At 43.6% G+C, this 288,358-nt stretch overlaps 1 protein-coding gene across 1 annotated transcript; it reads right to left on the minus strand.

Annotated features, from left to right (window-relative positions):
• Positions 1–29,281: 29,281 nt before the first annotated feature.
• TMEM168 (transmembrane protein 168) lies at positions 29,282–161,083 on the minus strand. Its single transcript, XM_069228957.1, has 5 exons — positions 160,947–161,083; positions 158,468–159,754; positions 125,025–125,167; positions 53,640–53,914; positions 29,282–30,085 (listed from the first exon to the last, which is right to left on the minus strand). Exons 2-5 carry the CDS (start codon positions 159,602–159,604, stop codon positions 29,517–29,519), a joined length of 2,124 nt encoding a protein of 707 aa, XP_069085058.1. The 5' UTR covers positions 159,605–159,754; positions 160,947–161,083; the 3' UTR covers positions 29,282–29,516.
• Positions 161,084–288,358: the final 127,275 nt, after the last annotated feature.

Raw genomic sequence — 288,358 nt, forward strand, 5'->3', positions numbered from 1 at the left:
TCTTTCTTTCCACCCCTGGGGAACCGCATATCAGGTTGGGGAAATGGAAGAAGATTTTTGAATGGTACGCCAGAGTTTGTGGAACCTCATTAAGTACAGAAAGAAGAACTGCTTTGTTACTACACTGTCTGGGTACTGAAGGCCAAGAGGTTTTTGATCATATCCCTGAATCTCCTGACAGTGAAGCAATTAATGAATATGAAATCTGCATTAGAAAATTGGATTTGCATTACTTACCAAAGGTTAGCACAATATTAGAGAGATACTATTTTGGTAAAAGACTTCAAGTTGAAGGTGACATTGTTGAGAATTACATCACCGACTTGAGACGTTTGGCCTCATCATGCAAATTTGGTTCATCTTTCGATGAAATAATTTGTGATCAATTCATGCAGGGTTGCAACATTGATAAAGTACATGATGAATTGTGATTGCTGGATGATCTCCATCTTGATGAAGTGATTTCTCTTGCAAAGAGAATTGAGCATTCCTTGAAGTGTGTTGAAGTGATGAAAAAAAATTGTTCCAATGACATTTCTGTAGTGAAAGGCGGCAGGACCAAAGGTAATCAGTATGTCAACAAGGATATGCTGCAAAACTCTGTTAAAAAGAAAAGATGCTACAGGTGTGGCAAAGAAGGCCATTTTGCTAATGATACGTTATGTCCAGCGATTAATAGTTCTTGTCTATTCTGTTAAAAAAAAAGGGCCATTTCTCATCTGTGTGCAATCAACGTAAGTCTAAGCAAACTGTGAATTCTATTGATAATCAATCAATTAAAAGTGAAGATGTTCGTGAGTTTCACTGTGGTCAGATAGTTCTACAAGTGCTTGATTATAATCTTAGTAGCCCTTTAGATTACATTATGGTGGAAGGAAAAAAACTAAGGTGCTTTTTGATTCTGGTGCCAAAATCACTATTGTTTCTAATCAGTTTTATCAGGAGCAAATCAGAGGGAAGGTCGACTTATTGAAACCTGATATCAGACCGTGTGCATATGGTGGGGAACCTATTGAGTTACATGGCTACTTTCAGGGTTTGATTGAATATAACCAACGTTATTCCTCTGGGAAGGTTTATGTCTCAAAAAAGGGTGACAGTATAATACGTTGGTGGCATCAGAAAGATTTGGAAATCATGCTTGTCCCTAACAATTCTCCTCCTATAGTTCTAAAAGAGCAGATATGCGTTGATGAAGTTGATAATGCTATGACAGCCTCAGATTTATTGACGTCTCTTCGTCAAGATTTTAGTAACATTTTCAGTGATAAGATTGGATGTATGAAAGAATATTCACATAGGATTAAGTTAGTTCCTGGCTCTGTTCCTTTTTGCAGTAGGGTTTGCAGTGTCCCCTTTGCAGTGAGGAGTGATCTCTAAGCTGAATTGTAGAAGTTGATGGATCAGGGTGTGACTGAGGAGGTGGCAGGAACAGAGTGGTTAGCTCCAATTGTAATTGCTAAGAAGGCTAATAGAAATATTAGGCTATGTGTGGACCTTCACAAGCTCAAGAAGTGAATAGTGATTGACAGATATCCTCTGCCGAATATCTCTCAATTACTATCCATGGTGTCTGGGGCTAAGGTGTTTTCTACCATTGATCTGGCTTCCACCTATCACCAAATGAAATTTGATAAATCCTGTAGACACTTGACAGCTTTCATAACCCCGTTTGGTACCTTTAGATTTATTTGGCTACCATTTGGGTTGATTTCAGCTGCCTTAGTTTTTCAGAAAATAATGAAACAAATTTTGAAAGGAGTATGTGGTGTGTGTATTTATCAGGATGACATATTGGTATATGGTAGAAATTCTGTTGAACATGAGATGAGGCTCAGAGAAGTTCCAGGGAAAAGTTCTGAATACGGCTTGACCATTAAACCAGAAAAATGCAAGTTTGCTGTTGGCACTATTGATTATTTGGGTCACACCACTGCTGGTGATGGTCTAATGCCGAAGAAAGAACTGGTTGATACCATTCGATGTTTAGCTTCTCCTACGTCAAAAGAAGAATTAATGCGATTCCTACGCATGGCTGAATATTACAGTAAATTTGTCAGAGACTTTGCCAGTTCTTGCTTTAACATGAGGTGTTTATTGAAGAAAGGGGTGGAATTTGCATGGAATGAAGAGTGTGAGAGGGAGTTCATTGATTTGAAAGAAACTATTTCAAAAGCTCCTACATTAAAAAACTTTAACCCAAACTTACAATTTATTTTGATTACCGATGCCAGTGGCAAAGGTTTGGGGGCTGTGTTACAACAAGGAGGCTTCTCTCCCAAAAACACCATTTAATTTATATCTAGAAGTTTGAAGGGTGTTGAAACTAGGTACTCTGTCATTGAAAGGGAGGCGCTTACTGTATTTTGGGCCATAAGGAAGTTGAAAAAGTTTTTGTGAGGTGGTTCATTTATTGTAAGAACTTATCACAAACCTTTGTGTGAAGCTTTCTGTTCAAAAGGTATTGAAGCGGTGTCAGGTAGGATCACTAAATGGATTGTAGGGCTGCAAGAGTATGATTTTGTTGTGAAATATGTTCCTGGTTCAGACAATGTATCAGCTGATGTTTTGTCTAGACTTGTATCACCAGATTCTAATGTTCAGGAGGATGATTGTTTGGGTGATGATTTGGAGTGTTTTGAGCATGTTTGCAAGGTTGATTTTGAGATAATCTCAGAAATGAAGTGGTGTGAGGAAACTTTGGCTGACAGTGTTTTTGTCCGAGGTCATTAATTTGTTATGAGGTGGCTAGAAGAATAAACATCAAGGTAATGTGGAGAGTAGTGGTTTTTGAATGTAAGAAATGAGCTAGCAGCATTGGGAGGAGTGGGGAGTTGGGCACACAGGAAGTTGGATGGAGGTCCACACAGGGCCTCACAGTGGAAAGGTGGGTCCATGTCATATCTTTGAGTTTTTCCTTGCAACCATAGACAGTCACTAAAGGTCCCCACACTCTAGCTGAAGAGCATACTGTTCCAGCTCAGTGCTTTAAAAAAATAAGGTAAGCTCTCCTGGGGTCATGGATTTGATGACCCGGGGAGACTTACTGTTGTTTTTTAAAGGTGCTGAGGGGCTGTTGCACTTCCTGCAGCCCCCACAACATTGTAAAAAAATGAAAAATGTTTAGTGGGGCCCCTACCTCTTTTAGTGCTTTATGGGGCCTTCCTGGCTAGGAGTGTTGAATAATAAATGAGCAACTCTTGCTGCTAATTTATTATTCATTTTCTCTGTATTTTTTTTAAAAAATTTATGGAGGAACACCCAAAACATTTTATTTTGGTTGGGGGATCGGAGGTCGGTTCAGGGCACCTGTGGCCCACTAGCTCCCCTGCCACCATCTGTGCTCGGTGAGGCAAAAGCCAGGATTTCTTTCTTTCTTTTTTTTCATTTTTTCATACTGTGGATCACGATCTGCTGCTAAGGGGTACAAGATTAGTACCTCCCTCCATTGTGAGGAACCACTTAATAAACCAGTTGCATAGCAGTCATATGGGCATTTAAAAAACTAAAGAAATATTGCATTCCTCTCACTTGTGGCCTGGCATGGATACCCATACTGAGAGAGTGGTGAGAGATTGTGTACAGTGTGCTATTAGTGAAAAGGCTATGAAACCAAGGGTACAACCCATGGTGATTAGGGATAAACCAAGGGGGCCATGGGAAGACATTGCTTTGGACATTTTGGGACCCATTTATGGTGAGAACACGGTGGAGTACATAATTGTGGTTGAGGACATGTTTTCCAGATGGCCTGAGTTATATTTTACTAGGAGCGTCAAGACTTGGAAGGTGATAGAGTTCTTGAAGGATTTGATAACTAGGGAAGGCATTCCCTCTACTCTTCTCATTGATTATGGAGTGGAATTGGTTTCCAAGGAAATGAATGATTTTTTAAGAGGGTGTGGTCTTAAACATAAGCTGTGTGCTTTATATCATCCCAAATGCAATGGTATGGTGGAACAGTTTAATCGAGTTGTTACAGAAACCATCTCAATTGCTAAGGGAAATCACTTGAATTGGAGGGAAGAGGTTTTGAATAAATTAAGTGTGTATAAGTATACCCCACATTCTACTACTGGTCAAACACCTTTTGCTCTTTTCCGAGGTAGGTGTGGAAGTACGATTTTGGAGCCAAACTGGGTGAATGATCTCTTGGATAGCAGAGGAAGAGTGGTAGTGGATGAAAATTGGAGGCATAAGGAACGAGAAAGAATGCTAAAGAGTAAACTGAACTTTGATAGAGTGAACTCTGTGAAAAAGACAGTGATTAAGGTTTGTGATTGGGTTACGATTAAGAAACCCCTCGTAAAAGGGGGTGGGAGGAAATTATCATTCCCCATGAGGGTGTTGAAACTCTTCACCAATGCCATAAAAATGGATGATGATAGGATATGTAACCTAAATAGGGTTGTTAAGTTTTGTGGTGATGCTATTGGTCTGAATAAAGATGGTGTACAAAATGAAGGAACTGATGATCTTACGAAGAATACAGTTTTTAGAAGATCGAAGGAAGGAACTGATGATTCTACGAAGAATTCAGTGTCGAGAAGATCGAACAGAAGTGTCAAGTCTCCTTCACATCTTAGGGACTATGAATTGATGTGAAGGAATTTCCTGTTTTTTTTTTGCATTTGCAGTTTTCATATTAATTACTCTTCTATGCATGTGTTTCTACCTTTTTGTGCATAATGGGAGGGAGTGGTGTTATATCTGTGGCTCTTTCAGAATGTTAGCTTGTTAGAACCTTGGGGTAGATTCCAGGAGAATGTTGGGAGTGAGACGAAGACAGTTGGGAGGAGGTGCGGAGGCTTGAATGCTTAGCTCCTTTGAAGCTTCTTGTTACTCCAATAAATGAAGAAAGTTGGACCCTCCTCGAGCTTCCTGACATTCTTTATGCCTCTACGTCCTGCTTGTAACAATTATGACATAGCAGAAGACATACGTAAACATTATAGTACTCATCATCAACACTATAGAGACGCAATGGGTGATTATTTTGTTATATTAAAAGATGCAAGCAAAAGGGGAGTTTGTTAGGGTATTAGAAAAGAGTACAGCAGCCCATTGTTTTCCATTTCTCTTTCTTATAGGTGGAGAACAACATTTCAATGTTTGAGTGCAGATTCCTGCTTCTGATTATAGGTCAAATATACTATATTCTGAAAATCCACAGTTCAAGTTGAATGCTGCATATCTTTTCTACCTTCTAGTTCACATTGAAGTGGCTGTGTAGCACGTTCTGAAAACAGAAGCACACTTCTTTAATAGTGCCAGAGAATTTGTTGAGAAAGTCCTTGATAAAGATGACATTCTTGAGTGCAACCTCATGGCATGTGAATGTAATACATACAAGGATTGGGTTCCATAGGAATGCTGAGGTAAAGTACATGTTGTGCAATGTAGCTGCACCTACTGCCTTGTAACTCTCAGCTGTGCGAATTATGCTCTGAATGATCTGGACTTTGTCAAGCAAGGTTACTCACATATTACCGGTTTCAATTTTAAAAATACTAGAGAACTGTGCCTCATGGATCCAGCATGTCTGTAGGTACATCGATCATAGGGATCAAGCCATACTTCACTTCATCTGCAAAAGAAAAAAAAGAAATCCTCCGCTTGGTGAGTTGACTTTTTTTGGAAAACAGATTATCAAGCTTTGGGCACTCCACATGTTCATGTTACTATCTATAAAAGATGCACCCACATTTAGACAGGATAATGATGATTCAGTTTTATCATTCATTAAGCAGTACATTACTTGTGAGAACCCAAATGAGTCTCAGAATAGAACCCTTCGGCAGAAAGTGCTGCACTTCCAGCCCCATGTTGTCCCAGATACAGTGTCAAAGGGAAATACTACATGAAGTACTGCTTGGTTTCCCTAGGACTGTTACCATTAAAGGAATGCTAAAGACTTCCATAACTGCAGTCAGACATTCTTTCACTGGCAAACCTCCCACAAGTGCATGCATTAAGAGAAGTGTCTTCTAAGTATATTAATGACTACAGCCCTGTTATTTTAACTATGTAGAATGCAAACATGTACATTCAGTTTATTGCACACATTGAGATTGTTGCCACTCAATAAGCCACATCATATATAACAAGGTTGGAAAGGTTGTTTAGCTTCAGTTTGAAAGGGGTTTCACACAGAGATTGACTCCTATGAAATGTGCGATTGCAGAGCTTTTCTAGCAAAAGCAAGAATATGCATTGTGTTAGTTTGGGCCAGGTTTCTCCAACAAGTAGCTTGTGAGCTGCTGGTAGCTTCCCTGCTACCTGTAAGTAGCTCTCCTGTGTGCAGCCCATTCTACTGTTGTGAGGTTATTTTAGCTTTTATAAGGGCACCTTATATTAGCTCTGGGTCTGCGGACTGTGCCCTTTCACCTACTTACATGTCATTTTTATTCCTCTTAGTATTTTAGCAAAGCTTTGTTTTAGTGGAGATGTTTTATTATTTTTATTGGTTGTCCTTCCATGCAGAATTTGCAATAATTTCTTTGCACAACATTTTCATCCTGCACTCAATCCCAGGCTGCACACAATAGTTTATTGGGTATTGCCGGTACAAAGAGTACGATATCTTAGAACATCAGATGTTTCATTATAAAACAGCACACTGCCCCCACCACCTTACAGGGGACATTCCAGCCAGCTTGCCATCTCATGCTGCACATTGACATTGCAGTCTCTGCTCAAAGTCTGCGTCTTCTCTTCATCCATGTGGGAGGACTCCCAGCAGACCTCTTCTCAAACTATAGCACAGGTAGAGTGTCTTTGTAGTGCAGCTAGGGTTTTTAGAATCGCTATTGTGACAGTATGGTGGGATCTTTCCTCTGTTTAACTTGTCACTGCTCTTATTCTGTTGTGTTTCATTCTCCTAAAAATCAATGCAGTTGCTTCTATAAATGCATTGAATCAAATCCTGCTTCTGTTTGTCTCTGCATGTATGAGACGTGTGTAACTGAGAGATAAGGGGTAAGATATGTTCCACCATGACTTCTCTGAGCAGTCTTACAGTGTCATGCAACAGGCTGCCACAAATCACCCTTACTCTTGGGTTCTGATGAGGTGCTGCTAGCAAGCCAAAAGGGTTAAGCCGACAGCTGTCACACTGTGTAGTATCAGACTCGGTAGGCTCGGTGGTGCTGTCACCCAAAATCCAGCCGTCTTCTTCCTACCACGAGAGTCCTACAACATGGCACCACCAACTTTGGTTAGGCACGAACTTTATGGATCTCTCAAGTATCTGTGTCTCATTATGTGCAAAAGGCACCCTAATTACCTTACATGGAGACATATTTGGTATTAGGGAATATCCTCCTCAGCTAGCTAGGTAGCACCTATTTGATTTTGTAGGTTGTTGAAGCCTGAACTCTTAAAAGGATTTCCCCAATTGGGGAACAACACTATCTTAAATATGGTGGACCAACAACGGGGTGTTAAATTGCATCAAATATGAGACTCCCTCCTCAGAACACATCTAAGAAATAATGGCCTACCAGATGAGGGAGGAGAAGGTACATTTGTTGTTGAGGCTCAAGCAGCATATAGAACTTAAATTTTCTACTCTTGGGTCACCTTTCCAGCAGCAAATGGGAACACATTTCACCACCACTATCTTTTTAAGAACACCAAAACTGGCTTGATGGTGCCCTACCACACGTTCCACAGAATGTTAGATTAGGTCCTTTAAGTAATGACGGTCCTACATAGCCAGAATTGGTTACCTATACACCACACCCTAATGCAGGTAGAATGACGGTAGCAGCAGTGTGCCCTCCATGCACTAATTCAGTAGAAATATATAGTTGCTTAATACAATTCATAATGCAAACTTTAAACACCGCCCCAGCAAGGATTGCCACCGGTGCACCCACAAGTGGCTACAGCAGGCATTAACCCTGCCACTGTGCATTCAATTATGGGCAAAGTACCCATCAAATGTAAAGAAATTCCATTTTAGTTAGCACAAAAAATAAGCGCTTTGGTGGCAGTGTTTTCCCTATATGGGACCCAAAGAAAAACATTGAATTCTCACAATGGGGTTGCCATTTGTGATGGTTCCCTGCAGTGTTTGCTGCATTCTACACTACTGCAGATGGTTCACTAACACTTGCAAGTCTTCCAGAAGTGTTAAAACAAATTCAAGATGAATATGGGGCTGCCCCAGCCCTAGACTTTGGGATGCAATCAAAGGGCAATTTTGCCACAGTATCTTTGATAATATTAAGTAATCTTAAAGGGGAAGTTTGGAGATCTCTGAGAAACGATGTCATTTTAAAAATAGGGATACTTTAAAAACACTTGACAGATACCAATATACTGATACACACCAATCTTGTTCTTTTCAGGACTCACTGGATCAACACATTAAGTGAGGAAGGTGTTCAGAGCAATGAAACGAGTTCATGAAACAGAGAAACGATTCACAATGCTCATCTGAAGCTTCCATAAAAAAGGAAGAGAAGCTACCCGAACAGAAAGCAAAATTCAGAAAGAAAAAAGTGGCAGCAATTTCGGCTAAGAACGCCACACAAAATGAAAACTTTATTAAAGAACAACAATTGGGCAGTAACTCTTCTAGACAATGCAGCCACAAAGGTTCACCTGAATCTTCAAGAGCTTCTGAATGTGACAGCAACTGACAACATTTTAGAAGTCGAAAATGCGGACAGGCACGTCTCCCCTAACCACCGCCAAGGACAGGGTTTACAAAGTGAAAATTCAAATAGCTTTATTGAACACAAGTAGCTTTTTTTTTTTTCTTTACAGAAAATGTTGGAGAGCCCTGGATTAGGCACTGCTTCACCACAAAAAAAGAATGGTGAAGTGTTATGCTGAGATACAGTGCCTTGCTCAGTCTGATCCAGATAGCAGTGATATACGTAAAACAACCATGATGGATACTTACTATCCCAATCAAAGTGTTAATTCAGAGAACATCACCCGGTTTGAAGTAGTTCAATTCTACACATATAGAAATGTTAAGAACCCTTTGAAACTAGCAGGTTTGCTGTTTCTGGCTACACGGGTTGATTAGTGAGACACATCAAATCAAGTATCATTATAAACTCAGTTACCAAACTGCTGAATTTTTTTTTTACTCAATATGTTTCTTCATTATTTAAACCTACCTTGGCATACTAAAGAGCAATGAAGGTGATTATGGCTACTGTGAAGATGCTTTCAATACACTGAAAGACCAAACTGGATGTCCAGTGTTTCCTACTAATCTGACAATGCTGAATGATGAAATTCAACCAGAGTAAACAACTGCAGCTGAAGTTGCAAATGACAGTTCTCAAGGCAGCCAGAGTACAGTCACATGTAGTCAAGATCTACTTGGGCAGCCTATTGTAGAAAACGAGGCGGTCATATCATGAAGTTAAAGCTGCTATGGGTCAAGTGAGAACTGACTCCATTGATTTTTCTTAGCTCAAATTAACAAACAGTAGCAACATCAATAGGCCGTGGAATTTTAGATGATACATTTCAATAAGCAGCCACCTCATTCAAACCTACATTTTTCTAGATTAGTAAATAGGCAGTCACTGGGAAAAGTTTCCTCATAAAAGTGCTTATTGTGTATGTCCAAAAGAAGACAGATTGCTATCTTTCTTTTGTAGTGAAATCATGCCTCTGGTCTAGCTGCACACACCATAACATGTATTACTTTGCACTGTCTTCTATTTTTGCCAGAGGTGCGGGACAACAAACCAGTACCTCAGGTTAACTGGTGATGCTTGTCATGAACTTCAAAAGGTTCTTAAAAATCTGAAGGCCCTTATTGATGAGGTGAGCATGGTATCAATTATGTTAGCCTTCATTCATCTGAGAAAGCAGGAGATTCTCATAACCAACTATTATGTTCTATTTGGTGGAAAATATGTCAGTGTTTGGTGACCTTCTTCGGCTGAGTCCTGTGAAAGTTTAGCCAATTTTTAAGAAACTGCTTCATAAGCAACCTAGAACTTCTTATTGCAGTATAAGAAATGTCAACATATGGCTAAATTTACAATATGCAGATATAACTAGGAATAGGAGGCAGGCTGCAATTTTGAAATGTGGCAGTCCGCTCAAAGAGATCAAATAGGTGTAGCCAATAAGGAAGCTAATATGGCTCTCCAGAATTGTACATTAGCTGCTCTCTGCTTTTTTCCCACATAATAAATACCTGCAAGTGTAATGGTGGAACCACTCAAAATCTGCCAATAGAATGCGCGCCTTATGCCAATGCTGGATGAGTATATACAGTTTAATGCGGAAACACTAAAGATGAAGAAAGAGATCATTCCATTTGCTTTAGTAAACAAGATGGTGCATCCAGGCTTAAACTTTCCACTGTGTAAAAAAAAAAGAATAAACGATGTTCTAGAGACGTCAGTTTCACAAACGATGGATTAAATCCAGATCTGTGTCTGGGGGGTAAATGATTGAATTGTACACCAGTCCGTCCATCATCTTTTCTTTTGTTGCTCTAAGTGGGAAGGGTATGCACAGACTTTGGGCCCGTGCTAACTGTGCCACTGGATTCAAGCTAGCCTGGCTGATGAGGGGTGATACCCCAAAACTGGTCCCAGGATGCTTGTTTCCAGTCCAGGGAGGACCTGGCCTGGCAGTTCGGGCTAGACTGTTACCATGGGGACCAGGGTCAGACTGATTTGCATATGGCTGGGTGCAGAGTGGGATGGCATGGTGAGCAAAAACAACAATGGATTAAGCCCAGATCTGTGACTGAGGGTGTATATTTGAATTGTTAAGCATTCAGTCCATCATCTGTTCCTTTTACAATTGTAAAGTATGGCAGTCAGTTCTCTCAAAGACATCAAATTAGCTGTAGTCAGTGAGGAAGCTAAGATGGCTCTCAGGAATCGTACATTAGCTGCTCTTTTCCAATATAAAAAAATAACTGAATGTGTAACAGTGAACTCCTCAAAACCTGCCAACAGATTGTGTGCCTCATGCCAATGTTGGAGGAGTACATAGAGACTAATGCTGAAACACTAAAGTTGGAGAAAATTATTCAATTTGCTTTAGTAGACAAGATGGTGTATCAAGGCTTAGACTTTCCACCGTCAAAAAGTGGTGGAGAAACTTAATGTTCCATAGAAGTCAGTTTCACAAACATCTGGTTTAGAAAAGAAACAAAGCCTCTATACAAATTACAGAACTATTTTACAAGGTAAATTGAATATCAAGGTGGGCTAGTGAAAAAGTGATGGGAAATGTGGTAGACTTCATCACATATCCCAACAGCTCTTTGGTCAGGCTTGACCACATTGGTGAACAGAAACCAACAGGTCAGTGCAGTGCTCTGTTACTCTTAGTAAAAGATCTTTACATGCACATAGAACAATTTCCTCAGTGTTTGGCCAACACTGTCAGCATTCATAGACCACATGGTTTAAATGTGTATGCATCCCTGTTAAATTTATACTCAAAAGGTTTTCAAAAAGGGTATGTTTTATGTTACAGTCTCATCAGTTAGGTTTCTTTCAGGGCTGTACCTTCTTGGGTTTGATGAAAGCAGACGCAGACATCTCATATATTTGAGAGTATAAATGATTGAAAAGTCTGTAGGCTCCTCATCTGGGTCTATACCCAATTCATGAAAAACATTCACCATGTAGCAAACGTAAATTTGAAAAAAGAAAAAGTTTAAACTGAAAGAAGTGATGGATATGGTTGGATCACAATTCTAAAATCTGGAGTTAACTGTTACTGTATTGTAATTGTAAAAGTTCTTTTCTAATTAATTCGACTTGCTGAGAAAATAGATGAAAAACAGGTAAGAACTTTGCAGAGCACTGCCGCCTCTAATGAGTGTGCTGCGAGCTAACACAAATGCGCCGCTTCTGTGACAGGTATTTGCGACATTGTGGAGTTGTCTACAGATTTGACACAATTTACTCTAAATTCCGAAAATAATACCATGGAATTCTGTCTGGTAGTACTAGGTATTGTAAAATCTGTGTGTTTCAATCATTGAATTGTTTGGAATAAGCTATTCCTGGGTTCATGAGTGTGTGAATTGTCACCATTCTTCTGGAACGGACATGGATTCAGAGCCATTTGTGAATTTAAGCATACCAGATTGGTAATCAATGTAATTTGATAGGTTATTGAACAAAGCTGTGCAAAGCAACTCATGCCCAGACTGTAAAGCAGAAAAACCTTCAACATTAGTTGTTAGGCAAACCAGTGATTAAGTCATCTTAATGCCTCAAAGATGTAGACCAGATAACACTAAAATATACACATCACAAACTTTGAAGGTGGTGAAATATCACTGAATAGAAAACTTGTACTACTGCCAGCATCATTTTCCATTAGGGACACAGTAACACATCAGGCTACTATAAGGTTTACTGAAAGAGCAGCTCATGATGGACTGAATGTAACATGTGTCCTACATTCAAGGGCAGATTACCAAAACCATGGGAAATTCATACCTGTTATGTTTGGAAGCAACATTTTAGAAAATGTAGTACTTGTTGTACTGGGGCTACTAACACAAGAAAACCTTTTTTAAACAGTGAATGTATGTTGTCATTCGACCTAGCAAGGGTGACAGCCACTTTAAACAGCTACATATTTTTGAGGAACACCTACCTACTGCTTAGTAGTACTTTACAATAGTATGTGTAGTTCTTTAGGTTCTAGTCTTCTTTCACTAACCTCTAATTGAGTAAATGTTGTAGAGAAAATGGTGTCTGACACCTAGTGATCTTCAGCACTGCTTTTATTTTTCATTAATCCACTTAATGATTTATTTTACACAAAGCAAAAAAGATTTTTCCCCCAATAATGGCAAACAATTATCAAACTGTCTTAAGTGCTGAACACATATGGGTACTCAGAAGGAGTCCACATGGTAAAACAGCATATTTGAAGAACAAATAAAATCTTTTTACATTGTTTTAATCTGTAGAATTTTACTAACCAATCAAAGATTGTTTGCATGCTAGTTTTTCGGATGTTTCGTGACACTTATGATCTGGCCATGTAAGCACTACTCGGGGCCACTGTATGGATGAAAGAGACAAGAATCACAGAATGCAGCCCATGTGAATTTATTAGATTGCAAGAAAAAAGCAAATTATGTGGCATAGTATGGCATGTTTTGTGAAATTATTACTTCACTATCTTATTTGTACACATGTTAAAACAGTGTAACGCCTTATCTTATTAGTAGCAATTTACATCTGATGACACAAGCAAGCAATTGAAACAGGATCAACTTTTAGAAACATTTGGTCTCTCCCACCCACATACAAACGTTTTTGTTGTAAAAATCTACAAAGTACCTACCATATGATAGTTTGTGTTCAAGTACAGAAAACCCATATTTAGGGCTTAAAACATCACAACCACAAAACTGCAAAATTCAGTGACCCCAGCTAAAGTTAAATGTAGTTTGAAACTGAAAAAAATGTATAGGAAAAGATTCAACATTCTTGTTTCCATTTTTAGTACACAGAAAAAACACTAATATCAAGATGTAATAGTGATGGTGATATATAAAACCACACACACACACACACAGAAATATATTTTAAAATGAATCACATTAAATTATAAACCGATAGTACTTTAATAATGTTTAATTTTTCTCTTATATCATTTAGAAATGGAAGACTCAACAAGAGGAACATTTTGGCACTCACAAGGAGCAAATGGCAACCTAAAGATCTTATACTCTTGCTTTTTGCTTTATTGGTGATACTAGTCAGAATACTTTTGCCTCGGCCTTCAACAGTTGTACCCCTTCCTTGGTATTTGTCTGTAGCACAAGCCTATAATTTCTCAAGGAGTTTCCAAGTGGATTCAACATAAGTTTCTTTTGGAGGATATAAGAGAGGGAATTACCAGTCTTCTGGGGTTAAATGTTTCTGGTTCTTCATTCTCAACTGCACATCATAAGTTGGTGCAACACACATTGTTCAAGCTTCAAGACTGTGCTAATCTGGCGTATTTAATTATGATGTTTCAAGCATACGTTTATGAAAGTAGGGGTGAACGTCTTTAAGGTGTAGACAGATCGCATAATTTTGTACAGATTTGGGGCCTACTTTCAGAGTTCAGTTAGCATGATTTCTTGAGATACTATCAAGCCTAGTTTTCTCAGACTAAAATTACTGTTTACACATCTTAAGATATATTAGTTGCAAAGCTCACTCAAACTGAATTAAAAAGGTGCAAATTAACTGTTCTCGTTATTATGTAACCCATGTGTCACCACTACAGAAACCACAGCACCAACCAATATTTCATACACTTCTTAAATAGTGTCTCAAACAGTAAACTTGTGTTCCACCCACATACCTTTCACAGCAAGTAAGTGGGGAAATCAAGTGTGTTCAGATACACAATCGCCAATGAAGGGCCCACACCCTCAACACACTGAGGCCCTTTTAGGTCATCAAACTCCAGGTACACACAGCATCACCCTGTGCTGAACCCTTGGTGGGCAACACACAGTTGGGTATTTCCCTGTTGCACCTGGTTTTCACCTATGCCAAACCTTTCACAGACAGACCATTGCCAACACACAATCAAATTCACTTAGGTGAAGAACCCCCTGCTACACATAACTTTAGTTTTGTGCTGAACTCTTGGGAGACAGACTATCCATTGTGGGCAACCAAATGCACCTGGGTGGGCAAGCCCCTGTTGCACAGTCTTTAGTCTGTGATCAAGTCTTTATAGACTGGACACTCCAAGCACAGTTTGGTTGCAAAACCTCTACTATAGCAGACTATTTCCTAGGAGCAAACAAGAGCACATGGATGAAAAATCAATTGCTGCACATGGTGTTGTGACTGAACAAAACCTCTCATGGACAGTCAACTCTCTCAAAACACCCAAGCCCATTTAAGTGGACAAACCCTAACAAGTATGCCTATCACCCAGTGCTGAAGCCTTCTACAATACTTAATTTTGTGCCATGGGCTATACCAGTTGTAAAAGATATCTTCTTCTTTATGCATCCTCACCTACAACATGGACCTAAAAGTTTGGTTCAGGCCTTTTACACTATTACAGAAACCTTGCAAGTAGGGACAAAAAAAAGTAGACTCAGATGTTATGTCCATTAGCTGTGACAAAAAAAATGAAACATTTTTGTACAGCTGGAGAAATAGCCTTAATGTTTGGAAATGTATTCTAAAAGCTCTTTCTTTTCAAAGGTCTGCTAGTACCTCCCACACAGATGCACAACAAAAGGAAAAAAACCTGATCACTTTGGACCAAGGTTCTGTTAACCTCCTGTATGCCCCTGGAGTGTGTATTCTTGCCTTTTAGACCATTTCATTCTTACAGAACGGAATGTTGTAATAGTTTTAAACACTAACACAAAAGTACATCCTAGCTGTTAAAGAACCACTACCTTGTCCTAAGCACTCAATTTGTCAGTTGGGTCCATTAGTCTAGAGGTGGTGTTTCATGGCCAGTATATCCTGCTAGATTAGACTACAATATTATAGAAGTACAATCTATCATCATAAAGCAGAAAGTTCTTCTATATGTATAGTTTGCCACAGCATGCTATTGTTGTTATTAAACTGCAAATCTATTGTTAAAAGTAGGTTGCCTTTTGTGCAACCTGCTATACTAGACTGTAATGAAACATTAACTTAAATAGACATGGGAAAATACAATTTTCTTTTATTTTGTCAATCACAAGAGTGGTCCCAACAGGAATCTTTTTTGGAAGGTTTTTAACTATTTTATGTTTTTTGGGATTGAACAAACGATGGCAAGAAAGGGCTATAAGAACTTGGATTTAAAAAAAATGATTTGGCAGGTTTTCTCATGGGCAGCAAACAGGAAGCATGAGAGCTGAGTAGATCAGGCAGAGACAGACACAAACTCCTGAGCCAAAGCAGCAACATCAATAGAAGCACAGTCCCCAACTTGAGCTGTATGAAAAGGAGCTGTAGAAGTAGAAGCTCCCTCGTCGGCATCCTGCTTTCTGTTTGCTGCAATTAGCTGCTTGTTGTGGTTTGCTCACATGCACTGCCACATGCCAGATGCTTCATATGAATAATTGTTTGGAAGTCTCTCTGAAAAACAATCTGTGCTGAGACCCTCTTCTGTCTCTCTGAGATGGTGAAAATTATTTCCCACATGAGACCCATGTGTGGGCTGTGGTTGAGTCTCCTCCTGTTCCTCCTCCTTCATAGTCATCTCCAGGAGAAGCCATTTTCGTTCAATCACAAAATTAGCAAAATCCCCAAATAAGCAAGAATCACTGTAGAGTGTGAATCTTTTGCAGTGCCAGGCCCTAATAACAGAAACAGGGAGTGGGGGAAACTTCCTGTCTACAGATCAGCCTAAAGACACTAGCCAACGAAACCATGCAAGACACTGGAAACACAGACATTTCTGTAAATACTTCAAGACAACTTCCTTAAGTGTACCAGTAACAGATCCTCCAGCCTCACCTGTAAGTTAAAACCACTCCTTCACACCAAACATTTTTTTTAAAGCTCTTATGGTACCGCGGCACTCCAACAGGACCTGAAGCAGGAAGTCAAAACCCTCAAGTGACTCCTGGGTGACACTCTCATTGCTTCTGTGGGACCTGCAGGAGTAATGCAGTAGTTATAGGAGGACAAAAAAAATCTACAGCTTTGTTAATCACTCACAAGACCCTATTAAGTATAGAATAAATGTAACGTATGTTATTAAAAATATCGAAAATTAATTTAACTAAACATTAAAAAGACATTCTTACGTAAAATAAAATCCATAGAAATTCACTGGAAAAATGGTTAAAGTGACACTGCAGATTGCAGTCAATGTCAGACACAATGGATTAGTTTAAAATTGGAAACACAATGAAAATGACCAGTTATAGTTCTGGGAGCCAACTATAACTTGTACCTCTGCCACACAATGCTTAAGCCATCATATATTACATCATTAATGACTTGTTCACTAACATCAATGATGACATCACTGAGGACATCTTAATTTAATCTAAACATTTATGAGTATTGGCAAAATAGACCAAATAAATCATATGTATATGGAAACGTACTGACCTAAACACAGAATGGTGCCGGACCACCAACTGTATTAATCTTGTCAGGAACATAACTGGTAACTCCAAAGATTAACTAAATGTAATATCCATATAAATCCTCTTCATTGGTACAATAATATGGCCCACAGACGACTGCATAGCATTCACTACCCAGGTTGGAATTTACAATTTTAGTAGACATGGCAGCTTTCATTGTCACTGAATCCAAATTTCCACTGGTGTCTTTCTACATGTGAAGGTACTGATGCTTGATTTTTTAGCATATTACATTTAATTCAATAGTATTTAAAAAGTCAGTTGACCTACCACCTTACAGGCATACGTTTTGCACACATCTTTCTCTTTCCTCATTTGAAATATGGCCTAAATGGAGAGTTACTGTAACCTCTGAAATTCAACTCTCATCCAAATTCTCAGCTTCAGTTTGCTCCCATGATCGAACTATGAGATCATATCTATGAAGTCTGGACATTTAGTAGGAAGATTTAGAGCCCATGCATGTGAGTCTTCAAACTCACATTGTAGCACTTGACAGAATAATGTTACTCTTTTCTGTGAAGTTTAACCAGTCTTAGCCACTAAGAAGTTGTTCAATAGATCTTGATGGTGCTGTTTCAAATTCAGTAACTCATTATCCAGAGAAAATGTCTATGGCTTCCACGTCTGTTCACAGAAGGCAGAGGAATTGAATAGTGGACCATTTTCTCCACCAATTAAATACCCCATTTAGCAGCTTTACTCTTTAAATATGACAAATCAAAGGTTTGCTTGTTTTGGTCACCTGGAAGAGTCATATTTTTACATAGTAAAATGATCTGACACTGCCTTATAAATAACTTCCATGATCTCCCTAAGAGGCTCTGAAGGTAGTATAGGAATTACTTATGGATATGAATCTAAATAATTATTAAAAGTCTTGTGACAGGTGATAGGGCCCTAAAGTCTATTTGTAGGATATGAATGTCAGGTTACTTAGCTGACATTTCTTGTGCTTTATGTGGCACACCTTTTTAAATGAAATTTGTTCTGACAAAAGTCCTTTTTTTCCAGACCTTGCTGATCTGGCCTTCTCTTGTAACTTTGATACTATATCTAGACAAGGTAATGTTGGAATCCCTCACTGTTGTTGGAATGAAACCATGAGCTAGACAATAGATCAGAAAGCATTAACCTTGTAGATCGGATCCAAAGGAGTGATTAATGTTTCCTGACCTCTGAATCCACAGCCAACCACACAAGATAGTGTGCTGGTTATCAGTAGGAAGGATTAGCACTGCCTAAAAATGTTTAAGTGCTGACATCTGGAGACAAGAAAAGATATTTAATATCTTACTGCTCACGCAACTATGTCTAATACTTTCTGTTACATATGATACACCTTCAGAATATCTGTTTCCAACTCTCTAGAGTCTGATCAAACGCTGAATTTAAATATTATCTATGAAACAAATATTGAAACTATTTGACTGTTGTATTGCTTTGACTACAGATAGCTATCATATTTTATGAGAATACGCTATCTTAATTAAAAGCTTGTTTTTTTCATAAAACTGCAATGAAACAAATATTCATTAGAAGTATAAAGTTCATCTAGCCAACAAGTAATCACTTTACCAACCTAAATCATATCTCTAGATGATATGTGCATCAAACATATCAACCGAACAGTTTCACAGGAAACAGAGAGAGCACTCAGGAGGAAATTAAAGCTGATTTATTACAGCAAACAACAACCCCTATGATGCGTTTCGGCCACCAGTCTTTGATCACGCATGGGGAAACAAACACATTGTGACAAATTATCACCAACGTGAAACAAGGAAATTCAAACGGGTGCAAACGGAATTACAATGAAGCTAAATTAAATGTCAGCCATCTTGTAGTATGCAATAAAGGCCCGGTTTCACATTTGTGTAACAAACTGAAGCATGAGCCAATATAGTATAACCCACAAAGCAAGCACAGACAGTAAGAAGCATGATAAGTAAACTGACTTAAACCCTCTATGCAAAATATATAGGCATTGCACAAAATATGAACAGCCAATAGGTCTTGTGAACCCTATAAAGTTTCGGGAGACAGCTTTCATATTTATCTATAATGTAAGTATAACAATCTCTCTTATCATGGTTGAAAAGGAACAGAACAGGCCTAACAAAATCATAAAAATGTTACTAGACCTGCAGGTTGAGTAACTCAAATAATCTCCTTGACCTAACTGTAATGTACTTGATCCGTAAACGGGGCTCAAATTGTGTGACCCTAGGCAAGTAGTTTACAGAGTTGCCTTTTTCTTCATTCTCACATTTAATTGTGCCTTCAAATATGTGAGCTCAGCATTTCTGCATTAGAGAAAAAACACTTTTGTTTGGTTAAGTAGACTAAGGTTTACTGCATGTATCACAGGAATCTAGCTCACACTACCCATGACTTTTTTTAGTTTGCTAACAGCATTGCCATCAGGGCAGGAGTGTTTCTCAGTTTGTTTAAACACTCACTTTTAATAACTATATTACTAAACCATGATGTGGTAGCATACTGTTGTCTACACAGTCAATTTCCAAGACATGTCCAACAACCTTTCCACTAACTTGTAGTTTTACTGATAAAACTATATAGTGTATGAACAATCTGTGAAAATTGGGTTTCAGAAAAACATATCCTTTGCACATCAACATGTAAAGTATTCTGATTTGTTTTCATCCTATTAAAATATTTTTTCATCACACACAAATATAAAAAATGGGCTTTCACAACTACTGAAATATATTTTGAAATGTTTGCACAGCTGACTTACTCATTTAAATGTTGTTTGTTAGGGAAAAAAATGACACCCTATACCCTTTTATTTTACACTCTAAAGAGCAGGTCACACAGTTCACCTTATAAAGTCCTGGAACTCTGCAGTCAGAAGGAAAATTAATTGTAAAACAAACTGAATTTTGACCTCTGTCTGTGAACACAGATCAAATGTGACAGAAGAACAAGGCATGTTCTAATGCCCCTCCACTTTCTGATTGAACACAACACCTGTTCTTTATCAACTTGCAGTAAGTCCTAAAAATAGCTCAAATAAGACTTGCCTTAGCGAGTGGTCAAGTAGATTTTTTGACCCTTGCAAAATATGTGTAGTACAGGGTGAGGACAGAACCAAATTAACAGTTCCAAAGCGTGATGCGGGACCAGTTGTGCTTAGTAATGCAAGTATCAAACATATTGGGCAATAACACATTCAAGTGTCAAGATTTGCTACAGCCTGAAATCTAGCCCAAGTGGACATGACCAAATCTAACCCAAGTGGGCTACCTTGTCCCTCAGAACACAGAAGAAAATCAAATGTATGAATAGAAATGCAAACACGTTGTTCCAGATAAACGAGCATTGATGAGGCAGAAGATAGGGTAGGGTGCCCCAGCTGGGGTGTCCTTTCTAAACCAGCGGAGACAGGCTTGAGTCCCTTCATAATTCCCCCTAAAATGAAATAAAGTGAAAACGTTTGCCAAGCAGAAAATTTTAAAACACAAACACTTTTAACAGTCTAGGAGTACAAATAACTATTTATCAGTGTTTAGATCATTCGGGGACCTGGACTAAATTTTTCCTAATTTGTCCAACCTATTGCCTCCTCTCACATCAGTAGGTACAAGCTCCAAACCGAAGAATATCAGGGATTTCCTACTGCTGTAATGAAGTAGTTCAAATTGCCAAGCAACAGGATACTGTAAGTCCTTGCTGGTAATTGCCCTAGTATGTTCAAGTATTCTTTTTCATATGGGATGCATAGGCTACCCACGTACAACAATTTGCAAGGGCACTCCAACACATAGACCAACACATAGCCCACATAGGTGGTTCCACAAGTGATAAATTGGGTAATCTGCTTACACCTGTTAGTCTGGGGGTACCGTGATTGACTTTACATTAGAGGAATGCTGAAAGGCCTTCCATTTACAACAAACATAAAACCCTTCAGATCAATGCCCCTGAGACCAGACTAAGGTGGTCATTCCAACCCTGGCGGTCGGTGTTAAAGCGGCGGCAAAACCGCCAACAGGCTGGCGGGAAAAAAAATGGAATTCCGACCCTGGCGCAAACCGCCAACAGAGACGGCCACATTAACACACCGCCCGCCACGGCGGTACAAACAAACAGCGTGGCGGTCACCGCCAACAGACAGGCGGGAGACAATGTACCGCCCACACTATCACAACCTACCAATCCGCCACCTTTTCCGGGGCGGTAGCCCCGCCGATAAGAACACGGCGGAAACAGCCATTTCGAAGGGAAAACGCTCACCTCCATACACCCCACGAGGAATCAGGACAGCATGGAACCCGAACTCCACATACTCCCAGCGATAGTCTACCTGCTCCTCTACCAGGAGCACGAACGCCGGCGCAGAAGACAACGGTGAGTACTGCACCTACGACACAGGGGAGGGTGGAGGGAAAAAATTACGGGTACACACATATGCGACACACGCACCCTCACCCTCACCCACTACAACACACACATCAATGCATAGCAACACATCAGAGTTACACCCCCCCAAACCCCCCGGAAGAATGCAAAGACAAAAGGAAATGATTCTAAACATTGGAATATATTGCAATACTGGCAAATAATTATATATACACATCAAAAACTCTTATATACAGAAATGTACAAGTCCGAGCATTGTAGCAGGCATTGTTCGTGGACCACTGGGCCCAAATCACATGGGCAAAGCCCACACAGGATACCGGACTCCAACGGAGAGAACACTGCAGGGGCATCAGATAGCAAAACTACAGGCACCTCAGGGGGAAGGGAAGGGGGGGGCACCTCAGCAAGATGAGTGCACGACGCCAGATCCACGAGGGGCCTCCATGGCCACTGTTCAATCCTGGGGAGTGCAAAGCCACAGTCTCACAAGTCCAGACAGTGGGTGGGCTGCCCACTGTTCAATCCTGGGGAGTGCAAAGCCACAGTCTCACAAGTCCAGACAGTGGGTGGGCTGCCCACTGTTCAATCCTGGGGAGTGTAAAGCCACAGTCTACCAAGTCCAGACAGTGGGTGGGCTGCCCACTGCTCAATCCTGGGGAGTGCAAAGCCACAGTCTCACAATTGGATAACAGTCTCCACTGGTTCTGGAGGGGGCCTGATGCCCAGAGTGCCTCGTGCAGCCCTGCCTGACACAGATGCGGGCCAGCCCCTGACGCTTATGGGCCAGCGGTGCCTGCGATGGAGTGGCCAGTTCAGCGGTGCTTGAGACGGCGGTGCCCAGTGCAGCGGTGCCCAGTTCAGCGGTGCTTGAGACGGCTGTGCCCAGTTCAGCGGTGCTTGAGACGGCTGTGCCCAGTGCAGTGGTGCTTGAGACGGCGGTGCCCAGTGCAGGAGAGCTTGAGACGGCGGTGCCCAGTGCAGCGGTGCTTGAGATAAAGGGCCCAGTTCAGCGGTGCTTGAGACGGCGGTGCCCAGTTCAGCGGTGCTTGAGATAAAGGGCTGGAGGCTGTTGTGAGGTGGATGGCTGTTGGGTGGATGGCTGTTGGGTGGGTGGCTGCCTGCGTTTGTGTATCTTGGAAGAGGGGATCACAGACACACTGGGAGAGGACACAGGGGACGTGTAAATGGCAGTGGGGGTGGTGACTGCACGTGTGCGGGGGGTTCTGGTGTGTGTGCTGCTGAGGGACATAGTGGCTGAAGATGTTGTGCATGCAGGTGTGAGGGGAGACGTGACAGGGAGGGAGGAGGGAGACGAGGAGGAGGAGGGGGACACAGCGGAGGCAGTGGGTGTTGGTATCTCTGTATGTGGATGTTGCTTGTGTGAATGCCTGTGTGATGTGTGGTGCTTCTGTCTGGCTGAGCTTCCCTTGGGTGTTGAGGTGTGTGCAGGCTGGTCTGATGGTGTGCCTGGGATAGGCAGAGGTACTGGTGATAGGGTTTGGGTGGAGGAAGTTTGATGGGGGAGGCTAGAGACAGGGACAATGGCTGCCATCAGTTCTGAGGCCAGAGTCTGGAATGATCGCTGAAGGGCAGCCTGACCAGAATGAATGCCCTCCAGGTATGCATTACTCTGGTGCACCTCACTTTCTACACCCTGGATGGCATTCAAAATGGTAGACTGCCCAACAGTGAGCGTCCTCAGGAGGTCAATGACCTCCTCACTGAGAGCAGCAGGGGTGACTGGGGCAGGGCCTGAGGTGCCTGAGGCGAAGGAGATGCCCACCTTCCTGGGTGAGCGGGCACGGGCCAAACGCTGAGGGGCTGCTGGGAGGGCGGTGCTGGTGCGGTGGGTGGCGGCTGTACCTGTTGTTGCGGGGGGCACAGATGTTGCCCCCACCACAAGGGAGCTCCCTTCAGAGGACGAGTCGGTGTCACTGATGTCTGCCAGAGTCCCCACTGTGGAGCTCCCCTCGCCCTCCGTCCCACTGGTGAATTCGGAGTCCGTTGCGTGGCCCTCCATGGCCATGTGGGATGCAGCTCCCTCGTGCTCCGATGCCACTTCTCCTCCGCCTGATGATGCTAATGCACACATGAACACGAAGACAACAAAAAAAGGGGGGGGGGGAGAATAAAGACATGTTGAGTGCATGCATTGGCGACACCGTTTGCAGACAGGACAGACACAGAAGCCCCTTGCACTACGCCGCGCACTTGGGGACGACTACTCAATCCGTGGGACATGGCCTACAAGCCTATGGACGACATCTGCACACATAGATGACACAGGGCCATGATTAGCTGTACTTGGCACCCTACAGAGGTGGGGGGTGGGGGCACAGGGCCATGCCTTACGGAGGGGCCTAGCCTACAGAAATCGCCCTGGCCTAGGGATACCCACAGCCCTCCTCCCCCACCCAGACACCTCCACTGCGCGCAAAGTCAGCAGAATGAGAGTGTACTCACCCCCTTGTGTCTGCTGTGATGTCCTCACGTGCCCATCCAAATCGGGGTAGGCCACCGCCAGGATCCGGGACATCAGTGGGGTCAAAGTCCGACTGGCACCCCTCCCACGTTGGAGGCCATCCCCAGCTGAGCCTCCGCCATCTTCCTGCTCTTTCGGCAGTCGGTGCCCCGTCTGTGGTGGACCCTCAGGGTCCGGACGTCCTTGGCGATGGCACGCCAAATGTCGATCTTCTGGTGGGCGCTGACCTATATGAAATGTACAGGGGGAGAAGAATAGTCGTCACCTTCTGCACCCTCAATGTGAGTGGCCCCCCATCCCTACCCTTGGCATGTGGCACATGCTCTCACCGTCGTTTGATGCATGCCTCAATCGCTCCCCTCCCCCCCCATCGTTCATCCACCCCACTCAACACAGGCATATCCCATAAAGCATGCTCCCAGTGTATTTACCTGTTTGTCTGGAGGACCGTAGAGTAGCGCGTACTGGGGGAGGACCCCATCCACAAGTTTATCCAACTCCTCCGCAGTGAAGGCAGGGGCCCTTTCCCCAGTCGCATGAGCCATTGTCTCTTCCAGACCGAGGTCACAGCAGCACTTGCAGTGTAGGTCCTCTCCTGTCGAAGATCAGGTATCGAGTGATTAAGCAGTTAGAAAATGGTGGTCACGGCCGCGGCGGTGCGTACCGCGACCGCCGGCGCACATCATCATTGGCTCCTGAGACCCATAGGGTTAAATGCTAGCCAATGCTGCATTGCGCCGCGGTCTTCGACCGCCTACCGCCACGGTGTGCAACGCCAGCGCATTTACCTCACATCCCATTGTCGCACTTTACAGGTCAGGCAGCCGCCATTTCAGGGGCCCACATGGCTTACTTTTTACTGCATCACACATACCTAGGCCTTGCATCAACACTCATACAAGCCATTCTCTGCATTGATAATCGTGTTCTGTGCAAGCTGTGGTTATGTACCTGTGGGTTGATTGACTCTGCGCTCGCTGTTGTCCTTCATAGGCACCGTCCGCTTTGGACATGCGAGGAGATGGAGGCATCCTCCGGTGTACAGACCGCCGGTGGACCTGTCGACAATAGAGGAGAGACATGTCATACTGACATACAGGCTTGACCGTACCACTATTCAGGAACTGTGTGCCCAGCTGGAGTCAGACCTGATGTCAGCTATCCACCAACCCACAGGGATCCCCCCTCAAGTGCAGGTGCTGTCAGTGCTCCATTTCCTAGCAAGTGGGTCATTTCAAACCACAGTGGCCATATCATCAGGGATGTCCCAGCCTATGTTTTCCAAGGTGTTGTCCAGAGTGTTGTCTGCCCTGCTGAAACACATGTGGAGCTACATCGTTTTCCCAGAGGTGGGGGATGTGCCTACAGTGAAGGGTGATTTCTATGCCCTTGGACATATCCCCAACATCATAGGTGCCATTGATGGGACCCATGTGGCTTTGGTCCCCACCCACAGGAGTGAACAAGTGTACAGAAACAGGAAGAGTTATCATTCCATGAATGTGCAGATGGTGTGTTTGGCAGACCAGTACATCTCCCATGTTAATGCCAAGTTCCCTGGCTCAGTGCATGACGCGTACATCATGCGGAATAGCAGCATCCCTTACGTGATGGGTCAACTCCAGAGGCAAAGTGTGTGGCTAATTGGTGACTCTGGTTACCCCAACCTGTCATGGCTACTGACCCCAGTGAGGAATCCCAGGACAAGGGCAGAGGAACGCTACAATGAGGCCCATGGGCGAACTAGGAGGGTGATCGAGCGGACCTTCGGCCTCCTGAAGGCCAGGTTCCGGTGCCTCCATATGACAGGTGGATCCCTATTCTACTCACCAAAGAAGGTGTGCCAGATCATCGTGGCCTGCTGTATGCTTCACAACCTGGCTTGCAACAACAGGTGCCTTTTCTGCAGGAGGATGGTCCAGATGGTGGTGTTGTAGCAGCTGTGGTGCCTGTGGAGAGTGAAGACGAGGAAGGCAAAGAAGACGACATAGACAACAGGAACACAGTAATACAGCAATATTTCCAATGACACACAGGTAAGAATACACACCGGCATACTACATGTACTTTAACACTACAACCTCTCTACTGTCTGTCCTTTTCACCCAATGTATGGTAACTGAGTTGTGACTTTCCCTTCCGATTTCAGAGATGTGGGCCCCACTGTGTGACATCTGCTTTGTTTCCCCATGGACTACAGCTGTGTGACATTGGTATGTTGGCATCACAATGTAAATAAGCATTTTGGCACGGTAATAGCTAATACATATGTTCAATATCACAGCCAGACTCCTGATTGTTTTGTGCAATAGCTGTGTTTATTACAATGCTCTATATTGGTGGGTGGTTGCAAACTGGTGAGGGGTGATGGTGGAGGAATGTCCATGGCAGAGTCCAGACTATTAGTATCACAGGTGCATTGTCCAAATGCCTGTGGAAAGTGGAGCAGGGGCAGTTTAAGGATGGACAGGGTGACAATGGGATGACAATCAGGGAGGTATCCTTTCCTGGCGGGGGTCTTGGCATCTTACTCTGTCTTCTTCCTGGATCTCAGGGACCGCTTGCGGGGTGGTTCTCCTTCTGCAGGGGGTGGGGTGCTGGTGGCCTGTTGGTCCTGTGGCGGGGCCTCCTGTCCACTCTGCGCCGGCAGAGGTGGTAGGCAGTTCTTGGTCCATGCTAGTGTCAGGGGCCCTTTGTGGTGCCACAGTGTCCCGCAATGTGGTGACTACCAGATTCAGAACCCCTACGATGGTGCCCAGGGCGGAACTGATGGATCGTAGTTCCTCCCTGAACCCCAAATACTGGTCCTCCTGCAGGCGCTGGGTCTCCTGAAACCTGGCCAGTACCGTCGCCATCGTCCCCTGGATATGATGGTACGCTCCCATGATGGAGGTGAGGGCCTCGTGGAGAGTGGGTTCCCTGGGCCTGTCCACCCCCTGTCGCACAGCAGCCCTCCCAGTTCCCCTGTTTCCCTGGGCCTCTGTCCCCTGGACCATGTGCCCACTACCACTGCCCCCAGGTCCCTGTAGTTGTTGGGGTGGTGGGTTAACCTGGGTGCCCTGTAGTGGTGGACACACCGCTGATTGACGTGTCCTGGGGACAGAGGTATGGGACCGCTGGGTGGGTGCTGTGCTGGTGTTACCAGAGGGGAGAAGGTCTGCTGTGGCCTGTGGCTGTCTGAGGGGAACCGACTGTCCCGAGGTCCCCGATGGGCCGGGCTGGTCATCCAGATCCAGGTCGACAGAGCTGCTGATCACTGTGGGTCTCTTCTGGGGGTGGGGTGGACATTTGTGGACCCTCCAGCGCGGTGACGTGGCGTTTGGGTCCTGCAGGGGTATAAAACCATGATTATTGCATCTGTGTGTGCCATGGTGTGCAATGGGTGGGTGCCCGTGTACACCTGTGCTTGCATTCCTGTGTGGGGGCTTTTGTAAAGGTGGTTTTGGGGGTGGGGGGGTGGCTATGTGCAGTGGGCATGCTTTGGTGATGGGTGTCCATGCTTTGTGGTCGCATGCAGGGCTTGGTGTTGGGATGGGTGGGTTGTGATGGTGAGACATTTGCAAGGAGTAGGAGTGATGGGGGTGAGGGTGGGGGTATGAGTTGGCATGCTGGTGGGGTGGGGGGGATGAAGTAGTGAAGATGAGACTTACCAGAGTCCATTCCTCCAGATACTCCTGCGAGGCCCTCAGAATCGCCAAGACCTGCTCCTCCCATGTTGTAAATTCTGGGGGAGGAGGTGGGGGTCCGCCGCCAGTCCGCTGAACCGCGATGTTGTGCCTGGATACCGTTGAACGCACCTTCCCCCGTAGGTTGTTCCACCGCTTCCTGAGGTCATCCCTATTTCTTGGGTGCTGTCCCACAGCGTTGACCCTGTCGACTATTCTGCTCCATAGCTCCATCTTCCTGGCAATGGAGGTCTGCTGCACCTGTGTTCCGAAGAGCTGTGGCTCTACCCGTACGATTTCCTCCACCATGACCCTGAGTTCATCCTCAGAAAACCTGGGGTGTCTTTGCGGTGCCATGGGGTGGTGCGGGTGATGTGTGGGGTGGATTGTGTGGTGCTAAGTGTGGTGATGTGTATTGGTGTGTTGTGTGAAGTGCGTGGTAATATTGCTGGGTGATGGTAATATGCGCGTCTGGGTGCTCGGTTCTCTATTTCTCTGTGCGTGGTCCCGATTCTCTATGAGTGGGGGTTTGTGGGTGATGTGGGTGTGTGTTTTATATTTAATTGTGTGTGTGGGTGTGGTGTTTGTATGTGTATCAGGTGTGTGTATTTTGATTTGTCCAATGTGGCTGTGTTTTTAAGTGTGTGTGTATTTTGAGCGTGGCGCTGTGTACCGCCAATGGAATACCGCAGTTGAAAGACCGCCGCGTGGATTCGTGTGTCGTGATAGTGTGGGCGGATTTCTGTTGGCGTGACGGTGTCGGTTTGGTTATCGCCAGTTTATCGCTGGCCTTTGGTGTGGCGGACTTTTGTGGGTGTCTGTATTTTGGCGGTTTGCTTGTTGTGGGTCAGAATGACCGTGGCGGTTTACCGCAGCCGCAGCAGTATGTTGGCGGTCTTCTGACAGCGGTATGCGCCTTTTACCGCCATGGTTGGAATGACCACCTAAATCTTGGGGAATATATAATTCCTGACAAATAGATCTTTAAAGGATTTACTCTTGCAGTATGTAATTAGAGGATGATCTGGTAAGCAGTTGCCAATTATAGGGGGGGGTCACACTTCAAAATGTGACCCCATAACTCATAGCCACCTCCTGCAAAGGGGAAGGCAGGTCAACCAACAACCCACAAAAGGAAATCAAAGAGGTTGCGGTGAAGGTGGCAGAGGCAAAAGAAGAGGAAGATCCATTAAAATAAGCAATAGGTTTTAGGCCTGCCTATGTAGTTAGATGTAATTGTAAAAAGTAAGAGTCAGACAGGACTGGGGGAGCACCCAGAGAGGATGCTTTTTAAATCTGATATCACAAGGGTAGATTACTTCCTGAGCTTCACATAAACTTTTCAATTCAAAAAAATAGCCATAGGAGATTTAACATTAAAATGAGACAGTACTTACCTGGGTCACTCTTCTAGCCTTTCATGTATATTGGGACTATTCTGGCTTTCTTCCGTCAGGATTCAAATCCATTTTCATGTCCATATTTTTACATTTATTTCCTTTTGGACAAGCTAGGAATGGAACAATGTGGAAACGCGGACATTGCATCTTACACTCATACACATCCCCCACTCCCAACGAGAGCCAGTAATTAATTTCAAAGTCACATTAGTGGAATCAAAGCAAACTTGTAAAGATACACAATTCGGAAAAAAAATATTTTCAAAAGTATCTTTAATTTACAGGTTTTACATATTTATATACAATTCAGTAATAAAGTTTAAATATAATGGAACCACTTTGTACAGTGAAATATTTAACAAGTCTCATGGAGTGCCAAGATGAAAATAGGACTTGGCTACCGAGGTAGCTTCACTATTTAAGAGAACCTTGTTTAAACATTTATGAAAAAAATAAGAACAAATACGTTTAAGCAGAACATTACAGATCTATCAAGTTGCTCTGGATTTCAGATGGGATTTGACAAGCTTAAAGCCTTGTCCTGTGTCCAACACAGCAGGTAGAAACCAATTCATTTTTAATCGTTTTAAACATTTGTAGCAGGTCTTACAAACCCAGAAAAGATTTAGACCACAAAACCAGTTTGCTAAATGTACCAATGGATATGTAATGCGTGGAAAATAAATCATCCAGTGCTTGGCGATGTCACTTTCTGTTGGTAAATGCAGAGAATAGTCACTCCAGTGTCTTGACACCCCATACACTGCCTTCACCATACGACCTTTTTCAGACCAGCTGATGTTGTTTTCTGGGTTGCAGTTGTATTCCACCCATTCTTTAGTGAAATCTCCTATTTGAGGAAAATCTGCATCTTCAACATCTACAACTTTTGTCATTTCTGCTCCTTGCACAGCAATGTAAAGGTTACTAATTTTTCTCACATCTTTTACCCAGGATTGCGAATTTTCACAATCAAGAACAATTATTAGTCGAGAACAAAAAATGCCATTCTTTTCCCTCCACCATTCCAAAAGTGTTTCCAGACGGAACGTCTCACCACCTGAAGAGAAAAAAACATACTTTTATTAAATACATAATTTCACTTGACAATTAAATCGAAGCCATGATATTTAACAACCATACAGATTTGAAGGGTTTACTTTGTTAGGCCAGCTCGAAACATTTTTGTTGTTTGCCATTTAGGCTTTACTCAAAATTGACATTCAAAAATACACTAGAACTATAATCATCTATGAATGCAAGGGAAAAATAATTACCTCCATTCAATGTTTTGCTTAATGCAAGACAATGGGGTGTGTTATTGCCAACAAGTGCACAGTTAATGCTCGTGAAATACCATTACTTTCCAAAAGCTGAAACCTAAAGTTCACTGGTGGAAACTAGAGAGAGTCGGGTACTGCCAAATTATGTCCCCAAGATAAAGGCAAGTGTTTTTGCATCTGTAAATTTGGAGTTGTAGGCATTATAGGAAGGGTTCACTGGATCAGTCAGATATGGACAACATTTGGTTTATTTTCCAGAACAGCCAATCCATCAACATTCTCTACTATCACCATCGCACAGGCAAGGAATCAGTTTAAGTGAAGCATGGAACAGAAACACAGTAAGTACTTGCTCTGGGGAGTATTTTCCGATTCAGCAGCTCTGGTAAACAAAAACCAAAACGTAGGTTTGAATATAGCTAATAGAGCTGGATAGTAAAGGATATAATGCTACCAGACACATGAGTAATATACTGCAGTAATGTCCAGTATTGGAACAGTTTGAGATAATAGGAAGATCACCAGGGTTGACAGTTTCCATCTTCAATTGCTAGGGAATTCAGTAACCTGGATCAACACTGTGTTAAATTATATCTACTATAACCTTGGAAACCGTTTGTAAGATGTTTCGCTATTTCTTACACATAAATAATTCATGAATGCCACAATAATTTTCTACCTGTATATGCTTGCAGTCTCTCAAAACAATCTACTGTTTCTTGCATGCAGCATGTTGATAATGGATAATTGTATCTATTTGGAAATAAATGCAAAATAAAGCAATTGTAATATATATGTACCTTTCATGGGTACACCTCTCAACATAATACCTAAAAGTGTTCCTTAACTTGAAGCACTTGAAATACAAATCATCTTTTCAAAAGTATACTTTAATTCGGTTTACTTTAACCCCTCATAACTTTTTGTCCTACATAAGCTACAGACGCCAAGTTTGCGTCCTTTTCCCCCCAACAACCCAGGGAATCTAAAGGTACCCAGAGTTTGTGGGTTCCTCTTGAGAAGACCAAGAAATTAGCCAAAATGCAACGAAAATTTTGTTTACAAAAAATAAAAAATAAAAAAATAAGGGTGAAAAAGGGCAGCAGAAGAAGGCTTGTGGTTTTTCACTGAAAATTGCATTAACAAAGCGTTTGCGGTGCTAAAATCACCATCTTCCCAGCTTTCAGGAACAGGCAGACTTGAATCAGAAAACCACATTTTTCAACATAATTTTGGAATTTTACTAGGACATACCCCATTTTTACTATTTTTGTGCTTCCGGGGTGCCCATACTAGCATGGGAATTACAGACAAGAGGCAATAACACTTGTTCTGCTATTCTGTGTTCTTCCAAGTCTCCTGATAAAAATGGTACCTTACTTGCGTGGGTATGCCTAATGCCCGCGGCAGGAAGCACAACATGGACACATCACATTTTCCCAAAGAAAGCAGACCTGTTTTTTGCAAAATGCCTAGCTGTGGGTTTTGGCCTCTAGCTCAGCCGGCACCTAGGAAAACCTACCAAACCTGTGCATTTTTTAAAGCTAGACATCTAGAGGAATCGAGGATGGGGTGACATGTGAGGCTCTCACCAGGTTCTGTTACCCAGAGTCCTTTGCAAACCTCAACATTTGGCAACAAACAAAAACAAAAAAAAACAAAACAAAAAAACACTTTTTCCACACATTTCGGTGACAGAAGGTTCTGGAATCTGAGAGGAGCCACAAATTTCCTTCCACCCAGCGTTCCCCCAAGTCTCCCGATAAAAATAGTACCTCACTAGTGTGGGTAGGCCTACTGCCCGCGACAGCGGACACATCAAAATGATCAATCACAAAAATACCTGTTTTTTTTTTGGGGGGGGGGGGGGGGGGGGGGGGGGTTGAGGGACACCTGCATTTTTGGTCCTGGGCTGAGCAGCCATATAGGGCAACCTGCCAAACCCAAACATTTCTGAAAACTAGACACCAGAGGGAGTTCAGGGAGGTGTGACTTGCATGGATCCCCCAGTATTTTCTTACCCAGAATCCTCAACAAACCTCAAATTTAGCTAACAAATAACATTTTCCACACATTTCTGTGTGGGATCACCACACCGGTGCAAATTTCTTACCACCCAATGTTCCCCAAAGTCAAGTAAAATTTATACCTCAGTTGTGTAGGTGGGCCAAGTGCCTGTGACAGGGAAGAGCCAAAAACATGTTTAAAATGAGGGGGGAAACCAAAGCGGGTCCAAAAGGGCAGTTTGAAAAAAAATAATTTTTAGGTTGACAAGTGGGGCAGAATTTTTATTGGTATAGATGAGACAAAGTTGGGTGGTAGGAATTCCGGCAGATTCCGGAAGGTTCCATCACCAAAATGCGGAAAAATGTGTAATTTCCAGCAAATTTGGAGGTTTGCAGGGCATTGTGGGTAAGAAAATGGTGCGGGTGCATGTGAAGCACGCCACCTTGGACTCACCGAGATGTTTAGTTTTCAGATGTGTCTTGGTCTTGTAGATTTTTCTACATGGCAGGGTCCCAAAGTCCAAAAAGTGTAGCCCTCAACATTCCAAGTGGGACGATTTTGAGAGTTAGCCAAGCTCTCATGGCCCAAGCTGAATGATGGTTACCCCCTTAAGTTGGGGTGGGGCATAACCATGCCCATACTGGTTGGTAGCCACCACCCCACTATTTTTAATTCCCTGGCATCTAGTAGGTTTTCTGCCACACCCTGGGAGTAAATCGGGGGTAATTGCCCCATCTGCCCACCGGTGGGCAGAACAACTTTGTCCTCATTTATTTGGGGTGAGGGTATGGCCATACCCCGCCCTCTTAAAAAAAAAAAAAAAAAAAAAAAAAAAAATGGTCTCTGCTGGGCTTTCTGCCTCCCTTTGGGGGCAGATGGATCTCAGACAAATAGGTTGATCTGCCCCCAAGGGGGCCAGAAATGGCCTAAAATAAAATTGTCCCCTCAGGGGAGTGACCCTTGCCTAAGGGGTCACTCCACATCTGTTAAAAAATAAAAATAAAAAACCTGGTTTCTGCTCCCCTTTGGGGTAGATCGGCCTAGTAAAAAAAAAAGCCTAAAAATTATTTGCCCCCCCCCCCCCCCCCCCAGGGGAGCGACCCTTGCACAAGGGGTTGCTCACCTCCTGTAAAAAAATAGAAAAGTAAACAATCTCTGATGTTTAATGGTTTATGCCCCCCCTGGCGGCAGATCGGCCTAATTACAGTAGGTCGATCTGCCCCTGGAGTTTTTTTTTTGGGGGGGGGGGGGGGGGGGCAAAAAAGGCTTTAAAAGAAATTGCCTCCTAGGGAGTGACCTTTGCCCATGGGGCTGCTCCCCTTATTCATTAATGTATTTAAAAAAAAACAAAAAAACTTGCTGGTGTCTATTGGGCATTTCTGCAGCCCGATCGCTTCACAATCGGACTGCAGAAATGCTTACAGAGACATGAAAGGAAAGGAAAGAAAAGTAAAGGCCTTTCCTTTCCTGCCTCTGCCTCCCCCCACTTCCCAGATGTTAAGAGAAATGCTTTGCATATCTCTTCCGGATTGCGCTGGAAGATCAGCTTCCAGTGCGATGGGAGGTGACCTCTGATGAGGTCAGCATGCGATTTGCGTGCTGATGTCATCAGATGTCACTGGGGTGGATTGGGTGGGGAAATCGGAGGTGGAAGGGGGAAGCGATTCCCCTTCCATCCCTGCCCCTATGCTCATGGGGCGACCATGGCGGAGGACGAGACCAGCTCGTACCGGGCACCCGAGGGGTTAAGGAAGGCATTACAAATAGCCAGTGCTCTTGTACAGAACCTTACACATAAAAGCCTCCTTTTGCAGAAATGTGATTTCAAGTGACATTAAGTAACAGATTACAATCATAAGAATGTACTTTCAGAAAGAGGGCTAAAGTTGTAGTCCGAGTTTCTAGCCATAGAAACATCAATAAATCAAGTCACAGCTTGGGGAACAGGCTAGTGAATCATTAGTTACTCCATCTGTAGAGTCAGGTAACGATCTCGTACTCCCAAGTTTAGCTTTCACACCAGTGGTGTGGGACTGCATTGTATGTTCTTGCAAATAGGTAGTAGTATTGGTGTGTGCCATACAGGATGAGGAAAAGCTGGTTGTTACCACAGTATTCCAGGAAAGTTAGGATATAACTGGAGTTACATACAAATTAAAAAGGCATAACGACAATGGGGATCACCTGCGGACATCAGCATAGTAGAGTATTTTGTGGTGACAGAAAACGATCCATACACAGTTCAGCAGAATTGTGATTGGAGAATGGTGTACCACATGCCATTCCACTTGGCATGCTTGCTGAAGACACTTGATGAGCAAAGATAAGACTACACTACCAAAAAACAATAGACAAGGCCTGCTGTTTCAATCATATTTATGGAGTGCTTTAAGATCATAAGGCTTCCAAGCAAGGGCCAGCTATTTAGCAAAAAGTTAAAATGTTGTGTTTTTAGTAGGTAATAAACTAGACAATAAATAGACCAACCATCAAAGAACTGGCGATGATCAGAAGACTGTTCTATAATTTTGCCAGTCTGTTGAAGAAGCATTTTTTAAACAGTCTTTATTGATTTTGCACAACATTTACAATAAATGGCATTATCAAACTAAAAAACTGATAAATCTTATTGTGTATCAATAAGCTTTACAGAATATTACCCCCCCCCATTTCTTGCATAAGGGATTTGATACTGTACCACCAGTACAGCTGCAACAGGGTTATTCAATATTCTGAGTAGGGATAGTTTCAGGTGTGTGTTCCATAGTGACAGTTAAGGGATGCCCCTTATTTCTGTTAGCATGGCTACCCAAGCTTCGCGATCACCTTCTAGTTTACAGTCTGTACGGACATGTTTCATGTGGATCTCTTCGGCTGTGGCCCATTCCATAAAGTCTCTGACCAATACTTGTGAACAGGAGGCGCAAAATTCATCCATGTAATGGCTATTCATCACTTCACAAACGTCAGGCCCACTGTGACAAATTTCCTACTGAGTTTCCTATTAGAAGAAGGACTTAGGCCTAATAGCACCTTTTGGGGCTACATCTCCACAGTGCAACCAGAGACCCAATTAAAGAAGGTGAGAATCTGCTGCCAGTATACTGAAAGGGACATGCTGTGCCATGGCATAAGTATAAAGTCGGCTGCTGGGCTGTGGCAACAGGGACATCTGTCAGAGTGTGTACAGTAAATTATGCTCAGAGGTACCAGGGAACGGTAAGTTTGATTAATGTAATTGTATTGTGTTTAAATCTTGCACTGGAACGGACTTGGCGCATCTATTCATGAATGTGTTTGCAATCCTTACTAGTCAATAGATCTGGATGCAATTCATCCCATTTAGTTTGGATCGGGAGCTTCTGGATATCATGTAGTGATCTATATATATATGTGAGACTAAGCGGCAGCCTTCCGCCATATCTGGTAGAGTAGTGAGAGTAACAAGGATTGGTGGAGCATCAGAGAATGTGGGCCATACTCCTCAGGCTGTTACCAACAGCTTTTGATATTGTAAAAACTGACCAGGGCCTAAGGCAAATGATTGTACTGCATCAGCGTATGTTATAAACCGCCCTCCCATGTAGCTATCTCATAGGTTAAGGCAACCCCCTTCCCTCCATTGCCTAAGCGAAATGGACTCCTTTATCTGGTGAAAGGGTTTTAACACCCATGTCCCAAGGTCCAGCATGAGCGGGGCTCTCTGTACCGCTCTAGACTACGTCCTCCCATATCCAGGCCACCTGTCGTATCACATACAGTATATTAGAGGGCACTCTCGAACCAGTTATTAGTAATGTAGGGAGTGTCTCGTCTCCATAAGAGCCTTCCAGCAGTGTTGTCTCCCATGAATTTTTGTCCGTTAACCAATGGACGGCATGTTGCAAGTGTGGGGACATGTAATAAAATTCAAGGTTAGGAACCTTAACGCAACCGTCGGACCATAGTCTTCACTTGTCTATGCTTATCATCCCACAGCAACTCAACTAAGACACTATCAATTATTTGGAAGAATCAACAGGAAATCATGAAAAAGGTATTCTAAAGGGTAAGGAGAGGTATCATTTTTGCAACGCAAATTTCCCTATAATGGAAAGAGCTATGTTTCACAAAAAAACAACCTGATGCATTAAGGTTTGTGATCACCCTCCCTATGTTCAGATCAAAAAAGTCCACTTCTGTAGGAGCTAAATAGACATCTAAGTATCGGACATCTCTAAGCTGCCAGGGAATTCCCACCTGGGGGAGGATCCCTAACGTGGTTGCAGCCAGGGAGCCCAGAGGGTATAATTTGGGTTTGGAGGGGTTAAATCATAGCCCTGGAATTTCACCGAACTGCTGTAGTAGCCACATAAGAATATGGACAGATACTCTTGGATGACGAAGCTATACCAGTGCATCAACTGCATAAAGAGAGACCACATATGTGGACTCCTCTATAGTCATCCCAGCGGTTGCAATGTGTGGCGTAATTGCATTGCCAAAGGCTCCATCACCAGTGCGAAAAGGAGTGGCTTAAGAGGGTAGCCCGGCCTAGTGCTCCTGTATAAACTAAAACAGATCAGAGACCTCCTCTCCCCCAGTGTGCACCCCAGCACAAGGGTCTGTGCATTATAATTGCATCCAACAGATAAATTTGGGTCCCCGTCCAATTTTGTTTAATAACATGCCATAAGTATATACAATTTAATGAATCCAAGGCCTGCTTGAAATCCAGGAGCGCTACTGCCAACTCCACTTTTAAGGGTTGTGAAGCATGATATACATGTGCAAGTCATCCCAAATTATGTAATGTACTACATTTCGGGATAAACCTGGACCCGTCCGAGTATACGAGGAAGAGAAGGTGTAGTCGTAATCGATTAGGGAGGACACTACTGAGTATTTTAATGTCTATATTCACGAGAAAGATGGATCGGTATGCTGCGGCTGTAGTGTGGGCTTTACCGGGTTTATGGATCATGACGATCAGGGCTTCCCTGAGTCTGAGTGATAGGTTACCTATTTGAAAGGCTTATAGTAACCTATCTACCAGGAGTTCTGCATAACAGCAATAAAATTCAGCCGAGAAGCCATCATTCCCGGGAGTTTTTGAAGTTCTCAATGTTTGGATAACTGACAGGAGTTCTTCTTGGGTGATAGGGTTATCTAAATTCCTAGTATCTTCTGAGGTGAGACTAGGTATTGGTATATTAAGGAGGACGTCTGTTATGGTGCTCAGTGGGGGCTGATCGTGGTAGACGTAGATGTAACTTAAGTGTGTATGGAAGACTACATTAATGGCTCTTTGGGTTTAGGCCGGGTGCCCAGTATTTGTGTGTATAGTCAGGATGCTGGTTCTAGTACTTTCCTGTCTGATCAAGCAGGCCAACATTGTACCAGACTTATCCCCCTCAGCATGTAGTCTCTGGCGATAGGCTGTGAAGGTGTATTTTTCTAATCTACGTTAATCATCTAATAGGGCCGCCTGTGTATCGTGCCAGTCCCGCAAGAATTCAGGGTGTGAAGGGAGTACCTTTTGTAAGGGATGAGGTGGATTGAAATGGGGTGAGGTGGATTGGGTGAGTAGGACTGGATTGGGTTACGTGGATTGGATTGAAGTGGATTAGACTGGGTTGGGGTGGATTAGATTGGGGTTGGGTGGTCGGTTTGAATTGATAGTGCCAGCGTAGATTGGATTAGAATTGACTGGATTGGAGTGGGGTGGATTAGACTGGACTGGAGTGGGGTGGATTGCAGTGAGGTAGATTGGATTGACTGGGGTGGAGTGGGGTGGACTGTATTGGGGTGGGGTGAATAGGCTTGAGTGAGGTGGCCTAGAGTGGAGTGGGTGAGATTGGAGTGAGGTGGATTGGAGTGGGGTGGATTAGATTGGAGTGGGGTGGATTAGATTGGAGTGGGGTGGATTAGATTGGAGTGGGGTAGACTGTATTCACTGAATTTGAATGAAGTGGATTGGAGTAGGGTGGACTGGACTCGGGTAGACTGGATTGGAGTGGGACAGGGTGGATTGGAGTGGGGTGGGCAGAAATGGATGAGGTGGACTGAACTGGGAAGGGGTGGGGTGTATTGGAATGGGATAGAGTGTGGTGGCTTAGAGTATAGTGTGGTGAACTGGAGTGAGTGGGGTGGACTGGAGTGGAATGGAGTGAGGTGGATTGAGTTGTGGTGGGCTGATGCGGGATAGAATGGGTTGGAGTGGGGTGAGATGTGGTGGACTGATTGGGGTGGATTGGAGTGGTGTGGATTGGCATGGGTGGACTAGATTGGGGTGGGGTGGATTGGAGTAGGTGTGTGAGGATTGAGTGGGGTAGGCTGGATGGAGTGGGATGTGTTGGACTGGACTTGGGTGGACTGTAGTGGGTAGATTACATTGAGGTTGGGTGGACTAGAGTAGGGAGGATTGGGGTGGTCTGAACTGGGATTGCGTGGATTGGCCTGGGTGGATTGGAGTGGATAGGCTGGATGGAGTGGAGTGCGGTATGGTTAACTGTGATGGGGTGGATTGGGCAGGGGTAGAGTGGGGTGGATTGGAGTGGATTAATGTAGGTTGGGATGGATGGGGTGGATTTGAGTGAAGTGGACTGGATGGGTTGGATTGGGGTGAAGTGGGGTGGGCTGGAGTGGGCTGGACTGGAGGCAGTGGATTGGATTGGGGTGGGGAAGATTTGATTGGCTTAAGGTTAATAGGATTGGGGTAGATCGGACTGAGGTGGAGTGCAGTGAGGTGGATTGGGTTGAGTGGGGTAGATTAGGGTGGGGCAGATTGCACTGAGTGTGGTGGATGTGAGTGGGATGGACTGGGAAGGGTGCATTGGAATGGGGTGGGGTGGATTGGAGTGGACTACATTAAGTGTGGTGGATTGGAGTGGGATGGACTGGATGGGGTGGACTGAATGGAGTGAGGTGGACGGGATTGGGGTGGATTCAAGTGGGGTTAATTAGATTGGATTGGGGTGGGTGTTTTGGATTGGAGTTATAGGGCTCGGGTGGACTGGCTTGGAGTGAGTGGATTGGACTGGGGTGTGTTGGAGTGGGTTAGACTGGATTCACTGGATTTGAATGAGGTGGATTGGAGTGGGGTGTATTGGACTAGGGTGGAATGAACTGGGGTGGGGCAAGGTGGATTGGAGCGGGCAGAACTAGGATGAGGTGGACTGAACTGGGACGGGGTGGATTGGATTGGGATAGAGTGTGGTGAACTGGAGTGAGTGGGGTGGATTGACTTATGGTGGGCTGATGTGGGATGGAGTCGGTTGGATTGAGTGGGGTGTGTTGGATTGGACTAGACTTGGGTAGACTTGATTTGGGTGGACTGTAGTGGGGTGGATTACACTGAGGTTGGGTGGACTAGAGTGGGGTGGATGATTGGGGTGGACTGTAGTGGAGTGGTTTGTAGTGGTGTGGATTGGCATGGGTGGATTGGGGTGGGGTGTATTGGAGTAGGGTGGTGTGGATTGGAGTGGGATAGGCTGGATGGAGTGGAGTGTGGTGTGGTGTGGTTAATTGGGATGGGGTGGATTGGACAGGGGTAGAGTGGGGTGGGTTGCAGTGGATTAATGGGTAGGATGGAGGGGTTAGATTGGCGTGAAGTGAATTGGATTGAGTGAAGTGGATTAGATTGGGGTGAAGTGGGTTGGGTGGACTGGAGTGTTCTGGACTTGAGGTAGTGGATTGGATTTGAATGGGGAGGATTGGAATGGTTTAGGGTGAATAGGATTAGAGTGGGGTGAATCAGATTAGGGTGGAGTGCAGTGATGTTGATTGGATTGAGTGGGGTAGACTAGGGTGGGGCGGATTGCACTGACTGGTGGATTGGAGTGGGATGGACTGGGAAGGCGGGATTAGATGGGGTGGGGTGAATTGAATTTGGAGTGGATTGTGGTGGATTGTACTGGAGTGGGGTGAATTGAACTGGAGTGGGTTGATTGGAGTGGGGTGGATTGGATTAGGTTGAGTGGGTGTATGGGATTGGTGTGGGGTGGATTGAAGTGGGTGGGTTGGAATGGAGTGGCATGGTTTGGGGTGAGGTGGATTGAGGTGAGGTGGATTGGATTGGGGTGAATTGGATTGGGGTGAATTGGAGTGGGGCAGATTGTTTTGAATTGGAGTGGGTTGTTTGGGATTGGAGTGGGGCAGGTTGGAGAGGCACAGATTGTTTTGGACCAACGTGGGGCAGATGGAAAAGGACTGGAAAGGGCAGATTTTTTTTTTACTGGAGTGAGGCAGACCGTTTTGGATTGGAGTGGGACAAGTTGGAGTGTGGCGGATTGAAGTAGGACAGATTGTTTTGGATCAGAATGGAGCAGGGCAGACTGGAGTGGGCAGATTGTTTTGGACTGGAGTGGGGCAGGCTGAATTAGGGTGGATTGGAGTGGGGTGGATTGGATGGGAGTGGGGTGAAATGTACTAGATTGGAGTGGACATACTGATTTGGATTGGAGCCAACTGTAATGGGGCAGATAAGAATGGGACAGACGGTTTTGGATTGGAGCGGAGCAGATTGCGCAACTACAATCCACCCCACTCAAATCTGCCGCACTTTAATAAAAAACAATTTGCCCATTCTGCATTGTTTTGGACAGATTGTTTTGGATTGGAATGGAGCGGGGCAAACTGGAGTGAGGTGGATTGTTTTGGATTAAAGTGGGGCTGACTGGAGTGGGGCAGGTTGAATTAGGATGGATTGGATGGGAGTGAGGTGAGATGGATTGGATTGGAGTGGGCATGTTGTTTTGGATTGGAGCCGACTGTAGTGGGGCAGATAAGAGTGGGATAGACTGTTTTGGACTGGAGCGGAGCAGATTGCCCGACTGCAATCCGCCCCACTCCAATCTGCCACACTTTAATTCAAAACAATTTGATTGGAGTGGGGCAGATTGTTTTGGATAGGCATGGGGCATATTGGAGGGGGCACATTGTTTTGGATTGAACTAGGGCATATTTCCCACTCCAATCTGCCCCATTCCAGATTATTCTGGATTAAAGTGGGGTAGACTGGGGTGAGGCGGATTGGAGTGGGGCAGATTGTTTTGGACTGGAGTGGGGAAGACTGTTCTGCAGTGGTGCAGATTGTTTTGGATTTGAGTCTGGTGAACTGGAGTGGGGCAGATTAGACTGGGTGGGTTCAGAAGATTGCGGTGAGTGGATTGGAGTGGGGTGGACTGGTGTGGGGTAAGGTGGGGTGGACTGGGGTAGACTGGAGTGGAGTGGATTGGAGTGGGGGTGGATTGGGGGTACTGAACGATTATGTGTGAAAGCATAAAATCAGAAATTACGCACAATAAAGAAACAACGTCCCTTTGCAATTTTACGAACAAAATAATTATAATCTTTTGAGAACAGCGCCCACAAGCAAAAACAAAAGAAAACATGAGTGCAAAGTGAGAAAAGATGACGTAGCAAAATAAAGTAAGCTATAAAAAATTAAAACTTTGCAATTTTGTTTGTCCTGCTGGGCATGTTCCTGCCAATCGCAAGCCTTCTGTTTGCAAGTCACTAGAAGTGTAAAAAAACAACATGGTACCTCAATCACGTTGGGAGCAGCGGACGGGCATAAATTAAGTTCAAACAATCAGCTCCACACGGGAACGGAAATGAGGCAAGGCCTCCAGTGACGTATTACGAGGCTGTAAAGACGAATGCCACATAAGCCAGCAAATGGTAAGAAACAGGTGGGTTCCAAGCCCTTAACTGTATACAACAGTCTTGCAAGCGAGATGCAAGCACTCAAAACACTAAAAAGGGCTCTTTCAGGACCAAGAACTAGCTTTCTGACAAATTTGGTTTAATTCCATCTAGCGCTTCAGGCAGTAGTCCTGTCTAAAATCTCTGCGGGAAATTGCATTGGGAAAATGCGCTTTGGGACACCTCCCCTTTTTCTCAGCCCCTGCTTGATGAATCACCCCCAAACTTTCAAGGCAGCAGCTGAAGAGAATGACGCACTAGTTTTGAAAATTTAATTATGATCCGTCAAACAATGCCAAAGTTACTTGTAAAACAAAAAATGCTTTTCCTATGGAAACTATAGCTACCTACAGGTAAGTAATACACACACACACACACATATATGGAAAATGTCACTTACATGGTGTACATCTATTCGTGGCATATAGTGCTGCAGATTCACATGCTGTGCATATCCAGCCATCCAGTGTTGGGCTCGGAGTGTTACAAGTTGTTTTTATTCGAAGAAGTATTTTTTCGAGTCACGGGATCGAGTGACTCCTCTTGGTGATAGTGCGCATTGGCATCAACTCCTTTGTTAGATTGTTTTCCCGCAGAAGGGTGAAGGAAGGAGTGAAAGTTTGTGTATGTACAAATATAGATATGCAAGTAAGATGTCCATGCAAATAAATTATATATATTTTATATATACATACACACACACACGTACAAATGAGTACTACAACAACTACAGGCTCCTGGGGAGGAGGGAGGGCGCATGTGAATCTGCAGCACTACATACCACGAACAGATGTACACTAGGTAAGTGACATTTTCCGTTTGATGGCATGTGTAGCTGCAGGTACACATGCTGTGCATAGTCTAAAAAGCAGTTCTCCTCCCAAATAAGCGGTGGTTAGCCTGTAGGGTTTGAAGTGGTATGCAATAGTGTTTCTAGCACTGCTTGTCTAACATCGGCTTGTTGTCTTGATAAAACATCCACACAGTAGGGCTTTGTAAATGTATGTGGTGTGAACCATGTGGTAGCTTTGCATATATCTGCCATTGGTATATTTCCTAAGAATGCCATAGAGGCACCCTTTTTTCCTAGTGGAATGTGCTTTTAGAGTTATTAATAGTTGCCCTTTTGCCTTAAGGTAATATGTTTGAATACATTTCAAAATCCATCTAGCTAATCCTTGTTTTGAAATGGGATTACCTTGATGTGGTTGTTGGAAAGCAACACAAAGTTGATTAGTTTCCCTAATTTTTTTTGTTCTGTCTATGTAATACATTAGAGCTCTTTTAAGGTCAAGAGTGTTTAGAACTCTTTAAGCAGTACAGGCTGGCTGTGGAAAGAAGACTGTCAATTCCACTGACTGATTACTGTGAAAAGGTGAAACCACTTTAGGTCAAAATTTAGGGTTTGTCCTGAGTATTACTTTGTGTTTGTGTACTTGGAAGAACAGTTCTTCTAGAGTGAATGCTTGAATTTCACTTACTCTTTTTAATTAAGTAATTGCTACCAAGAAAGCAACCTTCCCTGTGAGAAAATGAATAGCACAAGAGTGCATGGGTTCGAATGGTGGGCCCATTAGTCTTGTGAGTACAATATTAAGATTACATGCAGGAACTGGTGGCGTTATGGGTGGAACAATGCGTTTAAGTCCTTCCATAAATACTTTTATGACAGGAACTCTAAAGAGAGAACTATGTTGTATGGTTTGTAGATACGCTAATATGGCTGTTAAATGAATTTTAAAAGAAGAAAAAGCCAGGTTGTAAATAAAGCAAATAGCACACAATATCTTGTACTGATGTTTTAAGTGGATCTATATTTTTAGGTTGGTAGTAGTATATGAACAGTTTCCACTTATTTGCATAGCACTGTCTGGTTGTTGGTTTACATGCTTGTTTTAGAACATTCATACATTCAAATGGAAGCTGTAAATACCCAAACTCCTTGACTTCAGGAGCCAAATCGCTAAGTTGAGTACAGTGGGATTGGGATGCCTGATTTGACCTTTGTTCTGAGTTAACAGAACTGGTCTGTTTGGAAGTTTGTGATGGGGCACTACTGACAGATCCAGGAGAGTTGTGTACCAGTGTTAGCGTGCCCATGTGGGAACTATGAGTATCATGGTGAGAGAGGTGTGACACATTTTGTTGACCAGAAATGGAATTAACGGCAGAGGGGAAAAAGCGTAAGCAAATATCCCTGACCAGTTGATCCATTGAGCATTGCCCTTGGACTGAGGGTGTGGGTGTCTAGATGCAAAGTTTTGGCATTTAGCGTTTCTGCTTGTTGCGAAAAGGTCTATGTGTGGTGTTCCCCACATTTGAAAGTAATATTGAAGTATCTGCGGGTGTATTTGTTGCTGCATCCTTCCTAGAAGGTCTGCTAGCTGGTTGTGTATCCCTGGGATGTATTCCGCTAGTAAGTGAATCTGATTGTGAATTGCCCATTTCCATACTGTTTGAGCTACAAGGGACAATTGGGATGAATGTACCCCCCCCCCCTGTTTTTCCAGATAATACATTGTGGTAATTCTGTCTGTTCTCATTAAGACTGTCTTGTGTATGACCGGAGGTTGGAATGCTTTGATGGCCAAAAACATAGCTAATAATTTCAAGTGATTTATGTGGTAAGTTGATTGCATTGAGTCCCATTCCCCTTGTAGGATTAGGTTGTTGAGATTAGTTCCCCAACCTGTCATTGACGCATCTGTTGTGATTATGGTCTGTGGCACTGGGTCTTGAAAGGACCGCCCTTTTGTTAAGTTGTTGCGATTCCACCACTGCAGAGATTTATAAGTTTGGCGGTCTAACACTAAATCCTGTAGCTGACCCTGTGCCTGAGACCATTGTTGTGAGAGACACTCTTGCATGCGGAACTACTGCTATACATGATGCCATCATTCCCAATAGTTTCATGATAAATCTTACTGTGTAAGTCTGATTGACCTGGATTTGTGATATGTGGTATTGAAAAGCCTTTATCCTCTGTGGATTTGGGTAGGCTAATACTGTTTGAGTATTGAGAATTGCACCTAGATAAGGTTGAATCCATGCTGGTTGAAGATGAGATTTCTGGTAATTGATTGTGAACCCTAATGTGTGTAGGATATCTATTGTGTATTGAGTGTGTTGTTGACACTGTAGAATAGTGCTGGATTTTATTAACCAATTGTCTAGATAAGGGAAGACATGTATGTGTTGTCTTCTGAGGTGAGCTGCTACTACAGCTAGACATTTTGTGAAAACTCTTGGAGCTGTTGTTATCCCGAAGGGTAGTACTTTGAATTGGTAGTGGTTGCCTGATATTACGAACCTTAAGTACTTGCGGTGAGCTGGATGTATGGGAATGTGGAAGTAGGTGTCCTTCAGATCTAACGCGGTCATGTAATTGTGTATTTGTATTAAGGGAATACTGTGGAGTGACCATGTGAAAATGTTCTGATAGGATATATAGATTTAGAGGTCTGAGATCTAGAATAGGTCTTAACAGTACCATCCTTTTTTGGTGTAAGGAAGTATAGCGAATATACTCCTGTCCCTTGCTGTGAGATGGGAACCATTTCTATTGCCACTTTTAGAAATAGAGATTGTAGCCCGTGTTTTAGTAGAACAGTGTGTTCTGGAGAGAGTCTGTGAGAACGAGGGGGAATATTTGGTGGATTAGAGATGAGTTCTATGCAATAACCATTGCGGATAATTAAGAGTACCCACTGACCTGTGGTGATGTTGCAGTCTTCCTCTCGCAGGAGACATGTGGGATTGTGGGATGTTTGGGAAGTCACTGTTTTGTGGGTGTGGTAGCACTCTTTGAGGCAGTAAACTTTCCTCTGGGCCCTGAAGTTGTGTCCTCTGTAAGAGCCTCTAAATGACCCTCTTGAATAATACTACTGCGTCTGTTTTGGATGGGAGGTGGAAGCCTCTGCATTTTGGGATTTAAATCCTCCCCTAAACTGTTGTTTCCAAAAGGAACCCCGAAAAGGTGTGGTAGGAAGGGCACCCATGGCTTTTGCATTATCGGAATCCTTTCGGAGTTTCTCAATAGTAGTATCTACTTCTTGTCCGAAGAGATGCTGTTTATCGAAAGGCATGTTAAGCACTGCCTGCTGTATTTCGGGTTTAAAACCTGAGGACCTTTGTCAAGCATGTCGTTGGATTGTAAGGCTAGTATTAATACTTCTAGCTGCAGTGTCAGCTGTGTCTAGGGCAGATCTAATCTGGTTATTTGTAATACCCCGTCCCTCTTCTACAATTTGCTGCGCTCTCTTTTGGTGTTCCTTGGAGAAATACTGCAAGAATTCTTGCATTTCATCCCAATGTGCCCTGCCATATCTGCCATATCTTAACAACAGGGCCTGGGAATTGGCAATACACCATTGGTTGGCTGCTTGTGTAGCTACCCTTTTCCCAGCAGCATCACATTTTCTTCTTTCCTTGTCAGGAGGTGGGGTATCCCCTGAAGACTGACTATTAGCCCGTTTCCTGGCTGCACTGACCACAATAGAATCCGGTGGCAGTTGTAGCGTGATGTAGACTGGGTCTGTTGGTGCAGGCTTATATATATTTTTTTCAATTATTGGGGTTAGAACCCTAGCTGGGAGACCCGCTGGGAGACCCGCCAGGAACAGGATGGCGGTAGGGGGTGTCAGAATCCCCATGGCGGCGGAGCGCGCTCCGCCGCCATGGAGGATTCCCCCGAGCAGCGGAAAGTCGGCGGGAGACCGCTGACTTTCCGTTTCTGACCGCGGCTGAACCGCCGCAGTCAGAATGCTCGAGGGAGCACCGCCAGCCTGTTGGCAGTGCTCCCGTGGTCGGTGACCCTGGCGGTCACCGGCCGCCAGGGTCAGAATGACCCCCTCAATGACTTAACTCTAGGCCAATAGGTTTTTATTTAGAAAAATATTATTTTCTTAATTTATGTTAGAACCACTAGAGTCAAATTGCAGGTTAAGTACATTAAATGTAAGGTACTTTACATAGGTATAGATAGAACTTTCAATCAAGACATTAATGTACACATTTTGGCACAAAATGGCAATAAGCTATTTTAAAAGTGGACACACTGCAAAATCCAACAGTTCCTGGGGGAGGTAAGTACAAGTTAGTTTTGGAGGTAAGTAAAGCACTAAGAAGTTGAGTCTCCGGGGCATAGGCAGCCCACCGCTGGGGGTTCAAGTCGACCTCAAACACCCAGCACCAGCAACACAGGGCACCAGGTGCAGAGGTCAAAGAGGGGCCCAAATAACATAGGCGCCTATGGAGACATGGGGTGCTCCAGTCTGCTAGAAGGTAAGTACCTGCATCCTCAGGGAGCAGACTAGGGGGATTTTGTAGAGCACTGGGGGGGTCCCCAAGTAGGTACACAAAGTACACCCTCAGCGGCACAAGGGCGGACGGTGCAGTGGGCAAACAAGACGTCTGGTTTGTGATGGAAATCAATGGAGGGACCCAGGGGGTAACTCAGAAGTTGCAGGCTGGGCACAAGGGGTCTTCTCGGGACAGCCACCGACCGGGCAAGGGTGAGGGGCGCCTGCTATTCACTGCTGCACCAGTGGTTGGTTTTTCACGGGCCTGGGGGCTGAGGGTGCAGTGCTTCTTCCAGGCGTCGGGTTTCTTTCCCCGGGGCAGTTGCGGTCAGGGGGGTCCTCGGGATTTCCTCTGCAGGCGTCGTCGTGGGGGTGCAGAGGTGTCAGCCCAGGGCGGACACTTCATTGGAGACGCCTGGGGGGTCCTCTAAGGATCATTGATTTCTCTGGACACGGGCCATGGGTGTTGAGTGCAGAGTGGTGAGGACTCACGCTTCTGGAGCGAGGAGGGAGTCCTTTAGAAGACGTTTCTTCTTCTGTTCTTCTTTGGACAGGGCCGCTGTCCACGGGAGTTCTTGATCCTCTGGGATGCAGGCAGTCCTCTGGAGGTTTTTCAGAGGTCACTGGACCTGCAGAAAGTGTCTCTTTTCTTCTGCAGGTTCTTTGAAGACAGGCCGGTAGGGGTAGGGCCAAGTCAGTTGTTGTCTTTCTTTCTTTCCTTTCTCTGCTGGGGTTTCCGCTAAGCAGTCCTTCTTCTTCTTGTGAAGTCGTCAGGAATCAGAAGTCCTGGGTTCAGGGTTGCCCCTAAATACTGAATTTAGGGGTGTGTTAGGGTCACAGGGCAGTAGCCAATGGCTACTGTCCTTAAGGATGGCTACACCCTCCTTGTGCTGCCTCCCTTTGGGAAGGGGAGCACATCTCCCTATTGGGCTAAATCCTCCCAAACTGGATGGAGGATTTTCCAAGGAGGGGGTTCACTTCAGCTCTGGTCACCTTAGGGGTGGACCTGGCTAAGGGGGTGACTCCTCCTTGTTTTTCCCATTATCCCTCTGGACTTGCCGTCAAAAGTGGGGGTTCGTCCGGGGGCAGGAATTTCCACTGGTGGAGAGCCCTGGGGGCATTGTAACACCAGGCCTGAGCCTTTGATTACAGTTCCTGCAGGAGGGAGGTGCGAAGCACTTCCACCCAGTGCAGGCTTTGTTTTTGGCCCCAGAGAGCACAAAGGCTCTCACCCCAGGGGGTCAGAAACTCATCTCTTGTTGGCAGGCTGGCACAGACCAGTCAGTCCTGCACTAAAGGATTGGGTAAAATACAGGTGGCATCTCTAAGATGCCCTCATGTGCATTTTTTAATAAATCCAACACTAGCATCAGTGTGGGTTTATTATTCTGAGAAGTTTGATACCAAACTTCCAGGTGTTCAGTGTAGCCATTACGGAACTGTGGAGTTTGTTTTGACAAGATCCCAGACCATATACTTAATATGCCACACTGTACTTATTATGTCTAAGAATGGACTTAGACATTGTAGGGGCACAATTCTCATGCAACTATGCCCTCACCTGTGGTATAGTGCACCCTGCCTTAGGGCTTTAAGGCCTTCTAGAGGGGTGACTTACCTATGCCACAGGCAGTATTTTGTGTGCATGGCATCCTGAGGGGGAAGTCATGTCGACTTTGCCTTTTTCTCCCCACCAACACACACTATCTGCAATGGCAGTGTGCATGTGCTAGGTGAGGGGTCCCTTAGGGTGGCACAACACATGCTGCAGCAGTTAGGGACCTTCCTTGGTACCACTGGTGCCTTTTACAAAGAACTTATCTGTTTGACAGTTGTGTGTTAATTGTGGAAACAATGGTACGTTTTTTGTGAGAGAACACTGGTGCCGGGGCCTGGTTAGCAGAGTCCCAGCACACTCTCAGTCAAGTCAGCATCAATATCAGCCAAAACGTGGGGGAAAAACTGCAACAAGGAGCCACTTTCCTACATTAGTCTATTTGGACAGATTAACTGGCTAACGATGTGTGTTGAAATACACATGTAGCATATCTAACCCTTGCCCTAATACATATATTTGTGGAATAGTTCATGTTTACAATCATTCTAATGTGCATGATTTGCAGACAAACAGTACAAAATAAATTACTCCACAGTGTAAAATACTAGCTACTATGTGCGAGTCCCGATTTTGTGATACAGGAAAGGGCTCTGTTTATCACCAGAACAGGACAGTTCTTTTACCAATATCCTGACAAAGACTTCTTAAGACCTGGAGGAAGGGGAATCGAGACACGAAGTGGAGAGATCTGTTACTCAGGAGACCCCATTGCGGAACTCGAGGGATTTCCTAGATGGGACCTTATGGGCGTATAAAAGGTTTGGGATAGTTGGGGTGCCCACAACATGCTGAGGTTTGATGAATTCAGGAGTTGGCATAAATCAGCAGATAGCCAATAATATAAATACAAGTTTGCCATGCTCTAACTTAATACTCTGACATGTTTCACAATAGCCCAGACTAATCCATGCTCGAATACAGACTGTGGCACCCATAGCTAGACATGCGATATCCCTACTATTTAAGACGCTGTTTCATAATTGTCGGCGATCCTTGGATACGCTTGGAAATAAAAGGGAGCAGGATCTGGGCATTACAGAGGAGGCTGCTTGGAAAGAGGGAACCAAACTAGATTTTATTTAGGCGGACCAGCCTAAAACCTAGTTGAGCCCTTCGATACTACTACACCCGCATATACTCTTAAGGATTGCCAAAACCGTGTCAAATTGTTGTCTTAGGGTACTCTAATGCATATACTGTGTGAATGCCCTAGACTACAGCACTTTTGGATGGGGTACTGCAACAGTGGCAAGCACCGCTTGGACTGGGAATTAACAAAATAGGTAGCGTGCCTCGGGATAGGGGGAGACCAAATACTGTTTGGATATACACTGCAGTTCTGTAATATGGCCCTTAGTCTTGCTAGTTTTGTCGTGATTCCACTGGCGAAGAAGTAGCCACAGTAGCACAATAGAGAACCAATTTGGGCTGGTGTATGGAGGACAAGGTGTAGGCCTACAGGGCAAAAGGGCAAAGGAATATGTTTTCTGAAACTCAATTTTCACAGATAATTGTTAATACACTATATAGTTTTATCAGTAAACCTGCAAGTTAGTGGGATTTTTTTTTCATTTCTTGGAAATTTACTGTCTGTAAATGATAGTGTGCTGCCACATTATGTTTTAGTAATGTATTTATTAAAAGTGAGTGTTTAAACAAACTGAGAAACACTCCTGCTATTAGTAAACTAAGTCATGGATCATATGTCCCCTATATTTTGGCTAGAATATTATTACACATGGAGCAAACATTTAGTCTAGTCAAACAAATGAGGGTTTTTTTGTAAAGCAGAAATACTTTGCTCGCATATTTTAAGGTGCACTCGTATGTGAGAATGAAAAAAAGGAGAGACTGTAAAATAAAATATTTGCTTAGAATCACACAATTTAAGACCCATTTACGGGTCAAGTACATTACAGTTAGGTCGAGGAGATTATTCAAGTTACTCGACCTGCAGGTCTTGTAACATTTGCATAATTTTTCGAGGTTTTGTTAAACTAAATACATCAGTACGGTCTTCATCAGGACTACAAACTAAGAAAAACACATGGAGACACCCTAAGGATGAAAGTAGGAAAACAGTGTTACTACTATGTGTATTGGAAGCCAAAAACATGGTTCGAAGTTTTACACATAAAATCCTCACCTAAACTCAAGGGTACAAGTGTTCAACGTTTCCAAAAGGTCACCTCTAAAAATCACCTGTCCTCTCAGGGGGCTATTTTCATTCACTTAATGTTTCACAAGATTCTACACAAAATATACAATGGTATCAAACGCAGGACTGCAACTCTAATAGCGTTTACATTAGGGATGGATGTTAAGATGCCAGAGTAGAACACATTTCTCCCTTTGAACCTACTCTACAACGTAAGTCCTAATGTAAACACTATTAGTTATTGCATATAAGCTATGTTATCACACGCACTTCTCTGCACAGGCACTTTATAAGCCCTGCACACTGATCACACTTTGTGATTTCAAACATAATCATGATGTTTCCTTGATTTAATGAATTCGGTTAAGACAATATATTCTCTTTAAAAAAAACATAATTTTTGTATATGTGAAAGGCATAGGCCCTATTTTGGTGCACTAGAAGGATACATATTTTGGACTCACATAAAGTGAATTTTATTTGAAAGCTGGTCCATAAGAACTTGTTTATATGTGTTCTGTACTTAACTCTGCAGGTGTCACTGGGAAGGATGAAACCACAATGGACCCAGACTCTGGAGGGATGGGGAACCTTTTTAGCACTGATGGTCCATTTCAACTCAGGTTGGAAACTGCCGGAGCAGTGGTGACTTCAGGTGTCAGGGTTTGGCACTTTCGTAGGCTTCAGATTCCTTTTCCTTAAAGTATGCTGGAGAACAGGACCAATGTTGAAGAGAGGTCTTGAGTCTTTTTCGAAGGCAGGCAGTCCTCCCGGGTTTCACAACTGCAGGAAGAGTTGACCTTGGCAAAAGATTTCACCAAGGGATGCAGACAAGCCAGCAGCATCGGTACCAGGTCAGCTGCTTCTTTTCTCCTCTTCTGCAGCTCTTTAGTGTCCTTGGTCTTCTCAGGTCGACAGGATCTGCTTCTCTGATACCAGGGGGTGCCCTAAATACTGAATTTAGGAGTGTTGGGGTGTGTAGGGAAGTAGCCAATAGGCTACTGACCATTGGGGTGACTGCACCTCCTATATGACCACTTCATGTAGAAAGTGGGCATAACTTTGTCCCAGAATTCCTAGGTATGCTATCTCAAAGATGGTTACCTCTGAAAAATAATGTTCACCTCGGCTTAGCCCACCTTAGGAGTGGTACTAGCCTGAGGGTGGGACGCCTATTTGACTAGCTAATTTTCCTGCCTGACCAGATCCAACGGGCTCTGGATAAGAGGTCGGCTTCCTCTCCTGTGAAAGGGAGCCTAGATTCACATTTCAAAGGTGGTAACGATTTGAGACTTTCCGCCTTAGGAAGGCTAATCAACAAGTCATCCTGTGGGAAGGGGGTTACAGACTCTTCTTGGACAGGTTTTGTTCTGGGCCTCCTGAGAGAGAAGACTCTCACACCCAAGGGGGGCTAGAATAGTGTCTTGTGGTAGGCTGGCAGAAACCAGTCAGCAAACACACCAGAGGCTGGTAGATTTTCAGGGGGCACCATGCATGTATTTACAGATCCATCACTGGAATCAGTGTGCTTATCAATACGAGGTGTTTGGTATCAAACATCCCTATCTTCAGTGAAGCGTTCATGGAGCGTGGAAACTTGTGTTCAGCACATGCATTTAAAATGGCTTCCCTGGCCACTTACTACGTCTGAGAAATGACAAAGACATAGCAGGGGCATATCTGCTCTCACAATTATGCTTTCACATGTAATATATAGCACCCTGCATTAGGGCTGTCAGGAATATACTGCATGCAGTGTTAGGGGACATGGCACACAGCGATGTGTGACATGTGCTTTCATTTTTGTCTGCACAAAGAGACGCAGATGCAATCACAGCCTGTCATGTGCTTGGTGTGGGGTCCCGAAGGGTGGCAACAATTTCTGCTACAGCTCCTAGGAACCCTCTTTATAACCCAGGGGTACCATTTACTGCGGAGTTACAGAGGGTGCTAAAGGATTTGCCAGTTGGGGAAATAGTTGCACAGTTTGGGAAAAGAGTTCTGGCACTGGGTACCTGGTTGTCAAGAACCCAGTGCACTTTGAAACTCACATCAGGGACCAGGCAAAACGTGTGTGTGTGTGGGGGGGGGGGGGGGGGCTAACAATGTCAAATAGAGGTACTTTTCTACATCATCCAATGCCAAATCAGCTTCTAGTATGATAAGTCAAGCAAGTACTGCTATAAAGTCAAACCACAGACATCTAAAGCAATGCAGAATTTCTAATTGGGCATACTGAATTTCCCAGTAGTTTTATACAATGATTTCATTCTAGCACAAGCCACTCACAGCTGAGCTTGTAAATATGGTAAAAAATGAATAAAGTTGAACGAGATATGGTAAATGCCTAATTATAATACTAGCTGGTTTTTCCAAGTAAAGAGGCCAACATGTGACACAAATCAATTAATAACTAACTAGGGTGAAAAGGTGAAAACATCTTTCAAGTTCTGCAGAATGGTTTGCAGTCTTAATGGTCTGAAACATAGACTTACTCTTTAAAGACCAAATTAAAAATATAGCCTTTTAACTGTTAATTGATTGCACACCTTCATGCTTACCTGCTAATGCCCATTCTCCACTACTGTGAGAGTGTCCACTGTAGTACAGAATATAGGTATCATGTCGAGGTCCATCAACTGTACGGAGTTCCAAGAAAGATTTAAGCTTGGAATGAAGGGTGTCCAACGAAAGCCCACTTGTTGAATAGTCACAACCATAAGTCTCTATCATGTGATGAGCAAAAAACCTCTGAATGCAATTCAGCATGCCAGTAGATCTCCAATTCAATTCTTGCACATGTTCAGGTGGAAGAAGGGTAGGCTGGCCCTCTGGACTACAGTGTAAGGAAAAGAGAAAATATAGTGTTAATAGTTCTCACACACACACACACACAGGTCTTTGTATTCATAATATAGAAACAAACACACAGAGAACTGCATCCCCTCCCAAATTACTGCTGTTGCAGATGGCTTTCTATTTGAAGCCATTAATGAGAAGGTTGGTTTTGATATACCGTTATTACGCCACAAAAGTGACAACCAAAACTTTATTTTTTGGTGCTGTAAGTCACCTATGTAACCTCTGCTTAATCTTCTGGTAGCTTGGAACAAAGCAGTCAGGCCGAACTTAGAGACAACATCTAAATTTTCAATGCAGTAATAAACAGTAATACAGTGAAAACACAACACAAGAAAAATAGAGTAAATTTTAATAACATAAAATGACAACAAAATCAGCAAAATCAAATGAGTAGAGCCAAAGATATGCAATTTCAAAGTATTAACTAAAAATCTGGCCAAAAAGCAAAATGCACCAACTGTGGTGAACTGGTTGTCCTGTACCAGGACAAAGTCTCAAGTTCAGGCCAACCCTGGTGGAGGCAAGGGGGGATATAGAGACCAGGGTAATCCAACTGAGAGGTGTACCCTCGATGCGAGACTGAGTTGTGTTGGTTTCAATTGAACGCTGCCGGGCAATATCTGGTGTTGAACTGTGTTGGTTTCGAGGAGGCAGCAGAGCAGGAGCTGTGATGCATGGTTCGGTGTCGAGCAGTGTTGTGTTGGGTCTGATGAAACAGTTGACCTGCAGCTACAATCTGAGTGCCAATGTCAAGCTGCAATGCAAGGTCCGGTGTCGGTTTATGGTGGTCAGCTTCGACAAAGTTGCTAACCAGCCGAGGAAGAGTACACTTTGATGCCAACAAAGGGTCCAGGAGAAGGGGGGGCACCTTTTGGGAATCAGGACTCATGCCCGCAGCAAGGCAGATGCAAGTCCAGTTCAGCAGGGTCAGGTGGGCAGATGCAGGACAGATCTTTGGAGCTTGTTGTGTCCCTTTAGCTCACACATGCGGCCAGCCAGTTAGCCCTTAGAGTCACTCTGGTGGTCCTGGGTTAAAGAAACCAGTTCAGTCTTCCTTCCCCAGGCACAAGGTTAGTTCTCACAAAAGCAGCACAGTCTTTCCAGCAGCAGGGCAGTCCTCCTTTGGAGTCTTTCGACATCTTCTGAAATGGCCTGATGAGTGGCTCTGGAGGTCTAATATTTATAACTGGCGCCAGCGTTAGAAGTGGGGGAAGGGTATTCTCTATACTACCCCACACCTAGTTCTAGTAAAGTATTCCTTTCCCCTGTCAAGGCTCCAAGAAGTTTGGGGTTACTAGTGTCAGGTTCCTTTCTGTCTGCTGGAGTCAAGACCTTTGAAATATAAGTGGGGCAGGGCACAGTTCCGCCCACCAGATATCCTGGCCCATCCTGGCCCATCCTGCCAACATCTAGTTTCCTGTTGAGTCACTGCCAGGGAGGAATACACAAACCCCAACAGCAGAGCTGTTCACAGTCATATGACCCAGGAAGGTACAAATGGTTAAGACAAAAAAAAATCCAACTTTATCAAAGTGGCATTCTCAGAACTGTGACTCAAAATCAGACTTTATCATCAAAGAAGATTTTAAAATGCAGTTCATTTGTGTAAAGATCATTTTCCTATTTACTCCGAAACATAGGTTATCACTTATTAAATGTAAAAAGGTAACCCAATGTTATCCTAAGGGAGAGAGAGTCTCTACAATAGTGAAAAACTACTTTAGGCTGCTTCAAAAATATCCACTGGTTGGATGTTTCCTAGGAAGACTTTGATCACTCCATTTTCACAGCTGGAGTGTGCCCTCAGTAAAGCAGGTAGAAATCTCTTTGCCGATAGCCAGAATAAATATATTTGACTATCCACTTAGGTATGCCTGCCTTTGAGATGGGTTGACCTCTCTGAAGCTTTGCAAAGGAGACACAGAGATGTTCCGATTTACAAAATTAATTGGTCTTGTCAATGTAGTACATAAGATCTTCTAACATCTAATGTGTGGAATGCTCTCCCTGCAATGAAATCTGGTTGGTAGAAGACAGGGAGCTCTATGGTTTGGCTAAGGTAAAAGGATCGTACCACCTTAAGGAGGAACTTAGGATTAGTTCTCAGAACAGCCTTGTGCTTGTGAACCTGGATGAAGGGCTCTTGTAGGATGAACATTAGCAGTTTGTATATGGACCTAAGCAACGTAGTGGCCACCTTCCAGGAGAGGAACCAAAGGGAGCATGGATACATAGAATCAAAAGATGGCCCTATAAGCCTGGAGAGGAATGTATTGGGATTCCACACGAAAGCAAGAGGCACTATAAGGGGAATCAACCTCTTGACATCCTTCATGAAGCCTTTAATAACTTAACTGTGAAAAGAGAAATGTTTCCTGTTGTGCATGTAGGCTACGACTGCACCTGCTCTCTGTAAGTGCAAAAGATAGGCAACAATATCCCTGTTAATATTGGGATTCATCAATGTTGATGCATACATCAACACATTGATATACACAAACAAAATTGCATCACAGTTATTAGATTCCCCCTTCGTGAACTCTCCGTCAACACTGGCACGTAAGTACATGATCAGGCAGGCTTGTGAGACCTAGGCCTGAGAATGCTGACCGACAGGTCACAGGAGGGGTAACACGTAGCCGACAGGCAAACGCACAATCAGAAAACCTGGATTAGATACCACAGATAGACGCAGCGACACCACAATGATCACAGGAGAGTGGCCCCAACAAAATACACATGGCCAGAGGAGTGCACGCATTCTAAAAACATCGTAAACTTAGATGCCACGCGTAGTTAGGAACCCATATTCAACCAGAACACAGCACAATAGGCGGCCAGGGGCCCCTTAGGCCGGACATCTGGACACGTACTCACTGGCCCACTGGGCCCATGCAAGGTCAAGGCCCACCTGCATTAACTATCAGGACTTTTATTTACAATTCCATGACAACTGAAGAAAGGAATGTTTTTTTTGTATTTCTTAAATGGTAGTCAGAGAAATGTATAGAAATGGCTCTAAACTGCTATACATTGAGACAGTCCTTAGACCTTGGTTCTGTAATTTCTCTCCCGGAGGTAATATTTAATTAAACACATTGCTTCTGTTTTGCCAGATGCCTCTTGACTTTTGTTTTAGAGTGAATTCTCATTCGAGGAACATCCTCAACAGTAGGCTTAGCGGTCCAGGTTGTTGGTAATGCAGTAACAAATAACCCTTTTCCACTTTGACATGTAACAAGCATGTGTTCCTGCAGGCTGTTGAGCTTCCTTAAAATGGACATACATTAATGAGGAAAGTCGAGGCTCCCGAATTCTAGGACCGAAGGTGCAAAATCCCCAAGGCTGAGCTGTTCGGGATCCAGATGCCTGACACGACATGTGGGACAAGGCTTGGTGGGAGTATCTCATGAGTACCAGGGTTGGTGGTCCATGTCGGTGCTCGCAGAATGAGATTTAGTAATGTTTGCTTGCGTTTGCACACCATGTAAGAAAGCAGTGGGAAAGGTGGAAAAGCATAAGCAAATAATACCAATTCATCCACAGGACATTGCTCATGAACGGAGTGTACCTGATGGAAAGGTTTGGGCATTCTGTGTTCTCTAGGGTTGCAAAAAGATCTATCTGTGGGGTGCCCCAATATTCCCACGGTGGAGTTCCCACTTGTGGACTTGTAAATGCACCCAATTTGCAGGTCTGCAGACAAATTTTTCATCCCTTGAGGATGCGCAGCAATAAGGTGAATGTTGTGGGGAGTGTTCAAGGCCAAATGCCCTAGACTAAACCAGACCTCAAGGGGAATACGTGCTTCCCTGCTTCTGGTGAGTAGTACATGGCGGTCACGTTGGCTGCCTCGGTGAGGGGCACTTTGTCCCGAATGACTTGTAAGAAGGCTTGCTTGAATGGCCAACAGGTCCACATAGCTGATGGGGCAATCCAGCTATTGAGAGGGTCACATTCCCTAAACATTCATGTTGTGGAGATGCGCTTCCCACCTTGTGAGAGGAGTCTGTGGTAATGGAGAATAGGTTGTTACAGTTTCCACTTTGCAGAGAGCAATCTATTTTGGCCTATACCAACACTAGACGATCTCAGGGACCTTCCTCTTGACAATATTGAGTCACGAGGCACTCCTTGAAGGGGCGCAGGTGAAGCCTTGTGGGAGAAGGTCATATTGACTACTGATTAGGGTAAGCTTTCCATGTGACTGCATCCAATTTGGACCCTAGGAAAGGTTGTATCTGGGTAGAATTTATGGCAAAGTCCAGGCTGTGAAGCAGTGACATCACTGCTTGAGTGTTTGCTACACACTACAACTCGCTGCTGCTCTTGATCAGCTCATTGCTAAGTGAGGGAAAAATGTGACTGCCCTCCTTTCTCAAGTATGCAGCCACCACTGGTAGGTACTATGAACACACTCTGGGAGCCATGGTGACCCTGAAATGAAGTACTTTTAATTTGTACCATTGTCCACGTACCACAAACTAGAGGTACTACAGATGAGCATGGTGAATGGACATGTGGAAATAAGCACCCATGGGACTGAGGGATGTCATGTCATCACCCTGTTGAGTCACTCTTTTTCGGGATGAGGAAGCAGAGAGAGTTGTCACATTCCCTTTGTGTTACAAGGGCACCTTCTCTATAGTGTCTTTTTATAGAAGGGCCCACTCTTATTAACGAAGGAGAGAAATTTGTTATTTGCTGAGTGTGTGAGCATGGGATAGAATGTGTGGGGGGGGGTTGTGAGCAGTTCGAGGGTCTAGCCATTGGACTATGGCTAAAACACATTTGTCAGACTAAATTTCCTCCTAGCGAAGAGAGGTAATGGAGTATCGTCCCCCCCGACAGGTGATGTGTGATCAGGTAGGAGGGCCAAGTTACTGTTTGGATTTAGCCACTCCTTTGCTGAACCATTTTTCTCCTTTCTCCGTTGGTATTTTTTTGCTTTCCCTCAGAGCTGCTTCTTATGAGAGGAAACCCTATGCAGAGTGGTCTGAAGCACACCCATGGACTTTGCCATCTTCTAATCTTTTTTGATTTTCTTGAGCATCTCATCAACCTGGAGCCCCAAAAAAGTGCTCCCTCTCAAATGGGAGGTTGGAGAAATTATGCTAGACACAGGAATACGGAGCCAAGCATGGTGTCTGAGTAGGAGGCCGCTACTGATACCCTTAGATGCAGTGTCTGCAGCATCCAACATGCAGCTGATGCTAGTGTTATAAATGACTTTGTCCTCAGACACTATCTCCTCCCAAAGCTTCCTGTGGTACTCCAGGAAGTGCTTGAGGAGTTCTTACATCTCTTATCACTATGCCCCGTCATAGCACAAGATGAATGCCAAAAAAATTGCTAACTGGAAGTGAGTTGCCACTCTAAGTGCCACTCTCCTGCCTGCTTCGGCTATTGTCCTTACTCTCCTTCTCTGTAGGAGGAGCATCGCAAGTGGCCTGGGAGTAGGTAGGCTTGTGAGCGGTATGCAAATAAAGAAGGTCAGGTGAAACCTGCCCCTTAATATAAGTTGGGGTGCTAGGAGAGGGTCTGAATACCTTTTCAACCCTCGAGGTGACTACCCCGCTTCAACAGTCTCCTTAAAATGGTCAGGAGCAGAGTTTACCATGCCGTTGAGAGTGGAGAGGAACTGGACAGTGTATTCAGATTTGGGGTGTTTCTCAAGAAGTCATCCTCTACCTGGGTGACATGGATGCCGACTTTGTGAAAGGCTTCAGCTACCTAAATGACTTTATGATGGGCCATGGTGTTGTTAGGGGTGAGGCCCTGATTGGGTAATATTTTAGACTGAAGTCACCTGGGGAGATCCACGGTGTAGTAATTCCAGGGATCATTAGTAGGGCCTTGGCCTGACGGATGGTCATAATGATCAAATAAGCCATAGGGACTACCTGGCTCTGACTACAAAAGTGGAGCCCCTAGGTGATTGTGTTGGAGACATCAGGGCTAATGTGCATTGACTTGGTGGTGGAGCAGGGGTCGGTGGTGGGCTATGTGGGAGAGGAAGAGGACTGGTGGCTGTGTCCTTGTGCTTTTTTGGCATTAGCTGGTTGACGGGAGGCCTGGAAGCACGTTCTCTTTTTAAAGCCTCTTGCTCTTTCGAGCAAGATGTTCCTGAGGCAGAAGTTTTGCTATTATTTTGCCTGGGACTAGGTGGGTGAACTGGGGCTTATGTTTGGTGTTGAGATCCTGTTGGAGCCAATTTACGATCGCAGCCTCAACATCCTCATCTCCAGAGGTCTCAAGGATCCACTTTGGCGTCAAGGAGGGTTTCAACATACATGCAGGTTTTCATATTGATGGGGTCTTCTGCACCGATGCCGATGGATCCTTTGGTTTCAATTTTGGATGGGATGGTGTTAAGAGCCCGTTAAGTGGCTTGGACTCACTGGCTCATGGACGTCAATGCCCTTGGCTGCAGGCTTGCTTGGCTCTGAAGCATTTTGCCACTGCTGAGCACGACTACGAAGGTGATAAGAGACAGTGTAATTTATGCACTTGATTGAACGGCCAGCTCCTTCGACAGCAGTGTTCTATATTGGTGTGGGAATTCTTCTGGCACCCCAGCTAGGTGATATTGGCCTCAGAGGCCAAAGATACTCTCAGCCCTGAGCAAGGACCTGCCTTCAGAAGTGGTTTGAAATCCCCTGTCTCCTAGTCATCAGACTTGCTCTACAATACAATCTCTGGAGTAGGTGTTGGTTATACGGCCTGGAAAACCAGACGGGCGGTCTCTTTCTGTACTTCAGCACAGAGGAAATATTTTTCACCGAAAATGCTGTCATAGGTGTTCCTCAGAGGCATCCTTCTGTGTGCCTAGTGTCATTTCCTTCAATACTGGAAGGTCCCTTGGATCAGAAGGTGAGGAACATTGGACAAGAGGTGTTGTCGTGTTCAGGGGACAGGCACAGATTTCACACCTCATGATGGTCAGCCCGGGGAAATTTCGAGTGAGAGCGTCTGCAGTTCTAAAAGAGTGTCCATTCCGTCAGTCAAGTGGCGTTCTCTGGTGAGGAAAAACTGGGAGCAGAGCTCTCACCCTTTATGAGTGTGAGGCCTTCAATACTGGGGCATTGATGGTCTTTGTTGCTGCCGAAAGTATGTCTGCATCGCGGAGACAAATATATTGGAGATTGATCAAATCCAACACAATGAGAACAAAAGGTAACTGAAGAGAGCAGACGTAAACATGATCGGTACACAAACTCAGAGCACACTTGGTGCACATCCGATCCCGATGGACAAAAAAATATATAACATTAAGTCAAAGCCCATACTCACTGAGTCTATCACTTGATGGCAGGAATACGCCAAGTATGAGTATCTATAGCCACACTTGCTACAAACATAATATTATCAAAAGCAAGTAAGTTATACTTTAGTTAGATATATCTTCCTTTTGTTTCACCTTATGAAAGGCTCCAAATGCAGTAATGCCATGGGATGTGGGACTGAGTAATGCTATTTAACAAAGTAACATAACAACACAGTTCAGGCAAAGTACCCGTCAATGACTGCCTGAGATGTGAGGCAGTAATGTTCTCCATAGATTTGCAAGGATAGCCACATAGTTGCCCTGCAGATATCGGCTACTGGGACACATCTTGAAAGAGCTGTGGAGGCAGCATTGGCTCTTAATAAATGAGCATGAGTGCCCTCCAAAGGGAGTTTCTTAACCAGGCCATTGAAGATTTGATACATAGAATATCCTAATGCAAAATGGAGCATTTAGCCTTTTCTCAGCTCTTCTTGGCTTCAACAAAGTCCAAAAAGAGGTGACTGCCTGGTGACTGAGTCCTGTCGGACGCATTGAATACTTTAGGACCACACGCCTGAGATCCTGTCTATGTAGTTGTTCTTCCTCCTTAGTTGGATACAGAGGAGAGAAGAAAGCTGGATACGTGGGCAATAAAAGGCTGAAACCACCACAGAGAAGGATGGCCAGGTCCCTAGAACCAACTTATGAGAACAGAATGCTGTCAGTGGTGGGTGACCTGAAAGGACCTTAATTGCCTGACCCTGCACGCAGCAGTAATTGCCACCACCTGAATTCTTTTTAGAAAGAGGTAGAGGCTAACCTGGACAACTGTGCATTAGCTCTAATGAAAATAGCATTAAGAAAGTCAAACAAGGTTCAAATTGCACTGAGTACCCACAAAAAGAGTGGGAGGGAACAAATATGGCAAGTTTTTCAGAAAAAGCCCCACTAGTGAGAATATAAACAGGGACAGGTGATCAGGAATCCACAAAGTCAGACAGAACTGCTAGATAGCGTCTGATCATAGCCACCGCCATATCCTGCTATACAAGGTGTAATACAAACCTTCAGACTTCTGAAAGACAAGATTGCAAATTGCTCAATGGCTTCTGAATCACACCACTGCACACTGTTCCACTAGCCAGACTGCAGACTTCCAGGCCACCCAGAAGTCTGCTACGTAATCAGAAAGTGAAAAGATTATAGCTGGCATTGCTCAAATATTCATGTGTACAACTGCAGCTTCTGGGTGACTGTAGTGGAAGACTTGATTATCCTGCTGTGAAAAGAGGTCTCCTCTGCACAGGAGTGTACGGGGCAGCCTAACACTGAGTGCCAAAATTTCAGTGTATTGCAACCTCCTCGTCCAGTTAGGGGAGACTAGAATAAATTGTTCTTGATCGTCCCACACCATCAACAGAACATAGGCAGAGGAGGGATTGGTGAAAATTCATACAGCTAGTCCGGAGACAAGTTAAACCTGAAGTTATCACCAACTGAACCATTCAGAGAAAAGTGTATAGCAAACAACCAAGGACATTTCTTGTTATGAGCCGTGGCACAAAGTTCCACCAATAGAACCACCAATTTGGTGAAGATCACTTCTGTCACTTCGGGGTATAGCACCTACTCATGGTCCTCCAGGAAAAGGCCACTAAGGGCACTTGCCTGCACACCGAAGGAGCCTGCTGGGTGAACTGCTACTGGAAAGCTCTCCTGTCACTGCGCCTACTTCTACAGGGAAATGGCTTCCTAACATAGGGCTTATGACCCCTTACCGCCTTGTCTATTGTTTTAATAGGCACATGTTTCTCATTGCCTTAAAAGGATGGAAGACCCTCATGGCAAAGCATGTCACCCACAGCTCAAGCAAATTTATTTGGAGGTATTGCTCAGACACAGACCAGAGGGTCCTTGCTGTGTTGTCACGCAGATGAGCATTCCATTTCATTGAGGAGACATTAGTGAGCAGGTTAGTCTGAGCGTGCGGGAGGGGTCGCATCTACTAGTATCTGTTTCGATGCCCAAGTTTAAAGGTTACCTTGCTATTGGAGCCACTGCCTCCTCAGATCCCACTTGGGTGCTCTCTCCTGTCCTCTGGTGTTAGGCACTAACAAAATGCTAGGGGAAATGAGGACAGTCAGATCCAGGATCCATGCTTGGCACCGGCAAAGAAGCATCACCATCCATCACATCTGTGATTTCCCTGAAACTGGAAGTACTTCATAAAGATAAAGGTCAGACTCTGTGTGGAAGTGAGGAGTGACTTCTGGACCTTCACAGGAAAGATCAGGGCGAGGAGAAAAACTCATCTTACGCTGGAGATGTTTGTGGACCAGTGTTGTAGACTCTAATGTCACCAAACAGTTGTTCAAGTACATAAATACATGGTCTCCTGACCTCCATGCCAAAACTTCCATGGACGCCAAAACCTTCATAGAGAGCATGCTGCTGTAATTAGTCAGAATGGGATAACTGCAAACATGGAATCCTCTGTGATCAGTAACAACTGTTGGCAGTGAGAACTGAAGACAGAAATAAGACTTATAGATTCAGGGACACTAAACCATCTCCCAACTTAAAAGCCAGCATGACCTGGCTCAGGGACATCATTTTGTACTTGTCCTGGCAGATGAACTGTTTCATAAAGCAGAGGTGTGGAATGCTTTTGCTGTTCTTGTGGGACCAGGAGATAAAGGCAATAAAGTCAGCAAGGCAAGTTCGAGGCACGGGGTTCAGAGCATGCACCGCAACAGGGTTTGGGGCTAGGGAGCAGACAGGGAGAAAATTTGAAATGAAAAGGCGTTGTGATTCCCTTCCAATTGGTTACAAAATGTGAGGCCTTACCATCACCGGAAGATGGTGGTAATGGGGTGAGGATTAAGAGGGGTCTGGAGGTAGCAGACTGTGAAAAGGACCTTGGACCTCTGCAGCTTCTCATTCCTTTAAGATGTACCTCTGTGACAAACTACCATACTCTCTAGTGATGGGTGAGAGGACAAAACGTGTTGGTCACCTGGAGAAGACATATGCTGTCCGGTGAACTGCCTATGGACTAGTGAGGCCATTTCTCCCATGCAGCCATTATAGGGTTTAGGAGGGCCTCAATAAAAGTAAGCAAGGGTTCTGCAGAAACTGGAGGGCTGCAGATCATCCATCAAAATAGTGGACATCACTTGGCAGAAGATAAAGTCAGTGTCAAGGTCTCTGCTTCCTTCTGAACAACTGATGTGAAGGATGTGACTGCTTCTGAAACAGGATCAGGAGAAAAGAAATGTCCCCTTCGAGAAGTATCTTGGTACAAGCATTTTGCAAATCATAATAGAGTACAGGTTTGGGATTATACAAAGGTGGTGGTTGGTTTGCTTGTGAACCATCATCCTCCATACAATGGTAGTCTTTAGCATCCATAGCCAAGGCATTTGAAACTGAACCAAAAATCACCTTTTACTGGGCACGTTTTAGGATATTGGGGAGAGGATCACATAGTGTTTCAACATTTAACATTGGGTATGCCTTTTTCCCTTGACACATGGATATTTTCACCAAGGAACTCTGTGGACACAGACAGCTATGTGGATGACCATCGACTTATAGGTCAGTGCAGAGGAACGCCCTGAAAGGACTGAGTACAGTGACTTGGTCAATCTCAATGTTGCCTTAGGCACCAGAGGCAAAGCCCATGAAAGCACGACTCCTGGAAGTGTCAGAGCTGCAAAACCCACAAGGACAGCCCCCCTTCTCTTCCATGAGGGACTCTGAGGGTTTAGGGGGCATCCTGAAAAGATCCAGCACATTTAGCTGGAAAACCTAGACCTGAACTGGGTGGTCCAAAAGACTGAGGAACTTTGGCTTCAGCTTCTTAGGCACCCTCAGAGGTGTGGAATTCCTATAGCCCAATGTCCAGGACATATTGTTTGGAGTCAAGGTCAACAAGTTTCCATGTTTACCTTGTCCTTGGGGCAAGTGGGCCCAACAACCTGCAGCACAAACCCTCTGGCTGCCAGTTTACAGTATCACATTATGGACCAGGGAAGGGCTGCAGTTAAGGTAATATTTGTGACCATATGTTAATGCTGTTCAAACCTGAAATTATGGTTCAATAATTAAAGCCTTTATTATTAGCATGAGCGCTATAGGGAACTGTTGTAAGCTCAGACTGCACTGCTGAAAGTGGTCCCAGTATAAAAATGTTTACACATTTTGCAAAGTTTTACAACATGAGACTATGTATAATGCTCCCAGAATGCTCTCTGATTAGATGCAAATATTCCAGAAGCAGGAAACCGAGATTGATGAGTCCTAGCTTTCAAATTAAATGTTCACAAAAACACAACTAGGAAAAACATATTTTGCTAAACTACTGTGAAATTGTAGGTGCCATTTCTTTGAAGCATCGTCTATTAAAATGTGTTGAACACTAGTAGTCCCAAAAAATATTCATAATGTAAAATCATTGCAACCAGTTTCAACAAGATTATGGTAAACAAGAAAATAAACAATCATTGACAAAGCCAGTAAGTCTGACACTGGTGGTCAAGCTTTTTGGTTTTGTCAATGTGTGTCTTGTTTTGACAAGATTTTTGTAAAACTTTATTGTTGTGGGAGCTTGAAGGACCTGGCCGTTATAACAAACACTGCCAAAAAGCAATAATATTTTTTGGTCTCAAAAAAGACACATTGCCACAGTAGTCTCTGCTACTGAACAAAACTACTTTTTGTGCCAATATGCTCCTTGTGAAAGAGCAGAATCATGTCAATCACAGTAAAGCCGATAGATAGATAGATAGATAGATAGATAGATAGATAGATAGAGATAGATAAATAGAGAGATGGACAGAATTTTAATTTTAAAAAAAGGTCTTGGTTATCTCGAGACTTAATTAAGAGCCCAATTCTGAAATAAAGCCACAAAAGTGCACCCATAATATATGTATGCCCTTGCATGAGGGCAGATTTGCAGCTTCCATCATTTCACGGATGTAGGCCAGGAAATCGTACTCCTAGAAAATATTTTTGAAATGCATTTTAGCACGAGCAAATATGCATGTGCAACTGAGCTCATGCAAATCTCTGTTGAGCAATTACAAGTTAAAGTTCTCCCCAACCACTTTTATCCCCTACTGTCAAATACGTTTTATTTCTGCCCTTGTCAGAAGTAAATTTCTAACCTTTCTCAGTATGAGAAAAGAAGAGCTGGTGAAAACCCCTAAAACATTTAGGTTAACAGGTTTGCACAGAAACCAGGACACATTCGAACCCTGGAAATATTGCTTAATGCTACTTCCAGTCCCAGTATGTAGACAGGTGGAAAGGTAGCAAAATGCGGGGTTTATTAGAATTCAAAACCTATGAGCTACGAGAGACTATTATCAGAACTTGTATATAATGAGACTGCTGTCATAATTTATCACCACACTATGTGGTGCTAAAAAGACAGATGGATTTTTTTTTCCGGACAAGTAGATTTATAAAACAACCTGTACCATGGACAAGTCCATATCCTATTAAATTCCACACTGCTGCAACTGTGGTCCCCCCTGATGCTGAAGAAGAGTCCAGTATTGGCAAACAGTTCTATGGCTCCGAATAAAAAAGATCTTCTCCCTTGGGGAAGAAGGGGGTTTCTTCTTCCAATTACGCTTTTTTTGTGATAAGACCTGTTAAAAGAACATTTCCTTATTGGAGAGGGAATCTGTCTGGGCATTCTACCAGTGCATCTCAGTCAAAAGCATGCTTGTCTCCCGCTTCCAGTGGCTTCGGTGCATGGAACTGCAAAATTGCAGGCTGTAGTGTTGTGTCCCAAATCCAGACATTAAGCAGAATTGACATGGGGAGCAGAAAGGGGCGTCTTCTGGCATTGTCAGCAAAGTTTAAAGCCCTAGGCCCTCTCAAAAGACATTTCACATAATCACTGAAGAGTGCTGAGAATTTAGTCAGTGAGACACCAAGGAAGGGCATGTCTGGAAACAGAGTCACGGCTGCTGCTGGGGAGTCATTGCTGATAAAACGTTTTCCAAGCCAGTGTGAAGCCAGGGAGTAATATTTGTAATGTGAGGAATCTGCAGGAAGATTTATCAATATAAGAGTTTACAAAGTGAGGCCTGGGAAGGTGCCAAGATGCACAGTATCCATTGTTTGTGTTTAAGTATGGGCGGCATAGCACAAGGAATTATGTTTAGAATTAAGGTTGAATGTAATGTACTGCTTTTGGGTAGCTGAGTGCGTGACAGGATATCAGGTACTGTTTTTTTTTTTTTTTTTTTTTTTTTTTTAGAAGTGGGCATGGAGTGTTTCTGAGTGGGGGTGGCAAGTTACCTTGTATTTGTGAGGCCTTATGAAGTACGTGGGACTGACTTCAAAGAGACCCAAGGGTCAGATGCTGCCTGGGTTCAGTATATACAGTGAAGCCTCAGAGGGGCATACACAACATACAACCAAAGGTGGGTAGCTATCAATAACAAGGAATTTTCCACATGAGGTTTCAAATGAACAACTTAAAGATTCTCTCTCGTTTTCTAGGACGTCCTTTGAAATACTTGCTGTGAAATAATCGTTTTTGATATATACATCCTGCATGGTTCAAGATTTTGAAAATGTTTGGATGTCTCTTCAAATTTCGCCTCTCCTGAAGGACCCAAGACTGAAAATTGTAATAAAAAAAATGGAAAAGGTCTGCCAGAATTCCGAAGACAATAATTAAAGAACACGTGAAATCTTTATCAGGCATAATTGTACTATCCGGTAGAAGCAGTACCAAAACCACGTAAGCACTGTGCAAAACACACTAAAATTAATTATGTACCACCCTTTGTGAAACGGGAATAACAATATACATGATGTATGCATCTTTATAACATATATGCCAGTGTAGGGATCCCATTCGCCCTTGTGTTTACCCCCAAATGTTTTGCTATTACAACACCTTGATTTAATAGCAAGAGGAGGTGCGAAATACATGGTGATACTTTTTTATTGCAACTCTGAGCAGTGAAAACAGCACAAAGCATCTGTGATATCATTGAGCCAAAAAGGGTATAAACCCTCTTTAAACTGTTCCTCTTGGCAAGCTAAGTATTCTTTCCACTATCTTATCTCAACTGTTTTTTTTAATTCTCTAGTTTTTTTTTTGTGCTTATGTAATATTACTTCTGAATATTTTCAGTCGACCCACACACCCTTTCTGGGTTGTACGAGCTGTTTACTTTTTTATTACGTTTGCATTTCTTTTTACTCCTTTTTGTGCCTTTTCTTAATGCCTTCAATGTTTACCTCTTGCAGACCTTTATTTTCTCTGTATTAAATATATAGCTTTCATTGAGCTGTATTTGCCATTTTCCAACTTTCTTCACGTGTCTGCCTAAGTATGATAAAACTCTTTGTATTAGGACTCTCACATTTTTCTTTATTGGTAATAAATATACATCATGTGAAAGAATGATTGAGTATATAATTTTAATCAACTTGTATTTAATCTTTTTGTTCATGCCATTGTATTACACAATAATTATTCTCAAACAATCATATTACTTGAACCAAAGATGTTAGGCAATCACAATCTATAGATGCCCAGCACATTTGTTGCCGTATGTCTAGAATCTTCAGGGGCACCATACCTACTCACGCTGAGTCCATCTAGGTGAGGATAAGACTGACTGTCCTCACAGTGTGTTGATATCTGCATAGAAGCTTTTGGCATCCGGAAACTGCACTACACGAAAGAGTCTCAATGAGGACCTAAATTTCCCAGCTGTTCATCAACTAGCTTATAGTTTATGCGGTGCCCATCTTGGATTCCTGGGTTTACCTCATGGCCCACAATGTCATTGACAGGCAATAGCGATACTATACTGCCCAGAAAGCATCTAGTGAAGTAATCTGTAAACTGTTGGTGTCATACTTAGCTGTTGTAGTCCTCTTAAATTTCAAGGCCTTGTAGGTTTACAGACCAGGAGAAACACAGGAAACTGCGAATGCAGTATTGCATTATATCGTTCCATTTAAGTAACACTTTGTATTATCTACCGCCTTTAAGCCACAAAGTGCTCTGATTTGCACAGTGTTTGTGTGTGCCGTTTTGGAGTATATGTGTTAAAGGATGTTGGTTGCAGCCGCTCCTTGTAACTGTATGTTACCAGAATAACAGTCCTATGCCTAGATAGGTGTAATGTAAAGGGCAAGTAAATGCTACTGCCTGACTTACACAAAATAAAGCACGCAAAACTCTAGCAAATGTTCAACACAAATGCATATTGCACAATGGCCGGTTTTATAAGTGGACCAGTCCACTGATAGCAAGTGGTGTGAGGACTTCCGATCGTGGTGCTGTTTGCATTCAGATCTACAAAGACATAGGAGACACAATAAGAGTGGACGGTTCCGATGTAAACATTCTGTAGTAACTTTGTCCTATCCCTTATGTTAGAGTTTAAAACATTGGTAAGAGATCATCTAAATTACTGAATTACTGTACCTTAGAGACTGATATAATAAAGGACATGCGGTCTAAAATAAATCAATAAGTTGCTGGAAAACTACCCGAGGACTCTTGAAGAAAAGAAACTGGACACTGCAGTTGAAAGAATAGTCTGAGGAAGCATGGGAGAGACTTTCATAAAAGAGAATCAGTCTTTTACTAGAAAGATTCCGGAACAGTGATCACAAACATTGAAAGTTACATGGCAGGCAGTCTCTTTGTGCAATAAACTGTTTAAACTCTCCTCCAATTCTCTCCAACCCAAACCCCCCTCCCACCCCCGATTTTTTTTTTATCTACGGACCTAAATACACGGGGACCAGTGCAGAGAAGAAACATGTTCAGTTCAGCACACAACTGCAAAACTGAATAGCCAGTAGTAGAATAAAGTGGGAAGCAACGACTACACGAGTACCATATCTATCCTGCCTTCTTTAAGATTTAAAAAATATCTGGTTAAAATGAGTGACATGAGATTAACATGAGGTCACGACTTCCCTAACCTGGTTAGAGCCTCTAGAAGAAAAACTACAGACAGGTTCTATGCTGACTGTCATGTGGTTAATAAATAATCTCGTACATTTAGCAGAGCCAACTTTGAAAACTGATATACTTCTGTAAACCAGAGTTGGCCAGTTATGGGGCATTAGAGGAGGAGGGCAGTCCAGTATGCCTCTTCCAGATCGGAACTGCTACATAACTTAACAGCGGACAGAGATTGAAGAGGTGACACTTGCCTTGAAAATTATGGGTAGGATAAAGTAGAGACCATCAATGTCAAAGACAGGTTTGAATGATTTAACCATTTCTCCAAGTTCTAAGAACCTGCAAGTGAAGAATGCGAGTCTTCTAGTGGCTTTTTGTATATGCCATTGGGGATTCCCATAAATGCAATGCTACCTTCCCGGAGAACTATTGAAGAAGTAACAGAGGCTTTATCCAGTCAAAAAATGATGTAGAAGTATGAGTAAGACCGCTGGTATATTTGTTTAAAGAGGTGCTTTTGACTAGTCTTGTAACCACCCTACCACACTTTTCTTGGAAATCTACAATTATTTTGCCAGTTGACAAAACAATGTGGTAGACTAAGTCCCAGAACATACTGTCCCTTCTCTGCTGGATGGTTTAGGCTTCCACCTGCAAAATGGTTTCTTGAGACAGTTTTGCGAGCTTCCTAGAAACTTTGTACGGAAGAGGATGTAGGAAATATTATCCATTGTGATTCCATTAAGCCAATTACAGTTTGGATTAAGTTGTGCAGCACTCAAACTAGTTTTACTTATTGTCGGGAACGGATGTGTATTTTTTAGATTCATAGGTTTACAGACTTTTACTAGATATTAATCCGAAGGAGATGTGGGCTCCAATAGATTATATGTGCTTCTGAGCCGAGGTTCTCTGATGTAATGTTGTTAAACGACTGAAATGCATTTTGCAAATTAACTTTAGAACCAATTTATCTGATTATAAAACAGTTTATGTGAGAAAAAAAATATCTTGATCTGAGGTACTAATTGTTTTCTTTTACCAGTTTTAACCCCTTCGCTGCCAGGCCTTTTCCCCTCTCAGGTGCCAGGCCTTTTTTTGGCTATTTGGGGCACGGCGCGCTAAGGCCCTCATAACTTTTTGTTCACATAAGCTAACCACGCCAAATTTGCATCCTTTTTTTCCAACATCCTAGGGATTCTAGAGGTACCCAGACTTTGTGGGTTCCCCTGAAGGAGACCAAGAAATTAGCCAAAATAGAGTAATAAGTTCATTAAAAAAAAGGAAAAAGGAAAAAAGGGCTGCAGAAGGCGGCTTGTGTTTTTCCCCCTAAAATTGGCATCAACAAAGGGTTTGCAGTGCTAAAATCACCAGCTTCCCAGCTTTCAGGAACAGGCAGACTTGATTCAGAAAACCCAATTTTTCAACACAATTTTGGCATTTTACTGGGACATACCCAATTGTTATGATTTTTTGTGCTTTCAGCCTCCTTCCAGTCAGTGACAGAAATGGGTGTGAAACCAATGCTGGATCCCAGAAACCTAAACATTTCTGAAAAGTAGACAAAGTTCTGAATTCAGCAATGGGTAATTTGTGTAGATCCTACAAGGGTTTCCAACATAAAATAACAACTGAATTAAAAAAATATTGAAATTGAGGTGAAAAAAAACAGCCATTTTTCTCTATGTTTTACTCTGTAACTTTTTCCTGCAATGTCAGATTTTTGCAAGCAATATACCGTTACGTCTGCTGGACTCTTCTGGTTGCGGGGATATATAGGGCTTGCAGAACCCTAGGTACCCACAGCAAATAAATGAGCTGCACCTTGCAGTGGGTTTTCATTCTATACCGGGTATACAGCAATTCATTTGCTGAAATATAAAGAGTGAAAAAGAGGTATCAAGAAAACCTTTGTATTTCCACAATGGGCATAAGATAAGGTGTTGAGGAGCAGTGGTTATTTGCAAATCTCTGAATTCTGGGGTGCCCATACTAGCATGTGAATTACAGGGCATTTCTCAAATAGACGTCTTTTTTACACACTGTTTTATATTTGGAAGGAAAAAATGTAGAGAAAGACAAGGGGCAATAACACTTGTTTTGCTATTCTTTGTTCCCCCAAGTCTCCCGATAAAAATGGTACCTCACTTGTGTGGGTAGGCCAAGCGCCCGCGACAGGAAGTGCCCCAAAACACAAAGTGGACACATCACATTTTCTCAAAGAAAACAGAGGAGTTTTTGCAAAGTCCTACCTGTGGATTTTGGCCTCTAGCTCAGCTGCCACCTAGGGAAACCTACCAAACCTGTGCATTTTTTAAACCTAGAGACCTAGGGGAATCCAAGATGAGGTGACTTGTGGGGCTCTCACCAGGTTCTGTTACCCAGAATCCTTTGCAAACCTCAAAATGTGGCTAAAAAAACCCTCTTTTTACTAACATTTCGGTGACAGAAAGTTCTGGAATCTGAGAGGAGCCACAAATTTACTTTCACTCAGCGTTCCCCCAAGTCTCCCGATAAAAATGGTACCTCACTTGTGTGGGTAGGCCTAGTACCCTCGATGGGAAATGCCCCAAAACAATATCTTGGCACATCAAAATGATCAAATAGAAAACTACCTGTTTTTGCGGGGGCACCTGCGTTTTTGGTCCTGGGCTCAGCAGCCATCTAGGGAAACCTACCAAACCCAGACATTTCTGAAAACTAGACACCCGAGGGATTCAAGGGAGGTGTGACTTGTGTGGATCCCCCAATATTTTCTTACCCAGAATCCTCAGCAACCCTCAAATTTAGCTAAAACAAAATAATCACATTTTTCACACATTTCTGTATGGTATCACCGCACAGGGACAAATTTCCTACCACCCAATGTTCCCTTTAGTCTCCCGGTAAAAATGATACCTCACTTGTGTAGGTGGGCCAAGTGTTTGTGACAGGGAAGAGCCAAAAACACGTAGAAATTGAGGGGAACCAAAGTGGGTCCAAAAGGGCAGTTTGAAACAAAACATTTTTAGGCTGACAAGTGCAGCAGAAATGTTATCGGTATAGATGAGACAATGCTGGGTGGTAGGAATTTTGTGGATTCCTGCAGATTCCGGAAGGTTCCATCACAAAAATGTGGGAAAAATGTGTGCTTTCCAGCAAAGTTGCAGGTTTGCAGGGCATTGTGGGTAAGGAAATGGTGCGGGGTGCATGTGAAGCACACCACCCTGGAATCAACTAGATGTTTAGTTTTCAGATGTGTCTAGGTCTTGTGGATTTTTCTACATGGCAGCGTCCCAAAGTAAAAAGAAGTGCAGCCCTCACCATTCCAAGTGGGACTATTTTGAGAGTTACCAAGCTCTCATGTCCCAAATGTAAAACAAAAACCCCAAAAAATCAAACGTCCTCTTGCTTGCCATGAGATAAGATGTTTTAGTGTGCGGGGGAGAGCTGAATGACTGTTAGCCCCTCCAATTCGGGTGAGGCCATAACCAGGCCCATACTGGTTGGTAGTCACCACCCAGCTAGTTTTTTAAAAAAGTTTTTATTTCATGGCATCTAGTAGACTTTCTGCCCCCCCCGGGGTGTGGATCGGGGTAATTGCCCCATTGGCCCCATTTATTTGAGGTGGGGGTATGGCCATAACCCCACCCTCTCATTTTGAAAAATAATCTTCCCCAGTCTCTGGTGAGCTTTCTGCCCGCCTTGGGGACAGATGGGCCTTCCAAAAATAGGCCAATCTGATATGGCCAACAGTAATGTGTCCCCATGGGGAGCAACCCTTGCCCAAGGGGCTGCCCTCCCCCAAACAAAACACACACACACCAATCCCTGGTGTCTAGTCGTTTCTGCCCCCCCTTGGGGGCAGATTGGCCTAACAAAAATAGGCAGAAATGGCCGAAATACAATTTGCCCCCCAGGGGAGCGACCCTTGCCTAAGTGGTCGCTTCCTGCACATAAAAGATAAAAAATCAAAAAACAAAAAAATTCCCCGGTGTCTAGTGGGCATTTCTGCCCCCCCCCCCCCCCAGTGGCAGAAATGACCTATAAATTATTTGCCCCCCCCCTAGGGAGCGACCGTTGCCCAAGGGGCCGCTCCCTTTATCAGAAAACACAAAGAAAAAACAATCCCTGGTGTCTAGTGGGCAGCCTAATTATATTAATGAAATGGCCTAAGCATAATTTGGCCCCCCAGGGAGCTACCCTTGCCTAAGGGGTCGCTCCCTGCACATAAAAGAGTAAAAAAAAAAAAAAAAACCCTGGTGTCTAGTGGTCATTTCTGCCCCCCCTGGGGGCAGATCGATCTGCCCCAGGGTGGGCAGAAATAACCTAAGCACAATTTGGCCCCCCAGGGAGCAACCTAAGGGGTCGCTCCCTGCACATAAAAGAAAGAAGAAAAAAATTCCCTGGTGTCTAGTAGGCATTTCTGCCCCCCCTGGGGGCAGATATGACCTAAAAATTATTTACCCCCCCCAGGGAGCGACCCTTGCCTAAGGGGTCGCTCCCTGCACATAAAAGAAAAAAAAACAAATTCCCTGGTGTCTAGTAGGCATTTCTGCCCCCCTGGGGGCAGAAATGACCTAACAATTATTTACCCCCCCCCAGGGAGCGACCCTTGCCCAAGGGGTCGCTCCCTTTATCACAAAAACACAAAGAAACAAAAATCCCTGGTGTCTAGCGGGCAGATCGGCCTAATTATATTAGGCGGATCTGCCCCCGGGGGGGCAGAACTGGCCTGAGCACAATTTGGCCCCCCAGGGAGCGACCCTTGCCTAAGGGGTCGCTCCCTGCACATAAAAGAGAAAAAAATAAATAATTCCATGGTGTCTAATGGACATTTCTGCCCCACCGGGGGCAGATCCGCCTAATTATATTATTAATTATATTAGGCCGATCTGCCCCAAGGGGGGGCAGAAATGGCCTAGGCACAATTTGGCCACCCAGGGAGCGACCCTTGCCTAAGGGGTCGCTCCCTGCACATAAAAGAAAAAACATTCCCTGGTGTCTAGTGGGCATTTCTGCCCCCCTCGGGTGCAGATCGGCCTAATTATTTAGGCCGATCTGACTTTATGGGTGCAGAAATGACCTAAAAATTATTTGCCCCCCTAGGGAGCGACCCTTGCCCAAGGGGCTGCTCCCCTCATGTAAATGTCCAAAAAAATAAATTTCCTGGTGTCTAGTGGGCATTCTGCTGCCCAATCGCAAAATTAATGTGAATTTCACTGGTTTCTTCTTTTTAAAACAAAGGTTTTTATAGTATTACAAAGCCTAACCACACTACTTTACTTTTTCTTTCCAGTGAATTTGAGGTTTTGTGTTTTTTCAAACAAATGTAAGATATTACCACCATACCATCATCTTAAACGCTGTTTTTTTCAGTGAATTTCTAGAACTTTTTCTTTTTAGCATAGGTGTAAAAATGTATTACTATACCAAACTATAATGTCGTTTCAACCTCTATTGTTTTTCAGTGAACTTCTGCATTTTTTTTTTTTATCGCATTCAACAGCTTTTGACTAAGTAGCAGGGGGTTGGACGCTGCACCCAACATCCGTCGGTGGCCGCCCTCCTGCTGCGGCATGAGATTGGCCGCAAGGCCTGGCGAAGGCCCCACAGACAAATAGCCCACATATGCATATTTTTTTGTAGTACCGCAGTATAAAGGGAACTCCAAGATACCACAAGACAGTGCAAGCTTTACATTTTCATGCTTACACATTCACAGAGTAATCCCGCAGTACCACTAGGGAGGGCTGTGCTGGGTACCGCAGGACCTCACTGGAATCTTCACTGGGTCCAGAGGGACATTTTATTTTTCTTTTAATTTTTGCCCAGAGGGGCCTTCGCCACAGGTAGTTCAGGGTGCCCCTCTCCTGCCCCCATGTATACTACATTTTTAAGAAACTGAGCACACAGGGATCGAACCCTTGAATCCTCGATTGGCAGCCAGTGCATTTATTTTGATGTTGCAGCCAGCCAAGCAGACTGCTGCGTTCTGCAGGACCGCCGGGGCTGATGAGTAAAAGTGCTCTCTTGGATGATCAGTGTTATTTTTTTAATCTGCGGTACTGCTACACTCCTGCAGAACCAACTGTCCAGATAGCACTATATTTTGACATTTATTGTCTTACAAGTAGTGGAACAGATTTACATCTTAAGGTCACCAACATTAACAAACACAAACTCTTCTATGAAAATTCTGACCTATGGTAACTGTCACTGTGTAATATAGCTGTACTATATACAAAAAAGAAGTAGGGACCTTGGTAAGTTCCCAAGTTTTAATGGAGAGCAACTCCTTCAAATGGAGCAGTTACAACTAGCAAAAAGATTGTAAGCATAGGATTAGAACAGTGCCATCTAAGCAGAGCTAGAAGGGTGACAAAGCCTTTTGCAGCAAACATTTTAAGCATCGGATTAGCTAGTGCCATCCGAGCTGATCTGAAAGAAGCAACCCTTGACACCTGCTTTGTTTTCTGAGAGTTTGTCAGAAAGGCACAGTTTTGACCAAACACAAATGGGCACCCAATATAAGTCAAAGCAATACCCTTTCAGGGGTAAAATGCTGCATACATTAAGCTAAAAAAAATATAAAAAAAAAAAATAAAAAAAAAAAAAAAAAATAAACCTCTGGCCTAACTATAACTATGCAGAGCCGACAACTTAGAACACATATATATATATATATATATATATATATATATACAAAGACACACATTAGAACTCACCACTGGGTACTTCTAGTTAGGGCAATATATACATAGGAAATGTTTTTTTCATCAAGAGGGGGCGGGGTGAAGTGGAGGTAGGGGTCCCAAAACACATTTCCTCCATGCAATTTGCCAAAAAGGCTGAATGGAATCAACCTAAATGTGTCTGAAAGCTAGCTCTTAGCACACAAAGTGTGCTTTTTTGATTTGGTGTAAATCCATTCAGTAGTTTTGCAGAAATTGAGGTACACAATATTTGTAAATTCTATGCCACAGAGGATCCTCAAAACTGAAAGATCTTGAGATAGGATCTGAATAGCTGCCACCACATCAACAAAGATATGATGGCAGCCATTTTAGAACTCAGGGACTAAGTTCCCTGTCTTGGAAAAAGAGTAATAAAAATATAAGGGAGGCCCCTGGGACTGTGAATCCAGTCTCATAAAAAAAAAAAAGGCTCCCATCCTTTTAATATAGAAGCCCCTTGGGTTAGGCCAGGGCACCGGGATTGGCGAAATGTTCCTTATATGTAACAGAGGCATGCAGTACCCTTCCCTGAGCAATTGATGGACTTCTACTAGCCTTCATTCTTGCAGTCTCCCAGATGATGGCGTTTCTGGAGCAGTGCTGCCATTGGGCCCCAGTGGATGGGCTCTTCAGGGCCACTGGACAGCTCAGAGGGGGGCCCGAGGACCCAAAACACAAAAATTGGCTCTAGGGAATAGGGTCCCCAAGGCCCTAAATTGGTCACAAAGCATGGTTCAAGGCCCCCCCTAAAAAAAGAAAAATCTGTTCCGGAGGATGTGTTCCCAAAGGCCACTGGAAGGTTTGAACTGAGGCGGGGGAGTGCAGGCCTTCACCTCTTCCCCCCCCCTCCACCAAACAAAATATCAGACCCAGGGTATGAGGTCCACAGGGTCCTTAAGTGGCTTGAAGAGGGCCCACATGCTCACCTCCCCATTGAAGAAGAAGAAAAAAAAAAAGGTTTGCCTGAGGAATGTTGATCCCTAGGGACATGAAATGGCTCGGGAGGGAAGCAGTACACCCGCACCTCAAATATATTTTTTTTTTTAAAAAACAGTTTAATGTGAAATGAGGGGAGTAGTTGTTCATTTCATATTCACTGCGCCAGCTGAGGAGTGACCTTTAATGCCCAGCAAGGCCTTTTTAAATATTATATGGAGCTTGGTGGTGTGCCTAGATGGGGCAAGGGCACCACCAAACATCTTTAGTTAATATTGTGGAGGGGCGCCCAGACTGCAGCTGTCCCCCAGAAACATTTACCAAAAAAAACACAAAAAAAAAAACAGTAAGTCTTCTGAGTTATTGAATCCATGACTCCGGAGAGCATACCATATTTTCTAATGCACGCCAAGCTCTACAGTTCGAGTGCAGGCACCTTTTGTGGTTGTTCTCTGGCTGCATTTTGTTTAAAGAAAAAAACCCAGACTTTTTTTCTGAAAAATACTTTTTGGAAAATATTTTTTGACAATCACTGTTATGTGTGAATTTAGAAAATATACATTTGATTACGGTTATTGATGACTTTTTGACAAAGATGAGCAGGCTGATTTATATATGTTGATGTGCTGACCCCTGATTAACCAACAAGCAGCTTTTTATATTCTGGTGGTCTGACCATTGCACAAAGCCAGTCGGTTTGCCTTTCTTAAAATTACACCCTTTATATTGTTACATCATAGTTAGCTGTGAGCCCAACAACACACCATTCACTGTCAAAGGCTGTGCGCAGAGGGGGCAAAAGCGCCTGCAGGGGGCTTTGAAGAAAGTGCCCAACACCATGCTGTGCATGGCCAAAGTTTGGACAATGCAGAGTGTAGGGGACCCAACCCCAATGCACGCACGATAATCTTACTTTGCATTTTTAAATAACATAGAAATTAATTGAAAAAAAACAAAAGTTAAAGTGACATAGTTAAGAATTGTAATAATATCTTATTTGATATTACAAAAACCTTAAAAATTCACTGAAAAAAATGAAGGTTAAAGGAATGTTACAGCTGGGTGAAAATGTCAGTTAATACATGGTGTTTAAATATCAAAAATAGGCCAATCTGATATGGCCAACAGTAATGTTTCCCCATGGGGAGCAACCCTTGCCCAAGGGGCTGCCCTCCCCCAAACAAAACACACACACACCAATCCCTGGTGTCTAGTCGTTTCTGCCCCCCCTTGGGGGCAGAATGGCCTAACAAAAATAGGCAGAAATGGCCGAAATACAATTTGCCCCCCAGGGGAGCGACCCTTGCCTAAGTAGTCGCTTCCTGCACATAAAAGATAAAAAATCAAAAAACAAAAAAATTCCCCGGTGTCTAGTGGGCATTTCTGCACCTCCCCCCCCCAGTGGCAGAAATGACCTATAAATTATTTGCCCCCCCCCCCACCCCTAGGGAGCGACCCTTGCCCAAGGGGCCGCTCCCTTTATCAGAAAACACAAAGAAAAAACAATCCCTGGTGTCTAGTGGGCAGCCTAATTATATTAATGAAATGGCCTAAGCACAATTTGGCCCCCCAGGGAGCTACCCTTGCCTAAGGGGTCGCTCCCTGCACATAAAAGAGTAAAAAAAAAAAAAAAAAAAAAAAACCCTGGTATCTAGTGGTCATTTCTGCCCCCCCTGGGGGCAGATCGATCTGCCCCAGGGTGGGCAGAAATAACCTAAGCACAATTTGGCCCCCCAGGGAGCAACCTAAGGGGTCGCTCCCTGCACATAAAAGAAAGAAAAAAAAAATCCCTGGTGTCTAGTAGGCATTTCTGCCCCCCAGGGGGCAGATATGAGCTAAAAATTATTTACCCCCCACAGGGAGCGACCCTTGCCTAAGGGGTCGCTCCCTGCACATAAAAGAAAAAAAACAAATTCCCTGGTGTCTAGTAGGCATTTCTGCCCCCATGACCTAACAATTATTTACCCCCCCCCGGGAGCGACCCTTGCCCAAGGGGCCGCTCCCTTTATCACAAAAACACAAAGAAACAAAAATCCCTGGTGTCTAGCGGGCAGATCGGCCTAATTATATTAGGCGGATCTGCCCCCGGGGGGGCAGAACTGGCCTGAGCACAATTTGCCCCCCCAGGGAGCGACCCTTGCCTAAGGGGTCGCTCCCTGCACATAAAAGAGAAAAAAATAAATAATTCCATGGTGTCTAATGGACATTTCATCCGCCTAATTATATTATTAATTATATTAGGCCGATCTGCCCCAAGGGGGGGCAGAAATGGCCTAGGCACAATTTGGCCACCCAGGGAGCGACCCTTGCCTAAGGGGTCGCTCCCTGCACATAAAAGAGAAAAAAATAAATAATTCCATGGTGTCTAATGGACATTTCATCCGCCTAATTATATTATTAATTATATTAGGCCGATCTGCCCCAAGGGGGGGCAGAAATGGCCTAGGCACAATTTGGCCACCCAGGGAGCGACCCTTGCCTAAGGGGTCGCTCCCTGCACATAAAAGAAAAAACATTCCCTGGTGTCTAGTGGGCATTTCTGCCCCCCTCGGGTGCAGATCGGCCTAATTATTTAGGCCGATCTGACTTTATGGGTGCAGAAATGACCTAAAAATTATTTGCCCCCCTAGGGAGCGACCCTTGCCCAAGGGGCTGCTCCCCTCATGTAAATGTCCAAAAAAATAAATTTCCTGGTGTCTAGTGGGCATTCTGCTGCCCAATCGCAAAATTAATGTGAATTTCACTGGTTTCTTCTTTTTAAAACAAAGGTTTTTATAGTATTACAAAGCCTAACCACACTACTTTACTTTTTCTTTCCAGTGAATTTGAGGTTTTGTGTTTTTTCAAACAAATGTAAGATATTACCACCATACCATCATCTTAAACGCTGTTTTTTTCAGTGAATTTCTAGAACTTTTTCTTTTTAGCATAGGTGTAAAAATGTATTACTATACCAAACTATAATGTCGTTTCAACCTCTATTGTTTTTCAGTGAACTTCTGCATTTTTTTTTTTTATCGCATTCAACAGCTTTTGACTAAGTAGCAGGGGGTTGGACGCTGCACCCAACATCCGTCGGTGGCCGCCCTCCTGCTGCGGCATGAGATTGGCCGCAAGGCCTGGCGAAGGCCTCACAGACAAATAGCCCACATATGCATATTTTTTTGTAGTACCGCAGTATAAAGGGAACTCCAAGATACCACAAGACAGTGCAAGCTTTACATTTTCATGCTTACACATTCACACAGTAATCCCGCAGTACCACTAGGGAGGGCTGTGCTGGGTACCGCAGGACCTCACTGGAATCTTCACTGGGTCCAGAGGGACATTTTATTTTTCTTTTAATTTTTGCCCAGAGGGGCCTTCGCCACAGGTAGTTCAGGGTGCCCCTCTCCTGCCCCCATGTATACTACATTTTTAAGAAACTGAGCACACAGGGATCGAACCCTTGAATCCTCGATTGGCAGCCAGTGCATTTATTTTGATGTTGCAGCCAGCCAAGCAGACTGCTGCGTTCTGCAGGACCGCCGGGGCTGATGAGTAAAAGTGCTCTCTTGGATGATCAGTGTTATTTTTTTAATCTGCGGTACTGCTACACTCCTGCAGAACCAACTGTCCAGATAGCACTATATTTTGACATTTATTGTCTTACAAGTAGTGGAACAGATTTACATCTTAAGGTCACCAACATTAACAAACACAAACTCTTCTATGAAAATTCTGACCTATGGTAACTGTCACTGTGTAATATAGCTGTACTATATACAAAAAAGAAGTAGGGACCTTGGTAAGTTCCCAAGTTTTAATGGAGAGCAACTCCTTCAAATGGAGCAGTTACAACTAGCAAAAAGATTGTAAGCATAGGATTAGAACAGTGCCATCTAAGCAGAGCTAGAAGGGTGACAAAGCCTTTTGCAGCAAACATTTTAAGCATCGGATTAGCTAGTGCCATCCGAGCTGATCTGAAAGAAGCAACCCTTGACACCTGCTTTGTTTTCTGAGAGTTTGTCAGAAAGGCACAGTTTTGACCAAACACAAATGGGCACCCAATATAAGTTAAAGCAATACCCTTTCAGGAGTAAAATGCTGCATACATTAAGCTAAAAAAAAAAAAAAAACCTCTGGCCTAACTATAACTATGCAGAGCCGACAACTTAGAACACACATATATATATATATATATATATATATATATATATATATATATATATATATATATATATATATATATATATATATATATATACACACAAACACACACATTAGAACTCACCACTGGGTACTTCTAGTTAGGGCAATATATACATAGGAAATGTTTTTTTCATCAAGAGGGGGCGGGGTGAAGTGGAGGTAGGGGTCCCAAAACACATTTCCTCCATGCAATTTGCCAAAAAGGCTGAATGGAATCAACCTAAATGTGTCTGAAAGCTAGCTCTTAGCACACAAAGTGTGCTTTTTTGATTTGGTGTAAATCCATTCAGTAGTTTTGCAGAAATTGAGGTACACAATATTTGTAAATTCTATGCCACAGAGGATCCTCAAAACTGAAAGATTTTGAGATAGGATCTGAATAGCTGCCACCACATCAACAAAGATATGATGGCAGCCATTTTAGAACTCAGGGACTAAGTTCCCTGTCTTGGAAAAAGAGTAATAAAAATATAAGGGAGGCCCCTGGGACTGTGAATCCAGTCTCATAAAAAAAAAAGGCTCCCATCCTTTTAATATAGAAGCCCCTTGGGTTAGGCCAGGGCACCGGGATTGGCGAAATGTTCCTTATATGTAACAGAGGCATGCAGTACCCTTCCCTGAGCAATTGATGGACTTCTACTAGCCTTCATTCTTGCAGTCTCCCAGATGATGGCGTTTCTGGAGCAGTGCTGCCATTGGGCCCCAGTGGATGGGCTCTTCAGGGCCACTGGACAGCTCAGAGGGGGGCCCCAGGACCCAAAACACAAAAATTGGCTCTAGGGAATAGGGTCCCCAAGGCCCTAAATTGGTCACAAAGCATGGTTCAAGGCCCCCCCTAAAAAAAGAAAAATCTGTTCCGGAGGATGTGTTCCCAAAGGCCACTGGAAGGTTTGAACTGAGGCGGGGGAGTGAGGGCCTTCACCTCTTCCCCCCCCCCCCTCCACCAAACAAAATATCAGACCCAGGGTATGAGGTCCACAGGGTCCTTAAGTGGCTTGAAGAGGGCCCACATGCTCACCTCCCCATTGAAGAAGAAGAAAAAAAAAAGGTTTGCCAGAGGAATGTTGATCCCTAGGGACATGAAATGGCTCGGGAGGGAAGCAGTACACCCGCACCTCAAATAAAAAATAAATAAAAAAAAACAGTTTAATGTGAAATGAGGGGAGTAGTTGTTCATTTCATATTCACTGCGCCAGCTGAGGAGTGACCTTTAATGCCCAGCAAGGCCTTTTTAAATATTATATGGAGCTTGGTGGTGTGCCTAGATGGGGCAAGGGCACCACCAAACATCTTTAGTTAATATTGTGGAGGGGCGCCCAGACTGCAGCTGTCCCCCAGAAACATTTACCAAAAAAAAACACACAAAAAAAAACAATAAGTCTTCTGAGTTATTGAATCCATGACTCCGGAGAGCGTACCATATTTTCTAATGCACGCCAAGCTCTACAGTTCGAGTGCAGGCACCTTTTGTGGTTGTTCTCTGGCTGCATTTTGTTTAAAGAAAAAAACTCAGACATTTTTTCTGAAAAATACTTTTTGGAAAATATTTTTTGACAATCACGGTTATGTGTGAATTTAGAAAATATACATTTGATTACGGTTATTGATGACTTTTTGACAAAGATGAGCAGGCTGATTTATATATGTTGATGTGCTGACCCCTGATTAACCAACAAGCAGCTTTTTATATTCTGGTGGTCTGACCATTGCACAAAGCCAGTCGGTTTGCCTTTCTTAAAATTACACCCTTTATATTGTTACATCATAGTTAGCTGTGAGCCCAACAACACACCATTCACTGTCAAAGGCTGTGCGCAGAGGGGGCAAAAGCGCCTGCAGGGGTCTTTGAAGAAAGTGCCCAACACCATGCTGTGCATGGCCAAAGTTTGGACAATGCAGAGTGTAGGGGACCCAACCCCAATGCACGCACGATAATCTTACTTTGCATTTTTAAATAACATAGAAATTAATTGAAAAAAAAACAAAAGTTAAAGTGACATAGTTAAGAATTGTAATAATATCTTATTTGATATTACAAAAACCTTAAAAATTCACTGAAAAAAATGAAGGTTAAAGGAATGTTACAGCTGGGTGAAAATGTCAGTTAAAACATGGTGTTTAAATTAACAGAACCAAAAGTTATCTCAAGTAACTGTTGTTTGTGTAAAAAGGTATGTTTTAACTGGCATTTTCACCCAACTATAAGATCCCTTTAACCATATATATATATGTAGTACTAATATGTTGAGAATATTGGTAAAATATGCATTGAAAGAACGTGATAGGTTAATTGTAGAAATCAACGAGATCTCTAAAGAAGTGAAAGAATTGAGTACAGCAGAGGAATTTGAAGAAGAAATGGAAGAAAGTAAATGAAGAATTACAGAAATCTGAAGAAGTTTTGAAATTGAAAAAACAACATATTTTTGAGAGATCCGAAAGATTATGAGAAAGGGCAGATTCTCACGTTTGGAAGAAAATATGATATGGTTAGAAACAAATCAAGAGAGATTTTTAACTGTTAGATTTACCAATGAAAATACTATAAGGACTATGGGAGATGTGGAAAAGATACAAATGGACTCAAGAAAGAATGTGAGAGAAATTGATGACAGTGAGTGTGATATATCACTACAATCTGGCAGTGGAGGAGTAAAAGACAATATTTTAAAGGAATTCGATCTGATAGCCCAAGGAAGATCAATGGGACAAACAGGAAAAGGAAGAGTGTCTCATCGAGGGCAACGAAGAGGAAGAAGAACAAAAAGAGGATTTGGAGAGTGGAAAGAGGGCCCTGTGGGAATGCAAACAAAGGGCCAAACGACAATAAAGTAATGGAGAAGATGACGGTGGTTAACCTTTCGGATAGGTATATATACGATTCCGAAAAATAAGTACTACCATTAGGACTATCCTTTTGTCCGGTCACACAATTTAATTATACCCAAAGTCGAATTGATTTATTTCATTTTATCTGAAAATTGAAGTTAAAAAATGGTTTGGAACCAAAGTAAAAAGTCAAAATACTAGAGCTGAATGTATGCCTTCTAATTTAGAGATAAATGATATAGAAATGTTGCATATTCTGTGTGAATTGGATGAAAGTATTGAGGCAAGTCCTGATCCTGTTTTGAATTTATTAACAATGGGAATTGACATTGATGAAAGGTATCATAGCAGTTTTAAACCAAAATCTACCTTTTCTCCACCTGTCAACTGTGATGCAATCATCGTTTTCAAAAAAGGTATAATTAAGGCAATGAAAATATTGAGATATGTCAAATTGTCTAAATATGATAATTTGCAGTTGAAGCATAGGAAAGTGATTGAATCTTTACCTAACAGAGATATAGTAATAAAGAAATCAGATAAGGGTGGAAATGTAGTGATATTGTCAAGAGAGAAATATATTAAGGAAGTATTGAGCCAGTTGCAGGATAAGAATAACTACTTAATCTCTAGTAGAGAGGAAATGATGGAGGCTAAAAAGAATGTGTTTGGAAAATTGGATGAGTGGAGAGATCTGGGACTCATAGAATGGGAGGAATAGCAGTTCATTAAGGTTGAATTCCCTAAAACAGCAGCAATCTATTTTCTGCCAAAGGTACATAAAAATGCAGATGACCTTCCAGGGAGACCTACAGTGTCATCAATAGGGAGTTTATTAGAAAATATGTCAAAATATGTGGATTTTTTTCTACGTCCATTTGCAGAAGCATTGCCTTCGTATATTAAAGGTACTAGAGACTTCCTGAGGATTATTAATGGAATCGTGTGGGAAGAGGAGTTTCTTTTAATGAGTTTGGATGTCAACAGTTTGTATACTTGTATACCTCATGACAATGGCATTAGAGCGTTAAGATATTTTCTGAGAGCATGGTCCTTGTCACATCTTTTACATACGGAGATGTTGTTGGACATGTTTTAGGTGTGTTTAACTAATAATTTCTTCATTTTTGAAAATACATTGTACCGCCAGCACCAGGGGACTGCAATGGGCACTTGCTTTGCCCCCAGTTATGCAGGTCTGTACCTGGGCTGGTGGGAAGAACAGGTGGTCGGGAACATCATTGGTTTTGAGGATCAGGTAGTCCTCTGGGTGAGGTACATAGATGATATCTTTTGTATTTGGAAAGGCAGTCATGAGTCTGCAATAGAATTTGTGACAACACTGAATGACAATTCTCTAACTTTGAAATTTGGTAGTGAAATACATCGTTTGGAGTTGGAATTTTTGGCTGTGAAATTAAGTGTGGTAGGTAAGAAGTTGGAATTAATTATTTAAAAGATACAGCTGGTAACAGCTTACTTCATGCCACAAGCAACCATCCCAAGAATCTAATTCAAAGTATCCCGTATGGGGAACTATTGCGGGCTAGGAGGAACTGCAGTTTGGATATAACCTTTGAACAGGAAGCCATTGTCATAAGTAAAAGATTCAGAAAGAGGGGTTATTTACCAGGAAGTGTTGAAAAGGCACTGATGAAAGTTAGACAAGTTAAGAGAGATGATTTATTGGTAACCCAACCAATAGTAGATAAAAAGGAAGACAAACGGGTGAGATTTATTACAACATATCATAGTAAAACGGGAGAAATAAAGAGGATTTCCAAACAATTTTGGCCAGTACTAAAAACTGATAAGAATATAGCGGCGACAATAGATGATTATCCTACATTCACTTTCAGAAGAAGTAGATCACTGAAGGATACACTAAGTCAATGTCTGGTACCAATGACGGAAAAGATTAAACCCATCTAGGATTTTTTTCATTTGTGGAAAATGTAAAGCCTGTAAATACAGTGAAAATTGTAAAGCAATACATTTCCCAGGGGTTAGAAGACCCTTTAACATTAAGAAACATGTAACATGTCATTCAGATCATTGCATATATGCTTTGAAGTGCCCCTGCAATAAATTTTATATAGGGAGTACCATACATATGGCGAAAAAAAGAGTATTAGAGCATGTGAGAGCAATCAAAACTGAGGATAAGTCATATCCAGTAGCGAGGCACTTTAAAGATTATCATGATAAGAATACAAATAAATTACAATTTATGGTTTTGGAAAGGGTCATGCTGAGTGAGTATAAGAGGAGGGAACAGAACACTGGAGTTAAGGAAGTTGGAATCCCGTCTAATTACTGGCCTTAATACTATGGAACCAGAAGGATTAAATAAGGATGAGGAACTAGCTGTTCACTTGATGTATTAAAATTATAATTTTTAAGAAAATTAAAGTATAAGTAATTGGAGCTGCTCTGAGAGAATACACGGGTTTAATTTAAATGTAGGATAGTGTTCATATATTTTTTGAATGACGTTTTTAATAGATGTTTTTTGAGATATGGATTGTAATATATGGTTTTTTTTTTTATAGAGAAAGATAGTATGACGGTCACTGTGAAGCAAAGGAGCTACTATATCACATAAAGGTTATTGGGATGGTGGAAAGGCTGAACAGTGAATATTGTTTTTCTTATTTTTTTAATTGTTGTATATGCTGTATATATAAATAAAAAGAAATAGGTATATGGAATATGGTTCGCTAAAAGATTAATTAAATATATTTCCAGGGTAGAGAATTTTTTTATTTACCCACTTGGGATAGAATAGGAAGGATATTTTAAAATGAATAAATATCCCTGGATGTAGATTAAGTATTATGTGAAATAGTAAACATGAAAATATTCAAAGTGATATTGTGGAACCTTTCAGGAATAATTGGAAAAAAATGGATAAAACTGAAAATACTGAAAAAATTTACAGCAAATGTAATATGATATGTGAATATTATTTGCTAATAATGTAGACTCTATGATAGAATAATAAAAATTTAAGAAATTATAGGATAAAGCGTTAAGAAAAAAATGTTTAAAGATGGCCGCCGTAATAAGGGGTATGCTTAATGACCTTCATTTATGTTGTTGAAATGTTTTATGATGATAAATGGAAATGGAAATATGGAGAAACAATGCCCGTGAACAAGGGAGCTTGGATTCCCGAAACGAGTTGGGCGAGGGTTTATCTTGCCTAATAAATTAAATTAATTTTGAAGGAGACATTGTGTGACTGACGCATTTCTTTTTAGGGGACGAAATGGTGAAAAAAAAAAAATATATATATATATATTGGTTTTTTTTTTTACAGTCAGAACTCCAAACTGGTGCCCATTGGAGAGATGACACGTCGTACGGCGGAAACAACAGTATAATAATTAATTCCAGCAGCCACAAATGTAACTATCAATAAATAAATACTACAGGACAAAAAAGCAATAGATCATAAAACGTTAATATATTAACAAATTAAAACAGTGAACTGTATAGCTCATAGCACATACAACCTTCCAATTCATATGTTCCCATACACTTTGGAGCACAGCAGTATTTTCCACAATTTGTGCAAAAGTCTTGATAGCTATAGTCTTAGATCTTTCTCACAAAGCCTTCGAGTTCCGTGGCCATTTATTCTTTATGGTTATGTGTAATCTCTCTCTACTATACTCATAGGCTCAAGTGACAATAGATCTTGAAAGTGCTGTATGCTAAAATTCATATGGTCCCTTTTTAAAAAAAATACATTAATGGATTTCACAGATTAGATAATCATAGTTTTAATAGATGGACAATGGGCTTAATGGTAATGCTTTTAAACCATTCCCTTGAGGCTTTCTAATTCCAAAACCCTCTGTTTCCAAGTATATGCATTTACTCTCTGCTAGTCTCCTAGGCTCAAGGGACAATAGTTCTTAAGTGCTATATTATAATGCAGTATATGATCCCTTGCATTTTAAAACACATCAATAGGTTTCAAGTAAAAAAAGATTGGTCTAAACAACCTTGATCTAAAAGGGAAACATTCACATAAAACCTTCCAATTCCACAGTCCTCTATACCTTGTAGGTATATGAGTTCACACTTTTCTATACACCTATGTTCAAGCTTTTTAGATGTTAAAGTGATAAAATATATTAAGGTTCACTTGAGCCCATATATTTTAAAACATATCAATAGATTACAAAGTGTGTACAATAATTTAAATAACTAAGGCATTGGACACTGCGGGATTCACTTCTGCAGGGACCAGAATTAACTATCCATTTTAATCGAAGTTTCCACGCCCAGTCCATGAACCTGGAAACCGCAAATGTAATTACTTCTCGGGTTTCAGTTTTCATGAGCCTCATTATCTCCCAATAATACGTTGCACCCATAGCTCTACATAAGGGCAGTAACCATTTTTCCTGGGGTCGCTCATGCAATGGCCAAAAAAAGAAAAAAGGGGGCTTCAGTCTCACTTTTGTAAGAACAATAGGAGCACTGGGCAGACATGCTTGTGGCCTTATCCCACTTTACAGTTTAGGATCTCAATGGCAGCACCCGCCATCTGAATAGGACATATAGCTGCTTCGCCTGAGCAGGAAATATTGCATTTGTGCACTAAGAAAAGAGCTGATGTACTCCTTTCCCTTTGATTATTCCAGGTTCTTGTAGTTATGTACTGCCAGTTTTCTTCTTTCAGTTTCTGGCTAACACTTTTTCTGATTGAGCCAAGGTCTTCCCACAATTCGCCCATATTAAGTAGTTTACTGAAGTTTCTAACATGTTTTAATCAAGGCGTTCACGTTTGTGGATCAAGAGCTACTAGTTCTGCAAGGGAAGCTCTATATGGGGAAAGATCCCCCGATGACCAGACCTTAATCCAATATAGAAGTGGTTTCAAGGAGATTATTTGTTGAATGTTATTGATGCCTAGATCATACCTCAAGGGGAGAAGTGGTATACTTTGTGGGAGATTAAAGAGGGCCCTAAAAAACTTGTTCTCCATTTGCTGTAATGCTTTGGTATTCAAATATCCCCATATTTCCGCCTCATATATAGAGGCGGTCGCCACTACAGCTTCATATACTTTTTAAGCTGGCGATACCGGACCCCCATCTAATAATGCCTTATATTTTTTAGCTATGGCCATTGATCTGCAATAGAGTGTGGTCTTGCATTTCTCCAGTTGGGTCTTCCGTCCCATTTTTCGGACAGCCTTACTCCTAGGTAGTCAAAGTTTTCAACTTGTTCCAGCCTTTCCTTGCCTACTTTCATATTGGCTTTAAAAGATCGGTGTGGGTTTATAGCTGAACTTTGATGGATTGAGCTCCAGGCCTCTTTCTATGCAGAAATCAGTGAAGGAGTCCAGCTCTTGCTGGAGGCCCATTGGTGTTCTTGATATTAGGAGGGTATCATCTGCAAACATGATAATTGGGACGGGTACTCCCGCAAGTTTAGGTGCATCATGTTGACATTTTGATAACCACTTCACTGCTCCATTTATATAGAGACTAAACAAGGTTGGGGCAAGGACACATCGTTATCTAACTCCCCCACTAATGGGATTTTAGGTGTAAGGTCACCCACCGTCCCACCTAACCCTGACATACGTATCCTTGTGTAATGTTCTCAGTAACCATACAAGGTCCTATGGTGTCCCATATGATTCTAGTACCTCTCAGAGTTTGTCCCTAGGAACCAGGTCAAAAGCCACTCAAAGATCTAAAAAGGCTATATATAGATGATCACGCTTCAATGTGATGCATTTCCAACATAAAGTCATAAGGCGGAAGATCTGGTCCACTGTACGGACACCTGTCCTGAAGCCCGCCTGGGCGTCTTCAAGTATTGCATTATCATTGAGCCGGGACTGGAGCCTCATCAGCAACTGCCACAGAATATTTTCTGGCTTGTGCCTATGAGGCTTATGGGTCTGCAGTTAGATGGTTTGTCTCTACTGAACCTTTTTATATATGTGGATTCTGACTGCTTCTTCTCAAAATGGGGGAATCCCCTCCCCCTTCAATATGGCATTGCATTGCAGTACGCAGCCCAGACCCCAGGCTGGGAAATATAGAGGTCACCTGGAATACCATCTATCCCAGGAGCCTTTTTCCCATTTGACCGGACTCATGGCATTATGTGTTTCAGCCAGTGTAAAGCTCTCTTCCCATACTTTCCAATGAACTATTCCCTAGGGCTAAGTCATTACTGTTGGTAACCAAGCTTTTACCATATGTCACAGCAGTTTCCATTACTCTCTTCTCCACGACTGGATGTAGACTCTCAAAATGGGCAACCCATTTCTCAGCCAATTTCATATGGTTGTCAATTCTGCGAGTTCCCTGTGAAACTAACGTCCAGAAGGCTTTCTCATCCCCTTGGTATTGAGTGTCTGCTATTTCTGCCCATTTCTCAGTTGTCCAAGCTTTCCTAGCCTTTAGTAGAACAGACCTGTAGTTTTTTCTAGCATTTCTTATATGCTCCTGTCCTCCCTCCTTAAGAGTATTCAGTAAGCTGCCTTTGGCAAGTCTGCATTCTTTAGTGTACCAAGCAGGTAGTTGTTTTACTCTTTCAGCTTCTTTAACAAAGAACCTGCTCAGTTGGTCCATCAGGTGTGTACAGAGATCGGGAAAAGTTCACACACTTGCTCCCTCAGTGATTGCCTTGGTTAATATATTCTCACACGTTATAAATATGTGTTAAAGCCATTTTGTTCTTCATTACTCGCTGGCCATTTTATATTCCTCAGGTTGTTGGAGGTCCGAAGCATATCGACGTTTGTTACTAGGTTCAGGTCTGGGTTCTCAAAGGGGGTCAGGCTCATCCTAAGACTTAGAGCGTGGTGGTCACTGTCCATTCTTAACACAATTTCCATATCTATTAGGAAGGGCCAAAGGAGCTGGTCTAAGAAGAAGTAATCTATATTGCTTGTTGTTAGACCCCTCTGAAAGGTTGGAAGTTGGGGGAAATCTGATTTGGTGCTGCCGTTTACTATGCTCAAGCTGTGAGTGAAAATCAGATCAGCCATTTGTAGGGGGACATATGATGGCTTTTTCCCCCTAACCTTGAGAGGGCTAGGTCTTGCCGATATATAGGGTGGTTATATCTCCCTGCACTCCATTTCCATCTCCTTTGTTATTATGGTATTGCAGTCCCCTGCTATTATTTTCAGAAAATTCCCCTGGAATTTATCTAACAAATTCGATAGTTGATCCACCAAAGGGAGAAGTTGGTGGTCGGTATGGATCTTGGGTAAATATTTACAACAGCTATAGTTTTGGTTTCACAGTAGGTGGAATTTCTGATTTCAAGGCCTAATAGATCCCTGCTGTCAGATGGAATTACTTTAACCATAAGGAACAGGTCCAAGCGGAGCCAGGCCAGTAAGCCTCCTGAGGCCCTTCCTGATAACGAGGGAGTGGCTTCTACATCATATGTTATGAACCCAGACCTATGTACTAGTTCAGTTTCCTAGGTCTCCTGCAACAGTCTATATATGATGCTGGTCTATAAATGACCCCCATTCTGGGTCTCTTAGTCCAGCTATGTTCCAGGGCAGTAGTTTTATTTGAACCCCCCCATGCAAAGTCTTTCTCAGATCTTTGCACTAGATCCTCAGTGGCCTGTTCTTTCCTAGTTATGCCCCCACCACGTAGTTTGGGTTCCCACTTGGTATTCCCAAGAGTGTCAGCTGAGCCTACCAGGGTTGTCCCTTCTATGCAGTCCTGTTCCTCGTCTATACTCCTAATGAGGGGCACTAACTTCCTTCTATTTCCCTTTAGTCAGTCATTCTCGTTCAGGTCAGCTTCCTGGCCCGAACAAGGTGGATTTATCCGGTGGGAAGATGTGAACACACAGTTTGTAGTGTTTGACGATGGGCCGTTCCCATTTGGGTCGTTTAGTTTGAGGGTTATTTGGAAGGGTGTGGTTGATCGGAATCTTTGATCAAGGGCTATTAGGCCTTCCACTAGATGTGTTGACCTTTGCCCTAGTCTAATTGTGTCACAAATGTTGTTGTTATTTAGGCGATTGGCAGAAACAATGTCTTCTGTAATAACAGCTCTCCAGCCTTTCATGTCTTATCCAATGTATTGCTTTGTTAATAAGCATTTCTTGCATTTCCCTTTTAATAGTTGCTTGTTTGGGGACATTGATCATAAAGATGATGTGTATCTTCCCATGCGTAGCATTTGGAGCTCTTCCTCCTTTTGTGGCAGCCTGTGTAATTGGAGATCCTGCTCTATAGCTTTTCAAGGTATTTTGAGTGTGTGTCAGGCACTAAATTTACACAATAATCTTGATGTTGGCTGTCTTTATAAGTCGTAGAGCTAGGGGAAAACATTCTTGCTCTTTTCTGGCTAGGTTCGTTAGTACTAGTAATTGCAGTCGCATGGGAGGGTTGTCTTGGGGCAATATGGTGATTAACAATGCCTGGGTCTGGTCTTTTATATAGTTATTCTAATGTGTTATTTATTACCCCTGTCAATACCAACTTTTCCTGACCTGGCCCTTTGGTCGCCTTATCAGGGCTTTTATCAGTATGTACAAGCAATCCTTTGACTTCCTCAATTTCTGCTAATGTACAGTTCTCTGATGAATGTCTCAACATCTTCTTTTTGGCACCCCCGTGCCCTGAGGGCCATCATTTGCCTTCCACTTCACCATGATGTCAGCCCTCAATCAGTCCTTGGATCCTCAGTGGTTGCCAAACCTAATTAGGTTTGATGGGAATAGGGGGCACAGACTAAGGGTCATATGTATCAAGCTCCCGGTTTGCATTGCTTAAATAGAAAATTTTAAGAAATCGCTATTTAAGAAATGCAAAATGGAATGTATGAAAATTGCGATTCAGTAATGGCAATTTCTTAAAATTTGCAATTGCTATTACCGAATCGCAATTAGAGAATGGGTCTCCATTCAGTAGGCCCATAGGTATGAATGGTTTTGCATTTCCCAATTTGCGAATTCCAGTTGAGAATTCGCAAATTAGGTAATGCAAACCCCAGGGTGCTGGGGGCCTAAGGCTCCCTCTGATGCACCCCAAAAAAATATTTGCGGACATGTGAAGCACACACAAGCCCTAGGGGCATGTGTGCGCTACATGTAATTTTAAAAAATGCATTTATGATGCATTTTTAAAAATTGCACATGCTTACCACCAAATTGAATTTGGTGGTAATTGCATTTCCTAAATTCCCAATTCGCATTTAGGAAATGCTTGATACATGTACTTTGGAAATCGCAAATAGGAATTCCTTATTTGCGATATCCTATTTAGAGAACCGCAATTTGTGATTCTCTAAATGGGGTCGCAATTTTAAGGAATCACTATTTTTGCGATTCCTTAAAATTGCACAGCGAATGCTTTTCATACATCTTGAAAGGCATTTTAGCATTTGCGAACAGCTGAATTTTGCGATTCGCACCGTTTGCGAATGCAAAATTGCTTGATACATCTGGCCCTAAGTTACAAACACCCAGTAAATCAGCAGTAAAAGATAAAACACCAGTAAAGCCTACTTGGTGTTAAGTGTTAGGGGGGTGGCCCAGCCCAGCCTCCTTCTGGCTCTGATGGGCGTGGACGACCCCGCCCTTGGCCCAGGCTTTATCCAGGCATGGCCCACGCGCATCCCGCAGTGCGGTGTCCCCCTGGCATTTTATAGTGCTTGCGTGCGAGGTGAGTCGGGCAGCTGGTGCAGGAAATGTCTGCCTCCTGGGGCCAAAGGCAGTCTGGGACTCGTAGTCCCCCTTGTTGAATCAAGCGCGTCTGGTGCTTTATAGCGCTTGCTAGCGAGGTGAGTAGGGGAATGTTGGTGAGGAAATGGCTGCCTCCAGGGGCCAAAAGCAGTCTGGGATTCGTAGTCCCCCTTGTTGAATCAAATGTAACTAAAAGATGCGCACTCGTGCATGCAGTGTGCATCAAAAGTTTACTGCGAGACGCGTTTCGTCTTCAACAGTCTTGTTCACTACACTCAAGTGTGGCCATATTGAATCAATTTTTAATACAAAAGTAAACAATAGAAAAAGGACTCCTGCACATAAAGTGAAAAGAAAGGAGAGGGAGAAAAGAAGCAAAAAACGGCAGTGCCATCTTCGAATGTACTAAATTATACATGATTGTATATATTCATGTGTTCCAAACAAAATTGCGCTATAAGGAGAAGCATGTTAGTGTGAGCTAGCAGATGAATGGGTCGGGCTCTCAAGAAGTGTTTTATGGCTCACAAACCATCATCTTGGCGAATACTTGTATACAGTGATGACATCTGATGCAATCAACCAAAATGTATCTTCCCAAATCACATCATGAATCTTCTTCAATAAATCATTTGTATCCTTCACATACAAAGGTAAATTAGAAAAAGGGTTTAATGAAATGGTCTATGTATCTAAATTATACATGATTGTATATATTCATGTATCAACCTTGTTGCAGCTTACTTTGACTATATGAGTCATATATTTAAAATCAAAGTGAGCAGGACTGCATTTAAACCAATGATTGCCTGTTCCCACAAATTATCCACAAGGGCATCATAGTTTCAAAACTAGTGAAAATGAAATTGAAATTAATTTGAAATAAAATAAAATTACATATCGTACTGTGTACCAAGTGCATTGCAAAAAACTATCCATGATTATATATACCCAATTATTAACCATAAGGTCTGCTTTCACTACTTGGTTCAGACATCTAAATCCTTGATTACATGTACAAGCAAAAAGTTTATTTTGAGACGTGTTTTGACTTCAACAGTCTTGTTCACTACACACAAGTGCGGCCATATTAAATCCATTTATATTACAAAAGTAAGCAACAGAAAAAGGACTCCTACACACAGAGTGAAAAGAAATGAGAGAGAAAAGAAGCAAAATATGGCAGCGCCATCTTGGAATGTACTATACAAAGTTATAAATGATTGTATATATTCAATTATCAACCTTGTTAAGGCTTACTTTGACTATCTGATTCATATATCTGAGATCAAAGTGAGCAGCACTGCATTTAAACCAATGATTGTTCCCACAAACTGTCCACATGTGCATCATAGTTTTGAAACTAATGGAGTGAAAATGAAATTGAAACTAATTTGAAATACAATTATTTTGAAGTAAAATAAAATTACATATCATACTGTGTACCAAGTACATTGCAAAAAACTATCCATGATTATATATACCCAATTATCAACCATAAGGTCTGCTTTCACTACTTGGCTCATGCATCTAAATCCATGAGAGGTGAGTAGTTATGCGTTGAAATTCATGATTGCATGTACAAGCAAAATATCAAATGTCCATCTCCTTACGAAAGCAACAAAAGTAATTATTAAATAAATGTGCAAATTTTACATGATTAGTGAGAATCCAATGTTTCAAAACCAATAAAGGAATTAAACCAAGGAAGTCTATCATGGAGAACATTAATCATCCAAGTGTATGTTCAATTCCTTTTCTGTATTCAATCCCATAGGATATTTTGTTTCCAAGTCAAGAATGTACCTAGATTCACTTCTTCTAAGTTTGAATTCCCTATTGCCACCACGTGGGTTCCATTATATCTGATCAACTGCAAAAAACTGAAGCAACTCTCTATTGCTGCAACGAAATTCTGCAAAATGGCGTGCCACAGGCTAGTACCTATCTGGATTATTGATCGCCCTTATGGGTTCCAAAATTAGCTTTTTGACTGGATGAATTCTGCTGCCCACATGTTTCTTTCCACAAGGGCATAGCATAACATAAATTGCATAGCTTGAACTGCAACTCAAAAATATATTAATGCTCCTGTACCCTTTCCCATGGGACAATGCAAATTCTTTGATAATATTACTGTTTTTACATGCTTTGCATTTTTTACCTGGGTAAAAACCCTTCAAATCCAAGATTGTGGTGCAACATGGATCTGTGAACTCAATTTGCACCAAGGAGTCCCTTAATGACTTCCCCTTCCTATAGGTTATACTAGCTGTATTATTAATCTAATTCTGAATTATGGGATCACATTTGAGCAACCGCCAATTCTTCGTTATGATCTTTCTGAGCTCTTTGGATGCTTCATTGAAAGTGGTAATGAATCTCATTTGATCACCACTACTTTCAGGGATAGACACATCGTTCTCAAATAATAGGTCCTCATTGGTTTTCTCCTGTACTCTCATGATCGCTCATTGCAACACATGTTCAAGATAACCTCTCTTGCGAAATCTGGTAATCATGTTCTCTTGTTCAATGGAGAAAGACTCATTCGTTCTGCAATTCCTGCGGGCACATAGGACTTCTCCATAAAGAAAACTCAATTTCAAGGGATTAGCATGTTACCATGCTTTGAGCATGTAACATCGTATTGCCTGCTGTAGATTTGCAAAAAAGACTTGTTTGTAGTTCATTGTCAACTAACCTTGACCAGGACGTCCAAAAATGTGATCTGCTCATTCATTGTTATTAAGACATTCAACAAATGTTTCAGCTTCCTCTCTAGAACCGTCCCAAATTACAAATAAGTTGTCAATATAGTGTAGCCACAAAACTACATGTTTAAACCCTGCATGTGTCTCATCAGCGATAGACACCTGTTCCTCCCACCAGCCCATAAGTAAGCCAGCGTAGCTCGGGGCAAAACAAGTGCCCATCGATGTACCTTGTATTTGTTTATGTAACATTATTATTATTAAATATAAATACATATGTTCCAAACAAAATTGCGCTATAAGGAGAAGCATGTTAGTGTGAGCTAGCAGATGAATGGGTCGGGCTCTCAAGAAGTGTTTTATGGCTCACAAACCATCATCTTGGCGAATACTTGTATACAGTGATGACATCTGATGCAATCAACCAAAATTTATCTTCCCAAATCACATCATGAATCTTCTTCAATAAATCATTTGTATCCTTCACATACAAAGGTAAATTAGAAAAAGGGTTTAATGAAATGGTCTATGTATCTGGAGCAAGTTTTCCAAAAACTTCCTGTTGAGGATACTTCTGGTCTTCTGGGAGGGTTCTCACTGTCGTTATGTACTTTAGGAAGTAAATATGAAGTGGGAATCTGGGGTCTTTCACAGTAGATATATTCATATTCCTCCTGTTCAAGGAGACCATGCTCCTTCCAATCAACTAGCATATCTCTGAAGGTATTGACCATTTTGAGGTAATCCTCTCATGTGATGCTTACATAACATTTAGGTGTGTTCAATTGTCGCATAGCTTCATTAATGTACTTATCAGTATGTAAAATAACAACATTTCCTTCTCTGGCAGCTGGAAGGATCACAATATCCTTGTTGTTCACCAAGGAGTTGATGGCTTTCAAGTGTAACCATGATAGATTTCTACTGCCTTTAAATCTCCTCCACCTTAAGCTCTAAGTCCCTTATTGTCAACTCATAGAAAGCATCAAATATATCAAGATTCAACAGAGGAAGAAAGGTAGATTGTGGTTTGAAATGACTGTGTACTGCTATTGTAAGTAATACCAATATCCTCCAAGAACTTCTCTGTATTTTCCCAACCTACAATCTCGCCACTTTCCAGTTTGTGTAATATGATAAGCATGTCGACGTCACTTACGTGTAAATTCATGTTTCCAGCGGCTGAGATTTTACTATTGCCCCCGAGATAGTTTGTGTGAGGTTTACTCAAAAAATGTTTTTTCAGTTTCAACTTGAGTACCAACTTGAACAGGTCAATACGAGTTTGTGAATAGTCAAATCGATTAGTAGGACAAAAGGAAAGACCTAGATTCAGTACTTCCTCATCCATTATGGAGAGCGATATCAGTGTTAAATTGACTGTTGCCTTCCTTATTTGTTACTGACCCTGATGTACACCCGATGTTGTTCCCATTGGGGTAGGTATTCCTTTGCCTCTTCCTTTTCTCCTCCCATTGCCTCTTTAATTTCCTCTGTAATTGTCTTCTCTGTTGTTGTGTCCCATTCCTCTTGTTGCATTCATACTTTTTAATCGCCCTTTTCTCAACAGGCGCATCTTGCTTAAAATATTCGATTCACCAGGAGTTTCACCTTCTGATAAACTGCTCTCGTCTCTCTCTGAAATTTCACTTTCTTCGGTTGTCTCTATCACTTTCTCAACTCTACTGGGATCCCAGTGTGCTTGACTTTTTCTTTGTTCTTCTTCCTGACAAAGAGAATCATATTTCCGATCAAAAGTAAGAATGTGTCCTCTCTCATAATCCTGAACATCTCAAAAACTTTCACTGCTTGCACAGTTTGAGCTCTTCTTCAAACTTATGCAGTCTTGTGTCCATGTCCCTTGGAATTTGTATATTTTCTCTTTTTCATTTTCAGAGCAGTCTGCAAGCCATTCCTTGACTTTTGCGGTTTCCTTTAAAATGTCTTTCCGATTTGATTTGGCATATATAATCAATATTTTTTACATGGTCTCAGAGCAGTTGGTGGTGTTAATTGCCCATTCCTATAACATACATGCATTTGGATTAGTATAAGTTGGAATAGCAAAGATGTGTAAACTTTAGGAACTTTCTTATCTGAGTTTTGTAAGGAGGCGGCTTCCCATCATTTTGAAAGTTCATTTCTGGAAACTTTTCCAAATGCCTCAGTTGTTCTCGTAAATTTAAAACACTGCCCTTGGTATTGTGCAAAGAGCTGTGGCTCCCTGTTTTCACCACCGCTCCAGAGTAAAGATCCCTTGCTGCTGGTTACCTTAATTTATATTTTTCATTGGCCATACTTGCAACATGAACAAAAGCCAGTCACTTAACGCACTAAGAACACCCCCCTGGGCAAGGGCAGCCATACAAGGGTATCGCCCAGGGTTCCCCTTACTTGAACTAGCCTCTGTGCTTCCCTTGTCTTAAATGAGAGAGACTGTCAAAAGCGAGACTTACCCGAACCAAACATGCGATCGATGGCGGGTCCTCCGACTCGTCATCACCTCAGATGTTGGCTCGCACTCCGACAGCTTTGCAGAGATCCATATTCGTAATAGCACCTTCTCAAGTGAATATCCAGCAAATACTCCTGGGAATCAAGGTGCTGACAGGGCCGGCAAACAAAGCAGACAGGCACTCCAGAAATTCAAATACTGCAGTCAGAACTCCAAACAGGCACCCATTGCAGGGGTGGCACGTCGTATGGCAGAGACAACCGTAGAATCATGAATTTCAGCAGCCACAAACATAACTAAAAGAAGTGCACTTGGGCATGCAGTGCATCAAAAGTTTATTTTGAGAAGTGTTTTGACTTCAACAGTCTTGTTCACTACACACAAGTGCGGCCATATTAAATCCATTCATATTACAAAAGTAAGCAACAGAAAGAGGACTCCTACACACAGAGTGAAAAGAAATGAGAGAGAGAGAAAAGAAGCAGCGCCATCTTGGAATGTACTATACTAAATTATAAATGATTGTATATATTCAATTATCAACCTTGTCAAGACTTACTTTGACTATCTGATTCATATATCTGAGATCAAAGTGAGCAGCATTGCATTTAAACCAATGATTGTCTGTTCCCACAAACTGTCCACATGTGCATCATAGTTTTGAAACTAATGGAGTGAAAATGAAATTGAAACTAATTTTAAATACAATTAATTTGAAGTAAAATGAAACTACATATCATACTGTGTACCAAGTACATCACAAAAAACTATCCATGATTATATATACCCAATTATCAACCATAAGGTCTGCTTTCACTAATTGGCTCATGCGTCTAAATCCATGAGAGGTGAGAGTTATACGTTGAAATTCATGATTGCATGTACAAGCAAAATATCAAATGTCCATCTCCTTCCGAAACCAATAAAAGTAATTAATAAATAAATGTGCAAATTTTATATGATTAGTGAGAGTCCAATGCAAGGCAGTCCATCATGGAGGACATTAATCACCCAAGAGTATGTTCAATTACTATTCTGTATTCAGTCTCATTTATTTAGTGTTTAGTTTCCAAGTCAAGAATGTACCTGGATTCACTCCTTTGAAGTTTGAGTTCCCTATTGCCACCACGTGGGTTCGTTTTAGTTACGTTTGTGGCTGCTGGAATTAATATATACATATATATGCACATATATAGCACATTACCTGGTGGCGGTCGTAACTAGGTAGTTATACTTGGGACCATGTTTCCAAAGAAAAATGTTTTTTTTTTTTACTTGTCTATATCTTTGGCACCGTTTGACGAATCTTCATGAAATTTTCTATAAAAAAAACAAAAAAGTGCCCGGGTGATTCTTATTACGCATGGAAGGTTTGGGGATGGTCCGTCAAGCGTTTCCCATGTTAATTCCCATAGGACCTTTGAACAAGGCTACAGCGTGAACCACTGGGCGCAATTACACCAAATGTGTCAGAAAGCTAGGTTTTGGTACGCAGATTATGCTTTTGTTTATTTGGTGTAAGTCATTCCAGTAGTTTTGAAGATATTAAAAGGAAATAAATTATATTTCTGGCCATGAAGCCTTCGCGAAGATTAAGAGCTCGTGCACAGCAAATGCACAGCTCTGACTGGCTGCCAACACTTCACACCAGGAAGTGTTGGTAGCCATCTTGGGACTCTGCTGCAGCCAAGTCCTAGGAAAAAAAACTGTAAAAAAAAAAAAAGGCCAGGGTAGAGTCACCCTGACCCCTTAGCTCTGGTGCTGGGGAAAAAAGGGACCCCTTGAGCTAAAAAGAAATTTTTATTTTGCAGCGGATTTGGTGATTTGATTTATATAAGCGGGGGAGAGGGGACTTTGGTCAAAATTAAGAAATTAAAGGAGGGCAACTTGACCCCCCCCACACTCTTGCAGCCAGGGGGACTTCCACCTCCCCAGGGCACTAAACTAATGTGGTGCCGCTCCCACCAAGCAAAAGCAAACAAACTCCGGTTTCTGACCTGTCAGAAAGCAGAGTTTTCATCTGTCTTCCCTGCACCCAAATATGCGTGCAGGGAAGACAGATGAAACATTGCTTCCGCAAGCAGGGAGTTGCTATTAAAAGCAGCTCCCTGCTTGCAGGAGTAATGCAGGCTCCTGGAGAAGTCAGGAGCCAGGTAGGACCGTGGGGGCCTTGAGGCTCCCCTTGCGGTCCTGCCACTCACTCTCTCTTTTCCATCCCGCTGAAGGAAAGGGGGGAGAGGGGAGAACAGAAGAGAGAGAGAGAGAGATAGAGAGAGAGAGATTGGTTTTGCAATGTTCTCTCCAAACAACGACTTGAAAGTGTGACACCAGCAAACGTTTTCATGCACAGCAACACAGAGTCAGTTCTAGCCTACTGGTAAAGCTCTTGAACTGTTATTCAGTGGGTTGAAGGTTAAAATCCTGGTGCGTCATTTATTTACATGTGTTTTCAATGTTAAACATGCCTAGTGATGGAGTATTTACATATTTTTCTCCATCAGAATCTGTGCCTTGACTGCCATCATTATATCTATGAGAAAGGAATCACCAGTAGTATAGTGGTTAAGGTCTCAGACTGTCACACTGAAGGATGTGGGTTCGAGCATATGTGTGTCTGTGGTCATTTCCCTACTTGAATTTATTTTCAAGTTCAAAATTGTAATGTACATATAAAAAGGTCATCTCACTCTTCTTACTTGACAAAAGCATTTTTCTTTGCAAATGGTCTGAAAATATCTTCTTCTAATTATAGCATTCAACAAAGCCAAAAAAACTCTCTCTCTCTCTCTCTCTTCTTTCAATCTTTCTCCCACTCACGCAGCTACTCAGACCCTTACGGACCCACTCAAGACACCTACTCACAGACCCACTGAAAACTTCACACGCCCACTCAAAGACCCACTAAGACACTGATGCACCCATTCTGACACCAAGATAGACATTCTCAGTCTCAGCCACTCTCACACCCAGATACACCCTCTCACACCTAATCTTACGCCTAGAGAGACCAACCTCACCCAACTTCCTCCCCGAATGGCCAAAGGCCGTGCGAGACATGAGGTTAGATGGTTATAGGGGGCTGGCCGCAGGGCCTGCCACAGACCGTGCACAGAGGTGGTTAGATTAACATATAGCTGTGATAATGGAACCGCAGTGAAGTGGGCGCTGCATTGACTCTACAGATGTTGCATTGATTTTTCAGCTGCAAGATAGAGCTTGGACTTTCTCCTTCAGGTCACCAGCTTACACTTCCAAGACCCCAGGGACGGGAGTTGGCACAACTTGGCAAGTAAGGACTCTCAGCAGAAGAGCCACGGCACTGGCAGATGAAGTCTTTAATGTCCCTGAGACTTCTGAACAGCAGGCAAGCTCAGTTTAGGCCCTTGGGGAACCTTGGAAAGCAGGATGTAGAAAACAAAGGACCAGCCCCACGACAGAAGCAGCAAGCCAGCACAACAAAACAGGCAGAGTAGAAGTCCCTTCTACAGCATCCAGCTGTTCTTCCTCTGGACAGAATGTCCTCAATCCAGAACTGTTCTAACTATGTGGTGTCACAGGTCCAGTACTTATAACCATTTATGTCTTTGTAGTAGGCAAACTTCAAAGAGAAATCTTTGTAGTGCACAAGACCCTGCCTTTCCCTGCCCTGGCCCCAGACACATTCCAGGAGGTCAAGGACTGCTTTGTGTGAGGACAGGCACAGCCCTATTCAAGTGCAAGTGTGTGCTCCTCAAAACAATCTAGCTCAGGAGAAGCCATCAGCCTGGCAATGAGCTATCAGGATATGCAGGGCACAGCTCGGCTCCCTTTGTGTGACTGTTTAGAGTGAATTCACAAACAGTCCAACTGTCATCCTGACCCAGATGTGTATGCAGCAGACCATCAGAAGCACAGAATGGTTAAGCAAGAAAATGCCCACTTTCTAAAAGTTGCATTTTCAAACTTACAAATCAAAAACCAACTTCACCAAAAGATGTTTTTTTAAATTGTGAGTTCAGAGACCCCAAACTCCACATCTCCATCTGCTCCCAAAGGGGGATATTACACTTACCCTATGGGAGAGATAGTGAAAAACAAATGTAGCAGTATTTCACCATCAGGACATGTAAAACACACCAGTACATGTCCAACCTTTTAAATACACTGCACTCTGCCCGGCCTGCTTTAGGGGTGACTTACATGTAGTAAAAGGGAGATTTTGGGCCTGGCAAATGGGTACACTTGCTAGATCTACCTGGCAGTACAAAACTGCACACACAGGTCTGAGACAGGTTTGCAGGGATACTCATGTGGGTGGCACAATCGATGATGAAGGCCCACTAGTAGCATTTGATTTACAGGACACACATAGTGCACTCTACTAGGGACTTACTAATACCTCAAATATGCCAATCATGAAGAAACCAATCACCAAAACATTTTTGACAGAGAATATGCAATTTATCACTAGTTAGCAGTGGTAAAGTGCCCAGAGTCCTTTAGGCAACAAAAACAGGTCAGAAAAAATAGGAGGAAGAAGACAAAAAGTTTGGGGATAACCCTTCAAAAAGGGCCAGGTCCAACATATATACACATACATACATATACACACACACAAACATATATACACACATATATTATATACACACACACAACCTACACATATATAGAAAATATCACTTACCCAGTGTACATCTGTTCGTGGCATGTAGTGCTGCAGATTCACATGCTATGCATAGCTCTTCCGACATCTAGTGTTGGGCTCAGAGTGTTACAAGTTGTTTTTCTTCGAAGAAGTCTTTTCGGAGTCACGGGATCGAGTGACTCCTTCTCTCGGTTACAGTGAGCATGGGCATCGACTCCACTGTTAGATTGTTTTCCCGCAAAGGGTGAAGAAAGGAGTGATAGCGAATAAGAATATATAGAGATGTCCATGCAAGTGTAAATGTATCTACATATGTACAAATGATAAACTTAAATGACTACAGGCTTCTGGGGAGGAGGGAGGGTGCATGTTAATCTGCAGCACTACATGCCACAAACAGATGTACACTGGGTAAGTGCCATTTTCTGTTCGATGGCATGTGTAGCAGCAAATACACATGCTATGCATAGTCTACAAAGCAGTTAGTCCTCCCAAAAAAACAGCGGTGGCTAGCATGTAGGAGTTGAAGTTGTTTGAAATAGTGTTCTTAAGACAGCTTGGCCTACAGTGGCCTGTTGCTGTGAGAAGACATCAACGCAATAGTGTTTAGTAAAGGTATGAGGAGTAGACCATGTGGCAGCTTTGCATATATCAGCCATTGGTATGTTTCCTAAAAATGCCATTGAAGCACCTTTCTTTCTTGTAGAATGTGCTCTAGGAGTGATTAAAAGTTGTATTTTTGCATTGATGTAGCATGTTTGTATGCATCTAACAATCCATCTTGCTAAGCCTTGAGTAGATATAGGATTGCCTTTATGTGGGTGTTGAAAAGCAACAAAAAGTTGTTTTGTTTTCCTAAAGTCTTTAGTTATATCTATATATCACATACGAGCTCTTTTGAGATCTAGAGTATGAAGAGCTCTTTCTGCAACTGAGTCTGGCTGTGGAAAGAAGACTGGCAATTCCACTGTTTGGTTGATGTGAAAAGAAGATACTACTTGTGGTAGAAATTTTGGATTTGTCCTAAGTACGACTCTTTGTTTGTGTACTTGGGAAAAAAGGTTCCTCAATAGTGAAGGCTTGTATTTCACTATCTCATCTTAATGAAGTAATAGCTACAAGGAAGGCAACCTTCCATGTTAGAAACTGAATTTGACAAGAGTGCATGGGTTCAAAAGGTGGGCCCATGAGTCTGGTAAGAACGATATTTAGATTCCAAGAAGGAACAGGTGGTGTCCTAGGTGGAATAATGTGTTTTAATCCTTCCATGAAAGCTTTAAAAACAGGGACTCTGAATAGAGAAGTATGTTGAATATTTTGTAAATATGCAGATATTGCAGTAGGGTGGATTTTGATGGATGAGAAAGCTAAATTTGATTTTTGTAAATGTAGTAGGTAGCATACAATATCTTGTACAGATGCTGTGAGTGGATCAGTATTTTTAGTAAACAAATCTTTTCCATTTGTTAGCATAACATTGTCTGGTAGTAGGTTTACGTGCCTGTTTAAGCACTTCCATACATACCGATGGAAGTTTTAGGTAACCAAATTCTATGACTTCACGAGCCAAATCGCTAAATTGAGAGCATTGGGGTTTGGGTGCCTGATTTTGTTGCGTTGGCTCTCATTATCCTAAATGAGACTACTGGATTTCTAGGTAGCAGGATCGTTCACGGTGTGGGGGACTGAAGTCTGACCCACTTGTAAAGACCTCTGTCACCCTAAATCCGGTTTTGCTCCGGCTAACTAGCAGTGCCTCATCTCTCCCAAAGGGAAGGGATGATTGGGCAGCCGAGCGCATGACATCTTTGGAACTTCTCAGGGAAGTCGTGGTCACTCAGATCCAAACCAGCTCTCTCATTTACTGTATGATCTCATATACAAATGACAAAGGCAGTTTAAGTTTTATAGATTGTTTTAATAAAACAACTGTATTTTAGATAATAAGGCGTGAGCCGCAATAACCAGAACCATACAACACAGTAGGATTGAAATAGTCACGAGGAGAGTGAAACATATGAATAACGCTATCATGCTGTTAACAATTTCTACTCTCTCTCAGCTAGTTCTATTTCGAGCACAGCATGTTAAGCTTCTAACTTGTCTTTCAGATTCCCTGGGAAGCGATAAACCCTCATACCTGAGCAAAGGCATGTGATCTGGTTCAGCATCTGCAACGAGGCAGTCAGCGTCTAGTCGTGGTTCCCTGGTCGGAATCTCCCTCTTGCGTGTATTGGGACAAGGAAGTGTTTTTATAACGAACATGTCAGTGTGATCACAAAAAATCCCTATGCAAGAATTCCAAAGACTAAACTCCTACCACGTCTATCGGCAATGTACCAGACTGTATCCTTGACTGAAGCACAGAGTGAACAAGAATGTGTTATTGAGAACTCCAGTGCTGAAGTAGGCTAAACAGTGTGATATAAAAAATAAAACAAGACCGTAGAACTGGTTATTTGAAAAATAACAGTACGAAGCCGAATAAAAAGCATTTAGAGCAAAGTGCACAGAGGCTCTAAGCTGCGAGCAAAGGAATAAAATACATCCAGGGCAAAGTGCACAAAGGCCTAAAGCCTGAAGCTAACGCGCAAAGGATACATAAAACTGACCACACTACAATTTGACCTTTATTCTGTGTTAACAAATCTGCTCTGTTTGGTAGTTTGGAATGAGGTACTACAGACAGATCTAGGAGTGTTGTGTACAAATGTTGACGTGCCCATGTTTGCTGACCAGAAAAGGAAGGAGTGGGAGAGGGGGAAAAGTGTAAGCAAAGATCTCTGACCAATTGATCCATAGAGCATTGCCCTTGGAAAGGGGATGTGGGTGTTTGGATGCAAAGTTTTGGCATTATGGGGGTCATTACGACCTCGGCGGTCTTTTCAAAAGACCGCCGAGGCCGCGGGAGACAGAATACCGCCATTGCCGGCGGTATTTCTGTCTCCCTATTATGACATTTCCGCTGGGCCAGCGGACGGTAACAGTGTTACCGTCCGCTGGCCCGGCGGAAATGTCACATCAACATTGCAGCCGGCTCGTAATAGAGCCGGCGGCAATGTTGATGTGCAGCAGGTGCAGTAGCACCAGTCGCACATTTCACTGCCTGAAAATCGGGCAGTGAAATGCGCAACGGGGCTATGCCTGGGGTCCCTGCACTGCCCATGTCAAGTGCATGGGCCCCCAGGGGCACCCCAACTCCCCTTACCGCCGGCCTTTCCATGGCGGTGTGTACCGCCATGGACAGGCTGGTAGTCGGGGACTCATAATCCCCAGGGCAGCGGTGCATGCACCGCTGCCTTGGGGATTATGACCTCCAGGCGGAATCCTGGCGGCAAAGTGGAGGGGCCGGCGGTATGGCCGTGGCTTTTCCGCCAAGGTCATAATTGCTGGCGGAACACCGCCAGCCTATTGGCGGTGTTACCGCCAACATACCGCCGTCCGCCAGGGTCGTAATGACCCCCTATGTGTTTTCGCTTGTTGCAAATAGTTCTATTTCTGGTGTTCCCCACATATGAAAGTAATTGGGAGTGAATCTCCCATTCGGGAGTTTGTTGGTGATTCCTGCTTAGGGGATCTGCTAACGGACTGTCTATTCCTGGAATGTATTCTGCTAATAGATGAATGTGATTGTGAATTGCCCATTTCCATATTGTCTGGGCTAGCAGAGACAGTTGAGATGAATGTGTCCCGCCCTGTTTTGTGAAGTAATACAAGGTCCTCATGTTGTCTGTTTTTATCAGAACAGTCTTCTGTTTGAGAAGGGGTTGAAACGCCTTTAGGGCAAGAAACACAGCCAATAATTCCAGGTGGCTTATGTGAAATTGTTTGTTTGGGATCCCATTTCCCTTGAATGGTATGATTGTTGAGATGAGCTCCCCAACCTATCATGGATGCGTCTGTTGTTATTATGGTCTGAGGTACAGGGTCTTGAAATAACCGTACCTTTATTAGATTGCTGAGATTCCACCATTGAAGGGACGTGTGCGCATGGTGGTCCATCAACACTAGATCTTGAACATGACTGTGTGCCTGAGACCATTGTGAGAGGCATTGTTGTGAAGGCCTCATGTTCAGTCTTGCATGTGGAACTATGGCTATGCATGCAAGATATCATCCCTAGAATTTGCATGATAAATCTTACAGTGTATTGTTGATTTGGTTGGATATGTGGGATGAGATTTTGGAAAGCTTGTATCCTTTGTGTATTTGGATATGCTAGGGCTTTTTGCGTATTGAGAATAACACCTAGGTAAGGTTGTACCTGTGCTGGTTGAAGGGTTGACTTTTCATAATTTAGAGTGAACCCTAGTGTATGCAGTGTTTCTATTATATATTGAGTGTGTTGTTGGCATTGTATAAAACTGCTTGATTTTATTAGCCAATCGTCTAGATATGGAAAGACGTGAATGTGTTGTCCTCTTAAGTAGACTGCTCCTACTGCTAGACATTTTGTGAACACTCTTGGAGCTGTTGTTATGCCGAATGGCAAAACTTTGAACTGGCAATGTTGTCCTGCTATGACAAACCTGAGGTATTTTCTGTGAGATGGGTGGATGGGTATATGGAAATATGCATCTTTGAGGTCTAAAGCAGTCATGTAGTCTTGCTTTTGTAATAGTGGAATGACATCATGCAGAGTTCCCATGTGAAAATGTTCTGACAGGATGTATAGAATGAGAGGTCTGAGGTCTAGGATAGGCCTTAGAGTGCCATCCTTTTTGGGAATGAGGAAGTATAGTGAGTATACACCTGGTCCTTGTTGAAAATGTGGGGCCAATTCTATTGATTGTTTTAGTAGTAGGGATTGCACTTCCTGTTGTAGCAGAACACTGTGTTCTGGGGACAATTTGTGGTAACGTGGTGTAATGTTTGGAGGGGTGGAGATTAACTCTAGACAATAGCCATTGTGGAAAAATTATAACACCCAATTGTCTGTGGTGATGTTTTGCCAATGAGAGTGGAATTGCTGTAGTCTGCCTCCCACAGGAGATGTGTGTGGTGGAGGGGTGGGAAAGAAGTCACTGTTTGGATGGTGAAGGGGCTTGCTTTGAGGCTTGGAATTTGCCTCTGTTTCTGAAACACTGCCCTCTATAGGACCATCTAAAGCCCACTCTTTGATATTGTGTGTGTTGTCCTTACTTTGACTGGGAGGTAGAAGGTTCAGAGGATTGTGGCTTAAATTCTCCTCTGAACTGGGGTCTGTGAAAGGAGCTTCTATATGGTGTGGTATATAATGCTCCCATTGCCTTTTCAGTATCTGAGTCCTTTCTCAGTTCCTCTATGGTGGTATCCACCTCAGGCCCAAATAAATGTTTTTTTTAATCGAAAGGCATGTTAAGTACTGCCTGTTGAATTTCTGGTTTAAAACCAGAAGAGCGTAACCATGCATGCCTTCATATTGTAATGGTTGTATTTACACTCCTTGCAGCTGTATCAGCAGCATCGAGGGCAGACCTTATCTGATTATTACTTATAGCCTGTCCTTCTTCTACAACCTGTTGTGTTCTCTTTTGGTAGGTGCTGTATGAAATCTTGCATCTCATCCCAGTGGGCTCTATCGTATCTGGCAAGGAGTGCTTGCGAATTTGCAATTCGCCATTAATTAGCCACATGAGTGGCTACTCTCTTGCCAGCAGCATCAAATTTCCTACTCTCCTTATCAGGTGGAGGAGCATTTCCTGATGATCGGCTGTTAGCTCTTTTCCTAGCTGCACTCACCACTACCGAGTCTGGAGGAGCTTGATGTGTGATGTAATCTGGGTCAGTAGGAGCAGGTCTCTATTTTTTTTCAATCCTAGGAGTAATTACTCTAGCTTTGACGTGCTCACTGAAAATGTGGTCAGCATGTTTTACCATTCCAGGCAACATTGGGAGACACTGGTATCTAGAATGAGTGGAAGACAGTGTGTTAAATAAAAAAATCTTCTTCTAGGGGTTCAGAGTGCATAAGCACCCCATGGTAAGCAGCTGCCCTAGAAACTACCTGAGTGTAGGCAGTAGTGTCTTCTGGTAGAGAAGGCTTGGAGAGGTATAGATGTGGATCATTGTCTGGAATGGGATCAGAGTCATACAGATCCCAAGGATCCACTCTATCTTCATGCGAGTATAGTGAGTGTGTGGAGAAGGCAATGGTGGTGGACTATTGTGAGGAGGTGAAAAAGAAAGCTGTGGAGAGGGAGGAGGAGACGTAGGGAGAAGTGATGGCTTCTCCTTTTGTTTTTGAACCTTTGCTGGTGGTTGAGCAGAGTCTAATTCCTCTTGAACGGCCAGCTTTCTTTTAGTTTTTAAAGGAGGTGCAGTCAAAATTCTGCCAGTCTTTTTTCTGTATATGGATTCTAGATTGTCTTTCATCCATAATGTCCAATATTGGCTGAATCTCAGTGTCCTCATGATCAGGATTGTAAGATTCTTGCATCAGTTTCGAGATTTGTTTAAGTTTACTCGAAAGTCCTTGTTCCTCTGTGTATGAGGCTTTTTTCAGTTCCGAAGTCTGAATTTTTTCCGTCCCCGAAAATGAAGTCGGCTGTTTCAGCTCCGAAGCAGGGTGTCGAATCTTCGACTCCGAGGAGTGAGGGTGCTTACTGGCGCCCGAGGTGGAACTTCTAACCGACTTGCTCGACTCCGAAGTAGACGTAGGAGTGGCCTTTTTAAGCGCCGGACCCGAGGGTCGGACGCCTACAGTCTTTTTTTGGGGTCGACCCATGGCCTTCCGGCAGTGGTGTACCCAAGGGCTTCTGTAGTTTTTTTAACGTATGGGAGTAGGGGCAGATGTACTCACATGCTGGTCAGCCGTGATGGGTCTATCTTCTTCGGCTTCCTGCTTGGAATGAGTATCTCGAATGGAGACTGCTGTCTGCACCTGCCATTCTTCTGTTACGTCAAGATGTTCTGTGCTTTCCAACGCCATTTCCAATCTTCGGGCTCTAAGATCTCTTAACGTCTTCTTAGATTGAAACGATCGACAGGCCTCGCAATCTTCTTCTCAATGGTCAGAAGGAAGGCACAAATTACAAACCAGATGTTGGTTCGTATATGGGTACTTCGCGTGGCACTGAGGACAGAACTGAAATAAAGTCCGATCCATCAGGCTTCCACGTGGTAGGCCTGAGTCGGGCGCACATGCCCCAAAGGGTGAAATTTAGATTCCGATGGTACTATGAGTTTCGATGCTAGATGGAAACGCGATTTAAACAATACCGATGATTAAATAGGTTTTCAAAGGTTTTCCGATTTAAAATCTCAGAGCGCGAGGAAACACGTCCGAACCCGACAGCGGAAAGAAAATAATCTAACAATGGAGTCGATGCCCATGCACACTGTAACTGAGAGGAGGAGTCACTCGATCCGTGATTCCGAAAAGACCTCTTTGAAGAAAAACAACTTGTAACACTCCGACCCGACACTAGATGTCGGAAGAGCTAAGCATTGCATTTATATCTGCAGCTACACATGCCATCGAACACACACACACACACATATATATATATATATATGGAAAATGTCACTTACCCAGTGTACATCTGTTCGTGGCATGAGACGCTGCAGATTCACAAGCTGTGCATTATCCTGCTATCTAGTGTTGGGCTCAGAGTGTTACAAGTTGTTTTTCTTCGAAGAAGTCTTTCTGAGTCACAGGACTGAGTGACTCCTCCCTTTCGGCTCCATTGCACATGGGCGTCAACTCCATCTTAGATTGTTTCGCCGCAAAGGGTGAGGTAGGAGTTGTGAGTATACTAGAGGTGCCCATGCAATGGAGTAGTAATGTATGTACATAGTGTGTATTACAATAATAATTATTTACATATTTACAATTCATGCAACTAAAAACAGCTACAGGCTACCGGGGAGGTGGGAGGGCGCATGTGAATCTGCAGCGTCTCATGCCACGAACAGATGTACACTGGGTAAGTGACATTTTCCGTTCGGTGGCATGTGTAGCTGCAGATACACATGCTGTGCATAGACTACAAAGCAGTAATCTCCCCAAAAGCGGTGGTTAGCCTGTAGGATTTGAAGTTGTCTGAAATAATGTTCTTAATACAGCCTGTCCTACTGTGGCTTGTTGTGTTGCTAACACCTCCACACAGTAATGCTTAGTAAATGTATGAGGCGTAGACCAGGTGGCTGCCTTACAAATTTCTGTCATTGGTATATTTCCAAGAAAAGCCATTGTGGCGCCCTTTTTTCTAGTGGAATGTGCTCTTGGTGTAATGGGTGTAATGGGTAATTCTCTTTTTGCTTTAAGGTAACAGGTTTGAATGCATTTAACTATCCATCTAGCAATGCCTTGTTTGGATATAGGGTTGCCTGCATGGGTTTTTTGGAAAGCTACAAACAATTTTAATACATTAGCGCTCTCTTTATGTCTAATGTATGCAAGGCCCTTTCAGATACTGAGTCTGGTTGTGGAAAGAAGACTGGAAGTTCCACAGTTTGGTTTAGATGGAATGGTGATATGACCTTTGGTAAGAATTTTGGATTTGTACGGAGAACCACTTTATGTATTTGTATAAAGGGTTCTTGAATAGTAAATGCTTGTATTTCACTCACTCTTCTAAGTGATGTGATAGCTATAAGAAAGGCTACTTTCCAAGTCAGATATTGGAATTGACAAGAATGCATGGGTTCGAATGGTGGGCCCATGAGTCGTGTTAATACAATATTAAGGTTCCACGAAGGTACTGGTGGCATCCTTGGGGGTATGATTCTTTTTAGTCCTTCCATAAAAGCTTTAATGACTGGGATTCTAAAAAGTGATGTCGTATGTGAAATCTGCACATAGGCAGATATTGCAGTGAGATGGATTTTAATGGAAGAGAATGCTATATTAGACTTTTGTAGGTGTAATAAATAGCTTACAGTGTCCTTTGTGGAGGCATGTAGTGGTTGAATTTGATTAGTGTGGCAGTAGCAAACAAATCTTTTCCATTTGTTTGCATAACAATGTCTTGTTGTAGGTTTTCTCGCTTGTTTAATGACCTCCATACACTCTTGTGGAAGATTTAAATGTCCGAATTCTAATACTTTAGGAGCCAGATTGCTAGATTGAGCGATGCTGGATTTGGGTGTCTGATCTGTTGTTTGTGTTGTGTTGTGTTAACAGATCTGGTCTGTTTGGTACTTTGATGTGGGGTACTATTGATAAGTCAAACAGTGTTGTGTATCACAGTTGGCGAGCCCAGGTTGGTGCTATGAGTATTAGTTTGAGTTTGTTTTGACTATGTTTGTTGACTACATAAGGAATGAGTGGGAGAGGGGGAAAAGCGTAAGCAAATATCCCTGACCAGCTGATCCATAGAGCATTGCCCTTGGACTGAGGGTGTGGGTACCTGGATGCAAAGTTGTGGCATTTTGCATTTTCTTTTGTTGCAAATAGGTGTATGTTTGGTGTTCCCCAGCGGTGGAAGTGATCCTGTAGGATCTGGGGATGTATTTCCCATTCGTGAGTTTGCTGGTGATCTCGACTGAGATTGTCGGCTAACTGATTCTGAATGCTTGGTATGTATTGTGCTATTAGGAGAATGTGGTTGTGAATTGCCCAATGCCAAATCTTTTGTTCTAAGAGACACAGTTGTGACGAGTGTGTCCCCCCTTGTTTGTTGAGATAGTACATTGTTGTCATGTTGTCGATCTTGACAAGAATGTGTTTGTGGGCTATTAGTGGTTGAAACACTTTTAATGCTAGAAATACTGCTGGCAGTTCCAAGTGATTTATGTGAAGTAGTTTTTGTTGATTGTCCCATTGACCCTGTATGCTGTGATTGTTGAGGTGTGCTCACCACCCAATCATGGAAGCATCTGTTGGGATAATAGCTTGAGGCATGGCTGCCCTTTGTTTAAATTTGTATGGTTCCACCATTGAAGCGAAGAGTGTGTTTGGTGGTCTATCAACATTAGATCTTGAAGTTGACCCTGTGCTTGTGTCCATTGTCTTGCTAGGCACTGTTGTAAGGGCCGCATATGTAATCTTGCATTTGGGACAATGGCTATGCATGAGGACGTCATGCCTAGTAGTTTCATTACAAACTTTACCATGTAGTGTTGGCTTGGTTGTATGCTTGATCTTACATTTTGGAACGATTGGACTCTTTGTGGACTTGGAGTGGCAATTGCCCTTTGTGTGTTGAGTGTTGCTCCCAAGTACTGTTGTATTTGGGATGGTTGCAGGTGTGATTTTTAGTAATTTATAGAGAACCCTAGTTTGTATAGAGTTTCTATGATGTATTGTGTGTGAAATTGACATTGTTGTTGAGTGTTGGCTTTTATTAGCCAGTCGTCTAAATATGGGAATACGTGCATGTGCTGTCTTCTTATGTGAGCGGCTACTACTGCTAGGCATTTCGTGAATACTCTGGGGGCTGTTATTCCGAAAGGTAGCACTTTGAATTGATAGTGTTTGCCTTGTATTACAAACCTTCGGTATTTTCTGTGTGAAGGATGTATGGTATGTGGAAATACGCATCTTTGAGATCCAATGTTGCCATGTATTCCTCTTTTTTTTAGTAAGGGAACTACGTCTTGAAGTGTTACCATGTGGAAATGATCTGATTTGATGAAAAGATTCAGTGTTCTGAGATCTAAGATAGGTCTTAACGTTTTGTCCTTTTTTGGAATCAGGAAATATAGTGATATAAGTGTTCCTTTTTGGTGATTGGGTACGCGCTCTATTGCTTGTTTTTGTAGCAATGCTTGGACCTCTATTTGTAATAGGTCTAAGTGTTGTTGAGGCAGTCTGTGCATTTTTGGTGGCACATTTGGAGGGAATGTTGTGAATTCTATGCAATAACCATGTTGGATAATTGATAGTACCCATGTGTCTGTGGTAATATGTTTCCAGTTTTGGTAGTATGTGGTTAGTCTCCCCCCCCACTGGTGACAAGTGTGGGGGTGTTGTGACATTGAAGTCACTGCTTGGTCTGGCTGGTTGGAATTTCCCCTTCCTTTTGGGAATTGTCCTCTATAGGAACCACGAAACCCTCCCCTTTGGTATTGTGATTGATAGGTGGGTCTAGTTTGAGAGGTGGAAGGTTCAGATATTTGTTGCCGAAACGCCCCCTGAATTGTGGTTTCCTAAAGGTGCCTCTGAGTTGTGGGGAATAGAGCGCGGCCATGGCTTTTGCCGTGTCCGTGTCTTTTTTCATTTTTTCAATGGCTGTATCAACTTTCGGCCCAAACAACTGTTGTTGATTAAACAGCATATTTAACACCGCTTGTTGAGTCTCTGGCTTAAATCCAGAACTTCGCAGCCATGCATGCCTGCGAATGGTTACAGCCGTGTTTACAGTCCGTGCTGCCGTGTCTGCTGAGTCTAGTGCGGATCTTATCTGGTTGTTAGATATGGCCTGTCCCTCTTCCACTACTTGCTGGGCACTTTTTGGATGTTCCTTGGGCAAGGGCTGTATGATATCTTACATTTCGTCCAGGTGTGCCCTGTCGTAGCGTGCAAGTAGGGCTTGTGAATTCGCAATTCACCATTGATTGGCTGCTTGTGATGCCACTCGCTTGCCTGCAGCGTCGAATTTCCGACAGGTGGAGGAGCATCTCCTGATGATTGAGAGTTTGCTCTTTTCCTTGCTGCCCCTACAACCACTGAGTCCGGTGTGAGCTGCTGTGTTATGAACACTGGATCTGTTGGGGGTGGTTTGTACTTTTTTTCAACTCTAGGCATGATAGCTCTTCCCTTTACAGGGTCATGGAAGACCTGATGTGCGTGCTTGAGCATGCCCCGGAGCATTGGCAGACTTTGATAGGATGCGCGGGTGGATGCCAGAGTGTTAAAAAGGAAGTCATCCTCCACTGGCTCTGTGTGCATTGCTACGTTGTGGAACGTAGCTGCCCTGGATAGTACCTGCGTATATGCAGTACTGTCTTCTGGTGGTGACGGCTCGTTTGGATAACATTCCGGGCTGTTATCCGATACTGGTGGATCATATAAATCCCATGCATCAGCATTATCTTGAGTCATCCCAGTATGTGTGGGTGACTGCATTATAGGTGTTCCCACTGGTGACAATTGTGGTGAGTGCAGTGGGGATGGTTGTGATGAGGCCATTGGTGGTGGTGATTTGTCTCTAACCACCTTGGCCTTTGGCTGCATTTGTTTCCTGAAATGCAAGTTTCCGTTTCGATTTGAGTGGAGGTAAAGTTTGAATCTTGCCAGTCTCTTTTTGGATATGCAAAATCTGTTGCGTATGGTCAGGTTCTTCCATACCTAACTCTTGCTCAAATCTATGTCTTTCCTTGAGTTGCATGGAAAGTCCTTGCTCTTCTGCATAAGAGCTTCTTTTCGGCTCCGAGGCCGCTTTTTTCGGTACCGAAATTTCTGTTGTTATAGTCTTTTTCGGGTCTGAGGAGATCTTCTGTGGTTTGGTCGATTCGATCACTCGGTGTCAAAATCGTTTGGTGATGGATTCTCGACCGGAGTCGGAAGTCCTCGGTAACTCCATGGCCTTTTTCGGTGCCGATGTTTGGTCACTTTCCTTTCGGTGGGTTGAGCCATGGCCTGCTGGCGGTGGCGTCCCCATGGCCTTAAGTTTTTTAGTGTGACCCTGAGTTTGGGACGGGGCAGGTCTACTCATGGTTTGTTGCACCGTGGAGGGTCGTTCACTGTCGGATTCGTCAGATTCAGTCTCTTGGATGGAGATTCTTTCCTCCTCCTCGACGTCTATCTGTTCTTTCAGTTTCGACGCCATTTGCAGTCTTCATGCTCGTCGATCCCTGAAGGTCTTCTTTGATCGAAACGCACGGCAAGCTTCACAAGTATCCTCTCTGTGTTCGGGTGACAAAAACAGATTACAGACCCGGTGCTGGTCTGTATAAGGATACTTTGAGTGACACTTAGGACAGAAACGGAAGGGGGTCCGGTCCATTAGTCTGGGACGACAGGTGTGATCGGGCCGACCAGGCCTCAGTGAAGAGTGGAAGCCCCGAAGGGCCGTCGACGCGGTCTTTATGTCGGTGCCGATACACTAACACTAACCCGGTACTGAGCGATAACAATACCGCCTACTTTTTCGATACTTTAGCTAACTTTCCCGATTCGAAATACGGAGCGAAGAGGAACACATCCGAACCCAATGGCAGAAAGAAAACAATCTAAGATGGAGTCAACACCCATGCGCAATGGAGCCGAAAGGGAGGAGTCACTCGGTCCCGTGACTCGAAAAGACTTCTTCGAAGAAAAACAACTTGTAACAATCCGAGCCCAACACTAGATGGCAGGATAATGCACAGCATGTCTATCTGCAGCTACACATGCCACTGAACATATATATATAAAAATATATACACACACACACACACACACACACACAAAACCAGTAACACAGTATCACTGCTTTACAATACAGCACACCAGAAACAGCAAATGGGGATGACAATCGTCAGACCCCCAAACAAACAGTGACATGTTTCTGTCAAACCGAGCTTTGGCAAACCTAATACAGTAGTCAGTTCATAGAAACAGCACAGGACTGTGAGTGTAATTCATAGACCTAGAAAACATGTACATGTGTGCATGCATACTGGAGTTCGACATGAATGGTATATGTTTTACTGCTTGTATTGGTTTATTGCATAAAATGTAGTACAAAACCCTTCTATCACAGTGAACAGTGAAATAAGGAATATTTAATGGCTGCTTCTGCAATATGGATTTTATCATTATGACAATCCCCAAACCACTATGCAGAGCTTTAACATTGTCAGAGCTACGCCTATCGTAATGTTTATCAGTAACAAAAACCTTATTTTATTTGATAGCCTTCTACTTCAAGTATGTATGTCAATTTGCTGAACATTTCACATTTTTATGCATTTCCAAGTGCAAAGTAAATTTTACACTGGTTTTTCTGAATAGATTGAGTCTCTTAAATAAAACAAAAAAGTGACTGAACTACTCTGATACAGTATTAGGTTTTTCCTTTGTTTAACTGGGTACCCAAATTTTAGATGAAGCAGAAAACTTCACAAATATCCTGAATAGTAAAAGCTGCTACACAAATCTTTAACGGTTTTCACCATCAAGAGTAAAAAAAACTAGAATGTAAACTTATAGGCAGGATTCTTCCATGCACAGGATAAAGATCTTCAATATTTTTAAATCTACAAGACAAAAGGTCATTTAATTCTGATGAAAATCAGAATGGATGTTAATCACTGACAAAATGGAGGTTGAGAAACTCAATTGGCTGGAACCGCAGTGAACAAATACAGACTGGATCAGCAGCAGAATCCTCTCACTTTGCTATTTAATTTCTCTATCCACGGACTGGCAAGTGTATGTCGATGACTACCCAAGGTAGTAGGGTTGAGCGCTAGTACCACAAAGATCACATATTTCACTGAACGTAGAAACAACTTATGCATCAGTGGCCACAAACGGGTACAGGTACTGGGTGACACCTGAGTCCAGCATTACCTTCACATGGATATCATTTGGGCACAGCTCCATGGTTAGCTCCTTGCCACCATTTCTGCAAGATTATCTCTGTGCCATGTTAATCAGAGCTTGTCACTATTGCCTGCATCTACAGTGATTTGGCACACCGCGTGGCCAGCACAAGTGTTCTCAATTTTGGATGCTGATCACAATAGTCTTTGTGTGACTGACAGAATGTGAAAACAGGGACAATTCTAATGGTGCAGATGTCATCTGCGGTGATTGGCACACTGGCAAGCAGTGTTGACTTTGATGGTGCCGGTTTACTTTGTGTTTGATGATTGGCACATCGGAAAGTCAAGAATGTACCTACAAATACATTATTTTGGGTGTTTTTTCATACTTTGTTGATTGGCACAGTATTTTGCTTAAATACCTATCTCAGTCGGTGATTGGCACACCTCATGATCGAGGATTGGCGAATCTCAGTAACAGAACTAGTGATCTGCTGGTTGATAATTTTATTCACTGTACAAAACGGCATGGCAACATTGCTGTCTGTTCTATAATTGTAATTACTATCTAAAACACCTGGAAAATAGTTAGATACAAAATTGTGATTACAATTTGACATTTGTAGTGATTTTAATATTTCTAGAAAAGCAATACTTGTAGTTAGTCAAAAAGCAGAATGTAACTTGTCCTCCTTTCTTCTTAAGAAGTCCAAGCAAATCTACCATCAAATGCCAAAAATGGAAAATAATATCTGTAAATTATGCGAGTGTGTGGCACAAACATAAGTGCAGAACATAAATTTCCATTGTTATTACATTGTGTAGGTGGTGAGTGGTGGAAAGTCCTACAAAATTTGCCCGAGTTAAGTGCAGCTGATCTGAGATCTTTGAATATGAAATTTGCATTCTGAAACTGAACGCCATTATCTACCACCAATAAGCACCATCATGGAGAGGTATTATTCCAGGTTACAGGAGCAAGCTAAAGATGTCTGTGTTCATTACTAGTCTTAGGAAATAGACATCTATTTCTAAATTTGGAGGAACAACTGAGGAAAGTATAAGGGATTAATCTGTACTGAAACGTGCACATCATAAAATAAGAGAAGAGCTGTGGTTGAAGGATGAACCGCCAATGGATGTCATGATTGTAACTGCCAAAGTGTGAAGCAAATGGTCTAGTATGTAGATGAGTTAAGCAGTGCTAAAAATGACATGGAGGAAAGTAGCTCAAAGGCAGAAGAACTAGTCAAGTTAAAAACAAGAATTCAGGTGTTTCAGAGAGTATTAAGTTCACACATATTTTAGAAAGTAAAAATTTACAAGAATTTAAAGGCACATGCTTTCGGTGTGGTAAAACAGGGAATAAAGCTAGTGCAATTCACTGTCCTGCTGTGCAAGGAATTTGTAATATGTGCAGTAAGAAAGGTAATTTCCCCAAATGCTGTAGAAGTAAGATTAAAAAAAGGTGGACATCAAGAAGTAAAGGAGATTGTATTTGAGGTAGAAGGTGTAAAACGTGAACATTAATCACACAAAGTAAAGATTGAGGGAGCTGAAATAGAGATGACATTTGATTCATGTTCACATCTCACATTGATTTATAAGAACACTTTTTTGTATTCTAATGATAAAGAAAGATTGCGTAAAACAGACTATACGCCAGTGGGTTATGGTGGGGTACCCATAACATGTTTGGGTATCTTACAGCTTGCAATGAACTCAGAGGAAGAATGGTGGTTGGGAAGGTGTATATTGCAAAAAGAGGAGATGCTTTACTGGGATGTCCACATCACCCTTTACTGGGGGTCATGTTAAACACTAATACTTACCTCAAGTACAAGGTGTAAGAAATAGATGAAACTTTAAGTACTTTTGAAGAGGAATTTAAAGATGTATTCCGGGATGAGTTAGGTTGTCTTAAAGAGTACAAACATTGTATAAAATTGAAGGATGGAGAGAGACCTGTGGTTGCACAAGTGAGAAGAATACCTTTGAATGAACAAGTTGGAGTGCAGAAGGAAATAGAGCGTTTGAGCGAAAGATTATTGAACCAGTTGAGGCAATGGAATGGTTGGCCTCTGTTATTTTTGGCTATGAAAGCCAATGAATGGTGAAATTTGTTTGTGCATAGATTTACAAGCACTTAGAGAGATTGCTGCGGATAGGTTCCCTCTACCCAATATTGATGAAATTTCACCATTTCAGATTTAGCATCTGCTTATCAAATTTAGCTAGATAAATATTCACAGGTATTGACAGCATTTATTACACCTCTAAGAACATTTACATTTTTCAGAATGCCATTTGGTCTCTGTGGCTCCTGTATTTCAAAGTATCATGACAAATATACTTAAATGGGTTAATGGGCTGAGATGTTATCAAAACAATTTATTGATTTTTGGAAGTACTAAGTAGGAACATCATTCAAGACTGCGAACTGTCCTGGAGAAGATGAGTAATGAAGGCTCGACTTTGAGAAAGGACGAGTGTAAGTTTTATGTAGAAGTAAATTTTCTGGGACATTGTAATATGGGTCAGGGTGCATTTCCTAAAACAGCCCTGGTTGATGCTATTGTAAAGTTACAGTAACTTGGTAACAAAAAGGAATTGGTTTAATTTCTAGGTATGATAGAATGTTATTGTAAATTCATTCAGGTTATACAGAAACGAATGAACATCTAAGGAAACTACTAGGCAACAACATAAAGTTTGAGTGGGATACAGATTGTTATAAAGAGTTACTTTGCTACAGAAAGACTTAAGAAATGCTCCATGTTTGCAAGCATTTATACCAGGTGAAGAAACCTACATTATAACAGATGCCAGTGCAAAAGGAACCGGTGTTCTTCTAGTTCAAAAAAGGAATGGGATGGAGCATTTAACTGCTTGTGCATCTAGATGCCTAAAAGTTCTGAGTCAAATTACTTAATAATTGAAAAAGAGGCCCTGGCCATTTATTGGGTGTTAGGAAAATACAGAAGTTTGATTTGGGGGATGAAAGTTAAAGTACTCTCTGATCATAAGCCGTCGAAATATATATATATATATATATATATATAGTTGTTTTTTTTTTAAAGGGGGGTTTGGATGCAATCTCTGCAAGGATCACCAGATGGATTATTTCATTACAAGAATTTGATTTCACTGTTGAATATATTCCTGATGTAATTTACTTGTTGAGGATTGTTTATCCTGTTAAGTGAATGTGAATGAAATTGAGCAGGATGAGGAAATAATTTTGGATCAAGAGGTGAATATAGGGGAGGTCACTTTGGGTGCTATAGAATACGCAGAGTGAAAGAGCGAAAAAGACAGGGATCAATACATTTCTGAAGTAACTAAAATGATATTATCTGGGAGAGATAAACAATTGGATAAACCCTGATCGATGATTACAACTAAATTTCTGTGGTGAATGGAATACTCACTTGTCCAACAAAACTGGTACCACCATTTGGTGTGCATAAAAAAAGTAATCATGTAATATTTTGTAAAAACTAAAAAAAAAAAAATTAAGATTACAAATTTGGTAGCCAGGAATGGATACCAAAGTAGGACGATTATTGAGAGATTACATGCAATTTTGAGTGAGTGATAAGGTATTAAAAAAATAGGCAAATGGCCATGGTATGTAGACAGCTTCCAAAGTATCCAGAGGATGAAGTTGCCATTGACCTATTAGGGCCTTTGCATGGGGGGAAGTCAAACTCCTTTTCTCTTTGTGGTATTTGATGTGTATTCAAGATGGATTGAGGAAACTTGCGTTAGTGATGTTTCTACTTCTACTGTAATTAAATTCTCAAAAGAGATATTCAAAAGGGAAAGCTATCCAAATTCTCTTTTGTCTGACAATGGTCCCCAAGGGTGTTCACATGAGATGCAAAAATATTTAAGAGCAGGGGTGTGGAATTTAACAAAATATCTACTAGTCCATGAGACAGGTTGCTTCATATATCTACTTGCCCTGTAGAACACTCCACTTGTCAGTATGGGGCCATGTAGTATGGCAAAAGATTATAGCAGCTATTTCATTATGTAAGAGCTCTGATAACAGTTTCTCTGATTATGCCAGGGATCATACTATCATAAGGTTTGACTACTACATTTCCCTTATTTTGCCACCTTTATACAGATCTACATACTGAGGCTGGAGGTAGCGGTAAGCAACAGACCCAGGGTTGCAATGCCCTTTTGAATCTGTGCAAACCTAACTTCCATGTTTTAGGGACTTTCACCAGCTCTTCTCTAATCGTTTCCCATACTGAGAAAGGTTGGAAATATACTCCTGACAGGGGAAGAATGAAATATTTCTTCCAGGGTTGGGGAAAAAATGGTTGAAGGGAAAGTGAACTCAACAGATTTTCACATGAGCAAATCCACACATGTTAAAATGCAGTTCATTAATATTTTCTTGGAGTTTAATTTCCTGGCCTACTTCCGTAAATTCTTGTGAGTTCATGAAAGGCGTAAATCTGCACTAATGCAAAGACATATACCATGGTTGCTCTTTTGTGACTTTCTCTAAGAATTGGGCCCCTAATTAGGTCTGGTTAACCAAGACTTTTGTTTTCATTAAAATTCTCTCTCTATCAGAGGATTCACTGTGAGTGACAGCTTTCTGCTCTTCCGCAAGAAGCATATCAGCACACAAAGTAATTTTGTTCAGTGCCAGAAACTACTGTGGAAGTGGCTTTTTGCCAATGTTTGTTATAATGGTTAGGGACTGGCAGCTCCCATAACAATAAATACATGGCAAAATAAGCCATGCATTGACATAATTATACGGTTGACCACCAATGTCAACCTATTAGCTTTGACAGTGCTTGTTTATTTTCATGTTTACCATAATCTTGTTGAAACTGGTTGCACGGAAGTTCCGTTATGAATATTTATTAGAAATACTCGCTTGCATCCACACATTTTACTAAATGATGCTTCAAAGAAATAGTACCTAAAGTAGCACAGTGGTTTAGGAAAACAGGTATTTCCTGGTTGCTTTTTTTGAGAACATTTTATTTTGGAAAAAAAGAATCATCAGTTTTGATTTCAATATTCTGTTACTACTGCATGTAATCAGAGAGCATTCTGAAAGCATTAGATATAACTTTATATTGCTAAGCTTTGCAAACGTGAGTACATATTTCTATACTGGAACCATTGTCAGTAGAGCAGTCCACTCTTACATTTCCTTAGAGCGCACATCCTAATACAGTCTTTGCAGTAATGTACCATAAATACAAGTTCGAACAGCATTGACATATTGGTACAAGTATTATCATAACTGAAGACAATGCCATTCCCTGATCCATAATGTACTGTACACTGGCAGCCAACGGATTTGTGCTGCAAGGTATTGGGCCTACTTGTCCCAAGGACAAAATAAACGTAGGAACTTAATGTCCTTGACCCCAGACAATATGACCTGGGAGTCGGTCTTGTAAGAGAATGTGGACTTTTAGATAAAAGAAGTTCCATTCACCATCCAGAAACAAATGGTGCAATAGAACAACTGAACGCAACTTTAAAAGAAAGCATACAGTTAGCAAGAGCCAATAATTTAAAGTGCTTCTACTTAGAAAAATCAGAATTGCCCCCAAGAATAAATCTGCCAGTGCATCAAAGCTATTGCTATTTTGGTTTCTGAAAATAAGATCTGGGGGGTTGTTTTCAGATAACAGCAAACTTTGCAGAGCAGGCCCATCAAACAAAGCACCCGCTCATCACAGGTTATTGCTTTCAATGGATTCAGCACAGCAGCGGCTCCACTCAGGGCAGAGTTGCCTACCTGCCTAGCAGAAATCTCTAAATACAATGGGCAGGTTTCCACCTGAGGAACTAAGGCCTTAGCCATCTGTGACATGCCTGAAGATTTAAAGTCCTTAGTGGGAAAAACTTTAATCCATAATAAAAAAATGTAAGTATAAGAAGGGGGCAACTTTAGACTGTCCAATGAATGGATACTCAAAATCTAAACAGTTTTATCATATGTTCTAGGTATGAAGGTCACAGTGATTTAAGAAATATCAGGTCTACCTCAAATCACGTTCATATTCTAAAACCCCAGCAACATACTACACATAGTTGATATCCACGCCTCACCGACATGCAAAATCCTAGCTAAGCAGCCACTATGTGAGGATATTAACTTTGTAGCCGATGGGGGAAGGCCTTGCAGGGACACAGTAACCCAAAATATAGTCATTGTTAAATAGGACATTGCCTTTACTTGGCCGAAAGCTGACGTGCAGTGTGAAACAAAACACTTAGAAAACAAATAAGTAAATACTGTACCTGCAGAAGTTAGTGGGAATCACTATAGCATATCCAACACAAGTTCCACCAAGACAATTACCCAGTTCATGAAAAAGGCCATGAGCCATGGATTCCAACGGTAAAACAATCAGGAACACACTCATAAAAATCCCTTTGGTTGGCTGAATGGAAACAAAAAATATGTTATTATCTGTATTTAGTTAGTAGAAAAGAAAAAGAACAGTGCAATTCCTCACTAGTGGAAACATTGAACAATACAAAATTCATACACATGACTAAGTGGTGGTGGAAGGGATCTGAATAAAATAGTACATTGGCAAATCTGAACAGAAATACTTTAATTTAAAACACAACCTTTATAGGCAGGACCACATTTCACCTCACTAGAGGAGTACTGTGGTGCAATTAAATGCATATAGCTGTTAGAAAAGAATATACACGGAGGAAGTCATCCATCCATCTGCACAATACTACAGTACATCACATGATATAAGCAGCGAACTGCCAAGAACACTTGCTAATACCTCAGCGCAGTGCCACTGTTTAAGAGGGACAGGCGCTCCAATAGCATTATTTTATGATCCAAAAAGTAAGATTAGCATGCGCAAAAACTCTAATACACTTTTCAGGGCACATCACATCATGATGTGTTTTGTTTATTCAATGTTCCGACAATAATCCAAGGAGTCCTGGGATTGCATTCTTAAAAGTGTACTGTCAGCACAATGTAATCTAATCCCACTCAGAGTATTATGGCTTTTCAGAAGACGTCACTTACACTTGTAGGCCCCCACTCCTTTAAAACCATTGGAAAGGTGAATAGTTAGGATCTGGGTAATGTAATGATAGATGGACATTTCATTATATTTTTATGGCACAGCCCCAATAGAAAAATGAGAGAACAGGTTTGTATTACCCCCTCACAGAAGGAACTGCATGGCCATAAAGGTTGTGCAGAGATCAGGTAAATTTGTGCCACCCAAGGGATGGCACAGGCAGAATACCTCGCTCCCATGGTATGTTTTAGGTGTGGACATGGAAACCAAAAGGGGCCATCCAAAAACATCTCCATGGGGGAAGGGGTGTCTGCTCCCATCTACAAGTAGGCCAAAAGGGTGACCTCTCATAATCTAGCACTGTTTGTGTAGTCAGATCAGAACTGGTTCTGATAGTCCCATACAATGGAGTAGGTGCTCTGAATACATTCACCCTCAACAAATATGAGGATGGGTAGCCACCTGTACAGAAACATGCAACAGTGGGCGACCTGCTGCTCAACGGTGCATTGCTGTGTTGTGTTGCTTCCAGGGTATGCGGTTTAGATGTTAGCATATGCTTTTTGAGCCTGGGACATATTGCTGACCATGGGAATCGCTCATCAGCAGCCAACGAAAGATTAGATTGAGCTGGTTATCTATTTGAGTAACGAGTGTGTGAACTCTATTCAAAAAATGATCCACAACTTCTTAAATCATTTTCTGAGAGAAAAGAACTACAAACTACGACAGTAACAGGAAAGAAAACAAGTTCAATTTGAATTAAAACATAATGGGGAAGACCAGAAGGTTAATGTTCCCTAATGAACAAAAAGACACTCCTTTTCTTAATCACATGGGTCAGGGTAAACAGTTAGGCAACGGTATCAAAGAGCACCAATTAAGCATGCCCAAATTCACATCAAATGCAAATTCCACAGATAACGGCATCTTAACAAGCACGATCTGTCCTTACCTTGATGTTACCTGGTAAAGACTCAGATTCGTCCTAATCCTCAAGAAAGAAAAAGGCTGAAACAATGTCACTACCTGCTGCCTAAACCACCCTTTCCTATCCCTCCAATAGCTAACCTACTTTACCACGGATGGATTCACTAACACACTATTATGCAGCTCAAATCATCCCCATGTACAGCATATTTTTCCCCTCAAACTTAACACTGCTAAACTACTCTTATTCAATATACAAATCATTTGTTTTGCTGAGATCACTCCTACTGGAATGTGCACCCATTAACCAGGAGAGCAAATGCATTCCTGTGATCACAATAGTAGCTCTCAAGAACCACATGAATCCTCCTTCAAGATCCTGAAAGGATTCCTTCCACAGCCTATCATGCTTATGGGCAGTGTCTGATAAGCTATGTATTGTCCCACTAGCCTCTCCTTTTCCCCCATGAACAAGGACTATTCTCATAGGTGAGGTTACCATCGTTATAATAACTTATGCACTGTTTATGTGAATGAGGTTCAAGACTTATGGTCTGTATTCACACTAATAGCATAAATACATACACAAATAACCCAACATTACAATACCTGCCTGCTTCTTATTGGTAATTAATTTAAATGAGTTCAAGAAGAAATGCATCAAAATACACAACAATAACATGCAATGCATGTCTCTCCATGGTTTGAAATGATTTAGAAAAAAATAATCTGCCATTTTTATTACGTTCTCAGGCTTGTTTTCTCTCTGAAAATAATTGTGATCAAGCCGATAAAGGAATTATAATCATAGATGTACCAAAATAAATATATAACAGTTATTTAATAAACAACTTTGACTGGTTAAGTTCGAAACAATACTCTTCAGCACTGGAGTCTCCATATGAACCTTCTTTAAACTTTTTTTTTTTTTTAACTGCCTCTTGCATGTTGGAGGAGAAGGCACTTTTTTCTGTTGTTGGTAATTAGATTTAAGGGAAGCAGACATGTTACATTTTCCAGAGGTGCTCAGTGTGTAAATGTACTGATTTTACCAATCTTAAAATGATAGAATGATCTTACATATAATCCACAAATTATTCTAAGATCCTTACACCAATCTAAGCCGCTGAGCTACATTAATGGTAAACTTTCCGGAGAATATGTTACTAGCAGGGTACAACTCTGCAGCAGGCACTGTGACATTTAAGCTATCCAGCTGGGGTTAAAACATACTTCTGGTAAACCGAGTCCTGTACAAGGTACACTAGTAGATAAGATAGTAATGCAGCTTTCGTTTGAAAGTGAACATAGTGCTTGAATCCTTGGTAGGTAGTGCTGAGACAGTGAGCTCTTCTTTGCTTCAAGTCAGTAGGACAGGATACACCATATGGTCTAATTCAGGAGTGTCATCTGCCACTTAGTGGGATAATTCATAACAGAATCTTATTAACTCAGTACAACAGAACTGCAATTCAGGAATGAAAGGAATCACAATCTCACTATTCTGTAAGCACTCCCTTTCAACCTGCAATACTTGTCTGCAGCAAATTAAAAAGAAAACATTTCCTAATGCCAGCTAAACTAGAGATGAGGCAGAAGAAAACAAGTTACTTACCTGTAACTACAGTTATCCAGTATTGGTAGCTTTCATAAATTCATATGTTTGAATCATCCCAGTCGTCGAAATGGGAGTCCCACGGTACCTAAAAAGCAATCATTAACAAATATATATTTTTTTCTATAGGCTATAATGGTAACACAATTCACTCATATAGCCTATCTAAGTCCTTTTGTGAAAGGACCCAAACCTGCCTGCTGGCCAATCAGGCATCTGCACCCTCTAGAACACTCTCCAGAGAAGCTCTTTCCCTCAGATTTTCTACTGCACGTCGTGTGAAGGGAGTCTCCCTGAGCTCTGCTCAGTTTTCTGCTTCTTCAGAAGTATTTTTTCCTTAAGAAAACTCTAAGGATGTCAGATTTTTCTAGAAAAGGCCTTTTCCGCCCTTGCAAGATTTTGACACTAGCCTACTGTGACTACAGACAAGCTAGGGCCAGGGAATAAAGGCAGGAAATTCTAAACACTTCTGAAGGAGGGAAACATTCATAACCTTCTTTAGATTTAAAGTGAGCACCAAGTATAAATAATGGACCCTCAGACCCAACTCTTCAGTACACCTCTAGACCTGTTTGAAGCACAGAAGGGCTGCTGTGCTGCTCAGCAAAAAGGACTGCTACTCTCTTGCCCTGCTGCTTCAGTGAGAAGACGAGACCTGCATCTTGATTCCAGGACCACCAAAGTGACTGCAAGAGCTAAATGGCTGGCCTCCTGATCAGAACCTCAGGGACAGAAAAGGTTCCAACCATCATGAGCCTAGAGTCTGAGCTCTACTTGCTTTAGATCTTGCCATTCAAGTGGAGTCACCCCAGCCACTTGAAAGTGGGCCGGAAGGTGCTCTGATAGCCCAGCTGTGGTCCAATAACCAGAATCTACGCAGCGGGATGCATCTCCTCACAGCTGCATCCGAACCACCTCAGCCCAACACATCCCTGACGCCAGACCTCACTTCGCAGCCCAGTCTCCTCAGAGTTCCCGCTGCGGGCCTAACTTGGTACCTGTATCTGGCTCATGCTCCATCGCGGTTGGCCTGAACTAGTGACTGATATCTGGTTGTGGATCAGGACACAGTTGGCCCTTTGTGCTTTTAGGTACTATTTTCACTTAACTCTTTAAAACTGCACATCTCCTGGTTTAGTGATTGGATTTTTGTAGTTTTGGTCTTAAATCATTTAGTACATTTTACTCTATTGCTGTAAACTGGTCAGGGATTTTCTTGTGTTGCGTTTTCAGTTTATTACTGTTTGTGTACAGCATAAATACTTTAAACATCGCATCCCAGTTAAGCCTGACTGCTTGTGCCAAGCTACCAGAAGGTTAAGCACAGGTTAATTTGGGGGTTGCTTGTGACTTCACCCTGAAAGAAATTGCGGCTGTGGCTTGAGTAGGGTCTCACCCCCTCCACCAGAAACCCAATTTCCAACACAAATATAAATATATTAGAAATGGGGAGAGCCCAAGATAATAAGATCAAAGTAATTTCAAGCACTCTTACTAGGAGGGCACAAGTTTGAAAACATTCATGAACTTCTAAAAAGTTTTATGAGCTTGTAGATTAAGTATAAAAAAAATAAAATAAAAAGCCAGTGATGACACATTTTCTAAAAAATGCAACAGGCCTGAAAAGCCCATGCTAGCATGCAGAAACACTCTGGTAACAATTGCTTGAGATCCACTTTCAACTTTGGCTAGTGACAGTCGTTTTGCCCATAGCGTTGACACCAGAGGAGGCACAATGGTAAAGTTGACGAGTGCTTTTTGTACCATAAGTAATCCTTGCTGCATGCACTTTGCCAGCAACCTTAGGGAAAGTTAAAAAGAGACGGGTGGAAATTGCAGCCATAGGGCTTGTACAGGATCAATATCTTGCACTGACCCCAGATTGCACCTTTATTATTGTCCGTGGAACACCAGGTGGACAAAAGCAGCTGGGGATGTATATTGTGTAGAGAAGGGGATGCATGCCGAACTGCCAGTCCTAGCAGGCTGCTAAAGAGCCCGAGTACAAAGAAAGCAAAGTGTTGGGACGGGCTGACGGGGAGTGGAAGATGGGGAAAGGTGACACTGCACATGAGAGGGGAATAAGCAACACGGGCAGCATGCAAGAGAACAAACACAGATAGGATTTGAGATTGGACTATGGTAATGCCCTTCTGCTTAACTTGGATAAAAAAAAACTCTTAAAAGACTGCAGCTGATACAGAACACAGCTGCTAGACTAATTCTGAATCTGCCACGATCTGCCTCTGCTAAGGAAAGCCTTAAAAATCTTCATTGGCTTCCAATAGCCCAACGGATATCCTTTAAGGCGCTCTGTATTTCCCATAAAGCCGTGCACAGGATTGGGCCCAAGTATTTTACTACTAAACTTCATTGGCACCGACCCACACGGTTGCTGCGGTCGGCCAATACCTTTCTCATCCAGGTGACCCCCACTAAGAAGGTGAAGTGGGGGGATAAAGCCTTCACTATAGCAGCTGCGAGGACTTGGAATTCTCTTCCGCTGGAGCTGTGGAAAGAGCATAACTATCTGATCTTTAGGAAACGGGTCAAGACTTGGCTGTTTCCTCGATAATTGTCTGATTTCTTTCTTTGACATTGCCGCTCTCCCTTAGTCAGCGCTTCAATGCCCCAGGGCCGGAATGCACTCTACAAATACCTTCATACATACATACATACAGGGTGCAAGTAACAACAGGGATGGAAGTGAGGACAAGCAAGTGGCAGCAGGAAGTGGCAAGCAACAGACAGGGCAAGCTACAAGGACAAGCGGGTGCAAGCACACAGATTAGGTAGGCTGGGAGGAACGCGGAAGGGGATGAGTACTAAAGGGAGCCAGATGAAAAACAAAAGTGCACTCTACTATAATTCGTTAATGCAAAGAAAGGGAAATGAAAAAATATAGTACCGTAAGCACATCACTATCAATGGAAGGACAGCATCGAAAACAAGAAGTCAAAACAGCAAGTGCTGTCCAAGGCAGAAAATAAGAGAGTAATGAAGGCAACAAATGGCAAGTGAAGAATGCGCTGCATGCCTCCTATTGCATACAATCTCTCTCGCAATTGAAAGTGCATGGGCTATCCCGTGTGAGACCAAATAAGTAGTGGTCTGAGTAAGTAATTTGGCCTTTATCCAGGGCCCATGGAAAGTAACCAATAAGATTCAAGCATATGAGAGTGACAACGAAGCCAGCCAATGGCAAACAATAGATGTCTCCAAGCCAACTGATAAACAGAAGGTCAGCATGTACTTTTTCCACCACATTATTTGGGCAAGATTTGACAATGCATCATTAACGTACCGTGGTACGTTAGAGCAATCAGCCAGATACACCCCAAGCACACTCCACACTTCTGATCCCTTACGGAAGTGAGTCACACAGTCTTAGTAAGATCTAGTCATCCAATGTTCCATATGCTTTCGCTTTGAGACACTCCATTATTATGTCACTGCATTAACACTGTCGGAAATATTAAAGTTCAGGAGAACACAGTATCTCAAAGTAGAGTTCACTTAGTCAAGTAGGGCCATTCAGTCAGGAGTGAAGGCGAGAGGGAGGGGAAAGACCCAGTAGACTGCTGGCTGCCATCAGACAACACAGTCCCACCCACCTTGCCCAAGATGTCTGCCTCATCGCTAGATGGACAAGCCCACCAAAATGTGGCCTGATCACTCTTGTAGGCCAAAAGCCTGCATGTCTCAGCCCACTTCTCACCTCCACAAACAAAATTGTGACACTCCTCTCGCTGGAGATCTCTGTTGTGAGACACTGTGTCAGCCCTAATTGGCTGTGCTCCAACACCCTCCCCACTGTAGACTTTCTTCAGTGTTTTCCAGAGATATAGCCCTCCTCTGATCCTTCCAGAGAAGTAAATCATCCCCCCAGCCTCCGAAATTCAGCCTGAGTCCTCTGAGTGCCTGTCATGCTCCCTTAGTGCAGGAAGTGTTCCTCTGCAATGGGCCACACATAGGATTCAGTCCTACATCACCAGGTGACATTCTTACTTCTATGTCATCATGCTAGGAATTACTCCCCAGCCCCCACCATAACCCTGTCAGTTCAATAAATGAGGGAGACTGGAGTCATCAACATCTTGCTATGAAAGTAGCAAAAATGAGGGCTCTGCATCTTCAATATTCCAAGACTCCCTACTACTTTTGCAACCTCAGGATACCCAGTTCATTTGAAAACTGAATTTTGCAGGATTATTGGAAGGGATTGTGGCTGGTCAGCAGAAGTTGTTTTGCTTCTCAGCCAACTTAGCCTTTGGCTATCAAAGCCCTCAACAAAAATTTATTAATTTTTAATACATGAATTAGAAACAGAGATGTACTGTTTTTTCTGTTTGTTCACTGTTTATTTTGGGGGTTATTCTAACTTTGGAGGAGTGTTAATCCGTCCCAAAAGTGACGGTAAAGTGACGGATATACCACCAGCCGTATTACGAGTTCCATAGGATATAATGGACTCGTAATACGGCTGGTGGTAAATCCGTCACTTTTCCGTCACTTTTGGGACGGATTAACACCTCCTCCAAAGTTAGAATAACCCCCTTTGTCTTTTAAGTGGCACAATTTACATTGTTTACTTGGTGGGTGAAATGGGTGGAAAATCATTATTAATTTGTTCAAGCTAAGCAACTCTGAATTCCACAAACTGCCAGGTAAGTAAAGTCTATCAATTCCTTGCTGCAACAGTCCAACTGCAGTTGCTGGCTTGGTGAACTCTTTTGCATATGGGATTTTGCCATTCTCCTTATATCTGAAAAGTAGAGACCCAGTGCAAACCAACAAGAGCACAAGTCGAATTTTGAATTTTTTGTTATCCAGGATGCCTAATAAGCCACTGACAAAATTGTAAAAACAAGCATACTTTGCATTTATGTATAATTGTGTTTTTGCAAATTAACCCAAAAAATAAACAGAAAACAAGAGCACCACATAGTCCCATACTACAGCCAGTCACAAAATATGCAACCTCTAGGTACACTTAAGGCACAAGATGGGGACATCAGAAATGTAGCAATGTCAAGTCCAATTATCCACATATAAGAAAGGTTTTCCTTCTGACAGTAACCCACATGTGAAGAATAAGCAACACTATATCTTATTTCAGGAAGAAGAAAAAACTATGTTGGTGTGAAGGGGGGGGGTTAAGAACAGGTAAGGAGATATGGCCTTAAAATATTTCTCTACTCACAGTGCACTCAGAGGGCAAAAAATATACTAAATTATTTCACTTTGGATACCAAATAATCTAATAAAGCAGCAAAAGAAAACTTGATTAGAGATCTAGAAGCTATTCTGTTAGTGAAAGCCTCTACTCACTCACCAGGGCATATTCTGGATACGGTTTCTGCCAATTTAGCTTTCTTAAATGCTTACTCTCCTTTTCCATTAGCTCTGACAGATCACTACGTGGCTCCTTTAACACTGGTGGTAATTGGTATTGCGCTTTCTTTGCTAAATGCATTGGATGAGCCCACTCTAGCAGATGCCTTAAATGATAAGTGTAATATGCTGGCAAACTATTACATAAAAAGGTGATGGATACTTACAACTACTTTAGAGTCAATTATCAATGCCTTAGGAGTGCCTTCAAACTCTTTTTTTTTTTTTTTTCGGTATAAGGCCTGTCTCCTCTTGTGATTTAGCGTGGCCTGATAAATTGAAAAAGGCTGGAGATGTTCTTTTTCTAATTATTCACAGACTGCTGAATCTATCCCCACTGAGGTGATTCTGTCTAGTTGGAAACATGATATGGTTATTCCGCTATTTAAAAACACTTTCGCTAGATAATAAAAATTATCTAGAAATTCATCTGTCTATTTCTCTTTTGCCTATCTTGTCTAAAGTCTTGGAGAAATGGTACAGTACGTGGAGGAACATCACCTGCTGCATCATTCTCAATGTGGTTTTGGGCCGGTTCACAGCACCAAGACTGTTTCGCTCAGGGTTACTGAAGAGATATGCCAGATTGTGGGACAAGGGAGGCTAACCTGCGTTGATCCTGTAAGATCTAAAAGCTGTTTTTGACACTATATCCCACAAGGTTTTGGTAAAAAGATTAAGTGATTGTGGGGTTTGAACAAAGGCCCTATTCTGGTTTATTTCGCTTTTCATAGGATGCTCCTTTCAAGTGATATCACCACCATTTTCCTCCAGGAAACATCAGCTGCAGTTTGGAGCCCCTCAGGGACCTGCCCTTGGTCCCACCCTCTTTAACATCTACGTCTGCCCTCTAGAAGACATTGTACTAACTTTTGGCCAGTCTCTAGTGTCATATGCAGATGACACGCAGCTGGTTTTGCCACTGTCATCTAATGAACCGGAGGAGGGTTTTTTTAAGAAGGGGATGCCATCAATGGCGCAGTAGATGACTTTTAACTGTCTAAAATTAAATGCTAATAAAACTGAGATGTTTTCTCGATTAAAGCTCTTGAAATTGTTGCCCCCACTGTTAGCCTGAGATATTAGAAGAGCCTCCTGTTCCTAAACCAGCTATAAAGCGTCTGGGAATCTGGATTGATAATTCAATGTTGTTTGAACCTCAGATCAAGCTAATGAATTCCTGCAGGCATGGCTTGCTCACAAGCCTGAAGAAAATCCTCTAGGAGTTTCCCTTTTCGATTCAGAGGACAATTGTTCAGTCTCTGATAGTCTTGGGTTTAGATTACTGTAATATCTATTTACTTTGGTATCACCAAGTATACTAGGACTAGGTTGCAAAACATCCAAAATGCTGAGGTGAGGCTGCTTTGCCACATGCCTAGATCTCATTCTGTTTCCAATCAGCTTCGTACTCTACATTGGCTTCCTGTGGAGAAACACATTTGAATTAAAGCTGTTTGTTTCTCACCAAGTCATGAATAAAGTTGGTACCTTCATCTTCAATTCTCTCCTCCTGCCCCATCATTCAATCAGGTATTTGAGATCATCAAAGCTTAACATGACGACTAAACTGCGGTTTAAGCTAGTCAGGCAGGGAGACAGATCCTTCAGTTTCCTAGGGCCTGTTTTGTGGACTAAACCAGCAGCTAGCATTCACAACAACACAAATTACATCACCTTCAGGAAACAGCTTAAGGCCTGGCTGCTTTAGAGCTGGAGCCTTCCTACTGCGTCTCAGTTAGGTGCAGAAGGAAGCCCTGTTCCGGGGCAGCCATGTGCAGTACAAATCTTTATAAGACAACAAAAAGAATGCCTTGGGTGCAGGTGTTCTCTGAGATACACCCATACATGTAAAGCATGTATTAGCACCTTACTTAGCTGTGTTGACCAGGATGAATGAGGGAATGTAAGTAGTGTCAAAGTTGTGGTACGATTCTGGATGGATGCCACAGTCACTGGCATATTTTGAATGTACACTACTTAGGTTTGATTTGATTAAGGAGCTTCATGGGAGTGTGTACTCTTTTCCCAATCTTTACTTCATAATAAACTAAAAACGGCCCATTCTGGGGATGACAGTTGTAGCGGGGAGGGGAGGAGGGGTTGGAATTCCTATAGGCTGACACCCATGACACTGTTTGGGTTTTAAGTCAACAAATGTTCATGTTTATTTTGTTCTTGGAACAAGTAGGCCCAAAGCGAAGCAGCATAAACCATTTGGCTACCAGCTTACAGTACTACATTATAGATCAGGAAAGGAAACTGTCTGCAGTTGAGATACTTGTGTCAATGTTACTGCTGTATGAACTTGTTTTTATGGTTCATTTATGCAAAGCCTTTATTATTAGGGTGGGCGCTCTGAATAAACGTAAGCTCGGACTGCACTACTGACAGTGGTTCCAGTAAAATAAAATGCGTACACAGGTTTACAAAGTTCAAAAATATAAGGCTATGTATAATGCTCCCAAAATGCTCTCTGATTAGATGCAAATATATCAAGAACTCCCATTTGCTCAGAGACAGACGGTTGAGTCCGGCCTGGTGGTATTGATCCGACCAGGGTGGGGAGTAGGAGCCAAGGATAAAGCATGACACTATTGGGCGTGTGAGGCTTCTACTTCCATAAATCGAAATTACCCTAGTGAGGCCATATGACCTCATGAATTGACCTTAAGAGGTGTTCATGTATGAAGAAATTGGGAAGGTGACTTCCCCGGAGCAGTCATGTTTCTAGATTGAGAACAGGGGTGTTATGACTGCTCGTTGATGCTCCCCTCCTCTCCAATTGTCGTGTTTGGAGACAAATACCCAGATCCAGTCACTGAATGCTACAAGATGGCACTAACACGAGACAGATAATCACAAAATTATTTTTGGATGAAACAGGCATTTCTTCAGCCTCTTTTTAAACTGGTCAAAATGGGTGGTCCTCTCATAACAAGAACTTCAGAAAATTATTGTCAAAAATAACGAAATGTTTCACTCCTTTACACTGCTTTGCAGGACAGCGATGATCAAACTACTGTACAAGATAGGAGAAACAATGTAACCCTTTGAAAAGAAGACTAGTGGATTGCAAACTAGAGTTTAAATCCGATCTGGTATGTTACAAATTGGCTAATGTGGCTAAATGTATATTATACAAATCAGGCATGTATTGCCTGCATGTGAATCAATATAAACTAGGGGGAGCCCTGAGCACAGGGCATTTCCACATTGTGCAAATGCGCTGACTCTGCCTAAGGTCTAGCTCGAAAGGAAGAGCCTAGGGCTCATCTGCAGTAGGTTTAGCAAAAAATCAATGTTCAGATATAAATAACAGCTGTAGGAAGTTGGCTCTGTATGTGCTATTTCAAAGTAAGGAATAGCATGCACAGAGTCCAAGGGTTCCCCTTAGAGGTAAGATAGTGGCAAAAAGAGATAATACTAATGCTCTATTTTGGGGTAGTGTGGTCGAGCAGTAGGCGTATCAAAGGAGTAGTGTTAAGCATTTGTTGTACATACACACAGGCAATAAATGGGGAACACACACTCAGAGACAAATCCAGCCAATAGGTTTTGTTATAGAAACATATCTTTTCTTAGTTTATTTTAAGAACCACAGGTTCAAATTCTACATGTAATATCTCATTTGAAAGGTATTGCAGGTAAGTACTTTAGGAACTTTGAATAATTACAGTAGCATCTATACTTTTCACATGAAACACAAATAGCTGTTTTAAAAGTGGACACAGTGCAATTTTCACAGTTCCTGGGGGAGGTAAAGTATTGTTAGTTTTTGCAGGTAAGTATCCCACCTACAGGGTTCAGATTTGGGTCCAAGGTAGCCTACCGTTGGGGGTTCAGAGCAACCCCAAAGTCACCACACCAGCAGCTCAGGGCCGGTCAGGTGCAGAGGTCAAAGAGGTGCCCAAAACACATAGGCTTCAATGGAGAGAAGGGGGTGCCCCGGTTCCGGTCTGCCAGCAGGTAAGTACCCGCGTCTTCGGAGGGCAGACCAGGGGGGTTTTGTAGGGCACCGGGGGGGACATGAGTCCACACAAAAAGTACACCCTCAGCAGTGCGGGGGCGGCCGGGTGCAGTGTGCAAACTAGCGTCGGGTTTCCAATGGGAGTCAATGGGAGACCAAGGGGTCTCTTCAGCGGTGCAGGCAGGCAAGCGGGGGGCTCCTCGGGGTAGCCACCACCTGGGCAAGGGAGAGGGCCTCCTGGGGGTCACTCCTGCACTGGAGTTCCGATCCTTCAGGTGCTGGGGGCTGCGGGTGCAGAGTCTTTTCCAGCCGTCGGGATTTTAAAGTCAGGCAGTCGCGGTCAGGGGGAGCCTCAGGATTCCCTCTGCAGGCGTCGCTGTGGGGGCTCAGGGGGGACAACTTTGGTTACTCACAGTCTCGGAGTCGCCGGAGGGTCCTCCCTGAGGTGTTGGTTCTTCACCAGTCGAGTCGGGGTCGCCGGGTGCAGTGTTGCAAGTCTCACGCTTCTTGCGGGGATTTGCAGGGGTCTTTAAATCTGCTCCTCTGTAACAAAGTTGCAGTCTTTTTGGAACAGGGCCGCTGTCCTCGGGAGTTTCTAGTCTTTCTTGAAGCAGGGCAGTCCTCTGAGGATTCAGAGGTCGCTGGTCCTGGGGAAAGCGTCGCTGGAGCAGGTTTCTTTAGAAGGCAGGAGACAGGCCGGTAGGACTGGGGCCAAAGCAGTTGGTGTCTTCTTTTCTTCTTCTGCAGGGGTCTTTCAGCTCAGCAGTCCTCTTCTTCTTGTAAGTTGCAGGAATCTAAATTCTTAGGTTCAGGGGAGCCCTTAAATACTAAATTTAAGGGCGTGTTTAGGTCTGGGGGGTTAGTAGCCAATGGCTACTAGCCCTAAGGGTGGGTACACCCTCTTTGTGCCTCCTCCCAAGGGGAGGGGGTCACATTCCTATACCTATTGGGGGAATCCTCCATCTGCAAGATGGAGGATTTCTAAAAGTCACGAGTCACCTCAGCTCAGGACACCTTAGGGGCTGTCCTGACTGGCCAGTGACGACTCCTTGTTTTTCTCATTATCTCTCCTGGACTTGCCGCCAAAGGTGGGGGCTGTGTCCAGGGGGCGGGCATCTCCACTAGCTGGAGTGCCCTGGGGCATTGTAACACGAAGCTTGAGCCTTTGAAGCTCACTGCTAGGTGTTACAGTTCCTGCAGGGGGGAGGTGTGAAGCACCTCCACCCAGAGCAGGCTTTGTTTCTGTCCTCCGAGAGCACAAAGGCTCTCACCGCATGGGGTCAGAAACTCGTCTCTCAGCAGCAGGCTGGCACAGACCAGTCAGTCCTGCACTGACCAAGTGGGTAAAATACAGGGGGTATCTCTAAGATGCCCTCTGTGTGCATTTTTTTATAAATCCAACACTGGCATCAGTGTGGGTTTATTATTCTGAGAAGTTTGATACTAAACTTCCCAGTATTCAGTGTAGCCATTATGGAGCTGTGGAGTTTGTTTTTGACAGACTCCCAGACCATATACTCTTATGGCTACCCTGCACTTACAATGTCTAAGGTTTTGTTTAGACACTGTAGGGGCATAGTGCTCATGCACATATGCCCTCACCTGTGGTACAGTGCACCCTGCCTTAGGGCTGTAAGGCCTGCTAGAGTGGTGACTTACCTATGCCACAGGCAGTGTGAGGTTGGCATGGCACCCTGAGGGGAGTGCCATGTCGACTTAGTCATTTTCTCCCCACCAGCACACACAAGCTGGCAAGCAGTGTGTCTGTGCTGTGCGAGGGGTCCCTAGGGTGGCATAAGACATGCTGCAGCCCTTAGAGACCTTCCCTGGCATCAGGGCCCTTGGTACCAGGGGTACCAGTTACAAGGGACTTACCTGGATGCCAGGGTTGTGCCAATTGTGGAGACAATGGTACATTTTAGGTGAAAGAACACTGGTGCTGGGGCCTGGTTAGCAGGGTCCCAGCACACTTCTCAGTCAAGTCAGCATCAGTATCAGGCAAAAAGTGGGGGGTAACTGCAACAGGGAGCCATTTATTTACAACAGCTATTTACTATCTATTAAGTTTTAAGACTTTACGCTTTTTCACAAAGCCACCTACCACAACAGTTATTGATAGGAAAATTCCCTTTTCACTGTCCTACTTGCACACAACATTCAGCATTGCAGAACCAGCAAAGTGTCCCACTACGTTTTACTGTCACGTACAAGGCCAGATCTGTCACTTTAGGTGCAGCAAACCTGGAGTTCCCTACCTAATAGCCTATCGCCAGAAACACATATTGCTGGTTTCAGGAAACGTTTGAAAACATGGCTATTCGTTACGTAACCCTCTACCCATCCCTATTACAATATTTAATGGGATGGGGTGCTTTTAGTTGTACTGCGTTTTAGCTTGGAGCCAAGAGACCCTGAATACACACACACAAATGTTAGAAATAACATAAAATTGCTATTGCAGCATGGGCAAGTTTAGATTACCTTTGGCATCAGTGCATACATGTGAGCAGTAGTCTACAGAGAAGCCAAGCATTTGGGAAACCTGCCTAAATCAGTTCTTTTTGTACAAGGTTATGCTTCACTGCCTACTAGGGTCATTGCTCTGGATCATTCAAGGTTTTCCCAAAGAAACTAATTCTTAGAATAAAAAAATAATGAAATCAAGTACGAAAAATATATGTGATTGATAACAGCGTTTCAGCTGTAATTTTTAACTACACCATTACGTCCATCCAGCTATTCTGGTCACAGCGATATATTGTGTTTGCTGGTTGTCTAAAATAAAATAAAAAACTACAACATACTCAGTCCTATCAACTGAACTGCAGGTAACAAGGATGTTTCAATTCGTACCGACCATGCATCCTTTCATATGGTTAAAAGTAATGAATGAAAAAATGGGTAAGACGGAAACGTGTGCATTTTTAAAGATACTGATTAGGAATGCGGTTTATTTTTTGTCTAAATTTGGGGTCATCTTTGACATCATGTAATTCAAAGAGCACTTTACAAAATGGGCTCTTTTTTGCACACTCGCTTAGATTTGCTAAAATTTGGAGAGAAATTAAATTTATGATAACAAATGTTTTACTACCATGTGTTCTCATATTTTTCCTAATAAAAATAGTACAACCAAGTGTGTGGCTGGCCCCGTCACCTGTGTCAGAATTCAGAAAAGCACAATAACACAATAAAGCTGGGGGGGGGGGGGAGGAATTGTCTTTCAAATTAACCCATTCTGGTGATGTGGGTAGCTACTGTATTTGGACCTAGAATTGTTGAGCACCCAGAGAAACCTACCAAACTCATACATTGCTGAAAACTATACACCGTAGGGAGCCCAAGAATGTGCGACTCACATGGCTCCCAATAAGGTTTCTTGCTCAGAATGGCCCGCATACACCAAACTTTGGCTAAAATCATGTGTCAAGGGGGGGGGGGGGGGTTGGTTGCTGGGAAATTATGTAATCTGCAGTGACCTACAAAATTCTTGAAATGCATTAATCCAAAACTCCTTCCAATAAGTAGGGTATGCGTAGCTGCGTCTATCACTCGCAGTCCAACCCTGGATCATGCAAAGTCAATGTAGTGTCACTGAAGCATTCACGTGGCTACAGTTTGGGTCTGATGTGTGTTAAATCAACCCACATAACAAACGCAGTATATTAACCAGAGGTGTGGGAATACAGGGTGGTTAAGAATTTGGGCATTAGCTGGAAGTGTCAGAGTTTTTAGTTACATACATAAGTGAATAATGGCCTTTATTGACCCATATTTTGACGTGTGCAGTGCTTTCTGGGTAACAAAACGCACTGGGATCCAGGCACAATACAACACCTAGAATTACCCTGGGGCTCAAGGTTTCATAAGTGTTCCATATTGGTCGGCCCTTGTTGCCAGCTGACTAAGAGGTCAAATAGCACAGCCATTTATCATTGCAAGAAAGAGGGATTCTGGATTTCTTTGGACTAATTTTGATATACAGGGGTGCAGAGATGAAGTAAACATCCCTTTTCTGTCTCCCCTGGGTAGCACAACTATTATCTGTCTTGGGAGGAGGGGAATGCATAATCCCGCGCTAGGGGGTGCACCACACCAAGAAAATGGCCCTGGTGGCCTAGTGTGGTTGATTGTCGTCCATTGCCACTAAAAGGCTAAATAAAGCATAAGTATTGTGACACAACATGGGTGCAAGTTTAATTAAAAAGGTGTAAAGAAACTGTATGTGATAATTTGCTGCGTCAGGTTACAATTCTTGTAATTTGGGCTTTTTGTTGGCTTAATGATGAAGAGTCAGAACTTCACAGCATTTCAATGATGGGAATGAAAACTAGAATGCATCTCAACCCCTTAAAAAACAGAAGACATTGCCTATAAATCCCAATGCTGCACCCACAGGGAACACCTGTTGCAGGCACCGGACTCCCATATCCATCTCAAACACCCTTAAGCAGTATGATAACTAAATCCATTCCCTTGATCAATTAGGTAACCACTTCAGGCTGACATAATTTGTGCTAGATCCTTGTGCTGATCATATTCAGCAGAAGAGAGGAGCACGTGTGTCCTAAAGAGATGGGAAATTAAAGAAAGTGGCACTGAACAGAAATTAACACAAGACAAAAAGGGAAGCCAGAGCGTGGTGCAGCCACAACATAAAGAGGCACTGTGTAACCTATTGGCTCCCACACAAAATCATGTTTCAGTTCTAGAGGGTGGGGACAATTCACACTAAAGCTGGATAGACTGGATACACCCTATGAAAAGGCAAAACGCACCTTCGGATGATGATCTTTGGCCTTGTACGCTCTGCTCACAACGACATACTTATTTTCAGGACTGCTGGAGGCTGATCAATAGATTTAGCCCCGAATCCTTCAGGTACAATAAAAACTACTAAAACAGGTCTAACCGTTTTCCCCTCTTCAAATTAACTTACAAAAAAAAAAAAAAAGATTTTTCTTTTTAAGACAAGGACTTTCAAACTCATCATCTCCCATTTCATTCCCTTTGGAATTTTGATGGAGCTCAGATTGAGGGATCATTGCCCTGTGCAGACCTAGGTGGCTAAAACACCACTACAGTGATTTATAAAACACTAGGGGCCACATGCACAAAGCATTTTTCTAGTCGCAAGCCGTTTGTGACTAGAAAAATGTTTTTGGGGATGTACAAGGTCTATACTGCGATTCGGTAACTTGTTACCGAATCGTAATTTGGGTTTTGCCCTTCGGTATTAGGAAGGGCCGTGTTCAGGGCACCCCTTTCTAATACCAAATCTAAATAGTATGTATCATTGTTTTGTGACCGTGAATGCGGTCACAAAACAATCACAGTTAGCACCATTTTCAAATTGGTGCTAACCCATTCGCAAAGACTTCCCCTTTGTGAAATCATGGGGACCACTGCCTACTCTTCAAAAATGAAACTGAAACGTTTCATTTTCTTTCTTTTTAAACGCAGCCTGTTTTCTTTTAAGGAAAACGGGCTGCGTTTAAAACCACAAAAAAAACAACAACAAAAAAAGATTGCTTTCTTTGAAAGCAATCACAGACATGGTGGTCTGCTGACACCAGCAGACCACCATCCATGTGATTTTTGTGATTCCCGATGGGTCGCAAATTGTGACCTACTTCATTAATATTAATGAGCAGGTCTCTTTGCGACCCACCGGGAATCGCAAAAGAAAGTCAAAGGAGTTTCTTACATTTGGCACTGCGATTCGCATGGATTCGCATGGAATCGCAATTAGGGAATCACAATTCCATATATTTGTACATGTAGCCCTAAGTATGCTGTGGCATAGGGATTCCTTAACTACAACCTCTCTTTTGGCTCCACTGGAGTGGGAGAAAAAGATTACAGCTCTATCCAGCATGATCGGCCTACCACAACTGGGGAATTTTGAGAACAAAAGGCAAAAGCACATACAGAGTGCAGCAGAAAACTGACCTAGGAAATGCCAGCCACTACCTCACTCTAAAATGCCTTTTAGCTCCTTTGATAGGTCAGACAAGGAAGGGGGTGCTAAAACCCAAGAACATTAATGATATGTGTTTATTTCCAGAGGTAAAGAAATAATCCTGCCTTGACCCCCTGCACACTGAATTGTTCCCATGTGACGGTCCAGCTTCACTCTCACCTATCTGAGGCACAAAGTATGGCGACGTAGCATCTTAATCTGTACCCATAACAAGCAAGCTAAAATGATTCACTCTGCATCTAGGAAGTCTTTTTGGGACAAGCATGGAGGGAGCAAACCAGCCGACAAAACATCCTTCTTTAAACCCTACTTACCGTTTTCTCAGAAAGCTCTAATCAGATTGATAGGGCTGGTCACCGGATATGCATCAGAGGTGAGTAAAAATCGAAAGACTTTCCAAAACTCTTTTCAACAAATGGCATAAAATACAAAGGTGATATACTAAACAAAGGCCTAGACGATTTTGCTGCTCACTGACTTACACACTTCTAGGTCCATAGCAGAACTTCTCAGAGTGAGTTAACTTCAATTTGGCTGGAAGGCTAACATAAATTAATGCCAGTAGGTATTTTTTAATGAAAATTTAGAAAATGAATGAACTGGTGCAGGCTGAAAGACTTGTTCCCACTGGATTTCAACCAAACTTCTCGCCCCTGAAGAGTTATATTGAGAAAACATAACCATGATCTACTTCACTAAAGACGGCTCATTGTTTTAAAGTCACACGTAAAACTGGTTAAAAAAAAAAAAGTCTAACAAAAATGAGGAATTTTTCCACCATCAGCTCTTAACCTGAACTGCTACTTGTGAACGTTGGATCTAATGCACAGGCTCACAGAGCTCATGAAAGAGAAGTTTAAAAGTTCAGCCAATATAAGTTTACTTTTGGGCAAAGAATTTATGCACTCAGGAAAGTCAAGAAATACAAAGGTTTTGAATGGTAGGTAAATTTTAGGTGGAAGTACTCTTGGTGCCCCTAAGGCAATCTGCAATGGGTAGTTAGAGTTACGTCCACATTACCAAAAGGAAATGCCTTTTTTTGGTTTGTTAATAACTTTGGCTCCATCCGAGAAATCATCACAAAAGCGTTCAACAATTTATTTATTTTTGCCTAGTTTCTTCAAGAAAAGTTTTGGGGTGATTCATCAAGTAGGAGCAAAGAAAAAGGGATTTCCCAAAAAGGTCTATGATCTCCACCTAGAGTGCAATGTAGGGTAGGGCGTTCGCAGGTGGTTGGATGCAGGGCCTGGGCGCCAGGCAGGCCTCACCCCCAAACTCACATTGCGCACGGTGAAGGTAGGTTGGATGTAGCCAATCCCTACAACCGACCCCACGCTGCGCAGTGTGGGGTTGACTTTATGTATGTAATAAAACACTACTTTATAGATCGCAACTGTAATTATGTTACTTTACATAAAAAAACTCAGATTAGAAATGTATTGAAAAAAACTAAATTGTTAAAGTAACACTCTAGTTAGGTTAAACTAACTACTACTTCTGCAGACTAATTAATATAAATGAAAAAGCTGAACGAATGAGAAAATATAATCGTTCAAACAGATTAACACTAACTTTGTTGGAAAGTGATAGCTGCTTGGTATCCCCACACCGATCCGTGGAAATCAGCTGAAAAAACACTTATTGAGCTTTTCTGTATCAAATAAAAAGTAAACAAAATAATGAATGAAAGAAAATGTTCTTCAGGGAATCTTTGGTGCATATATAGAGATGCCTCGGTAATCGTTATATAAATAGAAGTTAAATAATTATGGAGGCCTCCTCAATAGCTATGTTGTCTAACTCAAGACTAGACTACTTTGCATCCCAGTAGCTCATTCAGCTGATATTTAATAACAGTCCAGGTTAGAGCAATCCTTTATTGATAGACATGTCTCAGGCTTTTTTCAAGCTGCGGTTTTGCCATATTCCGAACTAACACCTAACACCTGAGTATTCATCATTTGCCTGACGTTATTCTTGTGTACAAATACTCTCCTGCTTTGGGAACACTTCACCTTTCAGAAATAACTTTCGAGCTCTCAAAACGAGTTATCTTGTTGCAAAAGCTGTGGATAAATCCAAACTGGAGCATACTATAACTGAATCTGACTCTCTGGGCTAGCAGGTCATATAAACTCCTAGGAATGCAAATAAAAAGGTTTATGTATTGAACCTACAACTACTTTGAAGGCCAAGAAAGTAAAGCAACAAAGTACTAGAATGGAAACAGCAAATCAGGCAACTGTTACTAAAGTAATGAGCCACGATTTCTACATCTCATATGGGCATTGTCAGAAAGTAGCTCCAATCTAAATCAGCTGATGATCCCATTAATGACATTCATGACACTGAAGTTAAGTGCCACAAACACATTGCGCCTACTTAAAAGGATGAAAACATTTAAAGCTTTGGTGCACGCCTAATGCAACAAGCAATGTTAAAGCCCTTCAAGAACTGCAAGCAGCACTTTCCTAATGCAGCTAGCAGGACCTTAGGCTTTTACTAGAGCTCCGTTGAGTTAGATATATTGTTCTTGTTGTAGCATGTGAGATTATTAGTAGTGTCTCTGAAATCAGACAAGTGGTTGCTGTAACAGACTACAGTACTTTGGCCATTTGGTTTGATAGTGGTTTGTTGGAGACTATCAAGGAGACACAGGTAGATAAGGAAGAGCATGGTACTCAAATTACATTTCAGTGAAGGATGCCAGACAAGCCGAAAAATTTAATTAAAAAAACACATATAAATCCCTAAGAGTGGTAAAAAGATGAATGATACTACTGTAGCAACTGAAAATTGACAAAGGAAAAACCAGTAAGCCATGATCCTTTACAAGGGGTGTGTGAGGATCAAATGATTTGTGTTTTCAATGGGAAAACATTAATTTACTGGTATCCTACATGCAGAGGTGATCTGATGACTTCAGAACACAAACTAGAAGATATTTTGAACAAGTGAATATATTGAGGAAGGGGAGCAAGGAAAGGGATGAAGGTAACAAAAGAATGTAGCCAAACATGAACTAAAAGGAAAATATAAACTAAAGTTAAAATGTACAAGTCAATAAATAGTTCATTACCCCGGGGTGTATTCTCATTGGATCTGTTGGTGACTGCAACCAGACAAGAGTTATCAGGCATGGGGAGGGACAACCTCTAGTGCCTGAATGGATATGTCAGCAGACAGAAGCCATTTGGAATCACCAGTCAGTAGCTCCTTTTCTATGACTAGAATTATGATGTGCACCTGCTGTGTAGACAAAAATCAGGGAGAGTGGAAGTGAGAAGTTCTACTACAGAAAACAAGCTGGTCAGAGAGATAGCTGGTATGGGAGAGTTTGGCAAGAAGACGCTGGGGAAAGGTAAAATTGTGAAACTCAGATGGGAGTGATGTGCGCATGATGCAAAATATGGGCTAAAATTAACCACAGATCATTTAGTCTCTGCAGAAGGGTGTGGCAATCTTCTAGCTGGTCAGAAACTATGTAGGCATTAAAAGGTTCTGCATTCATCAGACTGGAATGGGGCTGGTGCAGGCTTTAAATATGATCTGCAAGTTCAGAAAATGAAGATAATTGCACAGTAGGGTGGAGGATCCTTCCTTTTTCTCTTCTACTTCCGCAGGAAACAAAATGAAAAGTAGGCAGAGGTGCCATACGTTACTGCATTTGCTTAGTCTACACCCACTTGGAAAATATATTTCAAAATACTTCTCTGGACAGCACAAACAGAAATGGAAAGGCATGCGATCAAACCAGGAACAAGGAACTGAAAAGCAGGCAAAAAAGCCCAGAAAGCCTGGGAGTACTCCTGGTGCCCCTACGGCAATTGGCACAGGGTAGTTATAGTTACGTCCACATTACTAAAAGGAAATGCCTTTTTTGGTTTGCTAATAACTTTGGCTCCATTGGAGAAATCATCACAAAAGTGTCCCAAACAAAATGTTTTGCTTTTTTGCCTAGCTTCTTTATGAAACGTTTTGGGGGTGTTTCATCAAGTGGGAGCAAAGAAAAAGGGATGTTTCAAAATGCAAAATCCTTTTTCATGTTCCACAGATTTCTTTGAACAGTGCTACTGCAAACCCCCCACCCCACAGGCCTTTGTGTGTGTGTTGGAGTGTAGAGGGCAGGGGGGTTATCCCAGAGGCCAAAATGATTTTTTTCCTTTCCTGATGCAATTTGGCATGGCTCCCAAGTGGAGGTGGGGGGCTAAATAGAGGCCACCATTTAAGTTTTTTAATAGAATACCTCGGATGGGCCAGGTTTAGGATGTCCTGCCTCCCCAAGCCTGGTCAGGTTGCAGAGACAGCATCCCCTGGGGCCACATTTCTTTTAAAAAGGGAGGGGCTCGCACCCCCCATTCTCATGCCGTTATGGATCCCAAGGACCCAATCCCCAAAGGTGTGATAGTTCAGTGTCCCAGGTAACCCAACCTTGAACATTATTGTTCTCTGTCAGAGGAAATGCAGGCATGTCCCGCCCGAACTCTCCCAGGCAGGGAATTCGGCTTCTCACATGGTGAGAGCAGTAAACGAAAATGCTGCTCCCACCTGGGTGGGAACAAAGAGAAAATGCCAAAACCCACCAGCACCCACTATGGTGCTGGCTGAGGAGCTAGCATGCGCTGTGGGGCACTGAGCTCCTCACCCCCGTAGCCCCAAAACCCCTTTGCAGTGTGGGTGCCCCGGGAGGGCACCGACCTACAATTTAGAATATGGCTGGCTCCTTCTGGGGCTGCAGGGGCCCTGGGACTCCCTCACAGCTCTCAGCAACCTATAGGGTGTGGGTGCCCTGGGTGAGGTTCTGGCCAGCTCACACCATGTGTGAGGAGCTGGGCTGAGGCTGGAGGGAGAAGCGTTGGTCCCCCACTAATATTAAACATGTGGATGTCCTAGGTGAGCACCAGAATACCCAGAACAAGATTTGTTTTTAAATACAAAGTATAAATAATAAATGAGGGGCACCAGCGGCTCATTTATTATTTATAGCTCCTTGAAGGAGCCCTGCGAGGGCTTGTTACTTGTTTTTTTGTTTTAGCTTGGTGATGTCACTAGAAGGAGTAGGAGCACCACCATGCATTATTTTTTAATGTTGGGACAGGGATGGCATCAGCCACCCCACAACATCATGTTTTTTTGCAAGTCTCCTGGGTCATTACATCCATGACCCCAAGAGAACTTACCATATTTATTTAAAGCACTCCTAGCTGAAGGTCTATGCTCTTCACCTAGAGTGCAATGTAGGGCAGGGCGTCCGCCGGGGGTTGGATGCAGGGTCTGAGCGCAGGGTAGGCCCCACACTGAAACTCACATTGTGCATGGCTGGAGGTGGGTTGGCTGTAGCCAACCCCTGTAGCCAACTCCAGGCTGCAGTGTGGAATTGGCTTTATGTATGTAATAAAACATTACTTTATAGATCACAACTGTAATTATATGTTACTTTACATACAAAATTCAGATCAGATATGTACTGAAAAAAAACAAAAAGGTTAGAGTAATTTTATAGTTAGGTGAAACTAACTATTACTACAGACTAATTAATATAAAAAAAGCTGAATGAATGAGAAAATATAATCATTCAACCAGATTAACAATAACTTTGTTGGAAAGTGATAGCTGCTTAGTATCTCCACACTGATCCATGGAAGTCAGCCGAAAAAACACTTGTTGAGCTTTTCTGTCCTATCAAATAAAAAAGTAAAAGAAAATAATGCATAAAGGTAAATTTTCTTCAGGGAATCTTTGTTGCATACATAGAGAGGATTTGGTAATCTTTCTATAAATAGACCTTAAACAATTCTGGAGGCCTCCTTATTAGCTATGTTGTCTAATTCAAGACTGGACTACTTTGCATCCCAGTAGCTCATTTAGCTGATATTTAATAACAGTCCTAGCTACAGCAAACCTTTATTGAGAGACATATCTCAGTCTTTTTTTAAGTTGAGCTTTTGCCATATTCAGAACTAACACCTAACCTGAGTATTCATCATTTGCCTGACGTTATTCTTGTGTACAAATACTCTCCTGATTTGGGAACACTTCAACTTTTAGAAATAACTTTCGAGCTCTCAAAATGAGTTATCTTGTTGCCAAAGCTGTGGATAAATTCAAACTGGAACCTACTACAACGGAACCTCACTCTCTAGGCTAGCAGGTCATATAAACTCCTAGGAATGCAAATGAAAAGTTTATTGTAAGGAAATGCCTCCTTGGCATGGTTGCCCCCTGACTTTTTGCCTTTGCTGATGCTATGTTTACAATTGAAAGTGTGCTGAGGCCTGCTAACCAGGCCCCAGCACCAGTGTTCTTTCCCTAACCTGTACTTTTGTATCCACAATTGGCAGACCCTGGCATCCAGATAAGTCCCTTGTAACTGGTACTTCTAGTACCAAGGGCCCTGATGCCAAGGAAGGTCTCTAAGGGCTGCAGCATGTCTTATGCCACCCTGGAGACCTCTCACTCAGCACAGACACACTGCTTGCCAGCTTGTGTGTGCTAGTGAGGACAAAACGAGTAAGTCGACATGGCAATCCCCTCAGGGTGCCATGCCAGCCTCTCACTGCCTATGCAGTATAGGTAAGACACCCCTCTAGCAGGCCTTACAGCCCTAAGGCAGGGTGCACTATACCATAGGTGAGGGTACCAGTGCATGAGCATGGTACCCCTACAGTGTCTAAACAAAACCTTAGACATTGTAAGTGCAGGGTAGCCATAAGAGTATATGGTCTGGGAGTCTGTCAAACACGAACTCCACAGCACCATAATGGCTACACTGAAAACTGGGAAGTGTGGTATCAAACTTCTCAGCACAATAAATGCACACTGATGCCAGTGTACATTTTATTGCAAAATACACCCCAGAGGGCACCTTAGAGGTGCCCCCTGAAACTTAACTGACTGTCTGTGTAGGCTGACTAGTTCCAGCAGCCTGCCACACCAGAGACATGTTGCTGGCCCCATGGGGAGAGTGCCTTTGTCACTCTGAGGCCAGTAACAAAGCCTGCACTGGGTGGAGATGCTAACACCTCCCCCAGGCAGGAGCTGTGACACCTGGCGGTGAGCCTCAAAGGCTCACCCCTTTGTCACAGCCCAGCAGGGCACTCCAGCTTAGTGGAGTTGCCCGCCCCCTCCGGCCACGGCCCCCACTTTTGGCGGCAAGGCTGGAGGGAACAAAGAAAGCAACAAGGAGGAGTCACTGGCCAGTCAGGACAGCCCCTAAGGTGTCCTGAGCTGAGGTGACTCTGACTTTTAGAAATCCTCCATCTTGCAGATGGAGGATTCCCCCAATAGGGTTAGGATTGTGACCCCCTCCCCTTGGGAGGAGGCACAAAGAGGGTGTACCCACCCTCAGGGCTAGTAGCCATTGGCTACTAACCCCCCAGACCTAAACACGCCCTTAAATTTAGTATTTAAGGGCTACCCTGAACCCTAGAAAATTAGATTCCTGCAACTACAAGAAGAAGGACTGCCTAGCTGAAAACCCCTGCAGAGGAAGACCAGAAGACGACAACTGCCTTGGCTCCAGAAACTCACCGGCCTGTCTCCTGCCTTCCAAAGATCCTGCTCCAGCGACGCCTTCCAAAGGGACCAGCGACCTCGACATCCTCTGAGGACTGCCCCTGCTTCGAAAAGACAAGAAACTCCCGAGGACAGCGGACCTGCTCCAAGAAAAGCTGCAACTTTGTTTCCAGCAGCTTTAAAGAACCCTGCAAGCTCCCCGCAAGAAGCGTGAGACTTGCAACACTGCACCCGGCGACCCCGACTCGGCTGGTGGCGATCCAACACCTCAGGAGGGACCCCAGGACTACTCTAAGACTGTGAGTACAAAAACCTGTCCCCCCTGAGCCCCCACAGCGCCGCCTGCAGAGGGAATCCCGAGGCTTCCCCTGACCGCGACTCTTTGAATCCTAAGTCCCGACACCTGGGAGAGACCCTGCACCCGCAGCCCCCAGGACCGGAAGGACCGGACTTTCACTGGAGGAGTGACCCCCAGGAGTCCCTCTCCCTTGCCCAAGTGGAGGTTTCCCCGAGGAACCCCCCCCTTGCCTGCCTGCAGCGCTGAAGAGATCCCGAGATCTCTCATAGACTAACATTGCGAACCCGACGCCTGTTTCTACACTGCACCCGGCCGCCCCCGCGCTGCTGAGGGTGAAATTTCTGTGTGGGCTTGTGTCCCCCCCGGTGCCCTACAAAACCCCCCTGGTCTGCCCTCCGAAGACGCGGGTACTTACCTGCAAGCAGACCGGAACCGGGGCACCCCCTTCTCTCCATTCTAGCCTATGTGTTTTGGGCACCACTTTGAACTCTGCACCTGACCGGCCCTGAGCTGCTGGTGTGGTGACTTTGGGGTTGCTCTGAACCCCCAACGGTGGGCTACCTTGGACCAAGAACTGAACCCTGTAAGTGTCTTACTTACCTGGTAAAACTAACAAAAACTTACCTCCCCTAGGAACTGTGAAAATTGCACTAAGTGTCCACTTTTAAAACAGCTATTTGTCAATAACTTGAAAAGTATACATGCAATTTTTATGATTTAAAGTTCCTAAAGTACTTACCTGCAATACCTTTCGAATGAGATATTACATGTAGAATTTGAACCTGTGGTTCTTAAAATAAACTAAGAAAAGATATTTTTCTATACAAAAACCTATTGGCTGGATTTGTCTCTGAGTGTGTGTACCTCATTTATTGTCTATGTGTATGTACAACAAATGCTTAACACTACTCCTTGGATAAGCCTACTGCTCGACCACACTACCACAAAATAGAGCATTAGTATTATCTATTTTTACCACTATTTTACCTCTAAGGGGAACCCTTGGACTCTGTGCATGCTATTCCTTACTTTGAAATAGCACATACAGAGCCAACTTCCTACATTTATGTATTGAACCTACAACTCCCTTAAAGGCCAAGAAAGTAAAGCAACAAAGTACTAGATTGAATGGAAGCAGCAAATCAGGCAACTGTTACTAAAGTAATGAGCCACGATTTACACATCTCATCCAGGTATTGTCAGCAAATAGCTGACAAGCTCCAATCTAAATCGGCTGATGATCCCATTAATGACATTCATGACACTGAAGTTAAGTGCCACAAACACATTGTGCCTATTTAAAAAGATGAACACATTTAAAGCTTTGGTGCACGCCTAATGCAACAAGCAATGTTAAAGCCTTTCAAGACCTGCAAGCAGCACTTTCCTAATGCAGCTAGCAGGACCTTAGGCTTTTACTAGAACTGCGTTGAGTTAGATATATTGTTCTTGTTGTAGCATGCAAAATCATTAGTAGTGTCTCTGAAATCAGACACAAGTGGTTGCTGTAACAGGCTGCAGTACTTTGGCCATTTGGTTTGACAGTGGTTTGTTTGCGACCATCAAGGAGACACAGGTAGATAAGGAAGAGCATGGTACTCAAATGACAATTCAGTCAAGGATGCCAGACAAGGTGAAAAATGAGATGAAAAACCCATATAAACCTCTTAAGAGTGGTTAAGATGAATGATACTACTGTAGCAACTGAAAATCGACAAAGGAAAAACCAGTAATCCATAATCCTTTACAAGTGGTGTGTGAGGATGAAGTGATTTGTGTTTTCAATGTGAAAACATTAATTTATTGGTATCCTACATGCAGAGGTGATGTGATGACTTTAGAATACAAAAAATAAAATATTTTGAATGAGTAAAACTGTTGAGGAAGGGGAGCAAACAAAGGCCAAACGTGATAGGAAGGAAAGGGATGAAAGTGACAAAAGAATATAGTAGCCAAATATGAACTAAAAGGAAAATGTAAACTAAAGTTAAAACGTACAAGTCAATAAATAGTTAATTACCCGGATGTGTATTCTCATTGGATCCGTTGGTGAATGCAACCAGACAAGAGTTATTGGGCGTGGTGAGGGACAACCTCTAGTGCCCGAATGGATTTGTCAGCAGACAGAAGCCATTTGGAATCACCAGTCAGTAGCTCCTTTTGTATGACTAGAATTATGATGTGCACCTCCTGTGCAGACACAAATCAAGGAGAGTGGAATTGAGACATTCTACTAGGGAAAAGAAGCTGGTCAGAGAGGTAAGCGGGATGGGAGAGTTGGGCAAGAAGAAGTTGGGGAAAAGGTCAAGTTGTGAAACTCAGATAGGAGCGATGTGCACATGATGCAAAATGCGGGCTAAAATTCATCACAGATCATTAAGTCTCTGCAGAAGGGTGTGGCAATCGTCTACCTGAGCAGAAACTATGCAGGCATTAAAAGGTACTGCATTCATCAGGCTGGAATGGGGCTGGTGCAGGCTTTAAATGCAATCCGCATGTTCAGAAAATGACGATAACTGCACAGTGGGGTGAAGGATCCTTCCTATTTCTCTTTTACTTCAATTGGAAACAAAATGAAAAGTAGGCAGAGTTGCCACATGTTACTGCATTTGCTACTAGTGCTAACTTAGTCTATACTCACCTGGAAAATGTAATAAAAAATACTCCTCTGGACAGCACAAACAGAAATAGAAAGGCATGCCATCAAATCAGGAGCAAGGCACTCCAAAGCAGGCAAAAAGCCATCGAACTTGGAGCAAAAGACAACCCACAGCCCACTCTATTTACAGCATTAGTGACAATATGTCTGACACAGTGTGCAGGGATGTGGAATTTAATAAAATATTTACTTGTCCATAGGATATGTTCCTCCATAAATCGAATAGTCCTCTAAGAAAAAAAATCTACTTGTCCCTTTGATGCCATGTACAAGGGTGACACATTATGGCAGCAATCTCGTTAATATTTGAGCTCTAATAATAGCCTCTCTGATTATGCCAGGGCTAATACTATAGTAGGGCATGAATACTAGCAAATTCCTTAAATTGCCATCTTTCTGCAGATTTACATCCAGAGGCTGGAAGCAGCGGTAACCAAAAGTTCCAATGTTGGAATGGCCTATTGAGTCTGTGCAAACCTACTGGTGTGTATGTTTTATGGGCTTTCACAAGCTATTCCTTAATCTTTTCCCATACTGGGAAAGGTTGGAAAAGTACTCCTGACAAGAGCATAAGTATATCTTCTTCCAAGGTAGGGAAAAAAGTGGTCAAAGGGAAAGTGAAATTTTAAACACTCAACATATTTTTTTCATGAGCAATCTACACATGCATAACAGCTCGTGCTACAATGAAGTTTCCAAATATTTTCTAGTAGTATGATTTCCTAATCTACTTCTGTAAATTCACGGGAATTCATAAAAGATGTAAAACTGCACTAATGCAAAGACATAGCATGGGTGCACTTTAGCGACGTTAACATTTGGGCCTCTAATTAGGTCAGGCGTTAACAAGACCGTTTGTCTTTATTAATTTTAATTCTTTCTCTCTATCATTCTATTGGCTGGCTTCACTGTGAGTGACAGCAATCTTCTCTTTTACAGGGAGCATATTGGTGCACAAAGTAGTTTTGCTTGGTGCCAGAAACAGAGGCAATGTGTGTTTTTTAGACCAAAAAATATTTTTGCTTTTTGCCAGTGTTTGTTTACAGTGGTGAAAGCCCGGCAGCTCCCACAAAAATAAAAGTTTTACAAAAGCCATGTCAAAATAAGAAACTCATCGACAAAACCAAAAGGCTGACAAGTGACCACTAATATTTTATTTATTGGCTTTGCCAGTGCTTGTTTCTTTTCATGTTTCTCATAATCTTGTTGAAAGTGGTTTCACTGATTTTCCATTATGAATATTTTCTGGAAATACTAGCGTGCATCAAAATATTTCACTGAATGATGCTTCAAAGAAATGGTACTTAAAATTTCACAATAATTTAGCAAAAAGTATTTTTTTCCTAGTTGCATTTTTTTGTAAACATTTTATTTTGAAAGCAAAGAATTGTCAATCTTGCTTTTAAAGTTGTGCTAATACTTGCATGTAATCAGAGAACATTCTGGGAGCATCGTATGTAGCCTCATATTGTTAAGCTTTGCAAACATGTACACTTTTTTTTGTTTTTTTACTGCGACCACTGTCAGTACTGCAGTCCGAGCTTATAACATGCATTTACAGCACTCACCCTAATAATAAAGGCTTTCCATTAATGAACCATACATACAAGCTCGAACAGTATTAGTGTATGGACAGAGATATTACCTCAACTGCAGACAATTAACCTCTGTTCTCCATAATGTGGTTCTATAAATTGGCGCAGCCAAAGGATTTGTGCTGCCGGGGTTGAGTCTACTTGTCTCAAGGACAAAATAAACATGAAAACGTGTTGTCCTTGACCCTAGACAAAGTCTGACGTAAAAACTAGTAAAAATGATTCAGTTTTCTCACACTGTAAATGGATCTGAAAATAAATAATTCACAGACGTTTCCCATTTTGACAAGGTTAGCCTAAATTCATATTCCATGAACATCCACACACGTTCAATGTCTACTGAGCAGCAGCCAAAGAATAAATGTTTCCTGAATTCAGAATTTCTTGAGAACATGTAGTAAATATACATCTGCTGCAGTAAACAATGTCCCCAACTGAATACGGAACAGATCTGCACACTGATGTCTACTTATGTGAAGTTCTCTTCAATGGACAATACATCCATTTATTTAGATTTGTTACCGCGTAGGTTGTCATTTTGCAATAACTTTGCAGTGCTTTTGTACTGACGCAAGATAATGCAAACAAATTGTTGATAAATTGTCAGTGGAGTCTAGAAAGATAACGTGAAAACAATCACCCTACATTCTTTGAGTGCATTATCACAAAAAGAATATTCAAAGGAAAGATTTATTGAAGAGTTAATTTTAAGGATGTTGCCAGAACATATGGAGATTCAGTTCCAACGCAGCATCCATAACTTGCCACTTCGGGCCTTATTGCCTAATACACAAAAGGATTGGTCACCGTGTTAGAAATTGCATTGTGAAATAAGGTGTACTGAGGCTAAATGAAGGTTTCTGGTGAGAATGTAATGTGTGGTCATTTTCTGTAGCAATATCAGGCCTTTGTGACAGTAAGCCTTAATGCCTAAACTGCTAAGGATGTGTTGGACTTATCCTTAGAATTGCCCCCAAACTGTTAATTAGGTATCAAGCACCTCAGAGCAACTAGGGTGGGGAAAGACCTCTATATTTAATGCTTAGAGATCATGATGCTCGGACACCACAACCAAAATTAATGATGCGTGCACCCCCCACCTACTCCAGACATGGACCACCAAAGTTCTTTTTATCCTACAAACAGGTGGGGGGCATTGAGCATCAGGTACCACCAAATACCAAAGGCTTCAAGGTTTTTTTGTTCCTTGGGAGTGGAAATTGTGAAGTTTACCCACTATCTACTTAAAGGGGTGAGGCAGAAAGCACCACTAGATACCAGGGATGGTAAGCATGATAAATGGTGTGGTGCGACAACCCCTACTTGCATCACGCAGGGAACAATTTCCTATGTTATAGGATGTTATGAAGATCCCATCCCAAACTGGGACATGTGACGGGATGGGAACGTTTCTCTGACAGGGCCAGATTTATCTCTAGTCCTGGGATCTGTAGTAGACTTCAACATCAGTAAATGGAACAAGCCCTTTCGCGTGTATTTGTACTAAAAGCTGAGATTGTTTCCCAGTTTTCTACAGCAGACAGCTTCAGAAATCAGCAGAGAAAGTTCCCTTGCTTTTTCCTTTTCCAAGCAGATTTTGAAATGATGTGCAGTCTCCAAGGGGGCTTAAAACCATATGCTAGTCTCCCGGTAATTGCCACCTACCTGTGTCCAGTCCTTAGCTTGTTCTCACACTTCATACTCCAACTTTCTCACTAGTATAATAGCAACCAAATCTAGTCAACATTTGGTTTACGGCAATCCATCTTTCAGAAGGGCCTTCTGAGACTTTCCACGGTTGTGAAAATATTCCTTGCTTGTGCAAATAGCGCCCTTCCCTCTCCACAATATAGAGGATTTTACTTCATTAGACACTAAACTATTAGTGGCTGAAAATCTGGCATTTTTATTCCTAAAGAAGGATTTCCCAATATTGAACCAAAATGTTGTCACTGGCCATAAATAAGAGACTGAAGTAAAACATGGGCCGGCCCAGTTGAGGGGAATGTAGATTGACTTGCACAGTATAATGAACTACAGACAACTTTCTGAAGGACTGTTGAAGTAGGGGCACATGCCTATAGCAACCAGGTAATGAGCCCATCCTCAATGGCACTATGACAACGTGTATCTAGAATGCATAGCAAAGTCTATCTGAGATAAATCGACTATCAGAGAAAAAGCTGTGTGTAAAAGTGTGAAACCTGACATAAGTCAACACTCCAATACTATATCAATCACCCATTGTTAAAATATGTTTTAAGAACTGTTTAAAGAGCCAAAGGTTGGTTTGGAACAGGAAAGATTGAATGAGCATCTTTCTTCGCCAGGCTATGTCTCGATGTACAACCTGATCATTTTTTGGGGAAAAAAAACAAGGCATCAGGACTGTTTGTTCTCTTTTATCTTGTGTTAATTTCAAGTGGACTTTTGGCCCACCTTTGTCTTTGATATCATCATCTCCTGAGAATGGTATTATAGGTGCAATTGTTTTCCTCTCTGCCTCCTAAAACTCTTTAGGTACCCTTTTGAGCTAATGATAAACTTGATTTTGAAAAGCATTCCAACTCTACATTTTTGTAGTATGCTAATTCACTCTATAAATATTCTGCAACTCAGAGGTAAAAACAAGTCTATTGCAAACACAATCCTTGAAAATTAGAAGAAGAAAGAGAACCATTTTTAATCTTCCGACATTAATTTTGAAAACGTATCCGTTCATTTACCTGCCAGGAAACTGCACCAAAGATGGCTGTAGCTACAAGGCTGAAGAAAACAAGGCGTTCAGAAATTAGGCAAAAATGTCGCATTCCTTTAGAAGCCATGACTCGATCTAGGCTGTTATTCTCCGCTTTGTGTGTTGAGTAAATTTTGTGACAATCATTTAGTTTTGTATGGAAGCCCCAAAGGGTGATCAGAAAAATAATATGACATACTAACCAAAAAATCCCAAAAATTGAAAATCCTGGTATTACAAAGTACCATAGTTTAAGATGGCTCAGTTTAAAGGTTGAGAGTATAAAGAAAATTAGTTCAATACATCCAACAAAAATTACTGAAAGTCTTCGACAAAGTGCACCACGGAACAAGTAAGGTTTCCAACGTTCAGTAACAGAAAGTCCGCTAAAGTAAACATCAAAAAGTGGATCACAAACCAGGCAGCTGAAGAAGCAGGCCAAAGCAAATGGGTTTATAGGAATTTTCAAGGATGGGAAGAACAATAAAGAAGCAAGAATCCCAAATATCACCAGGTTTGGAATGGCGAGGAAAGACTTCATCCGCAGGTCGATCATCAACATTGCTAGCGCTGCAACCAACAAAATGATACTCATGGACTTCTCAACCAACATGGTCGTGCTGGCAATAGCAAAACCAGTGAGCTCCAAAAATTCTACTGATGTCAGCAAAGTGGGTTGATGTCGTACACAGCCACAGATCCGCTCCACCAAAGAGCACAACGTCCTTATGGCCATCGAGGAAATAAGCAGACATTTGGTTGCTTCTTCTTTCATATCATTCTTAAAAGAAGAATTATCAAGAAAACAAAGCAAGCCAAGCAAGAACCCAAACCACAAATGGGAAAGACTTAAACTTGCAGCTTCCATTGAAAAATAGTAGTAGAGTATGCTTGCAATTCCAAGAACAAAAAGCCCCAGGATAAAAATTACCAGAATAAGCGAGTCCTCCGTTTTCTCCCATCTCACATAAAGGCCCATACATATAGCCACCAGCAAACTGATCCTCGCTAGATAGCCAAGGTATCTGATTGAAGAGTGCATATTTGCCTCTCGATTTGCTTCATCCAGTTTTGTCATTGCTACATAAAGACAGTGACTAACACAGTAGCGAAGTGATCTGCACATGTAAACAGGTAAGAAAATGTTCACGCCACCCTAGGAAAAGTAATTTTTTGAGTTTCTTCCAGAAAATCGTGCGCGCTGACGGTCACACTGTAGTGTCATCTCCACAAGCGTTATCTGTTCACATCAGTATCAAACTTCATTTTTGAAATCCTAGAAGAAGAAAAAAAAGGAGAATTAGATACAAAGTAAAAACATTCAAACTATCAGAATCTGCATTATTTGTTCACTTAATTTTCTTGAATGTAATTAAAATAACTATCAGACGTCTTCGAGTGTGCCATTTCAACGAGACCATGTGGTTGTGAAACAGTTTTTATACATAACACATGAAGGCATGAAAAATGATCAAGTAATACTAAATACGCATCAGCAGAACTCATCAAATCAGTGCTTTCCATTTTAAGTGTGTGCAACAGAGAAATGCAAATTCACAATTCTAAACATCTTAAACTTAGGATCAATAGTAGTGGATAAGCTATCAGACAAACAGCTTACTTACTACTACGCTGACAGAATAAGAAAAACGTATCAGTGAGAAGATTCGCGCAACGCTTAGGAGTAAATACAATTGCCACTGCTCTGTAATGTGCTGGTTGAATGAAAGATCAAAAGTTTTAGAAGTCTGTATTCGAACAGGCTTCCGTCGATTACGCATGCACATGTCTTTCAACGCATTCGCTTTAACAGGTTATAAATGATTGTACTAGTGGCCTAAACCTACAAATGGTGAGAACATGAAAGCCTTATTCCTACAAAGTACTGTAACGTTGACTACCTACAATTTGGGTCAGAGGTATCAGTAAAAAATAAAACAGGAGCTAGTGTGAATGCTGCCAGTGTGTGTCCCAATTTTTGAGTCAAGAAGACGGGGAATGTCTGTTGACAGGCAGAATTCTGCTGCTACTCCAGCAGAAGGAAGGTTCAAGTTTGATGTTACCAAAGCAAATGGAGTCTGTGGGGAGGAGGTTTGAAAACCTGTGTGGGTTCTGGTGAAGCGAAGACCATGGCGATGCAGGCTGAAGTCAGAGGCGTAAGCAGTTCCAGTGCCCCGAGAAAGACATGTTGGTGGGTGTGCCACACACGGCACTTCCGGTAGAGATGAGACGAGTACTGTGTACCTGGAAGTCCAAACAGACACAAATAACAGCAGCACACGGGCCAACGGCCATCTTATTTCTATATAGTATAAAGGAACAGTGTCACAGTCCAAAATAATATACAATTAAAGAGATCTCCATAGATAGCCCCTCGTTCATGCCCCATACCGCCCCAGTTCACCCTGACATCTCCCCCGGACTGTCTTAACGTATGTTTTATCGCCCACTTTTCCGTCGGCTCTCACCTTTGGGTGCCGAGGACTGAGCTGGTATGAGAGCCCCAGGTTAAGAGTAGATTTAGCTTTTGCGATCCCTCACAACTCCTTCTCAGAAAGTTTCTTCCACCCCTGGAGCCGTCGCCATATTAACGCCGCGTCACCGGGTCTATGGAAGCTGGGAGGGACCAGCTAGTGCCACGCATGCGCAGGATCTACAGAGCTGTCATACCGGGAACTTGATGCTTGTGTGTCACAGCTACCTCTGACCCACTTTCCTTCCCTTACCAGCCACAGTGGCATTTGTTCCTGTTTAGTGGTATATGCTATTTTGTTAGAAGCGTGCCAGAAATGTTTTCAGTATTCCCCAGTGCACTGCTATAACTAAAGGTACCATGAAAAGCTTCTCCTTATCGACGCTGCCTTAGATAACCACTACCTGACCACTCAATACTTCAAATGGGATGGAAAGAGTGCGGAGGATTGGGTAAAGGGCAGAGTTTAATGGGGACGAAAAGAGTTTGGGGTCTTTAAAAGGGCTGTGTTCAAAGAGGCATAATAGAAATCTGTTCTAAGAGGCGTAGTAGCGTATGTAATTAAGGGCGGGTATTAATTGCAACACCTATACTAAAATCTGGAGCTTCATAATATTAGTGAGTGCAGTATGAGGTGAAATACAAAGTATACCAGGGATTGCATTGCTGCCGAGAAAGAAATATAAAAATCTACGTTAAAAACTGTTGTAGTGTTTCTTTACATGAATCAGACTAATTTAGCGCTTGTCATCCATCTTTAATGTGACTTTACACTATACCACGTGATTAACATGTCATTTCAGTCTCTGCTCTTACCACGGAGCAAATGAAAGACTTTACTGGAAATTCGGAGCAAATTAAAGACTTTACTGAATATTCTGAACAAATAACTTCCGATGTTGAATTTAGCAGTCTCCAGCTAAATAACATGCTATTGAAATTGTATTTATATTGCGCTTACTACATCTGAGGATGTGTTGAATCGCTTTTTTGGCGAGTAACACGCTACTCCGGAACCCAAAGGATTAACTGTGGATAAGTATAGGGAAATATAAATTGTTAATCTGAGTCTGTTGTTTCGATTGAATGGGATAAAGTAGGAATAGAGGAGAGAAGATTCTAGGTAGTGTTATGTGGGAGTTCACATTAGTATAGATGAGGTTTAGGATGTGTCAAAAGAAGGGAAACGTTTAGGAAGTGTCATTTTGGAGATCATAGTAGTAAAATGAGGCTTAGGGTGAGTCAAGGAGGGATAGAGGAGGCAAGAGACTAGAAAGGATCTTAGGGAGATCATAGTAATGGAATGTGGTTTGGGATGAGTCATAAAGTGGAGATAGAGGTTATATTGAGAGAGGTATAAGATGAGACATAGAGTAGTACTTTGAAGGAAGTTGATTTTTTTTTCTTTTTTTCTCCAGTAGGAGTAAAGTAATGAATATATAGATGCATCACTATATGGAAAGTGTATATATTTATAAGGAAATAAAGATAAATACAATTTTATTGCATAAAGTTCTATATGTGCAAGTATGGATAGACAGAAATTTAGGTGTTACTATACATAAAAGCTAATTTATTGTGTATTTTTATATTTGTTTTCTTTTTATGTATTTGTTTTATTTTATGTTTTTTTCAATATTTCAATAGTGAAGCACTTATAGATGCAATTGTTATGATCATATTTACATATTGTGATAGATCAATAAAATAAACAGAAACCCATAAGTATCTAATCAAATAACATATGAAAACTATAAATAAAATAATGTATATATATATATATATATATAATATATATAAAACATAATTAATATATACATTTGTTAAGCAGACCTAAACAATATCTATATAGTTTTAATTATCAAACCACAATTAGTATATATATTTGTACAAAGAGATGCACATATCTAAATACATACATATAATCAAATTGTACGTATTTACATGCAAATCAAATCAAATCATTAACATTTATAAAGCACGCTACTCACCCGTGCGGGTCTCAAGGCGCTAGGGGGAAGGGGTTACTGCCGCTCAAAGAGCCAGGTCTTGAGAAGTCTCCGGAATGCGGAGTGGTCCTGGGTGGTCCTGAGGATGGTGGGGAGGGTGTTCCAAGTCTTGGCCGCCAGGTAGGAGAAGGACCTCCCACCCCCCGTGGAGCGGCGAATGCGAGGGACGGGGGCAAGAGCGAGGCTGGTGGAGTGGAGAAGACGGGTGGGAGCGTAGAAGCTGAGGCGACGGTTGAGGTATTCTGGTCCCTTGTTGTGGAGGGCTTTGTGTGCGTGGGTGAGGAGACGGAAGGTGATCCTTTTGCTGACGGGAAGCCAGTGCAGGTGTCTCAGGTGTGCTGAGATGTGGCTGTTGCGGGGTATGTTGAGGATGAGGCGGGCGGAGGCCTTTTGAATTCGTTGCAGACGTTTTTGGAGTTTAGCGGTGGTTCCAGCGTAAAGGGTGTTGCCGTAGTCCAGGCGGCTCGTGACGAGGGCGTGGGTCACGGTTTTTCTGGTGTCGGCGGGGATCCAGCGGAAGATCTTTCGGAGCATGCGGAGGGTGAGGAAGCAGGAGGATGATACGGCGTTGACTTGTTTGGTCATGGTGAGAAGTGGGTCCAAGATGAAGCCGAGGTTGCGTGCGTGGTCTGAGGGGGTCGGTGCGGTGCCAAGGGCCGTGGGCCACCAGGAGTCGTCCCAGGCGGTTGGGGTGTTACAGAGGATGAGGACTTCCGTTTTGTCTGAGTTCAGTTTCAGACGGCTGAGTTTCATCCAATCTGCAACGTCCTTCATTCCATCTTGCAGGTTGGTCTTGGCGCTGGTGGGGTCCTTGGTGAGGGAAAGTATCAGTTGAGTGTCGTTGGTGTAGGAGGTGATGATGATGCTGTGTTTGCGTACGATGTCGGCGACATATGCTGTATCTTTGTGTCTGAGCATGGTGGTCATGTAGGAAAGAGCCAACTCTTTACTAGTCTTCTGAAGATAAGATAGTTTTCTGTGGTTTTTATGTTTGTGGGTAAGGAATTCTACAGTTTGGCTGCCTGGACAGAGAAAGATGTACCACCCATGTTTTTTTCTTGTATGTTGGGGTGTTGAGGCTAGGTGGTAATCTTGAGCAGAGGTTCCTTTGTTGTATGTATTTTGTGATTTTATTTCCTGATAAAAAGTGGTCCTGTTCCATGTATTGCTTTGTTGGGGTTACATGTAACCATTGAATCCCAAAGATGGTAAAGTGAGTATCAATAGGTATCAAAGAGTGTGAGAAGGTGCGATTGAGCAAATAAGCATGGCACATACTGGGAATTGTAGTTGAGAGTTAACAGTGGAATGCAGTGGTTGGATTTTTAATTTACATATAACTTAGTGGTGAATTTTGGGATTGTAAGGATGTTAGTTATTCCCCTGATGTTCTTTGAATTTTGAAATTAGCACTGTATAATTGATTTGCTTAAACAATTGATTTATAAAGCAGCAGTAAGTTGCCAAGATCTATAACGTTTTCTAATCTTAAGGTTTGATTAAAAGTGTAAGACTGTTGGCAAGGGTAAGGTGTACTGTGAAGCACTATCAGTGACACCAGAATAGTAACGTAATACCACTATGAGCGAATTCAGTCCTTAGTGCACAGGAAGGGGCACATTGACCAAAATAGCTCTTGCCAGTCAAGAGCAAAAGCAATTCTTGTGAGAGAGATTTTGTGCCTAAAACTACTGTAAAAATTCATTTTCATTTAAAGAAGCAGTCTGTGGGAGGTTGGAGGTGTTTCAAGTGAGGCTTGCAAGGAAATCAGCCATATCCTGCATCAGATGCCTCATAGGGTGCCACGCAGGGATAGGTTGGCAGAAGCCAGGATAGTGCTGCAATTGTTCATTGGTCATACTGCTATTGGTGGGCACATTGCTAGCTTGTGAACGGGAGAAGCCCATGTGTGGAGTGAGAATTGTGGACATGTGTTGACACTGGAGAAGGAAAATGGGGAATATTTCTTTAAATAAGTCCCCAGGTTGAGAGGAAAAATGTCCACCTAATAGAACACCTGCTAGAGAAATGGAAACAAAGAAGGGTTTAAACATCTGCAAGTGGCTGAACCAATGGCATCAATATACAGCAAAAGATGGTGAATTGTGATTCCTATTGTGCAGAATTTTTAAATAGCAAAACCCAAGAATTTGAGGAGAAGATTGTACGATTTAAACCCTCAGCCTAGGCCTACTCAATTTGAGGCTTTAACCTTTGGAACAAGAAGTGAACGTCAAAAATAGGACAAGGATTTGCTCTTAAAACTTTAAATACATTTTTTAAAGCTTACATATACAAGATGACGAGAAACAGAAAAGGTTGTGAGAGGAGATGACTGAGAAAGTGGGCACATACTCTGTGATAGACAGCAAAACATTAGAGAAAGGGAGTAGGAGGAGGCGCTGCGACCAGAGTGAGAGTGGAGACGCTGCGACCATGACACAGGAGCAGTGCACCGATGCAAGCAGAAAAGTAGGAGCAGATGCAGGAGCATTGAGTCGCTGCTAGCAGACTGCTGGAGCAGGCACTGTGATCAGAATGCTGAAAGTGTGCAGAGGTAAAGGACACTGTAAGCGCTGATAAACACTGGTGAGCACTGGTGTAAGTGAGCGCGGATGTCGGTAAGAACGTGTGGGGAGCTAGCCCATTAGTGAGCATGGAGGAGTGCGTAGTGAGTGATTATGAGCTTGGCCCTTCCCAGCGACGGCGCCCTTCACCACCCACTGACTCACTGTCAGATTTAACTGTGAGTTGAACTAGACCAGTTTTCAGTGAGAAGCCTCGTGACTGCCATCGTCTGCCAACAGTGCTGCAAAGTGCTACACAGGTGAGGTGCATGTTGGGTTTGGGGGGGCACCTTATATCTCCCCTCGCACAGATATTGCAACCCCTTCTTAGGGAGTTGGTCACAGGTTCTGCATGCCTTTCTGCTGCCTGCCTGCTGCTGCTGACATAGGCACAGTGGGAAAGACCAAACTCTGAGAGCGAAAGGGTGCAAAAGGAAGGCTCTTTAGGCTTGCACAGTGTGATCATCCCAGAGCATGGAGGCAACCACTCTAGAGACCTGGTGCAGCTTGTGTTCTGTGTTCCCTACTGAGTTTCCTCCTTGTTCCCTCCCAATAGAACTATTATTTACCTCTGAGCGTGGAACCAGTTGGTCTGGACTGTGAAAGCCATTGCAAGCCACTGACTCTGGAAATTTCATGAACTTCTCCACTTGACTATTTGAGAGCACCCTTTGAGGCCCAGAGGCAGGGGAGTTGGGGTGACGGCCCCAATCAGTGCAAGGGTTCAAAAAGCATGATTAAAGATCACCCCAGAGTTGGGCACAACGCATCAAAGCCCCAATCTATGCCTTCTTCTCTGCCACCAATGCTCATGTGGACCTTTCCCAGAGCCAAGTTGAGGTATCTGACTTAGGAGGTCCAACATGATGGATTGTTCAGGAAAGTCCACCAGTGGTTCTAAATACCCCTGCACCTCACCCACTTCAAAAAACAGTGGAGGCGCTCTGTTAGATGTCACCTTTACAGACACTATTACAGTCACTATTACATAGTGGGTAAGTGAAGGCCATTTGAGAGGCATGGGATCCTCCTCAGTTAGGAGCCCGACTGTTGTAATTCCCTCAGCAATCCCACTTGCTCCACTGGTAGTTCTTAAGGGGCCCTGTGGTTTTTCACCCTCCTAGTTAATACAAGACCTCCAGAATGGGCCTGTGGATCCTCCAGTGGAGTCAATGACCTCATCAGAGTGGCCTATAAGCATATCCATCACAGAGTACCTCCCAGTTCACCTTCCTGAAATAAAGGGATCTCAGCACATAAGGCACAGACAGAAGTCTTCCATTCCTATCAGGATGATTGATGAGTTGTATTCCACCCTGCACAACCTTGTCACAAAGCATTCAAAAGTAAGAAGCCCAATCTTGGAGCGGACTGAGAGGTGAGTAATTGGACCCATGGTAAAATCAATGTTGATGGTAATGGTTTTGTCTATGTGGAAAGTTCACAACCCACAGGTGGAGCAGAAGGTGGATTTAAAGGGCATGAAATCCTTTTGACAGAGTTTTCCACCTCCATTGTGTCCCCAACAATAGAGTTGGAAGTAATCCGCCCTAAGGATGATAGCATCGCAGGTATCTTGGTTTTTATACTAAAAGTTAAAGGAAAGGAGGACCTGGTAGTAACCATGTCGCCTCTTGCTGATAACCTGCTTTGGGCACCCCAATGTGTATCTCAATATAGGGGTGATGCCCCCTGGTGGCTAAGATTGCAAAGCACTGTAACTCTGTAAGCCGCATGTCTAGCTCAGTTCACTCGGGCCCTGAGGCTACGCAAGTCGGTATCCCTCCTGACAAAGAGTTCAGCGTAGATTACTCCCATCTTGCGATCCTGGTAGGAGGAGAAGCAGAAAGCTCATAGGTCCATGGATGTTGCAGTGTTAGGGGTCTTTTGGACAACATCATGAGGTTCCTATCCCAGTGGTTACCCTTCACATAAGTAAGAAGTTAGTCTTCAGGTAGACGCCTGGTAAGAAAGATGTACGAAGGTTGAGGAGAATACCAGGGAAAGGGAAAATCATGGATTCCATAACCATACAAGAAGCCGCCGGCGGTAACAGTAATAAAGGGAGACTCCCTCCTAAATCTGCAAAACATAGCTGTAAACCTGATAAAAGAGAGAACAAGGCTGTTTTAAAAAAAGGCTCCCTCAATTTGAGTAGGAAACAACACTAAGCAAATGGCATCATCGCAGTTATTCTTAAGGACACAATCCAAAAGGAAAATGTGGCACTCAGCTATCCTACCCCTGAATAAATCAAGGTTAAATGAATTTACAAACATTAGAAGACTAAGGACTGTCTCCTCAAAGGATCTAGTACTGGTTGGCTTTAAAACTGTGGTAGGAGAAGAACTAACCAACATACTACTCACCTGTGACGAGACAAAGGGCTTAGTGGAAGCTTCTGGGTCAGCCTTGGCAGCAAATGGCTTCTCCCTCTGTGAAGCAGTTGAGGTCCTGTGGGAGGCCGCTGGGAAACCAGGGGAGAGTTGCCCCTGCCAGTCAGCTCCATTCCTATGTGAATACTGAGGGTTAAAATACAATCAAGTTACCCTGGGCTTCGGACACAGAATAGGTGTTGGAAGGAGTTGGTGGGCATATGATGAGTCTCAAGAAAGAATAGTTACTATCACATTCCAAATTGACAGAGCCCCAAATATGGGAAATTGAAATCTCTCACCTCTCCGGTTTTCACGAGCCCAGAAGTCATGATGGCCACATGTGTCAAGGACTCTCTTCCTAGAGGTGGAGACCCACTCCTCTCAAAGCATGCATGTTCACCGTTTTCCTGCCTGGAGTGGTGGAGGTGCTGAGGAGATTGATTGGTAGGAAGCAGGTCATCTATGGCCAGTATGCATTATGATATGGAACGTACATGGTTTTAAATTGTTTATGGAAGTGGGAAACCTCAGAGAGGTTTTGACCAATTGCCCAGTATTGTTCCTCCAAGAGATCGTTGCTGGAGTGCCCTGTATTTTAGTGGATTGTTGCTGTTAACGCGTCCCTTTATGACAAATTTATACACATTGGGACTCATTTTAGACCGATGAATCTTTTGACCCTGATTGAAGACACCTTAGGACGAGATAGCTAGTCAACATAATAATCAATACGTCAATAATGTAATCAATATTTACTATAACAATGCAATTCACTTTAGTCAAAGACATTAGTAAAACTCAGAAATCACCATGACCTTTCAGTCATGAATAACCACACCAGTTTAGTAAGATTTTGTGATTTTATTCCCTATTTATTACAATTCTAATAGCAGGTGTATTAATCTCAATAGCAAAAAGCTCATCAACATTGTCATAATTTGGCAACTCGAACAAGGCTTCATCAAGGCAAGAAACACAATTATTAAAACATAACACAACATCAAAACAGATTAACTTCAACAGAGTGTCATTAACGCGTCTGTTCAACAAAGCATAGATTCAGTCATTTGTCTGTTTGCGTCAGTCAAGTGAGTCCCTTTCCTAACCTCTAATTAGCATTGGCATGTTGGGCTTCATGCAAAACAATTTAGAAACACCAATTTGGAAAACATCTAGCTATGGTCTCTGTCAAAAGATAGCAGTTGGTACCTAGAAAGGAAAAACAAACAGACAATTAAAATTTCATTGTCATAGTTACCCTCCACTTGGGTCAGCACTCAGGTTCGGTCTTCGTCTTCAGGACAACAGTTGATTCGCCATCAGTCAGGAACTCAGCTCTCAGGTAAAAGGGGCACTTCCCTCATAAGGAGGTAAAGTGTAAATGGGCAAACTAAGGACAAGGACGGTTCTAACTAAAATTATCAAGTCACTAGTCAAAGTGACAAAGTGTCTGGATCATAGCAATTCGCATCAGCATCTCCCCTAATCTCTCTCCTATCCCTCCTGTTCTGATTTACTTCCTGGTGTCAGGGTTTTTATCCCCTTTTCGTTGTACATTCCCCTAAAACTTGATTGGACAAGGGGTTGCACCCCACTATCTTTAACCAATTAACTTTACATTAGGTCATAGAATTTGTCACCCCACAACAGTTCTCAGGCATTTTATTGGTCCTTATGATTGACGTCTTTAGAGGTAGAATGTCCGGTATGATTTCATCCTTTTGTAATTCTTTGCGCATCTTCAGTCAGTAGCTCCATTTTCTGTACCGGTTTGGGCGGCCTTGTGCTTAACATTAATCTACACTGTTGCATTCAGTTAGTACATTTCTACAAGCAAGTCGAACTTCATGAGAACGGATCTACTATAGTTACATTCAGCTTCTAGTTTGAAGGAAAAAAACAAGAGTTCATGTCCTTTAGCAAGTCAGCACAGTGCACGTTAGAAAAATACATTTAATATGAGAGTCAGGTAGCTAGGCCTCAACTCATGCTAACTAAGGCCTAAAAAGATTTATTAGCAAAACTTTAGAAACTTAACCATTAATAATTAGTATAAAACCATTTAAATGCAATAATTTCATCAACATTAGTCATTTTCATTAGTCCCCGTATATATATTGGTAGCCACTCCCCGTGGGCACATTTCAAGTGCACGTTTTAGCAAAACATATTAATACAGTTTCTATGCGGCATTATTGTACATTAGTTCATAAACATTTCATGTTAATATTAATTATATAAGCTACGCTCTCTCATTGCTATAGTACAAAACGCCAAGGCCCTGGCAAGAGGTAGAGCAGTGGGTGGATTATGAATATTGGTATCAGTCCGCTATGCGAGTAATGTAACAAAGTTTCAAACTACCTGTGTATGGGTCCTTGCTTGTTTAATTGATTTGTTCTCCGATGATATGGGGTTAAAGCACATTATTAACATATATGTTCCACAAATTTGTCCCTTACCTGAATGTGAAGTGCTGAGCTTGTCCAACAATATGGAAAAAAATGTATTTGACTATCCCTATGCTTTGTTTGTGGAAGGAGGGGATTTTAACATAAAAAATCTGCATTTAAAGAGTTTGAAGAGTCAACGATAGAGTTGCAGTTGGCATTAAACATTCCTGACTGTATCTTCTCAGCAAGTACTAGGGAAGGGGTTTATTAATGTTCATGGTCAATGATAACATTCTTGCCACCAGAACCTTCAAACATGGCAACAGGAACATACCCATTGACTATGTTTTTGTTACAATTCAACAATTTTATTGTGTGAAACATTTTAGAGTTATTGATCTAGACCAAGTGACCACTTTGCCCTTAGCGTGTGTTGTAATGGGGAATGTGGAATGGGAAAAAAAAGGAATGTAGAATGTAGAGTGTTGGGGTGTGGGCAGTTGCTTGGATGGCTGGTGGAAGAGGGAGCCGCACGTTGCTGTACCTCAAAAATAAACTGCTTATCTTCACTTTATGAATGAGTACTTATTCAATTCTTCGCTTCCGCTACAACAGCGTGGAGTTTAAAGTTCTGTTTTTTGACTTGTGCACATGCCATCCTGTCCCCTGAGGCTGGAGGCTCTCTCGTCAATTGATTTTGAGCTTTTAGACATAGAAGCAGGCCAGGATGCCTTGGGTTGGTATTGCAGATTAACCAAGCAATTATTAGCCCATTTTAAGCTGGCAAAGGGCGGCCTATGTCATACCTGTGGAACTAGAGAAATGGAGAATAGCTGGTTTGATGACGATTGTCGGGAGGGTCGAAGAGTGGCGAATACAAATGTCGTCCCTCTAACTTAAATCCAAGCAGTGGCAGCTTAAGAGCAGCCCTGGTGGTGCCAAAAATTGCTTATAGAAATGTACATGCCCATAAAAAGAGGAAATTTTATAAGTTAAATTGGGAACTAATGTTGGCTGTTATTGCAGATAATAATATTAAGAAATTCAGGCCGCAGGTGAATTCTGTAACCCTCTCATTTCCATCTTCCCTTGAGACACAGATAAGTGAGGAAGACTGGTACCCCTTTTTTAGTCACTTTATAGTGGTGGAGATCCTGAGAACTTGCAAGTGATTCCAGCCTGTTCCCAGGCGGATGTAGAAGAAATTGCAAATTCTCAGATGGCAGATACTCTGTCTGAAATATTCTGTAATATGAAAGCATCTAGGGCAGGTGGCCAGGATGGACTGCCGCCCATGATCCTTAAGAAAGGCCCCAAGAAATGGAGTCTAGTTCTGAGTGGGTTTTAAAAATGTGTAACGTAAGCTGGCTCCCTCCCAGATCATGGAAAGAAGCCATAGTGAAGCCCATCCACAAAACTGGACAAATGGACAATTATCGTCTGATCTCCCTACTAGATATTCCATCCAAACATTTTGCTCAAACACTGTTGAATCACCTAGCTTCCTGGGCTTTTGGCTTTGGACTGATCCCTGTGGAGCAAGGAGGCTTTAAATAAAAACGCTCAGCTACGGACCACTGTTTCACGCTGTGGGGAGTCACAAGGAGGTCGATGGAGCTGGCAGGTGGTCTGGGGTGCTGTTTATTGACTTCTGAGTGGCATTCAACAGGGTGGACAGATGTACGCTCTGGCGAAAACTCCATCAGTGGAATATTTCTGGGGACCTGTTAGGTCTTTTGATGAAGCTCCACAGTGACAATTGGATTCAGGTTTACCTGGATGGGTTAGGTAGCCTGTTGAAGAAATTCCCAGTAGAGAATGGCTTACAGCAGAGGTGTGTTCTAGCACCCCTGCTATTTAGTCTGCTTATTGTGGACCTTCCCCAGATGCTAAGTGCCACAAATAGTTTTTCTATAAAGATTGGGAGAAAGGCATATTAGCTGCCTTGTGTATGCAGATGATCTGGTGGTGATGGATCTCACATCTATTGGGCTCTGCGAAAATTGAATGCACTTATCTCCTATTGTCTTGAAAGTAAACTAATGATCAGTGTTGATAAGACAAAAACATTTTTTTTGACAAAAGGAAAAGGCAATTTGCTTGGTTCTTAGGGAATACACAGTTGGAGCAGGTCCGAGAATATAAGTTTCTTGGTATGATCTTTTCAGATGATCTCAGATGGGATAAACATATGGCCTCCTGGAGACTTGTATTGTCAGCAGAAGTGAATGGATTGAAAAGGTTTGATAGTAGATATGGCAGCTATACATTTGATCCATTAAGTAAAGTCATTCAGGACAAACATCCCTCAGGCTCTTTATGGAGACAAAGTGCTGGCTATGAACAGACAAGTCTCATGGGAAAGCTTAGAAGGTACCTACTTGAAATTGCTCCTTGAATTAACTAAAAATGCGATGATCCAAGCAGCAAGGAAGGAGTTGGGAACTGTAGCCTACAGTACATTGGCAGATGCAAGAGCCTTGCACTTTTATTTTTTGATTACAAAATAAGTTCCTGGTTACAGGCTATCAGTTCTAATCTTATTTGAGGTAATGTGAGTCTTCCCCAGCAAGAGGAACCATGTGACAGTGATGCTGAAGCGCCCGGGAGTCTCTGATATGCGTCATGAGGTAGGCGAAGCAATCCAAATTAGTCAAATTAAGTGTACCCTCAGACAATGTGCTGTTGATTCTAGCGGGAGGGAGGATATTCCTCAAGAACAAGAGCTCAGTTATTCCTTTTCTCATTTCTCAGGAGAGTATAGACCTTTTTCCATACATATACAAAATCCTAGATACGTTTTTGCTACACAAAATCCTACGGCTGAGAGTTGGAATCGACCCTGGATGGTGGATGCCAGGGGTAAAAATACAAATAGCTGAGAACCAAGGACAGTGTCCTTGAAAGCCGGTTAGAAAGTACTGAGTGACCCACCTATTTATGGACTGTGTATTTTTCCTCGAGGCAAGGTAGAAGATTCTCCGTCTGCTTTAAAAAAATATGGGATACGTTTGCCAGAAATGGGCCTAAATTTGATATGCAGCATTTGGTTCCAGGATGTAGCCATCACCATTAGTCAATTCCTGTGAACATTTGTAGCATCTTATGCTAGGCTCTCTGCCGCTAGTGTTTGAGACCTACCCTCAGTTCATTAGTGACTCGTTCCCTGCAAGTAGGCTGATGTCAATCATATTAGTAGGATTCCCTGTTGAGGACACTGGTCTGGAGATAGGAAATTTGGTACTCTTATGGAGGTTGGCCGAGCAGGACCCTTGGGTTTGTGACAGCTGGCCTTGCACATTGCACTTTACAATGTTTTAGTCGACAAAATTAGCTGCTCGCCATGGATCAAAGTGTTTCTTTTTTTTCAAATGCTTTAATATGTATATGATAGCAGGCCGTCGACCTTTTACTGAGTTTTAGTAAGAAGGAACTGTACATTTTATACTGTTTTTGAATTCATAAGGTCAATGACATGCTGGTAGAATTGACTCAATTCAGTGCTATATATTGTTGAGTTGATGAATTTATATTTGTGTATGTTAATGAATTGGGAAATATGCAGTGTTTCTGTAAGAATTTAGGGCCATATGTACGAAAGCTTTTTCCCATAGACACAGAATGGGTAAAATCCTTTCGTACATCTGGCCCTTATTTCTTGGAAATAAAGAATTTTGACTGACTGATTGACTGACTGACTGACTAGAGAAAGGGAAACCCCAGGAATGAAGGATCCCAAAGAAGAGACCGGCCCAGAGAGGGGTGAGGAGGATCACATTTTAGATGCACTCTAGAGGAAAAGATCCCACATACTGTGTACCTTTGGAGACAGGAACAACACCTCAGAACTTCCATGAGAATGAAATAACCACTCCAACCTTTAATGATGCAATTGCACCCTCAAATGATACCAAGACTGGAATCTCACAGGCCACTACAGCTCAGAGTGCCCTGATCTCACCTCAGACCCTCACTAGCCTGAGTCTTTGCTGTACCCCCATAATCACAAGTACGCCCCAGATTTAACCTGTCCTTAGTAGCTCACAAATGGCTGTAGACTTGCAGAGCACTGCAACCCCTAGAAGTCAGGAGGGAAACTCACCAATACCCTGGATACAGGAAGAATGCTCCAGTCATAGCCATTGAAACAACATCACACTGAAACACACGCCCCTCATGGAGAATAAACATTGTACAGTTAAAGACTGAGGTAAAAAAGATTGTGGAGGATAATGTAGACATGGTCCGTTTGGGCCCTTATAGTGAGCATGAATTGGCCTGTTTGAGCTTGGAAGCAGTGAGGGTGGTGCATGAGGCATATGCAAGAATGGGGAAGCTGGCAGAAGAATGTGGCTTTAACAAAGAAAGAAACCCAGGCCCCCAGCCCACAGAAGACTTGGAGAACCCAATCTTGGGGGATATTCCACTCCCCTCCATTCCAGGGTCTTTGGCCAAAGATTTGTACCTACCCTTGACAGAGAAGGAGGTGGAAGATACCATCTCAGGTCTTCAGTCTGGGAAAACCCTGGGCCCTAACAGGTATCCAGTTGAATACTATAAAAGGTTTCGCTCACACCTGGTGCCTTACTTGGTGAACACTCATAAAGAGGTGCTCCAAGGTGGCTCCTTCACCCCGGGCCTCGACTGTGCCACGATTGTGGTCATACCCAAGGGCGACCTGCCTCGGGACCACTGTTCATCCTACCATCCCATTTCACTGACAACGCAGATATTAAAATATATGCGAAGGTCTTGGTGACCCGACTTGCCCACACACTGCTCTATGTGATCCACCCTGATCAGTGCTGGTGTATGCCAGACAGGAGCCTGTGCCACTGCCTACTGCAGATCCAGGTGGTGCTTTCGCAGTCGGAGAGACTGGATGGCGGATTGGCACTCCTCCTGGTGGACTTCACAAGGCTTTTGACAACCTGGCTTGGAACTTTCTTGAGGACGTCCTGGTGTGAAGGGGCTTCGGCCTGACATTTAGGAAAATGGTCCACCTTCTTTACCATGACCCTTCGGCACAGGTTAGGGTCAATGTTATTATGTCAGATCCCTTCCTAATTAGACGTGGATCGCGTCAGGTTTGCCCCCTCTTCCCCCTGTTATTTGCCCTGGCCATTGAGTCGCTGGCATGCTACCTGCGTTGTGATTCGCTTATCAGTGGCTGGAGATGGGGGATCGACCAGGAGGACCGGGTGTGGATGACATCCTGGTTTTTCGGGGGAGGCCTCAGAACTACGGACCCCATTGTCTTGAGCTCTTGACGTTATATGGTGAGGCATTGGGCTGCGATTGTACCCTAAGAAGTCACTACTGGTGGGGGTGTAAGGAGGTGCGGGGGAAAATGAGTGGTGCCCGGATATCCCGGTGCAGCGAAATGCCTTTAAATACTTGGGAATCCATCCCTCGCCGCTCCCAGACCTGGCTTGGCAATTACATTTTCAGCCCCTGTCCTATGCCCTAGTTGAGGACCTGACCTGCTGGTGTCGACTGCCGCTGAGCCCATTAGGTCACAACGCCCTCTTCAAAATGATCTGTCTCTCCCGCTACTTGTATGTCCTGACAAACTTTCCCTACTTAGTACCCCGTGCCTGGTTCTGGTCCCTTACTTTCAAGCTCACCTCCTTTATATGGGCTGGAGGGTGGCATCACGTTTCTTTCAGCTCCTCACAGAAATCCCCTTAGTGAGGGTGGGCTGGGGATACCAGACATTTACATATACTACCTGGCGCCCCAATTGGTACCAGTCAGCTAGTAGTTTACTGGGGGATGGGATGACCCGGCCTATCGCCTGGAGCTCTGCCACCTGGGATTCAATTGCCTGTTGGCCTGAATGCACGCGGGTGGCGGTGCGGTGTTGGAGGGCGGCTCTGCAGCTGACAGTTTCGGATCAGCGCTTTACTAAACTGATGCTCTTGTGGCAGGGCACATGGTTGCGGCAAGTTTCCCAGTTGGAGGGCTTCAGGTAATGGGATAACATTGGGATTACCTACCTGGGAGAAGTGTGCAATGGTGACCATCTGATGTCTTTCCAGCAGCTGAAAGACCACTATGCCTTGGCCAATACCCAATTCTTTCGCTTCCTCTAGATGCACCACACCCTGCAGGCCCACATGCCGCCTGACTTGTCCCTTCTAGATCATAGACATCTAGAGGCGAAACTTCTCATGAGATGCCTGGGGAAGGGTGCCATTACCTAAATTTATCGCTTGTTGCTTACTAACACACCGTACGGCCTTGCCAGGCTGCGGGACAGGTGGACATCCTGGGTTGGAAAGCTGGATGAGGATGATTGGAGGGAGGCATACCTCGCACCTAAAGAACTGGCTATATCCTCAAGGTTGAGGATGGTGCTGATAAATTACTCGCACATGAGATATCTATCCCTACTGCGCCTATGACTCATATGTTCGGCGACCCCGCCTGGATGCCTGACATGTGGTCGTCTAGAGGCACATCTACTGCACGTGGCCTGGGAGTGCTCGGGGGTGCGTCCCTTCTGGGAGGATGTGGAGTGGGAGATTTCTGAGATTCTGGGGCATTCGATTGAGTTGACTTTCAGGGTGGCGCTGTTGGGCCTTCTGGAAGGGTTGGGGGGGCCAGATCTGACCGAATTTTTGTGGGGGCTGCGTGCCTGGTGGGCAAAAGAGTGATTGCACAATTACGTAGAAGCCCGGTGGTGCATTCGATATCAAAATGGGGAGCAGGGTGCTCTCAACTAGAAAAGCCGATCTATGAGGCACGTGCCTGCCCTCAGAAATGTGAGAAAATCTGGGGAAAATAGTGGGCCCACCATGGATTGACTTTTTCAGTAGAGTGATTATGTTTTGGTTTGGGAAGAGGGGAGTGTCATCAACTGTAGGAATTATAAAGATCTGTTTCAACCAATCGTGCTATTGTGTACTCACAATCATGTTTTACTTTTAAATGAAATAAAACTGGATATTAAAAAAACTAAGAAAGAAACTGCAAAAAAAAAATCAGAATTATTACGACTGATAAGGACTTGAATTGGCTGTCATTGAGAGAATTTAAGACACATGTAAAGGAGCTGGTTGAGTGTATTAGAGATTAGAGACTTACAGAAGTTTAGTGAGCAGTGGTCAAAGAAAGAAAGGTCAAAGGTGAAGCAGAAGTTAGAATCCAAAACAAGCAAAAAGGTGGAAAATGCAGAGACAACAATGCAAGAATACCCTATGAGGGAGGTGCATTGAGGAGTGCCATACATGTTCCATGGTCCAGAGCAGATCACTTTGACTGCACAAACACCCTCCCAAAGCTGAGAGAGAACCCAGATAAATGGTACACCCAGATCGATCACTATTTTAAAGGTGCTGTGGAAAGATCTGAACATGCTTTTCGAAGTAGTAGTCCCGAAAGAGGCTGAATGCAAGAGTAGCAAATATTAATGCTCCATCACCCGTAGTAAAATTCAGATACAATGTGGTCATTGCCCATCTCAAAACTACTGTTCCACAGAAGAAGATGAATTAGTTCAGTGTTTTTGGGACAACCTAGGCACCTAAGGAGTTAGCACATTAATAATTTGAGAGATTAATGCAAATATACAAGAAGCATAATTGTATGAATGACCACCTTGGAGAAAATATGGGAGGTTTTCTCGTGTCCTTTATGTGTAGACTGTGACCCGAAATCAGCTCCCAAATAATACAGGGAGTACTCTTTTGACAATCGAAGCCCATTGATGAAATTTTGCAGTGCGCAAAATATTTCAGTGACACACTAGAAGCAAAGTGAAAGGGACTGAAGGAGAAGTTGATGATTGCTCACACAAAGTTAGAGCATAGCAGACGTACAAAAGGCTGGAGTAGGATGAATTCCAGTTTAGACCTTGTTGGTGGTGCAGGAATGAAGATGCTAGGAGTTACCATGCCGTACGGAGTAGGTGTACTGATGCAAGGCAAAGGTAGGGTAAATGAGAATCTCACAAATGTTAATGCTCGGAAGAAAGTCACACCTTGTCACATTTGTCGGCCACTGGAAGAGGGAATGCAGGTACAATACTGACCAACTACAGTTCGATGTTAAGGTACTAAAGCCCATGTTTCAGGACTTGGAACAGATAGAAAGCCAAAGACCAAAGAGAGAAAACATAATCAGAAGTACACAGGTCCTGACTGAACTTACTTTGTGAAGAACAGTAACAAATCAGATGACTATTTGACTGACACTGACACATCTGCATGACTTGAGCCAAAGTGACAAAAGGTGTTCAAAATGTATCAGACCTTCTAATAAAACCTGACAAAAGTCAAAGGATTATTTAGTAAGACTAGGTGAATGATAAGAGGACTATAGAACCTTCAGGCATGACATAGAAAATTGCCACAGTAGATTCTGAGATAGGGTAGAGACTATTGGATAGGAATATGAAGACTAACACGTAGCAAATAAAGCAAGAAAAACTTTCCTTGACCTGGTGCAAGATTAACATGGAGCTTAAAAGTTGTAAAATTGTCATTGTAATTTTGATGGGTGTCATATCAGTGTCTATAGTTGTGTGGATGTTGGATTTTGATCTCTTGGAGGTAAATGCTTCCCCAAAAATGACTAATGCAAACAACGCAATAACTGTTAACCAAGAAAAGTATGTAGGTAGAATTTCTCATTTTCCACAGCCCGGGAGATTTTATGATTATAATGTTTATTCCAAATGTTGGATTAATGTGTAAAGTTAGTAAAGATTGATAGCTGTTACCAGTGCTCCTATCTTCCAGCTTCATCTGCAGAAGGCTCGTTACTTTCACTTACCTCTTTCATACTTTTTTTCCTATATCATGCTCCTAAATCTATTCTATCGTCAGTGTTCAATCAATCCGATTTATTCTAATTATGAGCGTCCCCTAGAGAATGCCTCTGTGTCAAATGGTTCAAACTTACATTTGGGCAGCAAACCATAGTTATCAATTTTCAAAGGCTTCTAAGCAAATGGACAATCCTAAGTATACATTGGATTTTTCACCAGGCTAATTTGAACCTCACTAATGATGATCTGCATTAGCTAATTGTAAGAAATTGGGTCTCTAATTGGCAGAGGTACGCACCCTGTCCAAGTAGGGACCGAAATCCTAGTCAGAGTAAGTCAGATACACACTTTAAATTAGCCTGTGCTCACCCTCTGGTAGCTTGGCACAGAGCAGGCAGAATTAACTTAAGAGGCAATGTGTAAAGTATTTGTGCAACACACACAGTAACACAATAAAAACACCACAAAAAGACTCATCACAGGTTAAGAAAAATAGACAATAAACCAAGGCCAAGACAACAAAAAACCAATCAGTAGGAATTAAGATATAAATTAAAAAAATTAAATTCCAAATAGTGCTTAGAAATCACTAGCGGAAAAGGTTACTTGAGGTTGCAAGAGACCGGTGCAAATCCAAAGTACAGTCTGACCACGATGAAGGGTAGGCTGGCTTCAGAACCAAGGCAGACAATTTGATGGAGAAAAGCATCAACGGCACAATGCTTCAATCTTTTCCATGCAGTCAGGTCACTGAGTCACCCACCTGACTCTGTTGAAGTGAATGTGATGCATTGCTGCTAAGCAATGTTGTTGTCAAGCTGCGCAGGCGGTGGATCCGATGTCATCGAGCAGCCTCTGCATCAGCGTCAAAGGGCTATGCAGCACAAACTTTTCATGCACTCAAGGCGATGCATTGGTTTTTACAGAAATCAGCTGCACAGCCCACTTCTGAGGCCCAGGACTGCAGAGGGGCACCTCAGGAAAGGGTAGGACTGACAGTTGGCAGAATCCAGCAGCACCAGGAGAGTTGCAGGCAGTCTTTGATGTCACTGAGACTCCAAGAGAACATGGGGTAAGCAAGCAAGACCTTGGAGTCTGTCTAGTTCAGCAGGATGAGTCCAGTCCTTGTCCGCACCAGGGCAGGAATCAGCAGGGAGCAAGACAGCTCAGCAAAGCAAAGAAGCAGTTCCTTGGAACAGTTAGTCCAGGGAAAGTGATAGCATTTATAGCACAGCAGTCTTCACTCCAGTAGTGATCTGATTTCGGGCATCAGAGCCCCTGTACCTATGCCCAAAAGTGCCTTTGAAGTGGGGGTGACTTTCAGAGCAGCTTCTTGAAGTGCACAGGTCTCCTTTTCATCCTGGCCCTGGCACCAGGCTATCTGTAGGGGTAATCAACCCTTTGTGTGGGGCTCAGGCCACTACCCTTTGAAGTGTAAGTGTGAGCCTTTCCCATCCTCTCTGGCCAGGAAGACCCATCAGTATGTAGATGAGTTCAGATGCAGTTGAGGGTTATATGTTGTGACTGTCTGGAGGGAATGCACAAATGTGCCTTTCACCCAGCTCAGTCCATATGTGTATTGGAGACAGGTTGTCAGGCACACAGAGCAGTACGAGCAGAGAAATGGGCACTTTTTAAAAGTGGCATTTCTAAAATAGTAATAATAAATCTGACTTCACCAGTAAACAGGATTTATTATTACCATTTCAATGATATGAAATATGATGTAGCTACTGCTTTCTGATGAGAAATTACAGATTAAAAATATATTAAGGTATTCCCAATGCTGGCCTATGAGAGAAGTAGGCCTCACAGTAACAAAAAATGACTTTGCGAGCTTTTCATTACCAGGACATGTAAAATGTGAAAGTTCAATTTCTGATTATTACTTACATAGCTCCCTGCCCTATGGGCTACCAAGAGCCTACTTTAGATCCAACGTTTATGCAATAAAAGGGGAGCTTAAGGCTTGGCAAGAGGTTTTAAATGCCAAGCCAAGGTGGCAGTGAAACTGCACACACAGGCTCTGCAATGGCAGGCCTGAGACAAGTTTAGAGGGCTACTTGAGTGGGTGACACAATCAGTGCTGCAGGACCACTAGTAGCATTTGAGTTACAGGCTAGGGGTATATGGTATTCCACTTATCAAGGGACTTACAAATAAATTAAACATGGTGGATACACCAATGTTATCATGTTTAGGGGAGAACCAAATGCACTTTACTACCGGTTAGCAGTGATAAAGTGCTCAAAGTCATAAAGCCAACATAAAGGTACAGCAACAATATGAGGCAAAAGGCAAAAAGTCTGGAGTAGTACCACTTGAAGGATGCCACATCTAATGCGTGTCCCCCCAGTTAAAAGTGAGGAGAGCTACCCAACCTCTGGGCAGTTTTCACCACTAAGGCAGAAAAACCTAGATAGACCTTCAGCATTGGTGTGGGCTACCCCATGTCTTTGTTCTACCTTGGGGTCCATACCCTGTAGGGAAATGGACCCCATCAACAGTTTTGGATTTTCACTTCTCATTTGCATGAGCCACCTGAGGGGCCTGTGGTCAGTCTGAAGTGAGTGCCAAACAGATAAAACCTCAACTTCTTCAAGGCCCAAACCATAGCAAAATCCTCTCTCTCTCAGTAGCACTTCATCTCTGTTCCCAGGGAAGTAACCTCCTAGAGATTAAGGCTACAGGTTGGCCCACACCTTCTTCATTGAGCTGTAATAAAACTGCACCATGACATACTCTGAGGCATCTGTTTGATTTGGCGAAGTCAGGACCCTTGAGCACAGGGGCTCTGCACACGTGTTTTTAGCACAGCCTGCTTTTACCTCATTGTTTTTATATTTTAACCGTCTGCCTCTTTCTAGGAAGACAATGTTAACACTCCACATTTTATCACGCTATTGTACAGCATGCATTCCAGGAGCCCAGGAGCCAGTCCCTTTTCACTAGATGTATCAGTACATCAGGCCTGTTCCACAAACTCTGTATGGGTTATTATATAAACAACACATAGGCCTAAAGAGTGCAGGAGTGGGGGCATTCTGGTGATGACCATCATGGGAAGTATACCATATAACAGACAGCTTTGCCGATCGTGGCTCTGACTCTTCACCTTCACAAGAGGATTGCCATCAAGACAACAGACAGAACCTTGCCATCCCGACTGGCAGCAGAGCACTATGCTCTTAGATCTAGACATAGGGTTTAGGCAGGAATCTCTAGGCTTTTTTAGAATCATACAAGATAATGAGTTTGTCTATCTTCTTTACACTGATTCTGATGATGATTACCGTGTTATGTTTAATCTGCCTTATTATTGCAGACCAGGCTTTTTATACTAGGATGCAATTGCTTCAATAAATGCATTGATATCCACTTTGCATCTTGTGTCCTGCCTTGGCAAGTGTGAGTCATTGAGTAGCTGAGTGAAAGGGGAATGATCTGTTTCCAGGACTTCCCTGAGAAGTCAGAGTGTCAGCTTTAGGCTGCCACAGATCACTCCTTCCCTTCCAGGGTTAGGTGAAGCACTGTGGGCCAGCCAGGAGGTAGGCTGACAGCTTGCTAGGTAAAGTGGGGATGACTCAGTCTCCCACATTGGTGGTGCTGCCACCCTAAATACACAGTCTTATTATCATAATAGGAACATTCATGACAGTACCCAATGAGGTCCAAGAATGCTCTGACCTCAGTATGGGTTTTGGGGGGCTTCCAGGCCATAATAGTTTCAATCTTGGCCTGGAGGGGCTGCACCTTAATCCTACCCACTTGCTGTCCCAAGTACACAGCTGACTCCTGCCCTATCTGGCACTTACTGGCCTTGATAGTCAGGCAGGGCCTGAAGCGCTTCCCGGAGGAGAAAAAGGTGGTCCTCCCAGCGGCTACTGAAGACAGCTATCTCATCCAGATAAGCAGCTGAGAAGACCTCCAACCCAACAAAGACCTGCTTCACCAACCTCTGGTAGGTAGCAGGAGCGTTCTTTAAACCAAAGGGCATCACTCTAAACTGATAGTGGCCCTCTGGAGTGGAGAAGGCTGACTTCTTCTTGGCTCCTTCTGTTAGGGCGATCTGCCAGTACCCTGATGTAAGATCACAGGTACTTAAGTACTGGGCAGCGACTAACCTGTCAATGAACTCATCTGCCTGGGGGAAGGGGTGAGCATAAGTCTTTGTTAGAGAGTTTAGCCTTCTGTAATCCACACAGAACCTCAGTTCAGGTGTGGTGCCCGGTGGGACAGCTTTTGGTACCAGGAACACAGGACTTGACCATAGGCTACTAGGGGGTTCTATCACCCCCAGCTCCAGCATCTTAGAGACTTCGCACTGAATGCTGGCCCTCACCTTATCCAACAACCTGTAAAAAGTATTCTTGACAGGGAAGTTGTCCCCTCTGTCTACATCATGGGTACACAGCAGGGTAATCCCAGGACTAAGGGCCAGATGTAGCAAAAAAATATTTTGCGACTTGCAAATTGCAAGTCATAGTGACTCGCAATTTGCAACTCGCAAAATATTATGCAGAAAGGTGTCTCAGACACCTTCTGCGACTCGCTATGGGGTCGCAAAGACCAACCTCATGAATATTAATGAGGTGGGTTGCATTTTGCGACCCCATAGCGAGTCCATGCACTCACAGGGATGGTGGCCTGCTGGAGACAGCAGACCATCATGTCTGTGACTGCTTTTTTAATAAAGCATTTTTTCTTTTTCTTTTTGCAGCCCGTTTTCCTTAAAGGAAAACAAGCTGCAAAAAGAAAAACTTCAGAAACCATTTGGTTTCGTTTTTTTCAGAGTAGGCAGTGGTTGGACCACTGCCTGCTCTGAAAAAACATTTTTATCGTCATTCACAAAGGGGAAGGGGTCCCATGGGGACCCCTTCACTTTTGCGAATGAGTTACCACCCACTTCAAGTGGATGGTATCTGCGAGTTGGTTTGAGACCGCATTCGCGGTCACAAAGCAACTCAGCATGGCGATGCGGTCGCAAATAGGAAGGGAACACCCCTTCCTATTTGCGAGTCGCAGTCTCAAATTGCGAGTCGGTACCGACTCGCAATTTGGGGTTGTGCATCGCGTTTGGCCTTTTGCACATCGCAAACTGCGTTTTTCGCAGTTTGCGACGTGCAAAAGGCTACCTACATCTGGCCCTAAGAGAGAAAAGAGAGTACTGTTCCAAAATTGGCGACAGTCCTTCTGCTGTTTGGGAGTGATAGTTGGGGAAAGGATTATTCCTTCCATAGACCCAACCCTTTCCTAGGCGGCTAAGAGGTTAGGGAGAGGTTCACTCTCCTCCTCAGCTCCATCAGTCACCAAAAGCATGATGAGCTCAGACCTCTCAATGTGTGGTTTGAGGTGATTGATATGAATCACACTGTGGGGTTGTCTGGGGGTGTTAAGGTCCCTCACATAGGTGGCATTACCCTTCATCTCAATCACCTCATAGGGCCCAGTCCAGCGGTCCTCAAGGGCTCCAGGTTCCACATGTTTCAAAACCCAAACTTTCTGCCCAGGCTGGAAGTCCACAATGGTAGAAGTTTTGTCATACCACTCTTTCATCACAGCCTGGCTGGCTTCTAAGTTGTCAGAGGCTTGCTTCTATAACTTAGCCATTTGGCTCCTGAAGGCCAGCATGTAGCTTACTACATCCTGGAGAACTTTCCTGGGAACTTGCTCCCCCCCCTCCTTCACCAAACTGAGAGGTCTTCTGACAGGGTGTCCGTACAGATGCTCGAAGGGGCTAAAACCAACTCCTTTCTGTGGTACCCCCTGTATGCAAACAACAGGCAATGCAAGAGAATATCCCAACTTTTCCTCAGGCCCTCAGGCAGATTTCTGATCTTGCCTTTTAAGGTCTAGTTGAACCTCTCAACTAGCCAGTTGGTTTGGCTGTGGTAAGGAGTGAAGAACTTGTAAGTTACTCCATACTCTTTCCACATGGACTACATATATACAGACATGAAGTTTGTGTACCTGTCAGAAAAACTTCTTTGGGGAAACCCACCGGATAGAAATCCCCATCAGAGCCTTTGCCACTCCAGTTGCAGTGGTGGTCCTCAGAAGAATGGCCTCTGGATACTGCGTGGAATGATCTACTAGAACCAGGATAAACCTATGACCAGAAGTAGTTTGGGGATCCAATGTCCCAACAGTGTTGATGCCCATCATTTCAAAGGGGGTGCTAACGATGGGCAGTGGTTCCAGGGGAGCTTTTAGCCTTTTACCTGTCTTCCCACTTGCGTGGCAGGTCACATTGGACCTACAGACAGAAGTCCTGATCTTAGGCCAATAAAAGTGGGGACAAGCCATGCAAATGTCCTGTCTTGACCCAAGTGTCCTGCCAGGGGAAGCTTGTGAGCCAGCTCCATTTGGAAGGCTCTGTAGCAATGGGGGCCACCAGGTCCCTTATTGTCCTATGCATAGGAACATTATGCTCACTGTAAAGGAGATTGTCCTCCCATTAAATGTGATAGCTCCCAGAGACGTTTCCTGCTGCTTGGACTTCGGCCTGTTTCCTAATGCCCTCAAGGGTTGGGCACTCCCACTGTGCCCTACAGAAATCCTCTTTGGCGGGTCCTCCTTTTACATGACAGTCAGCAGGCCATCAAGGGGAGCAGTGCCCTCCTCACTGGACTCTGCGATGGCTACCACATGTGCCCATCCATCTCACTAGGGGTACACTCAGGGGCTGGTTTCCCACACCCTCTGCCTTTCCCCTCTTTAGAAGCTGGCTGGGCCATTGTTCAAGGCTTCAGCCATTCTTGATGTCAGGCCTGAAACCTTTTCACAGTAGTGAAATGGGCACAACGTAATTCCCTACTTCCCTGCCAATCAAACAGACTTCCAGATTAGTCACTCCTGAACCGCTGGGATGAAGGACAAAACTTGACAAACGCTAACGCCAGATTTCCACCTTGCAATAATGTTAATCTTTTTCAGTTTCTAAAAACATAAAGAACAAATCTTAGTACAGATTGTGATTCCTTCTCAATGTATGTAACTCACTTCTGATTACCTAATGTCCCTTCTCCCTTTTTAGGTGCTGGTTCCTAGTAGACTAGGATTCGCTATGCTATAATCTAGAAGACAGAACTCAAAACCATTAACCCAATAGGTATATTTTGCACATCATGTATAAGAATATAACAGTAATCTCTAACACCTACCTAAGTGTATAGGCTCTACGAATTTAGATTGATGTATAATGACATCAGTCCTTTTGACAATGATTAAAGTTTCATATAATCGTTTATAAGCTTAAATCAGCTTTCATCTCCTGAAATCATAAATGTACATAATAAAATTACTGCCCTTGCTATAAATCACTCTACAATAATCAATGTCATGTGCAAGTACTAATATAAGGACCTCAAGATGAGTCTCTGTTCAATTAGCAAAACTTATACTGGAAATGAATATATGTATTTTTGTTCCTCGTTGTAGAAACAAACAGAAAATGGTTGAACTGACCAGCTCTTTCAGCAAGACTCCATTAGATAAGAAATTTTTCCTTTGACCTTTCTACGATTCTTAAATGCTACCAGAATTCATAGATTGACACTTGAAAAATGTGTTTGTCCTTGGCAGGTTGTCAGCTGATACGGAGATGCAGCAGCAGGAGAACCAACAAACCTGATGACAAGGAGGGACCAGCCTAAATTCCTACTGAGGTCACAGAGTGCTCGGTAAGCGGTTCACAGATGAAGCCAAAGGACGACTCCAACACGGACTTCCAACATCAGGTGAGTACGGGAGGGGGTGGGAACCCTGATGACGAGCAGTCACCATGGTTCAGTGCATAGTCTTAAAGGCTACATGCTCTATCCTTAAAGAGGCCCCCCACCTGGACGCGTGCGGCTCGTCTGACACTTGACTCCTGGGCATCCATGAACCTTGTTGTTGCACAGATCAGGTAACCCCAACATCTCCACATAAGCCTTGAGTTCCGCTACCTTCAAAATAGAGAACTCAAGATCATAATCCAACATACAGTCCACAGACATGGCAGGGCTCACAGCAACCTTCAGAAGTCCTGACCTCCCTCCACTGAAATGGAACAAGGGCCATGGGATATTGACCTTCTCCGTTGTCAGCCACCACATCTTGGTAGAATGCATGGGGAATCACCTGCTCTGGAGACACCAGCTGATTTCTTACCATAGTCGTACTGGCACCTGTAGCCCTAAGAGCCTTAACACCTTGCCCATTGATGGTGACCCATTGCCTATACATGGTAGTATTTCATGGCACATGGATTTTAGGAACCATATCACTGTCACCCAGGGACACTAGAGTAACCTCACTAAATTCTCCCCTATTAACTGGGACAAACTACTGCTCCCCCAGCAATCCTCAAGCCATACCTGGGATCTGACCTCCAGTGAGAGAGTGTGCTATTTTTTTACATTTAGGGTCAGCCTTGTACTGTTCATAGTCGCTGCACTCATGGCACTTGGAAGTTTTACGCTGCTGGCTTTTGTCAGGGTAGTTTTGCTTCTGGTGGCCAGATTATGAATGAGAGCCAGACCCTTTCCCTGTGAGTTGTTTTCGGGGCCTTTGGAAAGCTCCTTCTTTTTATCTCCTCCCTCTTTTTTCTTTCCCACTGACCACCCTTTTGGGAGTCCCCCCAGATGCCTTTTTGGAAACTCTGCTGCTGACCCAGATGTCTGCCTCATCAGCAAGCTTCCTGGGGTCAGTAAGCTTGCTGTGAACCAGGTGTTGGCGCAGCTCTAGAAAACAAGTATCACACATTTGCTCTAATAAAATCAAGCTGTCCAGCCCTGTATAATCAGTAACCTTGCTGCCCCTAATTCACCCTTCAGTGCCTTAGTGGCATATTCCAAGAAATCCACCCATGGTTGTGATGAGATCTTGTGACTGCCCTTGAATCTGAGCCTATTCCTCTCAGGTGTCAAACTTGTTGACTAGCATGGCCTTCATTGCAGTGTAGCATGTCTGGTACTCTACCTCTAGTGTAAGGAGTGTGTTAATCCCCACCGTGGGCATATACCTTCATAGACTACCACCCAGAGGTCCTCTGGGATCTTGTGTACTCTCAGAGCCACTTCATAGGCTGCAAATCATTTGTCAATGTCATTCCCCACCACATAACCGGGCACTACATTTTTGGGTATCCCAACTCCGGACTCACCAGTGGACATTGCAAGTATGCTGCCACCTTTGCTGTTGTTGCTCGACCCCACTTGGAGGGCCCTAATATCCAGCTCTCTGAGGCCTAGCTCACAAGCCATCTTGCTTTCCTCAATGGCCAACCTCTTCTCCTCAAGAGCTTGCTCCTTTTCAAGCTTAGCAAGTGCAAGGATCTGCTCCTTGTGCTTTCCCATCTTTGCAAGCTCTAGCTGGAGTTTCCTCTCCCCCCTCCGGTCTGCCAACTCCTCTGTGGCAGGCACCTTGAAGACACACTGCTCCCTGCTCTAGAGTGGACTTCCAGTCCTGGACGAAGGTTGCTCCCCCCTATATAGGGTCCTTCTCTGATCAGTCCTCAGACACAGATCCCTTTGCATCCATTACTGGGTGGGCTTCTGCCCATGCTCTCCAGGCTTTCTTAAGCTCTGCCTTCTTGGCCCTTCCCTTGTGGAACACCCCTCTCCCCTGACAGAACCCCTTGAGCTGGGCCACAGTGTAGGTCTCTAGGTTGGCCAGCTAGAATTCCATCTTGCTAGGAAAGACCACAGCCATAGCAGAGACAATGGGACTTGAGCAAAAGGTCTTTGGGAAAATCAAAATATGTCAGCTCAGGCAGAACTGAAAATAAAAAAATGCCAATTAGTACAAGACAGACAAAAATGTTGTCATTCAGGAGGAAATGGTTTGAATTGGTCTTAATGCAGTGTTGTATTGAACACTGAGGTACTATATGGAATTGCACTAACACTAGTCCTATCCTCACCACTGATCGCCAATGTTAGAAATTGACTTTCTAGTTGGCAGAAGTATGCACCCTGTCCAATTAGGGACCACAAACTTAGTCAGGGTAAGTAAGATACACACTTTAAATTGACCAGTGCCTAACCTCCGGTAGCTTGGCACATAGCAGACAGGCTTAACTTAAGAGGCAATGTGTAAAGTATTTGTGCAACACACATACACACACAGTAACACAATGAAAACTCTATAAAAAGACTCCACACATGTTTAGAAAAATTTAGTTTTTATCTGACTAAAACAACACCAAAATGACAAAAATACAAATCAGTAGAAGTTAACATATTAATTTTTAAAGGTTAAACTCAAAATAATGCTTAAAAGTCTCTAGCAATTAAAAGGTTACTTGAGGTTGAGAGAGACCGGCACTCGCAGCGATGCATTGGTTTTCGCAGTAATCAGCTGTAGAACCCACTTCTGAGGCCAAGGACTAGAGAGGGGCAAATCAGGCAAGGGTAAGATTCACAGATGGCACAGTCCAGCAGTGTTGCAGACAGTCTTTGATGTCCCTGAGACTGGAGGAGAACAGGAGACAGGCAAGAAGCCCTTGGAGACACTCTGGTTCAGCAGGATGGGTCCAGTCCTTGTCTTCAGCAGGGCAGAGATCATCAAGGCAGCTCAACAAAGCAGAGAAGCGGTTCTTTGGAACAGTCAGTCCAGGCAAAGTGGCAATCCTTACAGCACAGCAGTCCTTACTCCAGCAGAGTTCTTCCCAAGTCCAGTAGTGATCCTTTCTGACCAGGATGACACACAGGCTTAAAGTATATTAAGGAATTTTCAATGCTCGCCTATGAAAAGAGTAGTCCTTACAGTAATGAAACAAGACTTTGGGAGTTTTTCATTACCAGGACATTTAAAACTTAAAAGTACATTTACTCCCTTTCTCATGTTCTATACCTTGTATTTCAGCTTCTGAACTTCTTAAGGGTCTCCAATGTCTGTTCTTAAAAGTTCAAGTCTGTCCAAGGTAAGGGCGGCCCTTTCTGGTAGCCACAGTGCCACCAACAAGGAAACGCCAAGGCAAACTGTGTCCTCCAGAAGGAGTCCCAAGACATAAAAATGGCAAAAGGGGAAAAAACCTCTGCTGGAGATGGAACTCCTGAAAAGTAAGGTAGAAACAATTGGAAGGCGAGGAGAGTCCAAAAGAAGGTAACAAAGGACCCAAACTGAACAACAGAAAATCACAGATACCAACAGGATACCAAAATACACTAGATGGAAGGAAAGAGCACCAACGGAGCGTAGACACTTCAACAGGGAATGAAGAGTGTTGCAACGCAAGGGAAAGAAGAAATCGGTTCCCTATATACCCAAAGAGAGGAAGTGACATAACAGGAAGTAAAAAGCAGCCATGTTGGATTTAGAAAGACTAATATAGGGAAGTGAGAGATTGCATATTAGATTGCTATGCATATATATCCTCCAAGCATGTTGGGAACAAGAAAAGGAAGAATAAAAGGACAGCATCCATGCTACCAAGAGAAGGTAAGTTTAGATTAAGAACAACGACTACAACTGGAGCCGCAATGTTAATTTATTGTTTTAAGGGCTGCTGCATGGTTTTGCGGTGTGCCCGATACGTAGTACCAGCTGGCATCACAGAGGTGATCCACAGCGCCAGAACACTTTACGCGGTCTGCCGCACTGATCCCGTGAAGACTCCCATGGGGAGGAGGAACATTACGGGCCATGCTATGGCCCCAGCATTTTGTAGAATCGCATTGCGGGCTGAGTCAGCGCCCGTGGCGCAACACCCTTTTACTTACATAGCACACTGCCCTATGGGCCACCTAGGGCCTACCTTAGGGGTGACTTTTACGTAATAAAAGGGGAATTTAAGGCTTGGCAAGAGGTTTTAAATGCCAAGTCAAGGTGGCAGTGAAATGACGAGCTTGAGGTGTGTTACCGAGCTACTCGAGTGGGTGGCACAATCAGTGCTACAGGCCCACTAGTAGCATTTAATTTATAGGCCCTGGGTATATGGTGTTCCAATTTACAAGGGACTTACAAATACATTAAATATGCCAGTTGTGGCTACACCAATGTTATCATGTTTAGGGGAGAAGCACATGCACTTTAGCAATGGTTAGCAGTGGTAAAGTGTTCAGAGCCCTAAGGCCAACAAACATAAAGCAAAAACAGGAGGTGAAAGGCAAAAAGTCTGGGATAAGGCCAGCCTAAGGATGCCAGGTCTAGCACTAACCTATTTACTTGGTCAAAATGAAAGAGTTTTTATGGATGAGTCAAATGAGAAGATTAGAGAGGAAGAAGAAAAAGGTGAGTGAAGGGTTAGACCAAAGTCAAGGGAAAGGCAGGAGGAGAGTAAGGGACAGAAATTACACTGGAACTTGAATCTAGAGTTAGCCAATAAAAGTACTTTATACACAGTGCTAAGGTAAGAAGGAATAAGAATGCCAAGGAGGTAGGTTGGAGCAAGTGTGATCATAGCTATTTAGCAAATGGTAGAGTATTTGCGGAGCTTAAAGTGAACATTCGAGGCATAGCTTGTGTGTGACAAAGCAGAATACTTTCTGTTGCTGCACAATTGGTTAGGAAGCTGTTATGTGGCTTTAGTTTTCCCAACTATATATTTTATACAAATGATATGGATCTAAAATTAGACCAGTACCTAAGGAGGAGTAAGCACCATTTCTGACAGATCTTGAGTGACATTTTTGGTGCAATTATTCCCTCAGTGGGAGGGCACTTGACAATGTGAAGCCTAGATAGAAATTTCTTGACAGATAAGTGACAAATGCCACAGGTGCTTTAAGAGTTATTAACTAGGAGTTGCTTGCAGTGAGAGCCATAATCATTTGAACCTGTCTTGCATTAGACATGCTTCTTGCAAAATAAGGTAGATTGGAGGGTAATACATGCTAGAGAATGCTGTGCTTATAAACCCAAGGTACATAACCAGATAACAAGCTAAATTGCTAACATAAGTAACATTACGCATGAACTGAGTGAAATAGAAGGAAAAGGTGCTTGGGAAGGAAAAGGAACTGTTTTTAGACCCATAGTTAAGAGATTTGACAAAATAGACAAATGGTTAGGAAATGTAGGTGGGGGAATACTAAAATTGCTTTTCACCATCCTGTTGGTTATTCTAATAGGTGTAACTTGCATGTTTCTGTTTTTCAAATGCTGTAAAAATATGTCATCAAGAGGAGGGTTAACCTGTGGAATAAGGAAGGTGTCAACATTGAGAAAGAGAGTGGAAGTCAAACTAGAAGAGATGCAAAGGGCCGTATATGATGAGATGAAGCAATTGGTAGGATCCAAACCAAAAGAGTCCAAGACTAATGACAACTATTCTATGATAATCTGAGCAAAAGTGTGATGATTTGGGAATCATCAGAGGGTAACTAAGGAAGTGGAAATGTAAAAAGCTGTGGCAAAAACTAGGAAATGTTGCTTTCAATTAATCAAGCTAATTTTGCATTTGTCATCCATCTCTAATGCAATATGTCACTACTACCATGTAACCGTTGTATCCTCATACAGTAGACAATATCAATGCAGAATCCCATGTAACGTAATAGTGAGAAAATCCTGAAATGTATTCTGTTGCAAATGTTTCTCTTCACTTGATTTCTATTGGTTAAAAGCAAGAGAAGCATATACCAATGCTGTGAATGTATGAACCTTTTTGCCAAAGCACAATAAAAGCACCTAATTTTGAGAGTAAAGGAGTAGTCCTTTCTCCACTCTTAGAAGGTGAGTCTTTGTTGGTTTAACCTTGATTGTGATTACAGTCATAGGTGGGAAATTAATCAGCTTTTCCCAGTAAAATTAAGGACACGAAAATAGGGCCTTATATGGGCCTGTTTTAAAGGTCACTTTTTAATTACTGTTGTGATTGCGTACTGTTTGGAACTGGACCACTTAACACCAGAGAAGGAGAGGATACATTAGTAATTAACATCTGGACCTGGCCCAGGAGGCATATTTAAGAACACTTTGTAACAGTGATGATGTATGAACATGCAACGTAAATACCTGAAGGCTAGATTTATTTATTTTTTGTGCAGTTTTTATATAAAGTAAACAGTATTAGAGCACTTTATATGCGCACCAGATTCATTGCCTAGAATCACAGCATGTTGAGTCAATGCCGGGACTTGAACATGATTTCCCAGGTCCATGGTTGGCAACCCTGGTGGTTACGTCTAGGCAAAGGTTCCAGTAATTTAAACTGAGCTCAATCCCTTGTAAATATTCACACAGCAGACAGGCTTAAAAATCAAAGACACAACACAATAAAAATCACACTCCGATTTATAAAAAGAGAGAACTATGTAATAAGCAAAAGAATAGCAAAAATCCAATAAGGGAAACCAAATATAGGAATCTTTAAAGACTGAAGTAGAAATTGGCTAAGAAAAATAAAAAGCCCACTGTAAGTCAATGCTTGCAGTAGATAGGCACCAAGGTGCTATTTCAGGACAACCGCAATGTAAGTTAAAGTTCACAGTAGAACAGCTCCATGGTGCAATTTCAGGATGACCGCAATGGAGCCTGAGTCCAGTACACCACGTGGATTGGTCCCTGTGAAATTCTGGAAGTCAAAAAGTTTCAAAAGTTTTAAAGTCCCACTTCAAATATGTTTATGCTTGGAAAATTAACACCTACCACTTTCATTTATAGCGATAATAATTACAATCAGCAATGAAACTAGATATTAAACAGTTCATGTAGCACCCTTGTTCTGGGCAGTTAGCAGTAATACATTTGAAAAGATACATCTAAAATAATGCAGTACAATGCAATCAAATAAAGAACATATAGGCCCTCATTATGAGTAGCTCAGCAATAGGTATATGTCGAAATCAGATTAACAAGTAGTTTGGATTTACTGCACTCCTGAGATAATTTCCCCTTACAAATTGCACCAGGCAAAACTTGGTTACATTTTCACTAGAAAAGGCATTGGAAAGAGGTAAAGTAGGCAGTAACCAGAAATCTGGTGTGCAAACTGTAATACTGTGCTTCTTGCTTGATCTCAACCTCCCCAACGCTGGAAGTGGGTCGAAATCAGATAAAACAATTCTACAGAAAAAAATAATCAAGCAAAATCACAGTTTCCCAGACAATAATATTACCAGTAACCTTCATCACTCTTAGTCCTACATGTTCTCATCCCATTCTTTACTAATGAAATGACTACCACCTCCAGAGGAAGGGACAATTCCAGGAAATTCCATCCTACTCGGAGGCTTTAACATCCACATTGAAGAGCATGCTAACCCCAACTTAAAGGAGTACTTAGGCACTCATTGAACATCTTGAAATCCTGGGCTCATCTGACAAGTAAAGGGACCTACCCACGTCACCGGACATCTCCTGAGCCCTATTTTCACCAACTTCAGCAACATCTGAGTCAATGAGCCTATACCAGTTCCCTGGACAGACCACTCCCTTGTGAAGGTCAGCATCCCAGTCCATGTCCAAAGTGCACAACCACCACTAAACCAGCCTGCCTACACTGGAATAACAACATTGCCATGGGCTGTAACACCTTTCTCAAAACCCACCGACCCAAACACAGCAACATCCTTCCCAAAGCCATCAAGAATTTCAACAATTGGATCACCTCCTATGTCGACTCTCTCGCCCCCTAAAACACAAGAATACAATAGGATCTAGACCCCACACCAGTTAGAACACAGAGAAACTCAGACTGATGAAATGACATTGCAAACAGCTGGATTACAAATAAAGAAGGAGCCAGGACAATACAGACAGGAACATGTTCAAATCCGCTCTGAGACACAACCACTAAAGGATCCAGACCACCAAGCTTGCCACTCTGGCAAACCACATCGATGCCAGCACCAACAGAAGCAAATAAATAATCACTATTGTGAAAGTTTTTACCTCACCATTGGAAACCTCCAACTTGATCACTCCCTTGCAGGACTTCTGCAACAATCCCTCTTGATTCTTCAGCAAGAAAATAACCACCATTTACAGCAACTTCAGTCCACAACCCATCCTGATAAAGTTTGCCAAATATCTCCTGATCTTATCCAAAGAATCTGTGCTAACCACATTAACTCTCATCACCCCAGTTGAAATCACTACCACGATGGAGTCGATTCACTCACTGGGTCCCATAAAAATTATTTAAAAAAATCTGACTTTACTATTAAAGAGGATTCATTTTTACAATTCTATACTTACTAAACATGACATATCTACTCCTTCACAATTAGAAATTATTACTTATTGTTAGAATTGGGGTATCTAGTTGGCAGAGGTATACACCCTTGTCCAAATAGGGACCACAATCCTAGTCAGGGGAAGTCACACACAATCCAAATTATCCTGTGCCCACCCTCCGGTAGCTTGGCACTGAGCAGTCGGGCTTAACTAAGAAGGCAATGTGTAAAGTATTTGTGTAATAAATCGTACAATAACACAGTGAAAACACCGCATGATATGTGATATATGATATGTATCTGGTTAAATTAAGGTCAAAACAATAGAGATTCAATAAGCACAAGTTGAGCTATCACTTTTGCAAGTTTAAACAGAGTCTGAAATCTTATAAATCAATAGTTGTCTCTTGTTTGCTCTAAGTACCTGGTGTGCATCAAAATTACCATGCACGGAGACCACAGAGGAGGAGATGCATCAAAAAATAAGGTGTGCTTCAGAAATTCTGACGCAGTACAGACGATGCGTCTTTCTTTCCACGCTGCAAAGGGCTTTGCACCGATTTCCACCACGCAGTCTTTGGTCCTCACTGCGATGCGGGGCTCTTTTGGTGCCCAGGGACAATGTGGGAAAAATACTGGGAGTGCGGGAAAAGGTCACAGGCGTTGCATTGAAGTTCCTGTCGCACGGCAGGCACTGCATCGTTTCTTCACTCAGGAAGTCAGGCTGTGTTATTCTTGTTCGGCTGTGTGTCGATCCGGTATGGCTGTGCATCAAAGTTCCAGTCACAGTGCAGGCGCTGCATCGATCTTCGCTCTGGAAGTCAGGCTGCGTTGTTCAGGTAGGGCTGTGCTGTGTTTTTCTCGCCATAGTGCAGGCTGTGCGTCATTTCCGGCAGGCTGTGCGGTGATTTTCAGCACACAAGGAGTTTCCTTGAAAAGATGAAGTCTTGTTGGCCCTGAGACATAAAAAAACAGGAGGCAAGATTAATCCAAGCCCTTGGAGAGCACTTGTCAGCAAAGTCAGAGAGCAGCAGGGCAGCAAGGCAACAACAGGGCAACAGTCCTTCACAGCAAAGCAGTCTAGATGAGTCCTTTGGGCAGCCAGGCAGTTCCTCTTGACAGGTTGCAAGTTCAGGTCCAGAAGTGTCTGAGTTGGTGGGGTCAGAGACCCAGTTTATATACCCTAAAATGCCTTTGAAGTGGAGGAAACTTCAAAGAGTGTTTTTGAAGTGCATGAGGTCTCCTTTCAGTAAAGGTCCGTCTGCCAGGGCCCTGGTAGGGGGTTTGGCAGTCCATTGTGTGAGGGCAGGCCACTAGCCTTTGAAATGTAAGTGTCAGGCCCTCCACCTTTCCAGCCCAGGAAGACCCATTCAGTATGCAGATGAGTGCAGGTGTGACTGCGTGTCCTGTCTTTGTGGTTGTCTGGGTAAAATGCACAAGAAAGCTGTCAATCAGCCCAACCCAGACATTGATTGGAGACAGGCTGGAAGGCACAGATGGGTTTTAAGTGCAGAGAAATGCTCACTTTCTAAAGGTCGTCTTTCTAAAATAGAAATATAAAATCCAGCCTCTCCAATAAGCAGGATTTTGTATTGACATTCTGGCTATACTAAATATAATCTGGTTAGCCCTTTCTGATCAGAATCTACCACTCAAACAGTATATGAGGGTAGCCTTAATGTTGTCGTATAAAAGGAGCAAACCTCACTGTAGTGGAAAATGAATTTAGGGATCTACCACTACCAGGACATATAAAACACACATGTACATGTCCTGCCTTTTACTTACATAGCACCTTCTTCTATGGGTTACCTAGAGTCTACCTTAGGGGTGACATATGTAGAAAAAGGGGAGTTTAAGGCTTGGCAAGTACTTTTAAATGCCAAGTCGAAGTGGCAGTGAAACCGCACACACAGACTTTGCAATGGGAGGCCTGAGACATGGTTAAGGGGCTACTTATGTGGGTGGCACAACCAGTGCTGCAGGCCTACTAGTAGCATTCCATCTAGTAGCCCTGGGCACATGTAGTGCACTTTACTAGGGACTTACCAGTAGATCATATATGCCAATTGGGTATGAACCAATGTTACCATGTTTAAGGGAGAAAGCATAGGCACTTTAGCACTAGTTAGCAGTGCTAAAATCAGCAAAAACAGTGTCAGAAAAGTGGAAGGAGGCAGACAAAAAATTGGGGGATGACCACCTAAGGCTGTCAGGTCTAACATTTATTAAATGTAATAAGGAATCCTCAATTTTAACCTATGAAAGGGATACGCCTCACAGTAGTGAAAAACAAGTTTGCGAGTTTTTCTGTATCAGGACATGTAAAACTTAAAAGTATATGCCCTGCTTTTTAATTTTTAACTACATAGTACCCTGCCCAATGGGCTTCCTAGGGCCTACACTAGAAGTGACATATGTAGTATAAAGCTTGGCAAGAGGTATTAAATGCCAAGTCGACGTGGCAGTATAAGCAGCACTTACAGGGTCTACAATGACAGGCCTTAGACATGTTTAAGGATTACTTGAGTAGGTGGCACAAGCAGTGCCACAGCCTCACTAGTGGCATTTAATTTACTGGCCCTGGGCACATTTAGTGCACTGTACTAGGGACTTATAAGTAAATTAAGCATGCCAACTGTAGATGTACCAATCAAACCATGTTTTAGGGGAGAAAGCACATGCACTTTAGCACTGGCCAGCAGTGGTAATGTGCTCAGAGTCCCCAGACCAACAAAAATAAAATCAGCAAAATGTGAGGCAAGCAGGCAAAACATTTGGGGGAAGACCACCTTAAGGCTGACAGGTCTGGCAACACTGTTTTATTCATATAAAACTACATTAAGCATTGTAAGATGTTGCATCACAGAGGCACAGAAAACACTCCATATCGGCTAAGGAATATTGTCAAGTCCTCATATAAAGGACACATATTAGATGAATTGATCTATTAAATATAGCATGCATGTTAAAAAATAATATGTTCTTGATAGAGGTAATCAAACACCCATTCTCAACTGAAGTAGGTGAATGCACCTCCTGGAGACAGCTGGTCATAATGTAAGGGTCAGGGGTTCAAAACCAGCAAATGTTTAATTGGCAGATGCTATAATCCTACTGACCTTTGTGAATTTGGATGTGATTAAGCCCATGATAAGCACTAATAAATTGCCCAGTATTGTTATGGGCAGCAGTTAGAAGGCGTTTTGTGGTCATTAGTAGCTTTGAAATAAAATCAAGACAATCAAAGGAGAAATGAAGCAAGTTTTAATTGTTTTAAGCAGCAGAATGCGCGAGTCCGCAACTTCACCAGTGATCTTTCCTCTGTTTGGCAGCGGGAGGCTAAAAAATACTTTGAAGATTCACTAGTCCAGGGACTGTAAAGTCCTGCAATACATTATCTCACGAACATTGCATTGTCAGTGGGCGACTAAGCGTCATAGTAAATGTCCTGTTAAACCAAATATTCCAAAATACATTTACAGGTTTTTCAAAAATCTAATGGAGAAATGTAGGCAGAAAATTAGGCAAAACTTCAGGATGTCATTCCCTGAATATGGTAGCGCAAAATAACCATTACACACATTTCCATAACTAACTCCACTGAAATAGCCTGTCAGCATCAGAATATTTCAATGCTTAGGGGAGAGGCAGGTATTTTATCTAGTGAGGGGACAAGTTAAATGTGTCAGGGGCCCTGGCTCATCGGGTGTATTCCCTGTCAGTGGCCCCAGCTCATAGGGTGTATTCATCAGCCCTAATTTCAAAGGAGAGCTGCAACAGCCTTCTCCCCATGACAACAGGATTGATGAAGTCACGTAGCGAACAGGCTTCGGGTCCCCTCCACCCCAACCGGCTGATCCAACTGTCACTGCCAGACGTAGACCTGACTAAGAAATTATTAGACGCTGTCTCACTCCATACAATTGGACTTCTATTCATCAGAGTACCAGAAGTAGCGGAATTGACATCACACCCATTTGACCTCATAATAACATAACAGTAAGTGGCATCACACGACCTTTGATCTTAATCGATATCACAAAGCCATGGTGGCTTTCAACTTGATGACATCATAGAAGTCAAAAACACCAAAGAGTGCAACTAGAAACAATACGTGCAAGATGAGTGAAATACGTTTCTAAAGCAGATAGCACACAAATATTAATTAGGCTGCTGCAATAATTTACCGAGAGTGCAGCCAGGATAAGTCAGAGACAAAGCAATAGCTTTTAAAGGTACAGTTATCATGTATCACACATAGTTGCAGGCCCAATTACAACTTCAAACACAACCTCGCAGTCACAAAAGCTCATACACCGCTCCAAACTCCTGCTCTAAATGCCTAGGCCTAACTGCAATTGAAATCTTCTCATAGAAACCCAGACCAGGATCAACATGGACAGTAGCACTGCAAGCTTCTCTCGCACATACTAAGCGGCTGGAGAGTAGGCAGGAACAGGACCAGCATCCATGGGATCTAGGTTACGCCCTGAATATGATGCAGGACTGCCCGGGCTTCCAACTGTCAGAAACATTAGCAGCAAACTGCATCAAACATCTAAGAGTTGAGCTTCGAAGAAAGCTAATTCACCTGGAACTTATGTTTTTTAAAAGTTTTTAATGGTTTTAGGTTATCGCGTAATTAAAGCTGGTTCGGTTACAACAAGTAGGAGTGCAACAACAGCTCAGGGTCACGTAATATGAGCGTGGGTGGCATAATTAATATACACCACTGGGGTGTTAAGGGGGGTGCGATAGAGGAGAGAGCAGGGGAACCTAAAGGGCAGAATTAGAGCTTAACATGCTGTGCTCTATTATAGCCTAGGTAGAAATTAGTCTATTGACTCTAGTGACAATATAGTAGCGTTATTTCTATGCTTCACTCTCCTTGTCATAATTTTAATCTTGTCATGCTGTATCATCCTGGTAATTGCAGTACATGCTTTGCTATCTAAGATACAGTCGCTTCATTAAAACCTTATCGAAACATATACTGCCTCTGTTTGTCATTGTGTATGTGAGACTAATGTAACTAAGAGAAACGCATGACCTGAGTGACCACAACTCCCCAGAGAAATCAACTATGTCATGCGCTCAGCTGCCCAATCATCCCTGCTCTTGAGTAGAGATGAGGCACTGCTAGTTAGCTGGAGCAAAACCCAGATTGGGGCGACAGGCGTCACCTGTAGTGGGTAAGACTCAGTCCACCACACCGCAGGGGATTCTGCCGCTCAAAATCCAGTAGTCTAATTAGAATAATGAGAGCCTACGTGACATGGAGATAAGTCTGGAGTTAGTGTGCATTTCTCACAGTGCTTGTCAGAGTGTCATAAAGCTGTTCAGACTTCATGCACATTGAATCCTTGGCCTCCATAGAGCACACAGAGTTGTAGCTTCATATGTGTTAATTGTAATTGGGATTCTATGGCAATGTGTGTGTGGGAGATACACAGCTGTCAAAATATTGACAACACCAACTGAAACTAAAATGCACTGCTTCAAGCTGAGTTGGTGGTTTGTGAGTATGGAAAGATGGTGAAGTGTGGAGATGAAGAGATGTATGTGCAAATGAGAGCGACAAAGTGATGTGAAGAGGAAAATTATGATGTGTGAGGTATGCAGATGATTTCAGAAACATGTGGGGGGAAATAAAATAAGTGTCTAAAAGAGTGAGAGATGTCAAAAATGCCATGAAGGAAAGCAGAAATGATTGAGACACTCTTAAGACTACCTCAGATCTGACCAATGTTTATCAATTCTAATTATTCACAACAAAATCGATGTTAGTCATTTAGTTGATACTAACAAGCACCGGATAAGCTAATAGGTCTGGCTTGTTTTAGGTGTATTTCTGTTGTTGAGCTATGTGTCTGGATGCAGTAACACACAACACAGAAAAAGGCACTGAACCATTGGCCAGGTAGCATGTTTTGTAAAACACTGGATTTTAGCTTGCATTTCTTACGCCATTCTATTAATAATGAAGTCCAAGCCTCTTGGAAAGGATTCCTAGTTACACTTATTTAATAATGTCCCTTTTAGTGACTCTCCACCTATTTAATCTCACTTAAAGCACTGGCCTCCTAGGATGATGACCACAGTGTTCCATTCACCACACAGTGCTGTAGCATCACACCCAAGTTGCCCCTTAAATTGTGTTGCACTGGAAAATTGGGTTTCCTCTATATGAGATGTATCAAATGTAGGAACTTCATTTATTTGGCACGGTCTGGTCCTTAAAAAATACAGCTTTGTTCACTTTCACCAGGATCCAGTTGTGTTTTTCAAAGGTCTGCACTACCTACAACTCTTAGGTTCTGACTGCCCTCTCACACATGTGTCTCTGCAGTGTGACATTGGGTCATGGCCCCAGAGTTTTTCATGGTGCCATATCTACTCGGAAAATAGCAGCATAAGGAGGTACACGTTACTGACACATCATTAGCATCCCAACAATTAGTTCTTCTAGCACTTCATGTTGTCATTCTAAAGCGCTGTAAATAATGAATGTTCTGATAAATCGGGACACATGGTTTACACAATTACTGGAGTCACAGTTGCATGTGCGACATGTCAACAACATGTTATATACATCATTCTGTGAATGTTCACTGCTATTCTTTCTGTCGAGAGCTTCTCCTACTCCCAGCAGTGTCTACACCAGTGTCTTATTAAAGATAAAATGTTTGCCATTGTAGGCTCGTAAAATTACTGGAGTGTGATTCCAAGTACACACCAGACAGCTCCCAGTCACTGAACAGTAACAGGATTCTTAATGAGACTCGATGACCGTTCTTCCCCATCACAACAATTTCTTGTGCCTCAGTGCCCAGCAGGTAAAGATGCACATGCCTTTCACGGCCACTAGTCCCTTTTTACAGCTCAGAATGTGCACAGGGGGAGTAGCTCCAAATGCAGCAGCTTCAAGGTCATTTACACACATCCGTCTAAATGTACACCTATCTGGGCATATGCATACACACACACACAAGACCCATTCATTTGTAGACATATCAGTACACACTCCACAGCCATACACATATATCACATACAAAAAATGACCTTTGATCCACCTATACACCGAAACTAACCATCAAATATCCTTGCACAAACACTCATCAATCCACTTATATTTTCCTTTCATACTAATTCTCCATCCACATTCTCCATACATCTACCTATCCACATGGCCACACAAATACAGCATTCATCAAAACAGCAATTGTATTTGTAAGCTCATGTTCACCCTTTTGGCTTCTTGTCACTGAAATAACGAATGATTATACTTAACTATCCATACTTTACTGTTTTACTTGCTCAGCTATCCATGGAATAACCAATCCAGAAAACCATATGAAAACATACTCATCAAATAGACAAGGTTCTATATTGTGCTCTACCTATTATTTGGGAGGGGAGGTTTCACTGATAATTCCTGGGTTTTATCCATTCTGTGACACTACAAAACGTGTACTGCTTCTGTAATGTCAGGTAGATAAGCTTACACTGCTGGTGCCATGCTGTACCTGGTCCTTGAAGGAGTGAAGCTTGCACTTCTGCCCATGCTGTACTTGTTAAATGAGGAATGTAAGCCTGCACTGCTAATACCCAGCTGTACCTTGTGTGTGAGTGATGCTGCCGCAGGTCTTCTGTGAATATGCAAAGCATGTTTCTGTCTCTGTGAGAGAGGAAAACCTGCTGTTCTATAGGTGGCGCTAGCACTGCAGATGGTATGCTCTATCAATTCTGTGAGGCAGGGGAGCTTCTCCTCTCATGTTTGAGAAGCATTAATCCCACCCACCGTTTATCTGACTGTCGGTGCCATAGGGATGTATCCGGTTATCGGTTCAAACCATGATTTCCTGTCTTCTTTGAAGAACTGCAGGAGGGTTGCCATCCTTTAAGAGAAAAATACTCAAAATGTCTGTATATGCTGGGGTTATGGAAGGACCAAGAGATGGTACTTCAATGGCAGTTGCTGTAAAATAGGTAGCTCTAAAATACATTTGATGTGTTTTCATCTTGTAGTTGCTGCCTCATGTTTATATTTCAGTTCTAAAACAATATTGGATTTTAGTGTTTTTCCTGAGTTTTTTTAATCTGACTTGCCATGGAAATACTAGCCAAACCAGTGGCCATAGTATCAGTCCTCTTAAAGTAGCTTGGATTGTTAATACATTTGCACTAGAGCATTGCATCGAATATAAGATCTCACATTAAGAATCTAACTGAAGTAGCTTAGGGCTTGATTTAGAGTTTGGCAGACAGGTTACTCCATCGCAAATGTGACAGATATCCCATCCGCGGTATTACAATCTCCATGGGCTGTAATAGGATCATAATACAGCAGACAGGATATCCATCACATTTGTCCAAATCAGGCCTTTAGTTTGTAAATGCTTTTGCTCCCACTTCCTCATTTTCTTTTGCATCTACGTAAAGGCCTCTCATCATCAGTTGCACAGGGTGTGGATGTGGATTTGTTGACTTGGACTCAGTGTCTCCTACCCTCTTTCTGCCCTAGTCCTTCTGTGGCCTTTCAAGGTATACTGGCAAATGATGTTGCATCATTAAATGGTTTATCTATTGTGAAAAAGTTAGATTACATTTAATACACCCACAATCACTTACAATGGCATCAAAGCCATATACATTTTGCTCAGAACTGAACAAGCAGTTGAAGCCGAGCAATGGAGAGTTGTAAATCTCTGTAGAACTAAACAAATCCCAATGTCCTTCAGCATACAAATCCATGCATATAATATCGATGTCTTTAAATATGAGATATTATCTATATATTTCCTTTAAAAAAAAGAGAAAGAAATAGGGATCACCGGTTCCTTGCAGTGTAGACCATCACTTTGTACAAGTGTTTTATGGTCCAGGTAGTTTCAAACTTTCCATTCCTGGAGATTTAGGTTCCTTACGTCATTACACACTGTTAGGCATTCTGCAGCATTGTCTACTATTTTGCAGTTGTCACCTAGCTTGCTCTGCCTGATTCCTCTCTGCGTCCACTGCTGGACGATGGGTACCTGCTGGTGTTAGGTATGGCTTATTCTAGTCTGATCTCCTGCCCCTCTGTCATACGTTGTTACAAGAAGGAACTGGATCAGAGCCAATGACATAGTCCAGGCTTCTGCCCTAAACTGACTGGTCTTAGTTTTATTATAAAATGAAAAAGCTACTACACTCTTCATAGGCTGCAACCCACACTGTCCATTTTAGTTGGCTACACCAAGTTGCTGGTTGGGATTTCTCAGAGTCACACCCCCTAACGTTATTGAATAGGTTATCCCCCTGGTTGTGCAGCTTGCAAGTGAAATGGTACTGTAATAATGTAAGACAGCATTTTCAACATAGAGAATAATCCTTCAAGTTCAACATGTGCAATGTAGTGCAGTTGGTGCCATTTGTGTGTACAGAATAGCAACAATTAGGAACCGTCATTGGTAAAGGATATGGAAAACGTTTGAGGGAAGGAACTGGAATTTAAGTTGACAGTAGACGTCTTTTGATTCACATGGGAAAAATGTTTAAATGAAATAAAAGTGAATATATTTTGCGTATAGCTAGCTTTATTACCATACTTGTGGTGCGCACAGCAAATAGGCAACTCACAACTGCCCTTGTACTTATATTTTTTTATCTCCAAGTGTTCGCAAGCAGTGGAAGTGTACCAGTTCAGCAATTCTTGCTCAATGCAATGTTTTTAACGAACGTCGGAAAAAATAATAATAATAACAAAAATGCCAGCCTTGGTTAAGGATGGTGGGTGTTTAGTATTTAAACCTTTTCATTGTGAAGCATTAAAAATAGAGGCTGAGACTCCCATATATTATAAAACTCAAGTACAAAACAGGCATCCGTTTCAAAACACATTTTAGATAGTGAATCTGCATAGTCATATTTCTAACACAACTAGTCCCTATGCTGGGCAGCGGATCAGCTTTGTCCAGTGTCCGGACAGAAGAAAGCAGAAGGTAGATGAGTAAAGAGGGCAGCCTCAAAGAAATGCGCTTGTGTAGAGACTGAAATCCTCTCCAATTTGCCAAGGGCAGGGGGGCATTCGGTATTTCCAATGCCTTGCTTAAGAACAGGATATATATTGTATGCCTCACAGATTTTGCCCAAGATCGGGGTATTTATTAGATCCCCTACCATACCCAAGAGTTGGTGGTATTGTTGCCAAATGCCTGATTAATTTGTCTCTCTTATTGAAAAGAATTTGCTGCGCAGTGTAGCTGACGAATATTCCAGTGCCGTACTTGCATTTGCATCGGGAAGTTGTTAAGAAGCAGAATTCTTTGGGAAACGAGGGAGGGAAACACTAAATATTTCCATCCCTTAAGCAATGCTGGGATGCTGGAAAATGTAAAAAACACGCGAAAGTCCTTAGGAAATGTGTGGGTGGCACACAAAAACTTCCTGGCCCACACCTTAAAAACCATCTTCCCGCCTTTCTGCGCATTAGACAAGGCAGGGAAAGGCAATCAACACTACCATCCTTGTTTATGGCAGGTGAGTCATATTTATTTTGAACAGTTTTTCTACAGATAATATGAGTACATCGTCATTTTTATTAGGAACTCGGTAAACAAGATTACTAAAACCCTAAACACTCTCCAAACATATTTGAGTACACATCCCTGCCTATGTTGTGTCTGTGTACAGTTTAGTGTGTTGTAGAATATCTTTTCAGAGGCACATAAAATCCCTCATACCTTTATATCATCAGGCCTAAATTCCGGGATTTGCCTCTCAACATCCCTGTAGCAATTATTCCATCTGCCTTGCCCAATGTGTGTGAAATGTGGAGAGTTAAGTATGACTATCCAAAATGGTGTTGTGGAATGGTGGACTCTAGTAGAGTGTGAAGTGTGATTGAATGGGGAGTGTAGAACAGTCTGTTGAGTTTTTGGAATGATGAAATACTGTGGAAACTCCTGAACAGTGGTGAATGTTATAGTGTGCTTATGTTTGGAATATGGAGTGTGATGATGTGTGGTCTTGTGGAGAGTGATAGTGGATGGAGAGTGGTTGATAGCAATGTATGGCCAATTGTTGCATGTCAGGTTGCATATGAAGAATGATGTGTGTGTGTGCGCATGTGTGTGTTGGTGGCCTAGTGAAGTTTGCGGGCTGTAGTGGAATGTGGAATGAGGGGTCAAACACCTAGAATTTTACTGCAAATATGAACTCACTCTGCCTTTTACAGGACTTGTAACAGCCACATTGTTTTAGATGAGGATGCCAGAGTTACAAAATTATCAAAACTATTTACAGAGTTTTTCGTAAAAAATGAGGCTCCCCAAAAGTGTGCAAAAATTGCTTACACCATGCCTACTGAAGAGACTAATGAGGGAGTTCGCATTAAATTGTAATTATCAGGACCTGATATTTAATAGGTAGAGCTCAGCAGAAAAGTTAAGGGGCTCCAAGATGAATACATCATTATTCGATAAAACTAATTTCAATGTAGTTTAAAAAAAAAAATATATTTATTTATTAGTTTTTACATGTTTAAACTCAAGTGATGCAGTACATCATGATATTCCGTTGTTTCAGGTAACATTATTCCAAATAGCAACTCAGTGCCATATATGCAATAAAGAGAAAAAAGGAGGAAGAGATATTACAGCGGTAAATTTCCTGCTTGGTTAAGAAACTAATGAATATACAAACTTCCATTTTATATGTTATTAAATCTGTAAACTATAACAAAGAGTCAAAAACAAATAATAACAAAACTCAACAAGTATCATGCTTACATATAATTGTGTGATATGTAAAGGGATAACATATATGTGGCGAGTTCCATACTGTGAAGTGTTCAATGGAAATAGGGAACTGATCACAAGGACCACCACCGCTAGTATCTGAGTCTGTGTGTGGGCCTAAAATAACAGTGTATGCGTTAGTAAAGAACGCGTCACTCATGGTGTATGCAAGTCATTTTTAGCTTCCACCTTCAGGACCAAGGAGTCCCAGCACTCCACACCTTTGTTGAATATGCCTTGCACTCGGAGCCACCGGAGGTGATAAGCTTCTGCTTTTGATCATAGCAACAAGTCTTTCAGCCATTGCCGTATCGATGTTGGAACCGAGGATTTCCATGAAAGTAAATAATCTAGCACTCTCCAAAACTTTTTAGAACATCAACTCAATCCGAAGAACGGAGACTTAAATCAAACTAATTTCTTCTTTATTAACAATAACAATTTATTACCAATCAGTTCAATGTTTTCAAAGTTATATATGTTGTTATTTTCAAATACGTCAAAAAGCCACCTTGGCCAAAACACTGATCACGAAACACATGACACAGACACACAGAATAAGAACAATTCGCAATGACACATATCACATCAAATCATAACGTTACATAAAAAAACAATAACATCATTAATATTGGTCACTATATATCTACAGTTTATGACTAAGTGTAATCAAAGTGGTCTCCCTTTAATTCACAACCATTCCAAATTAGAGAGAAACTCATGTGCACCAGTGCTAGTGCTCCACATTCAAGTGTTCACTAACACTGCTCAATCCAGTCCGTCCTAAGGGTATCCTCCACTTGAATCTCCTTCGTTCAATTCAAACAAACCGGCTTTTATGATATAAATCGTTACAATTTCTAATGTTCAAATTATATAGCATCAGATTTGCCAATCGCGTGCCATCAAGCTTGTGCTTGGAAAATAGTTTGTATCGGTATGCGTTGCTAAATTCCACCGTGTGTTATCACATATGCCCACTGTTGATCAATACAATACGTGCCAACAAACTTGCCGACGCGCGTTTCGGTGGACTTACAAGTAGGGTCAACACCCCTTCCTTACCGCCACCTTCTTCAGGGCAATCAATCCTTAAAGGTACATAACATCTTCACTTTCCATATCTAAACCGAAATCAAATACACAAATCAAATGTAAATGCCTAAAATCAACAATAAAAACATAATTTACATCTGTTCAACCATGCACCAAGCCAGAATCAGTGAAAGTGACAAGCCTCACTACCATAAGTGCGAGTGGCCCCACTCCCATAGGTGCACTGCTGAGGTGCCCAGTGTCATTTTAAAGGCAGGCCTGCCTTGCTGGCTGCTTTTAAATTAAAGTTATATGCAAATTCGACTTTGGAATTAAAAGTAGTTCCAAAGTCTTAAACTACCTTATTTTTACATATAAGTCACCCCTAAGGTGTACCCTATGTGCCCCTAGGGCTAGGTGCCATGTAACTATAAGCAAGGACCATATAAAAATAGTTTTATAAGCCCTGGTGAGGTAAAAACAGCCAAATTCGTTTTTCCCTCATTGTAGTGAATGGCCTCCATAGGCTAGAATGGGGAGACTTTATTTTAATTTTAAAAGTCTCCTTAAGTAATGGATACCAAGCATTTGGTATCAAATTAATTGTTATAATAAATCCCACAACTTCAGTTGTGGGATTTATAATAACTTGTTCAGGTAAAGAGTTTTAAACTTTACCTGAAAAGTTGCCAATTTCAGCCCTGCATTGTTTTTGCTGCTGTGCTCTGATTGGCCAGCCTCTGGCAGCCTGGCCAGGCTGCCTTGATGAGGTGTGAAGTGGCCTGGCTTCACACAAAGAGATGTGCCTGTGGGAGGGAATTTCCCCCTCAGCAGGTGGTGAGGCAGCAAGGGGGAGGGCTGCCAAACTGGTCTTCAAAGGCAGAGAAGGACATTTGGAACAACCCAGCAACACCCCCACATCCTGCAACCCCAGACAACTGGGTGCCCCCTTGATAAGATTAGGAGAGGGCAGGAGAGGGGTGTGTTTATGATTTTTAGCCACACCAGTGGGTGGGCTCAGCCAGATGTAACCTCCAAAAATCCGATTCAGCCATGATGGATTTTTGAAGAATGTTGCCTCCTGGGATTGATTTTTGCCACACTTCCCAGGAAGTGGTCATCACAGGGGGAAGGACCCTGCACCTAATTGGAGAATCAGGACCCCCCTGTTTTTCACCCAGGAGGAAGGATAAAACTGGCAGACCTGCACCCACACCTCAGTTCCCTACCACATCCAACAAGGAAGAACCAAAGGAGAAGAAGGACTGCCCTGCTGGACCCCTGGCCTGCACCTGGAACCTGCACTCAGAAGGACTGCACCAGCTGAACACTTGGGCTTCACCACAAGAAGGACTTTGCTTGGCTTCAACTGGTTCAAGGAGGTACTCCTTGTTTGCTACAGGTGAAAAGTTGCTACCCAGAGTCCCCTGCACCAACTGTAGAAGAAACCGACCAGCTGACCACTGTCCAGTGGCCAAAAAGGAGTTTGCGCCATGTGCATTCTGGGAGTTGTAATCCACACCCCCAAGGATCATCTCAGAGCTTCTGGACCCTTGGGGTGAGCTGTGGACCCCAAAAGAACCTTAAAAGAACATGTGGGAGAAGCCCCAGAAGTTTGGAGAAGTTTGGAGAACTTTTGAAAAAAAGCTCCATAGAGGGACCGACCCATCGCAGCAACTCTAGCCGGCTTGCCTTAACCGCGACCCAGCCTGATTTGCGGGTTCATCCGGTGAAGAAAATCTCCAAAAAAGAGACGAAGTCCGAAGGTAAAAAGTTGACCGGGACCTTCCAGCCAGCGTATCTGAGGAGGGCTCCAAGGACTTCGGATCAAGATCCAGGTTTACCCCGGTCGAAGGATTTTCACCTCGAAAAAACGACTAAGTCCGAAGGTAAAAATATCCACCGAGGGTTCCCGCGATGTGTATCCGAAGAAGAGTTCCAGGAGGTCGGATTGGACTGGCAGGTTCGTCCCGCTGAAGAAAATCTTCAGAAAAGAGACTAAGGGCCAGATGTAGCAAAATACCAAATTGCAACTCACAATTTGGTATGCAGAAAGGTGTCTCAGACACCTTTTGCGAGTCGCTATGGGGTTGCATAGACCCACCTCATTAATATTAATGAGGTGGGTCGCAATTTGCGCCCCCATAGCGACTCAGGGCACTCACGGGGATGGAGGCCTGCTGGGAACAGCAGACCTCCATGTCCGTGACTGCTTTTCAATAAAGCAGTTTTTTTTTTCCAAGTGTAGCCCGTTTTCCTTAAAGGAAAACGAGCTGCACTTAGAAAAAAAATCCGAAACCTTTTGTTTCGGATTTTTTCAGGGCAGGTAGTGGTCCCTTGGACCACTGCCTGCTCTGAAAAAATAATTTTGGGTCCAGTCACATAGGGACCCCTTCCCGTTTGCGAGTGGGTTACCATCCACTTCAAGTGGATGGTAACTGCGACTCACGCGGTCGCAAATGGTATTGCATACAATTGCGACTCGCAAATAGGAAGGGAACACCCCTTCCTATTTGCGACTCGGAAATGCATTTTGCGAGTCGGTTCCGACTCGCAAAATGCATTTCTACATAGCAAACACGCATTTGCGACTCGCAAACGGCGATTTTCGCCGTTTGCGAGTCGCAAAGTGTTTGCTACATCTGGCCCTAAGTCCGAAGGTAAACTTTTGACCGAGGCCTCCCGCGAGCTGTAGCCGAGCCAGGCTCCATTGCGGTCGACCTTAAACTTGGACTTTGCCCCGGTCGAGGTGCAACCAGAGGACCCGTTTGGCGCTTTTTATTTCTAGTCGCTAAAAAAAACAATAATTCTTTAAAAATTCATATCTATTTTATTCGTTTTTGTGTCATTTTAAAGATAAAAATATAATCGATTTTTTAAAATTGGTTTTGGATTTTTAAACTGTTTCCTGTGTTTTATTTAATTACTGTTTTGTGATATTTGAATGCTTTACACTCTGTTTCCTAAGTTAAGCCTTGTCGCTCATTGCCAAGCTACCAAGGGTTGAGCTGGGTTTAATTTACTGAGACCTAACGGGACCTAAGTGGAGGTTAGTGGCCTATTGCTAAGTGTAGGTACCTACCTGCCCTTACCATTAACCCATTTTCCAACACTCGAGATGTAGATAACGGCGCCAGCATTTGTGTGCAACTCTCAACAGCGGGATCTTAGTGGAGCCACCCACATCGGTGCTAGTTAACCAAGTGTATAGCGCAGGGTCCCCCACATAAGCTTGTATGTCGCGTACCTCCGGTTGTGACGGGGAGGTCAGCCATGAGGTTGGCCATTGCAATTGCGCTGCTGCATAATATGTCACAAAGTGTGGGATGCCCAGTCTGCCCTCATGTAATGGTCTTTGGAGTATAGAAAGGGCTACTCTGCAGCATTTGTCCCCCCATATTAAGTCTAACAGCAGACTATTCAGCGCCTTAAAAAAAACACGTGGTATCACAATAGGCAGGGCTGGGAAAAAATACAGCATCCTGGGTAGGAACAAAAATCTTGGAGATCGGCACCCTGCCGATTGGTGATAGTGGCAATGACTGTCAGAAGGCGAGGGATGAGTGTGTTTTTATCAACGCTCTAGTTCAATTCCCATCTAGAAGGTTTTTAGGTGAGTGATAAATATGAACTCCTAGATATTTGAAGGTGTCATATTGCCATTGTAAACACAAATTATTTGTAGCGGAGCATTTAGCGGGGGCCATAGCATTAGTGGAAACACGCATGATTTTGGCCAATTGACCTGGAGGCCCGATGCTGTCCCAAATCGTGACAATAACCATTCTAGCTCAGGTAATGCAGTGCGCACATCTCTGATGTAAATAAGAGCGTCATCTGCATTTAAGGACACCACATGAAAGCGCTGTGAGTCCCATACCCCTCAGGCTTCAGCCTTGGTGTGAAGATAGCATGCCAAGGGTTCCATAGCCAAGGCAAACAGGAGCGGCAATAGCGTGCAGCCCTGCTGTGTGCCGCGTTGTATGTTAAAGCAGCTAGATATTACCCGGCCCGTCCGTACTCGTGGCAATGGTTCCCCATATTGCGTCCTGACCCACTGCAAGAGACGGGGTCCAAATCCCATTTTTCCTAAGCATGCAAAAAGGAAATCCCATCCCAACGTGTCAAAGGCCTTCTCTATATCTAGAGAGACTGCCACGCAGTGCGTGTCATCTTCTGTTGTGTTGTGAATCAAATGTAGGAGGCGTCTAATATTAAGAAAAGTGGTGTGGTTTGGTATAAAACCTGATTGGTCATGGTGCACTAATGAGTGCATCACGGGCAGCAGTCGGTTAGCTAGTATCTTTCCTAGAATTTTGCAACGTAGGTTGAGTAATGACAGAGGACGATAAGTCCTTACGTCATTTGTGTCCCGCCCTGGTTTAGGTAACACCACAATGAGGGCTTCTTGTAGAGACTGGTAGAGAGCCCCGTTTAAATGCCTCTTGGTAAACCTATAACAATTGAGGGAAAAGTATGGTGGGGAATGCAGCATAATATTCAATGGGTAAACCATCGGTACCTGGTGTTTTGCCACGGGCTATCTGTTTGACAGCTGCGTCAATCTCATCTAAGTGTATTGGTCCCTCTATAGTTATGCTCTGTGTGTCCGTTAGCTTAGGAAGGGATACATCATTCAAGAAACTTTGTGTGCATTCCACACCCAGGCCAGCCGGTTGTTCGTATAACTGTTGATAGTAGGCACGAAAAGTATATTTAATTGCTAATTGTGATGTAGACATTGTGCCATCTGGCATCGTGATAGACATAGCTGGCGTGCCATGGTGTACCTCCCGAAGAAGCCAGGCGAGCACTTTGCCCGATCGATCTCCCTGGGCATGTTGTAGTGCAATATGTGTGCGGTAGTCATGATGGCTTAAAGTGGATTCCGCTTCATGCTCACGAGTTCTGAGTTGACGTAGCTGTAGTGGCGATGCGGTATTCTCCGCAACATGTATTTCCGCTTGGCTTAGATCACGTTCTATTTTAGCCAGTTCTCGTGTTAATTGCTGTTTAATTCCCCATGTCGTAGCCATGCAGTGCCCCCGAATTACCATTTTGTGGGTTTCCCACTCTTCTGCTCCAGTGGAAGCGGAACCTGCATTTTTTAGGAAGTATTGTCGGAGAGTCTCCAATAGAGATTCGCGGAACGGGGGATCTAGTAGGGCCTCTGTTTGTAGGCACCAGGTGGGTATGGAGGGGCGCGGTGCACCCCAGGTCAAAATCGCTGTCAGCGGGCTATGGTCAGAGTATGTTTTGGCTAAATATTCTGAGTGAATTAGAAGGGGCCCGTGGTTAGTAGTGCTAAATAGAATATCGATCCTAGTGTGGAGGTTGTGTACAGGAGAGTAAAATGAGTATTAACGGTCGTGTGGGTGGCCTAATCGCCATACATCAGCAAGTCTCATATGTGTACTCCAGGACCGGAAGTGGTGGGCATTTCGAAGGCTGGGGGCTGCTGACAGTGGAGGATGAGAACGATCCAGTTGGGGGTCCAAAATACAATTAAAGTCCCCTCCCCAAATCATTGGGGTGAGTGGATTGTGGAACAAGAATGGCGTGAAGGAATTTAAGAATGGTGTCAGATTTGCATTTGGGGCGTAAATAGCTGCCAAATTAATTGGTGTGCCATCCAGTTTACCTTCTATTATTACATACCTGCCATCCGCATCTATTATCTGCGACATGAAGGCAAAGGGAATTCCAGGGGCCACCCATATTAGGACACCTCTAGCATATGCAGACATAGCAGTGCCATATGTTTGACCTTGCCATCGAGAATGCACCTTGTTTAGTTCTGATTTTGTAAGATGTGTCTCTTGGAGCATCGCTATGTGTACTCCGTGTCGGTTGAGATATGAGTGTACCTTATACCGTTTGGTATATGTTGCCTCATATTTCACCCGCCAAGTGGAGACTGCCACATCGTGTTGCGCCTCGCCGGAGAAATCCGGTGACCCTGCTCGTAGAGATCTGGACCTCAGGTACTTTTTGCATTGAGAGGACTCACTTATTATATTTTTTTGGTAGGATAAATGTCGGGCCCCGTGCAGAGCTCGTACAAGAGCGTCCTACGCGGTTGCCATTTTGGATATGCCCCCAACTAATTTCAATGTAGTTAATACGTTATTAGTGATTCACATTCCTGTAACCGATTCTTGGCTTAGTCAATAGTAGAAAATTAGTGTTTTCATATAGCAGGCATTTAGGAATTTGATAATCAGTAAAATGTTAATGGGGCCTCAGTGGCTTTTTTTTAAAAATCCCGCATGGAATCACTTGCTGTAAGAGGCTTCGCAGAAGTGCAGGTAGAGCTAGAACTACATTATTAAAGAATCGATTAGAACACATGAGTAGATTTATCAATATCATTTCCAGTGTGTTGGTATTATTTTCAACTTCAAGAGGACATTTGTTAGGCATGTACTGTGAGCAGTGCTTAATTAATTTGTAAAATATGTTCCATGGCCCAATGTTTTGTTCAGAAGCCCCTTGCTCGACCTATTGGAGGTTGGGATGTTCAGTTCCAGCATTCATGGTATTGGTTCCGGCTCATGTCTCTTTCTTCAACCACGAGACCCCGCCTCTTTATTTCACTCTTGCAGATTCCTGATTTTCTCATTTGTCATGTTTTTTTCTCTCTAACCCTGAGTCAGTGGCTAATGAGGAAAAATAAGCATCAGTCCCCAAAAGTAAATGCTGGGGGATCCCACTTGTAACTGTGAGAGTGTGAATTTTCTAATATGTTTATTAAAGATTTTCATGTGAAAAATGTGTAATGAACTAAGGTGTAAAACGAGAAACTTCTGAAATGTCTGTTTTTCTGTTCTTGGCTGAGCAAAAGTATATTTAGATGCTGTGGTTATTTTCCATGATTCAAAGCTTTCATAATAAAGATCATTTGATGCTGAACTAATGTATACTATGCCATAATTTCCAGTTTCTGTATTATTAATAAGTGTGATTCTTTTGGAGATAATTTTTTTCATTGTATTAATCAAATTGAGATATATGCATCATTTTAACCAGTCGCTATTGATCTTATATGCTTATCATTTGTGCTAGAGAGTAATTTTTGTGACTCTAGCATTGTTAATATAGGGAAATAAATCTATGACTTTTGATTACTAAACTGGTGTAGTTATTGACTGAAGCTTTATAATATTGGATGTTGTTGTTATTGATGGTCCTCACACCTCCCATTGTTGACATCCCCTCTAACCTATGTTGCTTCGATCCATCGTCCTCTAGCGCTGAATCCACTATTCTGTATTGATAATAGCTAGCATTCTGTGGCGCGTTAGCATAGCCTTTGGCTCAAATGAGACACTGACTGCTGGTCTATACATTGATCCAAAAGCATGTTGCACTTGCACATTCATAGAAAAGAAAAACCAATTGCACTGGTTGCATGTCTTCTTGACATATTCAAAGTGAAAGAGAAACTAAATATATAAAATACATTGCTATACCTGTCAGCCTTAGGCCATAGGGTTGGCAACTCTCCTACTGTTTGCTGAAATGTTTTTTGTTGACTTTACAGCTCTGTGTACCTTACTATTGCTAGCTAGTGCTAAAGAGCTGGTGTTCACTCCTTAAAGCATGATAAAACTTGCCTACACCCAATTGGCACCTTCATTTTCTTGTGAGTCCCTAGTAAAGTAGTACTACGTGTATAGAGGATTTACAAATCAAATACTACTAGTGGTCCAGCTGCTCCTATTGTGCCACTCATTTATGTAGCCCTATAAAACATGTCTCAGGTTTGCCATTGCAGCCTGTAAGTGCAGTTTTAAACAGCCATTTCGGTCTGACAAATTAAACCTTTCACCAGGCCAGAATCTGCCTTCAGTAGGCCCTAAAGTAGGCCCTAAACATCCCATAGGGCAGGATAAAATGTATTTGAAAAGTTGGACATATACTTTTAAGTTTTACATGCCCTGGTACAGAAATACTACTAAATTCGTTTTTCGCTACTGAGAGGCCTGTCTCTCCCATAGAATAATGGTGGCTTACCTTATTTCATTAAAATTTGTTCGGGAAGAGGTAGAAATGTCATGTTTGCAATCTAAATAATTGTAATTTAAAATCCTCCTTAATGGTAAAGTCACATTTTAAGTCACAATCATGCAAATGCCACTTTTAGAAAGTTAACAAACACAAATGATGGACAGAGTGCAGAACCAATCAGCTATTCACCTTCAGTCACAAATCTGGGTTTAATCCATCAATTATTTTGCTCACCATGCCACCCCAGTTTGGACCCAGCCATATGCAAATCATTCTTGACTCTGTTCCCCATGAGAAAGTACAGCCCAAACAGACAGGCCACGTCGTCCCTGGACCAGAAACAAGCATTCTGGGACTGGTTTCAGGGTATCACCCTTCATCAGCCAGGCTAGCTTGAATCCAGAAGCATAGTGAACTCAGGACCCACGTATGGGCATACCCGGCGCATTTAGGGTGACAATAGCAAACAAACACAAATGATGGACGGAATCCATCCATCCATTTAGAAAGTTGGCGTTTTCTTGTCCTATACATTTGGTGCCTGAAGCCTGTGTCCTGGCGCACATGACTGTGAACAGTTGGCAGTTAGCTTTTGTGTATTCCTCTCAGACAGCGAGACAAAGAGGGACTATGTGTTGCAGGATGGACAGGGCAGAGCTGTTCCCATTCGTACTTATATTTCAAAGGAGCTGCAATAGCACACTCACAAAGAAGTTCAGACCAGTCTTTTGTCACCCAAACCCCTTGGAGCCTTGGCAGGGAGGACGGACATTCTAGAACCATCTGTGGGGGGAAAACTTTAAAAGTTTCTTCCACTTCAAAACTGACTCCAGGAATAAAAAAGCCTTTGGTCCTTGGGCATTACCATCCCCAGAAAAGATCCTAAGCCTTATGTGCATTTATGCCCATATGTGCAAATTGCAATACCACTAGCACCCCTAGCGGGATTTTGTGCTAATCATGCAAAGTCTGCATTATTTCTTAATTAGTGTACGGTTACATTACCTCTTTAAGCCTTTGAGCTTCCCTGATGACCAAACTACAGTACTGTTCATTCTGCCTTATTTAAGTGGGAATGCTGACAACTGAAGTATTCCATTAGTTGAGCACGACAGTCCACTTTTGCATAAGTTGTTGCCTTTTTGTGAGCAAATCTGAAAAATATTTGACAGGTTGCCACATGATTTTCTTTACACAATAAACTATTGAATTTAAATTAGGAACAGCAAGCTCCACTAATTTATATCACTAGTTGTCTGGTAGTTGATATTGGTTATCCAGAAAAGATCTACTCTTTTATCAAGAGTTACAGAATGATTTAAAAGATCTCTTAATACAAGTTGTGGATCCAAAGTGTCCTGAACATATAGATTTAGTTGTGCAGTTAGATGATTGTTTGACAGAGCTCTTTTCAGAGAAATGTTAAATCTTCACTAGGGTATTATTAACTAAAACAACCCCAAAAGACCATAACAATGTAGATAGTTTAGAATCCATGCTATTAGGTCAAAGGCAAAAAAAGTGAAAAAGACACATTAAAAAATTGTGGTTGTTATGTGGTGAATCTGGGCATTACACAAAGGACTGTCACAGTAAACCTAGAATTTCCAATAATCAAGTACCAGTAAAATCACAGTTAAAAAATTCACTGCTGGCAGAAAACTAGACTCTTCAACAATAAAGATAGCTGTCTTCTTGAGTAAAGAAAATCAGTCACTTCCAAAATGGGTAGTGAATATCATGAAGTCAACATTTACTCATTTAGTGGCTCTTATGAAAATAGCAGCAAATAGAAAGGATAAAACAGTCTCAGGACATTAACCTTTAGGTGCCTCTTGGAACTATATGGATATTAGGTTTGCACAATTTCTTCAAATACTGGCAATCAAATAGAAAATTCCTGAAGAGGTTAAAGCAGTAAATGGTGCAGCATTTGCTGCAGGGTTAGTATGTCAGCACACACATAGGACTTATTTGGTATATTTTGGAAGTTATTATGAAAAAACCCTCTTTGCTTTTTGATGCCCTTGTGTTTAAGGTGATTCTGGACATGTCTTGATTAACATTACATAATTCTTCTTTTGATTGGGCATCAAGAATAATTCCATTGAGTTCTAATTATTGCCTGAATTGTTGTTCTACAACTAAATCAGAGGTCTTTAGTCATCCTTCTAAAGCCTCAGCAGGACTAATGTCTACTCCTTGTATTGGTTGCACAGTATATTTCTAGATATACATAGGCAACGTGTTAAGGCAGTGTTACAGAGATAAAGAGAGCCTCATCTCTGGCCAGAAGTCAGATGTATGTGTTTTATACCACATCAGTAGAATGCCTAGGGTACCATTAACCACAAGAAGTTAAAATGGTGGACAAGAAACTTTCAGCAATCCTTAATTGACCCACATCTGCTCTGTGAAAGTTATACAGAACTTCTGAAAATTAGCCAACTCTTATAGGAGAGACCAAGCTTCTAGTTTCTTAAAAACCTTTCAAGTGCTATTATTTTGCAACATCCCAGTACTTAGCTCCCATTCATTGTGGAACATATGCTTCCTATAATGCAGTCGGGCCAATACTGTCTCAGAGGAATGCAGTCAATGGCAAGTGGATCCAGTGGCTTATTCTTCCTAAATATTTTCACCTGCAGTGTTAAATTACACCATTAGAGAAAAGGAACTTCTAGCAAACAAGAAATCATTTTAAGAATGGAGGCATTATGTATTAAGTGCCCAATAAACTATCGAAGTATACACTGATTACAGAAATGTACAGTATTTAAAGTCCACCAGAGCACTAACTCCGCGACAACTCTGATAACATTGTTCTTTTCTGATTTTGATTGTGTAATTAACTATAACCCTGGTCCATATAATCGTAAGGTAGCAGCTGGATCTAGACTGAATCAACCTGAACATACAAACAGCACTGTTAGTGAACCACCATTGAATTTGCCAGTTGGCACTCATGACAGCGATTGGGCAATCTGGATGCATTTCTAACCAAAGTGTGCACAAAATGGCAGTCTGCTCATAAAGACACTTGGTCGAGCAGAAAATATGCAGAGGTGAGAAAGATTGGTTTATGAAAATGAAATTTTGCATTTACCTTCAGAACAATTAAAACAATAAGCTATGAGTTGACTTCATGATTTTAGAACTTCTGGAAATCCTGGATTAACTAAAACAATTAATGTTGTTGAAATATATTTCTAGTGGGCCACATTGTCTACAGGTTTTAAGAGCATTAACAGCCTTGTGCAGTGTGTACCCAAATGCCTAGCACACTTATCATTTGCATGGTAACCAGTGTTTCACAGAAATGAGGATATTAGCATCATTCCTGGATTGTCTGATTAGTGCTACATTGACACCCAGCTTATATTAATTTGAATTTCACTGATATTGCAATACCTGGCCTAATAAGTCATCACCTTCAACATTCAGCATCTCTTAGGGCACCACCTCCGTCCAGGTCATTAAGGACACTGTTTCCTGTCCTGGACTTTCATGTAATAATCTGATGTATTCTGGGTGTTGTACTCTTGTTTTTCATTGAAATAATAAAACCACTCACCTAAAAAAGGGATTTGAAGGTGCAAAGTTTGGGACTGAAGTCAGTGTAGTTAGTGACCTGGGGTTAGGTGGGCACCATAGCATTCTTAAATGCTTTTTTTTGTTGCAAGGGATCTGACAAGTCTTTCCTAAAATATAAAAATAAAACTGTATGCCTCCATTCATCCTCAGTGGAATACAGAATACAGCCTTATGGCAGGAGGTAATGGACTGTGACAATATATTGGTGGGGAATGCATGCACCGGAGGGGATATTAAAAAATGGCAGGATGAGAGGAGGCATGAGAAGGAGAAGTTCTTCGGGATGCAGCTGGTGTAAGCTCATTCTAGAGGGGCAGCTGGATCCCTACTTTGTCTCACCCCACCAGGAGGCTGCCCTCTCCACAATCCACCCCCACCTACAATATGGACTGCCTCTTTCCGAAAACACTAATGTGGTGACATATGCTGAAGATAAGAAACCCCATCTCTCTCTCTCTCTCTTTCTCATTCTGTTACTTAACAAAAACCTAGTCACTCATCCATATCTGTCCTTCACCCATACTTACACTGTCCACATGACATAGCTGCCCCTCAAAAACACCCCTTAACACATACCCTAGAAATATCTACATGTTTGGAATACATTTGTTTGACATCTACTCTTCTCATACAGCCACTCGTTTGAGTAGATTAGTTGCTTTGTCTGGGACAGGAATCCTTGCAGGTGCAGCAGGGCAACACAAACCAACTACGCACAGGTGTGTCTTGATGCTACATATGTCACACACCATTGGGGATTGCCCCTACATGGTTTGTTTAACCCTAACACTATATTTTACATGTTTCACAATAGATATTTGATGTCCATTTTGACATTGACATTTATATTGTTAAGCCATTATGTACTCATATTTGTATTTCCCTTTTTTTATTGTTTCCCCATCTACTACCTGCCACAATGAAGACTTCTGCTCCAAGTTCTTCACTACGCCTGAACTGGCACCACACATCATACAAATGTGGAGGCTGGTAATTGAAATGTCTGCTCTTCTGGCTTTATGTCTAACCTCTTTCGTTGTTACTCACAAGGTCGTTGTATGTCTAGACACATGTTCTTATTTGCACCCTGCTGATTATGTAATATAATTGTTAAATAACTTGCATATTGTGTAAAACAAAATGCCTTTAGAAGCACTGTAAGATATCTGTAGGCCCTGTTTAAGTTGAAGGAGAGAAATATTTTTGGGTCTCAAAAGGAGTATTTAACTCATTTAAATAGCACATTCGTGTATGTTTTAGAATGGCTTACTCTGCTATGTATGTATCTCTGTGCAGTCAGCTTCTGTCACAGCCCATGGTGTCCATGTTACGAACAACAACATCATTGTCGTCAGGGGACATCTTTGAAGCTGCTATTAGACCCTCAACCATCCGTTGGTCAGTAAGTCTAGCAATCTCTAATCTTGACGTCTGCAGCTCATAGTTAGTCGATTCAATAATTTATTTATCTATTTTGTTTATTATTTAAATTAAGAGTATTTTTATTGGTATTAGTTCCTTTTTGTCTTCTATGTGTCTCTAATGTATAAGCATTTGTGGTCACGATTACTTTTATATCTTGACAATAAACAGTAGGCATATTTCTTCTCTCTATAGGTGCTGGATCTGGAGAATCTGAGCAACACCATCCACAATGACACAGGTTCAGCAGCTGACCTTACTACAATTATCAAGATATCAAATTTTGGCTCGAGCTGGTGGGTTGATATTGTTGAAATATAATAATTAAATGCATGGATTAACCATTACTTTCATATGTTTCTTTACGTTCAAATGGTACTAACATTATGATTTTATGGCAGGAAAATGCTGATTAAAGTCCTATGTTTAACTTTAGAGGCAAAACTATATTTGATGTACTTCATTTGCTTACTTCTTCTTCTTCCAAAAACTGGGGGAATTGTGCTGGACAATAATACTGACTATAAAAAAGTGGGGATTGATCCTGTTAGGCTTAAAGGAAGGGGTCATTAAATAACACTATGAATAGATAATACCTGTCCTGAATTCAAAATGTTATTGTTCAGTTACACAAGAAAATGTATTCACAAAAAGATTTATGAAACTTGGTAAATAATATTGCAATAGTGTGCAAAATATGTTCAGTTTGTCAAAAACACATGAAGTTCTTTATCCTGGTTTACATCATATTCAACTGCTCTCAACTGTTGTTTAAAAAATACCTCATAAGAACATTACATAGAATTTACAGAATTATTGGATCTTAAACAATAAAACCATTCATTTTCCTATTCTTTTTATCGCATTATTATATTTTATGGAAGACTGTTGCAATACCACTGGTTTGGCTAAGCAAGGTGTTGGACGTATTCCGAGACTGAGCTGGAGTACTTTACTTTTTTGGGTCCTATTTGGCTTTAGTAACTTTAGAAATGCAGTTTTGTACAGCAATGGCTTACTCTTTTGTTGGTGGTTTTTGTCCCTCCCTAAACCCCTTTGTCCCACTCCTTAATCCCCATTGCCCTGCCAATCCCTTCTGTCCCTCTCACACTTGCTGAAACAATACATATGTGAGCAGAGATCTCAGCAGTTGGGGAGGGAAGATAGGAGCCGCATATGTGGAGACCTCTGTAGACAGATTTGTCAACAGCATTTTTTAGTACATGAGTAGTACTGTAGTAGTATTACTAAATGTACTGCAAAATACAGTTTGTGAATACGCCCTCTTGTTTCTTTCCTTTGTTTTCACTCAGCAAGTCACTGCAGTATGTAAATTGCAGTGCTTGTTTTCTTCTTGTATACGTATTTAGACTAACACACTTAATAACAACTATTTGCTGTTGGAAATGGCCTCTCTGAAGGGTCACCCCAAATCTTTTTGCCTCCCTCCTCTTCCTTTTCTGACCTTCTTTTTGCTGGCTTTATGACTCTGGACACTTTACCACTGCTAACCAGTGCTAAAGTGCATGTGCTCTCTCCCTAAAAACATGGGACCATTGGCTCATACCCAATTGGCATATTTAATTTACTTGTGAGTCCCCAGTAAAGTACACTACATTTGCCCAGGGCCTGTAAATTAAATGATACTAGTTGGCCTGGAGCACTGATTTTGCCACCCACATACGTAGCCCCTTAATCATGTCTCAGGGCTTCCCTTGCAAAGCCTGTGTGTGCAGTGTCACTGCCACTTCGACATGGCATTTAAAAGTAGTTGCCAAGCCTTAAACTCCCCATTTTCTACATATACATCACCCCTAATGTAGGCCCTTGGTAACCCATAGGACAGGTTGCTATGTAGGTAAAAGGCAGGACATGTACATGTGTGTTTTGTATGTCCTGGTAGTGGAAAACTCCTAAATTTGTTTTCCGCTACTGTGAGGCTTGCTCCTTTCATAAGATAGCTTTAGGATTACCCTCATATACTGTTTGAGTGGTAGTTTCTGACCAGAAAGGGGTAACCAGGTCATATGTAGTATGGTCAGAATGGTAATAGAAAATCCTGCTTATTGGCGAGGTTGGATTTTATATTACTATTTTAGAAATGCCACTTTTAGAAAGTGAGCATTTCTCTGCACTTAAAAGCCATCTGTGCCTTACAGCCTATCTCCAATCAACGTCTGGGATGGGCTGGTTGACACTTCCTTGTGGATTTCACCCAGCCAACCACAAAGACAGGACACTCAGTCACACCTGCTCTCATCTGCATACTGAATGGGTCTTCCTGGGCTTGAAGGGTGGAGGGCCTGACACTTACATTTCAAAGGCACGTGGCCTGCCCTTACACAATGGACTGCCAAACCCCCTACTGGGACCCTGGCAAACAGACCTGTACTGAAAGGAGAACTTGTGCACTCCAAAACCACTCTTTGAAGACTCCCCCACTTCAAAGGCATTTTTGGGTATATAAACTGGGTCTCTGACCCCACCAACTCAGACACTTCTGGACCTGAACCTGCAACCTGTCAAAAGGAACTGTCTGGCTTCCCAAAAGACTCATCTGGACTGCTTTGCTGAGAAGGGCTGCTGCCCTGCTGAGCGGCTGCCCTCTGACTTTGCTAAGAAGGGCTCTCCAAGGGCTTGGATTGAGCTTGCCTCCTGTTTTCCGAAGTCTCAGGGCCAAAAAGACTTCATCTCTTCAGGAATCTCCTTGTGCGCTGAAAATCGATGCAGGGCCTGACAGAAACAATGCACAGCCTGCTTTGCGACTGAGAAATCGCCTTACAGCCGAACCGGAACGAAGCAGTCTGACTTCCCAAGTGGAAATCCGATGAAGCGCCTGCCTTGCGACAGAAAATTTGAAGCACAGCCCTACCGGATTGACGCACAGGAGTACTGGAATGATGCAACCGATTCCCGGAGTGGAAAATCAATGAACCGCCAGTCATGCGACAGAAAATTTGACACATCACTCTTCCGGATGAGCATTGCATCTGTGATTTCTTCTAGCGCGCCCAGGATTTCCATGCATCGTCCCTGGGCATCAAAAAGATCCCTGCATCGCAGAGAGGAACCAAGACTGCGTACTGAAAAAATAAGCAAAACCCTTGCAGCTTGGGAAGAAATGACACACCATCTATGCCGCGTCAGAAAATTTGACGCACACCATGTTTTTTCATGCATCTCCTCCTCTGCGGTCTCCATGCATGTTATTTTTGACGCAAACCAGGTAGTTTGTGTAATCAAGAGACAACTGTTGATTTCTAAGATTTAAGACTCTTTTTAAACTTGCAAAAGTGATATTTCAACTTGTGCTTATTAAATTTTTGTAATTTTCATCTTTTTGTATTCAGATAAATATTATCTATTTTTCTAATCCTGTGTGGCATATTTTTGTGGTGTTTTCACTATGTTACTGTATGATTTATTGCACAAATATTTTATACATTGCCTTCTAAGTTAAGCCTGACTGCTCAGTGGCAAGCTACCAGAGGGTGGGCACAGGATAATTTGTATTGTGTGTGACTTACGCTGACTAGGATTGTGGTCCCTACTTGGACAAGGGTGTATACCTCTGCCACTAGAAACCCCATTTCTAACATTTGCAAAAACGAAATCTCAGAAATTCACATATGTTCTTCAGTTTTTGTACAAGGATGAGCCACGCAAAAAGCCATAGACCAGTCTTACAGTGATAGAGGTAGTGGATGACAGTACTGCATGTGTTTCATTTTACCAAAGAATTCCAGTTGTCCATTACAATGAAGAGAAGGATTGAATGGACACGCCTACTAGTGATTCTTTTTCAAGGAGAGACCTAGAATTGAATGTATGTCGGCACTCCACTCCTTTTCCCACCTCAAATAAGCCTTAATTTGTAGAGGGCTAAATATTAAGTGAACATGGATCCTGAATATCCCTAGCACAAGTAAGCTTCTGTCTACCTGTCCATCTGCTCTTTAATCCCTCAGCCCATCTATCAAATCCCTGCTTGTGTATATTCAGCCTGTGGGTTGTCTAATTGTGTGTGTGTGTGTGTGTGTTGTTTATGACTCTATGTGGGCTATAGGTATGAGAATGTGAGCTTTTGTGTATGGTTTGTGTGCAAGGCTACCTTGATATCTATTGGTCTCTTTGCTGAGGTAGTGGTAACCCTGATGGACTGTTTTCATGGATGAATGTCAGTCTGCGGGTCTGTGCACTTGGATGGCCATAGCTCTCTGAGCCTAAGAGCATGCATATCCTCTACTCAGTATGCAATGGTGCATGTGTGGTGTGTTTTTGTGGGAGTCTGGGGACGTGTTGACGAGTGTGTGTGTGTTTGTGGACAGGTTTGGTCCATGCTGTGAGAACCTGGCCAGTCTTCACAGTGTTGGTAAACCCTGACATAACCAGGCAACACTCTTAGGACCAGCACACTTTGAGGACCGGACCCCATATTGTGTTTAGGTACTTTCGAAAGAGTGTATGTTAAGGTGTTTATAGAGAACTCTTCCCCACTGTTTTGCATAACATAAAAAATGCAAGATTCTGACATTTTTACATATACACCTATATGCAGCTGATACCGAGCATTTACTACCAATGTTGCACAATTACAAAACTGAAATGCCCCGCGTGGAACTGATAAGAGCAGTTTGCAATTTTGCACGTGTTTGTTTTAAAATCATAGTAGCTTTTGAGAAATGAGTTACACCACACGAATAACCCCAAAAAAATGAATACTAGTCAACTGTTGAAGAATAAAACTTTAAATTCTTTTAATGTTGTTTTCTTCTCACTTCTGCCACTTAAAGTTTATCTCCTTTCCAAGGCCTATAGTGTTAAAACAAAAACACATCAAGAAAAATAATATTGAATGTCAAGCACAACTAACATGATCTCGATATTAGCACTACAAGCAAACTGTGTTTCAATGTGAGGTCATTGCTAGGAGTTGACTTCCTGCACTCCTGGCATCCAAATGTTTCTTTATTTGCCTTTTTCTTTCATCTACACTTGATGCATTCAGTCGTGTCTGTAAAGCGCTATTGACTTTTGTAGTCTTCAAAGCAGCGAAGAGATCACGATTTCGTAGGCAGTAAGATTTATGAGGCTTCTACTGTTTTGAAGGCTGCACACAAATGAACACTATTACGACAAAATGGCCACTCTGGAAATCATTATCCATTTAAGTACCCAGAGCCTACATTTATATGCTGCATTCTAAGAAAACAAACTAGTTAGACTTCTGCAGATGTTATTAAGGTACAGTGCCTTCACCACAGAAATGAGATTTACTCGGAATGTAATATCTTTCACATAGCATCCTTCCATCATGAGCATTTCTAAGACAGTATTTCTTGCGCGAAGGTACCAGTGCTTAGTTTGAGCAGGTCATTGCAGATGGGGCCCATGGGCACCCGTTTTTAGGGCTCGGGATTTATTTTTAATTATCAGACTCTGACCAGGTCAAAGAAAGTGGTAAAAGAGGGGAAGATGATTCCGGGAAACAGTGACAAAAGGAAAAACAGAGATGAAAAGGTATTTGCAAGAATTAAATAAAATGGCAGGAAGTGCAGCATAGCGGACAAAAGAGGTATGAGATGGAATCAAAACTAGGTAGCCTTAACATTTGGAAACGTTAACATTCCACAGTGCTGGTTATGGGCTTCTGAGAAAAACTCTGGGCAATTGCAATTGTTATTTTACAAATAAGCACTGGTGCAAACATGATAACAGCTGCAATTTGTAAAGCAGATGCACAGTAGCACCATATCCTCTATGCTGGTCAGGGGCATTCCCTATCCCTTAATATCTGTGACATATTGGAGACTCAGGGGCCACTATTTACATTCTGCAGGAAGCCTCACCAGTTTATGTTATGCCACTATTACTGGTAATATGATGAATTCTGCTTCAAGAAAGTACTCTGGTACATGGCAGACATTTTGGTTTGGATGAAGTGAGCATATGTATTACTGGTTATGCATACATAGTGCAAGAAATAGAACAACAAGCATTGGCAATGCTAATAGGTCTGGCATATGCTAACAGCTCTGGCTCATATATAAGAAAGTTCTGATATAAAGCCCCTAGGGTCTGACTTGATCTTATGTATGTCCCAACTCCATCTTGGCTAATGGAGGTGACCATCTTCTCACTTTTAAAAAAGTTGCCATCTTTTCCAATTTATGCTCATTCATTGTCATAAATGCCATTAGCCACAGATGTTGCATGACCTTATCTTTCTAAGAACTGTGAAAGGGTCACGTTGTTTCAATGATGAATTAGATACAACACTTAATGCAACATTTGTCTGGGTCTAATGTCTATTTTCCACCATGTCAAGGTTAACTAGGAGCACAAACAGATATATAGCCCAAATAATGTGGTCTGGATTGACGTCATTTTACCTTTTATGCTCATAAGGAAACGTCTGGGCCTCACACCTTGATGCACATAATCCGTGTCAGACATTCCTAAACTTATGTCAGAAATTTGAGTTTCTGATAATATTTAGTATGTAGGGACTACCACTTGACCATTTGTCATGGAGGTCCTTCGCCTAGATTATTGCTTGAGATTCTGCCAGAGATGGTCTCACCTACGGCTAGCACACTTCACACTTTGCAGATGCTATATCTCGCTTGAAGCGAAAAGACGATAAACCTGAGTCCTGGAGGAAGACAAGCCTGCTACCACAGCGTTTGTTTGCCCTTCGAAGGGAACACTATCTTCATGTCTCCACTGATAAAGACAGCCTTTGCTGGGAACAAGATATGTAGTGCATCTCTTCTTCCTAAGAAACTCTAGATTGCAAGTTGCACTGCCATCTATACTCTCTTAGTACAGCACATTAAAGTAGATGTTAAGATGCTAGTGTGTAGATGACATTTTAACCATGTTAGTACTGTTTTATGCTCCTTGTTTATAACATGTTTTCTTGCTGTTTTTATAATACTCTTTGTGGTTGTTTTAAATACACTGAGAAACAGATTATTCCTGCAGTAATACATACTTTTTGCTTAAAAGTGTTCATTCGTCTTAGTACAGTGTGGTTGATACTGCAAATACCAGAATAAGGTTTGTTGCTGTTACCACAGTGCCCCTAATCCCTTTAAAATATTGTTAGTAACCCAAAAACAATACTTCCATTTCAATTACTCATTGAATAGCGTTCTCGGGCGGGTGACAATAACCTGCCTTTTACCCGTCATCACTGGCACGTTGAACCAAGATACTTCTTACTACACGTGGGTGGGAAAACACACCTTGTAGAGTTACACCAAAGTCATAACATACGCAACAGTTGCTGCCCGACATGGGACTCATACATTACGGTTATGCCTTGAGTAGTTTTTTCACTTTTCACGCGCACTTGAACCATTATTACATCATCATGAAGATGTCCATAGTAGTCATGGTTACCTCCTACTGGGAATAAGGGAGCACCTATTTCCATGGTTTGTCAAGCTTGACTCCTAAAAGGGTTAGTCTCCATTGTATCAGTTTTCTAATTCATATTTTCAGTTGAATCCATTCAATATGGCAGCACCTATTGCAATAGGTGCAATTACAGAGAAGCAGTCACTCAGCATCTCAAAGCTTGAGGTGTCACCAATGAGGGGGGACAGTTACTTTAGTAATATTTGCACATCCAGCATATGCCTTTGAGACATTTTTCTCATGGGTGAAGTTTGAGCCTATTAATGCTGCCTCAGGGAGGGTGCCTATACTTCAGCAGACCAGTTGGCACATTATAGGGTTTAACAAGATTTGAAAATCCCTTTAACTTTAAAAAAAATCTTTTAAATCCCTTTAACTTAGCATGAACATCAGAAATGGTTTGCTGGTCAATTGCCATATATGGATTGAAATGTATATTCGAGGCTGCTGAGCAATGAATGGGCTATGTGGCCAGTTTTGGCTAGCTACACTATTGTTCCTCTCCCCAACAATTTAACACAAGCAGAGGTGTTAGTGGTGTTAAATTACACATTCATATTATCAGGATAAACATAGACTACTGAATATGACTGTCCCTCTTGGAATGATGCCTCCCATAGAGAACTGCAATAACTGGGAAAGCATCTTTACATGCAATTTCATCAGTCTGCATGAAATGCCTTCATTGGCAGTCCTCGCTGATGTGCTTAGATAGGTACAGAATGAGCACAAAGCTGCACCAGCTCTGGGCTTAGAAATGAAGTAAATGGTGAACATATCCATGGTCTCATCCTAAGCAATATCAAGGGAGAGGCTTCAGTTCTGGCTATACGTCAGAGACTGAAAGCAGTTCCATTTAAAGACTGTGAATGGGAACTACCAAAAATAATCACAGAAGTGATGTGGTTAGGGACACCTTGGTTAGTCAACCTGTTAAGCCACATTTAAAACTTAAAAATTACACTAAGAGTTCTGTTTAAGAGAAACCTGCAACCGAAGGGAAAAAAGAACCGAAAGACAAAGATAAAAGATGGACTGCATCACCTGCTTGTTGGAATCCGGCAGGGGTTGTTATTTCTTAAGAGACAGTGAGAAAATTTAAAAACCTCAACGGTATCAGCATTCTGATAGCCATTCTTCATGTTCTTTTCAGGACACTGATGGTAAAACAACAGAGAGGGAGAGAGAATCCGAGTACCAAAGGAAAGAGGAGTAAAGTAGGAAAAGTGAAGCAGGAAGCAAGATTGATATCAGTGTAAGGAGGGTTAAAAAAGGATTGGACTCTAAAGCCCCAGAAAAGAAGGAGAAAGTAGCAGGACATTCTAAAACAACATGCAGATCCAGCTGTGAGTCCGCCTGTGAAACAGGACTTGGATGAGAGCGCTCCTAGTCAGCGCCACATAAGTCACAATTGTATATCAGATGCTTAAAAGGTTTTTGGATGCAAATCCAACTTATGATTTTATACACATTGACACTCCAGATAAACATTTAAATCCTCATGATAGGGTTTACAACCTGACCATACAAATTGAAAGGGATATGCCACGTATCATAAAGCAGTTTTTTTAACACAATTATCTGATTATTATGATATCATCTTAGTGGAAGAAGACTGGCTTCGAGTCAGGGTAGAAAGTTATAAGGGTAGGCTTCTCTCCTATACCACCTGAGGATAACAGGGAAATATATGCCAGTGAATGGGCCGTAAGATAAGCACCACCCCAATATAGAAATCAAGCAATGACCCACAAGCACAACACCCTCTAAAGTCAGAAACTAGACATGGCATAAAAGCAGTATTAGATCAATTGCAGTATTAGTAAAGCCATAATAAAGGCCTTGTTTGTCACCAATGAACACTCTCCTTTTCCCATCTCCAAGCTAGACAGCTCCTACAGAATGCCTTAGACTATAGGAATTTTAATTCACACATGCAGACTTAGCAGTACAAAATGCATATATTGCAGGCTTAATGACCAACCTGGTATTAAAAAAATACCAAAATATCCTGGATATTTTCAACAGGTTCTTTAGTCAAAACATAGCACTAGAGACTGAGAATCTAACTACTTTTAGTTTCGACAGAGTGCCATTTTCATTCTGACTCTTGCTCATGGGCTATAAGAACAGTCCTGGATTCTTTTCAGAACAAATCATGGAGCTCTTACAACCAGATCCCAAGATATTGTTATACATTGTTGATATCTATCTCACTGGTGATGATTTGAATCTACATCTGACTATGGTAAACAAAATGGTGACCATATTAACATCACATGGTTATAAAATTAATTTCAAATAATCAAAGATTGCTACCTGATGGTGATCTTCTTAAGATCCAAGTTATCTAGCGAGGGCAAGGGTTTATCTCCCAACGTCCTTCAGTAGTGCAGTACCTTGCAGCCTCCTGATACACTGAACAATTTGCAGTTCCTGTTGGAATTTCTTAACTTTGGAGATACTTATTTGCCTCACTACGTTGAGAGAGTAAAGTCCTTGCATGACCTCATTTTTGCCAAGTTTTCATCTAAACAATGGCTAAACGTGCCCACTGATATCTTGCATGCTCTGCAATTAGACATGTGTGAGACTAAATATTTACAAACTATGGATAACAAAACAACCTAGTCATGCCCAGTGACTATGGGTACCCCTATGTGACTTACAATGAAGGACAGACCGTCCGAGTTGCTTACAAATATTTTGCTCCCATCAAAAAAATCCTGATGGCAATGCAAACACCTATTTTAAGGGAGGGTCCTTTGGCGCAGGGAAAACACATTATTGTTATATCTCCTGTATCAGCACTAGAAGCTGCCACCAAGACAAGCATTCCCAATGCTCACGCCTTACATCTGAGATGGGAATTGTGGTTCTCTTCTTTAAGTACAGCGGATGTAAAGTTTCAGTATGATCTCTCTCTTCTTAAACTTTTCTCTAATATCTACAGAATGTGGCTCCAACTCCAGTCAATTTACCCATTGAGTCTTATCAGAGCACATTCTATAGGGATGACTCTGCCCAATCTGGGATAGGAATAAAATACAAATACTCTGCAGCCTGCCCGGCAGAACCTAGGGCCAGATGTCTGAAAGGATTTAGCATTTCTTAACAGACCAAATCGCAATTTCAGTTCATTAAGAAATGCTAAATTGCCTCTTTAGATGTACAAAGGCCGATAGGGAATCACAAAATGTGATTTTAACACAGTAGAAATCACATTTTGCGATTCCCAAATAGGAAATCGCAACAGGGATGTCCTATTTGCGATTTCATAAGCATATGTACAATACGGGTGGGTGGTGAACTCCACTCCGCTGGCAGAGTAGGTAGAGTTTTGCCATTCCCCACTCCACTTAGAGCGCAGACATCGACATAAAGTACTCTGCCATTCGGTGGCAGAGCAGAGTTTACCAGTGCACGACGCTCACCCTGAGGATATCGTAAAAGGCTGTAGAGGGCTGAGAAGAGACAGTGATTTCCAAAAGTCACAGACAGTGCTGCAGAATGACACCAACACTCCTCATGAACCAAAGATGTAACAGAAGCCGTACTGCTATGCAATAGTCAATGCATATTCTGCAGCTGCCACATTTCCGATGATCACCACTGGGGCTCAGTCCATGCGAGTTGCAGTAAAGGCTGCATCTATTCTACAATTGTATTCAAAATGAAAAATGATTTGTTTTCTGCATGCATCAGGAAAGTTAAGTAGCGACACAGCACACCCTTAACATGAGGCAACCCCCACAAAGGCCATGTGCACACACAGCAGCGCTTCCCCGCCCAACACCACAAACACTTGGTTGCTGTGTAACCATCATAAAAGCCGCAGGCTCCTATCAACTGCCCGGGGTGTGCATCTCTGCACCAGGTGGGGCAATGCCCGCACATATTTGTGAAAGTGCATTTTGGACAGAGCATTAGGGAAATATATGCGGGTTAACCTCTGCTCCTGCACTGTTCTTTACCTGCACAAGTAGCACTGGTTGGTGGGGCGGCCATAGTTTGACTGATGCGGACTCACAGGATTACAATACATTTCCTCACATGTTATCTTTTCCATCCCATCACACTGTGCATATATATTGTTTTTTAATCTTTTTATTGATTTATCAAACAACAACCATAAACATTCGCAGACTTCAGAACAATGGCCTGGAAGAGGGAGAGGGTGATTACCATCGAGGAGCACTCCTCTAAGTACAACAGAATGCATAAGTGTCATACAGTTCAGATTACAATCTCATGGCTGCAGTGCGCCCTGTTGCCCAGGCTTTGATGAGTCTAACGATGGTGAGGAGGTAGGTCAATGCACGTTTAATGTGTACAGGGATAAAAATAATTCAACATGCAGGGTGTTATGGTGTAGTTTATAATGCATTTGAGTCCTACATTTGTGATGTGCAGGACACTGTTCCATCAGTAGATGGGAATATATGGTTGAGGAGATGTTATAGTACCATGTGACAATTTTCATGGTGGGTATGTATTATCTTTAGCTGCCCATTTTACCACCCGTATGTCCCAGCTTTCACAGCCTGTGTGTAATTGCCCCTTGTAGCTCAATGAGTTACAGACTCTTGCCTCCGTCTTCAACCATCTCAAGACTGTGTGAAACAATGTATAGGTATCGGTGCTGCAGGAGCTTTCAATTGCATGGCTATTTGCCTTTTGAACAAAACTAGTGCCAAATCAATGAATCTGTGTACATATTTGTTTGCCTTAGTTCTGGGTCATATTCCTAATAGGCATGAGCAGGAGTAGGAGGTAGTGGGTGCTCTATGATCTCCTCTATCTGGGCGGTAAGTAAGTGACATGCATTAGGCATTTAGCACAGGGGGGCATTCCCATACCATATGAAAAAATCCTGCCACTGTTAGCCCACAGTGTAGACATTGAGGTGTTGAGTTGAGGAAGATTCAGCTAATACGGTGTGGGGATAAATAGGCTTGGTGAATGTAGTTAAATTGCGTGAATCTGAATCGATGATTCTGAGATACCTCTCACACATGATGCAGTGCACCCACACATTGTGGTAACGTGAGTTGTGGAAGGACAGCATTCCACCTAGTGAGTGCTCCCTCCATGAGCATGCCAATAGCGATATGTAGTGCTGTGTATAGTATTGATATAATTATTTTCTGGCTGACATCTGTGAGCAATGTATGCAAGACAGGCGATTGCAGTTGTTCCCCATTGCCTGCACCCCATGTTTCGTGTAGTAGTCAGCGGATGGCATTATGGATCAGGAAGTGGCCCAGCCTCATGGCAGCAGCTTCCACGCTGTCTGTGCATATTATGATACCGTCATTAAAGAGATCCCCTAGGGTTATGACTCCTCCTGCAGTCCAAGGCGTCGGGTCAAGTAACACAGCTAGTTGGGGCCCTCCTGGCATCTGGGATATGAGAATTCAGGGTGAGTATGGAGGAATGCAGGATGCATTACTCACAAACCGAGCCCAGTATTGTCTAGCATTCCCCAGTAGGCTAGATCCCCGCTGTGGTTGGCGTGCACTATCTGTTAACCGTACATACATTGGGGTGGCACCCAGTTTCTCCTTCACCATCCTTTGCTGTGTGCTCAGGCAGTCACTGAGCCATCTGTACCAGGCATTTTATTTTGGGCCATTTGGCTACAGCTACGTGTATTTCTTCAATCAGGATAAGTTTGTCCAGTGCAGCTGTCTGCACCAGGGAAAGACGGGACACAGGGTCATCATGCATGAAAGCCTCTAGTTACGTGAGGGTGGAGCATGAAGGTGCCTGATGTAGTGTGTGATAGTAATCTCGAAAGGCATCATTTATGGCGGTTTGTGTGACGGCCACTGTGCCATCTCTTAATTTGATGGCTCCTATGGGTATGTTGTGATGTTCATCGCGGACAAGCCAAGCCAGCAGTCGACCCGCATGGCCGCCTTCCGCATGTAATCTTATTCGATGGAATTTATAATCATGCTTGCGAAGGCGCATTTCGACCTCTGTGTAAAGTTTGCGGAGTTCACAAAGACAGGCTGGGTCAGCCTCCCGACATGCAATCACTTGTTTTAATAGGCGCAGGTGGCGCTCCAATGCCATTACTTCACTATGCAGTATGCGTTTGACCCCCAAGCTCAAAGAAATGTAGCAGCCCCACATTACCACCTTGTGTGCATCCCACTCAGTCGCACGGAGGAGTGTTGAGTGTTTATTCTGTGGCAGGTAATGTGCAATGCAGGTGAAAATTCTGCCCTAAGTTCCAAAAGGGCTGCCGTTTGTAAGGGCCATGTGGATATGCTAGGGTGTGGAGCTCCCCATTAAAGGACTAGTAGCAATGGGCAGTGATCAGATAAGGTGCAGGCAAGGTATTCTGCTGTTGTTACTTTTTGTCCCATACTGATAGTTCCCAACAACAGATCTATCCCTTGGTGTAGGTCATGAAGTGGGGAGTAAAAAGAGCATTCCTTCCCTAAAGGGTGTTTGGGGCACCATAAATCATGTAGCCCCCTGCTTGTAATCCATGTGTCAGGAATCCCCAAGGTGTCTCCTGCGTTATCTGTCAGCATCTCCAGGGATTAGGGTTAAATCATATCTCTGTTCTTGGTTAAACCTTCATGTTTCTAAGTAAACATAATGTGCTGTGTGCTTGTTTTACCAATGCTTGTTTGCTAATGTGAGCAGATGTAGACATGTGCTTCTAATTAGGTGTGGTGTAGACATGTGCTTCTAATTTGGTGTGGTGACTCATCCACATGTGGAAACTCATCTGCTTTCCTGATTGGCTATAAATAGCAGAGTGAAGCATGCCTCCCTGCTTGGCTTTGTTTTGCTTCCTGATCTCAGCATCTGATGTGGCAGTCCAGCCCCTGCTGTCATCCTCGTATTCAAGACTTTTGAGGCAATTCTTTTCTTCGTTCCAGTACCAGCTTACACCAGGCTTTCCTCCAGCACTCCGGAAAAGACTGCAGCTAAGTGACTAGTAATCTCCAGGGAGTTTGTTCTTTGAGCGCCACGCTTTCCTAGAACAGCTGGTGTATTTCAGACCTCGAATTATGGCAGAGTGCTTATCTTGAAGAGACAAATGCATTTCTGAACATTCTACATTATTATTGTAGTTACTTGCCTAAATGTGCTTCAGGAAATCTGCTTGAGCTGAAGTACTACAAGAAGTGACAGTGCAATTTTAAAAGAGCATTTACCTGACTTTTCTTTCTCTAATAGCATAACTCTTAGATTTAAATTGTGTCATTCATGCCTGTGTTTCAGGTTTGAGGAATTTGCTTTTGAAGGGTTTTTCACACACACAGTGAAACCAAACTAAACTGTGCCACCCTAACTGTTTAAACCCAGAGTAGACATTTGTATTTCTTGGATTCTTTTTGTTCCTTTTAGTTTAACCTATGCATGCAGGAAAGTTATACGTGATATAATTAATGGCCTTGTTTGTCTTTCTTGTGCATGATAAGTACAACCACAGTTCTAATTGTAGTGTGCAACAGTGAATCTCTGTGAAGCCAGCCCTAGTGTCATAGTACTTATTGTTATGGTACTCATTTTGGGTTTTTGGTAATGCAGTGTGATAGTAATTGTGCCAACAGTTATTATTATCCAAGAAAAGTGCTGGAGCATCCCGGTGTTCTTCTACTGCTCCATGCCCATATCAGAAAGAGAGATACAGTTTCAAGGAAGTTGAGTGCACTAACTCTGCTATCACTCTGTCAACAACAACCTGCCCACCCCGAAGATACAGGGTGCCTGGCTGGACCGGCAAGAAGTGGCAGTGTTTTGTCTCTTTCTCTTCCACTCCTCTTTCCCTTTTGGGACACCTGCCGGGGTTTCTGTGTCCACCAGGAAGTGCCGAGAGGTATTCCAGGAGGTCAGGGGCATACTATCGCCCCTGCAGACATCCTGCTTTTCAGGTGAGTGGACCTGTCTCAACACCATGGACCCAGGTGTTGGGACACCCCCCTACTCGCCGCTCCTTATTGTGGAGGAAACGATCTGTCAAGCTCCACATCTGGAACGCAATTAAAATCCCCTCCTCACAGGCATGGGCAGAGGGAGTCCGAAGAGTGCTGGTGCAAGTGTGTTGAGGAAGTCCCCTTGTGCACGATTTGGTGCATAAACACCCACAAACCCTAAGGGTGCCCGGTCTAGGAGCGCCTCCACAATGACATGTCGGCCCCCTGCATCTGCTTTATGAACATTCCAGGTGATCATAGAATCATTAGGCCTGTCTTCAGTGGTGTGATCTCCCATTATAACATCATTTGGAGAGAAACAACCTCTTGGCTTTTTATATTTGCTCAAAAATTAGTTGCATGAATGTCCGTTCCTGTAATGGCCTCTCCTGCCATGGTTAGATATTGTAGGTAGCCTGGCGGGGAAACATCCTTTTTTATGACTTTTTTTTTACGAAGGTCGTGGTTAACAAAAGCGCAACAACGCTTTTTTTAACCACGACTTCGGTTTTTTGTGCCTTAACTACATATGTTCTGAACAACGAACATTTGGTTAAGGTACAAAGAAGGGACTTGGCGAAGGTAAGTGGTGGGTTTAGGTTTTGGGGAGGGGGCGGGGGGTCAGGGGGTTTTAGGTTTTGGGGTGGGGTTGGGGGGGTGGGGCGTTTTTGGTTTTGGGGAGTGGGTGGGGGGTCAGGGGGTTTTAGGTTTTTGGGGTGGGGTTGGGGGGGTGGGGCGTTTTTGGTTTTGGGGAGTGGGTGGGGGGTCAGGGGGTTTTAGGTTTTGGGGTGGGGTTGGGGGGGTGGGGCGTTTTTGGTTTTGGGGAGTGGGTGGGGGGTCAGGGGGTTTTAGGTTTTAGGGTGGGGTTGGGGGGTGGGGCGTTTTTGGTTTTGGGGAGTGGGTGGGGGTCAGGGGGTTTTAGGTTTTCGGGTGGGGTTGGGGGGGGTGGGGTGAGGGATGTAGGGTGAATGGTGCCTATTGCTAATGATTTTATCAGGAATGCCTTTACAACGAAATATCGTTGTTAAGGCATTCGTGGTAAAATCATTAGTAGTAGCAACGAGGTCGGTGTTCCGACCTCGTTGTTAAGGCAGTAGTTTTGTTTGCAGTCGTTGTTTCGTCGTATATTCAGCCTGGCGTGCATCAGTTACAGTTTGTGAGGTGTTACATCCCGCCCCTTATACAGGCCTGAAAATGTGGAGTGGGAGTCCCCGTGTCTGAGTCCGAACCAGTGTTGCTTCTCCTAGAATATAGCAAAGGTATTTGCCGCATATTGTGCAGTCTCTCCTGGTGCTTTAGCCCTCTTCGTCCGTGCTTGTGTTTTGGTGGGTTTGTGTCTCGATCCATTGTGTCGGCGATGACATGGAGTTGGCAGTAGCCATTCACCCACCTCCTTTACTCCTACTGATTGAGATGCAATCCCATTAGCATGCATCCATGTCCATGCATCTTCAGGTGTAGGGAAATTGAGAGTCTTCTCCTCATCTACCACTCGGAGCTTAGCGGGGAAAAGTAGTGCATATTTAATGTTCAATTCCCTTAAGCGCTGCTTGATTTCCACATAGGATCCCGTCACCGTTGCACCTCGGCTGTAAAGTCCAGATAGGCACCCTCAAAATGCAATGGGCCATGTGCTCAAAAGCTCTGTAGTATCAGGTCATGATCGCTGTAGTTTAGAAAGCGGGTGATTAATTGGCGAGGTGGAGGGGCCTTTCCCAGGATCCTATGTGCTTGTTCTATCTAAAAGAATTTAGGAATCCCGCATCAGTACATTATCTATTAACCAGTTTTCTATAAAAAGTTCCACACATTGACCTTCTGCTTTTTCGGGAAAGCCCAGGAAGCGGACATTATTCCTGTTGGAACGTCCCAGCGCATCCTCCATTCTGCAGAGTAGGGTCAACACTTCTGTGTTGAGTTGTTTCATTTGAAACCGCAGTTCTGCAACAGTGGGCTTCATGTACTGAGGGAGGTCTCCGTTTCCTGTTTTCTGTCCGCTAGTTTATTATGATCAGCGCAAATGAGGCCCACATCTTGAGAGACTGAATCAATTATGTGTTCCAACTTTTGGTCTCTTGGATAGCTTGCAAGATTCTCTCAAACTGTGAGGAATGTGCGATGAGCCTAGATTCCACTTGTTTCAACTTTGACATAGCATCTTCAGATAGCAGAAAGGAGTGAGTTTGGTTTGGGTCATCTTGTGGCTGGGGTTGGAGAGTTTAGGCCTCACCTTCATGTTGTGACACGCGACCAATGTGTCGCCAGTCATCCAGTGGAGTTCCAGTGGCTGCTGTGAATGGTACCATTTGTTTAAACACTCTCTACACTGGGTTCAGCGCCACAGTAGACTGGGTCAGCAGTGCGGTTTGCAGTCTACAGGCACCCTGAGAGATGTGTGTATTGCGCTCTAAGTTGTGCTGTCTGTCAAGGGGAACCTGAGGGTAGCTCCACACTAGGAAAAAGCAGTTCTTTGTGCCAACAGAAGTGGTGAAATCCTGCAGGGTTCTCACCCCTGGGGCCATATTGAGACCCTGTTCACACTGGTGTCAGCCGCCCCCTACGCCAGCACCGCGAGGGGGTACTGACAAGTATCCAGTCCCTGCTTGTGTGCACACTTTGCTAAATCGCCCTATCACTCTTTTAGCTGTTGTTTGCCACTATTTCTGCCTGACAGTGTGCTGCGGTCAGGCGTCCAGACAGCAACCACTGTGCTTCAGTGATAGCCCCTTCTACCACACTGGAGCCTCCTTAACTGGGGCCTGGGTCTCATGGGATTGTTCGTGTCAGGCCTTTGTGTGTCCACCGTGGTCTTGCCCCTAGAGGGGCTTGTGTGCTCCCAACTCTTGGTCCTCCGAGGTCCCCACTAACCTCGTCTCAGGTCCTGCGGCACGCTGTCAAGGTCTGTCCCAACCTCAGCACTCCTCGATGGAACAGGCTGCGTCACCAGGCCTCTGGCATTAACAGCCCGTCTTCTTTTTTTCCGGCTTCTCTGTTGGTCGCGGTAAAATCTTCTGTGCCCCCTCAAGCTCCCTCCTCCACCAACCTTGTGCTCAGCTCTCCCGTTACTCCACTGCAAATGCCGGATGAGCCTGCAGCCCTGGCCTGGGGAGCATGACTCTGATCTGTTCTCTTCCGCTGGGCCTATCCCACCTCACATCACCATGGTCGCCCCTGACACCATCGATTGATATTACACTGATGGCGTCAGGCACCTCAAGGCTTACATAATACGTAGTGAAAGCGGCACAGTGTGAGTCACCCTCCGATCCGCCCCTTCTCCTTCAACCGCTCCTCTCTTGTCTCTCCTGCCATCTCCACCAATGATCATATCAGTTTCCTGTTCCTCTTCACTGCCAGGGATCTGGCAGTCCGGCAGGCGACCCAGGTGCTTGATGGGCAGGATTAGGCAGGATAATATGCGGGCAGTAGACGGAGCTATTCTCTAGGCATCCTACTCAGCCACCATCTTGGCCACACACCCCATCACACTGTGCATATTATGGCAGCTGTGTAGTATTTGAGCTCTTTGTGGGATTTATTGTACGCTCCTTGTGAGGTGACCCTTTCTCTTGCAATGTAAGGGGAGTGGCATTGACATCTATAAAGGTTTCCTTCAAATTAGACTGAGCTTTTGTTGGTCATCAGCAGGTGCTAATGTCTCTGTGCACAATTACTAAGAAAACATGCACCCTCTTGACAGAGCACTGAGAGAGCACTCAATAACTGCAGCTCAGTATCTGGAGTCCAAGAAAGTGCAGTGGAGCTGTAAATAGATGGAGAAAGACACTGCGTTGTCTACGCTGTGAACATTAAAACATATCCTATACCCGAGGGCACAGCCTGGGAAAAGATTCCATATCAAATAATGGGACACACCAGGACATTGCAATTGTCCTATCTGATAAAGGTTTCGATGAATGATGTAATAATACCTGGTTCTAGTTCAAATGATTGGGACATTGACACTGTTAAAAGAATTATGTCTGATTAACAGATGTATACTACGTTCAATAAAGGAGATCCTTATTTGAATCAGCTAATTTAAAAAATGTATTGTTATCACCAATATGCAAATTATTTCTACATTGGACTAGCTATCCTGGAGAAATTTGCAATCACACATAATGGGAACATTGTGAGGCTCCACATCCTGAGAGCCATTCATATTTCTTAAAGAAACCTTGTTACTTCCAGAGGGATGACATATCACATCCTTCCGCCTTTTATTTAATACAGAAGCCACAGCAGCTTCCAAAAAATCTAATAACTTCCGACAAGCTGAATTACTCTACTGAGTTTAGTCAAAGCCTGGGTATACAACGATATGAGCATTGGAAAGCAAATGTTAATGAAAAAGTATTTGGGAAAACAAAATTTGGCAGACCCAAGGCAAAGAAGCCTTATTTTGGACCTGTATAATACCGGAAGAAAATATCTTTCTAAACATAACTATGCAGCAGACTACCTGCCTGGGATTCAGAGTAATGCAGGACTTAAAGAAGCCTTTTGCACCAAAAGCCAATCTGACCATGTTCCATAATTGGCAATTCCAAATGAACATGTCTGAATCATACATAAATGATGTAACCTAAATGAAACCTACAATTCATCCCAATTTCCTATTGAAGGTTTGGCCACTTGGCCTTATGAATCTGAGCGCTATTTGCAGTGTTTCCTTTCCAACGCTCCTGGACCTAACTTGAATCATCTTGCCTCACATTATAATACACAAACACCAATAGTAGCTACCACATATATTGTGAGCGAGCTATGTCAGTTAGGTAAGATTAGGGGTTCAGATGGGGTACTGTGAGTTAGCTAGGAACCATGTCCACATTTCCTGATTGTATAGATGGACTGAGTCCCTATAACCTGATGCTCATGTTGACCAGCTACACACTTGTACTTGATTCGTAGGAACCCACAACATGGAGCCCAACTTTCAGGTCAGGTACTTATTTAATGGGTCTCCTGATAATTATTTATTTTAACCAAGGCCTCCTTTTCCCCTTTACCATATTTGGGATGTTAGGATTTAATTCCTCTCAGCTGAATAGGAAGCCCTTATTTTAATCTGTAGGTTGTTCAAGCTTGAACCTTTAAAAGGATCTCCCCACTATAGTATTCACTCTCTGAATCCCATTCTTTAAAGTGGCAAAATCAATTAACAATCCAGTTTATTGTACACATGCTGATACAGCACATTTAGTGGCACAGGGACTCCCATTCACAGGTGGGGATGTTGCCTCCTGGTAGAGGCTCACAAAGCATATAAATGCAAAGTTTGTTTATTTTTGGATCGATTTTCTTGCAAAAGATACACATATTCACATTTAACACATACAATAAGGCCACAGCACCTAGCCAATACAGGCCCTATCCGCAATTAGAAGTACCATTAAGATGTCAGGAACTTCAAAATTGGTTCCCAGCTGGCCTTACATAGGCGGTGCAAAATGCAAGACTGGGTCCCTTCAGCAGTTGTGGAGTGACCTGGCCAGTCCTAGCTGACTATACACAAAAATGTGGCACCATTAAATGCTGGTAAACTCCATTACCTGCACACAGGTCTGCTTAGAACGTATAGACATTTAACACAGTGTTATGTGTATAATAACAACTAACCTAGCAAGGTCTGTTCAAGCTGTGCAGCCACAGTTAGCTGTGCTTGCAATAAGTCTGGTCACTATTAATGCAATTATGGATAAGGCTCCTACCAGGCCAAAGGAGATTCCATTCGGGATTACTCAAAAGACAAACCAGCAGTGCAGTGGCTAGAAGCCGTGTTTCCCCATATGGGACCCCAAGATGAACATAGAATTCTCACAATGTGTCTACCACTTGGTATGGTTCCCCCCATTTGAAGATTGTGCCACTTGGGGTATCATCTTTGCTGCCATATATACCATAACCCATGGTACACCATCAATAGATGTTTTGCCAGAGGTGTTAACACAGATACAAAATAAATATGAGACTGTGCCTGCCCTGTAATTAATTGACAGTTTCCTCAAATATAGTAAGTAATATTAAAAGGGAGGCAGCAGCTCTGGCAGTACACCAGCACCTTTCAGTAGGCCTGCAGGTTCCTGCAGTAGGCCAGGAGAGCGAATTGCAATAAACTATTGGGCACACCTATACAGCTATAGGTCGAGATAATTTGGTATCCAGGCCTAATAAGCCACAACTTAAGGGCAAATATGAACTAGATAATACCAAGCAGACACCTGAATCTTCTAAAAAGTGCTGAGACAAACAAAAAAATATAAGGATAAAACATAAACGTGGGGTGGATCTATGCATACTGAAAAGCGTTATAATTTATGTAACCGTGATACATTTGAACAGCCTAATAGGCAACAGTATGCTGATACACATCCTTCTCATTCCTTTCAGGACTCACCAGACAAATGCTCTGAGAGAGGAGGATGACCAGAATGCATGCATAAAGAGTGTGTGAAACCAAAAATTGACTCACAATACTCATCTGATATCTTCATAAAAAAGAAAGAGAAACTTCCACATCAAAAACCCCCAGTTTAGAAAGAGAAAAGTATCAGATATTGCTGCTAAATATGCCACACAAATTGAGAATGTTCCTTGAGAACAAGACATGGACATTGACACAGCTAGACAGCACAGCAGAGGTCACAAGAGTTTGTCAGGACTTCCCCACTGGTTCTGGATGTGGCTCCATGCCCATTTCTCTGTGCTGGGAAGTGCAAGGCCAGTCTTTCAGGTGGGTGACCTGCCCACTGATTCTGGAGGGGGTTCCATGCCCATTTCTCTGTCCTGGAGAGTGCAAGGCCACAGTCTTTCAGGTGGGTGACTTACCCACTGGTTCTGGATGGGGGCAGCTCACACAGCAGCCCCTGGAGCGTGGCCAACATGGCGTCCGCTGGTGATGACGGCTGCACTGTGATGGTGGTTGTAGGTGCCTCCTGGGTAGCCGCTGCACTCTCTGATGGCTGCACTGTGGTGTTTGGAGGTGCCTCCTGGGCAGACTCTGCATTCTCTGATGGCTGCACTGTGGTGGTGGATGGAGGTGCTTCTTGGGCAGCCTCTGCACTCTCTGATGGCTGCACTTCCACAGCAAGCGATGGGGGCCCGTGACAGCTGGTGGTGTTGGGGGTGTCAGCCTGACAGCCTGCGCAGGTGTAGAGTGCTTCATCTCCTCCTGTACATGGGCCCTGGATCCTTTACCCTTCTTGGCAGGGGTGGGTGGGCTCGTCCCCTCTCTGCCTGGTGGTGCAGGCTCCTTCCCCTTCTTCACAGGTGGTGCAGGCCCCTTTCCCTTCTTTCCAGGTGGTGCAGGCTCCTTCCCCTTCTTTCCAGGTGGTGCAGGCTCCTTCCTCTTCTTCATAGGTGGTGCAGGCTCCTTCCCCTTCTTCACAAGTGGTGCAGACCCCTTCCCCTTCTTCCCTGGTGGTGCTGGCTCCTCCCCCTTCTGCAATGGAGATGTGGTATCCTTACCACCATGAGTAAGTGGTGCTACCACTGTTCCTGTGGACTGTTTGGCTGAGGTGCTGGGCTGTGTCGTTGGTACCCTGCCCATACGGGTCAAATTGGGAAAGGAAAAGCTTTTTAGGGACAGTGGGGTGGGAGTAGGGAGGAGTAATGGGAGTGGAGAATGAGGGAGTGGTTGTTGGAGGTGTATGTCTGCTGGATTTGGGTGTAGGTGCATGGGCAGTATGCTGATGTGAGGTAGGTGGCTGTTAGGTGCGTGAATGCTTGAATTTGTGTCCTTTGGGGGGTGGGAGAGGACACAGGGGACGCGTGCATGGCTGTTGTGGAGGTGTCTGCCAGTGAGATGTGTGTTCTGCTTGGTGTGGTGATGCTGGTAGTGGATGTTGATGTAGTGCATGCATGTGTGAGTGTGTACATAACTGGGAGGGAGGAGGAGGAGGGGGAGACAGCAGAGGCAGTGGCTGTTGTCATGTCTGCAACTGTATGATGTTTGTGTGAGTGCCTGTGGGATGAAGTGTGGTGCTTGTGTTTGCCTGTGCCATTCTTGTGTGTTGCCTTGTGTGCATGCTCATCTGAATGTGTGCCTGGGATGGGTTGGGGTTGAGGGAAATGGGACTGGAAAGTGGGAGTTGGAGGGGGGACGGTAGAAACAGGGACAATGGCTATCATCAGAGAGGAGGCCAGAGCCTGAATCGATCTTTGTTGGGCTGCCAATCCACTGTGGATGCCCTCCAGGAATGCATTCCATTGCTCCATCTGGAATGCCAGCCCCTGATGGCATTCACAATGGTTGATTGCCCTACAGAGATGGATCTCAGGAGGTCAATAGCCTCCTCACTCAGGGCAGCAGGGCTCTCTGGGGCAGGGCCTGAGGTGCCTGGGGCGAAGGAGATGCCCACCCTCCTGGCAACTTGCTGAGGGGCCACTGGGAGGGGGGTGCTGGTACGGGGGTGGCAGCTGTACCTGCAGCAGGGGTGGTCACAGAGGTGTCCGCCACCAACAGAGAGCTCCCATCAGAGAAGGTATCTGAGTCTGTGTCGTCTCCTTCTGTCTCTGCCGTGGTGCTCCCCTCGCCCTCTGTCCCACTGTTTCCCTCGGCATCGGTGGACTCTGCCTCCAGGGTCCTGTGGGATGCAGCTCCCTCTGTTGCTGGTGCCCCTGCTCCTCCACCAAATGATGCTAATGCACACAAGGACAGGATGACAAAATAAGAAAGGGGGGAGACAAAGGATACACTTGGTCAATGACTGCACCAACACCACTATTGGCATGCACATCACCCTCACACACAGGGAACAAGCCTAAGCAATATGCATTGCACTACCAGTGATATGGCTAGTTACCAAGGCAAGAGGAGAAGCACACACCGCCAGCTGCAGCACACCCGGGACCGACAATGCCCTGCCTGAAAGTGACTACTAACAAGCTAGGTTACCTGTATTTGCCATGCAACCATTACCCTAGAGATGACCCACGCTGCAATGTCTGGCCTGGCCTTAGGGGCACCCACTAACACACAACCACCAGCCGGATACCACCCCACCAGCCAAAATATGTAATGATACCCACTGTACTCACCCCCTTGTGGCTGCAGTGATTCCCTCAAGTGCCCATCCAGCTCAGGGTAGGTCTCCCCCAGTATGCAGGCCATCAGGGGGGTCTGGGTCTGACAGGCACTCCTTCCTCATTGGGAGGCCGTGCCCAGCATCTCAGGTCCTCCCACCGACAGTTTCCGACAGTGGGTGCTCCGTCTGCCATAGACCCCCAGGGTCCGCATGTCCTTGGCGATGGCACGCCATTATCCCTTCTTTTGATGGGCGCTGACCTGCAGAGGTAATACAGACAGGAGAACTACATCAAACTAATAGTCCAGCCTGTCACACACATGGCCCACCATACCCAAATCCATCACCATTGGCACACACATAGGCCAGCCCACAACATGTACACCACCAACAGATAATTCCCCAAACCCTCACTTACACGATGCCTTCACACACATCTCCGTGCATCCATGCCACATGCATTGTGCCTAAAGTGTACTCACCTGTTGGTCTGGAGGCCTATACATCTGTCCGTACTGGGGTAGGACCCCATCCACCAGTCGCTTCAACTCCTCCGAAGTGAAGGCTGGGGCCCTATCCCCGAGTCATGGTAGGTTCCAGACATGTCACAGCTGTATACGCAGTGTAGGTCTTCTCCTGTTGAAGGTCAGGAAACAAGTGAGGAATTAGATAGAAAATGGTGGTCACGTCTTCTAAGGTGTACACCGTCACCGCCGGCATGCATCCCCATTGGCCACTGTACTCCATCGGGCCCAATATTATCCAATGAGGAATTGCACTGCGGTACAAGACCGCCTACTGCCATGACACCCAACATCGGCGGAATTACATCACTTCCACCTGTCCCTCCATACAAGGCAGGTGGTCACCATTTCAGGGGGGGTAAACAGGCCTATCAACAATTGCTGTCACAGGTTAAATAGGCACATACTTCAAAATTTACACTGTCCCAATACATAAGTGCACCATGTGGACTGCTGTTGTGGTTTTGTTCAAATTGTGACAGCCTACTCACTCTTGTGTCCCTTAGATACCTAACGTTATGGATAAATAGGAGGCGGAGACATACCTCCGTGTACAGACTCCTTGTGGACTTAGCTACACTGGAGGACAGGCACATTATCCTCAACTATAGACTGGACAGGGCCACAATCACAGAGCTGTGTGCCCAGTTGGAGCCTGACCTGATCTCATCTATCCGTCATCCCACTGGGATCCCCCCTCTTGTGCAAGTGCTATCAGTGCTCCATTTCCTGGTGAAAGGTTATTTCCAAGTGACAGTGGGCTTGGCAGCAGGAATGTCACAGCCAATGTCTCAATCGTGCTGGCAAAAGTGTTGTCTGCCCTGGTAAAACACACGGGCAGCTACATAGCTTTCCCTCAGGTGGAAGATTTGGCCACTGTGAAGGCCGGATTCTATGCAATGGGGAATATCCACAATATTATAGGGATGATTGACGGGACAAATATTGCATTTGTCCCCCACCAGAATGAACAGGTGTGCAGGAATGGTAAGAGTTTCCACTCCATGAATGTGCAGATGGTGTGTCTGGCGGACCAGTACATATCCCACGTCAATGCTAAGTATCCTGGGTCAGTGCATGATGCCTTTGTCCTGAGGAATAGCAGCATCCTAAATGTGATGGCCCAATTACAGAGGCACAGGGTGTGGCTTATAGGTGAGCCTTGGCCCCCACCCAGTGTATGTTAGTGTATACCTCATAGGATAGTGTGTGGCTAAATGTTGTCCCTCAATACCTGCAGGTGACTCTGGCTACCCAGACCTATCGTGGCTGCTGACCACTGTGAGGAATGCCAGGACAAGGGATGAAGAATGTTATAATAAGGCACATGGGTGAACCAGGAGGATTATTGAGAGAATCTTCGGCCTCCTGAAGGCTAGGTTCAGGTGCCTCCATCTGACAGGTGGAGCCCTGTGCTACTCACCCGAGAAGGTCTGCCAGATAGTAGTGGCATGCTGTATGTTGCACAACCTGGCCCTCAGACGCCATGCACCTTTTCTTCAGGAGGAGGAGACTGGAGTTGCCCCCGTGGCCTCAGTAGACCCTGATGACAGTGAGGATGAAGAGGCTGAGAATGAGGATGAGGACAACAGAACATCAGTTGTATCTCAGTACTTCCAATGACACACAGGTGAGACAGTGCAACCTCACATTTCTATGACTATTGGTATATTCTGTGTGGCTGTGGCATAATGGCATTAAATTCCTTTTACCTCTACTTACTGTCACGTATGGTTTGTAATTTTACAGATGTTGGTGATATAACAACTGTGTACTGATGTGCTGATTATAGCCAGCTACAGGCCATTATTTCTATGCTCTCACAATGTACAGTTCATTTGCAATGGATGTAGCTGTTTCCATAAATACAAATTTACAATACATGAAATACTAGTAGTTGAGTTTTGCTCAAGGGTGTTTATTGTAGTGCTAAGAAATTGAGGGGAAAGTGCAATGGAATGGGGTGATGATGGAGGAATGTCCAGGGTATTCTTCCAGTCTGTTTGTAGCACAGGTGCAGTGTCCAAGTGGCCATAGGAAGGAGAGCAAAGGCAGTTCAAGGTGACAGAGTGGGACACAAGGGAGACAATCAAGAGAGTCTCATTTCCTGGCGGTGGTCTCGGCAATTTTCTCTGGCTTCTGTCTGGGTCACAGGGAATGTTTGCAAGTTGGTCCACCTTCTACAGGGGGAAGGATGATGGTGGCCTGTGGGTCCTGTGGCGGAGCCTCCTGGCCACTAGCGGAAGAGGAAGTGGAGGGCTGTGCAGTTGACTGGCTAGTGGTAGGGGCCCGCTGATGTGCTGTTGCCTCCCTCATGATGTTGGCCATGTCTGCCAGCACCCCTGCTATGGAGATCAGGGTGGTGTTGATGACCTGCAAGTCCTCCCTGATCCCCTTATACTGTCCCTCCTGCAACCGCCTGTTCTCCTGCACGTTGTCTAGGATCTGGCCCATCATATCCTGGGAATGTTGGTAGGCCCTGTCCTCCCCCTGGTGCACAGCAGTCCTCCCAGAGTCCCTGTTGGCCTGTGCCCCTGTCCCCTAAACGGTATGCCCACTGCCACTGACCGCAGGTCCCTGATTGTCTTGGGGGCGAGGCATAGCCTGGGGTCCCTGTACAGGTGGGCACTCTGCTGATTTTGATGTGTCCTAGGGACAGAGGTGTGGGTACGCTGGGTGGGTGCTGTGGTGTTGGATCCTGATGGGGGAGGCTCTGTGGTAGACTGTAATTGTGCTTGGGTGACCGGCTGTCCAGTGGTCCCTGATGGGCTAAGTAGGTCCTCCAAATCCTAAAGTCCAGAGTTACTGTCATCACTGGAGGCATCTTCTCTTAGGGTAATTGGATAGTGGTGGCACCTCCTCTCAACTGACATTGGCTGGGGTACCTTTGGGGATGTAAATTATGTATTATGCTTCATGTGAATGACATTTGTATATTCCTGGCTTCCCCTCTATCGTTGGTGTTGCCCTGCCAGCTTTTGCTTGTGTATGGTGATGCATTGTGGGTATGTTAGTTTCTCTATACTGTGCATGCTTTGGTGATTGGTGTCCATGCAGGGCTGAGAGGGGTGTCCATGCATTGGTAGGCATGCAGGGCTTGGCATTGGGGTTAGTCATATGTGTAGGTGCAGTGTGTGGGATGGAGTGAAGTGATGGGAGTGAGGGTGAAGGTGTGAGATGACATGCAGGTATGGGGGGGTGATAGGTAGTAAATGTTGAGTTACCAGTGTCCAGTCCTCCGGCTACTCCAGCGAGTCCCTTGTGATGCAGTATTGCCAGTACTTGTTCCTCCCATGCTGTGAGTTGTGGGGGAGGAGGTGGGGGTCCACCGCCAGTCCTCTGTATGGCAAGCTGGTGCCTTGCTGCAATGGAACATACCTTCCCCCGTAGGTCGTTCCACCTCTTCCTGATGTCGTCCCTTATTCTTGGTTGCTGTCCCACAGCGTTCACCCTGTCCACGATTCTCTGCCAAAGCTCCATCTTCCTTGCAATGGAAATCTGCTGTAACTGTGCTCCAAAGAGCTGTGGCTCTACCCTGACAATTTCTTCCACCCTGACCCTTAACTCCTCCTCAGTGAAAGGGGGGTGCCTTTGTCGTGCCGTGGGTGTTGTGTGGTGTGTGTTGGTCAGAGTGTGTTGAGTAATGTGGTGGGGTGTGTGATGTGGAGTGCGTAAGGGATGTATGGTTGTGAGTGGTGTGTGTGTCTAGTTGTCTCTGAGCTCTTCTTCATAGTCTCCTGGTAGCAATTGGTGTTTGTAAGGGGTTGTGGCCATTGTGGTTGTGTGTTTTATAGTGGTGTGGGTGTGTGGATGTGGTGTGTGTATGCGTGTCAGGTGTCTGTTTTTGGTATTGGCCAATGTAGTATTGTTTTGTATGTAGGTGTCCATTCTGAGCGCGGTGGTATGTGCGGTCAATGGTTTACCACCATTGAATGGCCACAGTGGTGATTCATGGGTCATAATGTGGTGGGCGTTGTTTTGTTGGTGTAACGGCATGGGTCTTGGTCTCGCCACTTTAGCACTGACCTTTGGTCTGGCGGATTTGTGTATGTGTCAGTATTCTGTTGGATTGGTGTATGTCATAATATGGCGAACAGATATCCACCAACGCGGTGGTATGATGGCGGCCATTAGCGTAGCAGTAAGCGGATTTACCGCCAATGTCATAATGAGGGCGATAGTGCCTAAAAACAGAGATATAACTGCATTTAGAGCCCTGGGAAGTCAGAGACATTTTTGTTGACTTCCTCAAGGGTATAACAACAGTCCTGGATTGTCCGCTGCCTGAGTAACATCAATTTTACAAGAAATTGACACAGAAGCATTGTCCTATGTTGATGACATATATCTGATGAGCAATGACTTGAACACACACTTTGCAAGAGTAGATCTAATAGTATTGGGATTTGCCAAATATGGCTACAAATTCACTTTTCAAAAACCAAAAATTGCTTTTCTCAGTGTCCTGTTTTTGGGATATGAGTTGTCCAATGAAGACAAAAGGTTTGCCCCACATTTCTTGAAGAAATGTGCTATTTACAAACACCAAATACCATAAAAAGCTACAGTCAGTGTTAGGTTTTCTAAACTTATGTACAAGATTATGGACAACGGGTTACATTTTTATATTATTTAATTTCCCCACATTTTTCCAGTACACATTGGACATCAGAGCATACACAAATACTCAGATAATTGCAAACTGACATGCTTGCTTCCAGGCACTTACATACTAGTGTCAACACAATCAATTTAACGATACACTGTGAGAGGGATGGACGGAAATATGACTTTGTTGTTCTGCAAGTTTTACCTTTTATTGGTTTTCTTGATATCAGTTGAGTTATTTAGACCATTAGTAACAAACAAAATAAACAATTAAGTAGACTTCAGAAGTTGAGGCGGGGGATTTGTCTTCATTGACTTGACAGGCGTAGTGATAATATTCTCTTCCTTTGCCTTCAAGGTTCCTGAGGATGGATGTCCATGCCAGCACCCTCAAAAGATACGAACAAAGTGGTGAGTAGTGTACTTTCCCCTGATATTCTAGTTTCCCCTTCACAAAATCACCTGTGTAACTTCCAAAATTGTGTTTTTTTCTTTTATCCTCCTTTTCCTGAGGAGTAGCAGAATTGTGTCTACTCCCTGGACCACATTGTACTTCCAGGACCAACACCAGAACTACCAGGTGAGTAAAAACGAATATGAGCCAAGGAGCATAGGGTTCAGGTTCTAGCTTGTCTTCCCTTTTAGTGGGGTTCAAGAGAAGTGTTTTCTCAGATCAAATGTCCCACAGCTATAGGGGATAGGGATCCTTCAAGCAAAACTAATTCTTACGTAAGTTTTAACTTAGAGCTCTACAGATAGTAGTGAGATCTCAAAACATCACAGTGTGACTTTAGAGCTCTACAAACAATAGTGCATGCTCACAGCTCCCCAAACAATAATGCAACCTTAAATCTTCACACACAATTGTGCATGCTTCCCTCTTTCTTCTCCCCCCCAGACATGTTTCTCTGTCCTGTTTACTCACCATACTAGCCACACCTCTCCTGAGCTGTGGCAGGCTGCTGTGACCTGTCTGGAGGTGTCCACATCTCCTCCTCAGACTAGATCCCAGATGTCTCCTGTGTCTGACTGGTTTCTCTTTTCCTTGGTGCTAGGCTGGACACCTTCCTTCTCTTTGATCTCCTACCATTGAATACCACTTCCTCAGCGTTCTCTGTCAGTATCTTCTTCTCCTTTTCATAACCCGGAAGTATGTCTCTAATTGTTTTTTTTTTCTAAGTCTAAAGTAAAGAAAGGGAGAATTGTGGTCTTGTTCTTCAGGTAAGGAGATGTCACATACACATAATTGCAGGATTCACTGGTTATAGATATATGACCTTTAACGAGGGCAACACAGTGTTGATTGTACATACGTTGTATTGATATTCTAATGCTGAAATGTGTTTGCATCCACTGAAAAAATATTGATTGCAGTTCTAAGGGCATAATTGATGTAACTCCCATTCCAGCCCTAGTAGCTGTCACCAAGGTGAGCGTTCCTAACATCTGAGATGGATACAGTGGGCCACTTCCCTTACAGCAACTGATGTAGACTGTGGTGCTCATTATGACATTGGCGGTCTTTTCCAAAGACCGCATTGGTGACGGCCACCAACAGACTGCAGCAGAGGCAGCAATCCGCCCGCCAGATTATGACATACAAACACAAAACCGACAGAAATCAGCCACAACAACAATTCTGCCTGATCCAACGGAGGCAAAAAACAGTTGGACCCACCACCCTCCCCTATACGCAAGCAAGACACAGCTCTCCAAATTATGAACCACGAATCACAACAGCAGACACTAAACGGCGGTCAGCCATTGGTGGTGGTGCGGACCACCATGGTCGATTTGGCCACTCCACACCAACAGAAGCCAACATTAGCCAGATTAAAAAAACTCACACCTGACACATATACACACACCCACTAACAGCACTATAAATCACACCCCCACACAACCCACAACTCTTTGCAAACTTGACAATCTGCTAAATGTTGCCAGTGCATACATTGACAGAACTGCACACACACACACCATAACCACTTATATTCCCGTCACGCATCACACACCACGCACCATACCTCAACCCCTAACACCCTCTGCACAACACACACACTACACAATAGGCATGTCCCCACAAAAGAACCCCTGTTTCACTGATCAGGAGTTGCGGGTCATAATGGAACAAATTGTCAGGGTAGAGCCACAGTTGTTCGGTGCACAGGTCCAGCATATATCCATTGCCAGGAAGATGGAACTTTGGAAGAGGATCGTGGACAAGGTGAACTCAGTGGGAACCTATCCATGCACAATTGAGGACATTTGAAAGAGGTGGGACGACCTATGGGGGAAGGAGTGTGCAGTGGCATCCAGGCATCACATTGCCATAATGAAGCCTGGCGGTGGACCCCTACCTCCTCCACCACAGTTGACAGCGTGGAAGGAGAAAGTCTTGGCTATCCTGCATCCAGAGGGCTTCACTGGAATCACTGGAGAGCTGGACACTGGTGAGTCACCATTACAACCCCAACACCACCGATACCTGCATGGCATGTCATACCCTCACCCTGACTCCCTTCAGCCCACTCCATCCCATACAGAGAACCACCCTCAACTGTGTACCCCTGGATGCCCTACCCACTGCAAGCACACCCCTCCCAGCTCTGCATGCACACACAACAGTAATGCATCTGTAGCACTACCAATCCCACAATCCATCACCACACACTAACCAAAGGTGGAAGGACAACACTCATCCCATAGGGAAAGCCAGAAACGCTGAATATGTAACTGACAATGACTGTAACAAATCTTATACATGTCCCTAGGTACCCCAGCCAGTGTCAGCGGCGAGCATCTGCCACGGCAACCCAGTCCTTCACCAGAAGAAGCCTTCAGTGATGACAGCAACTCTGGATGTCTTGATCTGCATGATCTCCCCGGCCCATCTGAAACCACTGGTTAGTCGGACACCACAGCCAACACCCAATCCACCACAGGCCCTCCCATCAGAATCCAATACCACAGCAGCCACCCAACATCCCCAAACCTCAGGGCACAACAGTCAACAGTGTGCCCACCTGTACAGGGACCCGAGTCGACACCACACAGGCAAGACGATGAAGGTCCTGGTGTCAGTGGGAGTGGGCACACAGTTCAGAGGACACAGGGGGCCAGGGTCAGTGGGAGGTTAGCTGTGCACCAAGGGGAGGCCCAACCCAGGGAACCGACTGTCTAGGAGGCACTCGCACATGTCCTGGGAGCCTACCAGAAATCCCAGGACAGGATGGGCATGCAGCAGTTGCAGGACTTAAATTCCAACATGTCCTCCATTGAATGGGTGCTGGGTGACATGGCGAATTTCATGCGTGAGTATACAACACACCAGTGGGCCCCTTTCACTAGCAAGTGTACTCACCAGTCTTCCACATCTGCTGCAGCTAGTGGTCAGGAGGACCTGCCACAAGACTCACAGGCCACCAGCACCCCTCCCTCTGCAGCAGAAGAATCACCCACAAACATTCCCTGCGACCCAGACAGACATGGAGGCACTGGAGCCTGGCTTTCAGTAGCCCAAAAGTCCTTTCAATTACCCTTCTGGCACGACCATGTGCTTCATTGTACCGATTTTCTGGCCCTGTCCTCATATTCCTCACTGGTGTCAACAGCCAGGATATGTTTGGGTAGCCGGAGTCACCTGGAAGTAGTGAGAGACACACAGTACTCATGTACAATAGCACAGAGTACAGCTTCAGGTGGCATACAGTGACATACATTGGGTGAAACCTCTAGCTCACCTATTCGCCAAACTCTCTCTCTCTGTAGTCGTGCCATCACTTGTGGGACACTGCTAGTCCTTAATACAAAGGCATCATACACAGATCCAGGAAACTTGGCAGGAATGTGGGAGATGTTTTAATCCGCAAGGCACACCATCTGGACATTTATTGAAAGGTAACTCTTCCTATTTCTGTAGATCTGCTCATTTGCCCTTGGAGGGACCATGGCAATATGGGTCCCGTCAGTGGCCCCAATCACATGTGGTATGTGTCCGATGGTGTAGAATGCAGCATTCACAGTGGGCAAATCATCACTGTGGGGGAATGAGATATAGCTGCTCATGTGTTTCACAAGGCAGCCAAGCATTGGCTGTGACATTCCAGCAGCCAAGCCCACAGTCACCTGGAAAGAACCACTGACCAGGAAGTAGAGCACTGACAGTACCTGTGCTGAAGGGGTTATTGTTGTAGTGCTAAGAATAGCAGGAATCAAATCTGGCTCCAGTTGTTTACACATTTCAGTAATTGTGGCCCTGTCCAGACGATAGGTCATTATAATGTGCCGTTACTTCAGTGTAGCCAAGTTGACTGGGGGTCTGTGCACGGGTGCTTGCCTCCTCCGCAGTGGTTGGTCTCTAAGTAAACCAAACATCAGTATTGTGTGACTACAGGAAGGATGGACACACAATATCACAGTACACAGAGCAGTCACATCCAATTTACGCAAGCAATGATTGGAATTTGCACTGGTGTCCTCTACATGCAAACGGACTTCCTCAAAAATACCAATAGTTTTCATTAACCATTGTGTCTCACAAATGTAGTCAGAGTCGTGTGTTGTGATTAGTAGCATCCCATTTGAAAGCTTCTGTCAATTGCTTATCTGCAAGCAGTGCACTAGTATGAGATCTAATTTGAGTGCCAGAGTCTACAACCAAACCAAAGTATGTGGCAGAGTGGAAGTGCCTTGGTGTCTACCATTGGTACCCATGACGCACATTAAATTGACCATTATGAGTACGAGCATCAGGAAATAACAACCGCCTGTCCTGTATGCAGGGACAGGTGGAAGTGACCTCACTCTGCTGGCGTTTGGTGTCATGGAGGTAGGCGGTATCCTCATTGGTTAACAAGGAAGTCTATGGAGCACAGGAGCAAATGATGATCACCACAGGTGGTGACAGTGTTTACCAGCGTGAACCTGACTGCCATTTTCTCTATCCCACTTCACTTAATTCCTGACTCTTAACACATCAACACCTCCACTGCGTGTGCTGCTGTGTCTTGTGTCTGGAACCCGCGATGGCCCATGCTACAGGGGATAGGACCCCAGCCTTCACATCTGACGAACTCCAGAGGCTTGTGGATGGGGGTCCTCCACTTTTATGCAGAGTTGTGTGGGCCTCCAGATCAACAGGGGAGCCCCTTTTAGGTACTTTGGATGTATCATGGCTGTGTGTAAATGTATGTGTGTGCTGGCAGTGTGTCATTTGGGGAGTGTATTTTTGCTGCATGCATTGTGTATGTAGAGGTACGAGTAATGTGTGAGGTTGATGTGGGATCTATGCAGTATGTAAGCCATTGCTGTAATGGAATGTAGAGTGGAGTTCATGGTGTTGTTTCATCTGTGTTCTCTATGCAGGTCACCCCCATCAGATGAAAGGGTTATGGCATGCCATCACCAAGGACGTGAAGACCCTGGGGGTACATATCTGGTGAAGCACCTACTGCAGAAGGAGGTGGGAGGACCTGCAACGCTGAGCCCGGAAGACTGTGGAGGCCCAGTTGAAGATGTCCTGCAAACAAGGGAGGAGTGCCCGTCGGACCCTGACCCTCCCAATGGCCCGCATATTGGCAGTGGCCAATCTGGAGTTGCATAGGCGCTTGAGGGCAGCATAGCAGCCACAACGGGGTGAGTACACACTGTGTTGAATTCTTTCTTGATGCCTTCCATTTTGTCTGGGTTCAAGGTTCTAGTCAGTGTATGGCCCAATATGCTCATTTAGCTAATCTTGTAGAGTCCTGCTTAGCAATGTAGAGTGGTATGCACATTTGGTATTGGAAAGTAGCTGGCAAACTATGCCAGATATGGCTTATTGAGTCCCAGTAGGTGTGCATATGGTAGTGTTTGAGTTCATTTCTGCTGTTGTTCCCACGCAATGGTTTGGTATTGTGGTTCATACTGCACAGTGCTAGTCCCAGTGAGCCATTGTGATGTGTATGCCATATGTGTTGTTGTTGCTGAAACTGACTCTGTGCTCCCTTTCTTTCTCCCCCACCTTCTCTCCTTTTCTCATCTTGTCCTTGTGTGCATTAGCATCATCTGACGAAGGAACAGGGGCACCGGCGAGTGAGGGAGCTGCAGCCCACGGGACCCAGGAGGCAGAGTCCACTCACGCCGAGAAGACCAGTGGGTTGGAGGGCGAGGGGAGCACCAGAGGGGGGACAGGAGCTGATACTACTGACTCTGATCCCTCCTCTGATAGAAACTCCCTGGTCATGGCAGACCCCTCTGGGACCACCCCAGCTACATCAACTTCTGTCACCCCACGTACCAGCACCGCACTCCCAGTAGCCCCCCACCCAGTTGCCCGTGCCCGCTCACCCAGGAGGGTGGATGTCTCCTTCACCCCAGGCTCCTCAGGCCCTGCCCCAGTCAGCCCTGCTGCCATCACTGAGGAGGCCATTGACATCCTGAGATCCATCTCTGTAGGGCAGTAAACCATAGTGAATGCCATCCAGGGGCTGGCATCCCAGATGCAGCAATGCAATGCCGGCTTGGAGGGCATTCACGATGGCTTGGCTGCCCCACAGAGATTGTTTTAGCCTCTGGCCTCCTCTTTGACAGCAGCCAGTGTCCCTGGTTCTTCCGTCCCCCCTCTAACTACCTGTTCCCAGTCCCAAAGCCCTCTTCCCCCACCCATCCCAAGCACACAATCCGACCAGCATGCCCCAAAGACAACAGACAGGACTCTCAAAGACAAGCATAGGCACCACAGATCACAACACAAGCATGCACACATCCAACACACAGAAGCATACACAACAGCATCCACTGCCTCCACTGTCTCCCCCTCTTCCTCCTCACATCAGCACTCCACCTGCAATCACTGCATCCTCAGTCCTAGATCCTGCCACCTGTACAGCCTTGCCCAAAGTCACCACAACAGCAGACACACAGACTAGCACCCAATTCACCACATGCGCAGTCACCACCACCACCATCACATCCACATGCAGCACACCCATCTAATTTTCAGACACCACCACAACATACATGCACACGACCTGTTTGCCCTCTCCCACCCTATCTGCCCCCCAAAAAACACATAAACGCTCCCACTCAGACACTTAACAGCCATCCACCTCACACACGCACACTGTACATGCACCTGCAACCCAGTCCAGCACACCTACTCCACTTACAACCACTTCCTTTACCTCCACTCCCAAACCTGCTCCCACAGCCTGCCCCATTGTACCACAAAAAGTTTCCTTGCTCGTCTTGACCTCTTCCCTCTTCCTCCTGACCCCATTTTGACCGTAAAAGGAAAGTCCCGTTCCCCCAGCCTAGTACCTCCAGCTCCCAGACCTCTCATGGCCCCCCTGATGTTGCCCATGTCCCTCCCCCTACAGCAAAAGCTCACACTAAGGGGCACAAGACTGCCACTCTGACCCCCCTCTTCAATCCCACTCCTCCGCCCCTAAACAGAAGAGCAAAGGCCTGCCCCCTCCCAAACCCAAACCCAGGGACCCCCTGAGATGCTTGTCTTGGGCAGTCAGGAGTCAAGTTGGGCCTTGTTCATTGCCACGTGGGTTGTATGTGACATCTGTCTGGCCAATGGCCCTTTGTATATGGTTGCCTAATTTGTTGTGGGTGCTATTCCCACCCGTATACAGTGGTTGGACCAAAGTTATTTGTCCTTGGTTTCTTTACTTCTGGCTTATGTTGCAAATTTTTATCGGTGTGTGGTATGTGTGTATAGTGTGTGTTGTCCGTGTGGGTGTGTCACTCTCCACTGACTTCCTTGTGAGCTAGGTGGCTGTACTCACCGTCATCATCGGTGTTGCTGCTCCAGGACTCCCCTTGCGTGGGACAGCATTGGCAGGGCTTCCAGTTCAGGTTCCATGGTGGCCGCGGACTCCTCTGTGACCCTGGAGACAATTGTCTCCTTTTATATGATTTGTTTCCAACAGGCTTTTCATGGCAGTGGTCCCGCCCCAGAAATCCTGGCGGTTTGCTATGTCATAATATGGTGGGCTGGGAATGGTGTTCCGCCAGCCTGAAGATGGCAACCACCGTGGTCTGTGGCTGGACCACACTAGCGGTTCAGGTGGTACATTGGCAGTGTATGGGAGGGATCACCAACATGGTCATAATTTGGCGGTCTTCACCGCCAGCCTGGCAATGGTACTACTGTCATCACTGGCGTGGCGGTCAGCTAACCGCCACATCATAATAAGGACCTATGTCTTTGACCCCACTTTGCATATCAGGAATCCCTTCTAGAAGAACACGAATATTCTGTGCCCAGTGACCTTTTGCCCCTTGATCAGTATGATTACATAATTTATACTGATGGTACAGCTCAGCCCGCAGTTGATACTAAACAGCAATATTCTTCCACATGCACAGCAGTACATGGTGTCATGAAAGATGGAGCATTTCATGCACAAAAAACCGTCACACAGTACCTATAGGATTTTACTGCCCAGCTGGCTGATTTGAAAACATTGATTCTGGCACTGGAACATATGGATTTTGAACTCCCCACACTCACAGGGTGTGATTCGTATTCCAGTGTCCAGTCTTACAATGAAAATTTTGATTATTGGTACCTGAATGGATTCAGAGACTCTAAAGGGAATGCTATTAAGCATAGATTGGTTTGGGGAAAAGTGGCACATCTTAAGGATTGCTTGCCACGGGATCATGTAATTCATACTTTGAGTCATCAACGTGTTGAAATACATGCTGCAGGTAATTCACTGGCTGTGGTCCAGACTGCTGATGTAGTTGTTATTGCTCGTTCTCACACAACGGTGGCTTACATCATAGCTGCTGTCACTTGCTTGCGCAGTGGTGCTCCCTTACCTAAAAAGTATCCAGCAAAATATTCCTATCTGTTAAGAGCCCAAAACATTTCTTTTGCCCGCAATAGGTGATCAAGTGATACCCAAGCAAGACCGCAGGTTGGAATTCATTTTTATTGCACATGAGGGGTTGGTATCTGCACATGCTGGTATTGTTGCCACAGTTTCCTGATTACAGAAGTTCTATTGGTGGCATGGTCTGTACAAACAGACAAAGCAGTATGTCCCCCGTTGTGATGTTTGTCAGCAAATTAAAGGTTTCACCAAAGTGCCCCAACCACAGACACGCCTCTTAGTTTCTAAGAAACCTCTCCAATGTGTGTATTTAGATTCTGAACTCAGATGGTGTGTTTAAACCTATTCTACTAGGCCATAGATACATGTTCTAGATTTCTATGGGCGTGGCCACAACGATTGACGATAGAACTGTTATTAAGGATTTGAAAGCCTTTGTTAGGGACATCTGCAGTAGCAGCATTCCACTTGAACAAGGGGCCTGTGTTTGCCTCTAAGGCTTACAGAGATACTATGGGAACCCTGGGTGTTGCCGTGCATTATTCATCTCCCCATCATCCTGAAGGAAATTTGATAGTAGAAAAGAAGAGCTGTGACTTAAAGTAGTCCTTAACAGACAGAGGGGGTCATTCTGATTCCGGCGGGCGGCGGAGGCCGCCCGCCAGAATTCCGCCCCCATTATACCGCTCCGCGGTCAGAAGACCGCGGAGGGTATTATGAGTTTTTCCCTGGGCTGGCGGGCGGTCTCCAAAAGACCGCCCGCCAGCCCAGGGAAAAACTCCCTTCCCACGAGGATGCCGGCTCGTTATCGAGCCGGCGGAGTGGGAAGGTGCGACGGGTGCAGTGGCACCCGTCGCGTATTTCAGTGTCTGCAAGGCAGACACTGAAATACTTTGCGGGGCCCTCTTACGGGGGCCCCTGCTGTGCCCATGCCATTGGCATGGGCACGGCAGGGGCCCCCAGGGGCCCCGCGGCACTCCCTACCGCCATCCTGTTCCTGGCGGGCGAACCGCCAGGAACAGGATGGCGGTAGGGGGTGTCAGAATCCCCCATGGCGGCGCAGCAAGCTGCGCCGCCATGGGGGATTCTAAGGGCAGCGGTAAACCGGCGGGAGACCGCCGGTTTACCCTTTCTGACCGCGGCCAAAGCGCCGCGGTCAGAATGCCCTGCGGGGCACCGCCGGCCTGTCGGCGGTGCTCCCGCCGACCCTCGCCCCGGCGGTCGAAGACCGCCGGGGTTAGAATCAGGGCCAGAGTATTAGGCTCGGGTCACAGTACAATCCATCACCTGTATGGAGTCCAAAGAGCTTTAAATAATCTGCATAGATGATCTTTGGGAAGCAAGTCCCCTTTGAGGTCCAATTAGGGTTCCTGATCTAAGTTCCAGATCTTGATGTTCCTGGCCCAGTGGTGGCAGTCATGCCTTTTGACATCAATGAACGTTTTGCTTTCATACAGGAATTGCAAGACTTGCAATATGAGTGCCTAAATGAAATTACCAAACGTTCAGCCACTGGCAAAGTGAGGGTGCAACCAGCATCTTCTGGCTGTATTCCAAAAGTCGGGGATTTAGTTTGAAAGAAGGTTACAGAGAAAAAGGACCATCATACCGAGCACTGGTGCCATTTATTGGCATTCAGGCTACCAGAACTGGGATTTTGTCTCTGCTTGCTTGATGTAAAAACAAACAAATTGTTTCTATTGACTTAATCAAGCTACAGCATGTGGCCAGTCCTACACAGTAGGCCAAAATCCCTCCTGAATAGTACCCCGCCCCTTCTCTCTTCTCTGCAGGAAATCCCTCAACAGTCATTAAGTAATACAAGTATTTCTTCTCCCCAGCTGGTGATTGCGGATGGTGAATTCTCACAAATTACTGTTGCTACTGCCAGTGCAGGACACACTATTGATGTGAGTTTACAGTTTACAACTGTTGCTTCTAACAATGAAGTTGTCTATTACCAACCACCTTTGGAAGACCCTACCAGTTCTTCTTTGCCATGTGAGGTCCCTGTTTTCGCACAGACTGCCTCTGATTACATTGTCAACATTGATGATTTTTCTTCACACACTTCCCTAAATGGAGTATGTGCATTTATTCTTTGGCTGAAACAGCGTTATCTGATTACTTCTTAGGTCTATATTTGGAATGCCATTTCACTGTCTTTTCCTCTTCATTTGGATTGGATTTGTTACAGTATTCTTCTTAATTTTGAATGGACTTTACATTCCAGAATGCACTACTCCTGAACTGGTAGCCAAGGTGTTAAGGCCTCATTCTTCCTCACATGCGGTGCAAAGAGCCCTGTCCCTGGTGAATATTCTGCATCTCCTGTCTCCAATGGAATTGTGTGGAATAAAGTCCCATTTGATATTTTTGATCCTACATAAACACTAGAAATACCCTCTGTATTTAAAATAGCTATGGACAACATCATTACTCCTGTCGCCATCTCAGATAAATAGGGTGTAGAGACTATCATAAGCATGCTCTCAGAACTGTAAACTTACACTGTATTTGAATCTGAAGGTTTGTATTTTAATTCTGCAAAATATGGTGAAATGTTTTGCTATCATTGCTATGTTTATCATTATCTACACTGTTCTAGTTCTTCACATGCAGGTTTTAACTACACACGATGAGAACATTGACTGACATCACCAGTGAGTATTTCAAAAACATATATGAGAAAGTTTGTATATTTTTCAGGCCACAACCTCATGAACCTGAGTACTTATTATTATAAGCGTACCCCTTCCCTAGCGCAGAAAAACATGCTGACCCAAACTCAGTTGATTTATTCAGACTCATTTATATCCCAGCTGACCCTACATTATTATTAGTATTGGAAAGAGAATATTGGTTTGAAATCAATTTAGGGAACACACCATTGGCAGGTACAGGGCATTGATGGTTTGTTTAGAGCCTGTCTTGTACTTAAGCACATTATTTTCATAAACAAAACAGTGCAATAAACAACTTGCACGGGTCTGGCTAAAATGAAAGAAATGAACAGACCTAGCATTCCCTCTATTGCATGGTTTGACAATTGGCAACATTTTGCAAACCTCACCGAAGAACAACTAAATTACATGATTCAGAATAGCATATTTAGTTCTTGAATTTCAAGTCCAAACAGGTGGTTAGTGTGGCCAGTTAACACTAATTGTTGTCATGCACATTTTTGTAAAACTCCTCCATGGTTTTGAAGCTTGCAGACCAGACTCCTGATACTTGTAGTCATAACATTCAGGGGTTGTTACCACCTATAGCGTAGAGATAATATACCAGCAATCATTACAACATTCCACGTTAGCTGAAGTTAAAGAACACCAACTCTTCTTTCTGATGACATGGATTTACAAAATGTCTTGTTAGGTCCTAGATCACCACATAGGAAATTCTTTCTATATGTCAGTTAAAATGAGATTTGGAAAATTTCTCAGCAAGACGCTGCTGAACAATTAAGACAGATTGACAGTGAAAATTTAGAAAAAACATTGGCTGTTGTGGACAATGGCATGCTTTCTCTGTCAACTCATATTTATTCTTTGCATAACATTGTATCATCTGCATTCAATATCATACAGAATGACATGTCTCTATTACAGAATGGACAAAGTCAGTTGAGATTGATTATGCAACTCAGTAGGACATTGCAGGTTTTAAAATCAAACCGTGTGCCATGGAAATATCTGAATGCAACAGGGTTTTTTGCAATATAATTTAGCACTTAAACACAGACGTATGGCAAAAAAATGCAACTTATACCATGTTGAACATTGAGCTTTTAAAAATATTACTTTTTTCAATAGCTGAGACACCTTCTGCTGCGTGGTTGAATCACAGCTGTATACCATTACCAATCTCTATATTTCAGTCTACATCTTGCCTGAAACATTTTCAAGTAGGCAGATATGAAACCATTGGGTATAGTTTTGTCCCTGAGTCATGGGTTTTACCTTTCGATTACAAAGTGTGAGTGGGGAAACTGGAGTCTTTCTTAGTGGAAATGAATGGGAAACTTAGTTCAGCCATTTATTACTCTGCAAAGTGGTGACACTGCATAGTGCGTGTAATGTGTCCAGGGCCAACATGGCATGCTATTTTAAAGATGCACCAGTCTCCTTGATTCATCCTGTGTTCCGGTTACTCTTGAATGGGAGTTATTTGGTCCCGACCGACCAAGATTGTTGTGGGATGAAAGCAGGTGTCCCATATGTGGTGATGGTTAACAGGGTTGTGACGTGCTGTCACAATGTGCTATTTCCACCCACCCACACACATGGTTAAGAAAATCACTGTATGGCCTTCTATCCGTACTTTTAATGTTTACTCTGATAAGCTGAGCCTACTGAAAGCCTTATTTTTTCAGAAGGACGTTTTGTTTAATGTCTACCCGAGAGACTTTTGATCTCCAATTTGCACGGTCTTCCTCTGAAGTTCAATCACTATTGTGCACAAACTTGGCACAGCATTTTGATGGATTGTTCACTGTATACTTAGGCCCTCATTATGACATTGGCGGTAAGTACCGCTTACCGCCATGCTGACTGCCGCCAACATACCATCGCTGCAGCGGATTACCGCCACCCATATTATGACCCGCACATAGCAATCCGTCACTATACAGCCACACACACAAGTCCGCCAGACCAAAGGTCAGTGATAAACTGGCGGTAGCAAAACCCACACCGTTACGCCAACAGATCAACACCCACAGCATTATGACCCACGACGGACACTCAATGGTGCTAAACCATTGGCGGTACCTACCGCCGCGCTCAAAGTACACACACACACATACAAAACGACACCACATTGGACAATTCAAACTACACACACCTGGCACTCATACACACACCATACACACCACTAAAAACACACACCCACATTACCCACAACCCTTTACCAATACAAACAAGAGAGATAGCAATACCACAGACAAGACCACAGACACACACCACCATCACCTACACACCATCCACGCACCCTACATCACACACCCCAACACAGCACCCCACACACCCTCACCCAACCCCACTCACAATACACCCATGGCACCACAACAACACCCCAGGTTCTCTGAGGAGGAGCTAAGGGTCATGGTGGAGGAAATCATCAGGGTAGAGTCACAGGTGCAGCAGACGTCCATTGCTAGGAAGATGGAGCCATGGCGAAGAATCGTGGACAGGGTCAATGCCGTGGGACAGCACGCAAGAACAAGGGATGACACCAGGAAGAGGTGGAACGACCTACGGGGGAGGTGCGTTCCACAGCAGTAAGACACCAACTAGCTGTACAGAGGACTGGCGGTGGATCCCCACCTCCTCCCCCATAACTAACACTATGGGAAGGCAAGTCTTGGCAATCATGCATCCTGAGGGCCTGACAGGAGTAGGAGGAGCACTGGACTCTGGTAAGTCAAATCTCTATTACTATCACCCCCCCACCTGCATGCCATCACATAACCCTACCCTTACCGTAACTCCCATCACTTCACCACCTCCCACGTACCCCACCATCACAACCCACTCATCCCAATACCAAGCCCTCCATTTAACAACAATACAGGGACCCCCATCACAGACATGCATGGACACCCATCACTAAATCATGCACACAAGACAGAATCGCCTAGCCCACAAAATAACTACTCACACATGCAAGGGCAAGGCTGTCAGGGCAATAACAACCATAGAGAGCCAAACACCCATGCACACACACGGAAACAATAACACTGCATTTACATGCCCATAAGTCCCCCACCCGACGTCACCGGAGAGGAGGTGCCAGCAACTTCAAGTCCACCCCTAGAAGAGGCCCACAGTGATGACAGCAGCTCTGGACTCCTGGATCTGGATGACCAACCTGGCCCATCAGGGATCTCCGGACAGTCGGTAACCCAGGCACAGTACCATGCCACCACAGAGCCTCCCCCACAGGAAACACCAGCACAGTACCCACCCAGCGGGCCCATACCTCTGTCCCCAGGACACGTCAATCAGCAGTGTGTCCACCACTACAGGGACCCCAGGCCACCCCACAAACACAGGACGATCAGGGACCTGGGGCCAGTGGCAGTGGGCACACAGTTCAGGAGACAGAGGCACAGGACAACAGGGTAGCTGGGAGGACTGTGTGCAACAGGGGGAGGACAGGCCTAGGAAACCGACTCTCCAGGAAGCACTCACCAACATCCTGGGAGCATACCATCGTTCCCAGGAGCCGATGGGCCAGATCCTGGACAAGCTGCAGGAGACCCAGCGGTTGCAGGAGGGACAGTACCTCGGGATCAGGGAGGACTTGAAGGACATCAAAACCACCCTGACCTCCATTGCAGGGGTGTTGGCAGACATGGCCAACACCATGAGGGAGGCAGTGGCACACCACTGGGCCCCTGACACTAGCCAAACCGATGACCAGCATTCCACCTCCGGTGCGATTGTGGACAGGAGGCCCCGCCACAGGAACAATAGGCCACCAGCACCCCACCCCCAGCAGAATTAGAACCACCCCGCAAACGGTCCCTGCGATCCAGGCAGAAGCCAGAGAACATTGCCAAGATCCCCGCCAGGAAATAAGACTCTCCTGATTGTCACCCTTGTGTCCCACTCTGTCACCCTGTCCACCTTAAACTGTCATTGCTCCACTTCCTATGCCCCCTTGGACAATGCGCCTGTGATACAAATAGACTGGACTCTATCCTGGACATTCCTTCATTATCACCCCAGCCCATTGCACATCCCCCTCTAATCATTAGCACTTAAATAAACACTATTTGAATAAATAAAAGTATGGAGTCTGTCAAATCATTTAGTCATGTATTAGTTTAACAAGCTTTAAACACTGCAATATTACTGTACAGTAATGTATACATAGGAATGACCTGTAGTTTGCTGCAGTCAACACACCAGGATCGATAGTGGGGCACAAGTATCTGCAAATAGAGATGCCAAAGGGTACAGTAAGTGGCCATAGAAGTGGGAAAATCAGCCTGCCAGTGACAATGTCAAACACAAAACTGTCAATGTTAAGTGCAGTTACAGTGCCTTACCTGTGAGTCATTGGAAGTACTGTTGTATTATTGCACTTCTGCTGTCTTCATCCTCATCCTCTGCCTCCTCATCTTCACTGTCCACAGGGTCCACTGCTGCCACACGCCAATCTCCAGTCTCATCCTCCTGCAGAAAAGGCACCTGTAATGCAAGGTTGTGCAACAGACAGCATGCCACGATGATCTGGCACACCTTCTTAAATGAGTAGTACAGGGATCCACCTGTTAGATGGAGGCAACGAAACCTGGCCTTCAGGAGGCCAAATGTCCTTTCTATTCTTCTTCTTGTTCGCCCAAGTGCCTCATTGTAAAGTTCCTCTGCCCTTGTCCTGGGATTCCTCACAGGGGTCAGTAGCCATGAGAGGTTGGGGTAACCAGAGTCACCTGCAAATATTGAGGGACAACTATTAGACACAAACAGGGCCCACACCATACCCATACACCAACATCCCCTGGGTGGGAACCAGGGCTCACCTATTAGCCACACTCGGTGCCTCTGGAGTTGAGCCATCACATATGGGATGCTGCTATTCCTCAGGATAAAAGCATCATGCACAGACCCAGGATACTTTGCAATGACATGGGAGATGTACTGGTCTGCCAGGCACACTATCTGCACATTCATAGAGTGAATTGCTGTACACCTGTTTATTTCTCCATCGGGGGGGAACAAATGCAATATGTGTACCATCAATAGCCCCAATAATATGGGCATATGTCCCATTGCATAGAAATCAGCTTTCTCTGTGGCCAAATCCTCCACCTGGAGAAAATGATGTAGCTGCTCATGTGTTTAATAAGGGCAGACAATACTCTGGTCAGCACTATTGAGAACATTGGTTTAGACACTCCTGCTGCCAAGCCCACTGTCACTTGGAAGGAGCCACTTGCCACGAAATGGAGTACAGATAAGACTTGCACAAGAGGGGGGATCCCAGTGGGCTGACGGATAGCAGATATCAGGTCAGGTTCCAATTGGGCACACAGCTCTGTGAGTGTGGCCCTGTCCAGTCTATAGGTGAAGATAATGTGCCTGTCCTCCCTTGTTGCCAAGCCCACCAGGGGCCTGTACAGTGGGGGTTGTCTCCATCTCCTATTCATCCGCAGCGGTTGCAATCTAGCAGGCAAACGGTGAGTAGCTGGTCATTATTCCATATTTCCAAACACTACACTGCATTCCATGTTGTGACTGTAACACAATATTGTTGTATAGGCCGAAATGGTGTCTATGTGTACTGTGACGCAGTTAGGTGCGTTGGCCTGCCAGCCACCCTCCACCCCCCCCCCTGAAATGGCGTCCGCCTGTCCTGTATGGAGGGACAGGTGGAAATGAGGTACCGTGCACCGTTGCGGGAGGCGGTCAAAAACCGCTGTGCAAATCCTCATTGTATACCATTGGGCCATTGGGCCCTATGGGTTACAGTGGCCAATGGTGATGTACGCCGGCAGTGACTGTACACACCGCCGCAGACGTGACTGCCATTTTCTATCTGTTTACTCACTTGCTACCTGACCTTCAACAGTAGAGGACCTACACTGCAGGTGCTGCTGTGACCTGTGTCTGGAACAAACCATGGCTCGTGTCACTGGGAAAAGGGCCCCTGCCTTCACTGCTGCGGAGTTGGAGAGACTGGTGGATGGGGTCCTATCCCAGTACCGAATGCTGTATGGGCCTCCAGACCAACAGGTGAGTACACTGTGAGCACAATGAATGGGGCATGAATGCATGGAGTGCTGTGTGTGAAGGCCTCGTGTAGGGAGAGAGTTGGGGTAAGGGCCCTGGGCAGCGTGCTGCGTGTATGATGGGAAATGTCTGTGCATAAGGGGATGTGAGGGCTATGGTAGGCCATGAGTGTAACAGGCAGGACGGTCTGACTTATACCTTTCCCTATGTGTATTTCTCTGCAGGTCAGCGCACATCAAAAAAAGGGTATATGGGGTGCCATTGCCAAGGACGTGCGGACCCTGGGGGTCTATGGCAGGCGGAGCACCCACTGTTGCAAATGGTGGGAGGACCTGAGATGCTGGACCTAGAAGATGGTGGAGGCCCAGCTGGGGATGGCCTCCCAATGAGGAAGGGGTGCCCGTGGAACCCTGACCCTGCTGACGGCCTGCATACTGGTGGTGGCCTATCCGGAGCTGGATAGGCGCTTGGGGGCATCCCAGCAGCCACAAGGGGGTGAGTACAGTGCCCCAATATACTACTTGCGCGTGGTGGGGTGGCATCCGGGTGGGGGATGTGGGCCTGTGGGTGCCCCTAGGCTTGGCCGGCCAGTGCAGGTTAGGGCCCATGTTGGGCAGGGTCTGATGCCAACCTCCTCCAAACAAGATAGTAGGCCTCCACTACTGGGCAGGGGTCGGTGGGTCTCAGGTATGCTGCCATTGGCGTTAGGTATCCCTGTTTATGGGCTAGTGACTAGCATTGTGACTGGTAGTACATTGCCTAGCACGTAGGGCTGTTCCCTGTGTGTGTGTGTGTGTCGTGTACGCCAACAGTGGTGTTGTTGCCGACATTGACCAAGGGTGTCCTTTGTCTCTCCCCTCTTTTTTGTTTTGTCACCCTGTCCTTATGTGCATTAGCATCATCTGGCGGAGGAGCAGAGGCACTGGTGACAGGGAGAGTTGCATCCCACAAGGCCCAGAAGGCTGAATCCACCGACGGTGAGGGCACCAGTGGGACGGAGAGCGAGGGGAGCACCACAGTGGAGACAGGAGGGGACAGTTCTGACAGTGATACCTCCTCCGATGGAAGCTCCCTGGTGGTGGTGAACACCTCTGTGCCCACCCCAACTACAGTTACAGCCGCCACCCCCATACCAGCACCACCCTCCCAGCAGCCCCTCAGCGTGTTTCCCATGCCCGCTCATCCAGGAGGGTGGGCATCTCCTTCACCCCAGGCCCCTCAGGCCCTGCCCCAGTTAGCCCTGCTGCCCTGAGTGAGGAGGCTATTGACCTCCTACAATCCATCTCTGTTGGGCAGCCAACCATTGTGAATGCCATCCAGGTGCTGGCAGCCCATTTGCTACAAACAAATGTATTCCTGGAGGGCATTCACTCTGGCATGGCAGCCCAACAGAGATCAATCCAGGCTCTGGCCTCCTCCCTGATGACAGTCATTGTCCCTGTTTCTAGCCTCCCACCTCCAACCTCCTCTGCCCAATCTCATTCCCCTCAACCCCAGCCTACCCTAAGCACACAGGCAGACCAGCATACCCCCAGGACAACAGACAAGAGTGGTTCAGGCAAACACAAGCACCACACATCACCCCACAACACTCACACAAACAACATCCAGATGTAGACATACCAACATCCACTGCCTTCACTGTGTCCCCCTCCTCCTCCTCCACCACCCTCCCAGTAGCATCTACATTCACACCTGCATGCCCTATATCCTCATCCATTACCACCATCACGCCTATCACTACACAACTCTCACTGGCAGTCACCACCCCCACATCCATGCACACATCCCCTGTGTCCTCTCCCACTGCGTCTGTGCCCCTCCTCCCAAAGTACACAAACACAAGCACTCAGACACCCAAAAGCCATCCACCTCACAACAGCATCCAGCCCATGCACCTGCACCCAAGCACAGCAGACAGACACCTCCTACAACCACTTCCTCTTCTTCCACTCCCAAACCTTCACCCTCTTCCTGCCCCAATGTCCCTAAAAAGCTTTTCCTCTCCACCAGTGATCTGTTCCCTACCCCTCCTCCCCACGTCCTTCATGTCAGGCCAGGGTTAAGCAAACACAGGCAAGCACCTCAGCCACCCAGTCCAGGGGCACAGTAGTGTCAACAGCTACTGCAGGTGGGAGAGGATCCCGGGCACCAGGCAGCAACACTGACAGGGTTCCTGCACCAGGTGCATCAAGGAAGGGCAAGACGGCACCACCAGCTGTGACTAGGAAGGGCAAAGAGGCACCTCCAGCTGCAGGTGTGAATGGCAAGGGGCAATCCCCGGCTGCTGCTAGGAAGGGAAAGGGACCTTCACCAGCAGGCAGGAAGGGCAGGAGGCCTGGTGCTGGGACTCATTCTGAGCCCCCACCACCAACCATGGTGGTTCAGCCACCAGAGGCTGCAGGGGATGGGCTGGAGCCTCCCCCCACCACTGCTAGCACTGCCAACAGCACCGCCACCAGCACAGCCACCTGCAGCAGCAGCCCCAGTGGGCAGCCGTCCGAGGCTGCAGGGGATGGGCTGGAGCCTCCCCCCACCACTGCCAGCACCAGCACCACCGCCAGCAGCAGCCCCAGTGGGCAGCCGTCCGAGGCTGCAGCCCCAGTGGGCAGCCATCAGATGCTGCAGGGGATGGGCTAGAGCCTCCCCCCACCACTGCCAGCACCACCACCAGCACTACCGCCAGCAGCAGCCCCAGTGGGCAGCCATCCAAGGCTGCAGGGGATGGGCTGGAGCCTCCCCCGCCACTGCCAGCACCACTGCCAGCAGCAGCAGCCCCAGTGGGCAGCCGTCCGAGGCAGCAGGGGATTGGCTGGAGCCTCCCCCCACCACTGCCAGCCCGACACCAGCCCCACCACTGCCACCACTGAGCAACCATCACCGCCAGCGGACAGTGTGTAGTCCTGCCTCCATGGGCTGTTGTGCGTCCTTGCCCCTGCAAATCCTGTGGGTCTGACACTTAGGTGAGAGACTGTGACCTTGCACTCCCCAAGATCTGCATCACAGGGCACAAGGCCCAATCAAGAACCAGTGGAAGAAGCCATCCACTCACCCCATCCTTCCCAGGATGAAGCACACTGGGCACAATGTCCCCTCCAGAACCAGTGGAGAAGCCTTCCACTCACCCCATGCTTCCCGGGGTGAAGCACACTGGGCACAAGGCCCCCTCCAGAAACAGTGGAAGAAGCCATCCACTCACCCCATCCTTCCTGGGATGAAGCACACTGGGCACAATGCCCCCTCCAGAACCAGTGGAGAAGCCATCCACTCACTCCATCCCTCCCAGGATGAAGCACACTGGGCACAATGCCCCCCAGAACCGGTGGAAGAAGCCATCCACTAGAGAGACTGTGGCTTTGCACTCCCCAGGACCAAGCAGTGGGCAAACCACCCACTTGAGAGACTGTGGCTTTGCACTCCCCAGGACCAGGCAGTGGGCAAACCACCCACTTGAGAGACTGTGGCTTTGCACTCCTCAGGACATCGCACCGGGCATGTAGCCCCCTCCAGGACCAGTGGTGTTGTACCATCTTCCCGCTGAGGTGCTCCCCCATTTCCCGCCCCCCCTGTGGTGCCTGTGTATTTGCGACCTGATGCCCTTGCAGTGTTCTCTCCATGTTGTTTCAGGAGTGAGGTGGGGCCTTGGCATATGTGTTGTGGCCCTGTGGCCCACGGACATTGAGGACTGGGCAGTGTCCCTCCATTTGTAAATATGTATATACGTTTGTAAATTGATGCACTTATTCATGTTCTTTAATCGTATTAAACTCACTTTCTTCAAATCATTTTGTCCTTGCATTATTTCTGAGGGGTTCCTTAGTGGATATGTAATGTTAGTGCATCTGGTTGTGTGTATGGTGTTGGGGGTGGTGGTGGGGGTGTTGCATGTTGTGTGTGTGTGTCACTCTCTTTTTCCTCCCCCTCCCTTGTGTGCTAGACGGCAGTACATACCGTAGTCGTCTTCGCCAACTTGATGTTTGTAATGCAGAAAAAGGTACACAAGCATGGGAAAAATGTGCTCCATGACTCGTGGTTGTTCTCTGAGTCTCCAGAGGTGAGTCCTTTGACTTCTGTGTTCTGTTTACGCCATGCTTTTGATGTTGTTGGTACCGCCCCGGAAAAGGTGGCAGATAGGCTGGTCATAATACAGTGGGCGGTACACTGTCTTCCGCCTGACTGTTGGCGGTTACCACCATGGTGCATGTTGCTTGTTGTCGGTGTGTTAAAATGGCTGTCTGTCTGAGCCGTTTCTGCCGTGGTCATAATTCCACTTTTGTTACCGCCGGCCAGTTGGCGGTATTACCGCCGCTTTATCACCGACCACCAGGGTTGTAATGAGGGCCTTAATGTTTCAAATACCACAGGAGTGATACACTTTTTTAAAATGATTAGGTGTGGCTTTGTGTGCACCTTCCAGACTGTATTCAAAACGATACAGTCCTATCTGCCCTCTTTGGTTTCATGTGTTTTTGGAGGCTAACCAGTTGTGTTATTCCTAGTCATTGCTATTTTGGTACTTTTTGTTTTTGTTCCATAATGAATGATCCACCTTGAGGCCAAATGGTGATGAAATTGCCACACGCTCTGCTGTGTCATGAACAAATGATATAGGACTTCGGAGTGTCTTTCATGTAGGAACTAAAAGTGAACTGGCCCTTGTTCTTTAGGCTTGTGGGGTTACAATGTGTACAGCCCGTGTGTGCTGTGCCCTTTCTAGTGTGCACTGAACTCTGTGTTTGGCTACACAATTGGTTCAATCTATGGATATGTTTCTGCATGTGCATCCATTGAGGACCCACCTTCAGTGCTGTCCTATGAGGCTGCCTTTGCTGCTGGATGCATACAATGAGCCATTACGTCCGGTTGATATGGATTCTATGGCTCCTGGGAATTGGCTCTAACATTGTGGTTACACCACCAACAGTCTCACCTTCAGCATCTGCTGAGTTGGCTGGATTTGACCATGTTTGTTCACTGGAACATGCTTCTCAGGTCATCTGTGGTTGCGGGTTCCTTCCTGGATTCCATTGACTTTGGGCATGGAAACATTTCAAGAGCTTCCTAGACTTTTGATTTGGCCCCTTGTTTTAAGAAATTTGTTAGTTATTCATTTTTCCTTGGCTTTTTTTAATTGACCTATTTTAATATGGCTTTCATTAGGTTCTAATATCAAAGTGAATTTACCTTTTACACACATATTAATTTAATGTTCATATTTCAGGCCAGCTTTTACACTTTTATTCTAGTTGAGTGGAGTCTCCTATGGCCAAGAGGAGGGTGTGGTAAAGCACGACAAGGCCAGTTTAGAGCCTCCATTTTAGACTGCACATTTAAACTTAGCCTTTCTTTTTGATTGTGACCTTTTTCTTTGTTTTTAGGTCAAGCACACAAGCGCTCTGTCCTGTTGTAATCTATCTGTGGGCTTTTAACCACGCCTACCGCACGCCCATCACTATCACTCATTCATGGGCTTGCCTTTCAAAAATCCTTTGTTAGCATTGGTAAATGCTTTTCGTTTGTCCCTCCTTACGGCAGTTTTGTTACTACCTTGGCCATCGACCCTGTTACATGGATAATTTAACTTTTGCCAATAGACATGACTGCGAGCGGACTTCCTTTTCCTTTTGTATCCCATTGTCCTGCGCTCATGCTCATGGCGGCCGTGGTGGTTTGAATCGGCTTGCTTACGTCAACTGATTTACTTTCCATTTTCAATTTATGAGGCAAGAAAAGTCCAGTTAGGAATTCACAACGCCAATATCTCTAACTCGAGCAAACTCTAATTCCATTACATTGCAAATGCTTGTTCACTCATGCAATAATGTACTGAGAAAACACTATACATGTCGCCTATTCCTCATAAGCATTACTGCCATACCATCCAATCCTAAGCACACAGAACGTAATGCCCTTGTATTATGATTGCTCTTTGCCAGTAGCTCCTTACTTGCAGACATATCATCGCATCAACTCTGCAACTGTGACACAGTGCTATATGAACGGTGCTTTTCTTATAAAAACTATGTCTGTGCTACATTCAGCAGAGGAGCACTTCTGCTGGAATTATCATGGAATGCTGTGCACTGTGACTGAGATGTGGCCCTGCTGACTCCGACCTCCATCTCACAAGAGACGATAGCCTGCTCTACACCAGTCCGGCTTCCTGGCTTTCTGGTACATCAAACCTAGGTATGAGGATTTAGGCTATCTCAATAGATCTCCCAGAGAGTACTCCTGCTATATTCTCTGTTAGAAATTCGGTTTATAGTTGGCAGAGTTATGCACCCCATCGAAGCAGGAACCGCAATCCAAGTCGGATACACACAATAAGTTAACCTGCACTCACCCTCTGGTAGCTTGGCACAGATCAGGCAGGGTTAACTTAGGGGGCAATGTGTAAAGTAAAAATGTGTGCAACACTGAAAGCAGTAAAACAGTGAAAACACCACACAAGGATAAACCACACCAGGTTAGAACAACAGAGCCTAATTTAATGAACGAAACAAGACCAAAATGACAAAACTCCAATAAGTAGAAGTTGGGATATGAATTTTTAAAGGATATCTGCAAACATGGTGCTTAGAAGCACAAAGCGCCAACCGGGGCTATCTGAACGTGCTAGACTGGGTCAAATCTGAAAAGGCAAGCCGACCATGATGGAGTGTGGGTCGGATACAGGGACCAACCTTGCCCTGCTGAAAAAGTTCCTTTGGTTGGAGGATGCTTCAACGTCGCAGTCCTGATGCGAGGAGCAGAGGAGGCGATAAGCAGATGATGTGACGGTTCCGATTCAAGGATGCATCATCAACGGACCCTTGGCAATGAATGTGATACAACCAATTGCTGGTCCATCAAATACACACATTGTCAGTTATGAACATGCTCTGTATGGTTTCCATACAGATCAGCCAAATGCAGCATGTGCACCCAAGGATGTCAATATGTCCTCTGATGAGGAATGAACTCAGCATGTGAGTTGACCAACAACATGCATACCACAAAGCATAAATAGACTATGAAAATAACTTTTTTTTTCCTTTTTTAGTAAGACTCTTTTTTTTTTACTTTACTTTTTATACCACATATGATCTGACCTATTTCTTCTCATCAGTGTTATGCTTGATCGCCAGCATGCATTAAGCACTTTAATTATCTGGAACAATGCAAGGCTTAAAAGTATTTATGCTTTGCGCAATAGATATCATGTTTTCCATGTATATATAATATGTTCCTTGACTACTTTTTATGTTTCCTTTTATATGTTTGATAGCGAATGCCTTTACTATATTTTATACATAGCCTATTTAAGTGGATATTTACTCTAGGGATTTTAGTATTTTAGATCACAGTAATTGAAGAGAATGAATTTCATTACTTGATAGATAAATACCTCCTGGTTAGATACAGCCCTATGAGGTCACATTCAGATGTATAAGCTGGGGATGATGGATAGCCCCACTAGTCTGACTGCATTTTATGTAGGCTTCAACTCCATCTTGCCTAATGGAGGTTTCCATCGTTTCACTCTTAAACAATAGAATCCGCCAACGTTCCTGATTTATGTGTAGTCATTGTTGTGTCTGCCATTAGACACAGATGTCATCTGCCCTTATCTTTTTGAGTACTGTGTAAGTGTCAAGTAATTTGATTGATTACATAGATATAACACTTAATGCGACATTCGTCTGGATCAAATGTCTTCTTTCCACCATGTCAGGGGTAACTAAGAGCACATGCAGACATATAGCCAAAATAATGTAGTCTGAATTGGCATCCTTTTACCTTATATGTTCATAAGGAAACATTTGGGATTCACAGTATCTGTGTCAGACTTTCGAAACTTATGTCACAAATTCCGATTTTTTATAAGATTTAGAGCCATATTTACAAAGAAAGTGGTGCATCAATAGTAATGTGCCACTTTTTTTGCGGCCCCTAACCCCACCATGGTAGTGCCTTATTTCCAATACGGCACACCATGGCGCATTTTGGGGCAATAGCATAATTTTTTTGACGCTACTGTAACGCAATACTGGATTAGCATCAAAGAAAATTACGCTAATCCAGTATAGTGTTCAGAGACCCAGTGAAATCAATGGGAGCTTCATTTTAACGCCTGCTTTAAGCAGGCGTTAAAATGAAGCTCCCAACAAATCTGGCCCTGAGTATATAAGGACTACTGCTTGACCACTTGTCAGAAGAGGTCCTTTGCCCAGATTATCGCTCAAGATTCTGCAAGAGACGATCTCCCCTACTGCCAGCACACTTTGCACTTCTCAGATACTACACCTCACCTGAAGTGAGAAGGTGAAAGAACCTAGTCCCGGACGAAGATAAAGCCGCTGCTGCAGTGTGTGTTTGCCCTTTGCAGGGAACACTGCCTTCACACCTCTGCTGATGATGACAGACTTTGCTGTCACAGGGTATGCATTGCTTCACTTCTCCCTGAGAAGCTCTAGCTTGAAAGTTGTTCTGCTTTTGATGCTCTCTTAGTAGAACACATAAAATTAGATGTTAGAGTGTTAGTGCCTACATGACATTTTAACCACGTTAGGAGTGTTCTTTTTATTCCTCTTATTTATAAGGGTTTTTTCTTGCTGTTTTTATAATGTTCTGTGTGGTTGTTTTAGTTGTATTGAAAAACAGATTATTCATGTAGAAATAAATACTTTTTACTTAAAAGTGTTCATTCTTCTTAGTACAGTGTGGATGATACTGTGAATAATGAATTCAGGTTGTTACTGCTACCATGGTGCCCCTGATCCCTTTAAAGGATTGTTACTAACACAAAAGCAATACTTATATTTTAATTACACATTAAATACTGTTCTGGGGCAGGCTATACTAACTTGTCTTTCACATTCATCACTGCTGCACTGAACCAAGTTCACTCGTGTCACCAGTGGGTGGGAAAGCACACCTTCTAGAGTTATGCTGAAGTGGTAACATGTGCTACAGTTTCTTCCATCAAGATTCACAGTTGCATGTGGAGAGGGGAGAGAGAATTCAATGAGAGCCACAGAATACTATTTCCCTATCTAGAACTCAACTTCCATAAAGATGTTTTGCCACCCCTTCCTCCGTATCTCAAGACAAAGTTGTCTTCTTGCCCTCGAGAAAACCGTTCACGGTTATTTTATGGACCCTATTGGCATCATTCTTCATCATGCTTCATCATCGTGTTGCACCCTGGTGCCTAAAGACCAGGGTGGGCTCACCCATGTTCCAAGGAGCACTTTGAATATTATTCCTAGGTCTAATAGGGATTTTAGATATTAAGGGGGTTATTCTAACTTTGGAGGAGGTGTTAATCCGTCCCAAAAGTGACGGAAAAGTGACGGATTTACCACCAGCCGTATTACGAGTCCATTATATCCTATGGAACTCGTAATACGGCTGGTGGTATATCCGTCACTTTACCGTCACTTTTGGGACGGATTAACACTCCTCCAAAGTTAGAATAACCCCCTAAATACCTAATGGACACCCGAGTCTCACTCAGATGTAGGTGGGGGGTACTACCCCTGCACTCTGGTTATATGTTGACATATTTCAGCCCTTCAAATGGCTTTTATCAGGACTACTTCTAGTCAGTGCTCTGTGTTTTCTACTGTCAGTCCTATTGTGTGAGATTGTTCAATAGTCCTTTGTTGTAATATAGACCCACATATCAGATGCAATTATTTTTTAGCATACCTACTTGGCTGTCCCCAGGTTGGAAGGGCATACATTTGTGCCCTCACTGGTATGTAGTCACATCATATACAGGCCGGTGGGGCACGTCCCTGTTGTCACACTTACTCCAAGGGTTTTGTGCTGCTAATAGTCTAAGTTTGATAGTGTTACTACTGCTCTAAAGGTGACAAAACAGTAGTGAATTTGCTCCAGCCCAGTCTTGGGCTAAATCTAACACCACACAAGTCCACTCACATGTATTGAACGCACACCCATTGAAAATAATGGAAGCAGGGACATAAAATAACACTCCATAGGAAATATTGTCAACATGAAGTTTAAAAAATGATTACTTAACTCATTCAAAAAGTACATTTTTAGTTGATATAAAAAAGTAAAAGATAATTTACAGTAATTAAACACATCTTCTAGTTAAATTTAGTAAATATTCATTAAAAATAAAGTTGCTAAGTAGGGTGTTTTTATGTTAATTGTTTAAAAAATAATATTCATAATCTGCATTAATATATTTAAATTATTAAATTATTTATTACAGATTTATTTTGAAGAAAATATTTTAATGTATCTAACATTTATATTTTACAATAAAATAAATACACTAAAAAAAATAAACTCCAGTAATTTTTCCTATGCTTTCCCATGGGGAGCTCTCCACCACAGTGTTGGGGATCTCCACAAAGGTGGCAGAAATCTTTGCCTGTGTATGAAAAGTTGAAAATGTTTGGCAGGTCCCGATATCAAAAAAGTGTTTACTGTGGCTTGGACAATGTGTTAGAAGTCCTGGGGAGGTGGTGATCCCCAGGGCAGTGGGAGGGGGAGGAGGGAAGGTGTGTGGCCCCCCCACATTATATTTATTTATAGCCCGGGATGTGGTGTTCCCCTTGGCAGCAGGGGGCCTTTTGGCCCTGCATATTATTTATGAGCCCTGGGGAGGTGCTGATCCCCAGGGCAGCAGGAGGGGGCCAGAAGCCCCCCCAGCATTATTCAACAAATGCCCCCAGTACTTGACCCACCAGGGGGCTTTATAACAAAGTGCGGAGCCCGCACTGCATTTTTTTTATTTTACAGCAGATCCACCGTGACTCCAGCCGTAAAATGAGAAAAAAAAGTTTTTTAGCCCGGGGGAGGAGGGTGTCTTTGGGGTAAGGGTGTTCATACCCTGGCCCCTTTTCTTTATTTTTTATCGGTTTTCTGGGACTCAGCTGAAGCCAAGTCCCAACATGGCTAACAACACTTCAGCGGCTTCCTTGTTCAAGTGTTGTCAGCCAATCAGATCTCAGCACGAGTTCGGGTGGAGTTGCAAATCCTTTACGTCCCTATATGTATAAAATGTTGTTTCTACTACTGAACGAATTTACACCAAAAGAAAGGAAGGTCGCTTTCTGGGCCAGGACCTACCTTTCTGCCAAATATGGTGTAATTCTTTCCAGTGGTGTCAGCGCTATCGCTGTTCAAAATCCCTTTGGAATAATGAATGGGGAAAACATGTTTTAGAACGCCCCCTTTTTCTCAGCCCCCCCGGACAGATTTCCCCAAAACTTTTCAGACAGCAGCTGACATGACTGGCAAATTCGCTAAGTGCCGCCAAAGATATGGGCAAGTAAAAACATATTTTTTATATAGAAACTTGGTCCTAACTATAACTACCTAGTAGTGGTTAAAGTCACAAAGTTAAGGATGGTAATAATATATTACTTTGCATTAATAGAACCTAAGATATTCACTAAAATATCAAAGTCTACAGTGGCATTAAAGTTAGGTGAAAATGTGATTTTAAATATAAGAAATTAAAATAAAAAAAACACTGAAGTTCAGCAGGTATAGTTACTTAAATTAACTTGCGACCAACTGTGATTCAGTATTTTGGGAACCAACATATTAATGCTGTGGGAAAACTGGACAGATTGCAGAAGTCCCCTCCCTTTGTGCCCCCATTTTCCACTCATACTGGTGTTTTTCTGACTATGATGGTGCCCTGGGCACTTCTAAACAGTCCCAAGGCCTGTGCTCCGATTAAAATGGTATATGCAATTCAGACTAATTGTAACTGGCTGTACCCACCTACCTATAAGTCTGTACTATATGGTAGGGAATGTCGGTTTAGGGGCCCCAGCATAGGTAGTACACCCATAGGTGCACTGTTGTGGTGCCCAGTGTCATTTTAAAAGCAGGCCTGCCTTGCTGGCTGCTTTTAAGTTAAAGTTAACCCCAAATTCGATTTTGGAATTAAAAGTACTTCCAAAGTCCTAAGTTACCTTATTTTTACATGCGAGTCACCCCTAAGGTATGCTTTAAGTGCCCCTAGAGTTGGGTTCAGTATAAATTTATGCGTGGACTTTATAAAAGTTGTTTTCTAAGTCCTGGTGAGGAACAAATAGCCATTTTCCCCATTGTAGTGAATGGGCCCCATAGACTAACATGGTGAGATTCTATTTGAAAATAATGAAGTCCTATTTTCCATAGGAAGGAGCTAAATATAGCAAGTTTGATATCAAATTAAAAGTTATAATAAATCCATCAACTTGTGACTGTTGAATTTAATATAACTTGGACAGAGAAGGTGTTTTAGAACTCTTGCTAAAAGTTACCATCTTCAGCCCTGCAGTGCCCTTCTATGATTGGTCAGCCTCTGGCAGCCTGAACCAGGCTGCTTGATTAGGTGTGAAGTGGCCTGTGCTGAAACAAAGGATGCATTTGGTGGGAGAAGAGCTTCCTCAGCAGATGGTAGAACAGGATGGGGGAGAGCAGCAAAACTGAACTTTAAAGGAGGGAAGAACATTTGGAACAACAACTGCATCTCCCCCATTTCCTGCAGTCCCAGACAGCCAGGTGCCCCCTGATTAGATTAAGAGAGGGCTGGAAATGGGAGTGTTAAGGGAAACATAGCCACACCAGTGGGTAGACTCAACCAGATCTAAACTCTAAGATTGAATTTTTGCCATCTTGGATTCTGGAGGAATGTTGCTTTCTGGGATTGATTTTTACCACACTTCCCAGAAAGTGATCACTCAAGAGGGTAGTGGCCAGCATGTGATTAGACAGGAGCACCCCCTAATTTTACAACCCAGGAGCAAGGATAAATACGGCAGCGCTACCCCACACTTCAGATACCAACTGGAAAAAGACAAGAAGAAGAAGGACTGTCCTGCTGGACCCCTGGCCTGCACCTGTACCCTGCACTCAGAAGGACTGCACCAGCTGCATACTTTGGGCTTCACCAAGAAAATGACTTTGCTTGCTTCTACAACTCCAAGAAGGGACTCCCTGCAGGCTAGAGGTAGAAAGGAGCTGACCAGAGTCCCCTTCACCAAGTCCTGCAAAAATAGCCCAGCTGACCACTGACTAGTGGCCATTTTAGGATTTGGTCCTGGTGCATTCTGGGAGCTGAAGTCCTAACCCCAAGGAACAACTCAGAGCTTCTGGAACCTAGGGGTGAGTTGTGGCCACTTGAAGGATGTTAAAAGTACTTCTGGAAGAAGATCCAGAAGTTTGGAGCACTTTGGAAAAAGCTCCATAAGTAGACCAACCCAACGGCCAGAGTCAAGCCGGTCAATGCCTGCCGCGACCCAGCCAGACTTGCAGGTTCGTCCAGCTGAAATGCTCCAGAGCCCCAGACTTCCAGGATTTGACTGGGGGCTTGCGGAAAGGCAATCCAATGACGTTGCATCCAAATTGGCTTTCTGAGGAGGGTCATCTGAAATCGGGGAAGAAAAGCTCCCTAAAAGTTTTAAGTCTGAAGGTAAAAATTTTACTGAGGGCTCCATCGTGGTCATCCTCAACTTTCAACTTGGTCCCATCTGAAGAATTTCATCCTGAAAAAGTTTCTAAGTCTGAACATAGAAAACTTGACCGAGGCCTCCTGCACAGTGTATACGAAGGGGGCTCCCGAAGACTGCCTCAACTTGTGAATTTGTCCGGTCGAAGAAAAATCTTCCAGAAATGTCTAAGTGTGAAGGTAAAACTTTAACAGAGGCCTCCCGCTCAGTATAGCCGAAGAAGGCTCCATCAATTTCAGCCTCAACTTTAGACTTAGCCCCGGCCGAGTCTGACCAGATGTCCAGAGTGGCACTTTTGATTTCTAGGTGCTAGAAAACATTTAGGCCCTCATTGCTAGGCTGGCGGTCTTAAGTCAGACTGATTGCCACATTAAGACCCTGGTGATTAGACCACCAAGGTACCGCCAGCACTACTGAGATCAATGCCTGCAGCACGACCTGCTGATTACGACCTCATTCTCCGCCAGTGTTTTCATGGTGGTTTTAGAACCAGGGTGACAGAGAACAGGGCAGGGGTCCCCCTGCCCAGCACCATCACAATATTCACTGTACAGATAGTGAACATTGAGAAGGTGCTGGTGCACCCTGTGGAAGCAGCATTGCCGCTGGCTCGATTACGACCTGGAGAAAATGCTCCCACCTGCTTTCCACTAGGCTAACAAGCGGAAACCATGGTTTCCGCCCGCCAGCCTAGCGGGAAACTCTTAATGGGTCTGATGGGAAGGTACCCAGTGTGGCGGCAACCTCCTGTCGGAAGTTCGGCAGGCAGTGCAAATCATCCGCCGAACTCCTAAAGAGGCCCGTAATCTTTAAAAATTCATATCTCTGGTTCCCTATATTTGATTTTTGTTGTTTTGGTGTCATTTTAAAGATAAAAAATATATATATTTGTATTAAATTGGTATTGGATTTTTATTGTGTTTTGTATTTTACTTGTTTACTGGTTTGCTGATATTAAGGCCCTCATTACAACCTTGGCGGGCGGCGGAGAACCCTGATGGAGGCGGCAGTGTTGCGGCCGTGCGACGGGTGCAGCTGCACCTGTTGCGCTTTTCACTGGCTGCTGGCACTGAACAGGCTGGCGAGAAGGGGAGTCATAATCCCAAGGGCAGCACTGAAAGCAGCGCTGCCCTGGCAGATTAAAACCACCGGGACAATGATGGCGGAAAGCTGCCGGTCCCGGTGGTGCGACTGTGGCGCTAACGCCGCGGTCAAAATATGGTGATTTGAACCGCCAGCCTGTTGGCGGTACGATTGCCAAAACAACCCTGGCGGTCTTTGACTGCCAGGGTTGTAATGAGGGCCTAAAAGCTTTACACACCTGTCTCCTAAGTTCAGCCTAACTGTTTGTGACCAAGCTACCAATGGTTGAGCCAGGATTAATTTATTGAGACCTTGACTTGACCATGTGGGGATTTGTGGCCTAATGGTAAGTATAGGTACTTACGAATAATCCACTTTCCAACAAGTACCTTATGTCAGTTCACAAAATACTGTTGGATTTGCTAAACGTTGGTATGCAAATTGCAACCACTTTCAGCAAACCCAATGTACGTCATCTGGCAGATCAACAGGTTTTGCAAAATGCTAGGTGCCAGATTTATCAAGCCTTTACATTGCTCTTGCATCAATCCTTAAGTTAGATTTAACAAGCCATGAAAAGTTGCCTGCATGGCTTGTTAAATTTGGAGCAACCCAAGGCAACTCAGTTCGCTACCTTGCGTTACTCTGCAATGGGAAGGCATTACATGGGTGGAGAGTGGGTGTTTCCAGCCATTCTTTTTACCACATTCGAAGACTTACTAAGAGCAGTAAACTTGTGAATGTGTCAAAATTGTATTCCTCCCAAACTGACTTGCAACAAGAAGCCTGCAGCACCCTTAGAAAGAGGAAAAAGCCTCTATGGATAATTTTTGTGCAAAAAGGTGTCTGCATTGGTGCTAGGCAGCACATAGTGCACCAGCTCAGTGTGAGAGAAAGAATGCACCATATCTTAGTAAATATGGCACACTCCTGCTCTCTCCATTTGACACAGTGCAGCACAGCAAGTTGTCTTGCTGTGTTGTGCTGCATCAAATATTGACAAATCTGACCCCAGGGTTATTAACTCACAACACTGGACTGCATTCGAGGAACCTACTGAACTCAGCAAAAGGCATGCTAATCAACCTTAATGTACTGCTCCCGAAGGGTGCTTATTCACATTGAAACTTAGCAATGTTATTTCGCACCATTGCCCTTTATCATAGTGAGCCATAGGAGACAAATCAATGCACTGCACCTTCTCCTATCCATCTTAGGACAGGAAAAGGTGATAAATTATAACACAATTTCTCCATGCCTTTTCATGATCTGTCCTTATTTACACTAATATTTGAATGTCACGTTTTAATTGCACTTGCATTTGAAATCACAGCCACACCAAGCTCATCATTTACTTATTTATTGGGTGCAACTAGGAACCATCCATTATTAGCTCAATTTTTCACTTTAAATATTACTAGATAAGACACTTTTCTGGGTCCGTACTTTGAGCTCTCAAACCTTAATCCTTGGCTGAAGTGTGCCATCAGCTTACAAATTCTTCTATCAGTCACATTATCCTTATTCACAACCACTGCTGTCTATTTTGACAAAAGACTACATAACTCTTCCCTACGAGGAATCAACCTTGCATATTTTGTAGAATTGTATACCCTCCCTTCTCAAGAACATTCTAAGGTCAACTTATTTAGCCCTGGGCAGAAGTCGAAGTATTGCTTAATGTTTTCTGTTCATTTTTCTGACTGAGACTTATTTTTCCATCATCAGACTTCGACCCATTCCAAGACAAACAAAGACTGAAAAAGTAGAAGAGGGGAGGAAAATGTAGGAAAACTTTGACTTAGGAATGAAAAAGAAGCCACAAATATTGAGAAAGGGCTTGTAGAGTGGTGAAAGAAAACAACATGAACTGGATTCAGAACTAAGCTGCTTTAGTATTCAGCAGCCAGACAGTTGGCAGTGTCAGTAGCAGGTATTAAGACAAACTTTGCCCCCTGCATTTTAAGGTCGAGCATAGCAGTGCGCATGCACTGCTTTTCCAACATGTTGATATGTATCTGGGCTTTTAACCACCACACACCCATCACTATCACTCGTTCATAGGCTTGCCTTTCAAAAGTCCTGTTGGTGACTGCTTTACTTTTGTCCCTCCTTGGGTCGGTTTTGTTAACACGTTGGCTATCGCCCCTGTTACATGGATATTTGTACTTTTACCGATAACTTTGGCTGCGAGTGAAGTTCTTTTTCCTTTTGTCTCGCTCTTCGCACTTACGGCGGCACTTTGAATCGGTTTGCTTATGTCAACTGTTTTACTTTCTTTTTTTTTTTCTTGAAACATTCTTGACATTAGCCTTAAGATGGTATCCTTACTCCTGTTCTTTTAAATGTTTGGTGCTTAGACGATCACACCCAGAAGTCACGTCATACTGCAGTGATCAAATAGCATAGGCCCTGATTCTAAGCTTGGCGGGCGGCGGGAGCCGCCCGCCAAGCGGGAACCGCCAGAAGACCGTACCGCGGTCAGAAGACCGTACCGCGGTCAAAAGACCGCGGCGGTCATTCTGGGTTTCCCACTGGGCTGGCGGGCGACCGCCAAAAGGCCGCCCGCCAGCCCAGCGGGAAACACCCTTCCCACGAGGAAGCCGGCTCAAAATGGAGCCGGCGGAGTGGGAAGGTGCGACGGGTGCAGTAGCACCCGTCGCGAATTTCAGTGTCTGCAAAGCAGACACTGAAATTCTTTGTGGGGCCCTCCTACGGGGGCCCCTGCAGTGCCCATGCCATTGGCATGGGCACTGCAGGGGCCCCCAGGGGCCCCACGACATCCCATACCGCCATCCTGTTCCTGGCGGGTGAACCGCCAGGAACAGGATGGCGGTATGGGCTGTCAGAATCCCCATGGCGGCGCAGCAAGCTGCGCCGCCATGGCGGATTCCCATGGGCAGCGGAAAGTTGGCGGTACACCGCCGGCTTTCTGCTTCTGGCCGCGGCTGTACCGCCGCGGTCAGAATACCCGGCGGAGCACCGCCAGCCTGTTGGCGGTGCTACCGCCGACCCCGGCCCTGGCGGTATTTACCGCCAGGGTCAGAATGACCCCCATAATGTCTTAATCCTGCCTGCTGCCTCTTCTGAACAAGACTTTGGAACTCGGGGTCCAGTCCTGGCCTCACTTCAACAACCTGTGATTCTGGGCAAATCACTTAATCTTCCCCTGCCTAAAACAAGCTGAACAATTGATCTGACATTGTGTAACACAATCTCCTGTTCATGTAAAGGCCTGCAGTGACCCGGGCCGAATCTGTGTAACATAAAACTGTAAAGAATAAGGCAGTGGTAATTTTTTTAAATAAAAATAACCAATACTTGAGCACTACCAACTATCTATGTGAGAGTGGTATTGGCTATTAATGGTTTAGCACCTAACATTTAAGGTTTTGTGCTGTGTCCACTGGTGTGCTTACTCTAAAGTGCTATACCATAGATCGGTGACCATCACTGACTGAGATTAGCAACAATGGGTCCCTTGTAATGGAAATACTTCTGTGGAGGGCCGAAATTTGCTGCTGTGGTGTCAGTCTTCTGAAATGCTGTCATATGACTAAAAATGGGAGAAATCCCAGCTATCCAGCAACGTTTCTGTTAGATAAACATTTTAACTGTCTCTTCTTACTTCTTTTCACTCTGCTTCTTTCTAGGGTACTCCTTCTTCGCTGTGTTGTTGGTAAATTTAAGTACTTTAGTTATATGCAGGGCAACTGGAATTATATGGCAGAAAGTACCAAATTATGCGACAGGGTTGACCAATTTATGTGGCAAGAAAAGTCCAGTTATGAATTTATAATGCCAATAGCTCTAATTCAAGCAAATGCGAGACCTATTGCATTACAAATGCTTGTTTAAACATGTAAGCACTGGATAAAGAGTGTGCAACCTCTACCTCCCCCTTATGCCTTACAACTGAGCCCTGCTGACTTGACTGACATGCTCTCGTGCTGAGGCGCACCGATGAGACCGTGGAGTAAACTAAGCAGAGTGAAGGGTGCGGGTGCAACCCAAAGACTGGTGAAATTAAGGCTGCAGTCGCCCCAGCCGCGCAGTGAAAGCAGAAGTGGTGCCGTCCAGGAACATATTGTAGAACAGGAGTCTTCAAACTGGGAGGCGGGGGCTCTGGCCAAAAGAAGCATTATAAAATGCTAAAAACAGAGCTTTGTAGTGGGCCATCACTAACGTGTTTTGCCATTTATATCCAAGCTGGGGGTGAGTGTCAAAGGGGAAGGGACTCCAAAAACTCGTTATAACCCCCACCCTCACTTCTAATAATCACAATGTGGATACTGTTACATGTTAGTAAGGCCTGCCTGACCAGAATAGTATGAATGGCATCATGTATTTGTTTGGATATTTAAAACAGTAACAGAACTTAACTACAATGTTTGAATACGTGTAGATATGTTTAAACATAGAATAATTGTGAAACATTCGGAAGGGTCTCCCAATGATTTTCTTTTTTTACTTCTGGGGGGTGGGGTGGGGGGCGACATTAAAAAGTTTGAAGTCCACTTCTGTAGATGGATCGGAGAACAAAGACCGACAGAGACCCATGAGGTGGGCGTGCACAGGCTCCAGACCCAAAGCACTCAAATCAGCGTGGTAGTGCAGCGGTAATTCCAATGACGCATAGGCACCTGGTGATCCCACTTGACGAGCGGATGCGGCTGACGTTGTCGGTGAGGCTTCTTTATATGGGTGAGTTACCTGCACCGCTTTCCTCTCACCTGTCTGCCTCGTTGTGCACAGTGGCGTAATGAAACGTGAGGGCCCCCGTGCAAAGTCCCTTGGGGGGGCCCTCTCCCCCTGGACCCAGTGAGGGTCCTGCCACCCGTACACAGAATGCTGTTATGCCACTGGTTGTGCAAGTTCTGCACCTGCCTGATACTTCTGTGTGCACATCAGCCCTTTGTGTGCCCTCCCTCTGGTAGTTGGCCCTGGCACTGGTGCTTGGGCCCATAATACCTCCCTCCTTAATACGCTGTATCAGGGCTTGGGGTTAAGTGAGGTGAGTCACAAGAGTCATATTGTAGACATCTGGAAAGATTTGTATTCTTTTGCCATAAACCCCACGTGCGGTGCTCTAGCGTGCTCTTACCCACCCCTTGAATGTTTTCGGCTGTATAACAAAAAGGGGGGTATGAAGCAGTGCTTGTGGTGACACCGTTTGTAACCTTCCACATATCTTTCCATCTTTACTACATCCTTGACTGCCTATTCCCTTTAAACTACTACCTATTGCAGTCTATTGTGAGTAATTTGATCATGTGTGAAACAAAAGCCGAAAGAAGAGCTGTTAAACTGAGGATGGATGTGAAAAGTGACTCTTATGCTGAAATTATATATGACGATCAATTCAGGGGTATTCCCCAATAAACCTTAATATAAGTAATGTTGTTGCTTTCAATGCTGTAGTGGATAGCTTGCACATGACCTGTGTGGTATGTTTCACGCCAGACAGTGCAGTGTGTGAAATGAAGGCGGCAAAAAAACACACATCATCAAAGTTAAGCACAAGCAATCAGCGACTAACACCATTACAAATTATTTTGGGTGTCCCCTGGTGAAAGCTATGGCCACTGCCCCTGTTAACATTTCTACTCACATTTGAGCTGGTTTACCTCTTCAGCAGCAGCCCACAAACGTATATGGCCTGTCCTCTGCCTCTA

Source organism: Pleurodeles waltl, chromosome 4_1 (assembly GCF_031143425.1).
Source record: "Pleurodeles waltl isolate 20211129_DDA chromosome 4_1, aPleWal1.hap1.20221129, whole genome shotgun sequence".
In the NCBI taxonomy this organism is placed as follows: Eukaryota; Metazoa; Chordata; class Amphibia; order Caudata; family Salamandridae; genus Pleurodeles; species Pleurodeles waltl.

What these genes read in the sequence shown, in the direction of transcription:
- TMEM168 (XM_069228957.1), bottom strand. Translation starts at nt 159,604, where the DNA reads ATGTGCAGATCACTTCGCTACTGTGTTAGTCACTGTCTTTATGTAGCA. An exon ending in TTGGTGCAGTTTCCTGGCAG is followed by an intron (nt 125,168 to 158,467) that starts GTAAATGAACGG and finishes GTTTCCATTCAG; the next exon opens with CCAACCAAAGGGATTTTTAT. An exon ending in TGGAGAATGGGCATTAGCAG is followed by an intron (nt 30,086 to 53,639) that starts GTAAGCATGAAG and finishes TTTTCTCTTCAG; the next exon opens with GTGGTGAGACGTTCCGTCTG.